Consider the following 267,404-nt stretch of genomic DNA (forward strand, 5'->3'; position numbering starts at 1 on the left):
CGTTGTATTGCACGGTAAAGAATCCCAGGTGGTCAACATTAACCCGGAGCCCTCCACTACGGCGTGCCTCATAATCAGGACTGGTTTTGGCACGTAAAACCCCAGAAAAAAAAAGAGAAAACAATTGCAATGTAAGGTACTGACATATTTCGATCATTACGCACATGGTCGTCGGCTTAGGGACGATCGTGTGCATCCTGGAGATTCATTTCAAGTGGATACGTCTTGCAATTTCACCGGCTACAATTCGTAAATTGCAGTATGTGGCGTAAAGCAATAAAGAAGTTAATTAGTACATTTTTGCTATTAGTTGAATATGTCTTTCAATTTCTCGTGCTAGTAATGTCCGCTTCTTCGAATAATCCAGCTCAGGGATAAGAATTATGCTATCTGCCACAGGCGATATTTAAAAATTCCGGAAAATTAAAAAAATAATCACCCCGTGTAGTATTCAAGCTAGTACTAACTTCAGCATTTTCACTGCTTCAGGCAAAAAAAAATATTTTTTTTACGACGCTTAATGCGGATAAACGTTAATGTAATATTCGCTTGTTGGGAATCACTACGAATTTAGGTTGCAATGAGAGCTTGTTTACCAATAGAGTGTTCGTTATAAATGTGCGTAGGTAAAGATGACGGCTCGCGGAGTCATTCCTCCAAAGAATTCGTATCACAGTTGACAGAAACTTTCGGTATCGCAAGATGGGGACAGTATATATATATATATATATATATATATATATATATATATATATATATATATATACACACTACATAGGAATGCGACGGTAAGGACCGTGTGCAAACAAGTCTCATTAATGGCGCCAAAACGAAGCATGCGCCACAAAAAGTGGCATCTGATCGCGGTCGTCGCGGGAGAAGGCGAGAGCGCTGCTTGACTGGCACGCGTGAATAGTTTCGACATGGCGCACGGCAGGTTTTGTTGGTTGCGACAGCTTGGGACGAAGCGGCCCGCCGCGCAAGCGCAGTGCAGGGCGGATCAACTCGGTCGAATGCAAAAAGCGATAGACATCTAGCCGGAGGCATACTTTTCGCACGCATGTCGCTTTTTAACCCTCCGCGTAAATGATTGTGTTATTAAAAAAATCATAATGCGTCTTGAGGCATTACAGGGTGCGACAAAAGTTGTCAATGAAGGACAAATCAGACAAATACACGGAGGTAGAAATTTTCCTACTAAAATCAACGCAGGAAACGTTATACTTGTATACGCTACAGATTTCTGAAATTTGCCGTGCTTGTTGCCTTTACAGGCTCGATGAAGGCATCACCGAAGGCACGGTGATAGAATTGCATTATCTGGGCCTCCGACTTTCGGCGTCTATTTGGTGATTAACTGAGGCGTCTCTGCACCGGTACCTATAAATGATGGCATCGAAAACAATGTGTAATAAGATTTGACAAAGAAACTTCGGTTCTCTGATGCGCGTAAGTGCACTCTTCCCCGAGTGCTTTTGCTCATGGCAACTCCGAAGGCTTGGATTCACACAATATTCTAAGTATAAGACTTTTTCATTGCGGGGCAATTACTTAGATCAGGGTAGTCGTTCTCTTTCGCAAACAACCTCTCGGTACTTTTCTATGTTGACTACAGCATTAATGGGTGAAAAACCGAAAATTAATTTCTCATCGCCTAAGTTGTTAAAAGTAGCATTTCCTTCATGTCGCCGCAGTGTTAAGCTGTTTTCTGCACCTTATTTTTGGAGATATATTAACGGAAATGTCTTCACGTTTTAACTATTCTCGTACGCCTTAATCCCGTCGAGTTTCAAATCTCGGAAGAAAAAAAGTACAATGATGACACTGTTTACTCAGATATATGCCGGAAATGCATACAGAAAAAAGTTAATCGTACTTTCTGCATAAAAAGCAGAGGACAGCGATGACGACAGTTTTCACAAACCCCTACCGGTTTCCTGTTACCCTATGTCGCAAATAAGAAAGAGGATAACCATCACGATGACGCGCAGTGTTTATGGTAAACTTAATTTCGCTGGCTTGTTCGCGGTTTTGTTTTGGTCTAGCTCTCCTAGATTCATATTTCCTCGCCTTGATTTTGATGTAAATCCTTGTTTTTTATTTGACGGAGGCACGTGGTGCAAAAAAGCCTACACAGGAGCATGTGTCACTTAACGAGCACAAACTCCGCCTGTCCAAACAAATTGATTGATTGATTGGGTTCAAAGTCAGAGATAATCAGGGGCTATGAGAGACTGTGCACTAGAGGGCTCCGCGTAAACTTTGGCCACCTTGGGTTCTTTATAGAGAATATCCAAAGCTATACGGTACACGAGCGCTCTTGCGTTCCGCTCCTATTGGAATGCGGCCGCCGCGGCCGCGAGCCTAACCCGCGACCGGTTTGAAAAACTTCGATGTATACAATGTCTAAATGCAGACGCTGTGGATAATGCATCCGGAAAACGTTCCCCCCGCTTGACAACAGCGAATTGTGCGTGTAAGTTCAGTGTGGCACATCTGAAATAATCTTGATAACGAGAAGCGCGCATTAGCTTCGCGTATCAGCGTTGAAAAATATATTCGCTTTAGTTGAAGTGTGGACCTACTTGTGTTGCTTGACGTTCTCCGTCAATATGGCCGTTCTGAGTAATCGGAAAAGGAGGAAAGAAACTGGGAATGCCCGCGCACGAACATTTTGCATTTCTCGCCGTTTGCTCGGCTTGACTGGTTTCTACGAAATCATTATTTTGAATCAACCTAGCTGTATAGAGCTCGCACGTCACTGGTTCGGTGAAGCTGTTTGCCAGACGCTCGCACACAGCCGCGGTATACACGGTGTCCCAGCTAACGTGATAAAGAAAACGCGCGAAATATGAAAATAGCCGCATGATAACGCGCCCGCGCGCCGCGACACCAGCGGTATCAGGCGTTTCTCGGAAGAAATATCTCTGCTCAATGCCTGGTCTGGCGGCCACGCGAAAATGGCAAGGCATCGGTATCGGCGTTGGCCACTGCCTTTTCCGCATGAAGCACAAAGCCAATGTAGTGCGCAGCGGCATTGAGGAGGACAAAGGCATTGCGTACAGTTACTTATTCCAAGCAACGCCTGGGACGTCTGCAATGGTGTCGCGGCGCGCGGACGCGTAATCATACGGCTATTTTTATATTTCTTTATAACGCGAAAAAAAACACAATTATTACCTGTCTATCAAACTTCGCGTCCTCAATTCACTAATGAAAAAGTTGGTTAGTTAATCTCCTCTAATTATTGATAGTATAATTATTTAAAAAAACTCCCCCGGGTGTGGTACGTCACTACAGACAGAATACTATTGGTTGCGTCCTCACATAGCCTACATGTTATTTTTAAGAGCTTGGCTAACGTTAGCTGGGACACCCTGTATACGTTGTCGCCTTTTCGCTGGTGAATGCAGCGCCCGTGATGAGCGAGCTCCCTAAGCGTGACTCTACTAGACGATGTGATCATAAAACAACTTTGTGCATGCGGTTTGACGCCCTTATTCACTCACAAGAAGCGAAAATTGACAACATATTCTTGAGGATAAACAATATACGTTGATGTAGGAACACTTCTTGTTGGGCTAGTTGATGATAAACGAGAGGTGCAAACTAAGACACACACAGGCGAAAAAACTGTACGAGCGTCACTACCAAGTGTTTTATTGCACCTTGAAAATTTATCTATATACTGCACACGCAACCTCAACGACATGCGCAGAACGGCAAGACAGCAGAAGAGAGAGAGAGAGAGAGAGAGAGAGAGAGAGAGAGAGAGAAAACCTCTGCGCTAATGCAATGGAAAACTCGGTGGTAATGCAGTTCCACTCAACGTACGTGAAAGCTGGGCAAGTGCGGAGCAGTGATTCGCCGGTGTTTCTCTTGTGTTTACCTTGTGTTTATCTGGTTTTATCCTGTGTTTATCTTCTGTTTAGCAATCTATCATCCGTTTTGACACCTGTGCTAAGGAACAACTGGTGGGAAACCGCCACGCACATGGAGCCAAAGCCTTTGCTGATGATAGAAGCGATTTTAAGGAATTTCTGTAATAAATTCGATTAATTCATGAGTATTCCTGTATTTTATATTATTCTCAATTTAGTCAGTTTAGTTTTACCCAGTTTTGCGCTGGTATTGGCATGTTTTGGCCCTGTTTTGCGCTTGTGTTTCCTGCACGTGACGACATGACACATGCTACCTTAGACTTCGACCGCCCGTGCCCCTAAAGTGATCCGCACTTAAACCAGAAAGGATACAGATAATGCTTCTCTGGTTTCATCTCACAAGTTCCAACAAGGCGCTTTCTTACTGATACAAGGCAACAGACGTGTCACTGATACGTTTATCTCCGCTTTTCCTTATGTGGTAGGCTTCTAATATTTCCCTCGCGATCGTGTTCTTACTTTTCTCAATAATATCTGTGTTTGAAAAGCAAGGTTCACAAGTATTCGAAGCCCTGTACTACGGAAGGTAAAAGGCGTACGAAAAAGAAAGGCGGAGGCTGAGCAAACGAGGACTAGGCTGGCTGTGCTACATGCATATAGGGTTTCGCAGAACACCAAGAAGGTTGCCGGCAGGTATATATAAACTGCCCTTTGTGTTTCTGGCGCGGAACAAGAGCTCGCCCGCCTATGCCCGCGCATTTGTTGCACACCGGATAGAAAATAAGGTTGTGTTAAGAACCGCAAAACATGTTTTGTTGATTGGCCGTAGATGTGGTATATCGTATACCTCCGTCTTGCGGCAAGTTCTATACATGTGACCAACTGGTCGATGCGTAATGACCGTCGGGAGTATGCATTAGAAGCTACGTAAATAAAGAAGGCGCGCACTTGCCCGCGCATTGCGTTTTTTGCAGATGCGAGCCATGCTTCTCGGACATAGATTATAAGGAGAAGCAAGAACACGATTGCGAGGGAAGTTTTAGAAACCTACCACATAAATAAAAACGGAGATAAATGCGCCAGTGACACATATGTTGCCTTGTGTCAGTCAGAAAGCGCTTTGTTGGAACTTGTGGCATTAAAGCAGAAAATCATTACCTGTATCCTTTGTTGTTGTTTTTCTGCTGTCGTGCAATTCTGCGCATGTCTTTGAGGTTATGTGAGCAGTATAAAGGCGAATTTCCGAGTCCTAATAAAACATTCGGTAATGGCGCTCGTCTCGCCTCTTCGCCTGCATTTGTCTTAATTTGCACCCTCCTATTTATATTTATCGACGTTGGGTTTTCTTTCTTTTCATCCCTTTAAACCCCTTCCCCCATGTAGGGCAGCAAACCGGACGTGCGCCTGGTTAACCTCCCTGCTTTTCCTTCTTGTTCCTCCTCCTACGGTGGCTTAGCTATCCCGATAGGGCTCCTATAGCTCGCAACATCCGCACTCTGTAATGTGCTACAATATTAGCTTATTCTCCAAGTTTATCGCAAATGACGCAGAAAGTTGCGCGATTGATTGACGAGCTTGCACTTCCAAAAATCCCACAGGTGCTATGAGAGCTACCGTAGTAGAAGGCTCCAGCTTAAATTTGGCCACTTGCGATTCTGTACAGGAGCATTTTTGCAGTTCCTGTAGTAGCTGTCATGCTATATGATTTTACACATGTTGCTCTAGCTTTTATTGTTCGTACTGTTGATTCCAGCTTCAATTCATTTTTAAGTGCACAGTCATGCAGTGGAACGATCTTGCGGCGTGCATCGTTGTTCATATTAGTTGCGCGCATTTCAAGACAGCCATCACGCCTCACTTTTGTTAGCGCCATCTTTATACCAACCCGTCATGTGGAACCCCCACCTTGTGAAGTCTTTGTGGTGGCGTAAATAAATAAATAGGACTAAAGTCCACACAAATATTCAACCATACTGCAGAACAATATTTTCGCAAACACATCGTGAACGAGACCAGAACACCGATTAGTTTCTCATCCATGCAATCACTGCATGCATCGTATCTTAAAATTTAAGAGGGCTAATAAAGGTAGGAACAGCCTCTCCAAGTCACCTGTGTCTTGTTGCATGACCATGCATAGTCGTATACATAGTGACGCGATATTTTCTTTACTCTGCGTCTACTTGGGTGACAGTTTCAGACATTTACCTGGATGACCGGTTCTTTCATTCGCATAAGTCACCACAACAACAACAACAACATAGATCTTGTGTAGAGTACTGGCACTCTTCTCAAGAATGCTTTATAACGTAGAAAACGGTATAGTGGAATTTCCAAGAATTAATGTCTGCGTATTGATCATATCGTTGCTGTAGAACTTTTGTCCGTAGTTGTATACGAGCTCGTTTCTGTCTAGCCCCAGCTAATCTGCCGTGAAAAATGAAGAAAAGCATAACAATCACAGGCACACTATGGAAATGCGGCTAGCACGCATAGAAATTCATTAAAATGATATTGTAAGGTTTCGGGCATGTCTGTCATTACAGAGAAACATTTCAGTTAGCTACAAAGCACGGTGTTTTCTGCCCAAATGTTATGTGCTCGTACTAAAAAGAAAGCATTATTATTTTTTTTTTAGTACGAGCGCCGTTTTTTTATAAGAATGATATGTTGTAGCTCTTTCATACTTGACGCGTGCTTGTCGGTCTGCTATAGATGTGCCGTTTGTGCCCGTAAGACACGCCAGTACACTTCTGACCGATATATATTGTAGCGTTATTAGTTTGTACGAAGTAGCACTTGTGGAAATTTTGTAACGTGTTTTCTCGAACACTGTTTGTGGTTTAACATTGAGCATATTGGTGGAAATAACATCAACAGCATTATCGGTTTAGTGTCGGCAATACAGCATACGCGACTATAAAGCAGCACAGACGGTGATTGTATCAAATGACTACTTTCAGGACAACGTGTCTTGGGCGCGAGGTACAGCGAACGCAGGCTGCCAGACGCCGCATATAGCTTCCACAACCTCGGGCGACTCACTTTTTATGGCCCACGGCTTGAGCTGCTTGACGCCGAAGATCATCTTGAATAATCCGTAGGTGCAGTCGCCGGTCAGATTGAGCTGCGAGATGTCCCCCAAGAACTGGGGCGTCACGTGCTCGGTGATGGTCTTCATGAGGGTCTTGACAAGCTTCTCCTGCTTGCGCGCATAGTACTTGAACGGGTTTCGTGGGTCCGGCCCGGGGTCCTTGGTAGTCGGCTTGGTGGGCACCCTGGTGACCGCGGCTCTGGGCGTCGTCGTCTTTGGGGCCGGCACGCTGGCTCGCGTGTCGCCCTCCTCGGCAGGTGAGGACTGCGCGGCCACGCTGGCTAGGCAGATCGCCAGCAGGGACAGGCCGGTGAGCATCGCGGAGGGCCGCATGGCTGAGTGTGCGCCGTCAGGCTGTGGGCCGACGTGGGGCCCTGCGTGCGACGCCGGAGACGCAGAGTGAGCGGAGCACCCGTCCAAGCGCGACCGATCGCGAAAGGCAACTTAGGCGGCGTTCACCGGGAGCACGAGTAAAAGGGAAAGACAAACGCATCGGAACTGCCTCTGATTGCCCTTGGACGAGGCTGGTCGCGCGCCGATCAGGAAAGGGCGGCGAAAGCCCCAGGGACGTGCCGCCCGGTGATGGGGAGGAGGAGGACGCGACGACGACGACGACGCAGACCTGTTCCACTGATCGGCTCCCCTGGACTAGTGCGCTGCTGCAGCTGCGGCCTGTTGCAGCACATGACTCTTTCTGCTTCATTATGTAAGCTGTGCCAAGATAGGACGTCACCTCTCGGGATTACGGAGAGCGCCGGCCTCTTGATCCCCCCGAATACCGTCGCTGCGACAGGTGCACTGAACGAATTGCCGGAAAGAGCGAGGAATTTTCAACGAACGACGCCCTCATGTTGGCCTCACAGCAAATGGACAGGCATATATACCTCATTCGGTCGCGGCCTATCGCTTATCATTTGTGGCCGTGGCGGCTTCACAATAAAGCTGCTGATGTCGCGCTGTCTGGTTTAGGCCTACTTTCTGGCGATTCCATGTGCGATTTCCATGTGGGTTTTGTTCTTTGAACACCCGTGCTACAAACAACGAAAATAAAACTTCTGTGTTATATATATATATATATATATATATATATATATATATATATATATTCATATAGAAAAGTGAGAAGCAGAAGTTCGCGGTTATCTTAGGTTTATTTACCCAACAGTTTAGGTCGGTGGACCGACCTTTTCAAGGCATACAGGAAATTCTCGCAACAGTATCTTTATATCTTCAGGTAGAGGTTATATCTGAATGTATAAAGAGACTGTTGCGAGAATTTCCTGTATCCCTTGAAAAAGGTCGCCGGGTTCCAATAGCCCAGGAATGCCGTCTCGCTGTGCAGCAGGAACGCAAAAACACTCCGAGAGTCCAAGAGATCCGAGAAGAAGAAAAGAAAGTAAGAAAGAAAGATCGTAATTTTATTTTACCTTTGTGATAAGAAGCTGCCAGCATCATCTGTTGGTGCCAACATTTATTTATTGATTCATGCCAATATAATAACATAAAGAAGAGAATTTGTTTGCCACTCTATCCACTAAAGCTAATAATAGCAGCAATCTCGTGGTACCAGCGTCGTGGTTAAAATCATAGTGAAATCGGTATAATGCTACATGGCAAGCGCAGCATGCCTCTTTCGAGAGCATCTTTCTTGCACGTGCCTTCTACCGACACCTCCGGTTTCGGGATTGCAACATGCCATCCAAAGTTTACCCATGGGTCGCGGGGCTCCTGAATCACCATATGTATTCTGGTTCAGTTTTGTTTTTTTGCGTAACAGTCTGAGCAAGAGGATGCATCCACGTGCTGTGTTGAAGCACGGAAAATATTAACAAATTTCAACCAACAGTTCTGCTCGCAAGCTAGAGGCGTTCGAGTGCTCCTGCCTTGAGCTTGCTCGAGCAACACCCAGATCTACACTCCAATTTCCCTTGTTAGTAAGGGCTGGTGAGAGGGACGGAAGTTTGATCCCACTATCTGGCATGCAATTCGAAATATTTTGAAATATCATCAAGACAGCAGCAGCACCCCAGCAGCCAAAGTCAGGAAAGTCGGGGAAGGTTCACAAAGAAAGCTTTGCTTTCAATAAATAAGTAAATAAATAAATAAATAAATAAATAAATAAATAAATAAATAAATAAATAAATAAATAAATAAATAAATAAATAAATAAACAAGCAAACAAACAAACAAACAAACAAACAAATAAATAAATAAATAAATAAATAAATAAATAAATAAATAAATAAATAAATAAATAAATAAATAAATAAATAAATAAATAAATAAATAAAGCGTTCTGACGTGGAGCAGTGGGTGTACACGAAAATGCGCTTGTTCTTCAGAAATCAGAAACTGCCGGCTTACGTGAACAGGCTAAAGCGCGCCGTATGCAGCTACCATTAACACCGCCATCGGGAATCATTGGGGTATCTTTCCCGTAAAGCGCTAAAGAGTCTCTAAAGCGTCAAATTATTTTGCACTGTGTCACGGCCATTACTGATCAAGCAATATAACGAAAGCTATTGCTTTGTTGATGTGATAGCTACCAGTGGCGTGACCAGGCTAATAAGAGCCCGCTGTGGTGACTGTGATTCACATCCACTTCACCTTTCTTTTTTTTTCTGATCACAATTATTCTTGCTTTTTGTTTTGAACCCTTCATTTGTTCATGATGTAGGAAATGCAGTCGGATCGGATGGCGCATAAAACATCTGATTTGTTCGCGGAGTGATGCATTTTCAATCTTGGAAAGCAACAAAAACCAAGAAAAATAATAATAAATACGGATGGGGCTTTTTTTTTTTTTGCTGCTACAGTAAGAGGAGGTGAGTTTTTTCAATAGAAATGAGCACCCACAATGAAAAAAAAAACGAGAAAAAAACGAAACAATGCAACCGTTGTCATTGCGAAGATACCACGCAACATAATGTGCATAAGCATAACATGCAATAAGTAAATATGCAAATGATTCATTTCTCGTAGAACAAGAAAACTCCTGATTTACCGTCTGTTGAAATAATCAGGAAGATGTGAATAAAAATGCAATGCGAACACTCTTTGACAACAGGCTGTGCTGTTGTGTCATTGCTAATAGTAATAACTGACATGTCTGAAGTGCCCGAGTTGGTATTTAGGGTGGATAAGGTACGAAAGTTATTGGACATTATGAAACCAGAGAACGGCTTGTAGACGGCATTGTCACGTAGTAGTGACGGTGAAGAACACAGTGGCAAAAATTTATGTATCACGAAACTAACTCTTTAGTGGGCGAACCAGTGCCCCTAAAAGCAAGTGACATTCAAAGCACAACGATAGCGGCGAGCACAGTCGGCAATCGTCGAAAATCTGATATGCGAGTCAAGCGCGCCGGCTTTTATACACGACTCGTCGTAGGTTCTAGCACAGAGAAAGACACTCAACAAGAGCGGACACTCCCGGAAATCCCAGCGGCGGAATTGACTGTAGCGCACCAAGCGGTTGGTGTGAAAACCTGAACCACACTTCCGGTTTCGGTTTTGGGCACGCGCGTTCTGAACGCTAGCTGGTACGCGTTACGCCGGCTGCGCTAATCGACGCTGCATGTGTTTTTGCTTCTACTGCTCAACTGCGCGCTGTCTTGGTGAAGAATGATTTTTTTTATTTCGTAAAATAAATATGAGTGCGATCGATCTGTGCAAGCCTCCATCAAATCTGTCCTCTGGGTAACGTGCAATTTCATAAAGTAGACGCAAGACGCCTTGTGAAATGAGGAAATGTTTATCTTGTTTTCATATAAGTGAACGTTCCGGGCATTTGGTGCGTTCATCTAATGTTGTGGCACCAGATAAACAGCAGTAGTTCCCGTACGAAGCTTTACCCGACGGCATCAGCTGAAAAAAAAAGTATACAAGCATCTGTCATTTTGTTATTTAGACCTTATAGGAAAACTACGTGTAGAGGCGAAACGTGCATAAGTGGTGAATGCATGACCTTACGAACAAAAGCAATTCGCTTTTACAAACATGGCGTAGAAAATACACGCCTCATCCCAAACAATACCACACGCAAAATATGATCAAAACATCTGATTTCCAAGCATTCCACCATTCCCGGGCCTTATTTCCTGCACTTTAAGGGCACAAATACACAGGCGACTGCACGTTTTCGACACAACTTGGCCTCAGCCGACGTGATGGTATACGCCACGTACACAGAGGTGTCCACAACACAGGCTCCCAGCCACACCATGCTAGACGCGCGCAGAATGCCTTCTCCTCGCACTCAAGACAAATGCGTGGATGCAAATCCTGTTTTCAGACGTTCAGAAGGCAGAATTTTCGAGTTACAAGTTCATGGATTTTGAGCGCGTTCTGCCGGCGCAAGCAACACATTCCCATGTTATCACTCTTGGCAATCGCTCGTCGTGTTTTTGAGAAGCATGAGTACCGAAAGAAGGTATATGTTGCTGGGGGGGGGGGGAATAAAAAGCGTCACAAGCTTGGCCCCGTAAGAGTCCGTCAATGCGAAACTAGCCAACGTTGAACTAACTGCGCCACAGCGGCCGACCTGTCTTTCGCTGCAACATGTCTGTCGCTAACTGCATCACACCACCCTGTGCCGCCAGCAGCAAACACAAGAAGCACCAAAATAAGTTACAATAATGTTGGGGCTCGTGGAAAGCGTCACAAGCATGTCGCAGTAAGATTCAGTACACGCGAAACTAACTCACCACAACGGCCGAGCTGTATTTCGCTAACTGCGTCACAACGCTCGGTGCCGTGCCCCAAGCCTAAATTGCTTAAAATTCAGCGCAGACCTGTCAAACAAAATTTCTCACCTTGCCGGGTTCCAATAGCCCAGGAATGCCGTGTCAATGTGCAGCAGGAACGCAAAAATACTCCGAGAGTCCATGAGACCAGAGCTACATTTTAAAAATGTTATAGAAATTCTGAGAATTGTCTGCTAATACGTAAGCATTCTTTGGCTGGGCTGCTACTTCGCTTTTACTTATTTATTTAGCTAGCTTATGCATGTCTACCCGTCGCTACCAATCATCTACTATTACACTATTATAACAATTACATGTGTTAACTTGACCAATTATGCAATTATTTTGCAGATATAAGGCGTCACGGGACGGACAGATTTTGATGGAGTACTCGCCAAAGAATGCTTATGCATTAAGAGACAAACGCGACGCTGAACAGCCGAACGCTCACATGCGCAGCCGACCTTGCTCGCTTCGGTGCATGTCTGGCGCATGGCGCATGCATCTGGAGTGTCATTGGCTTGTCGCTATAGGTAACTCAAGAAAATTAAGTCGCAATGTATCAGTTCATTTATACGAAAAACCTTTTAGTTTTAGCGGGAAAGAATAAAAAAAATAAAACAGTGTTTACTTCATTTCACATTCTTTTTTTTTTCATGCTCGCGGCAGCTAACGTACGGCTGGTGTGAATACTAGCGCGACGAATTTCCTGTTGCCAGTTTTCGCCGAGTGTCCGCTCTCGTTGAATTTCTTTCTCTGTGGTTCTAGCGTAATCGCTGGTGCTCATATACCTTCCAGAAAGTACAACACTGTTCGCGTCGCGCACAAAATCTGATCACACAAGGTTCAGCGAGAACATACACAACGGGTAGAAACAGCGATAACATCCGAGTAAGTTACGAATTATGCCGGCGCGTCTTGCGCTGAGCGGTAACATTAACCTGTTGGCGGGTGAAATGCAGTCACCGGAAAAAAGACAAATAAGTACACGTGTCAGTTTAATATTCCAGTAGAGATTATTAAAAACTGCTCTAGGATCTTATGCTTCTGTTTTTCCTGTTTATTCGAAGAGTGCTATCTTGCAAAGTCTTTGCGTGTTAACTCTAAATTTAAACGTGTTGTACCAATTGACAAAAAAAAAATGTAATGCGTAAAAAAGTTTAAAACTGCAGTCCGGTAACATTAACAAGCATTGCATCTAATGTTTTGGATCACGTTGTTTATGTTGCGCCGCTAAACCCGAGTGAGCGGGATCGAACCCCCGCCTTGGCGGCGTTCGGGGCGAATAGCAAGAACGCCCCGCCCGTTAAGCGTCCATTGGGTGCACGGTAAAGAACCCCTGGTGGTAAAAACTAATCCGAAGGCCCCACTGTGGCGTGCCTCATAATCATACCGTGGTGTTCGCACGTAAAACCACATAATTGTTTTTAACCTTAACGTTATGTATAGTTTCGTCACGATGCGCATGATTAGCAATAATATTTTGAGCCCTAGACTGTATTGTTTTAGGAAATGTTTATCATGTTCTGCACAGTTAGCGAATTATATAAACGTTTTGGCCTCTACAATTGACAAAAAGCGAGCTTACTGACTCCATTCACTAGATTTTAGAAAAGTACTTGATGCTGCGTACGACCTTCTCATCTCAACTTGCTTATGTGTCATTAAACCCAACATCAACAACAACATCTCAAAATTTCGGGCATATAAAGAAAACACTAGCGTCTTTGCGTAGATTACCAAGTACCTTTCCTCACGACGTCAGTCTACAGTTCCTAACGGTCATTCATCCGCGTGTGCTCCAGTGTCCAGTCCCCTCAGGTGTCCCTCAGGGCTTTGTCGTGGGTCGACTTTCTTCTTGCTTTTTTTAATTTAATGATATTACAACCAACATTGCGTCCTATTTAGAATCTTTGCTGACGATTGTGTAATTTGTAGGGTCAGGAGTAATGAGTACATGTCACTTTTACAAGGAAAGACCTATATCAACCAAGTGGTAGGTACGTACCCTATAAGCGATGTGCCATAAAGAGGGTGGTTGAGGTTAAGTGCTTGGTATTTGTATGACGCCTGACTTATTATGGAGCAGATCAATAACACTGCATTCTCTGCATGGTCTCGATATTTTGTGCCTGAATTTTAGTCATTTACGATGCAAGTTGAAAGAACAAGTATAGTTAAGTCATGTTCGTAGCTTGCTCGAGTACGGATGTGTCTGCTTGGACATATGAAGTACTGAACTCGCTGAGAAGCGGGAGAAAATACAGAATAAAAGGGTTCCCGTTTGTTTTTGACAATTATGCCAGGTTCTTCATTAAATGCGTTTGAAATTCTTTTAAATTAGAGAATATCAAATAACTAAATGATTTCCTCTTGATTGCTTTTACCTTGGAGTCATACATTTAAAAATGACTCAATACGTATATAGTAATTAGAAAAGCAGTTGGGCAAATAAGACTAACTTCTTAACCCCCCCCCCCCCAAAAAAAAAAAAAAAAAAAACATGCTATTGACATCATGCAATGGAAGACTTGAAGCGCGCCATCCAAGGAGCTCATAGCCGTTTCCAGAAATCCAAGAAGTTGACGGTGCTATTTTTTATAGCGTAATGAATTCCGGCCAATTTCACACGAAAAGCGAGGCTGAACAGCCCAAGAGCGCGACTGCCACGTCCATAGTAGACGCCTATGAGTGACGTGCCTCCTTGCGTCTTATCGTCGAGCGAGCATGAAGCGACCGAGAAAACCACTTGATAGGGACGCTCGCTTGATGCTCGTTCACCTGCGAGTTACAGGTAGTCCCGTCACGCATGGGCGTCTACAATGGGCGTGAAAGTACAGCTCTTCAGATGTTCAGCTCGCTTTTTTATTGCGATAGCAATTATATGGACACTTCAACCGGATTTCTGCCGTCGTCATCGTCGTCGCCGTCGCCGTCAGGTTCCCTATAGATAAAATCTTCGCCGCGCGCCGTATGCCCGAGCGGAAGCGTGCGGGGACGCGCGCTATCACGGAGAGCGAACGCACTTAATCTCCCACGCGCAAGCAAGGAAGCGGGAAGCCAGCGCCGGAGGGAGCTGGGGGGGGGGGGGGCGCACTTCTACTCTGCCAGCAACCGCGATCGTCGCTCGCTCGCACCGTCGCTTATCTCCACACGGCTCTTACCTTTATGCGCTGTGCATCCGCCGCTCAGTTTCCGTTGAAGCGATAGACCGCACGTACCTTCGCCCGCTGCTTGCTGCCAGCGTTTTGACAGTCGTTGTCTGCAGTCATTCAGTGTGATCTATTCATTTTTGTTTGTGCGCGCTCACACCACGCTTGTTCATTCAGTTAGTAATAGTCGGGCCACATTTTCCAACGCACGCTACACATGCAATGCTACCCGGATCGGCAGTGCAGCGCTACAGGTGTGTCCCTTCGCATGCGCTGCCCACGGGAAGAGCTTTTCATCAACACCACCGTTTCACAGGCGCCTTCTCGTGGTCATCGAGCCTCTCTTCATGTCGGTCTACTTACGGCGCAGCACACCTGCTTACTTTATCAGCTCATGTTTACTACAATTCATATTGCTACCAAAGCCGCTCTCCTTACTTCGTATGGCATTGCTGTGTTGCTATCGCATTCACTGCTTCGCCCTTAGGGCGAAACTGTGACATTTTTGTGTGATATTTGCCGATATCCACTGCGCTGTAAATATAAGACCAATAGAACGACCGATAGAAGACCAATAAGACAAATAGAAATTTCATTCCTTTCCCTCTTAAAACCTAAAGGAGCTCTCTGTCGGTGTTATAAGCCACGCAGTCGAACACTATACCTCGCAAGGTCCGGCCAGGACGCATAGTCACAAAGCAGTTCCTACGCTGTTGCTAAGGGCCGATGCCAGCAAATTGTAATAGCAGACTAATCATAAAATCATAACAGGCAATCGTAAAAGACGGCTGGAGACTAATGTCAGAAATGTTCTACGAACCAAAGCGTTTGTACGCGTAAATTCAACACAAAGTCCGGTTCACCATATTGGGTTGTTGAGTTTTCCATGCTTGAGCTGGTCACTGTCAACGAAGCTAGGCAGGCCAGTTGTACTGCAGGCCACCAGTATATGCATACAGGATGTCCCAACTATCATGCACCAAGATTTAAGAATATGCAAATACCACGTAGCTGGACAGAACAAACGTAATGTCATTTGCCGTCGCTTCGCGATACTCTGATTATTTTTTTGCATTCTGCCTAATTACTTAATTAGTCTTAATTAATTAATCAACTTATAAAGTATTATAATTCGATTAAAAGTGTCAAGGAGAAAACTGTAGAGCAACATGAAAAGATCGCCGCCCAAGCACTCCGTACAGATGGTCAACCAGCGAAGCTGAAACGTGCGGCCCCGGTGGTAATTACTGCGATCCCGACTGTAGAATTTCATTTTTCAATTTCGCCTTTATTTTCAACAGACCTAATACAGAGCCTGCTAGAGGGGCAGAGGCTAAAGGCTTAAAATGCCTGGCAAAGGCCTCTTTGTCAGACATTAAATTGTTTCTCAATTATGGGTTAGGTCTTTGTGTTTCTTATTGAGGTTACACACACGTTCGGCTGCGACGGAGAAAACGACGTCACTGACGGTATGCCCGCAGGCCGCCGTTTTCGCGTTGCCGCTTGCGATTATTCAAAATTAAATTGCTTCAAGATTAAATCTGTCCGTCACGTAAGACAATAAATGGCTCATACCCCCTTAAGCAATGGCTCATACCCCCGTAAACGCGGCCTCCCTATTACGACTACAGAAGTGAAGTGAAATTCTACGCTGGAGTGATGAGCGACAACGGAGCCAGCTGTGGCAGAAGACGACGAACGCGGGAGCGGTGGCACGAGCACGTTCGCGCGGTTACAATTCTATAAAAAAAAAAAACTCGCGGACAACTTTCTGTGGCAATGAAGGGAAAGCTACGGGCGCGTGGATGCTGCACATGTGTTATCGCGCCAAGTAGTCCGGCAGCGTTTGACAGTGCTTTTGGTTGCTCGGAACGGACGCTGAATCGACGCAGCTTTCACGTGCGACGGTTTCGCGTTTGCCCAGACGCGGAAGGGAAAAGCTACAAAATAAGTAAACTTTTACGCTCAGTAGTTTGTTCTGTCTTATTTAACTGTTGCTAATAAGCTGTTTACGTTTTCTCTTCCCCAGCCTAAACCAACGTGGTTTAAAACGAGGGACTCTTTTCAGAAGCGCTCTCGCTTGTGCGCGCTTTGCCTCCGTAGCTTTCCCTTCATTGCCACAGAAAGTTGCCCGCGAGTATAGTTCACTACAGCACGGTTGCGCCGAGGGGCGCCAACGAGCCAGCTGTGGAAGAAGACGACGATGCTCGAGCCATTGCTGATGGTGATAGTTTCTGCGTACAGGCGACAGACGGACAAATCGGCTAGCCATATACAGATTCACTGTAAAATTCCCGATACCGCTTTCTGTTGCTCAATACGTGCTACATAAAAGTGTTTTTCCGAGCGAGAAAGAAGCCCGCGAATACACGCAAATTTGCCGTGCGACTGACCACTCGAGGCAGTTTGCGTGTATTCGCGGCTTCTTTCACGCTTGGAAAAACACTTTTATGTAGCACGTATTGAGCAACAGAAAGCTGTATCGGGAGCTTCTCATGTTGTTGTACAATTTTCTCATTGACACTTTTCATCTAATTTAATATTTGAGAAGTTGATTAATACATTTTGACTAATTATATAATTAGGCGGAATGCAAAAAATAACCAGAGTATCTCCAAGCGACGAAGACAACATTACCTTGGTTCTGTCCAGCTACGTGGCTTTTGCATATCTTTAAATCTTGGTGCATGATAGTTGGGACACTCTGTAGATATAGCTGACTAAGAACTTCAATATAGGTGCACGAAGTCGTCCACTCTTGTATGGCTATATAACTCCTCATTAGTATTCAAGTTAGTGTAACTTCTGTATTTATTCTATACTGCACGGGAAAGATGCACCCTATACGATGCCTATTGAGGCGTTTATTTATTAGAGATTAGTCTGCCAGATTTCATGCGAAGTTTAAGCTGTAATTGGTGGACGCTTGAACATATATGAGGTATAGACGACGGCGTACATGGACAGTGCGACCAATGCATTTGGGTTACTTACGTATCTGCTTTTAGACGGAGTAAGAGCCAGCGTTTGTCGGAGCCAGCACAACGTCGGCGACTCTCAGCCCAAACAGCGTGGGCCGACTGCACGGGCGCTCGGTCATATTCACAGCAGGAAAAGTGGAAGGTAAGGGTCGGGTGAGCGGCTGCCGAGAGCGGTAACTAAACGCCGCTGCGATATCACTTCTCACGGTATCACTGTAAGCACTATCTGACGTCAGTTAAAAGGACCAACGGAGGAACCTTACACCAACACACGTGCCGCCGAGGCTGCTTAAATGCGAGAGACGCACTTCCAAAATTCTTTCTTGCGCCGCCCAGCCTGGACTTGCTTATAACTGTAGGTACACTCGAAGGAAAATTCGAGTACACCCTCGATGGTGAATTGGACCCTTTTTTCACCCTTAAGTTTTCTGGAAAATTTGGGTGTATTCGTTATCAGAACACTATTATTGCACCCTTTCAATTATTTTATGGTGCAAAAAGGGTGTCTTGTACAAAACATACATCTTGCCGAACTTAAGTGTGCTCGGGCACTTAAAACATTTCAAGCAAGTAAAAAGGCATAAGTGTATATTTTCCGGCGGTTTGCGTCATGTCGTTGTTCGAGCACGTCATATGGTCACAGTAGGCTATGGATGTCAACCAAGGAGGATATATAGAATTTGCTGGAGTGGAGGGGGCGCTCGTCAAGTGAAGCCAGCCGTCTTCATCTTGCCAGTGGCAAAAAGCGCGCTCCACGCCGGCTCGCGTGGCTGCTTTCGTGCGTTGTTTTTGAGTGCAAGTTGACACTATGGGCATGTAACCACAAACGGTTTGACAATGGTTGCCTCTTGCGTTGCTTACGGATGTACAAACCGGCTGAAGAAAGGTTGGGGCCTCACATTCCACCTGTAATTATACGAAAACGTCTTCGAGTGAGCCATTACGCGCGCATTAGTGAGGGGCGCTAACTGATGTGGTAGTCATGATATTTTCAACAGGTTTCCAAACGATCCCGAACTGCGGAGTCTGTGGGAGCGGGCCGTTCGCCGTGAAAGGTGGCGTGCAAAAGCTGGAGATCGCCTGTGCTCCATGCACTTCGCGCCAGAGTGCTTTGACCGCACCGGGAAAACAACCAGACTGCGGGCCGGAAGTGTGCCTTAAGTGTTTCCTGCGTTTCCGCAGCATCTACAGAAGCCCGTGAGCACTATACTGCAGAATGTCAAACCATGACACGCTCGGCAAAATGCCTTTCTCGCGTGAGATGTGTTCGGCTGCCGTAATCGAGAGTCGACGAAGCCTTTTGTCTGACATTGAGGCAAAATAAAGGAAACGCCTTTGTTGTCATCAATGTTTTATTTCCTCCCCCCTCCCCCCTTTTAACATGGTGCTGCATTGGTTGTGTGTTCGTATAAAAACGTGTGCCGTGAGCGCCGTTTTTCTGCTTCGCTTTGTTGAAAAGAAGTGATCATGAATGCGTGGTAACAGTCAAGCCGGATATAAAGATGCATTTAATGCCCTGTGTGCCAGCAAAAATGACAAAATCTGTGCCGTATCCCCTTTTCTCCCTCAAGCTGCAAGTTGTTTCGCAAGGCGAAGGCTTTAGGGGCTCAGCAGTCCCAGCACTAAGCTTGTGGTAGCAAATAAGCTACATTTGGTTTATTAGCTACTGTTTACTCTAACTTGAAACTCAACATAAATGTATGGTGTCCATTTCAGGTAAAAAGGAAGCGTCCAGACTACAAGCATCAAGACTGCCCGTCTAGTGATTGTGCCCCGCTCTGCGAAGTACCTGAAGTTGAAGAACCGCCTATGTCTTCGCCGACTAAACAATGGTACAAGGACAAAGTCAGCGCCTCTGAAGAAGAGATAACGCAGTTGAAGAAGAAAATTGAGACTTTGCAGCAAACGAAGTGAAGGCTTGCGAAGAGAAATGAGACAGCACAACAAGTCATCAAATAAATCAAAAAACGAAATCTTTCACAAGAAGGTTTGCACGTGTTTACATCTGCCTTTTGAAATGACATTCAGCAGCTTCTCTGCAGGGCGGGCAACGAACAGAAGGGCAAGTACCCACCTGCGCTCCGTGCGTTCGCACGGACATTTTTATTCTCCGACCGCGTATGAGTACGTCCGATCCAAATTCAATGGTGCCCTTCCGTCACAGCGCACACTTCGGGATTGGTATCGATCAATCGACGGAGCTCCTGGCTTCACGGCTGAAGCATTTTCTTTCCTCGAAAAGTTTGCTCAAGAACGGAGGGAACCTTTCTACTGCGCTCTGGTCGTGGATGACATGACCATAAGAAAACATGTAGAGCTTGTTGGAGAGAAAATAGTCGGGTATGTAGACTTTATAACAGGGCTAGATTATGGCAGTCTCCCCGAAGGCAGAAATGTGTGTGTATTCATGATTTTTAGTAGAAACATTAGACTCAAGATGCCAGTCGCATACTTTTCAATTGACTCATTTACTGGCGCGAAGACCAAACTGACCAAACAATGTATTGAGAAGCTTGCATCAGTGCAGGCTGAAGTTGTCTCTCTTACTTTTCACGGTGCCTCGTCGAACTTCACTATGGCTAACTGTTTAGGTGCACAGCTTCGACCGGACTCTCATCAGTTTATTACAAGCTTTGTCAATTCAATTGATAGCACTAAAATGTTCACATTATCTTAGATGCCTGCCTTATGATTAAGCTTGTCCGCAACTCGTTGGCAACCGTAAGCCACCTCGTTGACATTGAAGGAAAGCATGCGAAATGGGCTTATGTAGTGGCATTGGAGGCATTGCAACGTGGAGAGGGGTTGCGGCTTGGCAACAAGCTTACGAAGGTCCACGTCCAGTGGGAAAAGCAAAAAATGAAGGTGCTATATGCTGTACAAGCAATGAGTGCCTCAGTTGCCGACGCTTTGGAATTTTGCGAACAACAGCTCAAGCTGCCACAATTCAAGGGTGCCAGCGCAACATCAAAGTTTATTAGACTTTTCGATCGCTTGTTCGGCATCTTAAACTCCAGTAACCCACTAGCAAGGTTGTACAAAGCGCCCCTTCAGAAGCGGAACAAAGACATCTGGAAGCCGTTTTTTTTTTCTGGGACCCGAGCAAACATAAACGGGCTCGGAGATCCGGCAGGATGTGCAGTTACAGAAGGACTAAAAAAAAAAAAAAAAGCTGGATTTGTTGGCTTTTTGATATGCATGGCAAGCACCGAAAGAATGTTTGACGAGCTTGTCGGCCAGGATCAGTTGAAGTACTTTCTGACACACAAACTCAGTCAAGATCATGCCGAGAACTTCTTCGGGTCCATACGTGGGCGAGGCGGACATAACAACAATCCAACAACTGCCCAGTTTATGGCTGCACACAAGCGTCGGTCGGTTCAGACGGAAGTGACCTCTTCCAGTTCTGGAAACTGCTTCCAAGACATGGTCACCATTTTGAATGCAACCACTACTGTAGCCATGGTAGACGCAAATAGCACGCTCACTGAGATGCGCAGGTCATCAATCCCACAGCCCGATGACCACAACTATACACATCGCATTGACTGGCCCGAAAGCCTCATTGCTTTTGTCGGTGCCGTGGGGCCATACATAGCAGGCATCATTGTTCGGAAAGTTCGTACGACAACAACATGTGAGCAGTACATCGCAGCCCTGCGCTCAGATGAGCTGGCACCTTAATTTAGCAAAAGAGCTGAAGTGGACTTATTTCACCGTCGGAAGAGGTCATTGGCCTGTGTGAAGAAGTTGAGAAGGGACGGCGATGGCTACAGCCTGAATGTGATGCCATTACAACGGTGAAGTCAAGGGCAAAACACCTCAACTTGGAAGTCCTGGGTGTCACCTCGGAGAAAAAGTGGTTCGAGAAATTGGAGCATCACATCCTTGATTTCGATGCGCTTGATAATCACATTTACAATTTGTGCAAGCAAATCGCTGAAGAATACATTAAAGTGAGAATACACCACATGACGAAGGAACGAAACCGAGAATTGATCAAGAATAAAGTGAGACCACTTTTGCAAGGGCGATTATTTTCAATCACCAGTAGGGCACCTAATTGTCCCCATGTTTTTGACTGTGCGTCTGAGTTAAGCGTCTCTTCTTAATGTTTGTGCTTCCTAATAATTACCTTCTATACATGCCAGTTGGCTGCTGACAGGCAGAAAATAAACGTTTGCAACCAGGGGCGCTATAAGGTAAAATGATTCCAAACTGTTTTGATTCCAAACTCCTGACGTCAAATTTTCGTAACCACCGACGCAAGCATCAGGCGGTGACCCGCAGCGTTGTCCGAACTACCCAATCAAACACTTTCCTCGTTTATAGGATGTCACCTTTGTTCGTTTTCAAAACAAATAACATTGTATACACTCAGCGGTTTTTCTTATCTAATTGGCTGACAAGAGGCGAGGAGCACGCTCTCGTGGAGAGGGTTTCGATGGGGTGGAGCCAGCACAGTGAAAATAGATAACCGCATGAAGAGGGTGGTGCCGGCTTCTCCGATTGGTCCGCTTCGCCTTACTTAGGGTGCGGTGGCTGGTCGAAAATCGCGGCGGCGTGCAACGGTAGGTTAAGAATGCCGCTAAAACGGATCCTCAGCAAGGAAGAGTTGGCAGAGCGATGTCATATGCATGCCGAAAGGGCTCGATAACGTTTTACTGCCACGCAAAAAGGTTTGTCATGCGCAAATGAATACATGCTCACCGGCAGGTACGAGTAGCGAGGGCCTGAGCGATCAGCGGGCAGCCATCTTCTATTCCTTTCGGAACGGGGCAGTCTGTGGCTATTCAGAAAATTTTCAGTTTTGTTCGGCATATTAATCGATCTTTTTTTGTACACGTCACTTTGGCGTGGTGAGTTTTCGCGGTTTTGTGATGTCGCGTGACAGACAGGCGAAGTGGGCGTAGCCAGAAAACATTGGACCAATAGCCGAGGGCTAACGGTGAAAAGGAGTCGAATCAGGAATGATTATTTTTTTTGTGTGGTTTAATCATGCATAATCAGTGTGTACACGTTATATCAGATGGGGAGCTATCGCGGTTTTTGTGACATCGCGTGACAGACAGGCGAAGTTGGGAGTGACCCGAAAATGTATTGATGAATCGTGCAGGCTGATTGTAGAAACCAAAATCAAAACAGTTTGGAATCATTTTACGCTATAGCGCCCCAGAACTGCTTGTTTTCATTGCTTTGTAAACGCGAGCAACTTCATCGGCAGCGCGAAGAAGCATGAGTGCGGCAGCGCTCGGCTCCTTTTTGCCACTGGCAAGATGGCCGCCGCGCGTGCTCGGCGCGGCTTCACTGTCCCCAATAGGTGCGTATAGGCGGCTTCCACTCCAGCAAGTTTTATATATCCTCCTTGATCTCAACCTGTTACTTCATGTACATGGCGTCTGCGGGGGTGAAATGTAAAGTCGTAGCTTTTTATTTTATTAAGGCGAAAGTCTGATATGTCTGTCTCATCGTTCAGTCGACCTTCGAAGTCCTTGAGCGAAAACGCGTCGACGACGCGAACGGTACAAAAACTATCCTCATCAAGGGCTCATAACCCCGTAAGCAAGCAAGATGGATGATAAAGCGAATTAGGTGGATGACAAAGCAAATTAAGTGGATGAATCGGACGAGTTAAAGGCAATAAATTTAAGATTGATGACTAAGCGAATTAAGGGGATGCTTAAGTGAAGTAAGCTTATCAAATTAAGAGGATGGGTAAGCGAATTATATTTTGCGATACTGCCAGTCTCAGTGAGTCCAAAGCAGGTGGGCGTTGTGTTAGACAGTTTTACAAAAAGAAACAAACAGCTCATGCTACATGGTACAGTGAAAGAGGAAAAAAAAGGGGGGGGGGAAATGTTACTTTAATTACTGCAAAAATCACCATTGACGATGTGAAATACAATACTTTTGGTTAGTATAACAACATCACTGAGTAACGAATGTAGCATTACTAGAATTTATATATATATAGCGAATAAATGACCCATGTAAGATTAGAGAAGTTATACAGATAGCAGATAATAGCGCAGAAGGAACCAGTTTGGGGCTTGAAATGCAGAAATTCCATGCGCAGGAACAAGTATTATACAGTGAATATGTGCGGGTGTGTTAAGTGGCGTCTTCTGTGTTTGATATCTCTAGCAGGTTGATGAACGATGAAAGTGACGGAGAGGAAACTAACACTGAGTTGAGAAGATTCCATTCTTTGACCGCACTTGGGAAAAGTGAAAACTTGAACGTGTCATTGCGAACACTGTACTGGTTTAGTGTAAATGGGTGCTTTTTTCGCGAAAGACGTGATGTAGACAAAGTAACGTACTTAGCTCGGTCTATCTTATAACAGCCGTGCATTAGTTGGTAGATGAACTTTAAGCGGGCTTGCCTGACCCTAACAGATAGTTTTTTCAAGACTTGCATCAGCTAAGAGGTTTGTAGGGGAGTCATAGGGCCTGTATTTATTAAATATGAACCTCACAGCTTTCTTTGCACATTTCTAGTTTTGATATGTTAGTTGATGTGTGCGGAAACCATATGATGTTAGCGCATTCTAAGACGGAGCGAACAAAAGTTGTACAGGCTAGTAGTTTGGTGTGCTTCGGTGCAAGGCGTAAACATCGTCTAAGAAAAAAAAAAGTTTGCGTAACGCGACTGAGGTAATATTATCGATGTGTAAGTTCCATAAAAGGTCAGAAGTGAATGTCGAACGTAGGTATTTCTGGTTATTTATTTTATTCAGGCAAGTGCCACTGAGAGCGCAAGAAAACCCTAGGGCTTCTTTTTTGTTGTAAAAGAGCATGCATACAGATTTAGTGGTGTTAATTGACATTTGCCATTCTTTACACCAATTGGACACCAAGAAGTCGAGTGCTCTGTTTAATAAGTGGGCTGTGTAACTCACTATTTCTTTATAAAGAATACAATCATCCGCGAAGAGCTTTATGTCACATTAAATGTTAGCAGTAATGTCGTTAATAAAGATCAAAAATAGCACTGGGCCCAATACTGACCCTTGGGGAACTCCGGAGGTGACAGCTACAGGCCTGGAAGGAGTGCTATCTACAATAACATACTGTATTCGATGCGATAAGACGTTTTTTATTCATGCAGTAATCTGACCATCCCCGATCGAAGCCTCTAGTCCTGCAACTAATGTTACATGGCTTACACAATCAAATGCTTTACTGAAGTCAAGGAGGATTATGGCTGTCTGGCTTCGGTTGTTTAGGTTGAGCGCAATGTCATGCACCACTTCGCTTAGTTGTGTGACCGTTGAGAAGATACTTCTAAAGCCGTGTTGTTGTGGTATTAATATATGTTCTTGCTCGAGAAATATAGTGATGTGTTTGAATATGTTCCAATATTTTACAAGATGTGCTGGTAAGTGAGATTGGCCGGTAGTTAGAAGGTTCGTTGATGTCGCCGGATTTATGTATAGGAATCACCTTCGCTTTTTTCTAATCATCTGGTAGTTGTGCGGCCGCGAGTGATTTGCGGTGCATATAATGACAAGGTATTGGCTACACCATTCTGCATACGCTTTTAAAAACTGATTATATTATCTGTCCCATTACCTTTCTTGATGTCGAGATTAAGCAATAGATTAAGAACTCCGACATTAGTTATGTTTAATGAATCAATGATGATGGCCAGGGTAGGGAGGGAAGTAAGCCATTATCTGAAGTGAAAACTGAAAAGAAAACGTTTTTGAATCTGTTCGCTCGAGTTGTTTTTTCTTCTAGAGACCGTTCAGGACCTGAACACGGGTGAAAGTATTTCCAGAACCTGTGTGGATTGTTGGTTATGAAGTCGGGGAATGTGCTGAAGTAGTGATGCTTTGCACGTTTTAACTTTCCTCTGAAGTCAGCGAGAGCGGAGGCCAGTTTGTCTTTCAGAAATTGATTCGGACATTTTCCTTTAATAGTATGTCGTATTTTTACTTTACGCTTCGCTTGAAGGACCTCGCGCGATATCCATGGGTTTTTCTTTCGTGGTTTGCAACGTTTCATCGGAATGAAGTTTGTTGTGTAGTGTAGCACGATTGACTTAAATTGATGCCCCAAAGTGTTGACGTCACAACATGTTTCCGAAGCTACTTGGAGAAAAACATCAAACTTAAAATTAAGAGGATGACTCAGTGTATTAAGAGGATGAGTAAGCGAATTACGAGGATGACTCAGCGAATTAGGAGGGATGTCTAAGCGAAGTAGACTAAGCGAATTAAGGGGGATGTGTACGCCACGTGTCTGTCTTTAATGAATAGGCACTTGGGATTTCGCCTTCAAGTCGTCTTAGGCATAACATATGAGACCCTGTGAAATTTTTGCTACCCTGCCTTTAGGCTTTAGAGCGCAGCTCTTAGGCGCCCATTCCTGCGTTGAGTGTCAGCGTCCCTCGGCGTAACCGAGCGAATGAGCACAGCGAAGGATGAAAGAGCGAACGACGAGCGAAGCGGGGGATGAAAGACGGTGCTAGCGAAGAGAGCGCGAGGAGTAAAGCGGAGGAGGAGAGTATGGCGAAAGAGTGAGGAAGAAAGCAGAGTGCCGTACGAGACTACGAGATGGCGCCATAGTATCATGGGCTGTAGTGCACCGATGACGTCTTTACTAAGGCATGCGGCGAGCGCTGGGCGAGCGCGTCCACCGATGCCATACAGGGTGCTTCAATTAACTTGGACCAAACTTTAACAATATGCAAATGATGCGTAGCTGGGCAGGACCAAGGTAATGTTGTTTGCCGTCGCTTGGAGATACTCAGTTTATTTTTTGCCTTCCGCCTAATCAGATTATTAGTCTTAATTATTTAATCCACTTCTCAATTATTATAATTAGACGAAAAGTGTCAATGAGAAAATTGTAGAGCACCATGAAAAACTCTCGATACAGCTTTCTGTTGCTCAATGCGTGCTACAGAAAAGTGTTTTTCCGAGCGTCAAAGAAATTGCAAAATATACACGCAAAATTGCCGCGCAACTTGCCGCTCGAGGCAGTTCGCTTGTATTCGCGGGCATCTTTCACGCTCGGAAACACACTTTTATGTAGCACGTATTGAGCATCAGAAAGCTGTATCGGTAGTTTCTCATGTTGCTCTGCAACTTTTCTCATTGACACTTTTCATCTAATTTTAATAATAGACAAGTTGATGAAACAATTAAGACTAATTATATAATTAGGCGGAATGCAAAAAATTATCTGAGTTGCTCCAAGCGACGACAAACAACATTACCTTGGTTCTGTCCAGCTACGTAGAATTTGCATATTTTTAAAGCTTGGTCCAAGTTAAGGGAAACACCCTGCATATGGAAATAAAGCGCTGCCGTGTGCTTCGGACCCACTGCGTATGCGCTACTTCACCCGCGCGCCGCCGCCGCTGCTAGAGAATGCGCATGAGAATGCGATGCGCGCGAGACACGCTATTAATAGTAGGCGACTTTAACGCCAGGAACATGGCCTGGGGCTACAAAATAAACAACAAGAAGGTCAGGGCAATATGGAATTACATCCAAGACGAAGGCCTAACATTACTGAACGATCCGCTACAACCCACGCGAACAGGAAACAGTGTGCAGATGAACAGCCCCGACCTCACGCTCAGTAACAACGTGGGAGAAGGGAAATGGAGGAACACCGCCTGCAGCCTAGGCAGCGATCATTATATAATCGAAACCACTATCCCCGCCACATCGCTAAAAACGAAAGGCAGGAAAGAGATCACGATCACCGACTGGGGCAAATTTAGACTCATCAGAGCACGAGACGAACCCACCACCATAGATGACCTCGACAAATGGGTTGAACAGCTAGGCAAGGACGTCAAAACCGCAACCGAAAGCATACCAGTCACAGCGCAAACACACGCAATCGACAACAGATTACTACACATGTGGCAAGCACACAAAAGCCCCCAAAAGAGATGGCTCAAACAAAAACACAACAGAAGACTGAAGCTCAAAATTACTCGCTTAGTTAAAGAAATAGAACACCACGCACAAGAGCTGGTCAAACAACAATGCCGTCAAACATGCGACCAGATGAGTGGAAAACTGGGCCTAAAAGACACGTGGCACCTCCTCAGGTACCTCCTAGCTAGACCCTGAAAATTGTAAGACGGCACACAACAAGAACATCTTCCGCCTTATACACAAGCACCCCCTTCAAGACGACAAACTCCTCGACGAACTCAGGAGCAGATATTTAGATACCTCCGACAAGAAAACGCTTCCCGAGTAGAAAGGACCTCCGAATCCTGGAATGGACGAGGAAATGACGACGGCAGAGGTGAGGGCGGCGCTACACAAACTCCGCACATCCTCTGCCCCGGGAGCGGACGGAATCACAAACAGAACTTTGAGAAACCTGGATGGGGAATCAATCAACGCTATCACAAAACTCTTTAACCAATGCTGAGAAAAGGGCAAGCTGCCGGCAGTGTGGAAACACGCAAAGATACTCACCCGCTCACGCTTTCACTCGCACGCAGCGTACGCCGCACGGCGACGAACCTTCATACCGAAACCAGGGAAGAGTCTACAAATACAAAATTTGAGACCTATCTCCCTCACGTCATGCCTGGGCAAATTGCTAGAACACGTGATTCTAGATCGCCTGCAAGAACACATGAACAAGCACGAACTCTTCCCCAGCACAATGTTGGGCTTTAGACAACACCTCTCCACACAAGACCTCATGCTCAGACAGTCGGAGGAGGTCATCAACCCTATTCACAGCAAACGAACCAAAGCAATCCTAGCTCTGGATTTAACCAAAGCATTCGACAAAGTCAAGCACGAGGCTATCACGGAAGCCCTTTCAAATCTAAGAGTAGGCGGGCGAACCCACACCTACGTCGAAGCCTTCCTATCCGCTAGGACGGCGGAGATACGCTTCGGGTCACTCACATCCGACCCCTTCACACTGGGAAGCAGGGGAACGCCGCAAGGATCGGTACTCTCACCCCTCCTTTTCAATGTCACGCTCATACCCATGGCACAGCTGCTCGAAGGAATACCAAAATTATCGCACTCCCTATACGCAGACGACATTACACTCTGGGTAACCAAGGGAAACGACGAAGAGATCGAGACCTACTGCAAACTGGAGCAGACATAGTCTCAGAACACGCCAGAAAGATAGGATTATTGTGCTCCCCGCAAAAATCGGAACGTCTCGTCATGAGATACAATCCACGAGGCCACACGAAAACCTCAGTCCCGATAGAAATATACGTGGACGACACCCTAGTTCCCGAGGTCCAAACAATCCGGATACTAGGTATGCACCTACAAAGCAACGGCAAAAACACAGTGACTATCAACAAACTTACGGCATGCGTGAACCAAACCAACCGTTTGATCCGACGCATCGCCAACAAACACTTTGGGATGAAGGAAGCGGATCTTAGGCGTCTAATCCAGGCTTTCGTGCTCAGCCGTTTCGTGTACTCCCTCCCATATCTCAACCTGTATAAAGCGGAGAAGGAAAAGGTAAACTGCCTCATAAGACAAACCTACAAGGCGGCGCTCCAGCTGCCGAGATACACATCCACCGAGAGACTCCTGAAAATGGGCATCCACAACACGATCGACGAACTAGTTGAAGAACACAGAACAGCCCAATACGAAGGATTAACCAAGACACCTGCGGAAGACAAATCCTAAGGACACTAAACATACCGTACGAGAGCACTCAAACAAACGTCGAGCCCATACCCAGATACATCTTCAGTCGCCTCAGGGTCGACCCAATACCAAAGAACATGCACCCGGAATATTACAGCAAACGGAGACAGGCCCGGGCCAAAGCATTCCAGAAACACTACGCAAACCACGAGCAGGCGGTCTACGTAGACGTAGCCGAACTCGGAGAACGCGACGCTTTCTCTGCAGGGTGGTAGGAAACGACCTCAAACCAATCACCGCGCTCACCATTTTTGGAAGGCACGTGGAAGAAGCGGAAGAAGCCGCGATATAGCGGAAGAAGCCGCACAAATACCGCAGCCAAAATGATTTTCTGTGACTCCAAGACGGCAGTGCGTAATTTTGCCAAAGGCAGAATCCACGAACCGGGGCTACAAATCCTGAAGAAAACACATTTCACGCCCCGCCAGATCAAAATCGTCTGGATCCCAGCGCACTCGTCCTATCCCGGGAACAAAGCGGCTCACAATTTCGCCCGAGGACTCGTCAACTGGGCAGTGAGCCAACCGATCTTGCGAGGAGCAAAAGAGCGGATGATAACCTACCACGAAATTACGCAATACTATAAAAACAAAAGACTCGAATACCCACCCCCTGACAAATCCTTAACCAAAAACCAGCAGGTAACGTGGAGGCAACTCCAAACACACACCTTCCCCAACCCGTACAAACTATCCATAGTCTACCCCGAATGTGCGCTTTGCGAGGCCGACAAAGCCGATATAGCACACATCTTGCACGAATGCCCTGAGCTCAAACCTAGAGCCGAATGGGAACTATCCAACCGAGAGCAGTAGGAGGCTGCGATGACCAGCTCGGAACCTGCGGTTCAACTGCGAGCCGTGACCTGGGCTTTAGAAGTCGTCGTAAGACACGGTCTGACAGCCGCCTCACGAAGCCATCAAGACTTCCCACCTGTAATCATATAAATAATTTTCTGTTGACGAATTTCAACATTCAAGCCCATCTTCGGGCTGTCCAAAGGGCCTGCGAAAGGGCTGAAAATCACGGTCTTCCGCCCCCGGTGCAGGTGCGGCCCGCGACTACGACAAAGTAGTCCCTTAGGAAAAAAATAAAGTTTCTTGTCTGTCTGTTGACGAATTAAAGTTTTTACCACCACCACCACCACCGCGTTCCCGTGTACGCGCTTTCTTTCTGAAAAATGAGCGACGCAACCGGTGGAATTCGAAACAACCGAAGGGCTGCGCTCAAATTTCGCATTAGGGAACATCGTAATCGTCGGTGATATTTTTTAACACTGGCTTCGTTTAGGTTGTTTCAGCTCACTGTTGTTTTAACGCGACAGCGTTAAGGGCCCCGTGTCACAAAAATTCGGCGTCGGCGTCGTTATCCAAGAGCGAAAATTTCCGTATATATTTAGGTATATGTATATGCCAGGCCTTGCTATATGACATGTGGTATATCCAGGTTATATTGCCACACCATGATACCACTAAAATTGCTCATACCTTGTCTTACATTCTTGACAAATTTATTCCTCAGAATTTTGCGAATGACAGTCCACAAACAAATGTCATGAAACAAAACAGTGACAGCGCATGCCTTTTATGTTAAAACTTCTGAGACTGAAATATTAAAAGTGCGAAATAATTTCTTTTTTTTTGGTGAGGCTATGCACCACCATCGGGATTGGCCCACGCAAGAGGCCGCATTTCTACCAGAAAGCTCGCATTCGTGTATTGCGCTCGCCGCAAGCATTTGCCGGTAAACATTACGGTTACATAAGCTGCAGTTGCCGGGAAGCGTGAGAAGTTCGAATCCAAGCAGCGCAGCTTTTTTTTCTTCTTTGCTTTGCTGTTTTATAAACGTATCGGAAAACATTTGGGGATTACTTCGGCGGACGTCCGAAAAACTAGGGTAGTAATAGAATAAAGGTTATCGCCGGGGCTAATAATAAAACGTAGTGTACATTTTGGCAAAACACACATTGGGGGAAAGGGCAAGAGGAGGGTAGTTGTTGTGCAGTGGGACGTAACTGACTTCTGAAGTCCTCATGTGACCCCGTAACATCAAAAGTGGGCAATGCGAGCAGCCGCCGCTCGCTCTGTAGACATGTTTTGCTACCGCTGTGGTAGCAGTGTGTTCGTGACCCCAGGAACCGTTCGGTGGTGCCGTTTGGGCTTACCATGTTTGTCAAGTATAAAAAACGTATTATGACTATTTTTGTGAACGAAATTAGGTTACCTCAGAAGCTGAAAGCTCCGTTGAATTCTTTGACGTCGATGCAGTCATTGCTCTTGACGGAGGCATGTTACACACATCACTGATGCATAAAGTGCAGTGTAGCCACAAGAATCTCACGCATGCAGGATGCGTTAAGCAGCCATGAAATATTTATAAAACCGTTTTGACGCGCCCGTGTGTTGATGCACGAGCAAGGGGAGCATATATATATGCTTGCCCGTCACCGCGCGGCGTGTTTCGCCGTGTTTTGCTGTAGCGGCAGCGCTTAAAGTCAGGAGCGTCGGTGGGGGGGGGTTACGGGTTTCCCGGTTCCCCCTCGCATGTTAATCAGCAATACATATTCACATACACATGCAAACATTAATACACACACACATACGTGCGTGCGTGCGTGCGTGCGTGCGTGCGCACGTACTGTACATACGTACAAACAAGCAGTCAGTGTAAGCGTCGCAGTCCCCCCCCCCCCCCCCCCTCTCCCCTTAAGCAAAGGGAGACTTTAGGCGCTGCGTAGCGGTGACAGATGGCGCCACCGTATTGTTGCAGTGACATATCGAGCTGCCTGTGTGTGACCACAGTCTGATCATACGTCCCTCTATATCGAGAACCAGCCTCATAAATAACGCCTAGGTAGCCCGAATTTGTCCGCGGAGGTGAGATAAGAAGTAGTGAAAGTCTACACCATTCACTTCCCTTGAAGGGGGCAAAAGGGTAAGAAGCCACTACCCGGTTGGCCAGAAGCGGGCAGGTATAGGCAGGCCAGGGGCGCTATAACGTAAAATGATTCCAAACTGTTTTGACTCCAAACTCCTGACGTGAAATTTACGTAACCACCGACGAAAGCACCGGGCGGTGACCCGCAGCGTTGTTTGAATAACCCAATCAAACACTCTCCTCGTTGATTGGAGGTCATCTTTGTTCGCTTTCAAAACCAATAACATTGCCTACACTCAGCGGTTTTTCTTATCTAATTGGCTGACAAGAGGCGAGGAGCACGCTCTAGTGGAGAGGGTTTCGATTAGGCCGAGCCAGCACAGTGAAAATAGATAACCGCATGAAGAGGGTGGTGCCGGCTTCTCCGATTGGTCCGCTTCGCCTTACTTAGCTTGCGGTGGCTGGTCGGAAATCGCGGCGGCGTGCAACGGAAGGATAAGAATGCCTCTAAAACGGATCCTCAGCAAGGAAGAGTTGGCAGAGCGATGTCGTATGCATGTCGCGAAAGGGCTCGATAACGTTTTACTGCCACGCAAAAAAGTTTATTATGAGCAAATAAATACATGCTCACCGGCAGGTAGGAGTAGCGAGAGCCTGAGCGATCAGCGGGCAGCCATCTCCTATTCCTTTCGGAACGGGGCAGTCTGTGGCTATTCAGAAACATTTTCAGTTTTGTTCGGCATAATAATGCATTTTTTCGCGTACACGTCACATTGACGTGGGGAGTTTTCGAGGTTTTGTGAGGTCGCGTGACAGACAGAAGTGGGCGTAGCCAGAAAACATTGGACCATGGGCTAATGGTGAAAAGGCGTCGAATCAGGAATGATTATTTTTCTTTTGTGTGCTTTAATCATGCATAATCAGTGTGTACACGTTATATCAGATGGGGAGCTATCGTGGTTTTCGTGACGTCGCGTGACAGACCGGCGAAGTTGGGAGTGGCCCGAAAATGTTTTGACCAATCGTGGAGGCTGATTGCAGAAATTGGAATCAAAACAGCTTGGAACCATTTTACGTTATAGCGCCCCAGGTGGCACCATGTCAGGTGATGACGTAATTTTCTTTGCATCCGGGCAACGGTAGCATGCGACAGACCTCGACAATAACCGTTTCTGCAATAAAAAGATTTTGTCCTTTAATTCACCATATGTAGATGAACTTGATGTGTTCAAGCACAGTAGACTCCTGTTAAGACAAACCCAGTTATTGCCAACTTTCGAATATGAGGAACAGTGTAGGAACATTTGGTTGGGCTGGAGCAGGCCGAATAGAGAAAAAATCCGCATAACGCTAACCGCTTATTCGCCTGCTACTCGGCTCAGCGAGAGGCCCAGGTCAGGAGCCTTGGAGGACTCTACAAGCTACATAAGAAGAAAATGGTGTTTCTGCTTGAAGAAGAAGAAAAAAAAAAGAAAGAAAGGGAAAAGAAAGAAAGAGAGAGAGAGAAAGCAGCTACGCTACCGTCGGTGGCGACGTAGTAACTGCTAGGATTCACACCGAAAATCATGATTGAGGAGGACCTTGAAGTGAATCTGCAGGCTTGTAGTAGACATTTTGCGCGTCTGCACCCACCCACGTGCGCAACGCCCGCGAGCGTACGTACTTAGCGAAGCGCGCGCCCACGATGCAGCACCGGACGCAAAAGTTGACAGGTGGATTGCTCACAGGCACGCGCGGCAACCGGTCGTGTTAGGGAGCCCACATGCAATGCTGTTGCATGTATGCGTTGCATACATGCAACAGCGTTGCATGTAGGCGCCCTAGGTCGCATGCTGCTCAGCGCCGCCATACGCCAGCTTCAGAAACTGCTGTAACCAACTCACGCTCGTTCCTTCGTTCGGATACAGTGGCTGTAGTTCGGAGCCACCTTGTAAATGCGCTCTCGTGGGTCGCGAGAACACGCGAGAACGTCACGCAGAGCCCGCAGCGGCCGCTACGCAGCGCCTGGAAAGCTGCGGGCGAACGCAAGACGCTGGGCGAGCTCCTGCGTACTGCGCATGCGCACTGCGGCCTCCAATGACTCCCTGTGCACGCAAAGCTGTTGTGGACGCCCAACTATATCTAATTATGGTGAGGACATCATCCAACGGTGTTCACACATGATGCTGCTGATAATGCCCTCAATCTTATGGCGAAATTATCGCCAACGACAAGAGGGTAACGAACAATTTCTTAGCAAGCTAACTAAAATGTCATCTTTTGTGACAGTGCGCAGGTTTGCGCAGTCTGAGATAGAAACAGTGTTTTTGATAGCTTAACAGTGCACAAAGCAATCCTTTGTATCATAAAAAATCAAATAATGTTCTTTTTACATCTGTTTTTTGATGTTTTTAAATTTTACAATATTGTGCCTTAGATATGTGTGTTAACCAGGAATAATCCACATTGAGTTTTTCGTGCCACTTCCTTTACGACGAACGTCTAGACGAACAGATTTTCACAGTGCCCTTGGATATATTAACGGGAGTCTACTCAATAAGAAATGCGCTTTGGGCGTCGAGCTCATATGTATGTAGTTTATTTTGTATATTTAGAAGCAAAACTCATTTATCAAACAATGTTTTACCGGCATAGAACAGCTGGGGCCAGGAGGCTCCTATAGACAGGTGGGTCCAGGGCATGTTTTTTGTCAGGGAGAGTAAGAAACTCCTGTATGGAATGTGTCATGGGAGCAAAAAGCACGCGCGGCGGCTTTTGCAATACTTTTGCCCGGGGGTCCACTTGCAATCCTCACAGCCCAGAGGGCATTATGGCGACGTCCAGGGTGTTCTCGTTGAAAATCCCTATACCAGGTGTTTCAGCGAACGCTTTCAAAAATTTTAAAGGTTACCTGTGGCAGATAGCTCAATTCTAGTTCACGAGCTGGTTTACTCGAAGAGGCGGTCATTACTTGCACAAAAAATTGAAGTGTATAATTGACTAATTACCAAAAATGCACTAATTAGGTTTTAACTAATTACCTTATGGCCCATATTGCAATTTACAAATTATAGCCGTGGACTTCGCAAGGCGGATCCACTTGCAACGAACTTTTTGCAACCAGTTTCGCAACTTGCAACCAGGTTCGAGATATTATCTCCCGAACTTTGCAGAGAAACGCATTGACGTTCCAGTTACTTTCTTAACAAAACGTCGTTTTATGCATTGAAGCACTTTCGCACGCCGGCAAGCGTACATGTAATTGGGGCTTTAGTTTTTCCCCGTAGAAAACGCGGCGTCTATCATTTCTTTTAACTATACAGCACACAGAACACAAATGCAGCCACTGACGCGACTATCGGAACGCTCGCAATGTATCCGGACTTGTCCCGGAGCGAAGTGCATCTTCTGACGGGCGAGCACTAACTGTGCGGGGCAGCATTGAAGCACTTCAAGCGCGCTGCGCTCGCCGTCAGGTGTCCTCCCCTTCCACCTGTGTCGCCCTCTACTCCACTCATCTTTTGCCACACAAAAGCCGACAGACGGTTTTTTTTTTTTTTGTTCGCATGAGCGTTTCAATGCTCACGCATTAAAAAGGTAGACTGGTGGACATACACCGCTGTAGCTGATTTGGTATAGCATCGCACGGGTCATGTGTAAAATGTGGGTGCGGCTCCCACCGGCGGCAAGTCGTCTTTTTATTCAGTTTCATTTCCATTTTTCTTATTATTTTTGCGCTTCAATGAAAAGGACAGTTAATTTCCCGTATGCCATCATTGGCTTCACTGTCTGTTGGCTTAATGTGGATGTAACTAACGAAAAATCGAACACCTCGCTTGCCCTCACTCGTCTCGCTCATGGCGTTGGTTAGACTTTTCAAGAATCCAAATGAAATGCCTTATTTTACTGCGTGAAGGATTGTGTTGACTTTTTCCATTAAGTTTTTTAAAGCGCTGCGAAGAACACGGGCCCCTTTCGTTTATACTGTAATTGAGATAGGCATGGGGCTGTAAGCCTGCATAGGCCCCATCTACATCACGTGCTAGGTAATAGTATTAAAGTTTATTTGTGGGGTTTATTGTCACAAACCTGCACAGTTGATTATGAGGGACACCCTAGTGGAAGAGGGCTGCGGATTTATTTCGGCCGCTAAATGGGAAGTTTGAAGTCGATTTTATTTCTAACAGTTTGGAGGAGGCCGGGAACAAACTGCGAATAGGGGGAGAGGCAGCTTTAACTCCCCACGGTTACAAGACATGGCAGCGCGGTTTCTATAGGAAAAAAACAAAACAAAAAATATAAATTTGCAAAATACAATTTATACACGATATACCCCACAATACAAGACTAAAAATATGAATTACAACATTTGCAGTTTCACGCATTATCACATATTACAAAGCTAAACACGGAATAAAAGAATTGGCATATTAGAAAAAAAGCGCTTGGTTCGAGAAACAAACAAGAAATGTACGCAAGAATATACAAAAGTAATAAACTAAACTGATGCATATATATTTATTAATTGCAGAGGCCATATTAATTGCGCATGTCAATCTTGTTGACTTAATTGTGAAAATTCCAAAGGCGTAAGGTTGCATATATTAACTCCCAAGTCACAGTAGGCATTTAACAGCCTTGGTAAATTATTCTTTAACATTTGTGAGCCTTAACTTGTTCTAAAAGGGTACACTCACCAGAGTTCTGAGTTTTGTGTGAGGCGTAAGGGGGGTGCGTTTTTCTAAACATGCTAGTTCTACGTAATAGTTCAGCGGAAGCCCGCTAGGTGGAGAGCAGTAATTAAAGGGAAAAGTGGATGTCGCATTTTCCCTTTAATGCTAGTTCTAGAACGGATAGATCGTTTTTTTTTTGTTATTGTAATAAAACTTCTCTAAAAGTGGAGTACGAGATAAAATACTTTTCAAAAAATGCTAACTTGCAGATAGTTATTATAGTTATTCACTCCCTAAATACGAAAATCGCTGTTTAGCAAGTCATAAATCACCGCAAGTCGCTTTAATTTAGCAAAAACGAGCAACAGTGGTCACTGGGAATGCCGGGGACGCCGCGGAGTGGATGGTGGGCTGTGATCGGAGAAGACAATTGTGACGTCATCGTGAGTATCGCTGAGGCTCCTAATTCGAATATGGCGCTAAACTTACTTGGCTCTGTCCTGCGCGATCAAGAATGCAACACATTTTGTCGTTAAAAGTTGAATTTCTATTTTACCTGGAGCTTGAATGTCGTTGCTGTGTCTGCACAGGAATTAGTAAACCGTGAACACGATTTTAGTAGTTGGGCAACTGCACTGCAATGAAGCATGTTGAGGAAGCGCGGAGCACTTGGCCAATTCCACCCTTCGGAAGTGCCGATTGCCACTATTTAATTTCGCCTCAAGTCAACCCTGTGTGTTCTGCGAGAGAAACGTGGGCGGCAAATACGGAGACGTATTTTTCGTGCGCTTCATGACGATTCACTGCATGTCAGATCCTGTGATAGACTCCTCGAGTTCGCGCGTGGTTTCAAGTACAAGTATAATCGTTCGTATTTTCAAGTGCTTTTAATGGTTTTTATTTTGAGAACTGCATCAAATAAACATGACATTACGGTTCAATGAACCATATTTTCTTTCGAATTAAGCAGGTCATTGTCGCAGCTATGTATCAGTAAGCATGTCGCTAGCGAAACCGCTGCGTTCCTATTTTTTGGCTGTTGCCGTTCAACTCCAGGGTCGTGCCATGCCGGCTGGCCAGCGCAAGTCGCGACAATGGGACCATTTTTACTGCTCGATAAGTACTCCAATATTGATGTCAGAAAAGCGACTTCAAAGACTTTTAGCTAGAGGACTGCGCATATGTCTAGGAGTTCCACGAGCGACTTCTAGTCGTCTTGTAATAGCTGAAGCTCGCCAATCACCGTTTCCAGTTATGCGAACTACAGAAACATGCCGGCATTATTTTCGTCTTCAAACACATCATAAAAGCCACCCATTGGCTCTCGACATAATGAAACGAGATAGAAGTATAAATAAATTCAAGAAAATCTTCATTTATTGCCAAGAAATGAATTTTGGAACTCAGATGTCGAATATCCTCCATGGCTGCTTACTCTTCCAAAAATCGAATTGTCAGTAGATGGGATATTCAGAAAAAGAGACATGTGCATTCAAGCTGCCGAACAACTAGCACTTTACCAGATATATGTGTGGTATTCAGGATACATACACGTCTATACAGATGGCTGCAGTGCAGCAACCTCGTCAACTTCAGCCTTCCATATACCGCACCTCAAAAAACAAGAATCATTTAAGTTATCTCGTGCGACTTCGTGCACAATGGCTGAACTATTCGCAATCATATGTGCGGTAAAATTTATAACTTCAGTACGAGGTGCGCAAAAATGGGTAATTTTGAGCGATTCACAGGCGGCACTAATATCACTCTGCAGCACAAAAGCAAAAGCAATCAGTGATAGTATAATATATGAAACACTTAGAGACCCCACAAAGGCAAGCCAAGCGAAGCATGAAATAAGATTCTAGTGGATACCTGTACATTGCAACATTCCTGGCAACACAGCAGCCGATGAAGTAGCACGACAAGCACACCTCAAAGATGATGCGGTTTCGTTCCCAATATCAAAAAATGAATTACGCTGCATTATAAGGGCAACGTATTTCAAGTTGTGTAGAAATACGTGGTTTGACAATAATTCTAAGAGCTTTGATTTGTACCATATCGATCCGCTTATTGAATTCAGACAGAGAGAGAGAGAGAGAGAGAGAGAACTAGAAGAGAGGAAAGGCAGGGAGGTTAACCAGACGCACGTCCAGTTTGCTACCTTGCACTGGGGAAAGGGGGTATAGGGATGAAAAGAGAGAGAGCACAGTTTCGCGCACATTTGAAACTTCGCACGAAGTCTACAGACGGTCGCCAAGACCTGTCGACTGGAGGTAGTGCAAAAAGGCTTTCGTGGCTTTCTGTGCCATCGACGCATACGGCCATGGTCCAAGGATCTTCATTTCAGAAGATCATTTCAGAAGTTCAATGCTGTCCGGATAGCTTCACGCTCGACGTCGAACTGCGGACAGAGACATAAGACATGTTCAATTGTTTCTCTAGTTCCACAAGAGTCGCACATGGGCGTATCCCCAATTCCAATGCGGAACGAGTAGGCCTTTGTAAATGCCACCCTGAGCCAGAGGTGGCACAAGACTGTCGCCTCAGAGCGGGAAATGTTTGATGGCACTTGTAGCTTCAAGGATGGGTCAATTTTGTGGAGATGACACTTCGGGAGGTTAAGAGAAGACCAATATTTGTGTGTCATAGCTTTAGCCACGATATGAAGTTTTCCTGCAGCGTCGGTCCTGCATAAGGTGATTGGGACTGGCCGGCCTTCCAGATGAGCAGACCGGGCAGCTTCGTCGGCGAGGTCATTACCAGCAATGCTGGTATGAGCCGATAGCAACTGAAATTAGCGATAGCTTGATGGTGGTCTTTTCTTATCTCATATACCAGCTGCTCATGAGTAATGTGTTAAAACGCAAAATGCAGACTCTGAAGTGCTGCCTTAGAATCACAAAAGATGACCCATTTCTGAGGTGTCTCTTGCAGAAGGTATTGTACATCAGCACGCAGGGCAGCAAGCTCTGCCGCCGTCGATGTTGTCACGTGTGACAGTTTGAACTTAAGTGTTGTTTTCGTAGCCGGAATGACAACGGCACCTGAAGAACTGATAGATGAGACGGAACCATCCGTATAGATGTGTATTCGGTCCCAGTAGGTCTCATTCATTAATAGCAGCGTTATCTGTTTCAGAGCTATTCTTGGCTGATTGGCCTTCTTCTTTACTCCCGGAATACTTAGGCGCACCTGAGGCTGTTGCAGGCACCACAAGGGGAATGAAGGCATTGCTGCTGGGGTGTATCCTGATGGAAGGCAATCTGGATTGGTGACGATAACTTCAGAAAACGTGGAACGAGGTCTCTGCGAAGGCAAGAACGTCAGGTGATGATCGGGTATGTGGGAAAGATGACGGATATGTGCCCTGAGACAATCCACTGCAACGTATGTTTGGATCGGATGATCTTTGGCGAGGACGATTGTTGCAGGTGTTGACGCGCCGCGAGGAAGTCCTAAGCAAGTGCGCTTATCTTGGCCCTGTAAGCTCTCCAACGAGCGAACATTTGACTTGCGCGTATTGGACAACACTGGAAGGCTGTAGCGTAGGTATCCTAGAAATAGAGCTCTGTACAACTGAAGCATGGAGCGCACAGATGTGCCCCATGTTTTCCCGCACATGAATCTCAGTACCTGGGCAATCGACGACAGTTTTTTCTTCAGGTACGTGCAATGAGGGCTCCAGGAAAGATTGCGGTCGATTATTACACCTAAAAATCGATGGGTCTTTCCGTAGGCAATAGTGTGTCCATTAATATAGACTGGGTATGGTGTCATAAGTTTTCGTGTGAATGAAACCAATGCACATTTCTCGGTTGATACAGTCAAGCCTTGTGCTTGAAGATATGCTGATGTCAAGGTTGCTGCCCGTTGCAAACGCGCGTGCACCTGAAGTCGAGTAACTGCAGAAGTCCAAAGGCAGATGTCATCTGCGTATATCGAGAGGCATATTGTCTTACGTAAAATGTCAGCTAGTCCAATGAGTGTCACATTGAACAACGTCGGACTCAATACTCCTCCCTGAGGCACGCCGCAGTACGTGTAATGTTCAGCTGTGGGACCATCTTCTGTTTGCACAAAAACGACCGGCGAGTTATGTAGTCGGATAACCAACGAAGCATGCGGCCGCTGATTCCAATAGTCTCCAGGGAGGTGACGATGGCATCATGTGCAACGTTGTCATACGCGTTTTTCACGTCGAGAAAGAGCGCAACTGATATGCACTTACGGCTTTTCTCCTGCTGCACAAACGTTGTGAGGTCAATGACGCTGTCAATTGAAGAACGACCCCGACGAAAGCCTGCCATGGAAGAGGGGTAGATATTGTAACGCTCGAGATTCCATTCCAGACGTGCAAGGACCATCCTTTCCATAACATTGCCGATGCAGCTGGCAAGAGCAATAGGGCGAAATGCCGCCAAGTCCAACGGAGATTTTCCTGGCTTTAGTAATGGTACCAGTTGACTTAACTTCCATTGCCGGGGAACAGTACCTCTACGCCATGAGTTGTTAAAGCTGTTCAGAAGCGCTCTTCTTGCCTCTTGTCCAAGGTGTCCCAGGGCAGAATAGGTGACGCTGTCAGGGCCTGGAGAGGATGATCGTTTAGAGACTGACAGGGGAGCTTCGAGTTCTCCCATGGTAAAGGAAACGTCCATTTCCGGTACCTTAGCCGCTGGGAGGTCACTTAAATCAACGTTGATGTTGACAGGCTCGCCAGTGACTCTCGCACAGAATTCCTCCGCCACACCAAGCTCTGTTTGACCAAGATGGAGGGCCAAAGCTGCAAATGGGTGTCGTTTTTGTGGGGATGAACGAAGACCACGTACTGTCCTCCAGATATGTGAAAGCGGCTTGCGAGTGTTCAGTGATTCGCAGAATGTCTTCCATCACTCACTCTCTAGTTTGTCTATGCGACACTGAATTTTCTTCTGAATGCGACGTGCGTCTCTCAGATCATAAATTGATTTAGTGCGTCTGTGTCGTCGTTCTGCACGCCGTCGAATCGCACGAAGTCTTTCAAGTTCAATGTCGAAATCCGTTCTGCTTGATGACAACGATGATGAACACTTGGAAACTTTTAAGTGCTTCTGCGATGGTGTCGGCGATGTCGCCGGCAAAATCTCCCCCGCATGCTTCTTCCATAAGCAACCTAAACATAATCCAGTCAGTGCTCTTCAAGATACCACGAGAAAAAGACCGAGTGAGTCCATTAATCGTTAAGTAGGTGGGAATGTGATCACTCCCATGAGTCTCGATGTCGCAAAACCATTTAACATGTGATGTGAAGTTCCGTGACACCAAAGTCAAGTCCAGGCAGCTGCTATACGTAGGACCCCGCAGATACGTCGGGCTAACATCGTTCATGATGCAGAAGTTATAATCAGAGGCAAGCGACGCAACATTCCTTCCCCTGGAGTTTATCTTGGTGCTTTCCCAAAGCAAGTGGGGCGCATTGAAGTCTCCAGTGAGGACCCAGGGGCCATCAGTTCCATTTAATATGTATTTTAATATTTTTTAATATGTATTGAATTCAAATTTCCGTTGTCATTTAATAGACAGAAATATGGAAACCCTTATTCATCGATTAAGGCTAGGTACTGCCTACACAAAACATTTCTTACACAGAATTGGCCGTGCGGAAACCCCCGAATGGGATTGTTGGTTTGTAGATGAAGATATACAACACCTCCTTTTAGATTGCCCACATCACGACACAGCAAGACATCGACTTAAATCAACTCTAATGACATTAGACTGCACACTTTTCAGTTTAAGGAAACTTTTGGGCCCTCGGTCAACCACGGCCTTGTAAAAACTTTTCTCGAAGACAGCGGCATTGTTGGCCGTTATTAACGCTTATAATGTTCCTTTAATTTCAACGTCGCTGTATATGTGTATGTGTTTGTGGATTATGTTATGTTGACTGTTCTGTTCTGACTATATGTGATTGTGCATTTACACTATATGTGCACCCCCCGCTGATTAAAGACTGTATTGTTAGGTGACATTATTATTTGTATTTTTGAGACTTTCTTCTGCAGTGTCGTGGAGTTATTTAACTTCTTCATTGTATGTACGACGTATTTTTTTTTTAAGTAGTCGTGTTACTGTGAAAACGTTGCTTGAGAAGTATTTTTTTTATGTTCTGGTGCTTGTATGAGAAGGTTGTTTCACATGTAATCTTGTATGTTGAACCCTGTATGTTGTAGGTTATACCCATTCAAGAGCTAAGGAGTAGTCGGTGCCTTATTTGTGCGTCAACATCTCGTTATATCATATCAATAAAAAAAAATACAGCTGCAAACGAAACGGCATCGTTGCCACCACTCTCTGTCACTCCGAGTATAGCCCGCACGTGGCCTATATTATGTATTGATTCTTTTTATTAGATTACATTAAGGCATTTTAGCATAGCGGAACCATATTGTCGTTGCCGTAAACAGGTCTTCACGTGTTAAATGAACGAATTCGCATCTGCTCGTGCATGAGAAGTGCGGGTTGGGGCATGGACACACTTGTGGTACGGCGACGCTGCCTTTTGCTGGGGGCTGGCAGGCGAAGAATGGCTATTTTCTCGCAACACGGCAACATTTCCCTGCGGGAGGCGAATTGGTCCGGGCGCTGTCTCTGTGGGTGGGGCGCTCGCCGCATAACTAGCTGACACTCACGGACGGTCGTGGACTATTTGCTCGAAGGGCCCGTCTGCCCGAGTGCCGTCACCACGAAACCCCGATATATTTTCACACCTACAATAATGCGTGCTATATAGACTAAAGTGGTGCGTGAACTTTTGTGGTTATGACCATTGTCAATCCTCTGTAAGACGAACGAGAGCTGTGAGTGCTGCGCCCACATGGTGCACTGCAAGAGGACCCAAAGGCAAAGTGTCATCCTGCCTTTGTTAACTGCTGACAAAAGTGTGCCTCCTTTTGTGACCATTTGGCGGTATTTTTAATGCGCCGTCCGCTACACATTCGGATCGAAGCGCACGATACCTCAGCGGCTCCACTGGCTAGGAGCCGTCAGCGGTGGTAATACACTCTATTGTGTTCTTTCCAATACTTGCCGTGGGCTCCTGTACCAGAGCGCGGCATGTCGTTACAGGACGCTTTCTTTTAGCACATTTGTAAAATTGGCGTGGTACAAATGCGCTAAAGGGTAAGTCGTGGTAAGGGTAAACGGCTAATCTGTGCAAGCATAGTGTTACTGTGACCAACTGTAAATCATAACTCTAACGTGAGCATGCGCTGCCACTACCCGCTGCCACGGCCTACATTTGTGACCAAGTTAAATTGCGGTCGTTAGAGAGAGAGAGAGGTACGTTATGTAAGTGTAAACGGACGAAAAGTGTTTTTTGGGAGAAAAGACAGGCAATAAATAATGCGCGTGTGACCTAATGGTTAGAGCATCGGGATATTCTGCCTGGGAACCCTGGTTCAAATCCACACTATGGTACTTGTAATTTCTTTTTATTGAACGACGGCCTGTGTTAAACCACCGATGAGTCCATTGGCGAGAACCCGACCAGCGGCCGATCCAAGCTAAAGCTTGAGGAGGTAACCTAAGAAATCTTGGCTTTAAAAACAGACTGGAAGGTTACCGCTTCCTAAAAAACCGTAGTCCAAAACAGCCACCTAGCAGTACGCGAAAGGCTTGTGTACTCTAAAAAGTCGTTCATGCAACCACACACTTTAACTGAGGCTCTGTTGGGATAGTATTGTTTCCCTTATTCTTTTTTGTTTTGTTTTTTACATTTTACGTAACGACGAGGCATAGCACGCAACGAACCTTGTGATCGAGTATACGAGTACATTAAGTCTATTGGGTAGCTTTGCTCCCCGTTTTATTACATGTGCTGTGAGCGTAGTGGAAGAACCCATGTTGCAAAACCCTAATGCGTGGTGGCGGAGGCCATGTTGCAAAATCCTAATGCAAATGTCGTTTGCACGCGCAGATTAGTGCTAGCAGTGCATAAGTTGGCGAGCGCAGAAGACCGGGCCGAGTTCCCCGGGTCGTTTAATGATGCCAGCGCGTGATTTCAAAAATAGCCAATAATCTCGAGGTTATAATCTAAGATGCGATACGGTTTCCGTGTGAAGGTGTTCTGGCGAGTAGCAGGAAGGCACAGCCTTGATTTCACGATCTTTCGCTCGATATGGGCAGTATATCTGCCCACGGCCTTGCGTTGTAGCCTTTACAGGGGCACCGATTTCCAGTAGATGTTTGTTCTTCTTTCTTATATGTATAATTCTAGATAGGCTGTCTCAGCAGTGCACTCAAGAAAACAGCATCCATCACTGAGATGTACGTCAACTCTCTCGTTCGAATATACTTATATTAACAATATTGAGTTTCTTTCCAATACCAGAACATTTATTGGGTTCGAAATCAAGCTTTCGCCTCCCCAGTCTTCGCCAAAAACGGGGGTTATGTCATCGTTTTGAAACAGGGATTCAAATAAAATTACGAAACTTGTCCGATGGCGTGACACCAACTGCTAACTTAAGAGAGAGAAATGAGATGCTGATACTACAAGCCCGCCGTGGTTGCTCAGTGTTTATGGTGTTAGGCTGCTAAGCACGAGGTCGCGGGATCGAATCCCGGCCATGGCGGCCGCATTTCGATGGGGGCGAAATGCAGAAAACACCCGTTTGCTTAGATTTAGGTGCACGTTAAAGCGCCCCAGGTGGTTCAAATTAATCCGAAGTCCCCCACTACGGCATGGCTCATAATCAAATCGTAGTTTTGGCTAGTAAAACTCTATAATTTAATTTTTAATTTAAATGCCGATACTGTAGCGTACGGCCTCAAACTTACAGCTATAACAGAGGCGACACGACACATGCAGACTAGCAACTGAAGTCTTTATTTGAGGTGCAGGAAATATACGTATATGAAAGGCACATGTAAAGATTCTACGTAGATCTAACTACCGGCTGACATGAGAAGCGATAGATCGTTTACGTCTTGACAGTGCACGTGCGCAGACAAGCAAAGACCCCCAAAACTAACAAACAAAAAAGAAGCAGCAAAGTGGTAACAGAGGCAACAACAGGGGCAAGAATATACCAAGCGTATAACCGGATGCCAGAAAGAGTGTGCGTCGGCCCGTAAGGCTCAACTTAAAGATAATAAAAATAAAAAACAAAAACCAACATCAAAAATATATTCTTTTTTAACTTCGTTGCGCCGCGTAGCATAGACCAGAAATGTGGGCCGATACTGGAGGTAGGGTAGAAAGGGCCCCAGCCCAATCGCACATACCCCTGTGAAGTAGCGAAGCTGTTTAAGGCGGCGGTCCCACTCCGGTGGCACGAGCCCCCCGTTTTCAGTACTTTTGGAGCAACCGTGGCGGCTCTTATACTTAAGACATGAAGTTGTCGTATAAACCATAAAAAGCTTAATTCTTGTAGATTCCAACTATATATAATATGAAGAAATTGATTGGTGTGATTTAGAAATAAATGTTCAAGAACAAGCATGAGATACATGGTTTTTGCGAACTGTGTCTCAGTTGTGACCATATTTAGAAGAAACTACCGCACTTACTGCATTGCGGCTTGCTCTGTAGCTTTAGGACATATTTATCTAGTTCCTAGACGTAGCAAATTAATTTTGAATTTTTACTTTTTGGATAATTTGCTTTTGAAAATTGCCAAATATTGCAATCTTCTGTTGTAAACAGCCCGGCAACTACATGCTCAAGGAAGTTAAATTTTGGATAAAGTAGAGATCAAGGTATTTACATTTAGGAGGCAAAATGTTATTCGTGTAACTTTATTAGTTTTCCTAATAATGCAACCGAAAATAAGCAATATTTAGAATTCTGGTTTTATTTTTTCCCAGTTTTGCGGGAAGGTAATAAAGCTGCGAAGCTGCGCTTTAAAACTAATAAAGTTTTGGCCGGGCTGTTTACAACAGAATATTGCAATATTTGGCAATTTTCAAAAGCAAATTATCCACAAAATAAAAATTAAAAATTAATTTGCTACGTATAGGAACTAGATAAATATGTCCTAAAGCTACAGAGCAAGCCGGAATGCAGTAAGTGCGGTAGTTTCTTCTAAATATGGTCACAACTGAGACACAGTTCGCAAAAACCATGTATCTCATGCTTGTTCTTGAGCATTTATTTCTAAATCACATTAATCAATTTCCTTATATTATATATAGTTGGAATCTGCAAGAATTAAGCTTTTTATGGTATATATACCACAACTTTATATTCTAAGTAAAAGAGCCGCCACGGTTACTCTAAAAGTACTGAAAACGGGGGGCTCGTGCCGCCGGAGTGGGACCACCGCCTTAAGCTCGAGGATGTATGCCGCTAAACCTCCGCCTGGCGATGACGTCACGATGCGTCGCCTAGCAACGCTTCGCTCCAGTTGCGCTGACCGCGCCGAGCTTCGCCACAGGTGCGCGAGCCGTGACGTCATCGCGCGTGCCACATCGATTCGCCTTAGCTCTGCCGAGCCATGATGTCAACATGCCGCGCGGAGTGGTTGCCGCGGCTGCGAAGAAGCGGAACTAAGCCGTGACGTCACAGCGCCGACCCACGGGATATATAACTCCACGGATATATAACTCCCGCGTTCTCCGCGCCGAGCACATCACCGTGAAGATAGGCGGCCAAAAAAGAGCGTCACTCCCGAAGAAGAGGAAGCGCGGCGCGAAAGCCACCGCGCCGCTACTTGAGAGCGCGTGAGACGACTTCGATCCGATGCGAAGTATCGCGCCGACGAAGCGGCGGCGAAACGTCGGCGATTCGCAGAATATCCGGATTTTGCCCGCGAAACCGAGCAAAAGCGTTTGAGCGTCCCGAAGCGTCCACATACTTTAATGATCGAGTGTTCATTGCTCCTTGAGCTGTCGATGATTCCGGGGTGATATTGCGCAAAACGTGGCCGAGTCTCGAAGCATAACCTCGCAAAAACTTGACCGAACCGAGATAAAGCTATACTCCTTCTCACAAGCTGTTGTCAGCACTGCCGAAGGTACGAGGCGTACATAGACAACATCCTTGCGCAGCGATATATAGTTCCGGGAGTAACTGGCTGATTTTTGGCTACACTAGAGAGTTTTATTTTTGCTTGCTGCAAAAAGCGGTACAGCTATACGTCACATGTTAGGACCTTTGCGCATGCACGTCGTATACCGAGAATTACTATGGCAGTTACCGCCGGTAACCGTAATAGCCACCCTAACCGTGATCACTTATAGAAACATGGCAGCACCCATACAGCACCGACCACTCGCTTCGATTCGAATTCGCGCTTTTTACTGGCCGCCCTGTCAGCAAGAAACAAGAGACAATATTCGTCATCGCTAAGTCTCATCTCAAGCTGAGGTCAAATAATTAGCTATGTTTTGTCGTAATTATTGAGAGCGGCTGTTTGTTTTCACGCTGCTAGGACTACAGACACGGCACCAAGCCGTAAAACTGTTTGATTTCTAGTTAGCAGATGTCGCCATAGCATTAGCATTGGTGATGAGTTGATGAAGTGGAACGCTATAAAATCGTAATCGTTCACTGCATCATTAACTTACTACCTCGCTCTAACATGGTACGCGATGACGGTAGCGAACAAACGCCAAGTAGACGCCGAGAAGTCGTTGTGGCGCAGGTGAACATTTGTAAGGGCATTCGCCCGTACTACTTGCTAAGGAGGCTGCAAGGTAACTGCAGGGAAAGCGTACAAGTAAAGCGAAGCCCTGCTGTCGCATGCATGCAAACGCAGGTTATGGTTACGACGTCAAAATATTGTTTGCGTCAGTCCACCAACCATGGAGCATGCAACAGGATGGCAAGCAGACGCTGAGCAGACGACGCGGCGCGTATGAGCACATCTCGAGGGGCATCTCGAGGGCCATCCTATTGGCTAAGAATTCGTGTAGCTTCCACAGTGCTGACAACAGCTTGTGAGATGGAATATAGGTCGGGTGGCCAGCTTCGCTGTTTGCCCAGTCTTCGCAACACTAGTGTGAAGCTGTCCCTAATTTTCTTTTTGTAAGTTCTTTTTCGGGGCTCGGGGGAAGGGGGTGGGGGAGGAGTGCTTTGTTTGTGCACGGGCGGAAAGAAAGCTTTAACAAGTGCTTTCATTCAGTATTTCCACAAGGGACAGCATTTCTTAACACTTTTTCTTGACAGTTAATTATGAGAGCAGAAGATCGCGTTAACACTTTTTCTTGACAGTTATCAGAGCAATATGATGCCAGACGTTGAAAGTGACAATAATGCTGTCGGTTCTCTGTTATGCCACGTAAGTACAACAAAGCCATTGACCCTGATGGAATACCTCCAGTAGTCCTCTTAAGAAGCGTCATAGCTAGATTGGTCCACACTTAAGGACCATTTACAAGCTTTCCCCTTGAAACAGGTCTCATTCCGCAAAATTGGAAGACTGCAAATGTGTTACCTGTTCGTAAATTGGGCGACAAGAGACAGAGAAAACTATGGCCTATTTTAATGTAAATATGTTGCAAGGTATTTTAGCATATTTTATAGAGTTCCATATTCACATTTTTTGCTTCTCATACCTTCTTTGCACTTTCTCGGCACGGATTCCGGAAAGATTATACGTGTAACACCCAAGTAGTAGAATCTCAGTATTTCATATCCCGAAGCTATTGAAAACAATAGCCAGGTACATGCGATTTTTCTTGCTTTTCGTAAAGTGTTTGATACTCTGTCACACAAGTTGTTAGGTGTCAAGCTTGCTGCGCTAAATATAAACCGAAACGCTCACAATTACAGACGAAACTATCTAAATGGAAGAAGTCAGTTCGTTGTCCTGAACAGTGCCAAATCCTCCCCAATAACCATGACTTCAGGGGTTCCCCTAGGAAGCATGCTGGGCCCATTATTGTTTTTAATCTACATAAACAACATTGTTGAAAACATCAGTTCACTAATGAAACTATCTGCCGACGACTGTGTGATATATAGAGAAATTCGATTTGAAAATGATAAATACATTCTACAAAAAAAAATTCTACAAAATAGAAACTAGTGTCAGCAATGAAACATGAATTTGAATATTAGAAAGTGCAGTTGTGTTAGCTTCTCCAGAACATTATGCAAATTATAGCCCCGATACAAATTAAGAACACAGTCAACGACAAACAGTCCGAAAAGAAGAACATAGGAGCTCATTTCACCGAATCAATCGCTTGCAACAAACAAATTGACACTGCCATAACAAAAACTGCGGGATGCTGCATTTTATTCGGAGTAATTTTAAGCAAGCAACGCGAGAAGTAATGAAAACTCTACATTTCTTACATTCCCGATCAATACTTGATTATGACGGCGCAATATGGAACACCTATCAATACTATCTTAGTACTACACTAGAAAAACTACAGAACCATGCAGCAACGTTTGGCAGCAATAATTACGATCAATACGTAAGCATTTGAGAAATAAAGGCCACTTTAGGATGGGATCCGCTACGTGTACGAAGACCGAAACTAACACTTAAGCTAATGCACCGCACATTTCACGCAGAGAGGAAATAATTGTTATAATTATCTTTGCGAATCATCGTACATTTTCGCTTGCTGTGATAACAAAAAACAAAGAAATTCGGAATATAATTGCAGAATAAACTTTCCATTACTCATTCTTCCCACAAACAATGAGAGAACGGAAATATTGGTCAGATAACTTTGACAGCCGCGGTAGCTTAGTAGCTACGGCGTTCTGCTCCGGAGATCGAAGTCGCGGCTGCCGCATTTCGATGGTGGATAAATGTAAAAACGCTGGCGTATCTAGATTTAGGTGCACTTAAAGAATCACAGGGGGTCAAAATTAATCCAGAGCCCCACAGTAATGCATGTCTCATAAGCAGATAAATGTTTTAAAACGTAAAACCCCAGCACTTTTTTTTGTCAGACGATTTGGTAACTGTGTCCGATAACGAATGATTCTTTTCTATGCTGTGATATCACTGGGAAATTACAACTGTCTTTTTGCATACTGAAAGTGCTTTTATTCGATGTTGTCACGAGTCAACGCGAACAAGAGACAACACGTTGAACAAGACGGTGGAACAGCTTAAGAATCACCAGCACAAAGACATCTTCGTCTTCGAATTACCCTGTCGTACTACTCTGAGTCAGTTAATGCGCATACTGTCATCGTCGTTTAAACGTCTATATAGAGTACGCGTCAATATTCATTGTTCGGATGATTTATATGTATGTTTTCACGGACCATTACTATGATATCTACGGATGTGATGTGTATGCTCTATGTTGTGCTCGTAGTTTGCATCAATCAATATTTACATGTATACAATATTTATCTGTTTTTGTCAATGTGATTACTGTTACTACATTTGTCCTCACTGCGTGATGCCTTTGACGCGATGTATGTATTCTGTAAATAAATAAATAAATAAATAAATAAATAAATAAATAAATAAATAAATAAATAAATAAATAAATAAATAAATAAATAAATAATAAATAAATAAATAAATAAATAAATAAGAAATGTGGGAGTGTTTGAGTCGTTCAGCATGCTAACCTGAACATCTGAACTTCAGTACCGTTTTCATGGCATTCCAAAATCGACTGCTCCGAACACTGGTCACGTACGTAAGTACGCCTCGACGTACGTAAGTACGCGTTAGCACGCCTCGACGAACGTCGAGGCGTGCTAACGCGGTCGCGAGAGATCGTCGCTGTGTGCTGTAGCGATGACAGCGGCAAAAATGCTCAATGGTTTCCTCGCTGCTGCAGTCGTGACAGTTAGAACTGTCGTCGATTCCAATGCGGCAAGTGAAAGTATTAGTAAAAGCTGCTCCAAATCACAGTCGACAAAGACTAGGGCGAGTATTGCCAAAAAGCTCTTGCGCTAGAATTATTCGTAAGAGAAAATTCCAGCCAATCTTGAAGCTGGACATACATGCAGCGACGGCGACCGGCCAACAGCAGGGAACACGTACGAACGAAAAGATTTGAGAATACGGGCCCAGTTGTTTCGGTCCGAAGAAGTCCATATGGGATGCATTGTCGCACACAAGGGTCTAGGCGATGCAGACGGCTGTGTCGGAAGCTTGGCGTGTTCCACATGAACCATGTGAAATCACGCGCGAACATGCGAATCTTTGTTTCTACATCTACCGCGGGGTGGGCTCTTGTACGCCATCCTCGCGAGCATTCATGCCAGCTGAAGCTTTATCGGCCGGCATGTTCATTGCCCGTGATGCCATAGGGGTCTGGAACACTGAAAAGTGACGCCGTGTCCGTTTTTGCAAGGTAATGGTATAGCTATCTCATTTTCAAGGACTAGTTGGTCCGCATCGTTGGCAGCCGTAGGCAGCCCGCATCGTTGTATGGATAGTAAACATTGCAGCGCTGCCTTGAAATGAGTCAAGGTGCTCCAATTTAGAGGTCGTTCCTCACGAATTACACGAAGCGCACTACGATGAGCAGCAAGATCTGCCGCAGTCAGCCTTGTCAGGTGAGAGGTCTTAAACTTTATGGTGATGGCTTTTGCACGGAAAGTCAGATATTTCAGATCGGAGCGCAGTGGTCGAACCATCAGTGTAAATCTGAAGAGTGCTGTTGAATGTCTCGTACAGAATACTTTTCAAGTGCAGAAGACTCTGCGAACTCGCACAATCGCTACTAATTGCAGCGGTTCAGCCTGTCGAGGTGGCCAAATCGAAACGCGCGGAGCGTCGCAAAGCACTGGCTTGCTCATGAGAAATTCATAAGAGTGTTCTTTGCCGTTTGACGATGCGTGCGTCCGTGGCGTAATGGTTTCATTATCGGTACTTTGTGCTAGAGGACCTGTGTTCGAATCCTGCCGTCGGCCAATATTAGTATCGTTCATTTAATTATTAATTAGACAGTACCTTAGTTGAAAATGACGAGTTTACAAAGTCACGACGCCGTTCGAAAGCCAGATGAACGAAGTTTAGGCAAATCCATGTACTACCCATGATTCCCATGCTGGCTGATCTGCCCCGCTGGCAGCTCCTGTAGACACTAGTGCCAGAGTTCCCTCTAGTAATTATTGTACGAAACTCTATCGCCACGATAGAGCTTGGCTTGAAATACCGTGATAATAAAGCGCTAAAAGACGTAGCCGCACTTCTGTTGTTGTTCACATTGTCGTGGCATTTTCGTGGCTTCTCGACGGGACTGCTCAGCACATTTCAGTTGCACACTCAAACTGACAAAGCGCCTCCTGGCCAGCGCCGTTTCCCAAATGCATGACTGCTATACAGAGGAACGAGTTTCGACGAAGCCTAGCAGATTAATATCTTTGATACTGTTCGGTTCGACCACGTGTGCCGCTCAACGCAGGAGTGGGGCTTGCGTGAGTCTGACCTCAGACGTTGACTCGACACTTCAGCAGGTGGAAAAAGCCAGAGGCACTAACTTCTATGTCGTACTCCAAGCGATGGCGGCAGCGTTTCGTAAGTGGCGGAGAGCATACGTCACGCAACGAGTAATAAAAGCGGTAATCAGTGGCGCAACACAGCCGATGAAACGCACACGGACAAATTATGTTGTCAGCTGACCCTGGGCCATGTGAAGGGAAAGATGCTTGATGTAAAATAAGATTCTCCGCGCTTACATCTCGGTCGTACCACAAGACCAGGAAAGTCGAAGCGTTGCCTTACGCGGCCATGGAAGATCGCTCTCACCCCGACGTCTCCGTCACTCTAGTGGCCACAGATATACAGTGCGGATATACTGAGCGGATCTCAGTTGCAATGTGAATTCAGGAAAGGACGCTCGGAAGCCTGCTGTCGAGCTCGCCAGGACGCCCAGGGACGTGCGAAAGCCCTTGAAGTCGGCCAATTGTTGATCTATAGTTAAAGCGGAGAAATTAAGTTATAAGACAAAAAAGGCAACACTGAAATAATTTGTGCATGAATATCGGAAAGGAATAGGAAACCGTTGCGTTGCTTGCGTAATCAGGCAAATACTAATTATATTTAAATACTTTTAATTACCATCCAAAACGAAGAAACACCGTATCTTTCTGTGTTTCAATATCTCTCGTTTAGCCATACAGGGAGGTCTCCTATGTCTCCTCCTTTCTCCAATACTTACGAATGCAGCGCACGAAGAGCCGTATTTAGAACCACAGTTAGCTGCAGAGTTAGGGACCATTTATCTGAGTTGGTTTTGGAGAACCGATTAAGCATTTAAAGGACCCTGTAGCAGCGCGGAGTCTGCCCGTTTCGTGAAGTGCAAAAGGTTCAAATTCATGTGGATGCCAAAAAAAAAAAAAAACCTTATCAACGGCTACCGGGAACAAAACCAAAGAACCAAAAAAAAAAAAAGAAGAAGAAGAAGAAGAAAGAAAGAGAGAGAAAATAGCGACTGTGCTGCCTGATTCTTGCGCACAGCCACCTCGGCACCTATTGTGCAACTCGACTCTGCCGAAACGCCTTGTCATCTGGCAAGAACCTTGGCTGTTCATGATAAAGATTCATATCACACGCTATTACTATTACTAGAGCAACGAATAGGAATTTTAAGGTCATCTTACTTTTCTCCTCACATTTTCATTTCGACAATTATTTTTCTTTTTTTGGTGGCATACCTTCCTGGCTGCAAATGAGTGGTGTCGACATATTACCGTTCTTGCTGTTCAGAAATTAACGATATATATGCTGGTATTTTGCGTCAATGCACTTGGATGGAAGCAAGCGAATACGCAATAGCCTTTGGCCAATGTAACCTAAAATAACGTTCGAAAGCATTGAAAACCAGCCAAGTTGCGACAAATAACGGATCAGTTATAACCCGCAAAGAAACTTCACATCTCCTTATCCCATTCTTAAAAGAGACTGGTTTGATGGACATGTGGTGACATACCGCAGTGACATTGCAACAGACGCTCGCGTGGAGCAATTGTGGGCCTTGATCGCCAGGCTAAACCCGCCTGTTGCTACCACCCACCACGGACGAAAGCATGCATGTTTTCAATAATGGCAACACTCATGGAAGCTGTTAAGGGGGAAAATGTGACGATTGGTAAAAAAAAATTAATTGTGGGGTTTTACGTGACAAAACCATGATCTGATTATGAGGCACGCCGTAGTGGGGGACTCCGGAAATTTGGGCCACCTGGGGTTCTTTAACGTGCACCTAAATCTAAGTACACGGGTGTTCTCGCATTTCGCCCCCATCGAAATGCGGCCACAGTGGCCGTGATTCGGTCCTGCGACCTCGTGCTCAGCAGCCCAACACCATAGCCACTGAGCAACCACGGCGGGTATTGTGACGATTGGTACTAAGTAGGAGTGTGCGAATATAATTTCGAATACAAATAGAATAGTCACTGCTAGTGAATTCGTGTTCGATTAAAGGATTCACTATTCGAAGTCGTCGAATATTAGTTTCTTTCGAATATAAAACAATAAAAACACTCATTTCAGTGTCGAGGCAACTAGAAAGATGTATGTGAGAACTGTTCCGAATGATTCTACTGGAGGATAGCTGTGGTTGTTGCGCAGGGGCAGCAACCTTCTGACCCACCGCGGTGGCTTAGCGGCTATGGTGTTGTGCTGCTAAGCACAAGGTCGCGGGATCAAATCCCGCCCGCGGCGGCCGCATTTCTATGGGGGCGAAATGCAGAAACGCCTGTGTCCCGTGCATTGGGGGCACGTTACAGGTCCCCTGGTGGTCAAAATTAATCCAGAGTCCCCCATTACGGCGTGCCTCATAATAAAATCGCGGTTTTGACACGTAAAACCCCATAAATCATTCAGCAACCTTCTAGGCGAACTCACAGGGCTGATAACTTCGGCTCTATAATTTCCAGTCATTCAATAAGAATGACCCGCTTTTGGTCAGCATATATAGGAATTAGTTCTGCTTTAATATTTGCCAAGCCTCACCATGTTTGAATCCCTTTAATTAATACAAGATACGGTGCTATAGTATCACACTTCTCTCCGCAGAGAACACTGCACTGTACATGCACCTGGTAACACGTACTGTTCCCTTGTTTCGTTACTGTCATATCCGTATAGTGTTCCAGATAATTTAAAGCCGTTTATCATTTACGAGTTCCTCGGTTGACCGGACATATGATTCTGAACGGTATCATATGCGTGGGTCAATGTATACAAGCCTGATTTCTTTTTTTTTTACCAGGCGAACTCTGCATGAACTTCATATTTTGTGTTGCTTAGAAATGAGGAAAAAAATATTCGATATTCAATTCGACTTGGAAATTTCACTTTTTGAACACCCCTAGTAATGAAGTAAACGAGAAAAAAAAAAACATCTATGGACAACAACCACGAGCCTCAACAATGCAGTTTCTGGGGCCCACTTAGATATAGTGTTCGAAACACGTCATGCATAGTGAGACAGCATGCTGAAGGTGATTCTGCTCACCACGGATGTGTGTGGGGTAAAACGTCTGTATATTGTATTCGAAGATATCTATATATATCAGGCGCACGTAAAAAGCAACCCGTCGAAATTAAATGTTTGCTTTTTGCTTTTTTTGCGTACGCCTGCACTTCTTTGAAATTCGCATTCTCTCTCTGTATATATATATATATATATATATATATATGTGTGTGTGTGTGTGTGTGTGTGTGTGTGTGTGTGTGTGTGTGTGTGTGTGTGTGTGTGTGTGTGTGTGTGTGTGTGTGTGTGTGTGGTGTGTGTGGTGTGTGTGTGTGTGTGTGTGTGTGTGTGTGTGTGTGTGTGAACGAGAAGAAGGGAAACAGAGGGCCCGATTTTTATTAGTCATGTCATAAGAAGCCAACAAACAAAGACACCAAGGACAGCAAAGGGAAAATGTTTCGTACATATTAATTGAATAAAAGAAATGATGAATTAATGGAAATCAAAGTGAATGAAAAAAAAATGGAGGAAGCTTAAGGCTTCGCCTTTAAGAGTGGAACACGACAGCATTCAATTATCTCTGAATGCTTGTCAGGCTTCCCGGCAACTACAGTTTTCTTTTTTCTCCACCTTCGCCTCTGCGCGCCGCTACTGTTTTATGCTGTCGAGGAGGCGAGCGCCATCTCGATGGTGTTTTTGCAACTAACCTGCCCGGGCGTGCCGCTGTTGGTATGTTAGAAATGCCGGAAAAGGGGTTTCTGTTTGAGTTTCCTCGTAGCATAATTATGTTTTCTCATACATTCAAATTACAATCTGACGCTATCATGTCTGTAGGTTGTGGTTAAGTCGTACTTTACGATTTTTCTGACGGATTTTACTTCGAAAAATTCAATTAGGTCTCTAACGCCTCTGCCCCACGCGGAGGGCCTGCTTGGTCGGGATGGTTCGGGATGATTTTCTCAGCCGCGGCCGCCGGCGCCCGCGCCTACGCCGACGCCGACGCCGGATTGTCTGCGACACGGGGCCCTTAACGCTGTCGCGTTTATAACAACTGACTGCCGGCGGGGCACGAACCCACGTCTTCGCATTACGCGTGCGATGCTCTTACCAATTGAGCTACCGGGGCGCCGTTTTCCCATCCACTTTCTGGGGTATTTATGTTTTATCTACTAGCACTAACCCTGTGAGTGTTAGCCAGTGCCACCACACTCTAAAAACAGTTGCACCCTTTGGGGTGCATTTTTGCCACACAACAATAATCGTCATCTGTCTTGCTTGCGTTTACTATCTTGAAAACTCTGCACTTGCTACTTTCCTGTCGAGAACGCTGTGTCACGCTGATAACGCTCTTGTCGTTCGTGACCGAGAAGTGCCGGGCGCACAGCGTTAAAGAAAGGAAAGCCACGCAAGTCAGATGACGATTATTGCTCTGTGGCAAAAATACGCCCTAAAGGGTGCAACTGTTTTTAGAGTGCACCACAAGCCTTGACGGCGGATCTGCAACTTTTTTGGTAAGGCAACTGGTCAATAAACCCACACATGCTACCCGAAGGCATTAATGCTGCCGGATTCGAGACCCTCGCTATGTAATGAACGAGAAGAAGGGAAACAGAGGGGCCCGGTTTTTATTAGTCATATCATAAGAAGCCAAGAAACAAGGACATCGAGGACAGCATAGGGAAAATTACTTGTACTGAATAACTGAATTAAAGAAATTATTAATGGAAATCAAAGTGGATGAAAAACAACTGGCCGCAAGTGGGGAACGAACCAACGTCTTCGCATTACGCGTGCGATGCTCTTACCATTTGTGATACCGCGGCGTCGTTTTGCCATCCACTGTATGGAGTGTTTGTGTCCGTCTACTAGAGCTAACCCTGGGAGTGTTAGCCAGCGCCACCACTCATGGCCATATGTCACTGGATGTAGAACATCATATCTACCGCAGGCATCACATACTACGGGAACTTTTGGGGTGGCTCTTACTTCGCAAAAGAGCGCCATAGCAATAAAAAGTACGCTATATACAGCATGCTCAGGTCGTAGTAGCGAGTGCAAGATGAATCAAATGTTTTCAATAGAACGTGAAAGGGTCTTTTCAGTGTTCAGCGATGAATCCAATTGTTTAATGTACTGTACTGCCTAGTTGAGAGGGACGACAGGAAATGTCTCAAATTATGACAAAAGAAGTATGCCGCCATTTTGACACCTTGTCTTGACGACACGATTCTCTGTTGTTGTGAAACCCGACTGCACAGGTTTCTCTCACTGCTACAAACGCTTTTGACTAGGCACACACATATGTCGTTTTTAGTGCGCTGGAGTGAAGCGGGGTCCAATGAGTTAAGTGTCTAAAATTTGGTCTTCCGATTTCACGCACATTTTTTAAGCACTCGCACCGTTAAACGCGCAAACTTAGCGAGAACTTTTTTTTTTCTTTAGCGAACACCCATGTAACTTAATTCAGCAAAAGTTAGCCAAAAATGGTGCGCCATACCATTCGCGTGCGTCATGATCGAAGATTTTGTTGCGAGTTAATTATTATATTCTTTTGTTTTACGTGCCAAAACTACGATTTGATTTTGAGGCATGCCGTAGTGGGACTTCGAAATAATTTCGACCCCCTGAGGTTCTGTAACGCGCACTCGACGCACGGTTGTTCTTGCCTTTTGCCACCATAAAAATGCGGCCGCCGCAGCCGGGATTTGTTCCCGCGATCTCGTGCTTATAAGCGCTACGCCCAAGCCACTATGCAACGATGGCGGGTGTTTAGCGTGTTGGTCAAGGTCATTTGGATACAGAGAGGGCTCTACTGTTGCGAATTTGAGCTGGCGAATTTTTTTTTTTAGCGTCTGAGTGTCCAGCAGAAAACACAGGAGTAAAGTCGTGTACCTCACTAATCATGCTTGTTTGCAGTTACTTTTCCTTTTCCTCCTTTTTTTCTGTTTTTGACATTTGACAAAATGGTATAAGGTATGTGTCATGAAAAAAATCTGGCAGAAAATCGTTAAAAAAAGCAAAACGGCCTTCTAACCATATTTATAACATAAATTTCTGTTGTTTACTGGATGCAACTGCTAAAACATGTGCACACACGACAGAAGACTGGACTGGAGCAAGTATGGCCATTCGTTAAGTAACGGTGCTTTATAGGCCTTTTTTGCAACGCGCATGCTTTGAGATTTATTCTCTCATGCATATATAGACATAGACTCATTAGGGCTGCAGTGACCTCCTTAGAAAAATATATTGTCCAGCTAACCCAGTATCTCTCGTTCTTGCTTTCTTTTTTGCAAGCACCTAACGGCGGCCGCTGTCTTCTCTTTTGTTTCGTACAGCCCAAACCATTCACCTCATGAGCCATACACATATCGGTACTGGGCAGGTGCCTGTTGAATACACGTGTTAACCCGACGGTCATGGCTCTGGAAAGCGCCGTCGAAGCATGTCGGTACGTTTGTTTACTCAATCTCAGACATGCAATGCGTTTGCATGACTTGTTTGCGAGGCATGCTCGCAAGATATGCGACGCGCGCAATGTGCGTCTGTCGAAACGCATTTTGTGAAATTTCGTGGCATCACTCAGCTCGTTGGGCATACGGAATAACTTTCGACACCTTTCCGACGTCTGCGGCATGATGTATGCATTTTGGCACTGAATAGTTAGCATCGCATGCTACGCATCCACGGTTCACGTATCACAGGCAGTGGTGCTTCATGTCTAAGTGCTGTACGACCGAAATCCATCTGAATGAGACTTTTAGGAGTCTAGATAGGAAAGATAGACTTCTGTTAAAGGAAATCACCGAAAAGGGACTGGAAACTGTGGCCTCAAAGGTACTTTAGCTTATCCTCCCGTTATGCACATATCTTATTGACCGCAATGCGCTTTCTCTGACAAAACGCGTTGAACGTTCTTTTGAGCACCGTCACCATTCGACTGAATACGTTTAGACTCCAATCACCCAGCTAGTTTGTTTCTGGGATAAAGTGATCACTCGTTACTGGACTTGATTCATGTTATTCCATTGTAACGTGGCAGCCCAGTAGTTTGTTAGCATCAAAACTACAGTAACTGTCAAACGTATTTGCCTTATATCTGCTAGGTTCATATTTTCTACGTGTCGCATCTTGTTGCTCCGTTTCACGTACACCCATAAATTCAGTATGACACTCTGCTCGGACATATAAATACTGTAATCACGCAAAGTGTGCCCTACAGCCCAAATAACCTTCTCCTTGAACAACGTTCTGCAAAAATTGTTTTCAGTAATTTCCTCCATTACTTTATACTTCAAGAAAGTTGCCTTTAAGATAATGCTGCATATTTAGATCGCTCTTAAGCGATATCGGCACGCAACAGCTGGTCAGAGTTTTGTTTTTGTGCCACAATGGAGAGAGCTGATTGGCGCAAAGCCATCTTACAGACGCTTGATCAAGGCTATCTCAAATTATCGGTGTCGCTCTTTCGGTTCCCCTCTCCCATCCTCTCTATATATGAGCTCATATTATCCGATTGCGCTGGTTTGTGTTGTCATGACAAATCTTATCCGGAATCGCAACTATTTTAGCCCGCACAAGAGATTGTTTTCTAGTAATTTCTTTAATGGGCCCCGCAAAGGCCGCCGTCGTTACGACACCTGGCTTCGAAGAAGGTCACCACTTTGGCGAACCAAGTGCTGGAACGAAAATACCGGGAAATGAACAACTGCAAGGTCGTTTTGTTTCACTTCGGTTCTAACGCGCAACTCGTCGCGTCCTCTAAGGAACGCCGGAAACGATAAGAAAAACTTCATGCTGTGCCACTTTTACTCTCCGTGTTGTTCCCCTGGATATTTTATTTCCGTCGATCTTTCTATTCATCCTTTCGTGGTCTTTTCAACGCTGCTTTGGAGATTATAACTGCTCATTTCTCACTGCCTATTTCCAGCACTGGGGAGCCCCGCACTTTTTCCTATTAATTTCGCACCTGATTCATTTTATAGAGCGACTCTATAGAGCGAGTATACTAAAGATCTTCTGACTACATTCAGAATTCGCTTTGCAGCTGAAGCATCCACAGCTTTTTCTATTTTCCTTTCTTATGTCACCCGCTCCTCGCACCTGCTTCATTATATATCGTACTTTCTCCTAGAATTATATACTACCGCTAATACACGAATCCGTGTTGCATGTCTGTGCTAAACGAAGTAAAGCCCACTGTGACTGCGGCCAGAGCTATATAGTATCAAGAATTTTGTAAGCGCGGTGATCAGTGTTGTTCGTTTGGTACCAGGGTGTATAATGTAAATGGCATAGAGGCAGCCTGTGCAGCACTAGCGCAAGAACTAACACCCGCTCCGTGTCCGTTCACGTGAAAAGGGTACATTTTTTTAGCAGTGACAGCACGCTGGGCAAGCGGCATCGCAAGGGGAGATGACAATAATACTTTAAATAAAAAGTTCACAGAACGTGCCGCTTTGCATGTGAGAACATCTAAAAAATAAATAAATAAGCGGACTTCAGTGATATCTAAGGAGCCTCACTCATTTCGCTCTGAGAGCGGACGCCGCCATCTCAAGAATAACTTCCTCTTTGCCATCCACGTAAGGTAATTCTCGTCCGCTGCAGTATTGCTTTTTGCGGCCTCCTAAATACATGCACGCAGGAGGCACCACTCTCAGAGTCCGCGTGGCGCACAAAATCTTGCACAAATTACCAAGTGCTTCTGTTGTAGTTAGTGCATCTGGCTCCCAAATGCACATTGCCGCAATGAACATGAGTTTCGAATCCTAAAGATAGTGGTGGGCAAATATTTATTTTAAGCGCTTATTTCGCTACCCTCCGTGCCTTTTGCCGACCTTCGTAACCAGGGTTTAAAGTCAGGGGGGTATCGCGGGGGGCCGTGACCCCAAACTAAAAATTACTGGGGGAGGACTGGCCCCTCCTCACCTGGTGTTAGCAATACATACATACATACATACATACATACATACATACATACATACATACATACACACATACATATATACATACATACATACATGCATGCATACATATATACTTACACACATACCTACATACATGCATACATACATACACACACACACATGCATACACACACACACACACACATACATACATACATACATACATACATACATACATACATACATACATACATACATACATACATACATACATACATACATACATACACACACACATACATACATACATACATACATACATACATACATACATACATACATACATACATACATGCATGCATACATGCATACATACATGCAAGCATACATACTGTAACGAAGAAGAAGCGCCGGTTAGCCCGGCGCATCTCCAGCGTTGATGGAGTCGTACCTAGCACCTCCACCAAATGTCAAAGTGTTTATTGACAGGGTAAGCCAGGAGTGAGAGGTCGAACTCAGTGCGGCAAGAACCCTGCGAGCAGTCAGAACCGGCCCCATGCGTAAAGCGCTGGTGATGTGCCTGACTGACCGGCACTTCTTCGCTGAATTTCATACGCTGGAGACGCGCCGGGCTAACCGGCGCTTCTTCGTTAGATTTCGAAGCCGAACCCTTCAACTATCTCGGGCTATGCCGGACGATCCCGCCCAGCGTTCTCGAACCATGCCTGACGATCCAGCCCAACAGGCGGCAGCCACGGCACCACCTGTCATCTGTCCTGGCGTGCAGCGTCAGCGGGATCCTGCGATTTTCGCGGGTACCGGTGATAACGACGTCGAGGACTGGCTCGCCTTGTATGAAAGAGTCAGCGCGCACAACCACTTGGACGATACGGCAAAGCTCAACAACGTAATTTTCTACTTGAGCCACGTTGCGCACTTGTGGTATTGTAACCACGAATCCGACATCCTGACATGGTCGACGTTCAAGACCAACTTCACGGAAGTCTTTGGTCGTCCTGCTGTCCGTAAACTTCAGGCCGAACAACGCCTGCGCGGACGCGTTCAGCAACCAGGTGAGAATTTCACCAGCTACATCGAAGACGTCGTTAATCTGTGCAACAGAGTCGACGCAACGATGCCAGAAGCCGACAAGATCAGGCATATCCTCAAGGGAATTGAGGACGACGCCTTCCAGATGTTGGTCGCTCGAAACCCGACCAGAGTGCCTGTCGTTATTGCGCTGTGTCAGAGTTACGACGAACTTCGAAGGCAGCGAGTAGTCACACGACATCCACCCTCAGAATTCGCCGCTGTCTCAGGTCTGACGACGCTAGGTGTTGGCGAGTCGCCTCTAATGCACCAGATAAAGGAAATCGTACGAGAAGTTGCTCGGCAGCTTTCCCTGGTGCCCTTTACGAACGCGCAACCATACTCCCCATTGACACCGGGGTTACAGAGCGGCATCAAGGAGCAAGTCGCTGAGTGCCTGCCAGCTGCTATTCAACCGCCTATACGTCGCGGCGCCCTTGACGTACGCTGACGTCGCTGCAAGGTCGCCCTTCGCTCCACGTCCACCTCTCCAAGCTATTCCGCGACCGCCCCCGATTCCCTTCTCACCGCCTGCACCCCAGCTACCACGCCAGCCAAATCCTTGGCGCACAGCGGACAACCGCCCCCAATTGGTTACCATTTGTTACCATTGTGGTATTCCGGGACACGTTGCTCGCTTTTGTCGACGCCGTATGCTGCCTATTTATGATAACCGCCGACCCATGAGCACTTACGCCCCTCAACAGCCACAATCCCCTGTGCCGCCGGATGAAACCCCTGTTCTCAACCCTGCTCGTCGTTCTCCATCTCCACGCCACCGCTCCATCTCACCGATGAGACGCCGGCCAAGCCCTAGACCTCAGGGAAAGTAAGTGTTGCAGTTCCCGAGGCAAGAACTGCATCCCCTTCGCTTTGCTAAAGGCCTCGAAATAACCCCTGCAACGTCATTGAGGTATACGTCGAAGGGATTCCAACATTCGCACTGGTCGCGCACTGGTTGATACGGGCGCAGCAATCTCGGTGTTACGCGCAGGACGTTGCCGACGGATAGGAAAAGTAACAACGTCACTTTCCAGACTGTATTTGAGTACTGCGAGCGCACAGCCGATCGAACCATTGGAAGCCTGCACTGCATGTGTTGTCATCGAGGAGTCGCTTCATGTCATTGAATTCGTTGTACTGCCGTCCTGCTCCCACGATGTCATCCTAGGCTGGGATTTCCTTTCGTCAAACAATGCCATCATTGACTGTGCCCGCGCCGAGGTGGAGTTGTCTTTTCTTTCCGATGCAGCCATGGACCAAGATCCTGTGATGTCTACAAAAATGCTTGTGGCCGAAGTTACTGATATCTCTCCTCGGTCAGCCGCCGTCGTCTCCGTATCTTGCGCATCAGCACGTGACGCAACCGTGCTATTCACGCCATGTGACTTCTTCGCCCGTCGCCGTTCGCTTCCGTTGCCCTTTGCCGTCATCACCCTCAGTGCTGGCCGTGGTGTCATGTGTGTGTGCAATGCGTCTTTTCTGCAGATTACTTTGCATCGCGGAGAGTGCCTCGGTTACGCTCAAATTGTGGATTCTTCAATGCTCTTAGATGCTCCCGCCGACGCACATTCGACGTCCCTCGCCACCCTCGACAGTGCCAATCGACCACGGTTGGAGTGCTTCCATCCGCCAATCTCCGGTGATCTGACAACCACACAACGCGCGCAACTTATCAGCTTGCTACGCGGATTTACCGCCTCCTTCGACTGCCATCAACATTCTCTCGGCCGCACCACCACAGTATCGCACAGCATCGACACCGGTTCGCACGGCCCACTCCGGCAACGTCCTTAACGTGTCTCAGCTTCTGAACTCCGTGTCATCGAAGAACAAGTAAGCGATATGTTTCGGCGTGGCGTGATTCAGCCGTCCCATAGCCCGTGAACGTCGCCAATCGTCCTCGTAAAAAAGAAAGATGGTTCTATTCACTTCTGCGTTATTACAGACGTCTTAACAAAATTACGTGCAAAGACGTATATCCCCTACCGCGCATAGACGATGTTCTTGACTGTTTGCAAGGTGCCGAGTTCTTTTTCTCTTTGGATTTGCGGTCTGGATATTGGCATGTTCCAATGGCAGAGGCTGACCACTCCAAAACCGCCTTCGTCACACCGGACGGATTATACGAATTTAATGTCATGCCATTCGGCCTATGTAATGCGCCCGCTACTTTCGAGCGCATGATGGACAGCATCTGGCACGGTCTCAAGTGGCACACTTGTTTGTGCTACCTAGATGATGTCGTTGTTTTCTCACCTGATTTCCCGCCTGGCCAAAAGCATGCGATGACATGTTCACGACCCTTCGCCATCTGCTCACCTCTCCTCATATTCTGCGACATTTTGACCCTGCTGCCCCAACTGAGGTCCATAGTGCTAGTGGAGTCAGCCTTGGGGCGGTTCTTAATTGCCCAACGCAAACGTGGTCTTGAGGAATACGTCTTTGCTTATGCTAGCCGCACGCTGACAAAATCGGAGCTAAACTACTCTAGTGGAGCTAAACTAGTGTTTAGCCATACTCTGGGCCTTTACGAAATTTCGACCTTATTTATACGGCTGCCAATTTGATGTAGTAACGGATCACCTTGCGCTGTGCTGGCTCTCCTCATTGAAAGGCCCATCTGGCTGCCTTGCACGAGTAAGAGTACGTCATCCGGGTCGTGTACCGCTCTGGACGCAAGCACACCGATGCCGACGCTCTCTCCAGCTCGCCCATTTCACTTGACGTGCACAGTGTTTGTCCACTCTGTCCTGTCAGCACTTGCCATCGATGACATGCGCTCTGAGCAGAGCAAAGACCCGTGGATTTATTTGCTTTTGGAGTTTCTCGCGGATCCTGCCACTGCTACAGCATCTAGGACTCTACGGCAGCAGGCACATCACTTTGTTATTCGCGACCAACTCCTCTACCGTCTCAACTATCTCCCCGAGGGTCGGCAATGGCGCCTGGTAATACCGCGTCATCTTCGGGCTGATTTATGCGCATCGTTTCACACTGATACCAATGGGCACACGGTGGCGTGTTAAATACCTACACCCGCCTTAAGCTCCGGCATTACTGGCCTGGCATGTACGTATAAGTTCGTTCGCAAGTACGTCCCCTGCTGCCTCGACTGCCAGCGCCGAAAGTCGGTTCCTACTTCCACTGCCGCACCTTTGCTGCCGCTTCCTTGTCCATCCCGTCCTTTTAATCGCGTCGGAATCGACCTTTACTGTCCGCTTCCTTGTACCGGGGCTGGCAACCGCTGGAATATCGTTGCAGTGGATCATCTCACACGCTATGCAGAAACCACTGCATTTCCGTCTGCCACTGCCCAAGGCGTTGTATCATTCATACTGTGGCATTTTGTTCTTCGTCACGGAGCCCCTTGGGAACTTGTTAGTGATCAAGACCGCGTTTTTCTATTTGAAGTCGTGACGTCGCTTCTGAAGGAGTGTCACATCATCCACAGGACCAGTAGCGCATACCATCCACAGACGAACGGGTTGACGGAGCGTTTCAACCGTACTCCTGGCGACATGCTCGCCACGTACTTCCAATCATAAATAGAATCGTAAATAGAATGGCGTTGGGATTAAAATGACTGGCAAGTGGATTAATTTGGATTGCACTTGGGTTAAAGTGAGTGGCGCTCGGATTAAATTGACTGGCGCTTGGATTAAATTGAGCGGGAAAGCCTGTAGTATAGAATAAAGCATAACGTATTGCTACAAAATACTGGCCCTGCTGAGGCATCCAATCCGTCGTCGTGCGATTGTACTATAAGCGATGGTATTCCATAGAGCAATGTAGTAGAACAATTTACTCCATATTACTCTATGGGTGAACGTAGCCAAGACATGATCTTCGGGGAAAAAAAAACGATAAGAGGCGCGCACAGGTGGTCAACCTGTTGGCGTAAAGAACCCAAACGAGCCGGGAAGCATCACGTGGGCATTTCTTCCGGCACTCGTCGTGCGCCCAGTTTCAGAATCCAGGTACAGGGTCGACCACATCTAAGGTGAACACCTCATTAGTATTCAAGACATCATAGAAGCTGATGTTCAGTACAGAATTCGAAAAATCATTAGTGTGTTTATCGACACCATGATTACACATCGTATAACAAACATTTCACTCGTGAAGTAGAAAAAACGCTCTAGTTTTACCGGCTTGAATACTAATGAGGTGTTCACCTTAGATGTGGCCGACCCTGTACGCAAAGATGAATTTTCGTCGACAATTATCGTAACAACGGATGGCGCTTTGTAAAACCGCGCAAATTGTTTTTGCCTCCTGCTGCGACTTCCTCCAATACTTCAATTCCAATGTTAGTGTTAAAACCTGCAATTAAAACGATAATTAACCAATTTTAGTTAATTAACGAACGAACTAGCTGCTATACTCGACCACCTAGCGTCTGCCATACTGAATGAACATCTGGTTAACCTCCCTGCCTTCCTCACTATATCTCTCTCGCTCTCCGCAGACGGTTTATGCGTTTGGCAGACAAAAGTTATTGCGAACAATATGAGTGAGCAAATATACAATTAAAAAATTAATTACATTTTTAAATTTTGTGTATTATGGTGTAGCGCTGTATAAAGGTTTGAAGACAGTCGTAGTCGAAGCCAACCTGATCTTGTTTAATTCTTCTAGAGTGCTTGGGTTCCAAGATATTCACCATCGAATTTGACACTCAGTACGCTAATTTCGCATTCACAGGCGGGAGTCCCGACACCAAGAGAAGCCCCCAATGTGACGTAACTCATTCCGCATAGCACTCCAGTCTAGATATCGCTTGGCGAAAACACAGAGTGGCTTCCACCTTTCCTCGGCAATCAGCTGCGCCACACGGGGGTTCGTCTTTGTTACGCCGACAACCGCCGTCGTCGGCGTGTACGGAAAGGATGTACGGACGACGGGACAAGACAAACTCAGGTTAGATCTTTTAACAGCAGTCGTAGTAAAAGGGGGCAAAAGTTATTTCCCTGGCGACTGCACGTGAACAGTTTCGCACGCATGCCGGTCTGCCCGCACACATGAACTTGGCTCATGCGCCTAATATTTGTATCTCTTTTGGCACTGACCTGCGCGCGGGCGTTAATGGGCCAACGCTAAGTGCTGACCATCTGTAGGGGTATTGGCGTAAAAGGATGCGCAAGTTTCGCAACATTTCTTCGTGACTTTCAGTCAGCTTTCTATACGCATAGATCAGTCTATAATTGCCGTAATAGCATGCCAAGCCACTAGGATGCTTTTCAGGTTATTGGCAAGATGGTTTTTGTAAACAGAGCTCCGGACGTTTCCCGACTGACGAGCGCCTGTATGGCGGATCGGAAACGGAGCCTGTCGGTATACTGGCTCAAGTGTACCGGCGAGGTAAGCTGCGACTTAGCTGTCGTATAGTGACCACATTTTGCACTGATTGTTCTAGCGGTCTCCTTGCTGCTCTCGCTATTCACTGTATTCACTTTATTCACTGTATTCAGCGGAATGACAGCATTCTTTGCACTGCGATGCTTGCAGAATAGCAAACATGTCACGCACTATTTGTTTTACGAGCCATACATTATGGAAGCGCCTAGTAATTAACGCTTTTTAATACAGTTTATGCGAGCACGTGATGTGGTTTATAAAGAGCAAGCTAGGAAGGGTTGTGGGAGTGATCTCAATTGCGGCACGCTGACAGCTTCGAACTTGCAAATAGTGTGCAGATATTTGTAGAAAATTACTGCACTGAGGTCAGGACTTTCCTAAGGAGTTGTACTATGTAGAATGTTTTCGTGCTGCTGCTTTATTTATTCAGAGTCCTGGACTGCCTGACTGATCGATCGATCCATCGATACACTGAGCGGTCGATGTAAGGCTCAAGAGCAGGCTCCAACGACATTGTTTTCTAGAGTAAATTTCTAGATACGTTGTCTATTAATTTAATGAACCGCCCTGAAAGTATCCAGCCACAGAAAACCACCGTTACATACCGTGTAGAACCACCGTAGCGCTCATCCTTTCGTCGCGCGTACATGGATAAGGGGCATGACGTCTTTGTTGGCTTGCAACGAGCGAGCTGTTCCGCATCGGTTGGGGTCCAAGGCATGTATAACCGTCGGTAAAACAAGTGTATCGGCGGGGACACATTTTCCCAATAATAATAAAAAAAAAACGAGGAAGAAGAAAGAAAAGGCGGAAGAAAGCTTCGAGGAGTGACATCACCACCTTTCTTTTCGCCTAGGGGAAGTGAGTGTATACGGACGCGCGTCGCATTCAATGGACCTTTGTTATGGTGGCGGAATCTGCGACTGATTCTGTGCATGCAGAGAGTTTTACATTCTCTCTCAGCGACTATTTGAGCAAAAGGGAGAGTAAGCGTTGTACCAACTAAGTTCTTATAATAGCAAGGTGGTGGCCAGTGGCGAAGATTGGATCTGGTCAGAAATTTATTTCTGCAGGGATTTTCCAGAGCGCTATCTACATCGCATATATCCAAGCATGCAGACAATGTTAGGAAGAATTTGGACTCTATACCCTCCCCCGTCCTCCCATTCTTTCTTCTTATTTTCCTGCCATTTTTTTTTTCGTCATTGGCGCTTTGAAGACCTCAAAGTGAAGCTTGGAGCCATCTATGACTTTTAGAGAAGGGTAGACGCATATACACATACACATGGGTGCGGAAGTGTATGCGGCATGGTTACCGCGACTATGTAGGCGGGCACGTTTTGTTAATGAACTAGGCTACATGACGTACATTAAGTAAAATCTAGCACTCCAATGTATGTATGGTGTGGCCTACTTCCGCACCATGTGTGCTAAGCCATACTCGTCAACTAAGCGGTCGCTTTTCTTTTTTCTTTGCCATACAGTTTTCCTCTATTGCACTAAATTTATGGTCATCGCCCATCCTTGAGACTTCGTCTACCCGCCCCTTTTCGCACCGACAATGCTGTAAATCTGTAGTCTTAATAACCTGCTGATGCGTCGCAGGAAATTACTCGCGCACATTATCGACGGCCTGTTTGCTTGCTGATGTTCCACGAGAAATCACAGCTTTGCTATATTTCATTTCATTTCATTTTATTACCTTAAAGACCCTTTGCGGGGTATTACATAAGGGGTGCAAAAATAATACAGAAGGTTGTCCACTATGTTATTTTACAGAAAGAACATTTGTTACTTCTTCCATGAAGGCAGATGAGGTGGTGATGGCAGCGACTTGGCGGAGAAGGCCGTTCCAGTTCTTAGCTGTGCGATGAAAAAATTATGGCGACCAGGTGACAGTGCGGGCACTAGGGCGAGCAACATTTAGTGGGTGGCCTGTGCGCAGAGATATGCGTGAAGGTGGTAAAATGTAAGGTGTGTGGCGAAGCGAACTGGTGTAGAATTTATGGAATAATGATAAGCTCGCGATACGGCGACGGTGCACTAGCGTGTCCAAACCAGAATCTATTTTTAATGGTGAAACGCTGGTATCATACGAGTATGACGAGTTAATGTATCTTACGGCGCCATTCTGTGTGGATTCTAATGCGTTGCTGAGGTAAATCTGGTGAGGATGCCATATGGGTGATGCGTATTCGAGTTTCGGCCTAACCAGTGTATTATGTGCTATTAATTTTACCTGTTGAGGAGCATTGCGGAGGTTGCGTTTCAGAAATCCCAAGGCTTTGTTAGCAGATGATATGATGTCAGTTGCCCATGAGCACCAGTTTAAGTCATGCGTGATCGTAATGCCTAAGTACTTGATTGAGTTGACAGTGTCGATTGGTGTATCATTAATTGTGTAGGGAAAGTATGCACCAACTCGGCCCACAGTATGCACCAACTAGGCCCACAGAAAGTTTTTCAAAGTCATGCCAATTACGGCTGCGGGAAACTGACATAGGTTTACATTTATTAGCGTTCAAATTAAGACAATTAACCAGTGATCACACCAGGCTGTAATGTTGTTCAGGTCATTTTGCAGATAAATGCAGTCATTACTGTTAGTGATAGTTCAATAGACAACGCAATCATCAGCAAACATACGAATATGAGAGGAAACATGCAATGAAAGATCGTTAATGTATATTAGAAACAGGAGGGGGCCTAAAACTGAACCTTGGGGGACGCCTGATTTTACGGGAAGAAATTCTGAGGTAGTATTGTTAACATTGATGGACTGTCATCGGTTACTAACAAATTATTTTATCCATGTTAAGACATTGGGGTGGAAATTCAAGTGAGAAAGTTTTAATAATAAGCGTTGATGAGCTACTTTATCAAACGCCTTTGCAAAGTCAAGAAAAATGATATCGGTCACAGTGTTAGTATCGAGATTTGAGTGTAGGTCATGAAGAAATGTAGCTAACTGAGTGTCACACGACAGTCATTCTTTACGAAAGTCATTCTGTGATGGATGGAAAAAAGTTGTTACTGTCTAGGAAATTCATTACGTGTGAGTATATGACGTGTTCCATTATTTTGCAAGGGACACTAGTTATGAATATGGGACGATAATTTAAGGGTGAATTACGGTTACCTGATTTGTAGACTGGAACGACCTTGCTCTATTTCCACTTCTTTGGGAGTGTGCCTGATGATAGTGATTGGGAATACAGCAGGGTTAGAGCCATGGCAGAGATACGCTTCGTGTTTTTTAAAAGCTTTGAGGTGATATCGTCAACACCGGCTGATGAGGATAATTTATGATTGTCAATGAGTGCGGATATTCCATCTGGTGAAAAAATAATATCCGTTATTGGAGACATGGCAGCAACAGGGAAAGCAGGAAGAGGTACGTGTGGTTTGGTAGTGAAAACAGATGAAAACGCATCATTAAACAGTTTGGAACAGTCAAGATCAGGTAAAATTTCACCATCTTTTGAAATTCCGACACCAGGGAATGACTGGGGATTGATTACCTGCCAAATTATGGGGGGGTTAGTGTGGAGCATGCGGGGTAGGTCCGAAAGAAAAAAATGAGTGCTTCTGTTGCCGGATAGCTATCAAGTAGGCGCGTTCAGACACGTAGTATTTTTCCCAGGAGCTAGGGCTTGGCTTCAGTTTAGCGGAGCGAAATAGACATTTTTTTTTGTTTTCCAGTTTTTTTTAGTGCGTTCGTGAACCATGGTTTGTTGCGATTGGAGCGAAATACGATAGTTGGTATAAACTGCGCAACGAGGTTAGTCATCTTATTTTGGAATAGCAACCAATTTTCTTGTATCGAGTGATTTTCGAAACCCAATTCAAATGATGGATAGAATGCGACTAGTTCGTTGTTTATCGTGGTATAATTCCGTTTTTCGAACAGGCGAATTGTTTTCTGATCAGAATGACGTGCTATATTCGAAAAAGAGAAAACAGCATGAATTACTTTGTGATCACTTATTTTGCGTAGGTAGCTAATGGAGGACATGCTTTCAGGGCGAGGGGTTAGTATGAGGTCTAGGATGTTAGCAGTGCCATGAGTTTCACGCGTTCGCTCTGTTATCATCTGGGAGAGGTTAAAATTAAGGCAAATATCTAAGAATTCTCTAGCTCCTGTCATACTCGTAACTGCGCTAGAATAATTTGACCAATTCACATGTGGGTAATTGAAATCTCCAAAAAGCAAGATGCAAGCGCTCGGGAATTTTTTTTTTGTTAAATGGTTCAAGGTGTTATTGAGATCACGGGGGTAGTCAGGATTACTGTTGGGGGGACGATAGCAGATACCGAGTAGTACTAGCTGCTGATTAGCACGAACGATAACCCATAGGATTTCTAGGTCAGTGGCCACATGTACTGTGGAGCACATTAGATGCTTTTTTTTTTGACTGCGATAAGAACGCCACCGCCCCGAGTACCCTGCCTATCTTTACGAAAAACATCAAAATTCGGTAGTTCACTCAGAACTTCACTATCAGCGACATCATTGGTGAGCCATGTTTTAGTTAGTAAAAGTAGATCACTACCAGACAAAGATACTATATCTGATGCTTGATCTCTTTTCGGAAAAAAGCTTCTTATGTTAGTAAAAATAACAGAGATTGAAAAGTATTCTTGGGGGGCAGGCAGAGTTCGTCGAGACGATTGCAGGTGACAACACGGTAGCTATAGTTCTTTCACGGATTGGGATGATTCATCAAAAATGTAGCGCTTTGAACCTATGAATAATGTTTTAAAGCGAACAGAAAAAGGAACTGATTGGCTTCGTGCAAAAGCGACTAGATGTTCTCGCGCGTTCTGTACCGGCTTAGAAACATCCTCACCCATGCTGTACGAAGTGTTTTTAAGCTTGCGGCCATTCGACAAGATGGCTTCTTTTGTTTTAAAGAAGGAAAGTTTGACAATGATTGGCCCGTTACGACCAGGGATGTATCGACCAAGGCGATGCGGTCGCTTGATTTCCCTTGGCTCTTGGGAAACATTTAAGTGGTCAGAACACAGCCGAATGACCAGTTCTTCTGACTGAGCAAATGATTCAGATTTGTTAGTATCCGTAATGCCATAAAAGATCAAGTTATTGCGCCGAGAGCGGTTATCGGCATCGTCAAGGCGAGTTTCAAGGTTGAAAACCCGATGGACCGTCTCAGCGGTGTCGGTTTGCACGGTTCCAAGCTGCTGCCTCAAGGGCTCAATTTGCTGGTAGTTTGTTTCAACGCTTGTTAGACGTTTACTGAGTTCGATCAGGGTGTTATTTGTTGCCAGGAGCTGATGTTTGAGATCCTGTACTTCCAAGAGAAGTTTGGACTACCCAGAAGATAGTTTCTTTAGTTTTTTTTAACACTGCCGCTGTATCAGGTCCAGGATTCAGCTCAATATTGCCTGATTGCAGCAGCAGGAAACGCGCAACAGCAAAGCACTCACACGCCATAGAAAACAAACACTGGGGACTCGGCAGCTGTACCAAGAGGTAATTAATTGCTCGTTCTTTTAGCAAATAAACTGCGTGGTGGACCAACCTGCATGGCGAGGAGCAGCGGGTTAGTGGACACTCTAGAGGCACAACCACTGATCCCACGAAACGAGTCGCACACATGCGGTGGTTTTATAGCTGCCGTGAAGGCGGCTGTCGATGCCGATGGTGCTTGATTGGCTGGACCACGGACCAGGGACAGCGGGGGCGATACCGTCTGCTTAGTTGTGGCGTTGATACTAGTCGCGCGAAGATGCGTCGTAATCGCCACACGGTCATCGTTTGCGTGGGGCCATGATGCGCACGCAACTGGCATGCACGAAGGAACGGTGACGGCCGGAGCACGGATAAGCGTCAGGATGATTGCCTCGGTAAACACCTGCATGGCGAAGAGCAGCGGGTTAGTGGACACTCTAGAGGCACAGCCACTGAGCCCACGAGATATGCGAGATATCCTAAACATTTAGTAGTGTTGTACAGCGGAATAATATCATCCTTTCATCCCGCCCTAATTCCGCTCAACGACACAACATGATACACCAAGTGGCCCAGCAGTCAACGCTTCTATACTAAACATTGTCGTCTGCAAAAATGCCTAAACAGCGTGAGAGATTCCAAGAACTGACGTCTATATTGTGTCATTTAGTAACACTTATTGTAGAGTATTGCACCTCTGGCTCGGTGTGGCATTTACAATGGCCTACTCGTTACGCATTGGAATAGGGGATGAGCCCATGTGCGACTCTTGTGGAACCAGAGAAACGATTGAACACGTCTTATGTCTCTGTCCCCAGTACGACGTCGAGCGTGATGCTCTCCGGACACCATTGAACCGGCTGGACTGTACACCATTTTCGCAAATGAAGATCCTTGGGCCATCGCCGTACGCGTCGATGGCACAGAAATCCAGGAAAGCGTTGTTGCAGTACCTGTAGTCAACAGGTCTTGGCGACCATGTGTAGACTTGGTGCGAACTTTGAAAAGTTCACGAAACTGTGCTCTCTCTATCTCCCCCCCTCCTCTCTCTTCATCCCTATACCCCTTACCCGCAGTGCAGGGTAGCAAACCGGACGTGCGTCTGGTTAAACTCCCTGCCTTTCCTTTCTTCTATCCCTCTGTCTGGGCAGTCGAAGAGAAATAAGCACATGTGCATCGCGCGCACGCACGCACGCACGCACGCGCACGCACGCACGCACACACACACACACACACACACACACACACACACACACACACACACACACACACACACACACACACACACATGCACGCACACGCCCACACACACGCGCACACACACACACACACACACACACACACACACACACACACACACACACACACACACACACACACACACACACACACACACACACCACACACACACACACACACACACACACACACACACACACACTTCACCTATCTGCTTCAGGTTTATGACGACTAGGGAGGAAAGGAAAGCGACGCACATTATAACGTGATCTTTTATGGCCAATTTCACTCATCGCGTCACACATGACGCTGTAATTGTGGATGGACCTGTTTTAACTGTGTGTCTGCAACAGTGTGCGCATCTGTTTTTAATACTGTTGTTACAATATTGAAACCAGATCCGCAAAATCAGCACTCGCTAGCCTGAAAGAGAAGATGATATATATAAAATGTCTCGGCAGCTCCCTCACACGCCGACGCGTCGGGGAGCGCGCGATCAGCCGACATATTTTGTGACGTGAAGCGCGCCCTCCCGTTGTCAAAACAGTATTAAGCCATCAGGTAATGAAGCCAAGATAAGCATAAGGGAAATTATTTGTTGGTTTAATTGACATGTAAAAACGACAAGGTAGAGGGTATTGAATGTGGACAAAAAGCAACTTGCCGCCGGTGGGAGCCGAACCCACAACCTCCGTAATGTCCCAATGATGGATGGATTGGGACATTACGGAGGTTATCCTGGTTTCCACCTGCCTGGCTATAGTCAAACCAAATAATTTCCCCTATGCTTTCCTTGCCTTTACAATCTGTTGGCGCCATATTGTTGCGACTAACAGAAATCGGGACCCTCTGTTGTTTATTGCTCCTGCTGTGAAGTTTCAGGGCACTGAGAGTCTTAATGTACGGTGGACGTGTATCGCCAGACCCGAAGCTATCGGGATGCTTCTTAAACAACAATTACTTTCCGCTAGACGTATCAATGACGCCACTGTTGGCGCGCGCCCTCACATGCGCCACTCATGCTATAGCGAGGATGTGGGGGACTCGCACTCCGGGCACGCAGCCAGCGCTATGCCCCGCCGCGCCCCTCTTGTACGTTTATAATGTGTTTCGGCTACAACCAATGACACGCAGCTTTTCTACCCACTAAGCAAAACATCGTGACGCTGTTGAACCGTTCACAGCTGCCAGCAGGCGCCTCGACTGTGGCACAGTCGACTATCGGTGCTAGGCAGAACGCGGGCGCACGGACGCTTGGCTATCATCACGAACCGCTTCGCATGTGCGAACTATTAGTGCGTAACGCTCAACGACGTTGAACAGTTTACCAGAAGCAGCTTTCGCAAGATTGATTCTAACGTCCCAAAGCAACACCCGGGCTTTCAGCAATGCCGTAAGCAGGGTCGCGAGGTCTCAGGGCTAACTTTTGGTTACCTGGGTTTCCTATATTTTTCTTTTTTTTTTTTGCCGTGCATCTATAGCTACACCTAAGCACCGGAGCGCTTTTTCATTCCGTCGCTTAAGAATGCTGTTGCTGAGGACGGCGATTGAAACTGTGGCCTCGTGTACCACAGTAGAATGCCTTACGCACGAAGCCATCGCGGTAAGTATGCAAGAGAGTTCAGAATGAATCTTAATGTTCGTAAACCCTATGGATCGAACCCTATCTATGCACGCCGATGACGGATTCAACGCCAAATTCATGGCTGTCACAACCTTATAGTCTTTATTTTATTGCGATAGCAATTATATGGACACTTCAACCGGATTTCTGCCGTCGCCGTCGCCGTGAGGTTCCGTATAGATAAAATCTTCGCCGCGCGCCGTATGCCCGAGCGGAAGCGTGCGGGAGACGCGGAGGGAGGCGGGGCGACGCTGCGCTCCGGCACCAAAGGCCTATCTTGCAGCCGGGCGAAGGGGAACTTTCCACTCAATCTCCCACGCGCAAGCGAGGAAGCGGGAAGCCAGCGCCGGAGGAAGCGGGGGGGGGGGGGGGGAAGGCGCACTTCTACTTTGCCAACAACCGCGCTCGTCGCTCGCCCGCACCATCTCTTATCTCCACACGGCTCTGACCTTTATGCGCTGTGCATTCGCCGCTCAGTTTCCGTTGAAGCGATAGACCGCACGTACCTTCGCTCGCTGCGGCGTATGCTCTTGCTGCCAGCGTTTTGACAGTCGTTGTCTGCAGTCATTCAGTGTGATCTATTGGTGTTTGTTTGTGCGCGCTCACACTACGCTTGTTCATTCAGTTAGTAATAGTCGGGCGACATTTCCCAACGCACGCTACACATGCAATGCTGCCCGGATCGGCAGTGCAGCGCTACAGGTGTGTCCCTTCGCACGCGCTGCAAACGGGAAGCGCTTCTCATCAACACCACCGTTTCACACGTGCCTTCTCGTGGTCATCGAGTCTCTCTTCATGTCGGTCTACTTACGCCGCAGCACACCTGATTACTTAATCAGCTCATGTTTACTACAATTCATATTGCTACCAAAGCCGCTCACCTTACTTCGTATGACATTGCTGTGTTGCTATCGCATTCATTGCTTCGCCCTTAGGGCGAAACTGTGACATTTTTTATTATGATACCTATAACAACGTGTGATGTCATAACTAATGTGGTAACTGAATACTTAAATAACTTCAAACACTGCTGAAAAGGCTGGCATAAGTGCCGTTTACGTGGTTAGTGATGTTAAAAAACTGTGACTGTGACAGCCAGAGGCGTAGCCAGAGGGGCGTTTGGGTGTCAGAACTCCCTGTGAAATTTTTGTAATGCATAACAAAGCACGCACCTAACAAAGAAATACGTGTTGCGGTCAGCTTAAAACAACCCCCAAAACAATATCGTGTGGAAGCCGTCGGAGCAATCAATCTGTGCGTGTGTATATATGGATTTGCCCAGCGGCGACTCAGGCGATGCCGTGTCATGACAAGTGGTATGGATGTTATCTATATTTAAGCTTATCTGTTCATTGACGGCCCACATTTTACCTGCAAAACATATTGTCTCTAGGAATCTGAATACTTGACCATATTGGACTAAAAGATCGAGATAGAGAGAAAGAGAAATGACAGAAAGAAGAAAGGCAGGGAGCTAGGTTAACCGATACGGTTGGCTACTCTACACCGGGGAACTGGGGATGGGGAAGTAGAAGGTAATAAAAATAAACAGAGAGAGGACAGACACAATCAGACTCAAGATCACAACCGTTCACGATTACCGTACGCTATCACCGCATAGGATCACGTACAGCACCGTGAACACTAATTCAGATTAAAGCCGTTTGTGTCTGCTGTCCTTAAAGATCATGGTTTTCAGCTTGTAAACTTTTTAGCTATTTTCAAGTATCTGCCATCATTTCAGCAAAGACGTCCTTTTTTTTTTTTCGCTGAGGTACTGTTCTTACCGGACAAGCGCCAGCTCAGAGCGGGATCCGGTGCGGGGCTCTCATGCAGCAGGAGAAGGTCAAGAACAGCGGGGGCACCGAATGGCAAGCCAAGGATACAAGCGCCCTAACAACGTGCCTGACAGTTCAGGCACTCCCAGTGCAGCACGCGAGGTATGCGGCACCGAAGAAACTATCGACCACCTGCTGTGCCACTGTCCACGATATGCCTCAGAAAGAGAAAAACTTGCTAACGCGCTAACAAAAACTGGACAATCGGCCGCTTTCCGTGCAGGTGCTGCTGGACACCGCCCCCATCGCTCGTCAGGCCCATAAAGTGGTGAAGGCACTTTCGTGCTTCTTGAGGAGGACGGGCGAATTTCCTTCTTTCCTTCCCTCCTCTCTCTCCCTGTCATCCTTGTGTTCCCCTTTCCCATTCCCCCGGTGTAGGGTAGCCAACCGGACGTTATTCTGGTTACCCTCCCTCCCTTCTGCTTTTCTCTTTTCTCCTCCTTCCCTCCTGTGAAACGAGAGGACGATCGTGGTTCTGCTGACACGTCATTCACTCTCTTTTCTGGTGACGACGAGTCACCAACTGTGGACGCGGAAGAGAGAGTGGGGGATACGGATGATGAAAGCTTCAAGGTGATTACTTATCGCAGAAACAGGACCATTCGAGTTCCTGTAGCCATTTCACTGACAACAGTGGGAATGGTTTTGAGGCAAGTCAATCCCGTTGCCCTGTACTCCGCCGTAAAATCTGTTATTGGCGATGCAAAAGTTCAAAGTTGTTTTACATCCCAATGGGTCTTACTGCTTGACGTAGTCACGGACGAACGAGTGAATGAGTAATTGAGATGCAACAAAGTTGGACGTCACTGTGAGTGTCCATCTGCCGCACGTTTACGTTCAGAACACGTGTATTATACGCAGTGTTTCTAGATGGTACGCCGAACGTGACTTGCTCAATTTTTGAAGGCAGAATGCGTTCTTAGTGTCAGACGCATTGTTCGCCGGACGGTGTCCCAATACATAGTGTGGCAGGTTAAACCTACTTACGCTATACTATCGAAACCGCATATATCGAACCCACATATAACGAATTATTCTGTATAACGAACAGCAGTAAAATTCACTTGAAAAGTTTAGTATAAAAGTTTTATTTTATATATCCAAATACTTATATATCGAACTTTTTTGTGATGGCCTTCAGATTCGGTATATACGGGTTCGACTCATTCACCCATAGCGCTGAGTGGCCTAATCACATAAATCGTTGATTCACGCGCCATGAAACAGCCGATTAAACAAAGCCACGTACCTCCACGTTTTTTTCAAATGCCAGCGTTTCGAGCACGTGGCAAAATTTTGCGGAGGCGAACAATGCTGCAAACGTTGGGGTGGAGCACATGATTTCAAGACATCTAAGGTGGACTTCACAGATGCCAAATGCGGTGGAGCAAGCTACAGCGTATTCAGCTACAGCTACAGCTACAGCTACAGCTCTGCAAGCTACAGCGTATTCTGGTTTTGCGTTATTGCTCTACATCTCATAAAAGCGTTTTCCCTCTGGTTCCAATCCAACATCTTCATCAACGAAGGCCCCGTCCACTGACGAGTTTACTGCCCTTACACGAGATGCGCAAACTAGTAAAAGCAAGACCACAAATTTCAGTAGTCAATGCCACAGAACACCTATAATACTTAGAGAAGGGAAACTACCTTCCACTGCGCAAGGGAAATAAGAGCAGCGGTGGCATCTTGAACTAAAGTATACGACCGAGAGATGCCGCAGGCAAAATCAAAACTAATATTATCATCATTACGTAGTAAGCAATATGGCCGCTGTAGTAGCGGCTGGCTGGGCTGGTTGCGCTGCTCGCTCGCTGGTTTTGGTCGTTTTGTTACCGCTGTCATGGCGATATTAGTGTGTACGATACTATTATATCTACTATGTCGCCAGATATGTATTATGTCGCCAGGTGACAGAGAGGCCTTAACTGGCAAAAAACACTTCAAACAAGTAAGCTTAGATTGCTTATTGTCTATGGTGAATAAAGCAGTACGTGCACGCCCACAATTTTTGTACAGGTCAGGTGGACTTAATGCTTTCAGTCACTGAGTTTACAACATATAGAAACACAGATAGTCATCTGTTTATCGAATTGAAAGCAGAAATCGAGTGATATTTTCTCATAGTGTTCGGCATGCCGCTAAAGCAGGGAGAGCGAAGCTTGAGACGATATATTCATACTAGGCTACCCTCGTGCTGTAGTTGCGTACAGTGCTATCCGCTTGACGTGGTTCATACTATACGTATATTGTATGCGTTCGAAGATTTCAGCTAGATTAAAAAATAATAACAAAAGTGCCCTGCAATGATGTCGTGTCAGCAAGGTAAGTTCGGGCTGCTATGTCCAATTATTTTCATAACACATTGGCGAGAGATACGTAGTGTAGGAAAAAATCGTTATGCTAAATTTTCAGCACATATTGTCTATTATTGATATTCCTGCTGTACATTTAGTGTTCAGGTGCGGCAATAAAGGCTTTTACACAAGTCGATAGGAAAGCAAGGAACGTCACGAAAACAACAGTGCTTACAAGGACTGCTGCAAATATTGTGTGAATAAACAAGGACACTAAATAAACATATATGCTAGCCCAAATGGTCCCAGATCCTTGGAAAATGCAATTTACGGTTTCATGTTGAAAAAAAAAAAGAATCGCGGTTTATAAATTCAAACACGGCAAAAAGGTTTCAAGAAGATAAACAATTCAATTGAGTAACAGATATGAGCAAGGGAAGCCTCAGCCTGGAGCCAACGTTTCAACAAGCAAAGATATTTGTGAGGGCCGTGACGAAGACAAGTTCGCAAAATGAGGCTTCCCTTGCTCGTCCACTGTTCATTGGCTGAATGTTAAGCCGAACTTACTATTCTCCGAGTATATTTCAAAAATGTTTTGAAAACACGCTGTGCTTAGGTTAGTCATCTGCTGTTTGAAGAGAAATAAAAATTGTTTTAGTTATTTGCCATCTTTGTGAAATGTGGAGTAGGCCGGTTGTGTGAGCTTGCCTTTTAGAGCTACCTCTTATCTTAGGATGCAGGGCTAGCCTAGTTATTGATTTCATGCTAACTGTACATGAACAATGTAAGAGTGACTGTCACAGATTCAGTCAACATCAAGTATCATTTTCTCAAAATTACATTGAGCGCTTTTGATCGTATTAAAGTTATTTGCATTTGCGTTTAACAAATTATCGTTGTGACGGAGCATGTGATACTTGGTGGTAATGCCAGCCAAGCTGATTTGCAAAGAGCAGATGACAGAGTTTATGCATTAACAAGTAAGAGCTAGCTACATTGTTTCTGTTCTGGTTGTTATCGCTATAATGAATAGAAAAGAAACAAGTTGGGACTCAACATGTTACTTCTCCGTTTGTCATAAAACGGCCTTAAAAGCACGTAAGCTTGTATGTCAAATTTATCATTCCCGCTTGGTATGATACAAAATCGTAGACTGCTGCTTTCCTGATAGGGCTCACACCCCGCTGTCTGGTAAACTTGCAAAAATATTATGGTGAGGCACATAGTTCAAGATGACCTGTTGTCATTGTGGTGACCATTAAACTTCTTATTGCTTGGCGTGGGCAGCTTGCAGACCAATAATCTCTCTTTTGGTCGCCTTCCTGACAAGAGAAACGATGAATAGATGACAAACATGCAACCAAGAAATGGTGTAACAAAAGTTAGTCTAATAAATGAACACATCATGGTTTCGGGTGAAGTGTTCAGCAACATACCTTGTGAGCATTCTGGTCCTTGATGCTACTTCCAGTGATGACACATGTGCTGTTGACGTATACGCCCTGAGACAATAGGGTCCAAAGGGGTGAATAAATATCAGCAGCGTCTGAGAGGCTAGAGTCCAAAGAAAAAAAAAAAGACTCAATTACTATGGTGGAAGTGTGGGTGAATTTGTGATTCATTTCTGACTAATAACAGTGCACAAAGCGCTTCATGACAGGAAAGCACACACACACACACGTACACACAACACTGTTTTGCATGTGCATTTCTTTCAATGGTATCCTTGCGTGGGCTGTGCTTAGTCAAACCTCAATTAGATGACAATTGTTTCTGCCAGATAATGCTAATAAACACAGTCATTTTATTATGTCTCAAATACAATTGATTTAACTCTATCACCGGGAGTACATTTGCCACTAATGTGCAGTGATTTTATCACTGTGTATCATTTATGCAGAAGCAGACAAAACTATGTATTACTTATGCTCTACTTCATGTTAGGAATTTTAGCAACGTGGCAATATAACAAGAGCCTCGTTTGAACTGCATTTGAAGAGCAATGATTATATAATAATTATTATTTTCCACTTTTCAGGAATGACTACAGGAATATCTTTTATCCGAATCCTACGCAAAGAAATTTAAAGTTGAGAATGCGAAGCACTGCTTTTTTACGCACCGGTGCACACACCCCGAGGCTGCAAAATTAATTCGCTTTCTTGGGTTGTCTCCAAGCAGACTGTGCTCGGTGCCAGCGATGAATTTTCGCGCTAGCTAGCACATTTCTTTTTCAAACAAGATGTCATTACGCGGCCAGACGCGGCAGATCACTAACGATGGAAGCCGTGCAGCCGTTATGCCTGCGAAACACCGCAGCTGACCAAATTCACCATGTTTAAACACGTTCGCTTGGTGGCGGCTATCTGATTTGATGTTGTACCCATGAACTGGCTGAGATAGTATTGTTATCTAAATAAAACGAACCTGCGTGATGCTGATGCGTAATTACCGCCGTACAATTTGACTCGATAAACGGCAATTGATACCAATGGGCTGCTGCTTATCGTACGTCAGTGAGGTCTCGAAACCTTTATTCAAGTAATGAAGCGGAGTCTCTAACAACAGAAATCCAATAAAAACAATGGCCTACTTACTATGTAAGAAATGACATGTTTGTCATTTCTATGTATGCCGGTTATGATATGGACATTAGAGATAAAAAATGTCGCAGTTTCGCCCGAACGGCGACGCATCGATTGCCATAGCAAATTAGTAGGGAGCTATTCGGAGTAGGGATAGTAGTTTTATCGGCTGCATAAACTTGGACACATTGGCTTACTAACTGAATTAACAATCGTGGTGTCAGCGTGCACAAGCAAACATGAATAGAGCACACACTGAATGACCGCAGCCAACGACTGTCAAAACGCTGGCCGCAAGCGCAGGTTCGCGCGGTCTATCGCTTCAACGGAAACTGAGCGGCGAATGCACAGCGCATACAAAGGTCAGAGCCGTGTGGACATAAGAGACGGACAGAGGGTGCGGGTGACCGGCACCGCCGGGGAAAGGGCAGAGAAGTTGTTGACACAGGAGAAGCTGCCCCCCCCCCCCTCCCTCCTATTCCCGTTTCATGCTTTCGCGTGGGAGATTGAGTGGCAAGATACGCCTTTGGTGCCGGAGCACAGCACCGCCCCGCCTCCCTCCCTCCCATACCCCTACGGCTTTTCGCGCGACGGTCGCGTTTGCTTTCCACCGTGCGTTCGCTCTCCGTGATAGCGCGCGGGGGAGTTCGCCCTCCGTGATAGCGCGCGTCCCCCGCGCGCTTTCGCTTGCGCATACGGCGCGCGGCGACGATTTTATCGCCCTTGGAATCTATACGGAACCTCACGGCGACGGCGACGCCGACTGCAGAAATCCGGTTGAAGTGTCCATATAATTGCTATCGCAATAAAATATTTAGCCCCATTGAGCACCCCTTGAAGAAAAAATACGAATTAAGGTATCCGACCAAATTACAGTAGCTTACGCGCTTCATGCTGGAACGCTCCGCGGTTGATTTATCGCCGTCTGTGGAGATCACTGGAACTTGAGAGTGTGCGGGGCCTGATAAAGTCTCATTCACACTAGGCCAACACGACACCGATTTTGGTCTACCGACTGTTGGCGACAGCAGTTCACAGGACGGAAAACTTCGTGACCAACGGTTTGAAGGAAGGAAAACGCTGTCGTCAACAGTTTGCAGACCAAAATCGGTGTCGTGTCGGCCTAGTGTCAATGAGCCTTAATGCTTCGAAGGGGACAAAGCCAGACGAGACCAGAATCTCTGCGTCAGCAACAGCTTCACCTAGAATTCAGAACTGGGAGGGTATGCAAGCCTCCTATTCCGGAGCTCTGAAAAATGAAAGTCCTCAACAGCTGGAAACGCTATTCCAAGACACATCGGAGATACTACCTATTCGCTTTGCCGCACTGCGATAGCGTTTAGGAGCACTGCCTCCAAGCTCCGTGAAGAACCTTCTTGAGGCAGGGTTGGAGCTGGAATCCATCCTACTATGATCTTCAGTTACCAATCCACTAGTGTAATATGAAATCAACGATGCATTCATGTCACCCCAATCGACCAAAAGTGTCCTTTATAAAGCAATAGCTGCTTTGAACTAATACACAGAATCGCCAAGCTAAACCCCTTTAAGGAGACTCACTGATTAAAATTTTGACCCTTTCGGACTCCGGACTACCCGATCGAAGATCGTTGTCTGGATACATCACCCACACGTACCCGAACATTAACTCTTTTCCGGATGGAAATGCTACCTTGTATATTGGTCGGGAAATTCCCCATGCTGCTTTGAGCAACACGAGAACACGAGTTCTCGTGTTGCTCATCGTCTTGAATTTCCATCTCCCGCATTCCCCGTGTTTTCCATGCCACTTTGGATGTCAGAGATTTGTGCTCTAATGTGCGGAAAGTGGTGGTCATAAGGATGCGATGCGGATCAATAAAGTCAGTATAACATCTGTGTACATGTCCCCAAAGAAAAATACCTTAATAGAAAAATTTCTTAAAGATCTCTGTGATCGCTGTCCAGCGCCACGCTTCATAAGCGGAGATTTTAATGGGCATCATGGTATGTGGGGTGACAAAAACAATGATGCTCATGGAAACAGGTTGCGAAAGTGATTTGTCAGCTAGACTTACGTGTCGCTAATGATGGTAATGTGACGTTTTATGCACCACCTGCATCCACAAGTACAATTGATCTTACGCTGCATTCGAATGACGTTCATATCAAAACAGTCAAAGCAACAGATCCGATGAGGAGGGATCATGTTCCGATATTCGTAAGTGCTACCGCATTTTACAGAAGTGATCATCGCGAAGTAATGATGAACAGGATACAGAGGCTCCTTCTATACCTAGCGATGGAGTTAGAAGGGCTTTTCAACACTTGATCCGAGAAAAAGCGGTTGGAGAAGATGGTACAACAGTAGACTTAATAAAAAACGGCGGCGATATCATGCTTGAAAAGCTTGCGGCTCTTCATACGCAATGCCTCACGACTTCAAGTGTACCAGAGAACTGGAAGAACGCCAACATTATACTAATCCATGAGAAGGGAGACGTTAGATAATTAAAAAATTATAGGCCCAATAGTTTGCTTTCAGTATGTTATAAAATATTCACCAAGATAATTTTCAATAGAATCACGACAACATTTGACTTCAGTCAACCAATAGAACTGGCTGGCTTCAGGAAGAGATATTCTACAATGGACCACATTCATGCCAGCAATCAGGTAATCGAGAAATCTGCGGAGTACAATAAACCCCTCTATATGGCTTTCATGGATTATGAAAAGGCATTTGATTCAGTAGAGATACCAGCAGTCATAGAGGCATTGTGTAATCAAGGAGTACAGGATGCATACGTGAATATATTGACAAATATCTACAAAGATTCCACAGAGACATTGATTCGACGCAAGAAAAGTAGAAAGTTACCTAACAAGAAAGCAGTCAAGCAAGGAGACACAATCTCTTCAATGCTATTCACTGCATGCTTAGAAGTATTCAAGCTCTTAGACTGGGAAGGCTTAGGAATCAGGATCAACGGCGAATATCTCAGCAACCTTCGGTTTGCAGATGACATTATTCTGTTCAGCAACAATCGGGATGAATTGCAACAAATGATTGAGGACCTTAACCAAGAAAGTGGAAGAATGGGGTTGAAGATTAATATGCAGAAGACAAAGATAATGTTAAATACCCTGGCAAGGGAACAACAATTCGTTATCGCCAGTCAGACTAGATTCTGTAAAGGGGTCAATTACTCACAGCGGACCCTGATCATGAGAAGGAAATTTCCAGAAGAATAAAATTGGGTTGTAGTGCATACCACAGGCATTGCCAAATCCTGACTGTGAGCTTACCACTGTCGTTGAAAAGAAAACTGTACAGTCATTGCCTTCTACTGGTGCTAACATATGGGGCAGAAACTTGGCGGTTAACAAAGAAGCTCGAGAACAAGTCAAGGACTGCACAAAGAGCGATGGAACGAAAAATGTTAGGCCCAACGTTAAGAGACAGGATGAGAGCGGTCTGGATCAGAGAGCAAACTGGGATAGCCAATATTCCAATGGAAAGTGTACAGTCATTGCCTTCTACTGGTGCTAACATATGGGGCAGAAACTTGGCGGTTAACAAAGAAGCTCGAGAACAAGTCAAGGACTGCACAAAGAGCGATGGAACGAAAAATGTTAGGCCCAACGTTAAGAGACAGGATGAGAGCGGTCTGGATCAGAGAGCAAACTGGGATAGCCAATATTCCAATGGACATTAAGAGAAAGAAATGGAGCTGGGCAGGCCATGTAATGCGTAGGATAGATAACCGATGAACCATTAGAGTTACAGCAGAATGGGTACCAAGAGAAGGGAAGCGCAGTCGAGGACAGCAGAAAACTAGGTGGGTTGATGAAATTAGGAAATTTGCAAGCGCAAGTTGGAATCAGCTAGCACAAGACAGGGATAATTGGAGATCGCAGGGAGAGGCCTTCGTCCTGCAATGGACATAAATATAGGCTGATGATGATGATAATGATGATGAATCTTTGTGTGGCACGTAGAAGATCAGAGAGGCAACTTGCGCGACCGGCGGAGACCTTGCTCTGAAGTCGGTGTTTAACACACTCAACGCTGCTGTTCGTGGACACACCAAGAAGCTCTGGAAGAGTCCATGGAATGTTTTTGTGCAAAAACAAGTGTGTTCACACTGATGCTTAGAATTTTGGGTGTGGTAAACAGTCTATGCAGACCACCTTGACCACTGAAGATTTTTGTCACACTGACCCTTTGATGTAACTGGCTGAGGATATTGCGGTCATTTACAAGCTTGGAAAATCCGCTGCGACGTCTTTCTCCCTTCCGTCTGCTACGCCATCTGTGATGGATGCCTCCTTCACACGAGGGAGCTGCACACAGCCATAAACTCCTTGCGTCTTCGCTTGCTCCGGGACCGATGAAATCACCAACCAGATGGTTTCTAACCTACCTGAGGAGAGGAAGAATCAAATATTGTCGTTCTTTAACCATGTCTGGATAACTGAAGATGTGCCGTCAGCTTGAAATTTGGCATGGGTTGTGCCAATACTTAAGCCCGGAATGAACAGATCAGCCTTGAACAATATCGACCGGTTTTCCTACCCTCCCTTTGTAGGTGGCGAAACTGATGGAAAAGCTCGTGTGTATCAAGTTGACATGGTAGCTTGTACGTAATGAGCTTCTTACAGCGTGTATAACTGGCTTCCGGCAACGTTTGAGTGCGTAGGAGAGAGAGAGAGAGAGAGAGTTGAAAATCCAGGAGAACGTCCTTTGTTTGCGCCACATCGAACATCAACAAACTGATGGATTCTCTATCATGCGAAAAAAAGCGCCAAAAGACAAGGACGAGACAGAACGCGCCTTATTTGTCGTCCTTGTCTTTTCTGCGTTGTGTTTCACATGATGGAACCACACCAACTAGCCCAGCTATCAGTCTTAGTGGATTCTCCACGCTCTCAATCTTCCTTGATGTATCAAAGATCTGTGACAATGTTCTTCAGGGCACAATAGTTGGTCACTAGCAGACATGGGAGTCACAGGCCACCTATTACGGTTTATAAATATGATAATCAGAGGTCGGCAAATGCAGGTGAAACTATAAGAATGGCAGTGAGTACAGTGAGAACAATTTCATGAGGCGTACAACAGGGAAGGGTATTGTCGCCACTGCGAATTATTGTCGCCATGACGGGATTACCAGATGCCTTGAAGAAATGCTAGACAGTACGTGTGCAGATGATATGTGCATTTGGCTAGCCGGATACCAGCACAAGCGCCTAGCAATGATGGTGCAACGGACAGTAGTGTCTGCACAAGCCTACCTCTCATCGGTAGGATTAACTATCTCAATGAACAAGTCCCGTTTTATGCTGTTCAATGAGCTGAGGCGAAGAATAACGCGGATGAAGATTAGCCTCGGAAGCACATCAGTTCATCAAGCCAATCACGTATCCCGGCGTAGTACTTGATTCCAGGATGTACTCTAGACGTGTTGTAGACACCATCGTTCCGTCGCTCGAACCGCGCTTGAACGTGGTGCGAAGGATAGCCGGTGCACGCTGGGGCAGTCATCCTTCTTCGATGTTGAAGTTACACTCGGCACTGTTGTTGAATTGCGTGCTTTTCAAGTTGACATTATTATCCCCATCAAAGTCCCAGTACGATCGATTTGAGTCGCTACATCAGAAAGGTACCAGGACAGCGCTTGATGTGCTAAAGACAGCTGCTAGCAAAACATTCGTCGGCCCTTCCACTCCATGAAGATGGATGATAAGCGAAGCTTGTCCCTTTGTATACCTAACCGTCCCCTTTGCCATCAACTTTATGTTTACTGGAATGTGCCCTTGTTCTTCATCCAGCCTTAGAATCTCTTTATGCATTCATATTTGTGTCGCTGTTCGTCGGAGCGGATCACACTGATGAGGGACTAGTTGTTGTCGAATCACAAACGCTTGCGTTCGTTGTCTCGAGTTTGCTTGGCGGCGCGGTTAGCAGCATCTGGCTGCCATTGCCGCTTGCGATTCTTCAAAATTAAATTGCTTCAAGATTAAATCTGTCCGTCACGTAAGACAATGAATGGCTCATACCCCCTTAAGCAATGGCTCAATTACGACGACAGAAAAGAAGCGAAATTCTACGCTGGAATGATGAGCGGCAACGGAGCTAGCTGTGGAAGAAGACGACGACGACGACAACGACGACGAACGCTTGAGCAATAGCACGAGCGCGTTCGCGCGATTGCGCCGAGGGGCGCCAATGTGTCAGCTGTGGAAGAAGACGACGACGCTTGAGCCATTGCTGACGATTATAGTTTTTGCTTACACGGACTCCACCGAAATCTGTACCTTATAACAAGCTTCGCTTGAAAAAAAGTTGTCGCAGTTTCACCTGAAAGGCGAAGCATCAATTGCGATAGCAAATTTGTAGAGAGCTATACGGAGTAATGATAGTAGCTTTATCAGCTGTATAAACTTGGACATGCAGCAGCACCGGCAACACGCCGAACTGTTGTCGACGCTTTCGGCGTTTTGCCCGCGTTCGCACAAAATGCGTGCGGCGTTGGTGATTGTAAAGGAGGAAAGAGACGCCTACTTCTGCAGCCCTTAAGGGAGCACGGCGCAGAACGCGCGTTTGTTCTCCGCCGTGGGTTCACTCCCCGTGAAAGCGCGCGCCCTCGCGCCCTTTCACTCGCACATACAGCGTTCGGCGGCGCGCGGCGACGATTTCATCTCCATTGACGTCATACGGAACCTCACGGCGACGGCGACGGCAACGGCGACGGCGACGGCAGAAATCTGCTTTGGAGTGTCCATATAATTGCTATCGCAATAAAAGGTTTCGCATTAGTCACAGTCGCCCTCTCTCCGCCTCCTTGCATTTTAAAATACGCTTGCTCTTGCAACTGTGCCGCCTCAGCGAGACTCAGGCAGGAAGAGCGCTTCTCCAGAGACTTCGGAGGCGGATGGAATCTCGTGTATTTGTGGCACTCAACACACGTCGTGTACAGTTGGCCTGCAATTCACAAAAAAATTAGAGCGTCAGAAGCCACCGTGGTCGTATGAGAGTGTAGGATGTTAACTTGACGTTCTGCATATTCTCACCAAGTGCCTTACACCTGTGGCAGAGGCAAAGCTTTTGGTGGCAGAACACCTTGACAGGATGTGTGACAGACATTTCTAATTGCACACCCACGGCTCTGTTGTCAAAGAGAATGAAACTAGTGCAACGGTGTGCGTGATACCAACTTTCAATGGCTCATGGGCGGCCAGAATTGACGACGTATTGTCTGCTACGGCATGTGAAAGTGTCGTCATTGCAGCAGCCTTGCTGAAACTGAACTTCTATCAGCCTCAGCCTGTTGTTGTCTTCTCAGACAGCAGGGCTGCGATGCAAATATTACTGTGCGGGTTTCCCCTTGACGAGTACATTCAGTGTCCATTAAATGCTGTTAAATAATGGCAGAAAGTCACATTTACCATAGTGATCCGGTGGGTACGTTCTGATAGGCAATGAAGCCGTTGAGAGTCTGGCGGGCAAAGCGCTACAGCTCAAGCCATTGAAGAAGGCTCCCCAGAATTCAAAAAGAGAAATGAAGAAGGCCATCTTAAGCTGCTTCCATTCGTTGTGGTCTCCACCGCATCAACCTTGTGTGATTAAGGTGCTTAACCGAAATGATGCCACTTTCCTATATCGTATCCGGACAGGCTCAGCGCAAACTTCAGCTTGGTTGCAAGACAGGACTTGGCCCATCATTGTCATTTGTTAAATGTCAAGCTCTTGGTGACAATGAACGTTACATACTAAAGTGTCCTGAATTTGAAGCAGAACGTAAGATATTAATTCATGAACTGAAGCTCAACATTGCACCACACTCAAATGCAAGCTTTATATTGTTTCCGCGAGGACATTGCACGGATATTTAGGAGGAAGGTTCGTCGGCTTTTCCTAAAGATTATCCGTGATACAGAGTTGGAAAGTGAATGATGAGCCGTGTGGGTCGTCGTGGTTCTGAAAACGCTCAATGTACTTGGCTCCCTGTCAACTTGTTTTTGATACCTGGTGTTGTTAGCTGGACTGCGAAGGCCTTCAGGCTGTATCGCGTTTGATAGGTGGCGTTCAGGCCGAACAATTGCCGGCAGTTTTGCAAGGCTAGGTCCGCCTGCAGCTAGCAACGCCCCTACTCCTTCTCCTTAAAAACCGCAGCAGGGCCTTCGTCACCCTCTGCTGCGATGGCTAATGAGGTCGGCATTCTAAAATGTTTGTTCTGATAACGGTCTGTGATCAAAGCGAGCTAGCGCCGCTGCGAGTGATTGTCTCCGTACACTGCAGGGAGGACATCCAAAGTCAAGAAGAAAAAACAGTTACACAAAATGTGCTGAAGGGTCTCCTCATGATCACGGTCATCACAAGCAGCGTTGTCGGCCATGATATCATGTTGGTCGGCCGAGGACAGGCCTTCTATAGAAGAGAAGATCTTGGGACCATGGTCTCGTGCGTCTGCGTTGTGCAAAGTCACAAAAACGATGCTGTGCTTCTTGAGATGCACAAGCCAGTATTACCACTTGTGATAAACTGAACGATGAACCCTTCATTGTGTGTGTGTCCTGGCAAAGTGTGAACTTCTACTGCTCATCTTTCAGTCCCGTTTGCCCTTCCCCCAGTGCAGGATAGCCAACCGGGCTCAGCCTGCTTAACCTTCCAGTATTTCCCTTATGACTTCTCTCTAGCTCTCTCTCTCTCTTTCTCTCATGTACGAGTATACCAGAACACAACAGAGTTTGGCGCTGAGCCGTGCTCCCTCAAGGGCTGCAGAAGATAGCGCCAACCTTTCCCTTTCCCTCAAGAACCACTTATCATCAACAGAGAAGCAGCACCAGTATCAGCTTAATTTATTTCTATTACAGGACGAAGGCTTCTACCAGCAATTTCCAGTTACCCTTGTCTTACTTCAGCTGACTCCATGGGTATGAGCTCTATGCCTGCGAACTTGCTAATTTCATCACGCCACCCAATTCTCTGCCTTGTTCAACTGTGTTTCTCTTCTCATGTAATGCAGTGATTGCGTACTTTTCTAATCAAGAATATCGATAAGCTGCCGGTCACGACTCGGTAATGTCTGCCACATCTGATCCAAACCATATTTCTTTTTCTGTAAATTTTCTTTTAATGATCCGGCTCTCTCGTCACTCTAACGGCTTCGATAACCGTACTCTTGCACATATTATAGAAGCTAACTGCTAATCACGAATTCTAGTTCTCTAGCCAGCCTACTCAAGATTTCCCAAATCTTCTGAATAATAATCGTCAGGCCTATACTCTCAGATTTTGTAGGCTAATGTCCAAAATCGTTTGTTGCAAGTCCTCTCCAGCGTTGCTTAACAGGACAATCCTGTATGCAAAGTGTCATATGCCAGAACTAGTACGCTATATACCCTCAAACGTTCGTTTACATTGTGTTGAAACTTCGCTACATTGCTGACAATTTGTATCAGTAGGTAGGAAGGGTTAAATGGGGGTTTAACTGGAAAGGTTCGAAGCAGTACGCCTCCGGATACTCCATTTCACTTACATGCAAAAATAAATTTGATTTAAAATAAAAAATAGATAATAATAATAATAATAATAATAATAATAATAATAATAATAATAATAATAATAATAATAATAATAATAATAATAATAATAATAATAAGAAGAAGAAGAAGAAGAAGAAGAAGAAGAAGAAGAACACTTTAGGGCGCACAGACATTCACACTTACTAGAGAAAGAAAAAAAAACGAAACATAACAACGAAAGCGATCACTGTACAAGATCGTCCTTAATATTGTAATGGTATTTCGAGGAGTGAAATACAATAACTGGTTTATTAAGGGCGAACTTATGCCCTGAAACTATGTACACCAAGAGTTTTCAAGAACGTTCCACACGAGCGTCTCTGCGCCGAACGCACTTCTTCCTCTTCTCCCCGTGATGGTCCGCGCCACTGTGTGTTGGTTTCGTGGTGTGGCGGAATGTATGCCGCTCGTGCACGCGCACGAGAAGTAGCAGACGCGCTTTTGACAGAGTGGCTCGCTGGCTACCGATGTAGAATACATGCTTAGGAGCAGACTTGCGGCAATATTCCGCTACATGTCCGTACATATAGATGTATTTGACTGCACTAAAAGCTGTTCTTTCAAGGCCACTAACTGAGCATGGTTCGAGCATTGTCCCATGGGACACCGTATGATTTCCCACAGCCGTAAGTTTGAAGCGCATCTGTTGCCTTAGCTGGGTGCATAATGGGCAGTCCAGCAACAAGTGGGCTATGTCCTCGTCCGCCACTTGACACAAACATGACGTGAAGCTTGCACGGTGAATTTTATTAAATAAAGTATAATGTATATGTCACACCAAGGCGAAAGCGGTAAAACAACGTTTCCACATTTGGCGATATCTTACCATATACTCTGAATTTCAATTTCAGTTGAAGGTCTACGGCATACAAAATTGATGTTTTGGTCTCTTCATCGCGTCATGCCGCAGATGATCTTTTCGATGAGAGTTTTCCTGATACATTTCTATCTTCATTGCTGCATGTTGTATTCTTCTTCACGTTCGTGTGCACGTTTCGCCAATTCGTCCGCTCGTTCATTTCCATTTATGCCGGTATGACTGGGAGCTCACTGAAATGCAATGTCGTGACCGCGAGTTTCCACAACTTGTGTCAACTCAGCAATTTTTACGATAATTTTACTGTGTGTACCTTTTGCCTGAACATTGCAAAGCAGCTCAAGTGCAGACTGTGTATCTGCGCACACTACCCATGTATATGGAGGCTGACCAGTCGCAATTAACCTTGTCGCTTCCAATATCGCGTAGGGTTCTGCCATTGTTGATGTGATAACATGACAGAGCTTAAACGTGCGTTGTGCTCTTAATATCAGGATAGAAAATGCACTCGCTGAACTGTATTTGGTGCAAGAGTCATCTGTGTAGACCTGTTTTTTACCGGCATGTTGGTTGCATATTTGAAACAACATTAATTGTATCAGTCATGCACAAGGTGGGTGCTGCGTTTCTGGCTGAATGTTCATGTTTTCAGCTGCGCTTATCTTGCTCCACTGTGATGATGGTGAAAATTCAAATGTAAAATGGCACTTCAGCTTTCGTGCTCTTTGGCAAGAGGCTTGCAATTATTTATTACATGAACCCGCATTCGCTCCAAGAGGCACCTGGGATGCTCTGTCAGGTCAATGCTTCTCCAAGGCAATGAACTGTGAAAGAAACCGCAAGTTTCTACGCACTGAGACCGCACTGTTAGTGAAAGAAAACGGAAAGAGAGGACATGTTGCCCCTCATTTCTATATCGCTATCTTGCTTTCTATCCTGATGATAGGTCTCAAGCCCAAGCAAGAGTACAGGATGCGCACATTGCGGACGTCGTGAATGGCTTCCAAGAAAGCAAGCAAGATTGCAGGCTATGCGTCGGTAAGTAGGGACAATGACATCGGTGAGCGGAAGAGCAGGCCGTCGGTCGACAGAGGACCTTGCCCTCTAGTCGTCTGCAGCACCCGTAAAGCAAAGCAGATGTGCCGAGTTGCCAAGTTTCCCGTAAAACTTGCCATTTCAGTATTTGGGTTTCTTTGTAGCCTAGTTCATTTCGCTTTTGGGCAAAGTTTGGCTTGACGCACTAGTGCATTGATTTTCGACTGTGCACATCACTCGCATGCAGAAAACGCCTGTAACTCTCAAAATATAGCGGTTAAGTAAAAAAAAATAGCGCAGAATATGGCTTTACAGACCACAATATAATTGCGATAGGGGCAAGAATGATGTAACAGTTTTATGCTGACCATGCAGTGCTATGTCGCACAAGGCTGGTTCACAGTGATCTTTTTTTTTTTGTTTTATTACCTAATATCCGCCAAGCTTAATGTCAATATCGACGACACAGCGCCACTTGAGCCAGTGACGAGTGGAAATAAGGTAGGTTGGGGAAACAATTTACATGAAAACGGATTCATTTAGCGACGCAGTGAACTAAAATAATTTAGCGCTCTGCGCTGTGCTACGTCTTTTCATGTTTGTTTGAGAGCTTGTAGCAGGCAAAACAATTTTCTGCTGTACAAATTATTATTTTTTCTAACTCGATTAAGTAATGACCTAGGCCACACAGCCGTTTTGACTACTTGAAGTGAAGCTTATGAGACGAAAGCGAAGCTTCATTGGCATGCACTAGCAGAAACTTGCAGATAAAGTTTTTTGTTTTTCAGAAACCTTTTCGGCAAACTTAGCGATGCCAAAGGTTTTGTTTTGTGTGGTGCTAAATTTACAATAAATTGTCTGTCATCTCTGATTACAAGAACCAGTGGCGCAGTTGTAAACTGATCACTGTCCACTGCACAAAACATATGATTGCCGGACGATCCGACACACGCCTTTGCCACAGTACCACAGACGATACCCGATTGAGCTTCTGCGCCGACCTTGAGAGTGCCTATGTTGCCGCGTCCTCAATGCGATTTTCGATAGTCCATCTGTGCCTCCTACTTCTGGTTACACCATCACTTCCTCCGCCGCTGCCACGTGCCATTCTCGCATTGTCTGAGCTTCGTTAATAAGGGTTTTATGTCTCGCAAGCAAACATCGAGCTTCTGTCTTTGGCCCACCAGGGCCAAAGTTTCCTCATAGGGTGGCTGATGTTTCTTTCCAACGCATGGTAAAGACGAGCGCAACATTTCCTTCCCTCTGTCTTCAGAAAGTAGGCTTGCTGCATGGGGGCGGGATTGCATCGTGTAGGAAACCTACTGCACGGAACATCGTCAAGGCTGGAGAATGAACGAACGATCAGAATTTATTTTTTTCCTATCGCTTTCAGTTTTGACTCGCTGCTGCTAGGTCGTAAAGGTCGGACAAAGTGATCGTAGGTGAAAACAAACAAGGAAAGATACTAGTGCTAGTAGCACTGGATAACAGGACATGAAGCGAAGGACGCCGCTTCTTACGAAACCATACCAATTAATTTTTCTCGCAGCAGAGCCAGAAAAACGTTAAAAATATTGTTCATTTCTGCCTTAGTCCTTATAGGTTTTTTTTACAGTTTTTTTTTCAGCAATCATGACGGAGACTATAGCGAAGAGAGTATGAAGGAAATGGTTCAGTTTTATTGTTTTTTGTCTCCTTTTCATTCACCTTCGTATTCCATGTGTTCCACAGTGCTTTTCCATGCTGGCACACTTCCCTCTATATGTTTTGGTCTAATGAACGAAAACTATATATTTTGCGAACTGGCAAACAGTAAGCAGAGCGCGATTAGGAGAACATGAAGCTTTGTTTACCGCAAGGAGCGAACCCATGAGTTTTCTTGCGACTTTCTGTACATGTGCTGAGGTGGTGATCTGAGCTAGAGGAAATAAAATAGAAGCGAAATGGTAAAAAATTACGCGAAAAAGCATTTTAGTCGTGTCATACTGGAGGACACTGGTAATATTTCTAGGTGATAGCCTTGGACACATTCATCGTTATGGGTTTAAAAAACTAGAATGAGTGCATGGGAGGGGGGGGGGGGGCAATAATTGAACTTCATTTATCCGCGCCAGACGTTTAGGGCATGTATGTTGCAAGTGCAGTGTGTGCCGCAGCACTGTGGTATGCCCTGACATAAGGCTATGCTGCTTCTGTGATTTCAACATTCTAGTGTCCGTGGGACCATATCCAAGGCTCCACCGAAGTTGGCATGAAAGTGTTTGACTCTTGAACAGAAAATCACCGTGATCCGAAGAGTGTATAGGATGGCCGGATCTGATCAGCAATTGGGCAAGGGACGTTCTTTAACACGCCGCAATGCCAGTCATGTGTGTGATCTAGCAGTGTGTGTCATACCGGTTTGTTTTGGAAGTGTTTTTGGAGCAAGGGAAACGTTTTGCTTTGTTTGGAGTGAACGCGACCGACCAAGACAGGCTGTCCTTGTTATTAGTAAAGCTCAAAAACCGCGGGGCTTCCACAATGCCAAGTTTCCAAAGGATGTTATTTAAAAGAGCAAGAAGCGCTCATAGATGACGGCGTTGGTTTCTAAAGATTACGTCACGTTTCTAGGTCAAATATTCTTGGAGTAACAGCTAAGAAGCTCTTCGTGATAGACATTTGTCCTACACACTGAACGGCTGACTATATGAAAACGATCACTCTTCCATTCCTATCAACGTACGCATCTGGGCACGTATTCACAAAAACTTTCGTAAGCTAGAACTGTTCGTAAGAGTGGCTGCCATCCAATTGTGACGTTGGAGCGAAGGCGGCCGGTAAATGTCATGCAGCAATTACGAATGAAAAACCTTCTGAATTCAGCCATGTATTGCAGCACAGAGATAATGAAATCATTGAGATGACGAGGAAGCTGACTGTGGGACACTAACTGTCCCGAGGCCTGCTACAAAGGATGTTCGCAGCCTACCACGAAAAGAGCTTCGACATCCGCCTGCTGGGAGCCATACATCTGCTTATTCAGCGTTGAAGGAAACTGGGCTCGGCGAAGGTGGCTAACTGCTTCACATAAGCTGGGTTCTGTCGATTACGCGTTCCGCAGCCAGCAGGCAAAACCCGAAAACATAGCTAGCTGCACAAGCGTTTACACCAGGTTCTTGGCGAATACACCAAGAACGATATCGAGTCGTACGCGCTAGCGAACGCTGACGCTGTTTTTTTTTTTGTTTTTGTGTGTGTGTCACAGATACAGCACTCGTCAATGTTGAATCGGGTGGTAAAGATAAAGAGGACAATGTAGCGGACGAAGGAACTCCGCAAAATTGTGTGGCATATGTCGTTATTATAGCGTTGGTCCGAAGATACCTTAAGTGATCATCCAGTAGGTCATTGAGAATTCGTGAAGGAAGAAGCTTAGCATGTTCTCGGCGTCATTGACACGAACCACGTTTCGTTTGCTCCAAAAGTAAGCAGAAAGGGCGCTATGAGATGCGTGAAAACTTCAGAAGATCGACGGCTGCCACCACTGAAAGAAACGCTCGCTAAATACGACCAACATGACTGACTTGCACCTTTGCTGTAAGATAAAATGCTGTCACATCGGCGCTATCGGGTGTGGCTCTATATGAGTATATGTTTTAGGAGCTCCAGCGCTGTTGCACAGCACATCACGTGTCACTGTGGCGGCTTTAGTGCCTCGGGAAATTTTACAAATTACCACTTATAACAGAACCTGTTTTCTTACCAAATGATTTCGTTATAACAATGATCTACTGGATATTTATGTCAGCCGCGCAAATGTCACAGCTACACAAGACAGAAGTACTCGGGACATCAGCGCCGGTCCTGTGTACTTCTCTGTCTTGTGTTGCCGTTTTTTTTTTTTTTTTTTTTTGCACTGCTTTTACTATGAAGATCAACCAACTAGCCCAGTTTTATACTCTATTGATTTCAGACGTTTTTATGGGCTATTAAGTTAAATGGGGATTTGTTGGTAGTCATATGACAGTAAATTCAAATGGTTGTCGCACTAAAATGTAAGCGCGTGATGATTAGGAGAAGAGACACAAGCATAACTGGGCACTTGCCAGAAATTAGGGCACCTTTTTTGTACATTGATAGGGGTCGTAAGTTTCAAAGCTGCTGATTAGATGGCATAAGATAGCGTAGAATTTGTGACAGATTTTGTCGGTGTTACACCACTGTATCTGTATATTTGATTGCTATGGTCTATGTATGCTTAACGACGGGTCGCCGATGTTCTTTCGCGGGCCTTCGTATGCAGCAAGCTTAGATGTCACCCTCTGCCCATTTGGCATAGCAGTCGACATGACATGTTCTTCAGAAATAGAATGACGTGGAAGCGGTCATCGGCCCATTTTACGTCGCCATCCACGATTGAAAGGGTACAAGAAGAAGAATAGTCGTCGCGTACGGATTGCAAATTGGCAAGTGTTTCGTCAGCCTATACCCGTTGAATTCACAGTCATTTTTTTCGTGCAATTGTCCTAGCGAAGAATTCAACAGAAGAAGCCGTGACAGATGATTTCTTCGCCCTTATAACGAGGTCAGCGGATGCAGTGTCGTCCCAACTATTTAAATTAAGCAAGATAAACTTAGAGCGGTGACTTCAACCCATCTTCAATCTCAGTCATGCCACTCTAGACGCAGAAATTGATCTGGCTGAGCTCCAATCAGCCCTGCTACGCGTTAGGAAAAGAAGCTCACCTGGACCAGACGGAGTCACATATGACGTGTTATTAATCTAGTACCCACCAGCCGCGAAACTCTTCTCAGTATATACAATCAAAGCTTGGAGGGCGAGTGTCTGCAGAGGCATGGAAGGCAGTCAAAGTCGTGCCGATACAGAAATCTGTCAAACCTGCGAACTCGTTGTCCTCGTATTGTCTAGTGAGTCTGACAAACTGCATCAGCAAGGTGATAGAGAAGATGGTGCAAGAGAGGTTGCAATAGTGGATTGAAGCCAGTGGGGTATTCCCAGAACCAATGTGTGGCTTTCCTCCTCGAAGAAGCACGCTTGAATCTGTACTTGACATTTATACATCTGTGTAACATGACAAATCTTCAGGAAAGATAACAACTGCGGCATTCCTTGACATCTATCGAGCTTTTGATACCGTGAGTCATGTACACGTCCTCTGCAGCCTGCATGATCGGGGTATATACAAGGAAGAATGCTGCGCTTGATTTTATCATTTTTTTAAAGTAGCGAAATATTTTAATGCGTAGCATTCTTTGGCTAGGTTAATTTTCTGCACCGTTCCGTTCGTCCTTCCGTTTCGTGTCCCGAAAAACGCCTTCCGCCATCTAAGCTTGAATAGGCGAATTTCTGGGAATACCCAAGCTGCTGTACGCTTACAAGTAGAGGGGTACTTGTAAGCGCGCGAACCTTAAACGCGATATTTTGTCAGCCAGCATCGGAGTGATGGTTAATACATATGTTTGCCTAAACTTTGTCCTTCTGGCTTTAAACAGCTTCATGACTTTGCAAACTCATCATTTTAAACAAAGTACTTTTTATAAATAATTACACATTAAAATTGTCCGATAACGGGATTCGAACAAACGACGTCTAAAACGGAAGCCCGGTATTGAAACCATTACGCCACGGACGTATGCATCGACAAGCGACATAGAACACCCTGATGCTTGCGAGCAAGCGAGCGTGTTAAGATGTTTGGCGAGTTTCGATTTGGCCTTACCGGGGCGCACTTAAAACGCAGGCGAGAGCTTGCGCGGACAATGAAGGCGCGGATAACGCAAGCAACCAGAAAATTTCGTCTGCAGCAACAGCGTTGGAAGGAAGGCGAGCGTGTCGGTGGGCAAATTATGCGAGAAAAAAAGCGCTACAGCAACATATCTATCATTCACCAAACACAAGATTGGTAGTAAAAATGAGTTTACTGGGGAGAGCGTCATCGTGTGCGTGGTATTCGTTGCAGTTGCTTATCTCTTAAAATACGGCAGTCTTGTTTTAAAGGGTACAGTATAGGATTCATAAGTAATGACTACAAAGAATGCTACGCACTGTATGACAATTCCCCAGTGGCGAGTTTCTGCCCTGTTATTTTATGAAGATAAGCAATGGATGCAGCATACCTTATGAATTAAAATAGGGCGTACCGCAAGGAAGTGTTCTAAGCCCGATACTTTTCAACGTAGTTGTGTGCAAACTGCCCAACCTACTGCCTTCAAACGTTAACATTCTATTTATGCCAACGATGTTTTTTTCTGGGAATCGGGCATGACCTGTGCTGAAGTACAAGGAATACTCCAAGAAGGTGTCGACATTACCACACGATTCCTAATACAGTGGCATGTATCTTTTGGCTTAGAAGTTTGCTGTTCTGCCCTTCACAAGAAAATGTGTTGACAAAGTCCACCTCACCATCCATCAGATCTCCGTTCCGGTTGTTAGGAATAACCATTTTCTTGGAATAATACTTGACAGATGACTTTCCTGAAATGCTCACATATCGTCACTTGAGGAGCGTGTTAACCGCATCTTGAATGTGCTGTAACATTCGCGGTGCTGGTCGCACTCTACGTTGGGGCCTGCAGATAAGATTGCCCCGCTTGCCGCGATAACTTTTCTTTTTATTTTTGCCACACCCTGATTGGCTACGTAGCGCACAAAAAGCGCGTCGCTGCAAGAATAAAGGTGATTGTCTTCCTGGCACTGCGTGGGTCGTCTGTTCCTTGGGCCGGTCGTCCTGCCGCTCTCGGCGTCGAGCCGCCGAATACGTAACAGTGCTTAGATGCATAATGGGAGGCAGGTCCGAATCGCTGATGAGACTACATGTTGCACTAATTCGCCAAGCTATTGCCTACTCGTTGCCTGTCTAATTAACACCGATTAACAAACATAATAGCCAGACTTCTCAGAGTATGCTTGGGCGTGCCTCGTTCTTGTCATAGCAGAAGCGAGGTAACAACTATCCAGCCTCTTCTCGCGCAAGAAACATGTCGCCATTTTCTCCGTCTGTTATCGCGGCAAGAAAATCATCCGCTAAGAAGCAAGCTTATGCAAAGGAGTGGCAGTATCTGTGATGCGGTGCGAGCGCTACAGAGTTCATTTCGCCAAAATTATCATACCATATGCACTGAAATTATTGATCCTCCTCGGAGGCTGACGACGCCTTCAGTGATACTGAACGTTCCCGGTATAGAAATCATCGACTCATCAACTGGAGGCGAAATTTCTGACTCTACTACATATGATTAAAGGGAAAATGAGACATCCACCGAATGTAGCAATTGCTACAAAGAAAACCCATACGGGTTCCTCGAAAGAAAGCCTCGCAGTTAAAGAAAAATTCGTCCTGGTCCGGGACTCGAACCCGGGACCACCGCCTACTACATATGAGTTGACAGCAGGAAAACCCCACATTTGTCTTCACAGATGCATCAACGACAGATGTCAGTTCGACTGCTGCATTTTTACACCACAGCAATTGAATTTAAAAAAAAGTTACTATCTCTCTCAGTAAACGTCATCCACATCAGCATAACTATTTGACATTTTACAAGCTGCAGCAGCATTTGTCGCCGAAAGTACACACAATAAAAATTGGGTAATCTACTCCGACTCCAAAGCAGCCCTGGAGACTATTACAATGCTATTTTCATGGTGACAAATCCTCGATTTGCTACGAAATTAAGAAAATATTGACACTTGCTCCTTATTATGGTTATCAGATCCGTTTACTATGGATCCCAAGTCACATTGGAATAATGAGAATTAGGTCGTGGACAAAATGGCTGCTTCGGCGCATTATTTGACTTCTGATGCCAAAGCAGCACTTCAGGGATTGAGACGCAGATTATCAAAACCATTTGGTTAGATGAGTGGACAAAATCGTCCTGTTGTACACTATTGACCCTTTAGTAGGCTTTTCACTAAACTTCTAGAACGGGCTTTGGACACACTCTTGCATCGTTTGCGACTCGATGTGGCGTACACACCCCGTTTTTATATAGTGTATGGGAAATACTCTCTTCAGAATGTATACAGTGAGACACCCCGGAAGCCTCTGTCGAGCATATCCTCATCGAATGTCCATAATTCGACCAACATCGGGAGACACTTCAAGATCGTCTGAACGCCTTAGGTAGTCGCCCCTTTTCTGTGAAAAACTGCTCGGTCCCTGGTCCTGTTCTTATAAACAACGAGAAGCTGTAAAAGCCTTGCACGATTTTCTTGTAGACAGAGATCTCATTAGTTCATTGTGAATAGTGCAATTGCGTGATATGAAATGTGCCTCGCAACAACGCCATGATGACTGACCTTGTCGTACCATTTGAAATTTTGTGTTCTCTGGTGCGCTTTTATCGCGCCACAAACTTATTGTACGCTATGCTTTTAACTGATTCATTTAATCATGAGCAGATTAATTGAGCTTGTCACAGGTCATACGCCGACTCTGTATTATGCATGCATAGATTTAGTTCTATAGGGGGAGAATAGGGAATGTCGCTCTGTGTGGCTGAGAACGCTTTTGACTATACTGATTTTTATTTTTCTATTTACTTTATTCTCTTGTGTAGTTTTTAATATGCGTCTGTGTGTTAACTCTTATTTTGCGATAGAAGGCTCATCAGTAGCCATATTCCCATCAGTAGTCAAACTTCCCATATTGTCACAGTTAAGCAACAACCGTATCTGTGGAGTTGCTGGCGGTAACCAGGCCACCGGTATAAACAGAAAGAAGGGCCCTGTGCTGTTTCTTGTAAAAACTTATACAGTGAAATTTTAGAAGATGGCTGTTTTTATTCGCTCTGAGGCTATGTCTGGCTCGTAGGCCATGTTTCCTGCGTCTGCTACGTTCTGTTATCTGTCATATACGAGTACATACGTATTTTTACCGTAATAAATTTTATTCATTGTCGTCTGGCAAGCGTACGCAACGTGCCGGATTCCAGGCTCGTTTATGCCCGCCACAGCCGTTCTAAGCGTTACAACACATGAGTCCACATGCGTTCATTGTGCCCTGTCCTTGAGGGCTGTTTTGCGGCGGCACACCACTCATCGAGAGTAGAATATCCTTGTAGAATCGCGTGGAAAACGATGACTTGGAGTGTGCCGATCGTTGGCAGAGTGCAAGCTTTCAGCACGCAGAAGTTAGTCGGAGCTCGCGCCCAGGCTGTGTGCCAGGAGTGAAAAAGAGTGGAGCGAATCTGCTATTATGGTGACATAGACCAAAACGTGGCCGTGTTCTGTTCGTATAGTAATGCTAATAAAACACGTTTTAATGAACTTTCCACATAAATACCTTCAAGAATATGTAGCACTATATAAACATTTTACTTTTAAAGCCTTACAATCGCTGTCTCTATCACGGCAACCTTCCGCTATTTAAGTGAAAAGATAATGAAGCACTGCACTATCCGTTAATTATATCTATCGCTCCCTTCTTTCTCCTGCTAGATTTCAGAGTTGCAAAGGCAAATCAGAGACTTTCACCATAGCTCACTTTTGTACACGTCTTTATTCACATCGCTTCAACACATCGCAATGAAATTAGTTACTTTATTTACACCGTCATCTTTTGTGGCGTCGAGTTGCTTTGTGCTGCCTAGACGGGGCGACGACAATGAAGAGAAAAGCAGAAGGCTCGCATGATGATATAGCGCACGACGACATGCATTTGAGAAGCTCCGTTCGCCTCATCAGGAGCGTGCAGGAAAACCCTCCTCATTACAATATTAGGTCTCCGAATCGATTTGAGAACGTATCGCGACATAGAAGATAACATAGGGGGAGAGAGAGAGAGAGCAACGCTTTTTGTCCACACAAGGCGGCAGTCGTCCGGAATGCCGCTTTCTTCGGCCACCTAATGAAGTGGCAGCGAATTTTCCTTTAAGGTGTTTTCGCGTGTCTACCGAGAACAGCGCCCAAAAGACCGAGGCAGCCACTTGGCTCACGACGACGTCTTGCGTTGCACTGCTGGGTAATCTCGCGCTTTGATTACTAATTGATCCGGCCTTGCTAGCAGCCAGTCCAGCCCGTGTCCGTCACTGGCCGGTCGCTACACAAGGCAAGGCGCCTCGGGCGGGATGGGTACCGGGGCGAGCGCTGGTTGTCAATAGAACTCTGCTACGTACCATTGCCAAGCGGGTGACCTTTTTTATTTTCTCTGGCTGTAGCATCGAGAATCAAAAACATATTCCTGGCAACCGTTGCGTCCTCATACTGCAGAGTCAAACGGTGTGTGTGTGTGTGTGTGTGTGTGTGTGTGTGTGTGTGTGTGTGTATGTGAGTGGGATGGGTGAGAGAGAAAAACCGAGGGATGCGGCAGCTCTCCTATGTCTTTCTAATTTCACGTCACGAACTCCGCGCAGCTTGGGTCGCTGCTGAATAGTAAGCGGCTTGTAATTTTTTTCCCGTGTTTTCAACCTACATTTTGCCCGGGGAAACCTCGAGGTGCCGCAGAGGGCTTCTCTGAAATCGTTTGGCAGGGGAAAGAATTGGAATCTACATAAGTGCTTACTTTATGTAATTCTACGAACCATTTATTGTTTTTGTAGTATGAGCTGTAAATGGAAAAACTTGGTGACATGAATGAATCGTGTTCTAAGTTTAATTCGCTTTTCTAGCAACAGGCTGCCCATGACTGGCGTCACTTTGTAGGGCATTCATCAGTATTCTATTGTTAGCTTGCGGTCAGACCGCAGGCTCACCACAAGCCAAACTGGCAGCATGAAATTTCTTTTCGAAAGAACTTCAACGTTGGGCGGTAGAGCTGAAAATAATTCGGGCATTGACATGTTTAGCACTTTCAAGGTTCGAATGCGGCTTCGCATGCCGGACCAGGACAAATTTTTCCTCACCTGGTGAAGCTTTTCTTTCTGAGAAACCCAATTGGGCGTCCTCTAGCTTCGTGCTACAGCCGGATGGTTTCATGAACTTTTCTCCACCTTGCGGGATTCCACAGAACTGCTTGGCCACTTTCAAGTTATTTCTACGTGTTGCGCATCCCTGACCATTTTGCGTTAATGTTTCGTTGCGGCTATATATTTTGCCGCACTGAGATTATCATTACCGTTGTTTACTTCTTTCGGGAGTGAGGGCAGGTGTAATCAGAGCGTACTTGTAAATCTTACTTCAGTGCTTCAAGTTTAGCGTCCCACTAGCTTCAACTCTGCATTATATACATAAAAAAGCGATATTTTTTTATTTTCTTTCATTCTTAGCTAGCGTTCATCGGGTCGGTTTAGACACTTTAAGTTTTAGTGCATATATAGCACACAATTGTGGGTTATAATCCTACTTACACTCACGCGTGAAGAAGAAGAATCGCAAGCACTTTGCTTCGAACTTCTACACCCGACCTCCCAGTTAACTATGCGTGCTTCTTTTTCTAGTTCCTGCATGTCTCTACCTGAGTGTCTAAATTGTTAGTTATTCGTATTTTTAAGGTAGATGCAACAAATATGTGCAATCATTGCGTTGATGTGGCTCCCATTCTTTTCGATAAATAGGGCTAATTTTAGTACCATTACACGATACACTGGCAAGAATAAAAAAAAATACACAGAAATGCGCTGTGGGTGCAAACAAAGGCTTACAGTTAAAGAAAAGGAAATTATTCACTGCTTTAATATCTGGCACTCAGTCACACTTGTTCTGCATTGCGACTACAAGTGTCGTGACTTACAAACATATGAAGTCCCAATTACGTGTTGGTAAACAGCCTTCGATGCCTTCTGGATCAGAAAATATTAAAGTTTCTGACTGCCTCTGTTTTAACAACTAAAAAAAAAATGTCAGTCGGCAGCATTGCACTATATTTCTGCTCGCAGCAATCGATATACTGGCCGGCGCGGTAATCTATGTATATTCATTTATAAACTTTTTGCCGTATGTGTGCGCGTGTTGCACAGTTACCGCACTTTTGCTTTTTTTTTCTGATGCTTTCAGCAAACACAGTCACACCACTGACAAGGTGACAAGATTGAATGTGTTCAAGATGCCTTGAATACCGAAATAGGCATTGGTACGTACAGTACATACTTTCTGCCGTTGTCATATTAAGTTTTTTTGCGTCGAATTAGATAAATGCTTAAAGTTAGGTTTTCATATTTTCGCATTATCCAGAACATTTGCATAGGACATTTAATAATAAAATATTTTTTGTTCCTAGTTCACATCTTGCAACCCTTATGGGTCTTTTTTTTACTATGCTTTCATTTATAGTCATATTATTGCATTTCCTTCTGGTGTAGCATTTACGACACATTTATCGTCGCTGCGGCACATACAAAACTAAGAATTGGGTGTCATAACGTTGATCACTTCTAGGTGAAACTTGAAACGCTCCATCGCTTCTTCCCTGATTTGCGGCACACGCTATTTGTACACGCATAAGTTTCGTAAATAGTCAATTGGTGTTTCGATTAACATTTTAGGTGAAACTGAAAACTTTCCTTTTAAATAATTTCCCGCCACTTGCTTTCCTCATTCCAGTTAAATTCCTTTAGCTTCCAATAATACCTGTCCAGTATACATATATTTCCGACGCCCAAAACCTGCTTACCGGCAAGTCCTCCGATAATTTCTCTCCGACCTAATTCTGGAATCTCTGTCCAACGTTAAAAAACATTGGGCATATCTGAAGACTATAACTCCGCGTTTTGTTGAGTATATGTAACTGCTAACTTGTTTTCGTTACTATGAATAAGAATGCCTAATATTTAACCCCTGAAACTGTAGTTAATTTTTCCTTTTTTGAATCAAAACAGGTCTTCGTATCAACCCTTGACTTTGGGGACTCTTTTTGCTATGTAAAATATATGTCGTGTATATTTAGAGGGCAAAATAGAACTATTTAACTTGATTATATGCTCACGCTCCCTCACCTCGCTTGTTCTCAAGCTCGATTTCACTGTGGTTGCAGTTGTAGTCGATTTGTGGTTGCAGTTGCAGAATGTATAGTTGCAGAACTCCGTGCAGTTGCAGAATGTGGCTGAAATGCAGTTCCAATCAAGCTCAAATCCTGTTCAAATCGAGTGCTTAATGTAGCTCCAATTCTGCTCAAATCCTGCGCTTGTGCAGTTCAAATCCTGCGCTAATGCAGCTCCACTAACGGGAAACCTGGGGAAGTGCGAAGCAGTGATGCGACGGTGCATGCAGGAGTAGCGCTGGAGGGAGGAGAAATCGAGCACTTGTGGGGTGGTGGCGCCCTCTCTTGCGCTGCACTGGTACCAGCTCTGGCGTTTCGGAACTGATATTAACAAGTTTCTGCTAATTAATGCGCTTAATTCTTGATTATTCCTGTCTTTTAATTTATTCTGAATCGTGTCAGTTTATTTTGAACCGGTTATGGTCAATCCTGCACTTGTTGTGACCCTGTTTTGAGCACTTGTTTGCGAGCGTGATCACGACGGACGCCGCCGACAGCCCGGGCCCCTAAAGTGGTTCGCACTTAAAATTTCTAACAGCAACGCGCACAACTTGTGTAAGTGCGCAATGCAATCGTCTGCGTGCGAGCGGCTTCTTAGCGACCGCCCCGAACTACCGTCTAGCGCGGGCGCCCCAGAGGCCGGTGTTCTGCACTCATGCTATTCGCGCGGGCGAACCACAAGTCAATCGTAAATCGTATGTAGGTATCGCGTGAGCCGGTCGTACGGTGTTTCATCATGGAGCCCTCACTATGCCCTATATATGACTGACCGAGTTTGTTCAAGCCAGCTTCGCCTGCATTCATACACTGCAGTTTCACAAGTCACACTTTGACATGCAGACATAACATATATGTTGAAAGCGGTATGTACAGCAGTGAGCGCGCGGACAGCTCTTTACCGCAGTCGCCGGAAAAGCGGAGGTAACTGGCCAAGAAAGCAGTGGTTTATGTTGGCATAACATTTCTTGTCGTTCACGCCTAGCTCTTCTCTCTGCCCCGGCCGTTTTTATAGTTAGTATTTCTCGCTTTCTGGTCAATACGAACCAAGTCTTCAAACAACGTGTATTGTGATGAAATATGGTAGTACAGCGTGCGCTGTGATTAAGCTCAGAAAGCACTTGCGTTCGCCAGGCGGTTATTTCTTCCTTGCGAAAATGTGGCCATGATGGTCCTTGCACGAGTGCTTCCGGCAGGAGCGTGCACACAAGGTCCTGTACGTTGGGCTGTAAGCCCTACCCGTATCCCTGATGTATAGTGGCCGGTGGGCGCGCGGGCAGCGTGAATACCGCACAGCTGTCCAGGCGGTAACGACGAAAAAGACCCCTTCCCACGTCTTCCGAGCGCACCCTAGACTACAGTCTGCAGCTGTCGCCGCGCACGCATTCGGAGCCGGCGGCGACAAAGCGGCTGACCGTCGCCGCTGCTGCAGACTCGCGCACGGCGTGCGCCCTGCCGTCGATCGCTGCGACACCGCCGCCGGTGGTCCTGGCGGGCTGCGACCGCGCCGTGCGCGTAGGGCTGGCCTCCGCTTTGCGACTCTTGCGGAAGTCGTTCAGAGCCTTGAACAGGATCTTCTCGACGTTGATGAACGGCGTCTCGCAGGTGACGCAGCCCACAAAGGCTGCCATGTAGCAGGCCAGCAGGTGCGCAAAGTAGACGTAGACCTGCGTTTCAGGCACAAAAATGAAGACAAGCCGGCTATAAGAACGTTGTTTTATAGCCCGCTGTTTCAAACGGCACCGACCTATACATCGCGTCTTTTATTTAAACTGTCGCCGTCTGTTGCTTTCGGCATAACTTCAGACGGCGCGGCTAGGAAACAACTCCACGCTAGAGGTGGCGGTGTAGCAAAAACGGGCGGCCGGGTTTAGCCAGGAGGTGTAGATTTAACCTGGCGATTGAGGCCAGAAATTGCTTCGCCTGAACGTCTATTGTCACTGCGGTACGTTACCACATGTCCAGCAAACCAGTCTCCCTAATGAATGCAAGAAGAAGACGTGAAACTTCCTTGCGGACTATAATGGACCTAAACACAAGGAGTTGCAAGCACGCATGTGGAAGGGCCTCCTTCTGTAGGTTCTGTAGTGTCTCTTTCATCAAGGTAGAGGGCTTGTTATGAACTCGTAAACATGTACAGATATGCCAGGTGTTTCACTGTAACCTTAGCGGAATTTGTAAAAATCTCTTGTGGCAGGTAGCACAATTCTGCACGTTGAACTTGGTTAGCCAAATAGGCGGTCATTAATTGCTCGAGCAATGGAAATGCATGAATAACTAATTACGAAAATTGCACTAATTATCTTCAAACTAGTCATTTTACGGTGTCTATTGCAATTTGCGACCGCACTTATTCGAATGCAGGTCGACCTTTTTTTTATTTTTTTGAAAATGTTACCGAAAATATGCTATCGACCTATATTTGTGAACAAAGTTAACAAAAGTACTGAGCTAACGGATTCCCTCCGTCACGCCCGCTGTAAAGTCAGCCTGGAGATTATCCAGGCTAGCTTTAACAAAAGTACTGAGCTAACGGATTCCCTCCGTCACGCCCGCTGTAAAGTCAGCCTGGAGATTATCCAGGCTAGCTTTAAAAAAATGCTGCATATCCAACGCACTCGACGGCACCGATGGCGACGTCGTTTGAGGTACCGAGGTCGCCTGCGAAGCATGCGACTGAGATGAGTTCTCTGGCATTTCCAACGAGGATGCAGCTTGTGACATCGACTAGCGAGATTTAGTAGCTGAGCTTATGGTTAATAAAGGTGTGTCATACTCAAAATTGTTCGCTTTTTTCTAGAATGATATATGGATCGACCTATAATCTAACCAAAATATTTTTTTATTTCTTGGCGAGCTCAATATAATTATAGCGGTTGACTTATATTCGTGGTCTACTTAATTTCGACTAAACACAGCAATTTAAGTCGGTGAGTTGTCAAGCCACGTACACTTGGAACAAATTTTGAAGTTAACACCAGTATTGGGATAAGCATCGGCAATATTCACTGGTGCACGTACTACGTGCTTTTTTTAACAAAACGACTTCTTAAGCAGTGAAGGACAAATTTAACAGCAACACCAAAGATAGTTCGTCGGGCAATTGGAGCACATTGGAAGAAACTTGTATCAGCCTCAGAGAGAGAGAGAGAGAGAGAGAGAGAGAGAGATAGAAGTCATGAGGGAAAGGCAGGGAGGTTAGAATTCCTGCTAAAAGGATATGCCTTGCGAACTTATCGGTACCACTTCGTAAATTTCAATATGTGCCTCAAGGTGTCTAATGAAAAATTATTTAGTAAACCTTAGTTAATTAGTCTATTATGTATTTTGATTTCTCGTGCAAGTAATGTCCGCCTTTCGAGTAATTTCACTGAGGGAGTAAAATTGCGCTATCTGCCATAAGCGATTGTTAAAAAATTTGTTAACATTAAAATAAAGCAAATAAAATAAATATATAGGCCTGTTCGTCACTGTTTCTAGTTTTTACACTGCTAGGCTGAATAAGTACACATCGACGCCAGTAGTACGTTTTACAAAACTTTTATCTCTCGACTGCAGTCTTTGCTCCTGTGTGGCCCACTCGAGTACACAAAACTTGCCTACACGGCCTCTATACGTCATCTATGCATCAGACAGCCCTCCCGTCACTCCTAAACATGGCACAGTGCGGCCTGCAGAAATCGAGTTATGTCCACGATGTTGGTGCTCTATTACGCGTAAGACGCGAGTCTCTGACCTCTGACTTATTGATGGGAATACAGCTTTAATAAAATGTAGACGGGCTCGTCGGCAGACTTGTAGCAACGGGGTCGGGAAAACGCGAGGCATCGACAGGGCCAGCTATCAATAAACGCTTCCCCGTACGACTGCACGATGCGGAGACTGCCTGATTCCGCAGCAAAGGAGTAACAGCGCGGACACTGCCGGCCTTCAGCGAGGGACGGATCGATTCCTCGAAGCTGGCCCCAGTACCTTCGTCTGAGGACTGCGAACATGGGGAACTCGGCAAGTTGACAGGCTATCACTTTTGCGTCGGTAATATTATCTTAGGAAACGATATATTTCTCACTGGAATTCAAACATCAGAGCTCTAGCTGTGTTTTGAAAGCGTGCAAGCAGCTGCACAATGTCAACAACTCCATGATGTGTTCATGGACGTTTTCTGTTCTGTAAGAAGTGAATGTACGTTAATAGAGCGCTGCCACAAAAAATTTGATATTTTTTTTTTTTTTTTTAAGAACCACAAGTTCGCTCAGTGCTCTATACTGGCCAATCCCGTAATGTGCAATACATTGCTGGCGTTATTATTTTTTCCTCATAAATAGAAACAGTTTCTCGGGTTTACCTGCGTCTAGAATTATTAATGCGTTCGGGTATTTTTTGATAAAGAATGCACTTAGTGTTTCATCTCAAGATAATTTCTGAAGTTACACATATTCATTAAACCTATGATTTTTAATGTCTTGTTTAGTAGACTCCATGCGCGGCGGTTGGAAGTCCACAAGAACATGTTGGGGTTTTCTATGACATAGAATGCGGAAAATGCTATGTTTCTCTTTTCGGTGCCGCTTTTCGTTTTCGTTTAATTTGCTGAAAATTACTGCGCCGTAAGGGATAGCAAACTGCTTCATCGTCCCTATCATTCACACAGCAATTTAGAAGTTGTGGAGACGTTTGGCGACATATTTGTTGCCAACATTTGCAATACTGCAGTGAATCAATCAATCATGCTTGATTGTTTAGATGATTTATACGTATATGCGCTTCGATCGAGTGCTTACAATTCATTCTCTAGAAGCGATATATAGCACTTCTATTGAAAGTGAGGAAACAAAAGATAAAGAAGAAAGAAAGAAAACAAAGCACCTACGGAGATCACACTTTTCCATGGAAGTGCCTTACGAGCATAATATTGAACTAAATAAGGACGAGCACAAATTAAGCCGAAAACAGCACAGTGACAGGGTGAGGCAGGTACTCAGATCATTGCGTTTCTACGTTGTCATTATTTTAATTTCAGATTATCGTTACTTGAAGCAAGCTGTGGCTGTTACTCGAAGCCGTTTTGTGGCGACAAGTTTCCTGTAAACCCATACGGTCGTATGTTCCGCGCTATAAGTTTACGTTCTCACAAAACTTACTGCATTAGCTATTGCGTTTATCACGCCAGCCAATCTTTTGCAGTTATGTCATGCACCATATATTCCATATGGCACGTGACATTTGTGAGCCCGAGTTAACAATAGCCAGCAGCTAAGCGAAGCCGCTTTGATATACATCACGTGCACCCTGTCCATAATGCTTTAAGCTTCCACCGGCCATGGAGGGAATCAAAGAAGTTCTTCCATGGGGGAAAACAAAATAATATCACAGATGCCTCAAATAAAATACGCTTCCTTTGCTTCAAGCTTGCCCTGCTTGTTCATTCGGTTTCACAAGATTCCGGCGGCTCCGGGCTGTTTGAGCGCCTTGCGCCATCTATAGGCTGTCTTAAAAAAAAGCACCTCAGATGCATGGCCTCAGGGATTGGCGATGCCCACTTAGCAGGTCCCTTATACGCCGCAGCAGGTGTCGGAGGCCGCAGTGTGCGTATTGTCTATGACGCATCAGAGCGAGCTGCTTTAATTTCCGTAGGGAGAACATTCACCTGGAGCTTACATTTCACTGAAACATCGAATACCCCAGCGGAGAACATTTGCCACGTTTTGAATGATCGATAAATAATGCGTGGGGAAAAATTGGGCTGTGTGGACACTCAATGCACGCACTTTTAAAGTTGTACTGTCATGATATTTCTCACGTGTCCTTTTGTGTTTTCGGTAAATAAGGGTACGAACCCTCTACACCGTAGAAATAAATACTGGCAAGCGTGAAAGAGTGCTAAACAATATTTACTTTTATACCTGTTTCTACGAACCAGTCGCCGAAACCACAAAGCTTGTCATTCATAAGTGCATTTTTTTTTATTGGCCAGTCAGCTTCGGTAATAAAATTCCAGCCAACGTAACAATTGGCTGGAATCTTCTCTTACGAACAATTTTAGCGTAAGAATGTTGTGGTGGTGTTGCAAGAGGCGGTGTCAGCCTGGCGTGCTTGACCGGCAATTGTTCCACCTGAGCGTATATGTTACACTATATTAACAATGGTGTTTAACCCAAACGTTCATCAACTCGGTGTCTGGGAAGAAGGCAATCAACAGGCCCGTAGAGCTATTTTTGCTTATTACTACCGGACCCTTCCGGAAACATTACGTCTTGAAACTTTCCACGAATACGGGTCCAGTTTCGGTTTTCGCACCAAGTAGGTGGATCCACTTTGACGTCATGAAACACTGGCTAGACTCGTTCATGCGATTTCCGGGTATGCCACACACAATCATAGCTATAAGAAACGCGCGCAGCACGCGCGTTTATTTTTTACGAGCGACAACATCGTACTTAGCCTTATTGCTACGCAACGTTAGCAAGTTCCTTGTTGCAGACAACACCACATAATGCCACAGTCTCTCGCTATAGCGGCTGGGTACCCTGTGTTATCATTGCGCGATGTGCTGCACCTGATCAGGGCACCGACCCGCCTACCTCCCGTTTTTGCGTCAGCAAATTTTGCCGCGTGTCACGACGTCACGGTAGTGTTGATGACGTCAAGTTTGGCTTTTTTAGCCCTACTTTACTATCAGATTGAGATATCTTATGAGTGTTAGCCAACTTTCATATTGCCAAGCATACGCGGAAAGTTTTCATTTTTCCGGAGGGGTGGGGGGAGGGACTGGGGCCAGACTACCTTCCGGAACCCTACCCATGTATGTATGTATATATATATATATATATATATATATATATACCCTCTGCTAACAATTTTCTATTTATAGCTTTATGGTGAGGGCAATTATATCGACACTTCAGGCAAATTGTCGCAGTTGTCGTCACCGTGATGATCCGCATTAAATCCAAAAGCCATATACATGGGCGACCCATACCCTGTGGGTGCGGGAAAAAGCACGTAACAGTGAGCCGAAAAAGGATGGCGGCTTGATGGGCATTATCTTCCCACGCGCTCAATATTCGGGTTAGTTGTAGGTCACGTAATCAAACGCGATTGGGAAGGAGAGCACGCGTCTTTTCCTCTAGCCCTGCCGTAGCTGTGAATGTCTGTGCGCGGCTGACGCTTATCTAATTGTTGGTAATCATTGGTGGGTGCAATGATAAAGGGCGCGCAGGGGTGGATACTAACTTCATGCGCGCTGTCTTACGTGCCGGGCTGTCTTTCCGCGCCCCTAGTGTTGCACATTTAAGAGAGAGAGGTCATTGCTGATCACTGACAGAGGCCGTCTGTAGTGGACATAAAAATGGGCAGATAATGATGATGAATCTAATTTTCAGAGTTGCGGTGAATCGCGCGGCTGTACGAACCATTCGCCTCCGCGTCCAGCGTTCTTCATAATGCTTGCGTTGTGAAAGCGATTGTTCGATATCATCCAGTGAGGTATTTACAGGTTTACATGGTCCGTGTATTACACTTTGCTTGCTATTTTAATTTTAGGTGAATGTTTACTACAATTTATATGGCCACTATAACTAACGTATAGACTCGTGTAGGGCCATACTTTACTGTCGCGATTTTGACGGACCTTTCATGGGACCGGGCCATTTAACCTCATTATTCCAACTACGAGTATCAAATCCGCCGTAAACCTACGCGATCGCCTCCTCTCGACATCCAGTAGCGACGCGCGAAAGTACGCTGTGCGCGACAATTCGCTGTTGAGCCTGATCAGAATCAGCGCATGGAACGCGATTGCTTCTAGGTTGGATGTCTTTTTTTTAATATTGGCTATCAAGTTGGGGGTGCGGCCCTTACACGGGTGCGATCCTTACACGGATTTACGTGCACGGCAAGAATCTTCCTTCGTGTAATTGTCTTCTACTTCGCTATCACTAATACTGCTTCGTCTTCCCAGCAAAACTGCACTTTTTTTTTTTTAGTACTTTGAGTCCGAGCATAAGCGCTGGTGCGCATGACTTCTAGACTTCTCTTTATTCGGATTTCGAGTGAATCCGGCTCGGCATCATTTCGGTTACTGAGTGAATTCTATATACAAGGTGTTTCAGCGAACACTTTCAAAATTTTCGAAGGTTGCCTGTGGCAGATAGCACAATTCTAGTTCATGAGCTCGTCTCCTCGAAGAGCCGGACATTACTTGCACAAGAAATTGAAATGCATAATCGACTAATTAACAAAATTAACCAATTAAATTTTAGATAATTACCGTATGGCCCATGTTGCAATTTACAAATTCTAGCCACGGAGTTCTGATCCACTTGGAACTAATTCTCAGGCTGACACCAGTGTTGAGATATTAATTCTCTAACATTGCGACGAAATGCCCTGGCGTGCCAGTAACTTTCTCAACAAAACGTCGTTTTATGCATCACAGCACAAAAGCATGAATAGATATATAAATTATGGGGTTTTATGTGCCAAAATCACGATCTGATTATGATCCACGCCGTAGTGGAGTACTCTGGAATAATTTAGAACACCTGGGGTTCTTAAACGTGCACCTAAATCTAAGTATACGGGTGTTCTAGCATTTCACCTCCATCAAAATGCAGCCGCCGTGGTCGTTATTTGATCCTGCGACCTCATGCTTAGCAGTCTAACACCATAGCAACTAAGCAATCACGGCGGATAAGCACAAAAGTAACTGGAACGCCAATGCATTTCTCCGCAATGTTCGGGCCGTCGCCGAAGGACTATGTCTACCGGGCCCGACCTGGGTGGAGCCACCGGATAGATTGGCGGGGCCTCCGGCCTTTCTCCTCAGGACCTAAATTCTTTCTCCTCAGGACCTAAATAAAGTTCGTACTCACTCACTCACTCGGGAATTAATATCTCCAAACTGGTGCCATCCTGAGAATTAGTTCCCAGTGCATCCGCCTTGCGAACTCCATGGCTAGTATTTGTAAATTGCAACATGGGCATAAGTTAATATGTTAAAAACCTAATTGGTGAATTTTGCTAATTAGTCGATTATGCATTTGAAATTTTTGTTCAAATAATGTCCGCCTCTTCGAGTAGACCAGCTCATGAACTAGAATTGTGCTATCTGCCACAAGCAACCTTTAAAATTTTTTGAAAGTGTTTGTTGAAACACCCCGTATTTATGGCCTCTGCATGCAACAGGCGATGTTTTCATCCTTAATGCGTAAATATAAATAATTAGAAGAGCTTTTTTCTTCTTTTTTTGTCGGCAGTCGTTAGCATTGCCAACTAGAAAAAAAAATCAATATTGAGACACATCACTCACATGCTTTTCACACGCCGTTGATAGAAGACTCTGTCGAAGTCTGCAGGTTTTTTCAGGGTCAAAAAAGCACGCGACGTAATTTTAAGTGAGGTGAACATACATCAACATATTCATTCTCTAGGTATATGCTATCCATTTAGTTGGCTACCGACTTCTCTTTAAAAATATAATAAAATTTGTCCGGTGTATATATTTAAATATGTTGTTTCTGCGCATGGTGTTCTCGGCGGAAATTAAAAAGAAATGTTGAAGTGAGGAAACACGGATGAGGTAGCCACCGCTAGTGCTTCTAATGAGCTTGTCCTCATATTGTCAGGATTTGCCCAGATAAAGTGAAAGCATAAATTAAAAGCCGTGCACGTCCGTGCCAATTCAAATTATGTGCGTAACAGAACTCCGGTAATGACACCTTAGGGGCTGGGGGGGGGGGGGAGACTCTGCCCCCCCCCCCCCCGCCCTATATCTCCGGAGGGGGCTTGAGCCCCGGAGCCCCCCCCGTAGTCGGCGCCTATGCTGCCAAGTGCCATCCTTTTTTGCGTGCGAGAAGCATTGGGCAGAGTTTCTACAACTTGGAATATGCCTGTCGGTACTGCCAACGAAGCACGAGCGTGGCGGTAAGAGGATTATTGGGACAGCGAAGTAAGACGGGGGCAAATGAACGAAAAAGAAATGAAAGGTATAGGCGCTGGAGGCGCTGCCGCGACCATGTGTCTGGCGACGAGCGCAGCCTTGGTGTACGCACCACCATGAATTGGGTGACGTAGATGGCGTTCATGGTGTGCGCCGCGTACATGAACATCAGCGGCGGGTGCAGCAGGTAAACCATGAAGGTCATCTTGCTCAGGGGCACGAACGCCTTCCACGACAGCAGCGTGTCCACGAATCCTGCGAGTAGATCGAGGCAGATATTTTGGCGGCCGCCGGAACGCGGAAAAACAAGAGCGCGGTGGGCTGTCCTCACAGCTTTTTGTCCCTTCGTTTGTTCGTTCATTTGTTTGTTCGCGCTCTGCTGCCCCACAGTGACGGCACAAGGACGAAGGCAAGAGATGAGAGAAGCGCTCACTCGATGGCCGAATCCGGAACTGTTATTCTTGAACGGTTAGAACACGAATGAAACCAGCTGGGCGCGTGGGAAAATATCTGCACTCGCGAACAAATGTTTGCAGACCGATGGTGCCACGATGAATACTTTCTTTTTGCTCATCCTGGGTATTCTGGCTGAAATAAAGGGGTACAGCCTACTAGCGCGTATTCGATCAATACAATGCATTGAAGTAATTGCACGTTGAGGAGCTGCACTAGAAGAAATTTGCGTTTTTTGCTGATGACCATGGTCTCCATAATTTTGCTCACAGGTGTGCGTTTTGTTTAGTGACTTCGCGAAAGACAGCAAAAAAAAAAGAAAGAAAGAAAAATGCTACATTAATTCTGTGAATTGTCTACTAATGCGTAAGCATTGTTTGGCTCGACTGCTACTTCGCTTTCGCTTACTTATTTAGCTAGCTTATGATGCATGTCTACCCATCGCTACCAACTATCTACTATTACACTATTATAACGATTGCATGTGTTAACTTGACCAATTATGCATTTATTTTGCAGATATATTGTATAAACTGAGCCGAAACGCCGCCACAACCAGCTTTTTTTTTCCGATCACCACTGCTTTCTTTTTTTTTTCATTTTTTTTAATTTCTTCTTCTGTTACAACCTTGACGCGGCGAAGACAACGTAACCAGCTTTTTCTTCTTTTTTTTTCAAACACTACCAATCATCTACTATTACACTATTATAACGATTACCTGCGTTAACTCGACCAATTATGCGTTTATTTTACAGATATAAGGCATGACGGGACGGACAGATTTTGCGGGGTACTAGCCAAAGAATGCTTACGCATTAAAAAAGAATCCTTACAACCGAACTAATGAAAATGAGCGAATAAAACGACCACGGTGTAAGAAGATAGGTGTTCCGATTGCGCGCCCGCGCTGGGGCGAGAGAGCGGCCACTTCGTGTGACCGGAAGTGAGCGCCGCCGCTAGGTGCAGCACGTGTTCAGGAGGCCTTGGAGAAGTGGCGCAACAGTGGATAATTTACGGTCTCCGTCAGCATATAAACACCCATACCCAAAGATATGCAATTTTTCGTTATTTAGACGCCAAATCCTGAGCAGGTAGAAGGTTTCATGCCACTTACAGTCAAAATACCGTCATTTCGAACACGAGAGAGACGCGTCGTCTGCTCGAGCAGACGGCGCGCTGCGCTTACCGCTGCTCCCCGCGTCGGAGTCAATCGGAATGTCGGCAGAAATATAAAGGGACGTTCCTCCAACCAAGTAGAGTCGTTTTAAGCAAGCGAACGACATATATTCGTCGAAATAAAGCACTTCTGCCGCGCGTGCCCATAAAAGCGCCAGCAAAGCGAGCGAAAAAGTCGCCCCCAGAACATGTGCTGCCCCTTGCGGCAGCGGCGTGCGTAGAGTCACACTAAGTGGCCGCGCCTCGCGCCGCCGTCGGATCACCTTCCTTTTTACACCATGAAAACGACTATATTTTCGACAAGCTCAATTTACAGCTAGCAAAATAAGCCACACTGGAACACTACGACTGCAACACTACGTATACGTTGCATATGGCGTTCTGCTAAGCAAGACTGGTACGTTACGCTTCCCGAATCCTAAACAGATATGTCTTACCGTGATTGGATGCTAGGCAAGCCAGAAAGAAAGCAAAATCGAAATACGGGTGGCGATGCCAGCTTGAAATTTCCGCACTATCTGCCTGGGACGTTAGATAGTTTTACAGCGTCTTTTGTGCTGTTCACTTGTGAATTGTTCACTTTCATGGAGTAAATAGCACTTTTTCACAGCAATGCGCACATGTAAATACTGTAGTTCAATTAACGGAAATGTACAGAGGTCCACACACATGTCTAGAACACACTCGCGAGGTGCAAAGGAGCCACGAAATCTTACGCCGACCACCAGATCGAGAGAAATCAATGGAAACTGTAAATTTAGTCACGCAAGCTCACATACAGCCGAGTTTGTGCCTCATGACGTCATCAGATTCGCCAGCGCAGTCCTGTCAACATGGTTCGCGCGTTCTAGAGATGTGCATTGACCTCTGTACATCATTTAGAAGGGCATGCGATCACAGGGAGAGTACGTAAGTCATCGACGACGCCAAATCCGTCCCAGTTACATGTGGCCTCAGCCGCAGGTGCTGATTGGCACATGATGACGATACTACGTATCTCACAACCTTTAGCATTCGTTAAACAAAATGAGACCCAGCTTTGTACCTTTGCAGCGCTACAAGCTCATTATTTTGGGAACTTGCATCGCACGTTTTTATTAAGGCAAACTACAAATCAATGCTTTTATCAAGAAATTCGATATGTACTATCGCTTTATTGCTCTTTTTTACTTTTATATACGTGTGCGTAGCCACAGCTGACGACACACGCACACGAAAACAGTGCTCGCTGTCGGTAAGGGCGTCTCTGAAGCTGGGGAATATTTTTTACACTATGAATATGTTTGACACGTATACAGTGTGCTTCAGAGAGAGAGAGTAATACATTTAAATGATTTATCGAAGCCTACTTGGGGAAGTGGATAAGGGAAAGGGAGATCGGGCGAAGTATGGGGTCACTATCGAAGCTTCACATGGGTGCGGTCACTTTACTCACTGCAGTACGCCACATCCTCAGCAGACTGCACGCAACGAATGGACTCGACATAGAAATCTCGCTGACAACCGCTACGCCACTGCGATAACATGATGATGATACCTTATGCTTAGGGTTCAGCGTTTTCAGAATAATTCGATAAAGTTCGAAAAGCACTCGCCGGAAAAAAAATAGCCGATTCTGATTTATCCGAAAAACTTTTTTTTTATTTCGGGTACCTTGCTGCGATCACGAGTCCATGCTCTGATGACATTTGCGGGAAAAAAGGAAAAGCTGGAGACATTTGTAGTAACAATCTTGTGGCACAATCAGCTTATCAAGCTAAGGTTCCTACAAAAGAATTCGTACGAAGTGCTCTCAATAATAAAGGAACTAGAACCTGAGTCCTCTCTTTAGCATGGCGTGTACCGTCTCCTTGCCGAACGCATGTATGCGCTGCTAAGTCGATGGAATGACGCATTTGCTACACACTTTGGGGCCGACGTCGACTGCATTCTCGACATTGTAGACGAGAAGTGCGGCGAAGTCATTCACAGATACAGAGAATACTGTGTTACTGGTTCAAGAAAGTGGAACCGTGCCGTGTGGCGAAGAATTCTTCGCATCTTGTGTACACCAGCGAGTCATTCTGGTACCGCGCTGAGATTGTGAAACCAGACATGATGGCGGAACTGCACGTTCGACTTGTATGATACGTAGTTGACACTTGTTTTCTGCCATTGTACCACTGGGGGTAAGACACTACCTTGCTGCAAATGTAGTTTTCAGAATACCAGGCACATGTTATCGAAGAAATCATTGAGCCTCTAGTTTTCTGGAGGACGTATGCCTGAAACTGATCCGTCCTTTCAGGTGCTGCACAGGATCTACTAGTTTTTCCTGTATTCACTGCGAGGGATGAAAGGGCGTTCTTGATGTTTCATCCCGTAAGCCAGAAAGTGCGCGCCGCAATGGCTGATTCTAACATTTCTGAATAGGCATGCATCTATTACGGCAAGTTGCAACGATGATAAACACTTCTGCTACAGTGTAAATATTGACTGTAAATGAAAATGTTTCTGCGGCTATACTGCCATTATCTTTTTGCAGTCAAAGATATTTTTAAGATATATGGGGAAGCTGAAAGGCGAATAACGCTAAAGATGTCGGAAAGTTCCTAATTTTATCGCGCTGTAAAGATAACTCTGATTTTTACGAAAAAAAAAGAAACTCCTAAAAACACCTTCAAATTTTTCTCAAAGATGAACTCTGAAAACGCAGAACCCTATACAAGTAATAATAGAAACTTTATTGCAATGGGATAGATTTTAAGGAGGGGTGGCCGGAGCCTCTCAGTCCAGGGCCCCACTGGCCTCTGCCGCCTGCCTGACCTAGCTAATTAAGGACTTTTGTATTGCCAGGTCGGAGCGGGCGAGCTGTGCCTCCCACTGCTCCATTGTGTTACTGGCATTTCACCTACGAGGGTGCTTAGTGCACTCCCAGGTTATATGTATTAGGGTAGGTATGCCACCGCACCAAGGACAGTTGGCCCTATTACGAGTGGGATACATGGCGTTTAGCAATTTTAGATGGGGGAATACCCCGGTCTGTATTTTACGCCAATCGGTGGCCTCTTCTCCGCTAAGTTGTGGGTTAGGGGGCGGGCATTTTCTGCGGACTCCTCGCTGATAAGCAAGGACGTCCTTGGCATTTAAATTGGTGGGATTTTGTGAGAGATAGTGCGAATAGTTGGGGTTGGAAGAGGACGCCATCGCTCGGTTAGTAAACACTCGAGCTAACGCGTTAGCCTTTTCGTTCCCCTGTACCCCCGCGTTGCCCGGGCACCAGAGTAGGGGATGGCGATGGTTGATGGATTTGGGGATTATCGCGAGGCTAGCCGCAGTCACGTGCCCTTTGAGAAACATGCGACATGTCTCCTGGGAGTCCGTGACCACGACTGAGTGCCTTTGCGAACGCTCCGCGTGAGCGAGTGCGATCGCTACTGCTAATATTTCGGCCGAGGTGAGGATCCCGCCGTGGCCGATGCGGTTATTTGCTATACTGCCAGATCGCGTTCCCGACTGCGAGAGCGTACCTCCTTCAGTAGCGCTGCCCGGTCGCCTCTGCATACGCAGCTGCGTCCCGTGTAGTACGTGTTGTACCTATGGTTATTAGAGTACATCGATTCAATGTGTTGTGCGCGTGCTTTGCGCCTTTCTTTGTTGTACAAGTAAGATCTCAGTAACACTTTCCTCCTGAAGAGCGGCTTCTAAATGGTGTTTTGAGGAAAACTACAAAGTTGCTACTTCCAAGAAGCTTTCACACACCGCGATGACATTGTTACTGCTAATTACCACGTGGTTCTGCTACGACTGCCTCAGAATATTGAAAATAGGCGGTTCGAGATAAAGTGATAATGTTTGTTGACCAAGCTCCGTATAGCAGTGGAGGGCATCATAACTAGTTCGACAATCGATAATGCGGATATTAATTACCAAGTTTTACTGATTAAGCTGTATAGAATTAACATTCAGGGGACACGTTGCAATTGCAGAATTTAAGTCAGCCAGTACTCAAAGTATAACATTTTGCTAGAAACTTTATGCCAGTGTGAAGAAATGCGGACTCAAAATGTGCCGTTATGTGCATTGTTCCGGTTAACAGGGCAGGTATAACATAAAGATTCCTTTCACTTAATTCTATTCATTTATTATCACCCACAGTTCCCAGCTGACCGACCCCAGTGATAACCTATCCGAGGAGTGACGCTGGGACCATCGACGAAGCAGCGAGAAAAGGGATAGCATTAGAATAGATTATTTGCGTTATCTAGGCGCAGTTTCCCATAGTGCATTTTTACACAGCGCGGAAACATATTGTCACGATACACAAACAGCAGGAACTGGGAAAACAGGGCAGGACAATTTAATTAGGTAAACTGAAAAGCAATCAGGCATGGACCTCGTCGTCTCTTCTGCAACGCGCGAGATCATCGTCTTTCTCTAGGCGCCACATATTGGATGTGGCAACGAGATGTTCGAACACTGAAATTCTTCGAATCAATTTTTTTTCGAAAACACGGCCTCCGAATACCGAATCAAATATTGAATATTTTGTGATATCTAAACAAAGTGAAACAAAAAGTTGGAAGTCGATGCGGTAAAGAAATAAAGGCAGATAAATTATTTAATTATTTCACACCTGCATTTAATGTCGTATGCAACTGTACGCCCAGCCAAATAAGGACCTTGTAAACGCGAAAGAACTGATTTCAGCTATCTGGATCACCATGACATATAAAGTAATGAAACAAGAAAACAGTCCGTCACCAGATACACGTAGATTGTTCAGCTAGTTGAACGAGAGAAGCCTGATACCACAGCAGCTCACAAAACGCGGTCAAACTGAGCAAATAATTAATTGCTTTGCCTAAATCGAGACAACGAATTCGTATGTAGGCTGCCTAAGAGTGAGGCATGCATTCTAATTGAATGACTGCAAAATATTCGGCAGTAATCTGTTAGATGTACGTTCGTTCAGGAACGTACAGGGCAGATAACTGCGCAACAACTGCGGCTCTCATGCAACAGGATAATTCACAACAGCCATCACTTGCTTCGGTATTTCTCTCCCTCGAGAACCCGAACCGTTGTTGGAGGTCCCGAATATTCGAACGGAAACAAATGTACGACAATTTCGGATAGTAAATTATCGAATTGAATACGAATCAGATAGCAAGGATTATTGAATTCGTATTCGAAATCTCCAATATTCGCATACCACAAACATTAACTGAAACAAACGATGTTCTTGGTGCGGATTTTCATATTTATTTCGCAAAGCTGATGCAAGGCACAGAGCTTCCAACGCTTTGAGCATTGGGTGACTTCCATTTTGCAATTCGAACATTCCCTCGAATGTCATTAATTGAAAAAGTTAATTCGCTTATGCTTTGTTAATAAATAATCGCTTCGGCATTTATTGCCCGAATTCTGATTTCCTCCACTGCCATGATGCTGGAAAGTAAAACGATAATTTTGTCGAGATCCCCCTATATTTACCTATACGAGTATATATGAGGCAGTCATCGGAGAAACGTACTATAATGAAACGACAGGCAGCGGGGAAGTAACCATTCTCACCACGGTGCACGGTGACAGTGTTTTATTGCAATAGCAATTATGTGCGGACGCTCGAGGTGCGTTTGCAAAACACGTTGCGCCTACCAGTTGCAACGACCATTGGTTTTTTTTGTTCTACGTATATCACGGCTTTCCCAGTTCCACTTCTTTCTCTTAATATATAATGGGCTATCATCGACTCACATGTAATCCTTACTCCACACTGCCGTCGCTCTTTATCTCAACGTCACACCTACAGTTTTTCTTTCCATAGTTCGTTTCCCCATCCTTAGTTTCCATTCAAGTTTCATTGTTAGCCTCCAAGTTCAGGATCCATAGGTTAGTACTCGCATACTATCGTGATTTTATTTTCAAGGATATATCAATAACCGGACATTCATGACTGGGGAGTGTCTGCCAAATATAGTCTAATACATTCTTAGTCTCCTGCGGATTTTATTCCCGTGATCAGGGAGCTATATTTGATACGACAATTATGCGACATTCAATGACTGTAATTACACCTTGCAATAAAAATGCTGCAAATATATTTAAAATTAGAGCAGCGATGGTCTGCTGAGTATTGGCTGGAACTGGAGCTTCCTCATAATGTGTTGTCCAGTACCTGCAAGTCCATTGTTCGCTCACTGGATAGCTTACAGGGCCAGGCACTGCGCACGTTCTTTGCAATTCCTCCGAAGTGCTTCAACTTCTGCAACAATTATTGTGCTTGCCAGATATCATAAAATCACAGCATAACTGTCTCAGGGCACACATTTTCAAATCTTTCCCGCATTTTTTTTTTCGCTACCTGGCCCTGTTATTCTCACGTTGAGCTCGAGCTACATTTTAAAAGCTCATCATCCCTCATCAGGTTTCTCTTCCATCAAGATATACACCAGCAGAAGCAAAACATTCATCTCCCTTGTGGTGTCTGCAACAGCTCCAGTTGAGCCTTTCTATTTCGGGGATACCGAAGAAGGCCGATCACCAAGGCCTTATAAAAACAGACAACGCTGTCATTACTGAATGAGACATATGGGTACCGAACGCACATCTATACATATGGAGCAGTCTCTCCATTAACTTAACAGCTGCCGCTATTATTCCGGCTACGCTAACTTCAGTTTAAACTTTCCCATACAATGACATCAACGGCAACGAAGCTTGCTGCCTTGCGTGCTACTACGCATAAAATACGTCATACAATAGTCCTACCTCGCAATATGTCCTGCCTCGAAAAGAGGTCATATATTGCGACTCTATGGCAGCCTCTCAGAGTGTACGATATGCACTTCACCACAGTACTCATCAGCAGTTGGTACAGGAAATAAGAGTGGGTTACCATCCAGGCGCGTGATTTTAAGGACACGCATAATATTTCAGTTCCTGCCAGGACATTCCTGTATTGCTGTTAAAGGCAAACCGATGAGGCTGCCCGGTTCGCAAATAAACAAACCCGAGTGGTTCCGATCCTCTATCGAGAACCGATGCTGCAACGAAACTGTATTTCCTGGCTCAACTATAATTTTCGCTTATTGGCCGTCTACTCGACTGCGGAAGTGTCGTCAACATAAACTGTATCGTTCTTCGAACCTGAAATTGCCACCACTAATTTCCCGCTGAGATGCGGAGCTGTTAAGCCGCCTCTAGCTACGGGTGGTATTTACAAAAGCTTATCCTCGTTCCTTATTAGAGTGCACGATACACATACATGTGTGACTTTAGCGGGACTCAAAACTCCTGTGCTTTCGCTACCGTTACGACGTCCAGCGCTTCCCTCTCCATGCCGGATTATACAGCCTAGACTCAAGATCGCTTTCAGAGGCAAATATCCTTGGATCATGGCGGTTTGTCTTTGGCGCGCACTGCAACAAAAGCTTTACTGGAATTCTTTCAGTCAACAACACTCTGCGACTACTTATGGATTCGTTGTGCACTTTATCGGGTGCACGCATCTATACTGTTCTTTCTCTCACTTCTTTCTCTCTATTCCCCCCTTTATCTCCTTTTTCCATGCAGGGTAGCAAACTGGACGTGCGTGTGGTTAACCTCCGTACCTTTGCTTGCATCTCTATCTTCCTAATATGAAAAAAAAAAACGCAAGGAAGAAAAGGGCACTTTGAAATCCTGCCGCACGCTCCAACTTCGCACTGCTCAGGAAACGAGCGCTGCTGTATAGCAGCGCTGTGAAGCTTCACTCAGGTTTCGCGCAGTTGAATCACCTCCGTGGCCAGAGACGCAGGCGAAGGTGACCCAGGCGACGCAGAGTGTCCACGCGGGGCGGCTGGTGGCACCGTATAACACGCTGAGCAAGGGTCCCGGCGGTGAATAGGCGTTCCATTCGTAAACGCCGTACACGATGGTCAGTCCCGTGGTCACCGATGACAGCCAGCCCACCAGCTGTATCCGCTGCGAGTACATCCCCGAAAGGTGGCTACAGTTAGGACCTTATTGCCCACGTCGTGATGCTTTGCCCCAAGGCAACCTTATGACCACGCACGTCATAGCTGGATTGTCCTATAGATGCCAATATTTTACTGTACGACTTTATTCTAACCATTTTCCAAATACACGTTTCATTCATTCATGCATTTAGTGGTCTCCGAGCGAGGTTGTGTGTTTCCTTTGCCGAATGACCATACAATGCGTGACCACATGTGCTTACACCGTATTCAACTGAATATCGCTATACTTATTGTTCAAACTGAAACTCGAGGGAATTGCCTCTGTGTAATCTCTGCAATGTGTGCGATGTTTTATGCAGCTGCAAGTGCTTTGCGGCCTCGAGAGTACTTTAAAATCCACTTTATAATAGCATGGCAGGTCCCTTGTGTTGCACCATGTACTTGGAACATTGAGCAGCGCGTGCAACGCGTGCACGCGTTTACTTCGCGTGCAACGAAAGTGCTCTTAGTCTTCTTCTGAGACAAGGGACTTAACCAGACACTCAAGTTGCCTGTTACGGTGCGTTCTTTTGTATGTTGTGGGCCTGTCGGTGTATATATTATATGTATGAATGCCTCATTTCCTGTGTCACCCGTGTCATCTGGAGTATAGCATGCTAGGCGTATGGGCAGGCAACAATTTCTACGCAGCATTAATTAAGGCATGTCTCTCGCATCGCGGATTTATTATGGGTGAAACGAAGAAAAAAAATGGAAGAACACTGAACAAAAAACATGTAAAGTATGCAAAGTTCACAGCCACTTCTGGCCGAACGCACGCACAATCGGCTCCTCTATGTATGCGGCGCCACTTACCCTGCTGATCTTGATCTGTCTGTACTTGTAGATGAGGTATCCAAGGAACAGGCCGACGGCGAAAGACGGAAAATGCGTATACGGACGGAATGCGATGTCGTTCAGGAATGCGTTCAGGTTTCTGTTGAGAAACAAGTCATAACGACCCACAGGATGACTTTAGGTGTCATGTTATACTTGACACTATAAGATGTCCAGGAATTACGCTTATCACCTAGCTGTAAACAAAGGCCTACAAGGAAGACGAGTCTGGTTTATCGTAAGCTTTGTATCTGTAAACAAATGATTTGTTTTTATCCTCAGCTAACCACAACTTTTTTTACCCTTTAACGACGAAGTATACACCGGAGGAGGCAAATCACAAGAAGAAAGCCATAGTTTCCGTTCATGATTCTCCTTCCAGACATTGCGGACTTTCACAAAACTTGTTTTGTGTTAACTGGCCATTAATCAAAGAAAGAAAACAGGAGGGGGTGTCACACGGCAATATTGAAGCCTAGTCATAACAAATAAAAAAGGCAAGTCAACAGTGGTTGACATAGACGAACGATAAGGTCTTCCGGGGGGCAATAGTGTACAGTGTGGTTTGTTGTTCCATGTTTGTTATTCGGGATGGAAGAGAGGTTCCCCCAGAAGACCTTGTATTTTTTTCTTCGATATCAACTGCTGTCAAGACGCCTTAACTTCACCTGCGCCACCTTACCCTGCTTAGTACCATCTTACTCTTGCATAGAGCACTTTGCTTAAGTATTATTTTTTAATTTATGTCATTTCTTTTTAGACTGCACTACTTTCGGCGCCACCCACATTTTTCGGTGAGTAAAGCTACACTTCCAGTTCCGGGTTTTGACGTACGCAGTTTGGACTAACGCATCTGGGTTTTATTTCAGTCTTTTTGGCTAAATACGCATTATTACTGCTCCGTACAGATATCTATGCTAACCTGGCGTGTCTCTTTCGTTCCAAGCTTCAATTTGGCACCTTTTTAGTTGTCCTACGGGCACTAAAAGGCCTCAAATGGTCTAATTTACGAGACGAAAGTGGTTAGATACCCCCGAACCCCAAATTGATCTGAACTCGCCAAAGGGGGAATCATGGCGAAAGCACCCAAGCACGTGATGACACGCGGTCGTTGCTAGTCTCCCCGCGCGTCTGCGCTGGGCTCCACGTCTGCGTGCATGTCTGTTTGTCTGCTGCATAACGCGCGGCTGATCACGTGGATGCTACGGAAACTTGCCAGTGCAACGTCAACAATGTTTCCCGATGTGAAGGCCGAGAGCTGCACATTTGCTGCGATTCCCCAAGTGAAAGCAGGAAGAGGACTGGTCGTTGTACTGACACGCTATTGCTGGTCCAAACAGCGTTTATCAAAGCGATTCATTGCTGACCTCAAATTACATCTCTGTAGATCATGCTTGGATCAGCTCATGAGAACATGTTGTACGCTCTTCTATGAATGACCGCAGGTGCAACAAAGCAAAGCTGCACGAATTTTCCAATAAAGAAAGCTGCCTGTATACTCCAGCTCCAACCTAAAGGCCGTTTCGCGTGCTGCGATCTTCATCTCAGCGGAAGTGCGATTTGCGCAGCACTGCTACAAAATTCATAATCACACCTGTCGCAGGCCCCCTGCGACTAATTGCCACCAGTGTGGTCGCTCAGTCGCATCGTCACTGCGATCGATGCGGAGAAAGAAAAAGGGAAGGGAGAAGGTCCGTCAAAATCACTGAGAGGGCTATTCCGCGCTTTGGTTGGTTATTGTGGTTGTTAGGAAATTTCGTTTGTCAATTAACAAATCCAGAAAACTGCAAATATAAATGTAATTGTGGGGAGCCGTTGATTGCTGAATCCTGCGCGTACCATCAGCGCCGACGTGAAAATGAAGGAAATAAAGACTCATGTTTCCAATTTCGTTGTGTCACTTCTATACGTTTGTTCACACGCTACGTAGCAAATGATGTACATTTTAACGTTGGCTTCAGAGGCTGATAGTACGTACCTATGTCTGCCTTCCAGGTTATTCACATGCTCTGCGAGTTGCTAAATCTATACGAAGTGCCTCCGTAACACTAAATGGCCTTTGGATGTCGTCGCAATTTTTTTATTTGCTTCGTGCATGCTACTCGCTATACGAAAACGCCGCAAGTGTAACACGGTATCCCTTGTCCGTCTACACGTATTATGATTAAGACACCCTTACGGAGCAATTTAAATACAAGTCGCAGTTTCGCCGGAAACACGAACCATTGATTGCGATAGCAAATTATTAGACAGTATACGATAAGAGTAGTAGTTTTATCGGCCGTAAAAACTTGTAAACATTCGCTTACTAACTAAATTAACAAGCATGGTGTCACGCGCGCACAAGCAAACAAGAACACATCTCACTCGATGAGAGCGGACACTCGCTGCCAAAACGCTGTGTGAGCGAGTAGCAACAAGCGAATTCACTTTCGTACTACCTCTCGCTTCAACGCTAACTAAGCGGCAAGAACACAGCGCACACGAAGCTATCAGCCCTCGGTGTGCTTGGACCCTGTACCCATCGCAGATAGTTTTCAAATAGAACCCAAGTTAATCCCGGCGGATTAAACGTGCCATTTCGAGGCTTTTTCACCTCTGCTGCGAGAAGCGACTGCCTTACTAAGAGCTCGCATACCAAACGTGCACACTAATCGCAATGCATTTTCTACAATGCCATATACAACACTCTGACTTGGAATAAATAATATCAATTTCTTGTCGAAGCAATAATACACGATAAGCATCAGTTCAATAGTTCCGTTCTATCTGATGGAGCATTGTTCTTTTTTTTAATGCACAAAAACCAATAAATTTTCGTTATGATGCGGCCTACGTATTCTTACCGCAATCTATATTAACCCTCACATTAAAAGGTGATGGCCATAGTTATGCAACCAGCAAGGTCCACAAATACACTATTATACATTTACTGACTCGACGTCACTGGAGCCGATTGCTGCGAACAGCTGAGAATGTGCACCATGTCTTTTCGCACTGAATTTCAGTAACCGCTGTTGCAGCACTTCAATATACACGTAAAACTTCAATGCGTCGGTTTAATTAAAGCACAACCATATTATTTACCCTTTTCAGGGAATCGTCAACGACATCATAACGCATAGGCTTTCGCATTACACTTGAAAAGTTATTCAGTGTCTACCGAAAATGCTGGCAGCAAGAAACTCTGGGCTGGTATACCTGACTTACGCATTTGCATACTTGTTTCGTCCTTACGTTTGCATCAATCCTATTGAAATGAGTTGGTGGAAACAAAGCTTACTGATATTTTTATTTACTATTATTTTTATTTGTCATTAAAAATGAAACAAAAATATTTAATGGCAAACGTTTTCTTCGTTGTTGAACAGCTTTCCAACCTAGTTCACTCTTAGCGTTAATTATACTAGAACAAATGTTCTAATTACTTCAACTTAAACTTCAACTTTATTTTCGCATTTTTCCTCCCTTTCTTACAAAGAAAAAAAAAAGAGACAAAGAGAAAAAAATGCAGGGCAAGGAACAAAAGCTGCATAAAAGCAGCTTGACGGGATTCCTTCCCTTTTCCTTGGCATCAGTTACAGCATATATAAATACAAAAATGGGTTACAGAAGTTCAAAACATATTCACATCTATACATATACAAACATCAATATTCAAGAAGTATAATTTACTCGCACATATGTAAGGCTCTTTATGCACAAATGTAGATACACGCTAAGATTTACGCTATACAGGTTTTATTGTGAAATATCGGCATTATCCAGTGGTACACACACAAAAAAGAAGCGGAACAAAAGGGAATATAGAAAGGTTCGAGACAACTGACAAAGAGTGCAGCGCGTTTTTGTATGATTGTTTAGAATTTGCTCTAAGAACAATTCTAGCTTAAGAGCTTCTTGTGAATACGGACCCGGGATGACTCGTTTGTCAGCTTCAGTGTTTTGCGCGATACCACATTTCACTTACGCATCTAGCATCCCGACAATTCTGCTTAAGCTGTTTCCTGTGAAATGTCATATATAACAAGTCTAGTTGATGCGTGAAGAAAAAAATAGTACTGAAGGCTTACTCATCGTCCGGTATAGAAAAGAGGGCGACTGGGCCGTAGTCGTAGGTATACGTGACCAGGCCTGTTATGACCATGCTGGCGACGGCGAAGGCACCTATGAGACCCAGGCCAAGGGCTGGCCGCCTGCATCATGAGTAGACGACGAAGTCTTCATGAACGACGCACCCACCGAAGGCAAATCGCAGAACTTACTTGTAAAGCGCGATAAAGAAGATTGGCGCAATGATGAAGTATTGCATGTCACAGGACAAGTACCAGCCATGCGGAAGGCACTGAAACGCGCAAGCAGAAAGAATCAGGCAGTGTGAAGGATGAGTGAGGACGGGGCGTCATAACTGCAATAGTGACTTGAACACTTGTTATGCAGGGCGAATCACTCTTGCGAATGTCCTTTAACCCCAAATCACCTAGCACGATTCGATTTCGGCTCGTGTGCAGTTTTAACACAATAACGTTTTATAAGTAGTGGGCAAGTAACTGGTCCTGCACACTCGACGCGTGTGTATGGAAAGCATGGACACTAAACGCAATAATAAATCTAATAAAAAGTAGAATTAAAAAGGAAAAGAAAAGCTTTACATTTCTTTTAATGTAAGAGGAAAAAATCTCAGACGATATTTAGCAGTCATAGATGAGAAGAAACAGTGGAATCGTATCTGAAGTCTGTTTCATCAAGTGTTCTGGAGGTGCAAGAAGTTGGACAAATTTTTTTCCAGCAAGTTCATTTCAAGTTTTAGGAGACACTGACTCAGACGGGGAAAGCGCAATTAGTGTGATTCCCTGCCACCCTCTTGTGACGGCGTGCAGGCGCGCGTGAGAGCAAGAAAGGAAGCCTCCAGAGCGCGATTCTTGACTACAGTATCTACAGTGTACAGCGATAGCTATGTGCAGGTACTTCTTGTGACACTGAGTTATGCTTACAACTTCTTGGGTCTTCATCCAGGAACTAATGTAAATGATGTTGGTCCACCAGTAGCGCTTACACCCTTCTGCGAAGCGGTCTACGGTCTCATGCCAGATCGGACCGTTCATCCAGGGTGGGCCAAGAATCAGCGTGAGAGACACCATCAGGAATGGCGGCGTCAGCCTGTAGCAAAAGGAACAAAGCGTTCATCGCCTGTTGAACTTGATGTGCGCCTCTCTCGCACTTTCTTTCCGCTTTTCTACTGCACTTGTTAGCTGCAAATCTTCTCTGAGGCAATTACAGTGTCGCTTTAAATGATAAATTTGATTTTCTTTCAACAGTGCTTCTGGGAATGAAGACAAAGTATCCCTTTTATAGCATTCATGCATGAAATAGGCAAGCCGATGACTCCCTCGTTCCCTTGACCTCTGCATGGGCGAGCATTGTTGCAAAAGTGTACTCACAACGGTCAATAACGTACACGCTCAAGCAATACTCATGATTGCCTGACAAACCTTCATGTAGAAAATTATAGTAAGTGACAAGGAGGCCGTTTTCTTTCTCCCCCTCTTTGTAATGCATTATTCGCTGAAGAGGGCGCCATGTATTGCGTGGTAATCACTAAAAACGCCATTTGTACTCAAGTTCGACAACTGCCTTAATTATTTACTTAAATCGTCACGACGGGTTTCTCAGTCGGCAGCTAGCGAAAACTCCAGTGACAGCGCTGCTTCGCCTTCGTGTTGCGTCTAGACTCTATAGTATCAGGAACCAGCGAACACGCGCAACTTCGCTCGTAACCCTTTTAAGAAGTGTACATGTCGTCGGCAGCCCCCACATGCGCTGACAATATGTTCGCTACTACAACTAGCTGGTTGGCCTCGGTTGTTAAGGAACCGCTCGAGCCATAATAGCTGACTTATTAATGTGAACCCTGCGGCCGAATTGGCAGCTTGCGATCACTGATGTTGTGACCTTGGCTATGGGTATATTATTGTACATACTGTACTTGCCTTTGCGTTCTTTTGTTTCCTTGTCTAGCCGTCGTTTTGTGCAAGTGTTGCACAACTGCACCTTGCATTGCAGCCCAGGCATGGCAGTGAGATGTGTGGCTGTGTGTGAGTTTCGTCGCAAATGTTTGTCTCGCTTTTGTCGAGTATAGCGGCGTTACACAATACGCACCGCCAGGCACGTCCTTTCTGCCACCGACCCGGGCCGATCCCGAAAGCAGTGCATATGTAGCTTGGTCTATATCGAAGGTGGTTCAATGCCACGTAGCGTCTAAAAGGTGCCAGCTGCCGCGCTCACAGTTTTATGATTAAATTGTTGATATACAACGTGACGCACGGGCCAATTCTCAAAGCGGTGGCTTGCCTAACGGAAGCAGTGGTAAGGCTGTTGTTCTCTCGTGGCATGTCATTTGTCTACTGGGTTTAATGATTCCGGTTGAAATCCCGCCATCGGAGATATAATTCTTTTTGTTTTAACAACAACTTACGTTAACATATTATCACATCACGCAGCGCACTCCCACGCAGATGTCTTCCCTGTGCCACGCAATACCGCGCCTCACGTTTCACCCTTATCCACGCTTCTCCCGTACTAGCGGTGAGGTCATTCGCGGAGACTATGCACCGAGAAACCCAGCCAACCATCCACACCGAATTACGGGGAGGTAAGCAAAGAAAGTGTGACTTTAAAAAAGGTTACGTAAAATATAGAGCCGCCAAACCAAGTAGATCCTATGTTTGCAATGATATATGGAATACTAAAATAAACCGTAATAATATAACCATATCACATAAACATGGAACGAAAACTTGAACCATGGAGTATTAATTGATAACTCATTCAGGTAGCGTATAATGATGGTTATTTGCGAAACAGGACAATCAACAGCATCATGTCGGCTTATCCCCTCGTATACGTTGCGCATATTATTTTTAAGCTTGGCCAATTGGAGGGAAAGGAGGCGGGGGGGGGGGGGGGTCGTGATAGCTTCTTTGGGGGTACAATGTATAAGTGTGCAATATTTACCTGATGTAGCGATGTATGTAGTACATCAAAAAGTCAAATCTGCCTTTGTCTTGCTGAAGCTTTCCGTAGCAAACGAACATGAGAAGCAGTCCACTGGAAGAGAATGCGAACATATTTAATGTCTAATTAGTTACTTCTCATTCGTTTCCAACCTGCAAATAGCGTATACGTTCAGAAGATTATGAGATATAGAAAAAATATTGGATTGTCGTTTGTGTAAACGTTTTTAAGACGGAAGAGTTGTTGTATGTAGCACCTAAGAAAACAAATAGAATGTTTTCGTAAAGGAAAACAAGTTATGTTCTGCAAGTGTGCTCTTAATGTACATTAAAACACTCTAATGATTCCTCGTTTTATTAAGCGTTTCTAAAACCATTTCGTTCAATAATATAATAACAAAGCGAATATTTTTATACTAAACTCGGATGTGATAAAGAGGTCAATGTGGCCATTCGTTAATTGTATTCTGGGCTCTAATTACGAATTATTCCATGGTATTTGATTAATTGAGTTTGTCATGGACAGTCACATGGGAGCTAACTATAGGAGGTGTCAGTTAATAGCTTTTACCTTAGTAGAAAGAAGGTGTCCACGGACAGTGAGGCGTTTAGAACCACTTGGAAGGCGACGTCTTTTCCCAAGTCTTTGGCCCGGATAGCTCCTGCTGCAAAATTTGTGTTTGCCTGAACTGCCAAGAGGCGAGCGAAGAACTCCAGGTGCAGTAAGAGAAGTGAAATGAATAGTTTGCCTCAAAGTGTCGAACCGAAACTCTTATCGGTTCGGTTAAGGTTATCATGTTTGAACGTTTTGGTTTGGTCCGGGTTTAGCTCCCGAACAAAAAAAAATAATAATAGTGGAAACCTATAGAAAATTTAAACCGGTTATTAATAAGGCAATGAATGATAAAAGTAAAGACAGCAAAGTATATGCACAAAAAGCAACATTTATGTACCTATGTGCAAAGTGATAACATTAATCTGCCAGAAATATCGATGTGCTATCGACGTCTTTTTTTTTTCACATTTCAGCACTTGTCCATAAAGCATATTTCTGTTTTTAATTGGCAAACATTTTTTATCCCCTGCTGCAGACCCGTGATTTGGAATTTCCAGTTTCGCTGTTTCAGCTGTTTCAGCTATTCTAGCTTCGCTTCGCTAGGAGGACAAAAATTTCACAGCAGATTACAGCTATGAAATAACTGAGTAATCGAACGCCTCAAATCAACACTTCTATTACCGTATTATTGCCCGCAACTAATGCGGCTTCAAGCCAGTCATTCTGTGAAGCTACAGATATACTCGGTTCAATAAAGCATTATTGGCCTCGTGTTCCTAAACTTGACAGGCCAGCGCTTCCGTCGGCATGACGTTCTTATTCGGATCACGTGACAATGTCTCGCCCCTTCCGTCGCAGCGGGAGCAAACCGGAAATATCTGTCATAAAACCGGCGTTGTTGCTGTCTATTTGCTCCTTAGTGTCGTTCATTACAGCTGGTATGGTCTGTTTGCTTACATAGACGCATGCATGACTACGTTAAGAGGAAGTTGTCTCTGTGGAGTAGCCCATTATCATGGTTTACTGCATGGTTTACTGTTTGGTGCCGCGACATCGGACGTATGGCATGTATACGTTCCACGAATGATGCAATCATCATCACCGGCAGCCTATCCATCTCCACTGCAGGACGACTACCTCTTATAGTGATATCCAGTTATCCCTGTCTTCCGTCAGCCGACTGCGCCCTATGCCTGAAAATTTCAAAACCTTGACAAATTACCTCATCCTCTGCCGTATTTAATGGTGTTTCCCTTCCCTTGGACCGGCGATTATCTGCTCGACCGCATTTAATTACCTGCCCAACTTCTTCCGCTTAATCTCAGCTTATAATATCAGCTACACCTGTTTGATCTTTAATCCGTAGTGTCCGTTTCCGGTCTCCTAACATCGCACCGATAATTTTCCGTTCCATCACTTGCTGCATGGTTCTTAATTAACTGTCAAGTTTCTTTGTTATCCTCCAAATTTCCGCCTCGTAGGTTAGTATTGTGAATGCATATATAGTATTCTTTTCTTTTAAGACAAAGCTTTAGCAAGGGTCCAACTGCGATTTCGCTATTCGATTATATGTAAAACTCAGAAATGCTTTTACGAGACAAACGCTGGACCGATCTGAAAAAAAATAAAGATTATTGAATTTCACGGAACAAGTTAAATTCTAGTGACACTAGGAAGCAGAATTCTAATTGTGAACCTCAATTTTGTTTAGAAAAATTGCCTAGAATCGGAGTGTACTAAAAATATTTGCATCATGTTTAGAAATCCGTAACATTGCACCAAAAACAGACATTGCGGTTCTGTAAACTGCATTTGTTCGAACATCCAAAGCGGACAAATTTGATATACTCATTTGCCTCTTACGTGAAATTGTTACAATGTTTAGGAGGGTTTTGCAAATGGCCCTACTCACAAATTAGTGGCATGTCTCAAAGCAATGTATAATTCGCGAAATTTTTCTGCTTTAGATATATCATTAGGTGCAGCTTACAAAATCGGGATATTGTTCTTGGTTGTTGAATTAGAGTTGTAAACTTTATACTAGAGCTTTTTTTTTTCAATTTCGCGATGTTCAAGAATTTGTATATATATAAAAAACATTGGCGGCCTAAATAAAAAAATCTGCTTCCTACGGTTACTAGACGTTAGCTTTTACTTTTAAATGCCACAAATATAATCAAATTTGATGCAGTGGTTACCGAGATAAACGATTTCTACTTTCCCGTGATTTAGATAGGAGCTTCCGAGCTAAAGCTTCCATCGAGGTATGCCACCGTTAATGGCTTGAGAAGTTCAGAGTGCCTTCTGTACACGCTCCAGCCGATCTTTATTAGTCTGGCGACTTTCGTATCATGATCCGGGCACCCTGCGAGTACTTCGACCGTGTAAAAATTTAAAGAAGCTGACTTGTAATGGTTCCCTTGCAAGCCTACCCTTGCACTGGTTCAAGTCCTGAAACATTTGCATCAGCAACGTTGCTGAAGACAGCAATGTCACCTGCAAACAGCAAAGCTTTGAGGTGTTCTTTATTCATCTTTATAATTTACCTCTAATCCTCGGCAATGTAGAATTTTGTACATTCTTCAAGTATACAGCAAGCCCGGTGTAAGCTTTCCCAAAATAGTCAAAAGACAAAGGCGGCGATGATTTTTGTCGATTTGAGCAGCTAAGTAACCCAGCACCACTATTCGAACAACCTCTCCCGCGAAGAACAACCATGTGTACAAATTAGAGTTACAGATGCTATATTATCAGACGAAGTCTAGTGCAACACATGTGTTTTCAAGTTAGCATGCATTACGCGGCAAACGGAAAGTTTGTTATGTTAACAAAAGTTCGTTAAAGCTTTCATAACGGTCTCTCGTTCTTCTCAAACCACTTAAGAATTGCCTCCCAGACACCACAAATAATTGATACATGGATGCCTCTTCAGTATTAACGCAAGGTACGCGATATTTGTGGTATCTTTTTCCATATCCTTATGTGAAAAGGAGTCGCCGGCGCCAATTAAAGGCGAAAACATCTCCTAAATACCATTTATTAATAAAATTTTGTGGCATCTGAAAAAAAGCGTAATGAACAAAAAATAACGGGTGCATTCGTTCGACAGTGTAATGAGTTGTATTTGGCGCGTCCTTGGTCGAAATCGGCCAAGCACGCTCCTATAGCATTTAGAAATGGGTAATTTTGGTTTTCGACATAAAGCTTCCCTCAAGCTTTCGCGCTATGAACATCGCACGTTACAAGCTAAAATTGTGCGTAATACGTGCCTAACTTTAAACACGAACGACAGCTCATTGGAGAGCGAGCCACCTAAATAGTTTTAAAAACTTACAAATGTACTAAAAGCAATGTCGTGTCTGCGAAAGATGGAATCGTGCGTCCGCTGTGCAAACACGGATTCATATCTACAGGGGTCTGCAGCGGTAACCTATGCATTTATATATTTTTATTTATAGTACCTGCAGAGCCACGTGGTCTTAATTATGGGGATCGTTGTAAAAACAACGGAATAAACAAGTGATTTGCAGTCATAGCATAAATACTTCTCGCAATTGTGTATTGTTAGTTATAACCTAACAAGAAAAAGTGTTATCGGTGATGGCTATGACACTTAGAGAAAGGTGGTTACATTCAGTGCAAAATACGGGGCATGAAGAATTGCAATAATAAATAAAAATAAGTCGCAGTTTCACCTGAACAGCGAAGCACTGAAAGCGATAACAAATATTAGACAACTACACGAAGTAAGGTTCGTAGTTTTATCGGCCGTATAAATTGTACTAAACACCCGCTTACTAATTAAATGGATCAGTATGACGTCACGCGCGTACAGTGAACCGACTCTGGGTGCTGTATACTAGTGTCGGGCTCTGCTCGAAGTGACCGGGCTGACGCCACACTTCTATCGCACGGTAGTGTGGAGAGTCCTCAATGATGTTTCACTGCTGCAATCGGCTCAAGGATTTTGTTGATATTCAATGAAACACTACGTGACGCTTCGGTCCTGTAAACTGGTACTAATTAACATTCCAACCGCGTGCGTCGACGCTCTTAAGCATGCAGATGTCGCACTCAATTACAAAGCTGGGTCATTGAACACCTCTTAGCAGAGAAGTGAAGTTCGCATGGTATTTCAAGAACACAGTCCTTAAACTTTCCTTTGAAAAAAAAAAAAGCAGTGTCTTTGGTAGTAGAAGCCTTTTCATATTTTCACAGTGGCTAATAGAATGCTCAGACCAGCGGCTAGTATCCGCAGGCGAAACAAGAAGACGCTCCGGAAACATTTACGAGAAGCGCTCAGAACAGCCAGCCAAACCAGTTCGGAACGGTTCCTTTGCATTGGGTGCACCGCTCTGAGCCGATGGCTGAACCGATCGCTTTGCTCTGGTTCATGTTGAGCTACAAAATGGCGGCACACATTTGGTACGGATTTAGTTCCGGTTCTGCATGAATAAGCGGTATAGTTTTTAATAGTGTTCAACACGCTTGTTGGCATCCAAAAATTCTACAGGGTCCTTCATGCCGAGCCTGCGAAGCACATGAACTCGAACATGACCCCAAACTAGGATCTTGGAAGTATGCCCGAAAAGGTGCCATGTGGCGTCAAAGTTGCCCTAACGGCACCCTTGTGTTATTGCACTTTTGTGTATATATGGGTGATTTCCTGCGAACTGCAATGTGCGATAGGCCAGGATATTAGTATACTGAGAGGCTACGCCCCATTTTTTTGCGTAATCTTTGAACTTCAGGAAAGTGGAATACCAAAAGCGCCCGTGCAGAAAGTATACAAAGTCTCGGAGCTTTCTACAATGCAGCATTCACGGTGTTGTATTCCTTTGAGGTATGCCTATATGCATAATTATCTATTAAAAGGAACACTGAACTTATTTTCAAGCAACTATTACACGTAACGCCTTGATTCGAGTGTAACATGCGAATAATATACAGGGTGTTCATTGTTAAGCTTTACCAAATTTTTAGAAATCGCCTGTGGCAGGTAGCATAATTCTTATCGTTTAGCTGGGTTATTCGATGAGGCGGAGAATAGTAGCACGAGAAATCGAAACAAATATTAAACTAATTAACAAAAACTCACGAAGCAATAATTAACTTCTTTACGACACATATTGCAGGTGTATGCGGCGTTACGAATGAAGAGAGACTGTAGAGAAGGCCGTGAGCTTGTCAGGCGTATCAACTTGGAATGAATTTCCAGAATGACACCAGTTTGGAGATATGCGCCATCAAATTCGCCGTAAAAATTCACTGTTGTATTCACTTACTTTTTTATTAAAATGCTGTTTTATACATTGAAGCACCAAAGTAACTGGAAAGCCCATGTATTTCGTTCCACACTTATGACATAATATCTCGAAACTGGTGTCATCCTGGAAATTCATTTCAAGTGGATGGGTCTTGCAAACTCACCGGATACAATTCGTAAATTGCAATATGTGTCGTATAGTAATTAACTAATAACTTCATTAGTCAATTTTTGTTAATTAGTTAAATATGTGTTTCGATTTCTCGTGCTACTAATGTCCACCTCTTCGAATAACCCAGCTGAACGGTAAGAATTATGCTACCTGCCACAGACGATTTTTAAAAATTCCGTAAAGCTTAATTTTGAACACCCGGTATACGTGTGCCTTGAGTGCCTTGAGCGGCCAGTCGCGCGGCAATTTTACGTGTATCCGCGGGCTTCTTTCACGCTCAGAAAAACACTTTTATGTAGCACGTATTGACAACAGAAAGCTGTATCGGGAGTTTTTCATGTTGCTCTACAATTTTCTCATTGACACTTTGATAATTAGGACAGTACTTCTCGAGTTAGATAATTAATTATAATTACCTAATTAAATCTCAGTAACGAAAAAAATTACTGGCGGCTACTCCACTGTACTGGAACCAAAATGCACTAGGTTCTCTTCGAGTAACGCAATTTCTCTTTTTTTAAATCTTGGTGCTTGATAGGTGGGACACCCAGTGTATACGCGTATGTATACATGTCTATAGCTTTCTCACGGAACATTTCACCTCGTAGTACACTTTTATTTCCGTCATATATTTCGCGCCGTGTAATTTCCTCCTTAGCGAAAATTTATTTTCATTATAATATTGCTTATGTGTAAACATTTAGGTCGTGAAATGTCATAATTAAATTTATTAATCTGTGCACTTCTCCACTGATCCAGGCTGAGAAACGTCATGTAATATAGTTTACTGAACATAAAAAAATATACCATCTTGTCGGACACGTATCTTTAATGCGAGCCAAATAGGACAAAAATGTATTTGAGCTAATTAGACAATAATGTCAATATAGGTCAGCCACATGTCGGCAGTCTGAGGCTCATGCATTCATGGATGCCCGAAATTCACGAGCGCATTGTTTAGAAACCCAGAATTCAGAGAACCGTCGTAATGTTAATAACTACTCCTACTAGGTGAACAAGAGCACAAGATGAGCAGTTCGAATTGCTACTGTTAGCCCGAACAGATTTCGCCATGAATCAACGTGATTTGAATATGCCTTTAGTGCCGACTGATAGCTCGGCATCGATGTGGTATAAATTGTTCCCTGCGAGTGAGCATTGCACCTGTAATCCACAAAATGAGCTTTGAGTGAATCCGAACGTTTTATCTGCAAGCAACGGCGAGGCTGTGTGTATAAGGGTCAAACAGAGAACAAATGACAACACCTAATTCCCTAAAACATTTAAACATCGTAACAGTATATGCGAATACACAGTATAGCAAGTGAGGCAAGTACATAAAGAAACAGGTGTCGGCCTTGTTTAGGGTAGACGCTAAAAGAAATCTAAGATATGTGTAGATTCAATGATAATAGCGTACATCCCCTGGTGATTAGTGTACAAACGCATTAAGCGAGCAGAGTGCTCAAGAAGAAGTTACCACCGTCGTTATTTAGCGCTTGCGAAATCCTCTGCTTGTCAAAGGTTCGAGATTATGCGTGACTGGGAGTGAGGTCGCGCAAGTGTTACCACGTCTTTCACCACTGAAAACGAGACGAGTATGCGGACCACGACGTTGGGAAAATGTTACATAGCGATGCACGAAGCTGGAGAGAAAATATTAGTTTGTTCGGATAGCCTGCAAAAAACAATACAATCGGTGGTAAAGTCAGTAAAGTTTCGCAGTCAGCTGGAGACCGCTTATGTCTGCTGTGTGTACATGTATAGCCATTAAAGCTTTACCATTTTGGAAACGGAAGCTGTCCTCTGCATGCGGCTTCATCAAACTTAAAATTTGACTGAACTCAAACAAGCAGTGAGCACAATCTCCTATTTTCCTGTCAAGGCTTCATGAGGTTTGGAGCAGACCTTCTCATACTTCCACAAAGAACTCGTAATACCAGGCACCGATCCCAGCGAAGCCACATAATTCTTGGAACGAACATCCTTTCATAGGAACATGTCTACATAACCTCTTCTATTTTAAACGTCCACGTACGTAGTGTATGGGGGCCTCTTACTGCACTATATTGGACAGAGATTTTGTAGCGATGCCTTCCGCTCGATTCTATGCCACTCTTATCATCCAGCGTCCACGGCCGGCTGATCCCGTTGATAACGCGACCGGGGCCCTGACCCCTGACGAAGCGTCAAAAGGAATAGCGCCGGAAAAGGCATCGCTACAAAATCGCAGCCCTGATTTCAAAACTGCAGTTTCGGGACAAGGATTATAACAGAGATGCTTTGGAGCAAAAATAAGGAGCAGAATGGGGGAGTTCTTAAAAATAAGATTGCCTCAAATAAACTGGGCGTTTTGGTCCTCCTTACATTGTAAAACACCAATATGCAATAAGAGGAGGCGAGCCTGACGTGGACCGCTAAAAGAACATAAATTTTTCACAGAGCTTATTATAACTTTACGAAGACGGAACCAGTGAACACATAATAAGGACGTTGCATAGCTGATGCTGCGGAGGTTGCATGCAATTTGTGGCGGTTATTAAGTCATGTCGCGGCCATGAAATCCCCCTAAGCGCCAGGCTTTCGTTAAAACTGCAGCTTCTTTGTCGGTGAACCTTTTCCCCTCCTCTCTTCACTGCTAGTGTGCTGAGCTGGGAGCAACGCAGCAGCTGCAGCGCCCCCTTGCAGCACTCGACCTGCACGTTAATTATGTGCCGCTTTCATCAGCGTTTATGCCATTCTCGCATCCAAGAAAAGCGGTAAACGTTGGCCGACATCTTCAGCGGCGCATCAGAAGTTACAGTAGCTCGGAAGAAAGACTGCAAAAAAATTGCAACGAGAAAAATGTCGGGGAATAGTGTTCAGTCTTCCCCGTTTCAGTCTTTCACAATGGGAGTGCCTCAGGACACCTTAATTAGTTTTTTTTTTTTCAAGTGCGATATGGTGGGCCAAAATCCAGACCTTGGCGCCCAAAACCTTCGACCAGAAATAAATAATATCCGGCTGTTTTCACCAGGCTACACGCTTGCAACCGAGAAAGGTCCGTGTCTCAGCTGTTGCCACTCCCTATATATATATATATATATATATATATATATATATATATATATATATATATATATATATATATGCTTTTTGTGATGATGAATCAGATCAACAGCTCACGGACATCGTCAGATCGCACCCCATACGTATAATACAATCATCCCTTTGAGGCAACGGCCATGCAAAACCAGTAAGAAGAGCTTACAGACTATCGAGTTGTTGCGGCTGAAGTATACGTGACCAAGCATCACCCAGAGCATGCTGATAAATCGTATCCCGTGAAGGCATCTCAGGCTCCGGTCATTGGTTTTCGTCGACAGGACTTTCCGACCATTGGAGTACGCGGAAAACGCCTCCAATAGCTGCCGAGGAATGCCTGCAAAAGAGCAAAGTTTGTGTATTCAAGCGAACTGTTTTGCAAAGCCTGCTGCGAAATAATACGTCTTGTTCAGTCCAACTTAAACCATGTATAAATATATACTATAATTACGCTAAGTATATATATATATATATATATATATAACGAGAGAGAAGAATAGAAACCGAGGGGCTCAATTTTTGTTAATCACGACCATATAAAGCTTGTGAGTTCGGCTCCCACCGGCGGCAAGTTACCTCTTCGTCCACTTTCATTTCCCTTTGCTTTATTATTTTCTCCATTTCAATTGCAACCTCAGCTACTTTCCCCGCTGATTTTCGTCGCTTCATCATCTGGTGGCTTTATATATATATACACACAAAACATCACAATCCCGTGACTCTTTGACAAGGCGGGGTTGCACGAGGCTATGCTCTCAGCAGTCCAAGAACTCGTGATATTTGACTGCACTTACTTTTCTCCGGCTCCTTCAGTGGCTCTGGCTCACGTCTTATGACTCTTCTTATTTTGGGTGTAATTTCAAGCAACGTGCCAGCGATGACAATAAGGATGCCGCCGCCGAAAATGGCCCTGTGAAAATACCAATGACGTCCTGTTACTGCACGGTGCATGGGATAAGCGTGCTCTATGGTGACAGTAATACAGGCAACAGAGGTTCAGTTTGTGGCAGCTCTCATGCACTCCAGGGTGTCCTTCTGTTCACCATCGCAAGGACAGCAATCTTGAACGTGGCTCACAGAACGAAGGAATTTGTTGTTAGTGGAGCGTTACAGTGGTGGTGCGCGGAGTGGTATCACTTCGGGTAAATCCAACCCACATGGGCTGAACTTGCGAGCATTATTTAATATTTGTCGGTGATGTGGCTGCATCTGCATAATTATGTGCTGCACAATGAACGAGATTGATTGAAAAGACCGCGTAATTATAAAGTTGGTGGTTTTGCGCGCCACTTTATGCATGAGGCATGTCATATAGCTGATGTTTATGCAGACCAATTGCTGCAACTTCACTGCTCAGGCCTGCCTTCAGAACAACGCAGGCACCTGTAGCGCATATGGGAGCGGCAATGGACGATACAAATAAAGTTAAACACGACATTCCTAAATTTTTTTATCGCAATAATTATTACACGGATGCTCGAGGCTCGCTCGCCCTGTCGCCGCCGCTGTCGCGTTGTCTCAGTATCGACGTGCATGCGCGACCTGCTCGTGAAAGGTTCAAAGGTCTTCAGAGACGCACAGTGCGTTTGGCTGCAAAAGCGACGAAGTGGACGCACCAGTCACGCTCCGCTCAATCGGCTCTGCTGGACCCAGGGCAGCGCTGTGGCTTCCGCTGCTGGCATGAGCGTTGTGTGCGCACGCATTATTGCGTTCGCACTGAGCAGCTGTGTCCATACGACACGATATTTCATACGCTGGTTTGAGCGAAACGGGCAGTAAACGTCAAGCTAAATCTATATTATGCTTTCTTTCAGCGCTGAGACTAACGCAGACCGTTTTCCTTCCAGTGTTGTAGGCGTTAACGACAAAAAAGACACATAATGAAATGTGTTACTCGTTACATTCAAATAAAAAAGAACTGCGCTACGGCCCTACGTTGACAACAAATTAAGGAAATACGTTACCATCACCGTCACCAAAATAAAAACAAAAGTAACGCACGTTATCTTGTTACTTCGTGCTCAGAAATTTTAGACCGCGGGCTTCCGTTGCAGGAACCCACAAGAACAATTTTGTAAATGTCATATTTTATATACAGCAGGCTTTTACCCTTAAAACTGATTTAGCGAGAGAACGTTGTACACATCTTTAGGACTCTAATACAATTAATGGTCAAATGTTGCTGTCCATGGAGTTACATCAGAAGGCTTAAGCCCACCTCTATGGCAAGTGGTGGAACCATTTCTCCGGCGTGAAATTAAACACAAACCAAAGGTTCATCTTTAATGCTTACTAAAGAAAACCTTGCAGAACACTCAAGAACTTTACAGCAATTACTTGTGAAGAACGCGATGTTCTAAAGTGCTGGACATGCTTCTACTCACGAAATAACAGTCGGAAGTAATTGTTTTCATTCTGAGCCTGCATAAGTGGCAGAAAAAAAAATTCGATAGCTTATGGGAAGGTGCTTCACGGTCAGCCAGAAAATAAGTTTTGAACTTAAGCGATGGTTTTTATAACACACACAAATGTAATAACCCTTTTCGACCCCACTTTCCAGGTTTGTAGCAGCAGACAATTGTAGAACACAGACACAGAAAGGAACGAACAGACGTGGACGTGCCTGCTACGTCCACGTCTGTTCGTTCCTTTCTGTGTGTGTTCTACAATTGTCTGCTGCTACAAACCTCGAAGAATGAACCAACTAGCTCAGTTAAACACCCACCTTTCACTTTTTTAAAGAACGCCTCACCCATTCACACACAGATTTTGGATCTGTTTCGTTATTTATACATCTATGGTGCGCGCGTGCGTTCGTGTGTGTGTGTGCGTGTGCGTGTGTGCGTGTGCGTGTGCGTGTGTGTGTGTGTGTGTGTGTGTGTGTGTGTGTGTGTGTGTGTGTGTGTGTGTGTGTGTGTGTGTGTGTGTGTGTGTGTGTGTGCGTGTGCGTGTGTGTGTGTGTGTGTGTGTGTGTGTGTGTGTGCGCGCGTGCGTGCGTGCGTGCGTGCGTGCGTGTGTAAGCACGTGTTATAGCTTCATGGAAACTTTGTACTTGTTTAGTTATGTCTGGTGCCTGCATCGTCAAGGGCACGTGTCTTGTGGCACGCGCGCGAACCAAGAGAAGGCTTGTCGAGTGCGCTCTTACATATTGCTTATTTGCCATGCCGCTTTAGTTCTGGTGCATCACGCTTCTTTTATTCTTGCGGGGTTGGGGTGGAGGGTCCTGGAATGGAAAGTAACTAGTAACGTGACCCTTCACGCTACTGAACTATGTTGACGTAAATACGTTACCCGTTACAGTTTAGAAAAGTTAGCGAGTACATTACCAAGTTACCAAAGAAGCAATAATGCGTTACTGGTAACGCCGTAACTTGTAACGCGTTATCGCCTACAGTGTTTCCTTCGGTCTAATCTCGTGTATCATAGAGCGAATTCGATTTAACCGGCATAGTTTACAATTCACGCCTAAACCAACTTACTCCCCATGAGCCAGTCACAGATTACCTCCTCCTTCCACTTTACCGCTACATATGAACGAAAAGTTTCCGGCTGAACCGCTGCCTGTACTTTGGCGTCTTGGACGCCCGTTACATAGCATGTAATCCGCCCATCTGCCATTGACCTCTCAGCTTTAGCCATGGTGCGCCGTACAAGTTTGTTTTTTCCGTATTGTGTCTACATTGCTTTTTTTTATCTGCTGGGCAGGCCATCACTGAAAGGAAATGTGCCTGCACAAGTGCCGCGAGGGAGATCATTGTTCCTCAAAAAAAAAAAATGACTGAAAAAAAAATTGCGAATTGCAGGAATAGAGGAGAAAAAAAATAGCGCGCGGTAGTGGTCTCACAGGATGGCGACGTAGTAATCGGGAAGTACGACTTTCTGCTTCACTTCGCACCAGGGAACCGTCACGTTGGTCTTCATCTGCTTCCCGACTGAAACAAACAAGAATAACGGAAGTGTGAGAGCAGCGGAATCGTCGCGCCGCCGATGCTCGGCGTTCCGCCCCGAGGGAGGCGTGCGCGCGAACAAAGCACGAACGAGGAAGAGAACAAGCGCGCGGTACGCACAGTAGCTGGCGAGACTCCGGACGTCTGCGAGACTGCAGGTAGAGGGTACGCAGATGCCGATGCGAAACTTGAGGAAGTACATGTAGGCCAGCGAAGTGTCCAGCTCGAGCGTCTGGAATAGGCAATTGAGCAGGTGGCCATTGTGAATTGCGGCGGCTTGTCGCCGCTACGCTCGTCGATGATTGTTGCGGCAGTCATCTTAGGAAAACTAAGCACCTGGTCTCACGGTTTTCTTATGATCTTTTGATTCGGTACGTACGCACACTTACATGCGCGAATTTCCCTCTCATAACCATTGCAGCGACCGAACATTTTATGGAAGAAGACGAGGAGTCCAACTTGAGCAGCTATTAAAAAGACAACAACAGCGAGACCAGCGAGAGGTTATGTCGCGCTTTAATTGCAGTCAGTGATGTCAGATCTAAAGAATACCTGCAATAATGTTTCTCTCCGGTGCGCGTTGTGCTCTCAAGCCGGAACTAAATGCGGACGAACACCAGAAGTACAAATACATCAGTGCGCGTGTTGCTATTCACTTGTCTACGAAGTGACGTATTTCACGTATGGGCGGACAGTGCCGAGACGACAACATACTTACACATGAGTAATGCACGATTGTTTTTTCGCACGTTCACCTGATATCACACGTTCAATCTCAATCAACCATATAACCGAAAACCATTGAAATACGCGAGCCTCATTTACTCTTTTGTGCGAGCTAGCGGAAGAAAGCCAACGGCGCTCGTCGATTTCGGTGGTGTTCGATTTCAATTGTCATTGAAGTGACCGCATGACAGCGGTATAAAATGTTATTCGCAAATTGAAGTGCGCCGTTTTTTTTCGCGTTTAATTCCTCAAATTGAATCGCCCTTGACATTTAGTTTTAGCAGTTTTCCGGCCCGAGCCGGCCGTATAACTATCACTAAAACGCCCATGGAACATTCTTAAATTACTCAATGCGGTAGAAGGGCACATTTGCACAGAATATGTCGTTTAAAAGAACGTAGAGTGTAGAGGCATCTTGTGTTGGGAACGCAGTAACACTCACAACAGCCTTCTACTGTATTATTTGCACACACTTCTATCATTCGATCATGCTAAATTAGGAACTGTTTGTTGCTTACGAGCACACGTGAGCGCACTACAATATATTTCACAAGCCTGCATACTATATGGCCCAGTATTTCAGCAAAGCACATCTAAGCTCACCGTTTCGACCGGTGGCCTTTACGTCTGAATGTTCTAGGACCGTATACACAAAAAGGTTCTTATACTAGAATTGTTCGTAAGGGCAGGTGCCAGTCAATCGTGATGTTGGAATTATAATTAGCTAATGTGGTAGGCCAATAACAAAAAACATCTAAGCACGAAAAGCATTGTGAATTCGGCCCCAAGGTCCGCATCGTCGTTTCGACGCACATGTTTCCACGGTGGTCACAAAATGTTTAGCTATTTTTCTCGCTCGTTTCGTGAACATTGTGACAGAGCACATTTTATCAATCAAAAAGTGCGGAATTGGGTGTAATTTTGTTATAACATCCGTTAATAATTTAACAAAGCTGTCAAGCAAGAGCGTTTGCTCATTGGTCAGTGTTCGTGCGACAGCCAATTACGATAGCAACCGGCGTGACAAGACGATCGTTGCAGCGATGCCCAATCTCGAACAATATTTACGCAAGAGAAGTGCTGTGAAAATGGGCCCTGATGGCTACCAAAGATGTAATGTTGTGATTAATACACTTATTAAAAGTGTTGCAAAACTCCCTTTCGGGGGACGATAAGGTATTACCTAGTTATAGACAAAACGTAACATTTTGTTTTTATGACGCTATTTACAGCGGTGAATTCAGAATACCGCCACTTTACTTGCCATCAAGCAAGCGCATGTTTTTTTTTTTAACTTCAGTTCTACTACGTTTCATTCTTGTTGCGTTTTCCGACGTTTTATTTACGTGGATTCGTATTATGCGGAAGCGACATCGCCATTTTACCTCTACCTCTACGCTACCTCTTGGTCACCTGACAGATATTTATATCACAACAGTGCCATCAAACACTTGCACCTGTCATAAGTCTCATGATTCGCGAAACTCAGGGCCCTGTTAGCGCAGCCGCCCGAGCTCGAGGATTCCCCTCTCCTCTCTATCTCTCTCTCGCTGCGCGCGTTATGCGGTGACGCGTGGTCATTCATCAGCACTACCCTAACCAGCGCACCACTGTCGCGTGCACCGACACCTAGCTTGGTCGTCCCACTTCCCTCGTAGCATCCGCAGGTGCAGCTCAAGGAAGGCCGCCCTGTTCTTGAGGCCGTAGCAGCGGATGAATAAATAATCAAGTAACAGCGCAGGGATTTCGTGGTTAGTTGGCCGCTCTACATACTCGCCTCTTTGTTTGCTTCCTTCTTTCTTTCTTTCCTTTTCTCTTTCTTTCTTTCTTTCTTTCTTTCTTTCTTTCTTTCTTTCTTTCTTTCTTTCTTTCTTTCTTCTGTAGGCGCGACGACGGCCGGAGAAAGGTGCGAGCGCGCATGCAACTCCTTGACGCACCACGGACTCGCCGCCTTGCGGTCATTCCCCAGACTTCCTCGCACGCGCCAAGTTTGGCTGCAATGCCACTTTTTGTTTCGAGTTATATGTATAAGAAAAGAAAAAGAAAAAAAACACACAATTCGCCCGGTTCAGTGACCGTCGATCGCCTACACAACAAACCGCCATTATAGGAGCACCGATTCCCTTACTGACACATCTTTTTTTTTTTCACTTCCCACGTGCTTCGTGATGAATATACGCACTGCGAGGTGCGTGCTTCAAACGGCGCATCCGTAGGGCGCGACGCGAAGGTCGCAGTACCTCCGGCCCTTTTGTATGTCAGGCGCGGCTGCGACTATTAAACGGCATGCACGCGCCAAGCCCCCGTGATACCACCATCATTGCTTTGGAACCTCCAGGCATTTAACGTGACTGTAATTCAAAATTTTATCCTTGTTCTGGAAACGCTTCAGTGCGTTAGGAATTAGCCGGATACATTGGCGTTGCCCGACGCATTTTTCTCCCTCTTTGTGTCACTCAAGACTCAACCCGTAAGACTCGCGTATTTTATATGAGAACTACACGGCCGCCATCTACCGACACATGTGCGAGTACAGTGCAGTTAGTTTTGACGCCTGTCAACACGCCTGACACCTTAAATCTGTCTAGCGCTGGAACTTTTTATCGTGGGAAACTGGCAGCACGCATTATAAATATTTGGCAAACAAGCTAGATGTCAAATCAAGGAAACTGCGCTCACGTGTTGCTTAGACGCCAACATTCTTCGGCAGCCGGGTGCCAGACAGTCATCCATTTTAATTAGGTAGCATAAAATAGCAACAAAAATTGGGAACACTCCACATTCCGCTGAATAAGCGTGAAGTATGATAAACATAGCAGAGACAAGGGCAGGGGGGGGGGGGGGGGGGGCAGATTTTTTATAGCTTTAGCGATGAATTCCCTCCCACTAGCGAGGCCTTCTTTCTGGGATTTTACATGCAAAAACCAGTTCTGATTATGAGGCACGCCGTAGTAGAGGGCTCCGGATTAATTTTGATCGCCTGGGGTTCTTTAAAGTGCACTACAACGCAAGCACACGGGCGTTTTTTTTTTGCATTTCGCCTCCATCTAAATGCGGCCGTCGCGGCCGGGATGCGATCCCGAGATCTCGTGCTCAGCAGCGCAACGCCTTAGCTGACTGAGCCACCTCGGCGGGTTCTTACTAGCGAGGCCATTTCTGGCCTTGGACATTTACCAAGTGCAAAATTACGAACAACAAGACCGAAAACGAGGGAACTAGTACCGAGGGACTATTTCCATAAACAGCGACTCCTCTGAAGGGGAATAAGAGAGCCTTGACATTGAAGACGTCATTCAGCACTGAAGCAGGAATAATGGCGTGCCGGCTTTCGGCGTCAGATAGCCACTTACGCTGCAGCTTGACGAATTTGCCGAAGTCACCACAAGCTGACCGTGAGGCTTGTGGGACCATGTACAAATACAGTTTCGACTACTTCCCTCAATACCACGGTTCTTCGAAGACACCTTGACGCGTACAAGTTAGTCGCGAAGGCGCCAAGTCAGGCAACCTGAGTGGAAGACGCTCAACCTGTTCTATCTTCGAAAGCATACCGGCTGAATGAGTTGTACGAGTTCAATTTCGTGGTGTCATTTCTGTTCTTTGCCAAATTTCGCGGTACCGTCTTCGTAGGTTTGCTTCTTGCCTATGAAACGCCATGGCAATAGTGCCATCACCTGTTGAACCTCGTGGGCCAGATGTTTGTTTCTGGTGGCAGTGGAAGGAGCTGGATGGCTTAGACCCACCTAAGCTCCCATGCCGCTCTCGGATGCACCTCAACATAAGTTAACCGGATCTTGACCGATCGTCCCATTCCGCAAATTTTCCCCTTCCCATCTCTTTTTACTCGGTCGCCCTCGACAACTATACCAACATCAACTGAAAACATAAATTGAAAATTTTACCTGGCAATGAAGTGACACGGCCTTTGAAAAAAAAAAGTGATAGCTTAATCGTGCGGAATACCGTGCTCGTTTACATATACATTTTCTGGTGAACTTCGTTTTTTTCACCCCGACATAAAAACGTTGTGCTCATGGTTTGTTGCTGAGCGCAGGCTGGTAGAATAAAGTAAAACATGCAGCAAATACAATCCAGTCGTAAGTTGTTTGAAATCAACATTATTTTGACTTAGCTATTCAGGCTTTTCATCCCGTTGTTCATTTGGACGTCTTTGTTTCCTCCACCCCGAAATATTTTGCGAAGTGGTTCTAGTGCAGGTGACCTCTCAAGATGTGTATGAGGAGGACAATGATTGCTTGTGTTCATATCACGTGGTTCGCTCAATCCATCGCATTAGTACAGCTGAATCCGTTGTTCCGGACGCCGCGCTTTCTTCCCCAGGGACTGTTCGCCTGTTCGACTATCAACTGTTCGTCAGCTTAACCGTCAACTGTAACTGGCAGCCACCACCGAGGTCAGCTGTTGTCCAGACGTCGATAGCATTTCGGTACATACTCGAGCAAACTGGCGTTGGCGTCAAATGAAGACAACTGCCGTCAGCTCTCTGACAGTTGAAATCATTGGCATGACCTTCGCTACTCTTTTTCGCGCTATGGGTAAATTTTGACGCTCGCTAGCTTTTCTTTCTCGTATCTGTTACGAAAATCGCCTCTCGCCTCACAGATGGCGCCAGATAAACAGACGTAACAATTATGCACGTGCGTAAAACTTTGTGAAAACTTTCCCGGGTCGACTTGCATACCCTTTTCACTTCGGTGAACTAGTGGAACTGAATAACTTACGCTATTCCATACGCACTACTGAATGCAACGGAATTCACAAAAATCAACACAATGATCAGAAAGGCATATAAGCAGGCGATGGGTCTGCCGATCAGTACGTCCACAGAACGCCTACTACGACTAGACGTGCACAACACGGCCGATGAGCTGATCGAGGCACATTTATCCAGCCAGCGAACAAGATTGGCGGTTACGGAAGCGGGGAGGTCCATCCTCTTACGCCTGGGGCTATCTGCTCCTCTCAGCCATCCGCCACCTCAGACTGTTAGCTTACCCCATGCCATCCGGAGCAACATCACCGTACCTCCTCTACCTCGCAACATGCACCCAGTGCACCACGCACAGCGAAGGGAGGCCCGGGCTCGGGCCATACACAAGCGATACGGGACTTTGCCCTCTACAGCTTACACGGATGCGGGGTCTTACCCCAGACGCGCAGCCACAACAGCCACCGTAATCGTCAACAAAGAACATCGGAGCAGCATTTCGCTCACCCGATACAATCCCCTCCAAGCCGAGGAAGCGGCCATAGCCCTCGCGCTCTCCCAAACACAGGTTGAAGTCATAGTTACCGACTCCCAACAGGCGTGCCGCAACTTCGCTAGCGGCAGAATTCATGCCGCTACGCTCAAGATAATAAATCAAAAGCCGCCAACCAGATCAGTCATAATCATCTGGGCGCCAGCTCACCACGGCATTCCTGGCAACGAGGTCGCCAACCACGTGGCTCGAGATTTGACCCACCGAGCCGACGCCAAGGAATCTGAACCTGAGCGCATGCACCCTCTAGTCTCGTACCAAGACATCACACAACACTACAAGCTAACCCGCAGAACATATGCACCCCCACACAAGTCACTACCTAGAGAGCAGGAGCGATTCCTCCGAGCTCTACAGGTTAACACATTCCCCCACCCAACCAGAAACTACCTCATAGCCCCTACACAATTCTCTCCGCAATGCCGCTTCTGCGCATAGCCCGGGTCCCTCAGGCACATATAGTAGGGGGCTGCAGAGAGGCACCACTCAATCCTCCGAACCCTTACCACACCAACGAGCTTTGGGAGAGAGCCTTGGCCAGCGCCGACCTCGAAGATCAGCAACGGCTGATTGCGAGGGCCCAGGACGCGGCCCGAGCTCAAGGCCATTCTGGAATGAGGACGCCTCTCCAAAGCTGCATTTACACATTAAAGATGTTTATTCTCTCTCTGATGTACTAATGAGAGCGCCAGTTCTTATAAAAATCATTTTGTCATAAATTGTCATTAAATTGTAATAAATTGGCAGTTCCTAGTCATCGCGTCATCCAGTCGTTTTTCTTTTTCTTTTTCACGACCTTACACTGTAAAAGTAATGACTTATTACTTTTGTGCGTTCTTTCGACTATTGATGGGTCTGTCCCTACGTTGTGCCAATAAAAAACAAACAAACAAAAAAACATCATCATGGTGACATGGCTATGACAAAATAAACCAAATGCGAATTATGTAATAATGTATTCGGCGAAATCTACGCAACTTTCAGCAGCAACACATCATAAACATCAATCAGCTATTATGCCCCAGACTGCAGCAATGAAACGTTGGTGATGACACTGACATCGAGACGTTCTGTGCTGAAAGCAACATCGCATGAGTGGTCTACTTTCACGAGCTGCTTCAGGCGGCGTTTCTCTGGCAGGCCCTTCAATGAATTTTTTGACGCGTTAGCATTAGGAGTGTGAAAGTGGAAAAGCGTGTATGTGGGTGAAGTGTAGAAAGCTGGTCCCGTGGCAGAGGTAGAGAGGGTATGGAAGAGCTTAGGGGGGGGGGGGGGGGGGAATAAGAGAAAGGCAGAAGGCAGGGAGGTTAACCAGGATAACGTCCGGTTGGCTACCCTACACCGGGGGAATGGGAAGAGGGAACACAAAGATGACAGGGAGAGAGAGGAGGGAAGGAAAGAAGAGAAATGAGCGGTTAGTTCGCTGACGCGTGTGTTAGTGCACTAATAGTCACAGACGTTGACACAAGCCCGTCGTCCTCAAGAAGCACAAAAGTGCCTTCACCGCTTTATGGGCCGACGAGCGATGGGGGCGGTGTTCCAGCAGCATCTGCACGGAAAGCGTCCGATCGTCCAGTTTTTTTAGCGCGTTAGCAAGATCTTGTCTTTCTTGAGCATATCGTGGACAGTGGCACAGCAGGTGGTCAATAGTTTCGTCGGTGCCGCAGACCTCGCATGCTGCACTGTCGGTCACTCCAATTAATGTAGAGTATGCCTTTGTGAAGGCAACTCCTAACCAAAGGCGATAGAGAAGCGAAGCTTCACGTCGAGGAAGTCCGAATGGAGGTCGGAGTTGCAGTGACGGGTTTAATTGATGCAGTCGTGTTAATCGTAAGTTTGGCGAGTTCCACTCGGTCAGTGAGAGACTGCGTGCCAGGTGTCGAAGCTGCCTTGCGGCGTCTGTCCTCGAAAGTGGAATTGGAACGCGGAGTTCTTCTTGGTGTGATGTGCGAGCAGCGTTGTCTGCTGAATCATTGCCACTGATTCCACAATGACCAGGTACCCATTGAAATACAACCTCGTGGCCTTTTTGTTGGACGTGATGGTGAAGTTTCACTGTTTCGTATGTCAACTGTTCATGACAGCCGCGTCGGAGAACTGACTGCACGCACTGTAATGCCGGTTTTGAGTCTGAAAACACAGCCCATTTTGTAGGTCTTTCAGAGTCAATGAATTCTAGTGCACGACGCAGAGCCGTTAGTTCTGCTGCCGTTGAGGTCGTGACATGCGATGTCTTGAACCGCAGTGTTATTCCTCGCGTTGGTATAACCACCGCACCACCAGAACTGGACGACGTAGTCGATCCATCGGTATAGATGTGCACGTGGTTGCTGTACTTTTCATGCAAGAGGAGTAAGCTCAGTTGTTTTAGAGCAGGGGCCGATACATCTGATTTCTTCTGTAGTCCTGGAATCGTTATATGTACTTGTGGACGGCTCAAACACCACGGAGGAAGCACTGGCTTGGCCGCAGGTGCGTACCCTGAAGTAAACGATGCACGATGTGCACTGACAGTAGCGCTAAATGTCGAGCAGGTCCTTTCAGCAGTGAGGCTCGCCAGGTGGTGGGAAGGGGTCCTAGCATAGTGTCTGAGATGCGTACGCATTGTCTCAACGGCAATGTGCGTCGTGATTGGGTAATCCTGGGCAATGGCAATGGTTTCAGCCGTTGACGCACTGCGTGGTAGGCCAAGACATATCTTAAGGGCTTGGGCTTGAATGCTTTGAATCATGCAGAGGTTAGTCTTGCAGGTGTTGGATATTGCAGGCAGGCTGTACCGAAGGAATCCAACGAACAGCACCATGTACAGCTGTAACATACCGTGTATGGATACTCCCCAACTTTTTCCTGCAAGGAACCTGAACAGGTGACAGATAGCAGACAGCCGCTTTTTCACGTAATTCACGTGCGGAGTCCAAGACAGGTCTCTGTCAATTACGACTCCCAGGAACCTGTGACTTCGGCTGTATGGTATAAGTTGTCTGTTAATTGATATTCCGTAAGCAGACATTGGTTTCCTGGTGAATGCCACCATTGCGCACTTTCCACATGAAATGTCAAGTCCTTGTTGACGAAGGTAGCAAGATGTCATTGTGGCTGCCTTCTGAAGTCGAGCGCGAAGCTGAAGTCGTGTTACACCTGATGCCCAAATGCAGATGTCGTCCGCATAGATGGAAAGTTGTACGGTGCTTGGCAGGTTGTCAACTAATCCAATGAGGGTTAGATTGAAAAGCGTCGGGCTAAGCACTCCGCCTTGAGGCACTCCTCGGCTACCGTAATGCTCGGATGTCGGGCCATTTTCAGTGTGCACGTAGAATGATCTTCTCTGTAAATAGCTGCGCACCCACATATATATCTTACCACCAAGTCCTACTGCTTCTAACGCGCCGAGGATGGCTTCATGGGTGACATTATCGTAAGCCCCTTTAACGTCTAGAAACAGAGCAGCAGATAGTCGTTTACAGGCCTTCTGGTGTTGCGCAAATGTTACCAAGTCAACAACGTTGTCTGTAGACGAACGGCCACGCCTGAATCCGGTCATAGCGTCTGGGTAGATTTCATAGTACTCTAAGTACCATTCCAGACGTGTTAAAATCATTCTTTTCATTGTTTTTCCAACGCAACTTGCAAGTGCGATAGGACGGTATGAGGAAATGTCCAAAGGCGACTTGCCAGCTTTGAGAAGTGGAATGAGGCGACTTGACTTCCATTCTTGGGGAACCGTACCCGTCTGCCAGGAGTCGTTGTATAGGAGCAAGAGTGCCTTCCGAGCTTGGTCTCCTAGGTTACACAGGGCACTGTACGTAATGCCGTCAGGTCCTGGCGCTGAAGAACGCCTGCACAAAGCCAGCGCAGCTTCTAGTTCTTCCATAGAAAACGGGCACTCCATGCGGGGATCGCGTGAGAACAGTGGGTGGTCGAGCGTCCCCGTTCCCGTTCCATCGGAATTTGCCTCGCCAGCAATCTTTCTGCAGAAAGATTCAGCGACATCAATCTCCCTACATTGTAGATGTAGTGCCAGAGATTTAAACGGGTGGCGCTGACCAAAGGTTGTGCGAAGGCCACGAACAGTCCTCCATATAAGCGATAAAGGTTTTCGCGGATCCAGGGACTCGCAAAAGGATACCCATTGTCGGGAAGCCAGCTTGTTCATGTGACGCTGTATTTTCTTTTGTGTTCGTCTAGCCAATCTCAAGTCATGAGTGGACTTCGTGCGTCTATATCTTCGTTCCGCACGACGGCGAATTGCTCGAAGTTTCTCGAGTTCGATGTCGAAATTGGTGCGGGCAGAACTCTTCAAAGGCGAATGCGTGGTTGTTTCTATGGCATCCTTTATCGCGCCCTCTAGGTTGCAGGAGGTACCGTCACGACAGCAGTCTTCCATGATTATTTTGTATTTAGGCCAATCGGTGCACTGGACGGCTCTGGGGGACCTGGAGCTAGTCAGACCTTCAATCTTCAAATAAGTTGGGATGTGGTCGCTACCTCGCGTTTCTAAATCCGAAAACCAGTGCACTCTTCTCGAAAACGAACGTGAAACGAAGGTAAGGTCCAAGCAGCTACTATACACTGATCCACGCAGATAAGTGGGGCTTCCATCATTTGACAGGCAAAGTTCACGTTCAGAGGCAAAGGACACCAAAGTTCTGCCTCTAGAGTTCACTTTGGAGCTTCCCCATACATAGGTAATGGTGGGCATTAAAGTCGCCAATGATCACCCACGGCTGTGGAGTCGATGTCAAAATTCCCTGTAAGCGCTCACAATCCAGGCGACTTGTTGGAGATAAGTAGGCACCAAGAATTGTAAACGTGAGCTTTTTCTTCTTCACTGTCAAGCAAACATATTGATTCACTTCGTCAGGAGGCACTGGGTGATGCACATAAGTCAAGTCACGGCGTATAAACACAACAATTTTGCTGCACTCTCCGTGGGTAGAGGACATAAAGCACTCATAGCCGGACAGTCTGACGGGAGCTGACAAGTTTGGCTCGCATATCACGATAATGGGGAATTGGTGCGTAAAGACAAACGGCCTAAAGTCGGCCATGCGTGACTTAAGCCCTCTTGCGTTCCACTGAACGACAGATGCATTCTTGACCTCCTCTTGAAACGACGCCATCTCTCGGGCTGTGGTTTTACCCTAGAGCCGCAAGTACCTGACTCAAGGTGTCCAGCACCTGCAGTGCGCTCTGCACCGACGGCGTTTTCATGCTGCTCAGTAGAATGCGCATGGCGTCCATAAGTGACTTCAACATCGCTATGACTTGACGATCCTCAGTTGTCGTCGCATCAGCGGTTTGTGAGGTCATCGAGGGCGGCGTGATTTGATGTGACTTCGAGGCAGGTTGTGCTCGTGGAAGTGTAGGCCACTCTTCAGGAGGAGCGAGTGTTGCCCCTTTCTTCGTTGTCGCAGTGTCCGTCTTTGTGGAAGTCGGCGTTGGTATGGTAGCCGCTTTGCTGGAAGATGGTGTATCTCTATCGGTAGATGCAACTCTTCGTGATGCTCTTCGGTGGCGATGTCGTCGTCGCCGCCTGAGAGTAGCGGCAGCCTCTCTGTGTGTAGAATGGTCCCGTACCATACGCTTGAGTACCGCTCGCTCGTTCCTCACCCGCGGGCAATCCTTGGATGAGGCCTCATGGTTACCATGGCAGTTAGGGCACTTTAACACAGTTGCGCGGCAGGCTTCTTCCGAATGGGATTCAGCGCACCGTGGGCACACGAGATTGTTCCTACAGACACCTTTTACGTGTCCCATCTTGCAGCATTTGTAGCATTGCAGGGGCTTCGGTACGTAGGGCCGGACTGGATGGCGGACGTGGCCAACTTTGACGTGTGAGGGAAGGCTGTCTCCCTCAAACTCAAGCTTCAGGCAACGTGTGTTGCCAAGTCTTGCGATGTGCGTGATAAGAGTGCCTTCTGTAGTTGGCTTTATTAATATAGGCAAGTCGTCCGTTGGTATAGAAATATCGACATCATAAATGACGCCGACAGTGTTATTGCAGCCTGTAGGAATCATGGATCGCACTTTCACTTTGTCGATCTCCGTTATGTGCCGCAGGCTTTGCAGCGCACTACGGTGTAGAACGTCTACTGCGAGTACATTCTTCCGTGCGTTTATTCTTACGTCTTTGATCTCATTTGGTGCGATTCCCTCAAGAAACGCAGAAAGGACTTGCCTGTTTAGGAGTCGCAGATTGGACACAGGGTCCACGGGCATGAAGAGCATCGTGTACGGCCAGCGCTGTGGTGTTGTCTTCACGGTGGAAACACTTGCCGATGATGACCTCCGTAGCAGTCTTCTTTTTGTAGTTCGGCTCATGACAAGCGTGAAATCGTCGTCCGACGAGTCGACGCTGTCCGAGTACGAGTACAACTCGGTTGCCTCGCTGTCCGTGTCACTTGACGCGTTTCCACGTTTCCTGGACGCGACCCGACGTGATGGTTGGGCGCCAGGAAGGTCCTCGACGGCTTCTTCATCCATTACCGCAACAAGGGAGCGGCAGCTCCCCGATTTTGCAGAGAAACAAAACGAGACAAGGGTACAAGCGTTCTATGAAAGACACCGGAAGAGCTTAGAAGAGCGCATATATACAGGGTGTCCCAACTATCATGCACCAAACTTTAAAAATATGCAAATGCCACGTATCTGGACTGAACCAAGGTAATGTTGCTTTCCATCGCTTGGAGATACTCAGATTATGTTGTGCATTCCACCTAATTAGATAATTAGTCTTAATTAATTAATCAACTTCTCAAATTTAATATTTACATGAAAAGTGTTAATGAGAAAATTGTAGAGCAACATGAAAAACTCGTGATAAAGCTTTCTGTGGCGCAATACGTGCTACATAAAAGTGTTTTTCCGAGGGTAAAGGAAGCCCGCGAATACACGCAAAATTCTCGCGCGACTGGCCGCTCGAGGCACTTTGCGGGTATTCGCGGGCTTCTTTAACACTGAGAAAACCACTTTTATGTAGCACGTCTTGAGCAACAGAAAGCTGTATCGGGAGCTTTTCGTGTTGCTTACGATTTTCTAATTGACAATTTTCATTTAATTATAACATTTAAGAAGTTGATTAATTAATTAAGACTAATGATGTAATTAGGCGGAATGCAAAGAACAATCTGCATATCTCCAAGCGACGGCAAACAACATTACCTTTGTTTTGTCCAGCTGTGTGGCATTTGCATATTTTTAAATCTTGGTGCATGATACTTTAGACACCCTGTATATATGAAGTCAACAGACCATGAAGTCAAGGAAATTCTGTTGACTATATATGGTCATAATTATAACAAAAATCGAGCCGCTCGGTCTCCTTTCTTCTCTCGTATATATCCTCCTAAGACCCCTTGTACAATATATTGCGCATTGCCTTCAACTTTTTTTTTCGAAATTCACTCGGAAGTGATTACACAAGAGAGACAGAAGAAAAGGGAAATACAGAGAGGTTAACCAGATGGGAAGATCTGGTTTGCTACCTGACGCTGGGTAAGTGTTTACACAAAATATTCATTCTGGGTATGAAGTACGGTGCATCTGTAACTGTAAAAAAGTGGTTTACTCATATTCTTGTCATCTGCTTTTGACAAATTTGACAATCAGTTGATCTAGACCTCTGCGTTGCCCCAGAAAGCCGAAAGCAGCCTTGAGGTAGGTTTCGAAATCACTGAGATTGCGTGAAAATACCGGACGCGGCAGCAACATGGCAATATACTAAACGTAGATCCATCTGCATCTCTGCGTTTAAGCAATGAAATGCAGTTTTTACCATAGCAAACATGAGGAGATGGAGACATGGAGGCGTACATGGAGACGCAGCTTTTGGAATCTAACCGTGACATATAAATTTTAAAAATTGTTTTTCAAGTTCGTAACACAACAGTAGACAATAAAAACCACCTAGAAGAGCGATTACGTTCCATAGTTGTGTTCGGGTCTCAGGAGGACATATATATATATATATATATATATATATATATATATATATATATATATACCACAACGGCTGCCTCTTCAGCCATTACATACATTTAGTGCTCGCGCTTCGGCAGTGATGTCGCAGAAAACGCTTCAAATGACCGCGTTTATTATGTGTTTTGTTGTAAACATCGCATTGGCCTTGAGCCGAGGAACTCATGCACCGTCGACTACAAGATCATCCTTCCTCGTTTGTCGTTTGGTAATACCGTTCTCAACTCCCTCTTTCTGCATGCTGACCTTGCTGATCAGCTGTTTTGCGTCCCGGACTTCCGTGAGAGTTCTGCTTTCAGTGCTTGACGCCAAGGACATTCTTCGATTTGGCCAGTATCAAATGAGCCATCAGTGGCTTGCCACCTATGTCAGCAGCCTGGCCAAGCAGAAGCCCGTCGATCAAGGTGAGCTCCTGATGAAGGGTATGAAATGTCTAGTTATTGATGCAGAAAGCCGAAACATCAAAACAAAGTTGCTCTGATTTCCCCCTTACCTTAAGCAGAGGAGGATTGTGGAAACACTGTAACAGTATCGATGCGATGCAATCGGAAACACTTGAAATGTAGCGTTGTGATGGCATTCAAGGCTGGAAAACAACAGATCGGGAAGTGGCATTTCACGCTAAGAGATAAAGTGTCTGCAAGCTCCATTCATTACCTAACAACCACCTATGGACACTATACTGTCTCGACTTGATTTCAGGCCAACCGCCTCTGTGTTTTCGTTGAAGCCGGACAGTATATGACGACAATAAAGGAACTATATACCATTCCCTAGGCATGACGCTGTTTATGGAGACAAAGAGTTCGGCAGTATGTTACAACTCCTTTAACACGTGATGGCGAAAGCCTGCTGCACACTTGGTAATGCGCCGTCTCGCATCGTCGCGTTGCTGCTTTCGCAGTTCGGCTTCTTCGGCTCCTTTTCGACGCTTAGCTGCGGCTTCGCGCGCTCGCATAGTGGTGTCAGACTCACGCCAACGACGTTTCCCTTCGACTTTAAGTTGCATCCTCTCAGCAAGCGAAAGCAGCACTCGCGGTCGAACGCCTTGCTCCCGCCGCTTCAAACGTCGCACCTAGTTTCTCGCTTGGCGAGCATCCGAGGCCGTGCATACTTCCGAGGCCCTACCGCGCAGATCTCTGCCGTTTCCTGAACAATTCATTGTAGTTAATTGGTGCGAGAAATACAGTACACAACATTATGTATTTGTGCGAAACGCTTACGCGCTCACTGTATTAACTGGTGCCTTTGAAATGACGGTTATAAATCGAGATACGCGACACAAGCACCGTACCGAGATGTGACTTCGCTGTGCTAGTTGTGATGATTTATGACTACGTTTTATAGCGATAGAGAATGAAAGAATTTATTTGAAAGAAGGCTGGGCGGTCGGCCTGAGCTTAGCACGTTCTAGTCTGCTACTCTTTAAAGGGGGAGGGGGAACGGGAACATAAAGGTGTGATGAGGGATGATGATGGCGTAGAAGAAGCTAGGATGTACAGCTGTGGAGGCGAGTTCAGTATAGTGTTTATCATCCAAGCAAAAAAGTGCAAAAATTTCATTCTGCAAAGTCATCCAAGAAGATCCCACCGGATGGCGATATATATTATACGGACACCGCTAGCCGTACTGACGGCGTCTGTGTGGTGCCCCGGCTGCTGGCGATGAATAATAACAATAAAAAACTATGGCGTTTTATGTGCCAAAACGACCATCTGATTATGAAGCACGCCGTAGTTGGGGACTCCGGATTAATTTAGACCACCTGGGGTTCTTTAACATGAACGGGTGTGCTTTCTCTAAGTACACGGGCGTTTTCTGCATTTCGCCCACATCGAAATGCGGCCACCGTGGCCGGGATTCGATCCCGGGACCTCGTGCGCAGCAGCCCAACACCATAACCACTGAGAAACCACGGCGGGTACAACAAAACCTACAAGGGCGTCCACACACAGCTCTGTCGCACAGCTCTGTCGTCTTCACACAGCTCTGTCGTCTACCTCAACCAGACGCGCACGTGACTGGTAGGTCATTGTGAGCACCTAGCTAATAAGGGATTTTACACGCCTCAAAGCGAACAAGATTCACCTCATCTGCGTAACATAATCTTGACAGGGCGTGAAGCGTTACATCGACGCACACGGGTGAATTATTTATAATATTCCCAAGTATTGCACTCCTGTTTCTTCATCTCTTACATCTTATACAGAAACGCTCCCTCAACTGCTCTAGATCCAAGCTAGCCTTTCTTGCGCAGCGCCACTCCTGAAACGTAAATGAGTCCCCGCAGCCTACCGTGGCCGCTGGGACGAAAAACAAGAGAGAGAAAACATAATGAAGAAAGAAAATAAGTCGACTTCAGCAATTCCTCCGCTATGAACTCCATTTGCCGCAACAGTAGTTATTTCCCAACTGAGATGCCTGCCCTGCGAGTGCAGCGGGTGCTCACAGGAACTGATGGCATGAACTGAGTTCAAATCCCGGTGCCGCAGGAAACCCACCGTTTCTTTTTTTTTTTTTTTCTAATGGGTAGAGATGTTCCCTGGCCTAGTGTTCGGCTCTCGTGGGGGTTCACATCTCGAAAGAGGGCCAGAGGGCCCAATAGAGATTTCACGAGTTGTAGCAAAAAGAATTTGCTATCCTGAAACAGATGGTTAGGGACAGCTCATCTCACAGTGAAGCTTCTGAAAAGATCCGGCGTCGACGTCGTCATCGACGGAAACGTACAGCGCAAGGTGCAGTTCATGCACAGATTGTGCCAACGAGATCAGCTTCAAGTACAAGCAGACCCGAGATCACAAGGAGGCCTCCAACGGAAAATCCTTCCCTTGAAAAAGACTGGCCAGCGCTTCCGAGCACCCAGCCTTCCAAGGAGCCTGCACGTTTGATGCCTCCATCGAAGCAACCTTCAGTTGATGTTCTGCCAACAGTAGACCGCCAAATCATTCCGATGTTGCGGTCCATAATTGATGTCATCAGAGTAATGCTGACCAGCATTGAAACTCCATCCGCTCGAAGGGGACTACAAGTGCTGGACTCACTGAGCCCAGTCCTATAGCAACCCTCGAGTTAACCATGGCTGACAACCACCAGTCATTTCGTTAGGAGGTCAGAGAAGCATTGATTATTCAGTGGAACGCCAGAGGTCTACAATCTCGCATTGCTGATTTTCACCAGTTTGTACATGTTAACCGATTTCCAATCATCGTTATCTGCGAACCAAATTTAACACACCCTATCAGACTATCCGGTTACGAGTCAATTACGTCCTCAAAGAACAACGGAAATAGCAAGGTAGTGGTCTTAATTCGCCGTGAGCTTACTTACGTCATCCAGCCTGTGCAACCTCATGACGACAATCAGTATGTCTGCTTAACCGTCAAAGATAGAAAGCTCACCTTTACACTTGTAGGCGCGTACCTATCTCCATCAAGCCCGTTTGACACCAAAAGACTAGAAGATATAATAAAAGCGTCTCCTGGTCCTTGGATTATCACCGGGGACTTTAACGCCCATCACACCATTTGGGGAAGCTCAAAGGTCAATGCGACCGGACGAAGACTCGCTTCATTTTCCTCCAGTCATGACCTCTTGCTGCTGAATGACACTAGTCCTACGTTTCTAAGGGGCACAGTGCACAGCAGCTGCCTGGACTTGACCTTTGTATCACGCCGCTTTGCCACGCATGTTAAGTGGTTTTTGGGCATTGAGACACATGGCAGCGATCACATCCCACTTACCTCAAGATCGACGGCATGTTTAACACTCACCCGCCTAACACACTACGAAGAACTGATTGGACTGTGTTTAAAAACCACCTGGAGGACGCTTGTCAGAAAGGTCTCTTATCTGGACTGCAGGAAGCTATTAAAGCAGCGGCGCAGACCGCTATGTGCGCGCTCATGTGCTCATCGAAGTACTCGCCATTCGACCTGGAGTTGGAGCGACTTTGTGCGATTCGTCGTCTTGCCGAACGAAGATACCGACTCACGAAGTCCATTCACGATCTAAGGACAGCCCGGCGCACTCAAAAGAAGATACAAAGCCGCATAGATAAACTAGGTGTCCGAGTGATGGACAAAGTATTGTGAGTCCCTTGACCCCCGCAAGCCGCTGTCTCAAATATGGAGAACTGCGAGAGGCCTACGTTCTGTTCCGGAACAACGCTTTCCATTCAAGGCACTAGCACTTTTCCAACGCCGGCAAGACCTCGACGTAGCGGAAGATTTCTGTGCCATGATTACAGGCCAGTCAGCGGGATCAAGTTCCCTTACCTTTGGCTACGTCCCGGACGCACGGGACTCACGCATGGATCTGCCGTTCACCACCCAAGAGCTCGACGCGGCACTTGCCCTATGTAATCGGTCGTCGTCACCTGGACCAGATGGTATTTCTTACCGTACCTTGTGCCACCTCGGTGAACTAGCGCGAAGTGCCCTGCTGAACATCTTCAATGAGTCCTGGGAGAGTGGAAACGTTTCTCGAGAATGGAAGACCAGCCGCCTTGTACCACTCCTCAAACCTGGCAAGTCTCCTCTAGAGATTACTTCCTACCGCCCAATCGCGCTGTCTAGTTGCATTGGGAAGGTGATGGAACGAATGATCCTCGCCAGACTTGAATGGTACCTGGAACGCTATGAAGTTTATCCAGAGGCAATGGTTGGCTTTCGACGTCACCAATGGTCTATTCACAACGTCATCGATTTGGTTACTTACGTTCAACATCAAAAGACGTGTAAGCGATTATCTGTCGCCATGTTCCTCGACATCAAACGAGCATATGACAATGTTCTTCATGAGGCTATATTAGAGGCTCTGGAAATGGTTGGCCTCGGCGGTCGGCTTTATCGTTGGACACGCAGTTATTTACATATAGGGTCTCTATTTGTGAATACTGAAGACGGCCCAACTTCTCAACACTATACACACCGTGGAGTACCACAGGGTGGTGTGTTGAGCCCAACACTCTCCAACCTTGCGCTCATCGCTCTCGTAGAATACCTACCAAATACGGTGAAGTTGTCAATATATGCGGATGACATATGCGTCTGGGCATCTGGCGTGACGCGTCCTCAAGGCTCCAAAAATCTGCGGCGTTGATAACGACATACCTTAGTGAACAAGGCCTCAAGATTTCCCCAGAAAAATGCGCATTGGTCGCATTTAGCCGGAAGCGAATGAGACCATACACTATATCCATCGATGGACAAAATATCACTTACGTCAGAATGCACAGGTTCTTAGGGGTAATCATCGATCGTGACATCTGTTGGAGTCCCCATGTCACCTACCTAAAGAATCGCCTGACAGCCATCTCTCATCTCTTCAATTTTCTTGGAGGAAAATCCTGGAGTACTTCATGCACAGGCTTTCCGCTCGCCTCGCCGAGATTCAGAACGTGGGACACGCCATTTACGCGGATGACATTTCGATATGGGTGCCGGGAGGATTAATGGCCCCGATTGAACACTCATTGCAGAACGCGCTAGAAACCATCGAGGGATTCCTCTCTGGCACGGGGCTAGATCTCTCCCCGTCCAAATCGGAACTCTTGCTGTACAGACAATCTAGGCAGGGAGTCAGAAACCTTGAGCCTCTGGAAAGTCTTCCGATAGTTATAAAAGCCAAAAACGGACAGCCAATACCAAGGGTAGACTCGGTCAAAATTCCAGGTCTGCTCATCGACGCCAAGGGTTGCAACGCGACGGCTCTCAATAAGCTCTCTTGTCAGGCTGGAAACGTCATCAGAATGATCACCCGCATCCCCAACCGAACAGGCGGGCTAAAGGAGGACTATCTTATCGAAGCTTTCCAGGCCTTCTTCCTAAGCCACATTACCTGTATAACCCCCTACCTTAATTGTAGCAGGGCAGAGAAGGACAAATTAGACGCGCTAATAAGAACGGGCCTCAAACGTGTGCTGGGACTGCCCCAGTCCACGAGCACGGAACGACTACTGAAGCTAGGGCTCCATAACACGATAGACGAAATTATAGAAGCCCACTCGGCGGCGCAGGTTTATAGACTATTGTCCAGCAAGGCAGGAGTTAGAATACTAAACGAGGTAGGCATTCGGCCCAGGCACGACCCGGAGGATAAAGTCTCTCTACCGAAAAACGTTAGTTCCCTAATCAAGGTAGACCCGATTCCGCGCAACATTCACCCAGTACACAATGAGGGTAGAAGACGCGCGAGAGCTCAGGCAGTCTTCAAACAGATCACTCGGCAGGGATTACACGCTCTATTCGTAGACGCCGCTAGATACGACAGTGAAGACGCGTTCGCCCTATCGGTAGTGGATGCGAAAGGCAATCTGGTGAATGCGGCCTCTGTGCGCACCAATTCTGCTCACGAGGCGGAGGAGGCGGCTATCGCCCTGGCCATACACAGCGCACATTCTCCCCTCTTCGTCTTCTCGGATTCTCGTACAGCCGTTAGGTCCTTTTCGGCGGCGCGCGTATCGAAACGGGCGAATAGAATTGCGATCAACAAGCTCATTAATTTCGGTCAAATTGGCACGGAAGCATATTTCCACATTTCATGGTTCCCGGCCCACCTGGGAGACTCGATCCAACCGCACGGCTGCATCCCCAACGAACGGGCTCACCGGCTGGCGCGCGATTTCACGACCCGCGCATCCGTTAACGGCCCTCCTCGTAACGAGGCTAGCATCCAGAAAGACCCATTGTGCACCTTTCACGAGATCGTCTCACACTAACGCTTGGAAAGGAGGTGGTTCTCTCCTCCTCACCCAAAACTAAATAAACCACAAGCTAGCACGCTCAGAATGTTACAAACTCGCACGTACCCCACTCCGCAGTCCCTTAGCAGGATAGACCCGCACTTCTCGCAGTCGTGCCCCAAATGCGGAGCCGACTCATGCTCTTTCGATCACATGCTCTGGCTGTGCCCAGCCATAGAAAACTCTATACTTGTCACAAAGGAACAGTGGAAGAAGTTCCTAAGAAGCGACCACCACCACATCCAATTCGAGGCAGTCCAGAGGGCCCACGACATCGCAACGGGATTTCGCCTCCCGGTGCCATCGTGGGCGGAGCCACCGACTTGACCTGAGGGAGCCTTCGGCTCCCCCTGGCCAGTTTCTCAGGACCAATAAACGTTCTCGTCACTGTCACTGTCACTTCAGTACACGCGATGATGCAACTCTACAGGACGCTGTTTTTCGGGTATCTGAGGTACAGCTTGGCAGTGCTGACCAATACCTGTAGAACTAACAAATGTGTTTTACCGAGTGTGAAAGGAGCCCGCGAATACATGCAGAATTGCCGCGCGACTGGTCGCTCGAGGCACTTTGCGTGTATTCGCGGGCTTCTTTCACGCTCGGAAAAACACTTTTATGTTGCACGTACTGAACAACAGAAAGCTGTATCGGGAGTTTTTCATGTTGCTCTACAATTTTCTCATTGACACTTTCATAATTAGAGCAGTACTTCTCGAGTTAGATAATTAATTACAGTTAGCTAATTAAATCTCAGCAACGAAAAAATTACTGGCGCCTACTCCACTGCACTGGAAACAATACGCACTAGGTTTGCTTCGCGTAACGCCGTTCCTTTCTTTTTTAAATCGTGCTGCGTGATAGCTGGGACACCCTGTATATATAAGCCCGTTTGCTGGTAGACTTACATTTGGAGCACACGTAAGCTTCGTGTATATATTCATAAACATATCCGGCGAGAAACCGACGACCCACGCCTAACCGCAGGGAGAGTGGCAAAGAGAACTGCGCTTTAATGATGATTTCTTGTGCGCTGGAGGAATTGCGATAGTGTTGCCGGCAGCTACTTAAAAGTGCAAAATAGCGAGACACAAGGCTTTTGCGTCACTACTTTTCCAACATACCCATATACCATATTGCGTCGTATGGCAAACTTGCCCCTGTTATGCGTCCTGCCGATATCACTATTTACCTTAGGTATGGCGGAGTGGTAAATACGTTTCGAGTGGCTGTTTGCATATGCTGCAAAAATACGAAGCAAACATCGCAGTAACTGGGTCCGCAGTTTAATGATTGACCTTACATTTTAAGGAAGATGAACCGCGATTACTGACGATCGTCGTCACGAAGCTCCAGTGAGTGAAATACACTCAAAAGTGATTTGGAAGTGCGCACCTGCACATCCGTGTAACGGTCCTCATCATGCTTTGTTTGGCAGGAAAACAGCATAATATTCTGTTGAGCTAAGCGTGCTGCTGTACTGCATACTTATACCGCCTCATACACGTGCCGATGTGCATAGCTTGAACTATATTTATACGCAGATGTATGAAATGTACTTTAAGAAAGTCAAAACGAGACATTAGCCATGTGAGTGGCAACTGTTGTGACTGTAATACAAGAACCGGCCTTGTGACTGATGCTGAATTTTGGGGCAGGATAATGCTTATTAAAAAAACGAATATACTGTGTTTGCACGTAAATAATGTGACCCCGAATATAACGCGAAGGTGACTTTTGGTCTGACAAAAAGAAAACAAAAATATTGTTGCATAGAAGTGTGACAAAGAGACGTGCAGATATGAAAGGGAAGTGACAGACGACGGCTGTGCAGCGGCCATTTTTTGCGGTTCGTAGCCGACTTCAAGTCATACATAAACCTTTCCCATGCTAGTAGCAATATTTTGCCATTATAACGCAAAATGATGCCCCAAATAAATAGGAAACGACGCATAAAAACTAAGGTCTGCAGAGCGCTATCCATCGTTACTGCGAACTGTCGTCGCAAAATACAGTCAAAGGACGAGTGCATGCACAATTTTCTCGTTGTCACGGCTGACGTTTTTGTTACTGTCGGCGAGAACGGCGTTGTCCTTCATGCCGCCGATGTTATTGGACAGGCAGCACTTCAGAAGTGCACACGGCACAATTGAACACGGCTCCATACGCGGTAGCGATCGCGGTAGCTCGCTGCAGTTTGAAGCGCCAGAAAAAATAAGAAGAAAAAAACGCGTTATATTGGTGTCATGAACCCGAATATGTCGTGAACATTTGATGAATATGTCATGAATATGTCATAAAGATGTCATGAATATGTCATGAATATGTCAAGAAAATGTAATGCCATGAACCGAGTATGAAGACGCGTTCTTAGGTCATAAATTTCGAGAAAAAAAAGAACTTGTACTATATTTGTACAAATACGGTAATTTAAAATAAACAAAACCTCTCTACATAACGAATTTGAGATCATTGTAGAATGCATTGTCATGCGTTCTGTATTGTCACTTTATATTGTCATGGCGCAGCCTATGGGCTGCCGAACACTCCACGAAAACGTTTAGGGGTTTTCTGGACGTGCACGTTTTTGAAGAACAAGGAATCGCGAGTGCCCGATTCTCGCTGAGTGTTTTTACGTGTGGCTTCGCTCAGTCGTTAAGCTGCAGCTGCAGTTACGGTGAATATGGGAAGTGTTGGGTGAACAGTACTTAGTGCACGCTAGTTGGAGCTCAGTCAAAACTATATGAAGTCAACAGATAATGAAGCCAAGGAAAGAATAGGGGAATTTTTTTAATTCATATGTAGAAATGATAAGGTGATAAACTTAACATGTCTAGTTTTCTACATCAGTTCTACATAATGTCCTTAATTATCATTTCTATATTTGTTAAAAAAGGCAACACATAATTTCCCCTTTGCTTTCCTTGGCTTCATTATCTGTTGGCTTCAAATGGTTGCGACTAACAAAAATTGGGCCCCATAGTTCCCATTCTTCTCGTTTAGTCGGAACCTAGACATATAAGACATTTCGAACGCTTGGGCGGAAGAAGGAACACCTAAGAAGAACACAGAAAAGACGACAGGACAGGCAGGATGCTGACCTTCCTGTCCTATCATCCGTTCTGTGTTCTTCTTAGGTGTTTCTCTTTACGCCCAAACGCTGGAAATGTATCAGATATTCGGCGAATGTTCAGGTGGGACACAGCCAACGAAGCAAAACTTCGCTCAGCTGCCGAGATTGCCACCGCATCGCCGAATTGAACTTGCAATACGCGTTGTGCAAGCACCCATCCGTTAGATGTATAAAACGTTCCGTCAATCTGTGGTATATTTTACACAAGAGTCTCGCGTCGCGCAGGCATTCTGGCGCCGTGTCCCGAAGTGGTCTGTAAAATGACGATTGCCAAAGGCCAAGGGCCATGGTTAGATTCCAGGAGTGGCGCGTTCTGCTATTCTTTTACGTCATCAAAATTAATTTTACCCAATACATGCACATGCATCGCGAACGCTGGCGGTCACTTGCAAAGGTTCATGGGTTCGCATAAAATACATACCCAAATTTTAAGTACGCCGCCAAGACTAGGCTTAGCAAAAATATAATGTGCTGCAACACCCTAAAAGACAGCTCGGCTCAACACACCTCATTGTTTGAGTGCTAATCACAGATGGGTAATTAGAAAGTGTTGGTTCAGTCCGGTGCTGCAGTCATTGCTCAAAAGCAGAGGGGAGGGGGAGGGGGCACACCTTTAGCTAGAAAAAAGATAGGTAGTATAAAAGTGGCTGATTAGCACGAAACTTCCAGGACTATTGGATACTGACCCTTTTCAGCCTATAAAGCGATCAGTAGGTACCAGCTAGCTGTGCCTTTCGATAATCGTTGTGGGCTGAATGGATAAAGTAGTTTTTAAAGCGAAGCTTTGTACCTCTACCAGCCAAGGGTTCTGTCGTGTCCGTCGTTGTAATCAAAAAACGATCCCGACGAACCGCTAACAATTGCAGGTATAGCAGTCTAGCTTACTTGAATTCAGGCATTCAGCGTACAACTAAGCGCTCGTTTTCGCAAGAAAAACCACAAAAACAAGCTTCAAAGTGATGAGCCAACATGATGGATGATAAGGGCTGCGGGCAAACAACGGAAACAGGCTCGGCGCGGTCCGTAAGATTAGATTGCAGTGTTGCAAAGCTTATGCAGCTGCTTGAAAGAGGGTTGACGTCATTCGAAACCCTTCCAGCCTAGTAACTGCTTCGGTTCATTTTCTAGACTACCCCACCATGGGTAGACCACGGAAAGAAGCTAAGTGCCACCTGTGTGTGTGTGTGTGCGCGCGCGCGTGCGTGTATACACGCACGTGCGTGCGTGTATATACGTACATACATACATTTATACAGGCTTTTTATGTGACTAGAACCGATGAAAGCCACCGTGAGGGTGGCGTAAAAAGCTTCGCTTTCCAACCACCTTCACAGGGTGGATTGGCGGGCAATTTTTTGTTCGTAAGTGCTGTTTGCCATTGGCCGGCAGCTTTCGCTAATCACAGTATATTCGACATGACGATTGGCTGGCATCTGTTCTTATGAACAGCTTTAGCGTCAGAGCTTTCTTTTGTGATTACGGGCCCTGTTTATTTATGAATAAAAGGTGCCTCAAAACAGTCCTTGGTCCGATATAGAGCACATGTGTAAATCATCCCACATGGCTAAACCTTCATCGAAACCTTTAAAACAATCTGGTCAGCTAGAAGTGAGACTGCAAAGCTCTTGTTTAGTTACCAGCGGCCGAATCCACAAAGCTCTTCGGTCGTAAGCGCTCTTTGCGATTGGTCGGTCGCTTTCGCTAATGATATGTTCAGCTTCAGTATTGGCTAAAATTTGCTCTTAAGACAAATTCTAGCGCAAGAGCTTTTTTGTGAATACTAATCTCAGTATAGTTTGCTCACATTGCTCGTGTTTCCACAGTGTCCCCTCAAGAAAAACAAGGAGAAAAAAAGAAAAAACAAAAGGCTTGAGTAAAGATGAGTCAGAGCGCTTACCTTGAGGATGGGCAGGACTTCGGATATATTCTTAAACATGTGCTGTGGGTTGTACTTTTTGGGCTTGGGCGGCAGGAACGGTTTGACGTCCAGGGCGCAGTACTGCCCACGGAAGTACTCGCGTTCCTGGCCCTCGTCCCGGGCCACGATGTTGACGCACTCGTTGTACGATCCCATGGCCACCAGCGTCCCTTCAAGCACCCCATCCGGGATCTTGCCGGACGAGTCCAACACTGCGAAAACAGTTGCATTATATTTCATCACGCGCGCGGTAGAACACAGACTAAAGATCTAACAAAGCGTACGCACGCACGCCCTGCCACTTTTTAATTGTCCGGTTTAAACGTGACTGTTCTCATAATACTGCTGGATTCAAAGCGTTATGCACTTTTGCACAAAATACACTTGCAGTTGCAGGTAACACCTTCGCACAACATTCACGAAATATACTTGTGTAGGTTCACGTTCATCAGGGTCACCATGGATAGGAGCAACGAAGGACTTGACATCGTAGCTCGCCGTTTCGTAACACCGGGCAGCCCCGTCAAGTGGCCAAAGTACTACTGTGTCAGTGTTAGTCAGGGAGTCTCCATATACACACACGCTCAAACCGCTGTTCTAACGCGTCCAAAAACTGGAGCAATGAGGAGCGAACTCTCCATCATCTCGTGACTGCTCTTCTTCCAATGTCACGTGCTGTATACTGCTATGACTTCTATATAGTCTGACCCAAAAGCAACGAAAAAAAAAAACACCGCATATCCACGGGGTGAATGATGATGAGTGGGCGAAGCTCCGGAGGGAATCATCGGTAAACCGTGAATCTTCCGTGTAATTCGCCCAGTCTCGCCGCACTAAATCGAGCGATTGACTTCCACCAATGACACGCGCCATATGTGACGTCATTCCTATTTTATAACAGCGCCCTTCATTATAATTGCACCATCTCCCGCTTAAGGGGACGCTAGCACAAACGCGTTAGAAACGTGCAGTACTCTCTAGTAAGGGGGAGAGGCCACAGCGTCTTACGCAGCCATTTACACATGCCGGAACGTGCACCGCGTTTGCCGACGCCATCAGCGTTTATGAATACGGGGGTAAGGCGGAGAGGCCACAGCGTCTTACACCAGCTTCTTACACGCGCCGTAACGCGCTAGCACAAACGCGTTAGAAACGCGCAGTCTTTCGTTAATGTTGGGTATTTATTGTCATCGTGGTGCGTGTGTCCATGTGCGCTTCGTGGCGTAGTGGTTAGCGCCGCGCGTTCGGAAGCGAGGGGTCCCTGGTTCGATTCCGCGCTACGGACGCAACTTTCGGAATATTTTTTTTCATAAAAGTAGACGTGGCTACCTACTACGACGACGACTACTACTACTACATACTACAGAGGAGGGACAGACCCACACCCTAAGGAGCTTCGCCCCTAAAACTATAATCCCTCAACAACGAAGCCACGAGGGTTGTAACCAGCCTGCCACGTTTCACATCCTTGCACCACCTTGCCCAAATGGCCCAGATGAATCCGATCGAGGCAATAGCCGAGGCTGCCAAGCATTCACATCAAATCCGATGAAGAGCCACGATATGTGGTCACAGTATCATCTTGCTTCTTCATCTGTCAGCCCCCTCAACGCCTCTGCCCTATTTCCCTGCTCCGTGAGATTGTCCCCTGACTGGTGACTTTGCGCCAATTCCCCAAAACGTGAATGCCGATCACGCAGAGAGGCAGTTGTCTTGCGCAAGGTGGCATGAAGCAGAAGTTCGCAACACTCCTCCTCATCACCACGCTGTCTACACCGACACCACTGACGAAACTTCAGCCGTAGCGTACTATTGTCCACGCACCGCCGCGGCCTACTCCACCTGCCCCCCTGCCTGCAACGCCCCATTAACGGCGGAACTAGCTGCGATATCCACTGCATTCGACGCCGTCCTCAAGCCTTCTCTTGTAGCCTTATCACACTGTTTACACAGACTCACGAGTCACATGCCTCCATAAAGGCCTGCGCCCGGCTGGACTCGCGCGCAATGGTGCTGTTCACTCGATACACAGGGCGATGCGAATCGCCGACGAGGCTGGCCGCACTGTCCGCCTCGCATTGACACCAGGTCACGCTGGGGTCGGTGGCAATCGAGACTCTCTGGCAAGGGAGCTTCTTTCCTGCCCCTCATAGACTCGACCACAAATGCCTGATGACCCATACCCCATCGACCCGGACACAGTCCTGGTGGAGGCGAAGGCGGCTCGAAGCGCCGTGCTCCGGAACCTCCTCCCGGAAAATCCTACGCCTCTGCCAGAGAGCTTTACACCTCTTAAAGCACCTAGCAAAATTGATGCGGTCAGGACACAATGTTCACCATCTCGCCCAAAGGTGCCACTTATTACGCAAAGGAACAGTGCGGGTCTTGCGTGCCATTTACCTGAACTGTTGCTTTTCTTACGCAACATGCATGTGCCAATATTGGCCCCTGTCCGAGGCTGGTCTTCCAAGTTCCAGATAAATTTCTGGTTATGTGGCACATGGATACGAAAGTATTCCGACATTTCTGAACGGAATCGCCATGCTATACGTCAGATATGAAATACCACATTACGGTCTACCAGTTCAAGACCTTTGCAGCAGTGCAATACGGTTGTTTCTCGAAATAAACACTCAGTTGAAAGTTAGCGCTCGTCCTGTTCTCTCGTTCTTGTCCGTGTCTTCTAGCGCTATGACCACCTCTGATGTATCAAACCAACTAGCCCAAGAAGCCATACTTGTGCTTTATAGGTCAGTGCTGTACAAGTGCGGCTGGGAAACCGAAGCCTCAGCGTGGCGTTCGTATATGTGAGCTCTCGCCAGAAGGTCTCAACAGGATAAATCATAAGAGACTACTGCAGCCGCTGCCCGGCTCCGAGAATTATATGTGGGGACTTTAACGCGTACCGTACTCTCTGGGGTGACAAGGTGATTGATGCACGTGGGAAGCATATTGTAAGTGCTTTAGACACTGAGGGACTCTGCGAGGCGAATGGCAAACAGCCAAAGTTTTTCGACCACCGGACTCTTACATTGTCATTGACTTGACATTACACTCAGCGGACATCCTCGCATTGTCAACGACGAGTAAAGATAGAATGGGCAGCGACAATTTTCCTGTCTTGGTCAACATTGCTGGATATAGAACCAACGGCCGAAGACCCTGTCCTGTGACGCATTGGGATACGTACAGGGACGGCCTGGGTGAATCATCTGGAGACCTGTTTGCGGACATGCTACGTAGCAAGAGATTAGCTACCGCTGAGCTGAAGCTACCCGACCACTTTCCCGTTCCAGATCTAAAGCTCAAACAATCTATGCGCTGCCCGTAGAAGAGTGGAACGGAGGCTGATGAGGACGAAGGGCGACCCACCAATGAAGACTATATATAACAGAATTAACGCAGTGATTCGACGTTACACAAGGAAACTAAGAAGAGATCAATGGGCAGCATTTTGTGCAAGCCTATCGGTCTTCACGGCAGTTCCAAGGATATGGTGGGTCATTAATAACCTTGCTGGAAACTTTAGACCAAACAAGCCATTTGAAGCCCGAGCACTGAAGTTAGGCAAGACGCTCGTTTGTCTTGCGAATGCCTTTGCTCAAGTATACTCTCCCGGCAGGTCAGCCGGCACAACCAACCCGCCTCCGCCGCAATCGTCGTCTCTGATGGATGCTTCTTTCACACTGAGAGAATTGGAACTAGCTATGAGCAGTCTCCGACGTCGCTGTGCGCTGGAACCTGACCTTATCAGTATCAGATGCTGACTAACCTACCCGTTGAAATACGACGTGATTTGCTGGCGTTTTTTAACCAAGTGTGGGCCAGAGGGGATATCCCACATTTATGGAAGGTAGCATGGGTGGTACCGGTTCTGAAGCCTGGAAAGAATCCTGCAGTTCTGGGCTCATACAGGCCGGTATCGCTGCAGCGAAGCTGATGGAGAAGATGGCGTGCACAAGACTCACTTGGTATGTCGAGCAAGGTCGAAAACAACCGTCTTGCATGACTGGGTTTCGGCAGCGTCTAAGTGCTCAAGACAATGTGCTGGACCTGCTAAGCCACATAGAACATTACAGTGCAGATGGCCTGTCGACACTTGCTGTTTTTATGGATGTTTCCAACGCTTACGACTACGTGTCTCAAACAGCCACCATCAACCAGTTACAAGTTATAGGCGTCACGGGTCATCTCTTGCACTTCATACATACGTTTCTCAATGATCGTCGCATCAGAGTTCGTCTTGGCGACACTTTGAGCGATGAAGTAGGTATATTTCGCGGCGTGCTACAGGGGTGTGTTTTATTTCCCTTATTATTTACCATCGCCATGTCTAGCCTCCCAAGAATACTAAACCATCGAACACCAGTGAAGATATCTATATATAGCGATGATATCTGCATGTGGGTCTCCGGCTACCAGCATCGCCGCCTCGCACGAATAGCCCAGGTTCATTCAGGGCCACTTGGCAACGCTTGGATTATCACTATCAGCAGAGCAATCTTCAGTCGTACTATTTCCTGGAGGGAAAAGAAAATCTATACGCTTGAACCTGGATATGGATGGATACCAAATTCGACAAGTCACCAACGTACGATTTCTTGGTGTTACCTTGGACCACAGGCTACTCTGGCGCCACGCTGTTGACCACGTTGTGGCGTCATCGTCACAGAGGCTACATGTGCTCAAGCGAGTCGCTGGCATACACTGGGGCAACCACCCGACGTCGATGCTACGGCTACATACAGCGTTGGTTACCAGTAGGATCATATACCAGCTACCTCTGATGTCACCCTCAGATAGCCAATACGAGCGCTTAGAAGCCATCCAAAGAAAAGGTATTCGAGACTGTGCCTTGGAGTTCCTCAGCCGGCATCGACCAAGAAAGTGCTCTACGAAGCTGAGTCACTCCCTCTGCAACTTCAGGCTTCCCAGACTCTCATGACCCAGCTACTACGATTGAGTAGGTCTACGCCCGGCAAAGCCCTGTTAAGACGTATAGGTAACAGGCCGTGCTCATATTTTTATGAAGCACTGAACACGCTTCGCGTCTTAGGATTGCACTGCTCGAAACAAAGGGAAAAGATAGAGCCGCCCCGGACATTCGAAGACATCACATGCAACCTAAGTGTACCACGATTCCAGTCAAAGAGCTGCATTCCATCTGCAGAAGCCAAGTCACTAGTCGTGGAACATTTGAACACGACTTACCCGAATAACCTACAAGTTCACACAGATGTCTCTGTCAAAGCACACGAAGATCGCTGCGCAGCTGCATTCTATATTCCCTCTCTGAGATATACGTGGTCTGGCCGTCTGGACTGTATAGCCTCGTCGACAGTTGTGGAAGGCGTAGCAATAGCTGCTGCTCTGCGCAAACTAAAGAATTTGCCTTCGCAGAATGTGGTTGTCCTTACGGACTCAAAGGCCGCGTTACAACACCTATACCGTGGCCTGCCATCCATCCAGTTCCCACGCAAATCATTAGCCCTCGTGAAATAACTCAACAACAAAGGCTTCACGGAAAAAGTTTCAATTGATTCCCTCCCACATTCATGGGCGTATCTACCGGGGGGGGGGGGGGGGGGGGGGGGGGGGCATGTCAGTAATGCTTGTCTTTACTACGTATCCCCTGCTTGGGCAGAGAGGATTGTGTTTTGTGGCTCCTCGGGTCGCGCTGTAGCGGACGACACGCGGGATTCTCCATACACGCTCGCGTTGCGGAGAATACCTGGCGCTGGGCAGTTCCCGCCCTAACAAATGTCAGCTTGCGCTACTTGCATCATGCCGAGTTTTTTTGGACCACTATATCCGTATTTGACAACACAATCTCCTTGTTTAACCTGTGGATGAGGGGGGGGGGGTCAGGATGGCGTATTAGAATCAGCCGCGCCCAACGACTGGTGTGGTTTACGGCATGAAATCGTTGGATTTTCTAATGCTGGAACTATTTAATCTCTGTCCGGAGACTGCCTACGTAGCGTTGCAGTCTCAGTATCTTATCACTATCAAGAAGTCTAATCAAACCTCTTACAGGTATAACTGTTGAGTTTGACTGTCCAATCACGACTTATTGTAGATATGTTTGTGAAAGTGACCTTGGTCGAACGCGCAAAGTCATTTCAATACCAATAGAACATTGACTTGAATTTTTTTCTAAAGGCTTGTGTCACTTCTGACCTTGTCGATTCCATTTTCAGGCTGTTTCTAAATAAGAGCTACACTATTATTTGTATCCCCGCAGGAGCAAGAACAGCAGATGTTTTATATTTTGAAAAAAAAAATGAGGGCGACTTTTTGGTGGCGTGTATCGAAAATTTGCACTGTGTAGGTTGCTTATGTGCTCCGAAAACAGCTACTGAATGGTCTCCTTCTCCCAATTTTTATGCGTTATACACGGCATTTAGTAGTTTTCCCCCGGTATCCTCGGTGAACTATGCGGAGCATGGTGTTTTTATTTATTTGAAGTACGAATAAATGTTCTGAGTGACGAGCGATAAATGTTTATCCTGTGTAGGTTCATTACAGTCTTTGTAGAAAGTTATTCATTGGAGCGTTCCAGGGAGTCGTACTGCCGCTAATCGACATGTTTCCCTGACTCCTAAAGCAACAGCACGAGATACGGTTGAAAGTTCGTGAAAATATAGATAATTTTAAGCGCAATGCGTTGCGAAACATTCACTCTCCTGCTTTTAACGCAAGTGTTGCAGACAATTACGAAACCCTCATTTTTCCATGTGTTTTCGTGCATCATTCGAGATTCGTAGTTTGTTTCTCCGGTGTTCTCTCCGAGCTAAACAAGGCATTTTGTTTATATCTGGGGATAATTAGGGGAATGGTATGGGTAATTTGTACGCAATGTTCCAAATGGGTGGCTTAAATGCGCCTTTTCCAGTAGAATATGTATGCAAGTGGTCCATTGCGTTAATAGTCTGTTTTACGAGCAGTGTAAAACTTAGACGGCTGGGCTGGCATAATTACAACTACAAATGAGGTCAAATTTTGCGAATATAAGGGGAACAATACGCCAAGTTTATGTGCGATGGTAAATGCGTGTTGATCAACTACAGGTTTTAAAAATGTAACCAATTGTTCGAAAGTACCACGCTGCTGCTAAGTTTCCCAATGTCCCAAGAGAACTCTGCGTTTCAGATATTCTACACTTTGAAGGAATAGGCAGATTTTAAGTTACAATGTGTCGCGTAGATTTAACGTTTCTGGCTTATTTAGAAGCGTTACCAATAATTATTGAACCCTCATATTTAATTTATTTTTACTTTTTTATGCATGATATACTAGGTTCGCCTGGCGTCCTCACTGAACTAAAGAAGGCAGCTCCGTTTTGTTTGGTGACAGTAAGGACAAGTTAATAGGTGATGTGTAGGTGAAGTTCAGAGTAGATGGGTAATTGGGCTTTCGCAATAAATTAAGTATGCAAGCACTCTAGAATGTTATGAGCGTGTCTAACGAGCGGGAAGAATTGAGCCCGCTGCCGTGGCAAAACTATAAAAACCACCAAGACCAAATTTAGCGAAAATTGGTGTTATTTTATGGAAACTCTCTGTGCGAAGTTAAATGTGGCTGGATCATACACAGCCTTTGTAAAAAAATATTCTTATTCAAATGTTAAAGCGTGTGATATGGCAGCTATCAGCTATGCTTCCCAGTGTCCCAACATAGCTGTAGGTTACAGCAGGTTTATATTTTGTGGAAAGTGGAGGGGGGACATGGTTACTTCAATGTGCGACAAAAGTTTTACGTTCCTGATCCAGCTAGAAGCGTTGCAAATAACTATTGAGCCGTCGTTTTTCTGTCCCTATTTTCAGGTGTCATAACACGTTCACACCTCGTTTCAGCGATGTCCTCGGTGAACTAAGCAATATATCTTGTTTATATCAGGCGAAAATAAAGGGCGCGTTATGGACAATATGTAGGTGAGCTTTAAAGACAGGGGACTAATTATGACATTTGCAGTAAATTACGCATGCAAGTGATCCGGAACTTTATGAATGTGTTTTGCGAACAATGAATGTATCCCGTTGCTCTGACAGAACTGCGAACTCAACCGATATCAAATCTAGCGGAAATTGAGTGAGGAGGGCGAAGAGGTGGGAGGGAGGACACCATGGTAAATGTTATTGCGAAGTAACATGTGTGCACGAATTTCTGTCCTTTTAAACATTCCAAACAAAAAGTGCTCCAAAGGATTACATGCGGGCAAAGTTTCAAATGGTACAGTCATATACGGGCAACTTTTTAATGTATGCGATATAATTACAATAAATTGAAAATTTTATTGCTACTGTTCGAAAGACACAGCTTCGCTGGAAATCAGGTTGTTGCACACATCTGCTGTCATTTTTCTAGTGAATATTGGAAATAACTTATGTTGATTGTAATTCGTTGCGTAGAACCTTGACAATACTATTACCTAAACTAGCGATACATTTAGGTTGTAGACTTAAATGCCAAGTACAATTCTTTGTTTAATTATTAATATTGTTTGTAGCAAATCTACATTTTTATGTGCGCTTTACTGCTGTTACTGGGCGGGATTCGAGACCTCTGTGAGACACTCATTGCCTTTTGTTCCTGCATCATCTTGAAATTTTATGTAGTTGCAAAAAATAAATGCAATTCAAATAATTTTTCGGGCCGCCATGGTTCACCATGTGTGATTGCTAAATAGGTCTGTCTGTTAAATAAAAAAATAACTGACAGACGTATTTCCGGGCTGTTTCACCTATTGTAATAGTAATTCGCAATATATATATATATATATATATATATATATATAGAGAGAGAGAGAGAGAGAGAGAGAGAGAGAGCGAGAGAGAGACAGACAGACAGAGAGAGGTCAGATGCTTTGCGGGGGTGCCCCCCCCCCCCCCCCCCCCATTCGTGAAATAGTTGGTACGCCACTGCCCACATTGGTATTTCTGGCAACGAAAACGCTGATGCGCTTGCATACGCAGCGCTCTATCATCCTCCCAAAGTCAAGGCTCCAAAGAGTAATCAAGTGAAAAAAAATCTGACATTCGAAATCACTTTGGGTCGCTTTGGGTTCCACCACATATGCCCTGCGTAACCAAGAGATTTCACCGAGAGGAAGCCTCACTTCTATATCGAACGAGGACAGGACCTGCTAGTACACCGGCCTGGTTATTTAAGACGGGGCGAATCAATTCTCCGAACTGTACGGCATGCGACTAGACAGGAGACCTTGAACACTTTCTGTGGTCGTGCCCGAAATTGATGAAATGATGAAACGGACGCTCTCCTGGAGAATCTGCAAAAAAGGACCTTCCGCATGCGTGCCTGCAACACCTTGTATTTCCCGCGGGATCAGTTATAGCCCGCAAAGAAACTTCACGTCTCCTAATCGAATTCTTAAGAGAGACTGGTTTGATGGACATATGGTGAAACCCTGCAGCGATATTGTAAGAGACGCTCAGGAGGAGCGATTGCCGGCCTTGATCGCCAGGCTAAACCCGCCTGTTACAATTCACCACCACCACCACCACCACCAGCTTTACACCTGCTGAAGCCACACGTCTGCGACGCATCGTCACTGAAACTGCAGTACGTAACACCAGCCTGCCGCGCCAGAATGGGCCTCCAGACCTGCAGCAATCAGCCACTTGCCGCTCCGGTCCAGGGAACCAGCTCCTGGATCAGCAACATATACTCTGGTGCAGCTCGGCTCTCGCTGAGCACTGAAGAAGAGCGATAACGACCCTCCCACTATTCTGAGGCCTCAGGATTTGGACGGCTGGCGCCTCATATTCCAGTGATTACTTCAATTTATATAAGACTCAATAATGGTCGATAATATCTGAACTGACCTACTCTTTATTTTTTTTATTTATTTACATACCCTAAGGGCCCCTAGGGGCATTACATAGGGGGGGGGGGAATTTACACAATCCAAATTTGCATCACATACAACAGAAAAGAGAAAGGCACGCACAACAAATCGGCAAATCTCTCTCCCCGCCATGATGGATTCACTTCCTGTGTGCGGAAACTTTTTATGGTTATTTTAATATACGTTTTTAACAACACCTCATGTGATGTCATATCCAAAACATTTGTTGCAATTTGCCGCCAAATTTGGCAGACTGCTATTTTGATTATCTATTCGGCTAGAAGGTGCATTGTATAGCTACCTGTTTTGTTAGACACTGACAAACGCAGATAATGCATGCGATTAATCAAATTTCTTTAGTTTAGTTATATTGCAATGTGCCCAGGTAACCTGCACACGCCTTCAATATATATGTTACTTTTTTTTCTTTGAACCTATACATTTATTGCTTTACAATTGCATGTCGCACGAAACACTGAATGCAACAAGCTCTACAGCATGGTGGCACGCGCTTTGTATAACATCGCCCCACATTAAGAACATGAAATATATCAAGTTCTGCTTTTGCTGTCGCACTTGCACGGGAGATAAATGTATTTTTCATAGTGTTCGATAATTAGGAATGTCCTATTAGTCTATTTAACTATACGGTAAACGTGTCGTGTGTAAAGCTTACACGCGCTATATTTTTTTATGGCTGGGTGCAAAGCTTATTCAAGAAATGTGATTACTATCACGGGACTAACGATCGCAGGCACAGTGGCTTATCTGTATCATGGTCTGGGTGGCCTCTTGGTGGACCACGATTTCGAGTCTCAAAAACTGCCAAACTTAGCGGAAATTTTCGCCCAGCATTTAGCTGGTGGCGACATGTGTGCCCCTTCAAAGGCTGATACCACCATAAAACAAGGCGTAGGCGTGCATATGCACATGCTCCCTAGTGTTAAATCTAACGTAGCACCCACTCCATAAAAATAAAAGCTTTTGAAAAAAAAAACGCAGTCTACCCAACAAGGCGCAGTTGACTGCAACCTTACTCCCTCTCGATCCATTAATGAGCCTAGTTCTTCTCAGTAAACCGTAAGGGAGTGTGCATTCTCGTTTTGATATGACGACTTCACATTGCTTGATATTCTTTTAGGGGGCATATGTTATGTGTTACGCAGCGCCCTCTGAATTTCATAAATATGGTAACCTTAATGCGGAGACCTTTCAATGAGAAAGCAAATCCTTCTTTTTAAATAATGCAGTCTACCCAACACCAGAGATGTCAGAGCCCAACATCAGGAACATCACAATCATTTGAGAGAACAAATAACCGATAGGTTTCTCCTACCATACCCATCCTACACGCAGACACGTACAAGCGGGGATGTAGCACTAATCGGTCAGGGACAGACACATGCACTACCGAATGACACCACACAATACCACTGAGGACAGACGGGCGTGCGAGGTATGTGTAAATTATACGCAATTACTGGGAATGCGACGGACACTATTTTCTTGCATTTATAATCATTCCAGCATCCTACCCTCCTTCCCCTACACCTGCAGCGATGCAGCTCATCCATGGATGAGCTGGATAGCTCCACCGCAAGAGCTACGCTTCTCACTGCGGTCATTGCTGGTGGAAAACATCAAGGGATTCAGTCAGCTAGGCAAAAAGCACCAACGCCAAAGGCACCTTTATACATTGACGAATATTCATTGAAAATGCACTGCTTCTTCCTCTATTTCATATTCAAGCAGTAAGTGTCAACTTTGCTGCGTTCCAACAACTGTTGTGGCGACTGAAGGCCGGAGAAACACAGCCGTAAGCCTTGATGCAAAGTCTGCGCGCCATCTGGCTTGGGTCTCACGACTGAAAAGTTGCACGACCACGCCGGCGCTGTCCTATATATAGGAACGTAGGAGTGCTATAGCACTCGTATACGTTTAACTGCTCGCACAAAATTCTAGCGTAAACGACATTCGTGAACAGCGAGAACGTCTCAGCGACCCAATACATTAGCGTCGTGAACTTACGTAGGCTCTCGTGCCATCAATGCATTTCTCACTGTGGTTTATGGCGACATCGTACTGTGTTAAAAAAAGACTATAATGACTCTTTGTGATACTTAATTCAATTACCGCGAACAGGAGCCTGAAACTCGCCATACGTCTGCAGACAATACGAGCAATACCACCCGCCTGTAGTGAGCCCCTTACCGCGTGGTCTATCATGTATAATGCACATAGAACCACTACTTCTACTGTAACAGAATAGAAATAAAAGAAAACCCTACATATAATCCGGAAACTACAGGGTGTCTCAATGAACACTTTCAAGAATTAAAAAAAAAATAGCCTGTGGCAGATAGCACATTTCTAGTCCATGAATTGGTCTACTCGAAGGGGCGGACATTACTTGCACACACAAAAATGACATGCATAATCGGCGAATTAACAAAAAGTCACTAATTGAGTTTTTAAGTAATTATACCTTATGGAATATATTGGAATTTACAAATTCTAGCGGGGGTGACTGCAAGGCATATCCACTCGAAAAGAATTGTGTGTATGCCATCATTTACGAGATATCTGCTATCTATAGCAATGAAATACATTGCGACTTTAGCACAGTAAATATTTTCTGAGTTATTTTTCTCTAATTATGATGGCAGCTCATCACACAGCGTGCAAGAGGTTCATAAATAAACAGGTTAATTTCTCAATTATACACTTAAAATCAGCGCACAACAAATATCAGGGTGCTTATTTACTGTTTATTAGCCTACTGTGATGTACTGATCTAGAACTACATCGGGTTGGTCTGTGAGGCAAGCATTAATTGCTGCATCACATATGATACAGCATGCAGTTAAAAAAGGCTTTCTTTCAGCTTGTGTCAAACAGCTAAAGACTATGCAAAGCAACACTTTACATAAAAGCAAGGTCTGTGAATGACTTTAGGTTTGAGTGTGATTTTATTTTTTTTATGTCTGTGGCCTTCATTATTTTCATTTATATGTGAAAAGGAGTAGCCGGCGCACATTTAAAGGCATCAACACACCCTACGTAATGTATACTAGATAAAAAAAGAAGATCCGGCCTAGATACTGAAGCTGCCAATTAGTCATTAAAAGACGACATCATCAAAAAAACTTGTACTAGCTTCATCTGTGAGACATACATTTCATTTTTAAAGCACTGTGACAAATTTTTTCAGTGGTTGTTTGAATAAAAATTTATTTTTGCATGATCACAAATTATACCCGTAACTGCATGGTGCATTACCATATATCATATACGACAATTTTAGCTCATAAAATCGTAACCATGCGTTTGTTTAGAAAAAATAAGTTTGGTTTGGGCATATCTGGCCTAAACGAAGGCTTGCCAGTTTTTTTACAAGCAAATACAAATGTATGCATAAGGGGATAAGGAACCCTCGGCTCCCCCAAGCTGCAAGAAATACCACAATCTTTAAGGAAGGAAGCCCTCCGGGCGAACGCCTTCAGCGCATTTCCTAGCTCATAATAGCCGCTTATTTTTCAGCTTCCTCAAATGATCCATCTTCTGCCTGGTATTTTCGGAGAGCACGCAAGTGCTCCCGGTGGTGTGCACCTCACAGCCACCGCGCCCGAGTTCCGACGGCTATACAAGAGGCGCGCCTTTGATATCGCGAGCCTCGGCGTGGCAGCATAGGTGGTGTCGGGTGTCGTCAACGAACCCAACGAAAGCCCACACTCAACACATTTTCAAGCTCATAACTGCCGTTCGCAGTAAAACTAAATTTCACTCTGCCACCTTGCTTCACTTTGCGTGTTCACTGCACATCATGACGAGATTGCAGCGAAGGCGCCGTACAGAGCAATGCTGGGGCGACGGACCCGGACGTTACGAGCGGCGGCGCGGCGGCAACTGTGGGCCTAACCACCGCAGATGATCTGCGTCCAATGCGGGGGTTATGCTCCACAGCGGCTCGTTCCGAATTGACGGACGAACGAACAAACGGACACTTTCAGCCCATTTCTTAGGTCGTAACTGCTGCCAATTTTATTATTGCAGTAAAAAAGATGGGGAAGTTACGTCCTCTGTTTCCGTTCGCAGCCGTTCCTTATTATTAGACACAGTAAAATATCGACCAAACGCCCACAAACCAACGAAAAAAAAAAAAAAAAGCGGAAAGGGGATAGGGGAGGGGGCGGAGGGAGGGAAGCGGACAGGCGGCGGAGGCTCTCTACATAACATAGCTGAAACGTAGATGGAGTGGATGCTTTCTAGATATTAAGAATTTACTTCGACGTCGCAGGGCTTGGCATGCGCTATAAATTTTCTTCACTAGTGAGCGGGTAAAGACAAGGATCCTTATTCACAAACATTTTATTTGCGCATGATCGCTTTCTAATTCGCCGGTGTTTAGTCTTTCGCAAAAATCGTTTTCAATCGTTTTATGTCGCTGTATATTTTATTTACAGGAAAGGCAGATAGTAAAAAAATTAATATGAGTGCATATGTATTATAATTGCAGCGCGCCACTCAAACCGTTTGTTTATCCGTTGTTCCTGCTCTTCGAGTTGCCAATTAATTGGACCTAGCGCTGCCATCTTCTAGCCTCTTGGTTAACTCAGGTGGCACAGTGTCCGCCTTGGAGAAGCGTTGGTCCCGGTTTCGACTCCCGGTAAGGGACGAATTTTTCTTCCTTTGTGAGAAAGCCTATGAGTTTCTTTCGTAGCTTCATGAAACTTTCGGATGGATGACAATTTTCTTCCTTTTCGTGCGCAAGAAAGTTGCATAAGCAACATATGGGAGACCCCATAGGTTCATTATAAGAGATTAACAGCTACAGTTTTTTCTGGGACTACCGATGTTTGAGTTGGCACTCTTCACTAGTTCTATCGTATACCAGCATGTGTCCAAATACGCGAAGACGACGCCTTGGCTGTCCAGATGTCCTGCCTTGCAGCCGATCGGCACGTGTTCGCCGGTACAAGTCATGAAATAAGTTGGAGGTTCACAAGAAGCTTCTGAAAACCACAAGTAGGCAACTGCCTCTTCTCCGCCACTTATAGCACACAGACAAAAAAGGAAACATCAAACGAAAAAAAAAAAAAGAAAATACATGGTCACGTACTGCAGTTTCCAACCACTACGGAAAACATTTGAGTATATCGCAAAATTGAGGCGGTGCTGTTTGATAATTGGGCTTATTAAGGTAGCTCAAAAGATTTAGACATTGCCAATACCCTCGTCCACACAAAAAAAAAATATGGACGAAATAACATACCTTGCTCAAGTCTCCAAAGAAGGAGACAGACAACGTACTACATTCGCGACGGGAAAAAGAAAAATGCCAACGTTGACAAAAGAGGAAAATCAAAAGATGACGGCGGTTGCGTGGCAAAGCAGCGTTGTTACTGCACGTGCAGATTGCCCCTATATTGCAGAAACACGGCTCAAGGTGATGGCTTCCTTTTGCTTTCAAGGTTGCCGTTATCTGATCTGGTCTGTTTTTGTTGATCTTGATCTAAGACCGGTTGACTCCATACTTGTCTGGGGGCTGTGCCGCCCCTTTTTCCTGACTATAACTTCGCGCAAGCGGAGACACTGGAAGGTGCGCGCGAAAGCATTGGATCCTAATCTGAGAGGCGAATCACTAGAAGCAGGCCGCGCGCTTCCATCTCGCCGCCGGATCTGCCCTTGGGTCGCACGACGCCAGAGATAACTTGTAGGCCACCGGAACGGCACGTAATCTTTATTTAAAGACGCGAAGGCTTCACCATACGTAACGCCTGCGCCCTATCTCCCTCCGGCTCTCGTCTCGTATTTCTTTTCCTCGGCTATAGTCTAGCGATACAGCATCTCTTACTTTCCGTGATCAAAAAGGGCTACTACGCAAATGTATACGCTAGTAGTTTGCTGTTGCTATAAAAATCGCGCACTCACGCTTGGTCCAAACGCCGATTCATGCTTCCTGGTTCGCTTGTGCAGGCGTCAGTGTGCCTGTTAACGAGATTCAATAGCTAATTACGTGTCGCTTTTACCTCTGAGAATGCCTGCTGGTTCTTAATCCCGGCTATACGGCTTATTCGTGACATGCATGACGTAACAAGCGAGTTATGAGTCTTGACGCTTAACACGGAGTGAAAGTACGAATGCCCAGAGTGTCCGGTGCTCCCTTCTCGCAGTCACTTCCGTCTCGATAACGCGATCCACAAAGTGTTGCGTCAGAAGCAAGGCCGACCGAGGGCCCGTGCGTGCTTTCAAGGCAGTACCTATACGTTCCAGTAAGTGCATCTCCCCTAGCAATAAAAGTATCGCACGTGCTATGTCATGCAGTCATTAGTATTTGCGCTCGGTTCAGCGACGTATATTACACGTGAGTCAGCGCGCTTACAAGTTCGTTATAGGTGCGACATATACTACACTTCGTTGGCAAACTTTCACGTCCTCATAACAAAACCAAATAATACGCCCGAATTAGCACTCGGGACAAGTATGCATAGGTGCTAATAGCATGCGAATTCACCATTAGATAAGTCCGATTATGTGTATGCCATTCTGGACACAACCAAAGTGTCTAGGCTTGAAAAGCCAAGAACAGAAAAATTGGAACCGTGCTGTAAAAATTCCGAGAGATCTGCCTGGTGCGATGGGGAAGCTCCACGGATAATTAGTTGAAGTTTTGTGTCCCTTTAGTAAGAACAGTTTTAGGATAGTCAATCATCAGACCATGGCGTGCCACGCTCAGGTGTCAAGCTGCACTTTTTGATTGCAAGAAGCCTTAGAGTTTGTCTTCGAGTTCCGAAGGTGACGTCAAGCACACTAATCATCGCAGAAGCGCGAGAGCCTCCAGTGACAGTGCTGAAGGACAGGGGTACATTACGGCATTTTTTTTTTGAACACTTACTCAGCATCAGAGCCACAAGCTTTCGGAAGTGCTGCCCTATTCAGTCATGGATGCAATTTGCATTCACAACTGGTCAGGTACGAATCAATCGTTCCCGTTTTTCAACGCAGTGATGACCCACTGCCGTCATGAATATATTCAGAACTAAACATCAAGAGAATGAAGAAAAAGTGTGAAGTTTCATCAATCGTTACGGTACAATTAGTAATGTACTCAATGTACAACCAGCATGCTGGCACAAAACAAGCGTACACATATGGCTTATATACCAAAGGCAATTCAGCGTATGTTTTGTTATACCGACATTACGAGTACAACACACGTTTAAGTCCTGTCGTGTTACTACATCAACGACAGCAGAAACCTACGTGATTTTGGAAATGACAAGGCTTAGCGGGACCAGTCAACCTCCAGATATATAGGTGGGTTCTTTGAAATGACCAGAACGGCTAAAGCGATGCTTCAAAACATATATAAATCTATTCTGAACGCGTTCAATAAGGTTATTTTTATTTATGTATTCCATACTGCTAGCCTGGGTACCAGGCCTTAAGCAGGAGTGGGCATACATAATTTTCGATGACAAAAAGTCGCAACATATAACATCACAAAGACATAGCGAAAAAAATTTAAAAGTAACTGCACACAGAGAAAAACACTGCATTTTCTACAATGAAATGCATCATTATACAATTTTACTACAGGAAAAAATCAGGATCGGTTCCTCAGTGCATTTATAAATAAATCAACTGTTTCACATCCTACAACATCATCTGGTAAACAATTCCATTCACGGGTTGTTCTTGGAAAAAAAGAATTTTTGAACGGTATCAGTGCGATTTATAAAATCTATTACTTTCTTAGAGTGACAAAAGCGCACTGCACTTTCAGATGCTGGTTTTATGTACAATGCCTTATCAATTCAAATTTCTTCATGAAAAACGAAATAAAAGAATTTCAGCCTTTCCGTACTTCTTCTTTGTAGCCCTTCAAGTTCCGCTTTTTGTAAGAGGAGTGATGGTGACGTCTGCCAGCTATAACAATTAAAGACAAATCGGATAGATTTTCTTTCAACCCTTTCTAGTTTTTTTTTTTATGTTGAACGCAGTAAAGTGATCCCAAACTACAGCTGCTTATTCTAACGATGGTCTAATAAATGTCTTGTATGCTAGAAGTTTTCTGTCCGGCGTGGCATTTCCAATCCTCCTCCTTAGATAACCACGCTTTTTCATGGCCCTTTTTTCAATGTACTCGACATGGTCATTCCATTTTAGGTCAGATGTGAGTATTATTCCCAAGTATTTATGCGCAGATCGAGACCTCCGATAGAGCATGACCGTCAATGTGGTAAGTAAACAAAATCGGTTGTTTTTTTCGCGTCACTCTCATTGCGACTGTTTTTTTGTAATTATTTGTCATTCTACAATTTATACACCATGTGTTTAGTGTGGCTAATGCTGTGTTTAGAGATTCATGATCACTCGGAGTGCGAATTTCTTGATATAGTATGCAGTCGTCCGCAAGAAGTTTTATTTTTACAGATACGTTTTGTGCGATGTCATTGATGAATAACAGGAAAAACAGTGGCCCTAAAATAGAACCCTGTGGAACACCTGATTTCACGCGCGCTGAGTTTGAGTTTACACCATCGACTGTTATATATTGACTTCTCATGGAAAGATATGCCGCTATCCACACAAGTAAAGAATCGTTTTTCAAAATTGGTTTGAGTTTAAGCAGTAATTTCTGGTGAGTCACACGATCGAAGGCTTTCTCAAGATCTAATGATATAATATCAACCTGACTATGCATATCAATCACTGCCGCAAGGTCATGGATTCTCCCAACGAGCTGGGTTACCATTGAGAATCCTTTCCGAAAACCATGTTGATGAGGGGTAATTATGTTATTTAATTCGTTCAACAAATAAGGTAAGATGTTTAAAAATTATTTGTTCAAGAATTTTCACACTAGAACATAGCAGGGAAATAGGCCTGAAAGAGGACACAAGCGAGTGATCATTGGTTTTAGGTAGTGGTGTGATCTTAGCATGCTTGCAATCGTTTGCAAGTTGAGCGCGTGAAAGTGAGGCTTTAAAAATCAAACACAGATATTTGGAACACCATCCAGCATACCTGATAAGGAAGGTGTTCGGTATAGCATCAATCCCTGGCGATTTCTTGGGATCTAGGTGGAGAAGAAGTGACAGTACGCCTTCTCCGGAGATAGAAACATCCTCGATAGCTGTGATTTCGTCATAAGTGGCGAAATCGGGGATAAGGGGGTAATCAGACGTGTAAACTTAGCAGAAATAGTCATTCAATGCTTCTACTATTTTCCTCTTATCAGTTACTACTTCGTTGTTTATCGTTATGCTTGAAACTGGAATTTTTTGGGGCGAAAGGTACCGCCAAAACTTACTGGTGACGTTAGAAGGAATTTCTTCAAATGTTCGCTTTGATATTTTTCTTTGTGAAATGAAATTAAATGTTGCACGTTCTGCTCTAAACTACAGAGGCACACTCCGAGAGAGAAGGCACAAAGTAGTATACAGCTTCAGAAAGGCAGCAGCGGAGTGGAAGTCATCCGATATTCGACAGACAATGGCAAGAGCACGAACGGTATGTTGTTTCACGTATCTATAACGTGTGGAGAGAACAATAGCGTTTTGTCGAAGTACACACCAAGGTCTTTAATTTCATCTACCCGAGGCAATAGAGCATCACGAAGAGTGTGAAACAAATTACACAAAGCGTGTTTTCCACGTATCATGCACTTAATTACTACCGTTAGTTTCGGGAGCATTTACAGAAGGGGAGGAAAGGAGGGGGGGAGGGGGGGACTAGCTTGAGAGTAGGAAAATGTCGCTTTGGAAGCCAATGTATTAACGCGATAGCGTTAAAGGCCCCGTGTCGCAGAAAATCCGGCGTCGGCGTCCGCGACCAGGAAAATTCTCCCGAACCACCCCGACCGCGTGGCGCAGAGACGCTGGTGAACTAACCAAATTTCTCGGAGTAAAATGCGTCAGAAAAATCGTAAAATACGACGCAACCACAACCTACTGACGTGATATCGTCGGATTGTAATTTTAATATACGCGAAAACACAATTCTCTTACGCGGAAACTCAAACACAAGCCCATTTCCCAGCATTTCTAACACTCGTACAGCGGCGCGCCGCGGATTGCTCCTTGGAAAAAAAATTCGTCGGCCCTTCCACTCCCTGAAGATCGTTAACCAGCGAAGCTGAAACGTGCGGCCCCGGTGTTTATCACTCGGTTAATCCCGAGGGTTCATTAAAGTATTCCTCAATTATGAGGTTACACACACGTTCGGCTGCGATGGAGAGAACGACGTCACTGACGGTATGCCTGCAGTCCGCCGTTGTCGCTTGCGTTTGATGTCTTGAGTTTTCTCGGCGGCGTGGTTAGCAGAATTCGCCCGCCAGTGCCGCTTGCGATTCTTCGTAATTAAATCACTTCAAAATTAAATCTGTCCATTACGCAAGACCATGAATGGCTCATACCCCCTTAAGCAATGGCTCATACCCCCGTAAATGCGACCTCCCCATTACGACGACAGAAGAGAAGTGAAATTCTACGCTGGAATAATAAGCGGCAATGCAGACAGCTGTGGAAGAAGACGACGACAACGAACGCGAGAGCAGTGGCACGAGCACGTGCCGAGCACGAGCGCTACCCGAGGGGTGCCAACCAGCCAGCTGCGGAAGAAGACGATGACGCTCGAGCTGATGATGATAGTTTTCTGTACACAGGTGATTTCGCCTAGCCATATACGATTTCGCCTAGGCATATAAAGCTTCGCTTTTCGCTTTAAAGTACCATCCAGATGGCGCTCGCCTCCTCGGCAGCCGCATGCGGAGGCGAAGTTGGACAAAAAGAAAGCTGCAGTTGCAGGGAAGCCTGATAAGCAGCCAGGAATCTTTGAATGCTACCGCGTTCCACTCTTGAAGGCGAAGCTTAAGCGTCCTCCAAATTTTCGTGAATAGTGTCGATATTCTCAAATAGTTTCAAGTAGTCAACATATGGAAGGAATGATGAGTGGTGAATTGCTGACGAAATGTCACTTATAAACAGTAAGAATTTCCTTAAAGAACGTATCTTTAAGGAAATTCGCCACTGTCCTCGTAGCTAACAGAGCTCTGTCCATTATTGTCCAAGAAGCGAGATCTGTTGTATTAAGCAATAAGAGAATTGGGCAGAAAGATCACACAATTAGATAACTGTCATTTTGCGTGAGTTTTGTAATGAGCAGCTCATGGCAGACATCAAGTATAATTTAATTAGGTCAAATTAAACCACGTCCAATTGGCCCCTACTATGTATCACTCTAAAAGCATGCAGTCTGAAAGTAATTGTTCTGGAACGCCATGACATGAAGTCATGCTGTTCACATATTAAATTATGCTTAGCACTAACAGTAATCAGAGAATGTAATAAAGATTCAACTACTTCAGACACAGCGTAGAGGAGAGATATGAACCGGTAGTTGGTAAGTGCCCTTCTAGCACCCTATTTGTATAAGGGCACTGCCCGTGCTACCCTCCAATCCCTATAGAAACGTACGATTTAGGGAACTATTGAAGATGCGCGTAAGAACAGGGACAAGTATGCTCCCATACGTCTTAAGCAGTGTGGAAAGGGTATACCATCACCGCCACAGGGAAAGTTTAAGGCGCTTGATACACTTGAAAACTTGGCCTTCAAGGACTGATAGTGTAACTGCATACCGTAGTATATTGAGAAGGAAGGTTACTTGAGGCGAAAACATTTTTCACACCAGACAAATAAAAAGAATTTTCTGAAGAGACATTGGTCTTAAATTCAAGTTTCCACTTATTTAAGCCTGTTTTCCCCCCTTATTCTGTGTGCACAGTCTTACATTTTTATAGCCGTTTCTAGTTCCTTAAAAAACAGTGAGAAAATTCTGACATTTTGACTGTTTTCGTTGGTATTAATTTGCGCAATTACTTTCGTAAACAAACTAAATTGTTTATCATTATCAGCTGTCCCGTCCAGGAACGACCAGGTCGTCAGCGTTTTCAAGATGATACAAGCCTATACGAGTCGCCACAGAAACGTTTATTAAGGCGCTAACACTCTTAGGGTAATTCACGCATTTTCGGCGGCTATGTATCTGGCATTTAACCGTTTTCCTGCCAACCTGGGCCGCCCATATCTTGAAAGCGATTGTCTTACGGGACGGTCGGACAGACGTAGGGACAGTTTTCTCGTTGGGTAAGCATAGAAATGCTTACGCATTAAAAACATCCGAGGACACCAAGCACTTCTTATGAGTTGTGAATGCGAAAGCATTAATGCTCAATTCAACGCCGCTTAGCGGCCCTTCGAGTTATGAACTCCTCGCGGACAAGCGAGCGCGTTGAGACGCTTCGCGCGTTTTGATTTAGCCTTACTAAGGTGCAATTATAACGCAGGCGAGAGCTCGCGCGGGCAAGGAACGCGCGGATAACACAGGCTTCCGAGAGCGAGGGTGACGTGGCGTCGCGGCGATGCCCCCTCTCCCCTCACACAACACCTTGTGCGCTACTGACCAGCAGATGTTCCCTTTCGGCCGCTCTGCTTCGTCGAGGCGCACTCGTGACGTGGCCTCGCAGTCAATACCAATTTAGGTGCCGTTTCGCTGCTCCAGACGACAGCCGCCGGCTTTTTCGCTCAATGGGCAATTTGATGCTTTCGCAACAAAAGTCATGACTGCGACACACCTGTCTTCGCATACGAGCTGTACGGTGAGGCGGAAATGCTTTCCCGCTGCTTAAGTGACTCTGAAGAAACTAATTAGCAAAAATTTGGTAATTACCTTTTTATTATTATCTTGAGGGCAGTCAGTTGTTTAAATGGATCAGTTGTAGGGCGTCACAATTCGTGGCATAGTCATTTTTTAGAAATCCAAAAAGTCGCACGTAATTTGAGATATTCTTCATCGAAATTAAACGCCAAATCCAGGCAATATTGAGACTGAGCGCGTCGCGCTGCGCGTCAGACGGCAATGCCCCGTAAAGAAGTGTGGGTTGAAGTTTGAATTATAGCATGCCGCGGCAAATCCTGACCCGAAACACAACGGCACATGCGCGCCGTATCAGTAGGTGCCGCAACTGGCCGAGACGTTCAGTTTCAAACTTCCTCGCACTTGTCACGGGGCAGCGGGGCCGTCTTTGCTGCGCTCCCGCAGCGCTCGGTTTCGATATTGCCTAGATTTGCTGTTGAAATTCGATGATAAATATCTTGAATTAGGTGCCATTTTCAAGATCTTTAAAGAATGAGGGTGCATTAAAATGTGACTACCTTCAATTTCGCGATTTAGGCAACTACCCCTAAGGTACTAGTAAAAAATTTATTTGAAAAAAAAATGTTAGTCTTTTCAGAGTAACTTAAGCAGCGGCAAAATATTTCCGCCTCACCGTAGAGCTCGTATGCGAAGACGACAAGTGTCTCACGGTCATAGCTTTTTGACGAAATGGTGGTTTTAATGAACTTGAACTACGAAGGTTCTTAAAAGTCTCAAATTCAGACGACTCTTGCGCTAAAATGTGATGACAGGCTGTAAAATACCGCACCGACGACAAGAGTCTGGCCTAGGTCCCAAGAGAACCTTTCCAGACAAAGGTTAATTGATGAACTTTGACAAAAAGTACTTTTGACTACGTTTGCATAAATGTACAGAAAAGTAACTGCGTACGCACAATGAAGATACGCTTGCTAAAGAAAAAATTAGCACGCCTCAATAGATTTAAGTACAAAATTTAACAATATTCAAGCAATTAAGTACATATGCATACATCAAAACAGCACATATCGGACCATATGAAGCACAGAATAAGAATCGCGCTCAACATACACGGAGAACTACACGTCCAATCAACGTCTTCTACTAATTTAGGAAAATGGTGTTGCGACTCTGTTAGTTATTTCAGCGTCCAGACAGTTCCATTCGCGAACCACATTAGGTTACGAATGGAACCGTTGTAATGCAAACTCATTTAGTGCATACAGTTGTCTGTGACTTGCTATGTTAGATCTCGAAAATGAAACGTGTTGCTGAGGCATCTATTTTCATTACAAAAATTTTAGGTGAGCCTGCTTTGCTCTAAGTGCGAATATTTCAATTCGCGACTGTGTTAGGAGATGAGTATAGGTGAATATCAGCGCCCATATTATTTGTGAATAACTGTAATGACCTTTTTTATGAAAGTTTTCCAGTTATGTATCTGTGTGGGAGAGAGAGTGGATTTATTTACAGAAAGGCAGGTGGTCGGTATGAGCTAGCTTGCAACGCTAAAGTATGGGAACCATATCACGTTAGCACACTCACAGACAGATCTCACAAGTGTATTGCAAGCCATAATTTGCTGTTGAAGTTTGTATAAATAAATAAATAAACACACAGACATGGTTAGTGGGTGCCAGGCATAGATACCTTTCAAGAAACAATTGTTTTTGTAATGCGTAGCAAGTAGCTCTGGTAAATGTGTGGTATACCCAGTAGAGAACAGACGATGTTAAATCAATATATTCGTGTTATTGAGCTCTAGTAAGAGGGCTACCGTTAACGACCCGTTAACTATAAAGTGGGCTCTCTATGCAGAGGTTATCTGACTAGAGTATTTATAGGCTCAATATACCCGTATACCGGTAAGTACACCGGCATCGGTAAGTATAGAGATTACTGGAGAACCACCACCGCTGTTGAGGAGTGTACCTTAGCGGCAAAAAAAAAGAATAAAACACACTATAGAGTGATCAGATAATACGCTTAAGGTTTGTGCTACCCGTTGCTGTGTCGGAGCATTGCCCTCCTGGGTAGTACTCGACGGCGCTGCCAGGGGAGGTGATTGCTTCCCCGCATATTCGTCGACGTTAAGTGGGGCAAGGACTAACAACCGACGCAAATTAACCCTTCCCTGAGGGGCCACAAGGACGGCTGGACCTGCTCTTTCCCATCTTGTTCTCACAGGAAAGGAACGCAACTTTACGTGTGTGACGAACATTTTTGCTCCATCTCCCTCCCTACTTTGTCCCGGTTGCAATCAACGAAGAAAAGATCGCGGGTATAGACCAGTGCAAAACGTCCAGCGAAGAGCATTTAAGGCCATGTAGGTCCCATTGTCAAGGAAGTCCTGCCAACGACTGTAAGTATGCAAATAGAACTTTGCATAAACTTCTCGACCCCTTTTCAAAAGTTGCTTGAGGCGGCAATGGCATTGCCCGATCACGATGCGTCTGCACGCTACCAGCTGGAATACGCCCGTCTGGCTCGCACGTGCGACTTCGTAACACCGCGTCCTTTGGTGTCAACACGCGAGATGTACGACGCATGCGGAAGGTAACCGCAAAGCGTCCATAAAGGCAGGAAACCTGCCGGGATGAAGTATCAGTCTGAGCCGCACAACCTGCGTAGTCATCGGCCTATAAAGCCATCAGGTTACATGTATAGAAGTGTTTGTGCGCCAGTTAATACAATATTCACTAGCACGCTACTCTAAACAGACTCGATCCATGAAATAAAACGAACGGAATGAAAAAAAGAAAAAATAGGATTCAAAACGGCAAGCCTCTGAGACCATTCGCTTCTGGGCCAATCCCCCATTTTGGCTATGTTCCACATAGGATATCATGACAATAACAACAAACGCGCAAGCTGCCATTGTCACTGCTTCGCACTCGGGGTGAATCTGCGATCAGATTTTTTTTCTTTTCTTTTTTTTTTTGAGGACAAGGTCTTCTTTGGAGACTTGCGATCGATTTGGGGTTCATGGAGTTTGGGCATCTGGCCAATTTGTCTCATCAAATTAGGCGATTTGAGGCCTTCTAATGCACGTAGGACAACGAAAAAGGTGTCAAAATGAAGCTTGGAGCAAAAAAGACGTACCAAGTTAGCGTAGAGATTCGTACGGAGCAGTAATAATGTGCAATTAGCGCAAAAAGTACGAAATTAAACCCAGATGCGCTCGCTCAAGCTGCGCGCGCCTAAAGCCGGCATCGGCAGCGTGGCTTTACTCAGCGAAACATACGGGACGATCCCAAAGATAGGGCAGTCTAAAAATGTGAACTGTTCCAGAAAATAGTGTAGTCTAAACAACAAGCCACGTGGTAGACTAATGCGCCCAAGAAGACATTGTATTTCTTCGGTGTCAACCGCTGTTGACACACTCTTTCTTTTCTTCGGTTGGCTCAGGATGTCGAGCAAATGTTGCTTCTGCTTGGTATGCTATTAGAAAGTGGCCTGCAACTACAAGCTATAACGTTTATTCAAAGTATTATTCAGGTTGCCGAAATCGGCCTTAATTGTTTTTTTAAAGTGGATGATGGTAAACAATCGCGATCCCATTTTCCTGTCTCTATATACATGTATAGCCTCCTTGCTTTCGTAACTTTAAAAACCGCTGGTCGGCATCACAACTACGGATCGAGAGCTATGACACAATGCACCCTCGTCACTTAGCGCCTATGATGATTCATCACGGATGATGGCGCCCTTTCAGCAATTGTCCCTATTCATTATCTCTGCTGTTGTCTATTAAAGATATGCACGCCGTGTACACTGAAACCTCCAGTTCAAATTCGACTGGCATACTGAACAAGCTTCATTACAAAACCCGCCTCGAATTTCACACGCAACGTCCTTTACCTTGCAATGGGAGCGTTCCTTGCAAAATATATGCATATTTTGAAAGACGTCATCGTCAAATAATTTTGTGAGCTGCACCAGAACACTATATATCACCAAGCATCGTCAAACAGGAAATTTATGCTGCGAAAAGTTCTTGGTATAATGCACTACCGAAGTCGTAGATGTTAAAAAAGAAATAGCAATGTATCGACGTTTCCGCCTCTTCCTACAAATGTACGAAATGAAAACAAAACTGTCTGTTGCATTCGTTTAACTTGTTCCAACAACGAAAAGCAAGATAAAAGTGGAAGACAATTTGCTGCCGGTGGGAGCTGAACTCGCAACCTCCGCATGACGTGTGCGATGTTCTACCGATGCCAGCGGCCGTCGTCCCGTCCACTTTCTCCAGCATTTGTGCATGTTTACTAAACCTAACCCTGGACTGGAGTGTTAGTCAGTGCTACTCACGGCCATGATGGCGGAGTATAGGCAGAAATCCCGAAGAAGGTGGACAGAACAAGGTCGCCGCGCCCATCATGCGGAAGTTGGTGGTTCGGCTCCCACCCGGCGGCAAATTGAATTACGCTTTATTTAGCTTTTCTCGATTATTTCTACTTTTCAATTAAATAAACACAGTGAATTCATTCCCCCTATGCCTTCCTTGACTTCATTCTTTGTTAGCTTCTCATGATTGTTACGAACAAAAAATCGAACCCATTGCTTCCCCGCATGCTTCAAGCCCACACACGCACGCTCATACAAAACCCCCGGCTTGGCATGTAGTACATCAAGATAAAATTCCGATCTATTCAAATGGGTTCTGTGGAAATCCGTAAAGTGAACAATGATACGTACATGGCGGGGAAATCTGACATGCATCTGGAATACAGGGGGGAAATCGGAGATCTTTGTTCCGAACAGAACGCGTTCGGTCGCTGCGACGTCACAAAGTGGGCGGTCCGCAAAATTTGTGAAAACGGGCGGGAGGGAGCAGCCAATCGGCAAGCGGTGAACTCCCCGTAAGTTAATGGCGCTGAGCCGTGCTCCCTCAAGGGCTGCAGAAGATGCACATTAAAAAATGTTTACGCCCTTTGGGTCGTATCTTTTCCCCAAACAATAATCGTCATCCTTGCTTGCGTTTTCTTTCTTGAAAACTCAGCGCTCGCTACTTTCCTGCTAAGAATGCTGTGTCACGCTAATAACGCGCAAGCCTTTCGTGACTAGGAAGTACCGGGCTCGCAGCGTTAAAGAAAGGAAATGCAGACAATACAGATGGCGATTATTGTTTGGGGACAAGATACGACCCAAAGGGTTTAAACTTTTTTTAGAGTGTAGCGCTAACCTTTCCTTTTCTCATAACGAACCATTTAGTAGCCCCGGAAGTTGACGTGCCTCGTTTGTCAAGGCTTATTCTTGGGCTAGTTGGTACGGTTTCCTCATATTGGCTAAGCCTATAGCGCAATTCAGAAAAGGCAGGGACGTGACAGAGACACAGGACAGCACAGGACGTCTGCTTGAGAGCAATATACTACAAGGCGAAATGTTTCGCGTCGTCTAATGAATAAAGTTCACGAAAAAAATGTATTTTTTCTTCCCGAGCTTAAACACGTTCTCAAATAGGCATACGTATGACTACTACAATTCATTACTATATATTAGTTTTTCTGCATGGTCGCTAGGTGGTGTCGCGCACAGCAAAAAAAAGAGAGAGAGAGAGAGAGAGAGAAAGAAAGAAAGAAAGAAAGCTGACAGGAACAGTGCCGCGCTTTTCAAGAGGCAACAACCACGTCGTCTCACCGCGATGTCCGACTGGGCCCCAGGGTCTCGGCGATGATGGAGTCGAGTTCGCCGCACAACCAACGCATCGTTCGTTTTGATAAACTAAAGCGACGCCGGAATTTGCTTTCTGCCATCGCTTCAAATGCATTTTGCACCTCCAACAACTCTTCTTCCTCCTCTAGCAACGCCAACGCAAGAACCGAAGCTACCATTTCAACCCCAATTTTTTTTAATTAGACTATGGACTGGATCCAAAAGGGCCCTTCCGTAGCCGCAGCCACCGTTTGGATCAGATTCAATCCACCAAACGTACCATGCGAAGCCGCTCTCGTAGTAAGCGCATGATCGCACGAACAGAACACTTCTTGTCGCGTTCTACTCCTAGTAGACTACGTGTTCGGTTGGAAAATGATTGACAGGAGCGTGTCGTCATTTTGACGTCACCAAAAACATGGCCCCGCACGGCGCGGCCTAGGCCAATCGCGTGAGGCGAAACTGAACGCGCGTTCCGAACAACGATCTCCTATCGCGCCCCAGGTAGGCACCAACTTCACTTTCACCATAAGTCGTGTGCCAGCGTTCGTCGAACTTTGACAAGTCCGACTGGAACCACGAACGATCAGATATGCTGCGGACCGGTTGGAAGGGGCCAACGATAAAACGTCGAGGGAACTTGTGGTCCACCGTGTCGTAGTTTTTTTTCTCCCCCTTTTATTTCTTTTCTTTAGCACCAGCAACAAAAGAAACGCAATAAAAACATAAAAGTGCGACTTAAGCGAGTTGGTAACGCTCCATTTTGATATAAAGCAGCGCACATTAAAACCAGGACGGACAGACAGAACGACACACACGAAGCTGTCGAAGCTATATCATATTTGTATAGAAAAGGAAATCTTTGTTAGCATTGCTAGCCGAACTTCAACACGTTTGCATGACAAAGAAATGCTGTGTCAGCAGAAGTAACTTTCTGAACTTTAACTGAATCAGACGGCTGCGGCAACTCATGTCACGTGTATATTTGTGCTTGTATGCGTAAATGCGTTCATAAACGGTTAAGTTGCGAGTTCATCGCTCCTGTCGCGCGTCGTTCCATCTCTGCTTCCGGGTATTTATGTGCACTGTTTATATACATAAAAAGAAAGGAACGCGTTTGAGAAAAGCGCGCACTGGCGCGAGTTCGCCACGGCAGCCTGAACACACGTCCTCTTTTTTATCTCTGGCTTTCGACATCGACAAATTTCTGCTTGAAATACGTAAGAAATGTACTTTGTGATATAATGAAATACGCACAGCAACCGATATGCCTGCAGCTCATGTTTGCGCCGTTTAATTATTAAACTGAGGCAAAACTGATTCGAAAGACATTGATTAGTTACACCGCGCTATCGGCGACTGAGGACTCATCAACGGGATTGTCCATGTCAAAACTGGGAAGTGACACTTTCAAGTTGAGAAGTTGGCAGAGGAGAGGCTTTCGTTTTTTTTTTTTTTTTTTTTTTTTGTGTGTGTGTGTCACTGGCAGATGGGCAATAAGAGCATTTCCTCTAATTTCCGCCGAAAGTGTTCGCCGCAGGTAAAACCCGTCCAATGGCACGAATACTGAATGCTATAGCATTGAAAATATCACCAACGCGCTCTAAGAGGCTGCATATAACTTGTAGGCCAAACTTGAGCTTCGCCCGATTTTATGGTGGTGGTGATGAGGTATCGGTGATAATCAGGATAACGATGGCATTGTGAGCGCCAACGCAAGTGAGCAAAACTTCTTACTGAAGGGACCTTCCAAAACGTGTCCATCTTAAAAGTAAAGAAAGAAATAAGAAAAAATATAATGTAAGAAAATTGGTGGGGATGAAACGGTGACGACCTAATCTGAATTTCTTTCCGAAGTCGTCATATGCGCCGAAGCCTGCGCAAAAAACAAAAGCGAAAATTGAATGCCAATATTTATGCATCCCGAAAGTGGCGGTTACTTTTCTCCAAATTTAGCGACACGCGCCAGCGAAACAATAGTAACTTAACTATTAACTTAACTTAAGTAATAAACTTCAAACTTCAAACTTCAAACCACTGCACTGAAAATTGCACAACGACTGCAGTCAGTTCTGCTTACTAAACAACTTCTGCAAATGATAGCTGCATGCAAACCGAGTAAAAGTGAACATTAATAAATAATAGAAGCAGCAGACGAACACGTTAACAACGATGACCATGACCAAGTTGAAGAAAAATCCATGGAGTTGCGGGGTCGTATATGTATACTGCCGTCTTGTAACCCTTGTGCGAAACCATGCAAAATCTGAGCAAAGACCGAACCCAACTCCGACATCGCTGTTTTAACAAATGGACGTGTCATTAAACCGGCTCCTTATTAAACCACCTCCTTAAACCGCCCTTGCATGTTGAATTCAACAACAACGCACGGAGTCTGTGGTGCGGTGCATCGTACAAGAAGAGTTTGATGAATGTTTGCTTTTCCTGCTGCGTAGCGGAGAGTGGCGGGTGCTTATTTTAGCAAGCTTCTGCCACGGTGACTTCAGTCATCCTGACAACTGAAAAAATAAAAGCAATCGTCGCCGCCTCCAAGCAAGAAAAATATGCTGCAGAACCAAGTATGTTTCTCGAATCGCAAACCGGTTCTAAGGCTCAATGCTGCTTGGTCGACTCCACGACCTATTGTTATAAAAGGCACTGACGCGGAAGCGATCAAAGTCGGCTTGTTTTCTTCTTGATGTGTACTGCGCCTGTCATCAGATTTTTTACCAGTGGTCGCCAATTCAGCCACTGCTGGGCCAGTATATCGTAGCGATGCCTTTAAAGTAATAATGCCTTTTCGCGCTTATCGCGCTTTGTCAGTGGTCAGAGCGACGGTCCGCTCGCGTTATCAACGAAATCAGCCGGCTGTGAGCGGTGGATGATAAGACTATTCCAAAATAAGTCATAAGGCATCGCTACAAAATCGCGGCCCTGTACACCTTCCTGCGCTAATGCAGGTTTCTTTGAAGGAACCTGTGCTTCGCGCACCCTTCACACTCAATCGGGTCTCTGTTCTCGCCCGACCGATCGGCTCCGGCAGGCGCCGGCAACATGTTGGTGCTTTCTTTTCTCCAGCTTAAGCTGATTATTATTATTATTATTATTATTATTATTATTATTATTATTATTATTATTATTATTATTATTATTATTATTATTATTATTATTATTATTATTATTATCATCATCATCATCGTTTGGTTTGTACACATATAACACAAGGACACGAAGCAAATAGGGAAGGAGCAAGCTAACAACAGCCACCGAGAGGGGCACAACGCCTGCCTGCTCTTTCAGGAGGAGGGAATAGAGGAAATGAAAATATCAGGAAAGAAAAGAGGAAATAAAGAAATGACGGAGACACAGACAGAACAAAACAAAATACAAATAATGTCTATAAACGGGAGGCCAAGTCAGTGTCCTTCGGAAAAGTTAGCAGGGCTCGATGGGCCTGGTCACGTCGTGAAGCGCACCCCCTTGGAAATAGGCAATCGTCAAGGGTCGCACATTGTAGCCCAGTAAGTCTATATTCCTTAATTAGCAATGCTGAGGCAAATCATTCATCGCGAAAGCAATAGACCACACCAACATTATTAAAATGATAGCATGGAATCAATTTCGAACAAATCCTCTTGAAACACGCACGCACGCACGCACCCACAAAAACACTACCCTCCTCCCACTTCTTTAATGCTTATTGAATTAATACCAAGGACTAGCTGGGAATCAGCGCTAGTACAGGTGTATTGACTGGCTTTTCTGTCCCCTTTGCAAGTCACCATGGACCGTGAACTGGCTACTCCACGTTGTTGTAGTACCCATCAACACTTCCGGACCATTACACGTAATTGATTCTCATTTCATTTACATCTGAAGATGAGCGTCCCGACACACTCCTTAACGGCTGCTGTACGACCAGTACAGGACCCCTACAAACTACTTGGAATGTGTTCACAGCGCACGCAATCTTCAGGAAATAAGGGACAGGCAGAGAATGAAAAAGCGCGGACTTCACAGTCAGGTCGTTTTCTGTTTCTGCTTGCACCCTTATTTACTTAAATCTGTGTGAGCTGTGAGCACCATCGAAACAAACAGCAAACTACTCACGCAAGCTTCCACGCTTGCACGTACAAGCCAATGCAGGGGCCTATAGTCCCACCGGAGTTTGAGCTAAAACCGCTTCAGTATGGTGTATTCGCACAATCGTTGCCTATACCTTCTTTCGGATGAGTCAAAACAGCAAGAATGATTTGTCCACCACATAAGGTCGCAATTTTATCTCCCTCAAATCGCAATTTATCTCCCTGAAAATGTGTCTTGTGCAGTAATGAGCATTAGTCACTGTCAGCCTATTTGTTCTCACATGCCACAGTGAACGACGTAAGGTATGCCTGTTATAGACACAGGTTGCCATTTCTGATGACATTAAATTATATTTATTTATTTATTTATTTATTTATTTATTTATTTATTTATTTATTTATTTATTTATTTATTTATTTATTTATTTATTTATTTATTACCTCAAAGGCCCCGGTGTGGGGTATTACATGAGGGATGGGTGATAGCTTCAGTAAAATGTGGACTCAATGGCAGCCTTGAAATGATGTGGATTGGAGTGGTGCACGACGTCAGCGGAAAGGTCATTCCAGTCCCGGGCAGTCTTCACAAAGAACGAATGTAGGTGCGCAGTGGTCCGGGCTGGCGGAGGGTACACAGATCTTTCGGGATGTAATCGGTAAGATTGACGGTGCACTGGAATGATGGCTGAAGTACTAGGAGGAGAATGATAAAATTTGTGATAAAGACGCAGTCTAAAAACATGACGCCTTATATCTAGACTGGAAATTCCTGCTTTTAATTTTAGTGGAGAGACACTAGTGTGGTATGAATAATCAGAATAAATGAAACGGGCTGCACGATTTTGAACTGCTTCTAGAGTGTTAGAAAGGGAGGTTTGGTGTGGGTCCCAGACAGAGCATGCGTATTCTAGCTTAGGTCTGATAAAAGTTACACTAACTGTTACACTAACTGTGGTTGGTGAGAACTTTACACCCGTACAAAGGTGCAAGCGGCCTACTTAAAGAAGCCGGGTGCGAACACCAGAAAAGGAGTCCATGGAAACTCCGCCCTCCCACCCATCTTCAGAATTATGATAAAATTTGACTTTTGCTCCTGAGCAGTGCCGTGCAACGTCAATCGACGATATTGGTTGCCACAGGCCCACAACTTCGAAATTTTCTTTTTCAGCCGAGCGGCCCAGAAAAAAAAAGAGGCATAAAACAAACAAGGTTCTAATCATACCTCTTTCAGGAGAGGGCCACAAACAAAGACTTTCCAGTCTACGGTTCATTCGGTAGCAGCTCTTTGGGCGCCGTCTCTGAAATTTTCCTCGTGTGCGTCGGACAGCGATTCGCGCAGTAACCGTGACTGCGGTGGTGTGGCTTCGCACGATGACCGAATAGAAGGAGAAAATGGCGGGAAACTGGTTTCCGAATCACTGCCGACATTTAACAATTGCGGCCGTTTCGCGCCTCGCTGCGATTCCGTCTCGCCTGTAGACGATGGAGGTGCCGAACAAAAATTGCGCCAGAGAGCGGGAGTCATAAGGAACGGCAGCAGCTTACGCGGCCGACGCTCTAAAGAGCCTTCCGTTATGTAGGTCTATACACTCTGCACATAAAGCATGCAGAATGTGAACAGGTGCATTGGTGTCATCGGATGACTGGCGCATGTCCATTTCAAGGCTGCCAACGAAAGGCACAGGCAGAGCTCACCTGTGTCTTCCTCGTAGCGCTCTAGGTATACACGACAGCCGGTGCAAATCACCCATTAATGTTCACGTATACGTTCTAGTATATCTAAAGCATCCCATGGGAGTTCCAGGAACTGGTGGCGGTGGCGATGCTTTCTACAGGTGGCGTTAGCTTAGCCGTGCGGGTCGGTGATTGCTCCGCCTCAACCAGGAATTCGGCCAAGGAAATTAAAGGAATCAACGCGACCTTAGACTAGCTGTCGTATTCAGAACGCGTTAGCAAATAATAATAATAATAATAATAATAATAATAATAATAATAATAATAATAATAATAATAATAATAATAATAATAATAATAATAATAATAATAATAATAATAAAATTGCGGCGGAACCTATCTCACGATGACTGTCGACGGTAATGCGTTAGTACTGAATCATTGCAGCGACACAGCGTACTGGCACCGTCGAAACGAGTTATGTATGAGGCGTGTACTGCAGCGGGACTCATATTTAGCGCTTCCATAAGAACACTCGGCGCCATCTAGCGCCGTCGCCGGGAAGCCTGCGCGAAGTCTCCGAAATGCATGGCTCGCCGGTGCGTGCGAACGCTGGGAAACGCGCCATGCGGCAACCAGGCTCCTCTGTCGCGCTTCGTTCTGGACACGCTGCGCCATCTACACGCACTGTCGAGACAATGTCCGCGCGTGGCCTCCAAGACGAGAAGCGTGGCGCGCCGGTGACTGCGAACGCTGAGAACTGCCCCCCCCCCCCCCCCCCTCACTTGTCGCACACCACGTAGCATATACTCAGTGGCCCAAGTTGGCGAGAGGTTCGTGGAAAAGCGGCACATACCCAGTGAAATTGGGGCGCGACCTGCTAAGGCGTCGGGTTGCTGTTTTTGAGGAACGCTTATGACGAAGGTTCGATTCCTCCCAGTATCGGGGAAATTTAAGGGATCTTTTTCGTCGTTGTAGAGTGGCACATTCCCAGTGGCCTAGTTGCACAATTTGGCGTTAAAGAGTTTCAGTGAAGAGAGGTGCATACCCAGTCCTGCATCTACAGTGACCCATGTCGGCGGGATCGAAAGAGGTTAGTTGAAGAGCAGCACGTATGTACATAGTGCCACATACTCAGTGACTCAAGTTGGCCCGACGGTTCGTTTCGAACCCTGTTCTCGCAGCATCGCAGCTCGATGCTCTAACCACTCGACCATGGACTACACACGCGCGCGTCTCTCTTCAACGCGAAGCGGCGAAAACATAGCGCGCGGAGCTATCACTCGGCACACTGCAGTCTGTCCGCTTTCAAGATACGGTCCGAACGGCCGTGCCAGAGTACGCTTGATCGGTCCGTGCCACCGCCGGAGTCCTTTGATCATAGTTTATAATGGTTCGACACGGATGGGCAAGGCGCTAAAGAGCGATAACGGCATATGATGATCGGAACGTCATCAGCGCACCTGTCGCCGCCACCTGCAGTACTTTGCTTGCGTTATCAATGCACCTTGCGCCGCCGTCCGCGCCAGTTCGTGTCGCCGCAGCGCTGTCGTTTGTACTGGTCAGATCAAGTTTAATAAGATTGATAATGACACCGGGCTGCGTGGAGATGAGCAAGTGGCACAATGCTTACGCATACGTAGACAACTCCCTCTCCAGAGAAGTTTCTTCGTGAATTTTGTTTTAAAAATAAAGTATCTGTATTGGTTAAGAAAAAAAAGACTGTATAGGCGCTTTACCGGAAGCAGCACAGGGGTTGCCATTTATTTATTTTTTAAGAAACGTTTCTCTCTCTCTCCCTGGTAGTGTGGTCGCGAAATGAGAATGGGAAGTATCTAAAAAAATTAATGTGTAGGATATATGTGATCTCGTTTAGGCAAGATGTTACGACTACTACGACAAGACACCTACGACTACAACTCTGCACACGCATAAGCTCACAGAAACTATCGCTACAAGGGAAACAAACATGTCACAGCTCCCATAAGCGGGTGTCGGAAACGCAGAGTGAGAGATAAGAAAATGTTAAACGCAGAGATACCAAAAAACGCAGCGCCCACCGAGGTTGCATCGAATGGAAACCACCGGCCATTGCAAGTCTGCAACGCGCCCTAGCAGGAAATATAAGCGGAACTGCATAGCTTGTGCTGCCGGCCCGTCCACAGATCGCCGGACGAGGATCGGTAACGAAACGCGTGCATAATCGAGCCCCCGTGCACGGCGGGTCCATCTGCTTGATTTTGGCACACCTACGCAAGCACTCTAAACACATATAAAAGGGCGCTCGCGTAGATAATCACACGAACAAACAGTGAGCGCGTGACAAGCCATGGCAAGTGCACGTCGTCGTCGTCGTCGTCGTCCCCCCCCCCTCCGCGAATCTTGCACGCGTGTCGCGGATACGCGGGCACGGCACACTGATAGCGCGCGCGTCCGAAACGCGCAGGGTACGCGTAGCACAATTCGTAGACAATAGTGACCCCATTCAGGACCAAAATAGGTGGCCGATTCAACGCGAGTCAGGGTCGCCGTGGCGCTTCATCCGCGCTGCGCCAGAGCGTGAGGGAGGCGAGGCACGGCAGGCCGCGGGTACTACGGCTGTGCGAGCTTGACTTTCCCGCCGTCCAAAGGCCAGCGGCTGTTTATGGAATAATGAGCCCTGCGGGACCGCGTGCCCGGCCTTTCTCTAAGAGCACGGCTCCCGCTGCAGTTGCACATGCATACTGCGGCCGGGAGAAATCGGACGACCGTTCTTTTCTTCACTTTTCCTTCGGCTGCCGTGCGCTTCTTACAGAGGTGGCCTCTCTGAAAGAGATGGGGTGGTTGTTATAGGACCTCGTGTTCCGCAATGTACCGCATATATGAGCGCGGGCGCGTTCCTTGCAAATTCTGGGTTCTGCTTCTCGTTCGGTGTAGCATTGCGGTACGTTGTGTACGTTTTCGCGATAAGGACCAGAGCGGTGGCGTCTGTTTTGTGCTGTCGAGAGATTATCCCCCCTCCTCTCTATTATGCATGGTATTCCTCTGCTCTCATTCTTGGGCTCTCCAGCCCAGAAGTGCACTAAGCGCGCATGATAATATATACACAGAAACGCGCTCTGTATACGCTCCTCCAGTTTGTTGGCAACATTTCAGTATGCCGCAGATAAGAAATTAGGGTAAATAAATGTGTGCCTCCGTGCACGCCGGAATTGACACTGCAGCGTTTTCGCTTTCAAGGAAAGCGTTTGTCCGAGCGAGGTGGTTGCCCTCCGATTCCAGCGAGCGCTAGCAGGAAGTGATGACACGAATGGGCCGGGAACGACAGCGATGACTATATGCAAGACAATGGTGCAAAGAAGCGAAAACGAAGCACTGACCTTACGAGGCGCTCGTCCTGTATCCAGTTTTTGAATTATTATTATTGTATATTTATGCCAGTTTTCTATAATGTGCTCTAGTTGGCACAAACTGAGTGAGGCGTCATTTGAAGACAAAGATGGCATCAGTGACTTGTCAAGGAAGTACTATCATTGAAGTTCAACGAATATATACATCATAGCCGACTCGCGACACATCTCAATAAACTCGAGGACAATGATATGTAGAGGAACTATAGGCGATAGTTACTGGGGCCTTGACGTCAAATATGTCGACGTCATCGTTCTCGAACACGAGGACGTTGACCCCTTCGATGAGTACTGCGACGAGGAGGGGGGAACCGCGAAGGGACGATTCGCAGCAAGATCCAGCGACAGTGAGAGAAAGGGTGACGATAGCTGTATATAACATAAAGTGAAGTTACCGATTGGCGAACAACGCCATGAAGTACGGTCCACATTAGGCCGTGAGTTTAGCGCAGGCATTGAGTGGCGTAAAAGAGAGGCGCAGGCGACGCTCGGAAATTACGACCAAAATCTAGTTGCTTGTCTATGTCGGAGTCAAGGCGTTGGTGCCGTTTTTTTCTTTCTCTCTAAGAGAACGCGCCCCAATTTTTTTTGCAGTAGTTGAGATTCTGTACGGACGCGCACATTGTGTACGGACGCGCAAGGATTTTCAAACGCAATGTTAAGCTGCTGCCGCTGTAGTATTCACAGATTTCACGTAAGTCTGCAAGTTTACATGAAGATAATTAGAAGCCGGCGCCCGCCTGCTCTATCAATTTGGTTTATTGCAAATTTGATAAATAATTACTGGCTTTAGAATTTCACCACACACTCTTTACAGCTATCACCAATATCTAAGCGAGACGTTCAAGCGACCGCATCGGGTTGAGGTTACTGCACGATCGGCCACATGGGCAGCTTCATGGCCCGGTACCCTATGCAGAGCGACTCTGATGATAGCGCATTCAGCTGGACGAAGGCTCGTTTGATGGCAAGTGCCGTAGCGCGGCGAAATTAGATGAGCGATATAACATGATATATAGTTGGTGTAGACGTGCGACGCGGTATATATACCCTGAATTTACCGTTCGCGTTCCTTGGTCGTCATCACTATAGCGCGGAGTTCAGTATAGTGTGGCCTTATCGGCATAGTCGGTATAGTCATTTCAAATGTTTGTCTGCGACGGGGCCCGAGAGCGCGTGATCGGCTTTAGCCCTATAGCGCATTCGTTGGTCGCAGCGACAATGCACACGTGCTCCAAGTTCGCAGGCGTACAGAACATGCGTTATTCGTGTATTCGCACGAAAGCTGCGTGTCGTTCAGGGTGCTTCATTTGTATCCCATATTGTGCGGTATCGGTGTGCTGCTGACGATCTCATCTGATGGTGCGATGGTTGTCGGCAGTGCAGGAAGGTCGTCATGTGGCCAGAATGAGAAAGGAGCGCTCTGCCTTGCAGTACGTGTGTGTCGCAAGCGTGTATTGCGGCCTTCCTTCGCCACGGCGATCATGCCTTCAAGGATGTGGAGCAGCGCGTGTATTCTGCCCCTCGACACTCGTGTGCTTTTGTAGCCTGATTATTACACGAAGCGCGGCGTTCTGCAGTGTCTGAAACCGCTTAGCGTGCGTGCGAGTAAGTGCGAATGTCCGGCCGCCATAAAGAGCTCGGGAAGTGAGAAGAGCGCGCACGATATATATGCCATGCGACGTCTGTTTCAGCTCAGCTCATTCTGAAGGCAACGCGTTATACGAGGTGCAGTGTCTGATGCCGCGTGCTTTAGCGCCATCCGCTCAGCCAGATACTCGGCTTAGCGAGATGGGCCGTATAGGTTGGTTACTGAAATAAGTGTTCAGCCCGGCTTAGAAACATGAATGATTACCGAGTGCTGCCACTCGCCTGGAATATTCCCTGTCATCCACATCTTGTTGATCTCTTCGAGAATCGCCCACTTCCAATCGTCGTTGAGATTGCTAGGTGCCGTCCACGTAAAACGGGTGCCTATAAGCTGCTATATGTCGCGGGTTCGACCTCCAGCAGCGGCGATTGCATTCTGAGGAGAGTTGAAGTCAAAGCGCTCGTCTACTGATATTTCAGTGCATGTTATAGACATGCAATCTTCTGATAACAAGAAATGCGCAAATAATAAGCACCACAAGAATACCCATGGGACGCTGTGTAGAAAGTCCCGAATTCGGCTTGCGCCCGAGTTTTACCATAGTTTGCACCATGTAGGGAGAGAACAAAAATATCGCGAAACACTCGAAGACACCCGCCGTGGTTGCTTAGTGGCTATGGTGTTGGGCTGCTAAGCACGAGGTCGCGGGATCGAATCCCGGCCACGGCGGCCGCATTTCAATGGGGGCGAAATGCGAAAACACCCGTGTACTTGTATTTAGGTGCACAGTTAAAGAACCCCAGGTAGTCAAAGTTTTCCGGAGTCCCTCACTACGGCGCGCCTCATAATTAGATCGTGGTTTTGGCACGCAAAGCCCCATAATTTTTAACCCTCGAAGACAGCGGTTAATAAAGCGTCCAGAATAAGCCGCGTATATGCCAGAACCAGCGCACCCTATACGCATGCCTGTTCGATGTACGTATAACGGGGATCGGAAGATCGTTCCAACTCGAAAGCGGCGCTGAATGTCAGCAACGCAGCATAGCAGCGTGTCTGTCCCAATAACTGTACACTTCGAAGCCGTTCGCCCAAACTTTTAAGGCCGTATACTTTCCCGATTCTTTTTCATTCCACCACTGCGGACAGAGATTGCCGTATTCGATGGCAATGAGGGCTCACTTGGCGCCACTCTCGCGCATACCCTCTCGTTTCATTCGCTCATAGAAAAGACGTGCGCCGACTACAAACTCAGTTTAACGTACGCCTCGCGCCAAAATACATAGACTGGGGCGGTATTCTGTAACGCTTTGGTTTTCGAAGGATTCGCTTTGCGAGCAGCGATTGACCACCGCCTGGGTGGCAGCCATCGCCTCGGCGCGCGCACGCATATTATGATGACGTCACGCACATGTCAATCATGCGGAAGCTGATTTGGCGTCTTCTACGAAGCGAAGTGGCGCGAGGTGCTTCGGTGTGATTCGAAGGTGCCGTGTGCAGAGCCTGTGCGTGCCGTGCGCACGGGCGAGATCGGCGTTCCTAGCGAAATGACGTCGGTGGTGATAGCCACTGTAGTGGTGATCACTGTGGCGCCTGCGTTCGTGCTTTTAGCGAGCGTCCGTACGTGAGAGACAACGACAACCTCGACATGGAAAAGACGCGTTTGAGATGGCAGAGGAAGAATTCAGGAGGCAATTATTTTTAACAGCGGAGCTGTTTAAGCCGGTCGTTATTCCGTTAGTCGTCCACAAAAAATGTGGGCCGATCCTGGCGGTGGTATACAGAAAGGGTCAGAGCGCAATGGCATATACCCGTGTGAACTTGCGAAGCTGAGCCTGGGTAAGCCTAGATAAGCATGGTTGGGACTACTTAAGCTTTGTCAGTCATCGATATAATATAGCCAATCGATAGCCAATCAATAGCTATTCGATAATCGACAAATAATCAATGAATTCCGGGAAAGGCTAGGGATGATATGGTAGTGCTTAGCCTAGCCCAAATACGTGGCCAATATGATAGCCAATCAATGGCTAATTGATCAATAATCAATAAATTTCGGGAAATGCTGAGGATGACTTAGTAGTGCTTAGCCTAGCCCAAATACGTAGCCAATACCTTGCGATAGCCAATCAATAGCTAATTGATAATCGATCAATAATCAATAAATTCCGGAAAATGCTGGAGATGACTTGGTAGTGCTTGCCTAGCCCAAAAGCCAGGACTAGCTAGGTGCCCGTCAGCTCCGCTGTCTCTTTAGCATTGGGCCCCAGTGCAAGCTACGCTAGTTATTTTTTTTTAGTTTTTTATTTACCAAGAAGCGTTCCTAATTTGCTATATTTTCCCTTGATTTGTGACGTTCACTTCAAAAAAAAAAAAAAAAAACGTGCGCGCCGATTGGCCTCCGTCTTTCCTCACGTTCTAATTACGTCAGCGGACCGCCCAAACGTGACGCAATCGCCAAACTGCATTCTTCGAAAACCGAAGTATTACGGAAAAAGGGGAACAGCGGCGCGATTTTTTGTTAGTCACAACCATATAAAGCCAGATAATGAAGCCAAGAAACGCATGGGGGAAATTATTTGTCCTTTTAATTGAAATGTAGAAATGATAAGTTCACGGGCAATGAAAGTGGACAAAAAAAATTATGGCAGATCCCATATCTCACGATGACTGTCGATGGTAATGCGATTAGCATTCGAGCAATGAAGCGACACAATGTATTGCTGAAGTAACATTTATTTAAAATCTGTAGTGGTCATTCTGAGACTTCCGTTGCTTCGGCTACATGCGACATACGCTGTCTCCGGTATCGGCCCACTTTGCCTTTGGCACTCGCTTGTCAAGATCGCCGACGACGACGATGGAATGACGGAAGAAGTAATGACGTCGATGGAACGACAAATGCGGTATGACGACAATTAGATGGCGATAGTATAACGACGACAGCGTGACGATGACGGCATGAGTACAATGGGATGACGACGATGGCGTGACGACGACCGTATGACAACTGGATGACGAAGGTCGGATCCCGACGATGGCACGACTGCATGACGACGACTGTATGAGAACGGATGCATGGCAGCGATCACAATTGCGCCAATAACACCCAGCAATCATCATGCATGACAGCGACTGTCTGACGACGATCCAATGACGACGAAGGCATGAAAACGGCGGCATATTCACAGTTGAATGAGGACAGCATGATTACAGTGGAATGAGGGAGAAGAAGTGACGTCGATGAAACGATGAAGATGGTACGGTGACGACGGCTTGATGACAATGAGATGAAGTTTCTGAAGTGATCACGATGGTTAAACGACAGCCTGACGACGATGGCATGGCGGCAATGGTATGACAACAACGGCATGACAGGAGTCGGATGATGAAGTTAGAATGACGACCATGGAAATGATGACGATGGCATGACAATAACGATGCAAAGAATGAATGACGACGACCGTATGACGACGACAAATGACGAGGATGGCACGGCAACGGTATGACGACAATAGGATGACGACGAGTGTATGACGACGGCGACGTGACGCAAGCCGGATGAAGAAGCTGGAGTGACGAATATGGAATGACCACCATGGCGGCACGACGACGGTATGACACGGAATGCACGACGAATGTATGACGACCATGTTGTGACGACAACGGAATCGAATGACAAAGCTGCAATGACGACGATGCAACGGCCACGACTGTATCACGGAGCTCACACATATGGGCCCAAGCTATGAGACAACTTGGGGCCACTGGGTCTGCGTAGAGGTCGTGACGACGACGACATGTCGAAAGTCAGCTGACAAAGCTAGAATGGCGACAATGAACCGACCAAGACGGCATCCCAACCACCTGTTTTACATATGGGCCCATCTTCTTTCTGGGGTTTTACGTGCCAAAACCAGTTCTGATTATGAGGCACGCCGTAGTGGAGGGCTCCGGATTAATTTTGACCACCTGGGGTTCTTTAACGTGCACTACAACGCAAGCACACGGGCGTTTTTGCACTTCGCCTCCATCGAAATGCGGCCGCCGCGGCCGGGATTCGATCCCGCGATCTCGTGCTCAGCAGCGCAACGCCTTAGCTGACTGAGCCACCCCAGCGGGTTACATATGGGCCCAAGCTGATAGACAATTCGGGCCACTGCGTTGGAACGTAAGAGGATGGATAGATAGATAGATAGATAGATAGATAGATAGATAGATAGATAGATAGATAGATAGATAGATAGATAGATAGATAGATAGATAGATAGATAGATAGATAGATAGATAGATAGATAGATAGATAGATAGATAGATAGATAGATAGATAGATAGATAGATTCAAAACGCCCAACGTAGGCAAAGAATGATAATCGCATTAAAGAACAACTCGCCACCGGTGGGAGCCGAACCCACAACCGCCACTTTCATTATCAGCAGCAAGTGCTATGATGACGAGGTTTGACCTCGTGCGACCTATCTCCTCAACAGTGGGTGAAGCAGATCTTCTTTTAGGGCACAGCAACCAAATTTAACTTTTGAGAGACTGATCAGCGTTTTGGGTTTCGCACTGAATAAAGCGAGACCGCATGAACAAGAACTGCACAAATAAAATACAGCACAAAGAGGTATCGAAATCATACTGTCTTCGTCATTCATTCTTTGTCATACCGTCGTTGTGATGCCATCGGGGTCATTCCATCATCGTCATTCTAACTTCGCTTGTCAGCCCCTAATATCTAAAAAGCATAGCCTTCGCTTAAGCATGCACTGGTGAAATTGGAGAATGAGCTGGTGCTGACTCAGCAAGGGCTAGTGCTCACTTGTTACACCAGGACTGCTCAATATCTGGGCATAACTTGTCGTTGTGAGCTCGCCGATCAGTCGAGCATGAATGAAAAAATGAAGCTCCTACAGGGGGGCTACCATGACTCTAGTAGAATCATTTTTCAGTCTTATGGTTCGAGAAATGCCTTGATGTTTTATACGGGAAAATGGAATCTTGCAATCAAAACCAAAAAACTGATTCCTAAAAAGAAAAAGGGAATTTTTTCCCACATCTCCCCTTATGAAAAGAAAGGTTTCCTGCGTGAGTTAAGTTTTATTATCATAGCCCTATGTTATCCTTCCTAGATAGCTAGGCGCGATTTTGATATGGTTACCTCATGACTTCGAAAACTCACGCCACTGAAACTGTACTAAATGTAATCGGCATGGCGTGAAGCATTCATTAAACTCAGTTGGTACTCGGCGCTCGTCCAGCTAACACCTCTTTGTGTTGTATTTTATTTGCGCAGTTCGTGTTCATAACAAAAAAGCACCTTCCAGCCGATCAAGAAATGCTGACGGGGTTCCACACAGCCCAGATACAGTTCTTGGACGTAAAAACTCATCAGTACGTAAGAGGTCCCAACGGCAGCCGAACCAGCATTTCTCTATGAGGAGCCTGAACTTCGTTTGTGATTTAATACACTGTTAAGATGAGCTTCTGTTGTCACCAAGAAACAAGTTTTCAGTATCACTGACGTAGTGAACCAAACAAGTTTATAAAGCAAGATACTTATGGCAAGCTACTGGGCACCGGGTGTTTCAGCGACAATTGTTTCTTATTAATAAATATAGGGGATTCGAGACACAATAATACTTCTCTGGAGAAGATTCGCAACAAGGGCTGACCGAAGAAAACTCACAGGTGGATTCTATAGCAATTTAATTAAACAAGATTCGATCATTATCTTTCTGATTATTAACATTAAGCCGCCAATGCCAACTGCACGTTTGTGGCAGGAACTGAAACTGCGTGCATCAGAAGCGCTCGTAACCACTCCTTCACGTGGGGACTTGAGTGATGCGGCATACCATGGCGTGCCGTCGGGAATGCAAAGCTCACTATCTCCGCGAGGAAATCTCGGCCTTGGTTTGTGCTTGTCACCCGAAAAACGCAAAGGAACAGCCATTGGTAGTTGACAGCGCATTCACGTGGCTTTGCATCGAGGGCCTGTTTTTACAGCCAATGGCATACAGACGCCTTGAAATTTCGTAATTTCAAGGCGTGGTTACGCGCACTCCTGACGCGCTCGGTTTCCGTTTTGCGCTGAAATTCAGTCGGAATTCTTCGGGCCGGCTTGCTTTAAATGCCTTTGATCAATTTTATAAGCCGATTTCTTATGAGCAAACCATTAGCTACAGCCGTCCAAGCTTAACGTTCTTAGTTAAAGGGCTAATAAGCGAATTTTAGTTAATTATGCTACTATAAAGAATCCAGCAGGGAGTTTTATTATGACCGTCCTTTTCGCGAATGTTGTCTGGGAAATAGTATTATTGTGCCTCGAATCCCCTATTTTGAATAATTAGAGACAGTCGTCGCTGAGACATCCTGTATAGGCCGGAGAAATACAGGTTGTTTCAGCCAACACTTTCAGACATTTTTTTTTTTTTAAGTTGCCTATGGCGGATAGCACAATTCTAGTCCGTGATCTGGTCTACTCGAAGAGGCGAACACTACTTGCACAATCAAATTGAGATACATAATTGAATAATTAACAAAGATTCATTAATTAAGTTTTAACTAATTACTTTAAGGCACATATTGCAATTTACAAATTCCAGTGGGTGAGACTGCAAGGCATATCCACTTGAAAAGAACTGTGTGGATGACACCACTTGCGAGATATGCGCCGTGAGACATGCGCTAAAAATGCGCTGTCGTTCTACTTTCTTAACAAGACGTCGTTTTATGCATTGAAGCACAAAAATAACTGGAACGCCAATGCATTTCTCCGCAAAGTTCGGTAATTAATATCTCGAAACTGGTGTCATCCTGAGAATTCGTTCCAAGTGGATCCACCTTGCGAACTCCCCTGATAGAATTTGTAAATTGCAATATGTGCCATAAGGTAATTAGTTGATTATGCATTTCAATTTTTTGTGCAAGTAATGCCCGCCTCTTGCAGTAGACTAGCTCATGCACTAGAATTGTGCTATCTGCTCCAGGCAACTTGAAAAAAAAATCGAAAGTGTTCGCTGAAACACCCGGTAGATGTAGGCCTTACTTGCATCTTTTTTACACATAAGAATAGTACGTATAGCAGTGTTGTTTGACAGCCATGTGTATACGGTTACCTTTTTAATAACATACAGAATTTTCATTTAAAGAAAATGTTTTTATAGCAGCCGTCTAGGTGTTACCGCAAACTGGATGTTCTTCAACGCGGATATTTGCCTACAAGCAGCAAGTATGCCAATTGATGGTGCTGCTATCCCGAGCGTATACGGGTGCGCTATCACATGGTATTTTTTCATATTTCGCGCGATTTCTCTATTTGTCGGGAAAAGCACACGTGATGTGTACCTTCCTGCAAACACCTAATTTTGATGTTTCTTACGATCCTCTACAATGGCATCTTGACAATTAGAAGAGCAAGTAAAAAGTCTGATCATTATTTTTACATAGATAATTGGGATATGAAGGACTAAAACACTTACTGGCGGTTTCTGAACCGGACTCTAAACAACATGCGCGCTTGTTTTTATTCGTGTAGAATAAACCGGGTTTAAAAAAAAAAACTCGGTGCAGGATAATCTGGACATCCTGTATACGCAATGTGAACTACCATGGGTTACGCATAGGTTTCTTCGTTTTCTGGGTTTATACGTATTAAAATTCGGGAAGTAGAAATCGGGGGTTAGTTTTAATGAGAAAAACAGGGAAGAATTCGAGAGTTTGATTGTATGGTGCCCAAAGTTCGGTATTTTCCTGGTAACTTTCACGATTAACGCGGGCAATGGTCATGAACGTTTGGGCACGAACGTTTCTTTAAAAAGAAAAACAACGACAAAAACACAAGCGAGACGTACATGATCATTAGCATTTCAAGCACTTATCTGTCCATCCTAGACCTGCCGCGCCTCTGAACGTACCTTAGCTGAGAGAATGCGTTACCAACGTTACAGCTACCGTTCGCAATGCACTTCAATGCACTATTGTCGCATTCATGTAAACGCGGCATAATGACATCACGACGATAAAATTACGATGACGAATTGACAACGACGACATAATGACAAAGGCGTGACGACGATGAACTGACGAAGACTGTATTTTGACGAAGTCATAACGACGATAGAATAACGACGATGAATTGACGACGACTGCATCACAACGACGCAATACCGATGACGGCCTAATGACGAAGGCATGACGACGACGCAATGACGACACTTGCGTGAGACGACGAAATGACGACGACAGTGTGACGACGAAGTAATTACAATGGAATGATGACGACATAGTGACGAAAGCATGGCGATGATGCAGTGGCGAAGCCCGGCCGACGAGGGAATGACGACGATAAGATGAAGGCGACTTAATGACGATTGAATAGCGACGACGACATAATGACGAAGGTATGACGACGGTGGAATGACAGCGCTGATTTGACGACAACTGCACGATGACGACAGAGGGACGGCGACGTAACGATGACGACGGCATGACAACGAAGGAAGGACGACGTTCGAATGACGACAATGACAAGGAAGGCGACGAAATGACGACAGCAGAATGACGACTACGTGACGACGAAAGCGTCTTCGTGTTGTAAATCAGGTCTGCGCTTACGTAGATCACTTGCCGCCTCGGCCGCCTCGGTTTCCACTATATCCAGTACTGGTTTGCACTCTACCTGGAACCAGGCAAACGTGCAAGACAGCAGCCAGCAGCCGGCCAGCCACCACAAAGGTGGGTGAAGAGGCAAAAAAAGCTTCCCTTTAAAAGGCATAGATCGTCTAATTGGTCAGGCGACAAGACGTTCATCCTGAACCAACGACATACTAGAAGCAGACGCAGCAGTGGTGTGCGCCCTTCTCGCCTAATTCGCTTCGCCCTCCCTCTGCATTGCATAAAGTACGTCCCTAATTGCCGGCCTGGCATTCTGTATATGTAGCTGCCTGTATACGCGCTTCCTGTGCCACACGCAATTCGACCGCGACAGGTGCACCCGCCCGCAGGCACGCCCGCCTCGCGCCGCCATTTGGATGTAATCGGGGAACCTTTACGCTAGAAGTCGTCCGCATTGAATTCAACTCTTTTGCGGAGGCCTGACTGACGTCGGTGCCATCGCGCTGCCATCTCGATCCCGGCCGATGGCGTCAAACGCTCGGCCGATCAAGTACGTTTGCTGAGAATAGGGGAAATCCGACAAGGCTCGATCGCCACCATCTTTTGATTTTTTTTTCGGTTTTCCTCTCTTGTTTCTGCCTCTTTTCTTTTTTTTTTCTCTCTCTCGCACCGAACTTACTATTGACCCGTTGCTTTCTTATAGAGCCAGATTCGCACGAGTGACTGGTGGTCATGCCTGAAGCTTTGTCAACTGAGGCCGCCTGTATATATGGTGCGCACGCGCCCTTGCCGGCAGCTTAAGCCTCGCGTTCGTCACGCTAACGCAGTATTTTAGCAACAAATTGCTGAAAAGCTTTGAAGGAGACGATGACGAGCGAACAGGGTACTTATTCGTACGTTCTTTGCGGCCAGGAATTATGGTCTGATCTGAATTCCTATTGATTCTTCGCCTCTGAATTAATACACACCCAACGCTATTTTGTGGCTCCTGTGCCCATTTTCTTTATAGTTCTTTTCTTGTTTGTTTGTTTGTTTGTTTGTTTGTTTGTTTGTTTGTTTGTTTGTTTGTTTGTTTGTTTGTTTTGATTTTTACTTGGTCAGCATCGTAATGGCTGGAGCTTTGAGGATGCGACGGGAGCTGCAGTGGTGCAGTATACGATTATATGACAAACTGTGTGGTATTTAAAAAAAAGGCTCTCTCGCGTCACAGTGTCTTGAGGGATTTGTCAAAGTTCCTTTTCAAAATATGGCATTTAGGAATATGACATAAACGCGTTGTCTCTGCAGCAATAACAAGGTTAACGTTCGTTAAATATAGTTTATTTATATTCACTTAGCTCTTCCGCATACTATATAGAGAGTGATCCCCTCGTAATTCCTCCCCCTTTGTATGTAATTCCGCCCAATCCTGATGCCCGCTCTGACGAATCATCCAAACCGCGTTCTGGGCGTAACAGCCCGCATTCGAACGGACCTTGTGGGAACGCCGCAGGCCCTCTTGTCGGACGACGACTACGTCCTGTGGGCGTTACACATGCATGCACCCCTTGCATGAGACGAGAAACTGGGCGGAACCACGCGGGTCACGCAATGTGCGCAGCCACCAGGAAGCTGATTCCGTCCACGCAGCCCCCGACGCGTGTACCGAGATAGGAAGCCGCCGCTCAGCGAGTGATGGAGGGGAGGCTGCTTGCTGCGCATCCTCGCTCGTGCACGCATGCACCCGCTCCAGAGCACACCCCACCGGGAACCACCCACGGCGGATAGACTTGCGCCAGGAAATAAAGTGGGACAACTCGTTGTCACAGTCTATTGCTCCGATTCGGCATCGCTGAACGTTTGTGGCTCGTTATTTAATCACCCCGCGATGCGCGCAAGGGGACGAGAGCGTCGCGCGTGCCCTGCGCTGAGAGTAAAAATGACAATCGCATGGAACGCCTTTCGGCACGGCGTCGGCAGCATCTGTTGTGCGTCGCACAGAGCCCACGCTATAATCAGCGCTGAATGGTTTTCCGTGTGAGTCGCGCAAGTCACAAAGAAATCACTTCAGCCGTGATTACAGTATACGGACAGCGCGCAGTGTGAGACCCGACGAGACAACGCGCCGAAAGCATATGCCAGAAATACGTCCTTTGCGGTTACCAACTGAAGTACTTAAGTACGTGCTTTACAAGCAGAGCCTAAGGCGCTGTGCAGTTAGCTCGAATAGGGGGCCTGGATGCGCTCAGGAGGAGGAGCGCCTTGAGGCATCCTAACCTCGGACCTCTCCATCGAGCGAAAGCTCCCTGGACGAAGCCATATTTCCCGTTGGACTGTTGTGAGCGCGTTCGAGAATGCTCGTAAGCACGGCAGGAAGTTGGAACACGCACAGACACGCGCACACGTCTCTGCTGCGAAAGGACGTGGGTTCAGAATCACGTACGCTGCCGCCGGTTATCCATCGGTTATCCAAATGGGCACAGGCTTCAACTGGCCTGATGCTCCGCTTTCTTTAGGAGTGAACTGCTCTGGGGAAGGAGCCCGCGCCTTCCTCATCCCGCCGAACCCTGTGGGCAGAACAAAATCCCTTTAAAAGGCGGGTCTGGGCCTCTGTGATGGCGTCCCAAAGCACCTATTATGCAGGGACGCCCTCGGGTAGGGGAGAGACACCCCTTTCCAAGCGTTGAGGTCCCATAATGGCCGAACACCCGGCCGGGAGCGCGCTTTACCGGTATGTAGCCAGCGCAAGCTCTAGTCTGCCTCCAACAGCACCGGTGCGTGCTCTACAACAAGGTCATCTGCGGTTGAAACACCCACACGCAAATAAAAATAAAATAAAAAAAAGGAAACAAATTGTGCAGATCCCACACACTGTGTGAATCTATGTTATGCGAAGCATTTTGCAGGTACAAGACTATCCATCATTGTTTGGAGTTCCGCAAAACGATCCCACGTGGACCAACGTATTCCAGCAAATAGAGTAGTTGTGTGTGTGATTCGCGACCGTACGTGTGACGACAGCAGAGGGGGGGGGGGGGGTAGTCTGTAAGAGTCCACCTAGTCTTACAGACTACCCCCCCCCCCCCCTCCCTGAACCTGTTCTGAACCTGTCCACTTCGGCTGTCGCTATTGGCTCCCGCTTCACGAGCGGGAAGGTGCCAGCCAGTCGCCTTCGCGTTCGTGAAGCGGGAGCCAATAGCGACAGCCGAAGTGGACAGTCCACTAGGTGGACTCTTATAAAATACCTCCCTCCCCCCGACCAGCCCGACGAAAACCACGTTGTAGGCGATCGTATGACGCCAATGGCATCATTTGTACGCCGGCCGTTCCATGTGGTGTATGCTAAAACGACGATGGCATTTGTACTTCGGTGAAGAAATGTTAAAACTTGATTAACTTGTGGAATCCGGAAGTCTGTACAACGACGCACAGTTTCGACGTAGCGCAAGCTGCTACGAGGAAAGTACTGGGCAAAATGGGCCGCTTCTAGAGATAGTGCAGCCTAACACGCCGCCTCAAAGCGCGTTTTCATAAGGAAAAAAGACGACAAAGTGGCTGGGGTACACGCGCCGAGCGTTTCAGAAAGCTGGCTGGCTTTGTAACGAGGGAAGCATGCGTGCAATCATGACCTAATATATTAATGGGAAAAAAAGCGATCGTGGCCTAATGGTTACAGCACCCGGCTGCTGTGCTCGACGGCAGAGGGTTCGATTCCCACTGTCGGTGTCACATTATTAAGGCGAAAGCCTTATATGTCTCATCGTTCAGTCGATCTTCAACGTCCTTGAGCGAAAACCATGTCGTCGACGCAAAATCGTACACGATGACGACTCGGTGTAGTAACTTACTACACCGACCCGGCATCGTGTCATCATCATCATCATCATCATCAGCCTATTTTTATGTCCACTGGAGGAGGAAGGTCTCTTCCTGCGATCTCCATGCAATTACCCCTGTCTTGCGCTGGCTGATTGCAATTTCTACCTGCAAATTTCCTAATTTCATCACCCCACCTATAGTTTTCTGCCGTCCTCGACTGCGCTTCCTTTCTCTTGGCACCCATTCTGTAACTATAATGCTCCACCGGTTATCTACCCTACGCATTACATGGTCTGCCCAGCTCCATTTCTTTCTCTTAATGCCAACTAGAATATCCGCTATGCCCGTTTGTTTTCTGATTCACACCGCTCTCTTCTTGTCTCTTAACGTTACGCCTAATATTTTTCGTTCTATCGCTCTTTGTGCGGTCTTTAACTTGTTCTCGAGCACTGTACGACAGTGGTAGGCTCCCAGTCATGATTTGGCAATGTCTGCCGTATGCTCTCCAACTCATTTTTATTCCTCTGTAAGTTTCCTTCTCATGATCAGGGTCCCCTGGGAGTAATTGACCTAGATAAAAATACTCCTTTACAGACTCTAGGCTGACTCGCGATTCTGAATCTTGATCTCTGGCCAGGCTGTTGTAAATTATCTCTGTCTTCTGCATATTAATCTCTCGGTTAAGGTCCTCAATCTTTGTTGTAAAGTATAAACCGCATGCATGCGATCTTGAGCGCGACAGCCACAAGCGACGCGATGGAGATGGCTGTCGCGGTCGCTCGTCGCCTACAAGTCGTACGCATGCGAGCGACGACATTAAGCGACGTCTCCCCGGTGTTGCCGGTATGAGGGCAGCAAATACTCGCCGAAAGTAGCGTGACGCTTGCTTTATTAATTTAAGTTGATGTGTTTTAGTGTAAAGAGCAGCATAATATGTCTAAAGGTCTTGCACTACGTTATTATCCTTGCACGTATCAAAATCTAGTCGTTTGCTCGTTCCGTGCGACACTCGGTAGTGCTTGACTGATGTATATCCAGTTCCGGCTTCGCGCTATTGGCTAGTCGCTCATAGCACTTCCGGGCGACGAGCGACGAATTCTAGATTTATAGAACCGAGTGATTGAGCGAAAAGACCGAGCGATTGAGCGAAAAGACCGAGCGATCTGTTCGCGCGACGGCCCGTTTCGTCGCTCGAAGCCGTCGCTCATCGCCTTCGCGCACAAAATCGCTCTCATACGGTTTGGGCTTAATTCGTCCCCATTGTTGCTGAATAGTGCAATGTCATCTGCAAACCGAAGGTTGCTGAGGTGTTCGCCGCTCATCCTCACTCTTAAGCCTTCTCAAGTCCAATAGCTTGAATACTTGTCCTAAGCATGCAGTGAATAGCATTGGAGAGATTGTGTCTCCTTGAATGACACCTTTCTTGATAACTAGGTAAGATCTAGGTAACTTTCTACTTTTCTTGTGGAGACCCAAGGTAGCTTGGAATCTTTGCAGATATTTGCCAAGATATTCACGTATACCTCCTGTACTCCTTGATTATGTAATGCCTCTATGACTGCTGGTATCTCGACTGAATCAAATGCCTTTTCATAATCTATGAAGCCATATCGAGAGGTTGATTGCACTCCGCAGGTTTCTCGATTACCTGATTGATGACATGGGTGTGATCCATCGTAGAATATCCCTTCCTGAAGCCAGCCTGTTCTCTTGGTTGACTGAAGTCAAGTGTTGCCCTGATTCTATTGGAAATTATCTTGGTGAATATTTTATACAATACTGAGCGCAAGCTAAAGGGTCTATAATTCTTCAATTCTTTAACGTCTCCCTTCTGATGGATTAGTATAATGTTGGCGTTCTTCCAGCTCTCTGGTACACTTGAAGTCGTGAGGCATTGCGTATAAAGGGCCGCAAGCTTTTCAAGCATGATATCTCCTCCATCTTTGATTAAATCGACTGTTATCCAATCTTTCCTGCTGCTTTTCCCCGGGTCATGTCTTGCAAGGCCATTCTAATTTCGTGACTAGTTATATAAGGAGCCTCTGTATCCTGCTCATAACTACTTTAAATAAAGGTAGCGTGACTGCTCTGGGGGCACTGTACAGGCCAGTATAGAATTCTTCCGCTGCTTTTACTATACAATCGAAATTGCTGATAATCGTGCACCCGACCTGACGCCATGTGGTTTTTGGTTGTGGGGCATGGTCATGGATCGTGTCTATGCCAGCAAACCTAGCAACTTGGACTACCTGAAGCACAGCGTCACTCAGGCTATCGCTGCTACCCCTGCCCAGATGGCCCAGTGGGCGTTACAATGAACAATGGACAGACTCCATAAGTGCATTGCGTGGGATGGATGCCAAATTGAAACCCTGTAACCAAATCTCTGCCTTGTAATTTCACGTGAATAAACACCCATTTAATGTTACCATCTTTTTGCCTCACCCTTAATTTCGGATATCCCTTACTTTCCTCTTGTTGATCAGTTTTAACAGTTCAGCGAATTCTATCTGATCCCTTGAGTTGGACATTTTCATGTTTTGTCGTTTCATTTGGAGCGCTTACCTACTGGTTGTGTTGGTGCCTTACCTCCCACTTCGATTTCTCCTTCTGAAATCAGCCTAGGGACGGTTTCATTCATTACCTCTATGTTATCTTCATCTTCATCTTCTAAAGCGGCATATTTGTGAGCACCAGCCTGAATTGGTCTGCTTTTACCCTTACTGCGTCTAGGTTGTCCTGTTTCTTCTCGACTAAGTTTACTCTCTTCAAATTGAGAGAAATCCGAGACCTCACTGACCTATGGTCACTGCACTTTACCCTACCTAACACTTCTACATCCAGCATAGACTATGTTGGCATCGGCAGACAGTATGAAATGTATTTCATACCTTGTTTCTCCATTGGGTCTTTCCCAGATCCACTTCCTGTTCTTACCTCCTGTCTCGTGTCTTATCTACATGCAAACGCTCACGCACCAATTGTGATGGTGTGCGGGTCACCGTCGTCATCGTGTTAATTAAGATAGAGTTAATTCAGGCACTCGAACCCACAACTTTCGGCGGGAGTCGAACCCACGACCTTTGGTGTTAATTAGGGCGAGGTTAATTAAGGCACAGTTGATTAAGGTACTGTCAATTAAGGCACTCGAACCCCCCGACCTTTGGTTGGAAAAAACAAGTAATAAGAAGTAGCAACGCATTCGAATGAGAATGCCAAGTAATTTAATGAATGTCTCATCAGCGCGCAGGCTTTCGCCTTCACCCTCTTTGGCGTATATGCTAAAGTGACTGTCGATTTTTTTTTTCCAACTTTGCGCGAGGCACTGCTCACGTGTTAATCTCCCCTCGCAGAAGTTGTGTGCTGTTTGGCTTCGCGGTAACGCGCATGAAACTGTTCGTGTTCTGCACCACGTCTTGTGAAATAACGAGTATACGTGCTTGCCTGGCAACACGCTTATTCTTGGCTTTGAGAATGCGCTTCAGTCCCATGACAGAGGTGCAAGTACACACACAATGCGATTTTAGAGCGATATGTTTCTTTGACCCTTCCCCCTACTTTGGGGTTCTGTGTGTTTCTGCCTGGCCGTTCATGTGACATTGAGGGTGACATTGACACGTGCCTATATGCACCAGGTATTTTATTTTAACATTAACATAATTTCTTTAATTGTCTTTAGGACATAGCAAGAATCTTGTTATTGAGCTAGACTACTTGAAGAGACCGACATTACCTACATTGGAAATCATTATGCATAATTGACAATTAACAAAATTTCACTAATAAACTTCTTAAATAATTACGTTAGCACACGTACATATTGCAATACACGAATTGACAGTAATTTCGCAAGGCACATCCAAGAACGAATTGTGAAAATAGAAGCAGTTTTGAAATAGGCGCAGTCAAACTTGGGGTAAAAATGCGCTGTTGTCCCATTCACGTTTTTTTTTTTTTTAACAATGCGCCGTTTTATGCATTGCAGCTCAAAAATTACTGGCACACCAGTGCATCATCGCAAACTGAAACAGACTGAAACTGATGCTTTCACCACTGAGCTACCGCGGCGCCGTTTTCCCATCCACTTTCAGGGGTATTTATGTCTCACAACTAGAACTAACCCTGGTAGTGTTATCCATATATACATATATATTTAATGCTCAGCCGTATCCATGCACTCCCACCCGTGCGACCGCGTCACCGTGGAGACCTTCACCATGTTGTCCACCTGACCGCGGATTACACATTGTCCGGGATCGGTCAAGTTTAATATTGGGCGCTCGGATCTCTGCTTTCTTTTCTTTTTTTCTTCCTGTCATTTAAGACCATTTTGCTCTTCTCGGGAAGATATCAGATCAAAAATAAACGCGAATGGAATCGTGCAGTCCCCCTATTTAGAAGTCGATATTCTATAATATCACCTAATGGACGGCCTTACTAATGCATGGATTCTGAGGGCAATGCTCTCATGTACCTTGGTGAGGTCGAAATTATTTTTGGCGCGTAACCAAGTGCCTCATGTTTTCCTTCTCAGTGGAAACCATTGTTCGTTTAAGTGACCATCGCATGGACGTCAGGTTTTCACCAGCACGCAGATCAGGAACGATCTTCGCGTTTACCTAAACCTTCGCAACGCGGATGTCGAATCCAGTGGTAGGTGACGCAACGAAGACAATGGCGCGAATCGACTAATCTGCCGACCGAAGCTCAGCAGAGCTCGGCTCAAAGGCCCCAAGTGAAAAAGCGCGGCCGGTCGAGTGCTGCCGCCGCCACGCTCCGCGGGGCGCGGCCTACTGCTGGAGGAGAAAAGAAAAAGCAAAACAGAGAAACCAGCGCCGCCGCGGTACTCTCGGAGTCTTCCCGATTCCGGCTACTTGTGGAGCCGATCTAGGGTCGCGATAACGAGCTGCGTTCGCTCACGTAGTGCGGGTGCCTCGACGATTGGGGACAGTGGCTGGCCACGACCGCCTCCCGGGATTAAATGAAATTCCGTCGCCCGAGGATCGGCGCACGGCGACGGAAAAGGAAGAACGCCACCATTCTGCCTCCTTTCTCCTCCCCCGTGCGTGGCGCTTCGTCCTCGCGCTTCTTTTTTCAGTCCGACGAGAACATCGTCCGTCCGCACCCAGCGACCCTATTCCGGGCGAGGATGCGACGCGTCCGCGCCGAGCCTCCGAAGATGAGGAGGATGCGTTCTCGGAAGGAGCGTTTCTGCTGTACTGTGGGAATAACAATCAGTCGGTGCGGCGGAGGAAAGATACTGGCAGCCGCCGCTATCATGATAGCGGCGGCCACTGAAATTTCGACTCCGCGTGTGTCTCACCTAAGGCTGCTTCCTTCTTTCTTTCCTCGCACGACGTGGCCGCGCCATTGCGAGGCCATTCATTAACAGAACACGTCCGGGCCCCGTCCGTTCACTCGGAGCGTATACCTTACGCGCTGCATCCGCATGACCCCAACGGCCACCGACAACCCAGACGACCCAAGCGGTCGGCCCTTTCTTCGCGGCTGCAGGCATCGCTAGTCCGTCCGGAAAACTTCTGTGCGTTCGGGTACCACACGTTCGGTGTGTATACTAGCTCCAACCGATCCGGAAACATTGCGAGGCACCCATACGCTTGCCCGACGCTCGCGGGTTCCTGACCATATATGTCGAAAGTAAACGGACTGCCATTCGCCACAGTCGGATGCGTACGCCGGAAGCTACAGAGAATTGGGGCCGTGCACACGTTTAGCGCAACATGTAGCAACACAGTTCACTTAGTCACATCAACAGGGAGAAAAATGCAGAAAAGTATGCGAAATGAAATATGCTCGCAGCTTGCTTCGCTGTCAAATATTAGTCCTGCAATCTAAATAGCTCAACTTGTAATGGACAAAACGCCTCTATATACCGAAATCATCGGTGCAGCCTGCAAGGTTCGTTACAAAGTAGATGAGGAAATACGCGAAGTACCTCCAGAGCATACATGCAATGTTTTTTTCTGATTGTAACTGGAATTGTGACTATATTTTCGTTTAGTAGGGAAAAATAAGGCAAAATTGTGGAACCGCCACCTATAGAGAGCCGTTAAGGCCAGATGCCAACATGCAGTACCTCTTGTACGCCGCCGATCTGGAAAGATCTGGAAATTTGCTGCGAATATCAAGTTACCAAGAAATATTCAATTTGGTACGCCCGTCTCATTACACTTCTAAGGTCACAGAAACTCTCTGCAGCAGAGTCAAACACTTTCGCATTGACTACGGCGGTATCGTGCCTCAGTCACACGTTCGCACAACCACGCAATATCGTAGAACTCGAGATAGTCCAATGCGCGCGACACTGTTGCTGCACTTGCTGTACAGTATGCCAAAAGTTCAACAACAAAAATAATTGCGTGAACTGCAAGGGAAGATCACAACCGCCTTTATTTTTGCATAAACTGGGGCCCTCTTTGCGATTGCGAAACGTTCACAACTCACGTATTTAGTATATTTATCTCCAATCGTTTAGCACCAAAGCCGACGCTTTTTTTTTTATTACTCAGTTTAACGACCGCTCTAATGTTTTCTAGTGTCTGCTGCAATGAAACGAGTAGTATACAATTAAGGCTTACTTATTATGACGGAAAGAAAACAAAAACAAAAAAAAACAAAAAAAACGTAATTTTCTGAATAAAAATAAAAGTTGCGGATTAAAGAATCTGGCGTATACGAGAAAATGTCCCAGTATGATGCAATAACCACTTGTTTCATCACGGAATATTTACGTCTCACTAGTATAAGTACTTTGTATTATCATCCTCCTTACTTGAGGAGCCGAGTATATTATAGTGAGGATAAATTTTGAAGGAAAAAAAGAGAGAAAGACGGCTGCGACAGGGCAGATATCGAGAATAACAGCACTTCATTCTAACACGAAAATGTTTCAGACTAATATTAAAGTTCGGTTACGTTCGACCTGTGTCATACACGCATGAAAACAATAGCATCAACTTGAAGAGATAACGAGTCGCTTTCTATATCGCGTACGTGTTTGGACGTTGCTAAAGGCTTCCTCAGTACCTTAACTTAATTTATAATTGTTCATGTTAATCTGCCCCCCCCCCCCCTTTCTTTTTCTTCTAATGTCTGCAGGCATTTAGGTTCGTATTTTTTCCTTTCTTTTTAAACTTATCACCGCTTCTAAGATGAAATTTGTGCATCAATGTAGCTGTCACACGGTTCCATCCACATTACTGTGCTTAAAGGTAACAGAAAGCGAATCTCAGTTGGCGTGCAAAAGAGTATCAGCTAGTTTATTCACCCTTTCGTATTTTTCTACCGTGCATCTATAACCCATCGCGAAAGCTATACGAAATCACACCGAGGAACATATACACGACCAACGCCATTATGCATAATAATATCGTTCCAGAATTCTGTATTTTATTCACTAAACCACGCTTTACTTATGGTAAGTGAGAAAAAAGAAACAAAAAGAACCGACGAACACGCAGCCGTGCCCGTCAGTTCTTGTTTGTAACCTCAATCCAAAGAGAACACCCAAATATTTATCACTGAGCTGAAAGGTCTGCCCTATACTCTGTGTGCACAAATTCGAACCAACCTACATGACACTAACAACGTGCGTAAAGAGCAAAACAAAACAGTAGAGGTCCAACCCTAATGACACAAGAAAGCTTCATTCCCTGTGTATTCGCTGTTCGTTCTCTCTCGATGCTTTTCTCACTCTTGTTCGTTATCAAAAATTCGATAAAAGCGTGAGCAGATTGGGAAAACGATTTTCTTGTCACTGTTTTTTTTTTCGCCTTTTAATGCAGGCAATGTGTGCCATGGTGTGTAGATATATAATTGCTAACATTTCCTGCTTTGGCATGCACGTATATGTTAAACGTATATGTCTAAAAGGGAAAAGTTGCGCGACGAACTGTGGGGGAAAAAAAAAAGCTCTACTGAAAAATGAACACCTAGTGAAAAGTGGTTCACTATTTCAAGCATTGGATAGAAAAGGGGCCAGTGTCAAACACAGACGCGAAAAACAAATGGCTACAGTGTGACGTATAGCATCTGTTGAGTTCACAAGTTCGCTTTCGCGGCCATTCTTCCATCACTTTTTCTAAGCAAGTAGTGGTTGTATTCAACACGTATGAAATGCTTCCCGATTTACGTGTACCATAGAATACCTCGCAAAAGTCTAAAGATTCCTGTTTCTATTTCTCTCTATTTGTTTAAAGTATAAAATGGACGTCCATGGCTTTGCGACAAGAACGAATGTGACGCACAGCTACATCGCCTCAGTGCGAAGGGCACGTGCCGCGTACTCACTCTTTAGCGCCCATGCCTTAAGATCCTTGATGCCCATCATGTTCTTGAAGTAGGCCATTTGGCAGTCACTCGAGATGCCGGACTCGTGTCCCATGCGGATCATGACAGGCAGGATCCTCTTGAGTGCTTCGGCCACCATTTTCCGGCCGTCGGCCTCCTGGGCCCGGACCGCTTGCACGAAACGGTCGTAGTCAGACGTCGTGGTCGGCAGCGGTGCCGTCGTCGTCGTGGCCGACCCATCCACGTCTTCGGCGTCCTCGGTAGCCCCGGGCCACGGAGCCGAAGTCGGCGACTCCATCGCCGTAACGCGGTGACCTTCGATGCACAGCAGGACGGCTAGGAGCAGCGCAATCCTCGTCATGGTGACAAGTTACTTCTTTAATGAACTGCGGCGGCGCTACCAAAGTCTCTTAACGGCTATCACGACTGTGCCATAAGCAGCAGCGCACGGCAAGCTATCTTGCAGACTTCTTGAACTAAGCGCAAAGGTAACGCTGCAGGTGCATCTACTGTGAAGGCTGCTTGCCTAGTCGCGCGAACGTTTCTTGTCGATCGCTCTGAGCAGCTCCGGAAAGAGAAGCGGAGGGCAGTCACTCGTTCTGCCCGCGATCCGCTGAAGCGCGCTTGAATCTGAGTGGTGAAAGTTGAGGCTCGTCCCGCTGTTGTAAGGAACGGAGCCTTTAACGGTCCCTCGAATTGTGGCTTTTCGTTTCTTGTCATAGGTCGCTGGAGCGGTCGAGCGAGGGTCGTCTACGAGGAAGGCCTCTCCACTGCTCTCCTTTCCTTTTCTCCATCAGCCAGGCGTTTGTTTCTCAGAGAAAGCCATTGGCCTGCGACGCTGTTTTGGAAGCCGGGAAACACCACGTGTCTTGTTTGTGTTTTGTTGGGAGAGAGAAGCGAAAAAAAAATGTGTCAGGGGGAGGGCGAATCGGAGCGTCCGCAGCGCGTCGGCCGGCGGCTCGGCCGGGCTCTTTCTAGCGACGGGACTCTTTATGGACGCCGTGCCCCGGTCCGATGCCAGTTTGCTGCTGGGTGCATGAGGAAGAGTGGGTCAGGCAAATACCCCTTCTATGCACGCTCGCTCCGCATCACGAGGACCCACTGCCGAGCATGCCACCACGCGGCACGCCAAGCCGCTGGCTACCGTCGCAGTGCGAGGAAAACGCTGTGCTCCTGAGAAAGTGGCGAGCGTGCCCCTGCGAAAAACTATTGGTCCTGTCTAGAAAGTCACGCCGTTCCTTTTATGGGCGCGCGCATGTGGCCTTCCTGCAGAACCTCTCGCAACGTTTGGCTGGCGGAACTAAGAGGCTGCTGATTGAATTCCGGGATCGACATTTTCGTCTTCATTGCGCAGTTGAGTTTTATTGTTTTATTCGCGGATAATGACGCCAACAGTGAGGTCAGACATCTCGAACGCGCGAGTTGTCTGGCTTTTGCCAACTGACCGTTCCATATTATAATACACATTTCAGCCTCCTTTCACCTCATCGATGTCATCTAAGGGAACATTAAACCTGCTTGGCACATAAGGAAAACAGTGCCGCAAATATGAAATCCGACCGTGAGATGGCCAGGTGTCATAGTCGCCTTTAGTGATATGACCATGCCCCCCCCCCTTTTTTTTTTTTGTGTGTGTGTGTGATCTGCTTAAACGCCTAACTTGTGATCTTGAGACTACTTGGTTACCTCAAACCACTCATTCACCAATATCGCTTCGCGACTCGCCTTGTTCCCCATTTGCCACGCATCTTGTTTTCTCTCTCTCTCTCTCTCTTTCCAATTAACGAACCTTCTTAGACCAGAAATTTCCCACGCGCGCGGCGATTACTGCAGACACGCGTTGGTGCGAACACTTTCTCGCGCGCGACCCGAGCAGGATGCGGGAGCAACGACTCTTCGGAACTCAACTGACACGATGTGGCCAACTATACGGTCAGCTGCAACTGCTATCGCCACGCGCACGTGCGGCATCGATCTCGCAAGCTTCAACGTCTCGTCCATTGTTGCTTCTTGCACATTAACGACAGTTTTTTTTTTTTTCAAATTGCATCAAATGTGTAGACTTCTGCTGATGAGAACTCGTAGGCAGATGGCAAAAATAATTACGTTTATCCAAAATTTTGCATCAGTGGTGGGCACAAAAACGTTAGAATATTACTTCACTTCAAAAATACCGAGTGTTGTTTATTATTGGAGATGCAAAAAAAAAAAAAAATTCTGACGTCTAACGTCATGAAACATTACTGTGGGCTATGAGGGGTGCATGCCGGAGGGGTGCATAAAAAAAAGCAGGAAACAAACAAACAATGCAACTGTGTTCCGCTTCCGCGTATAGGGAGCCAGCGCTGGCAAGGAGGCGCTGCTTGCAGTTTGAGTGTGCAGCTGAAATATGCTGACACCATCCGATAGGGAGGCCACGAAAATGGTACGAGATTTTGGATCACAAAAGACGCGCGCCTCAACGTTTGCTTTAGCTCTGTGCGTCCAGCCAAGCTCTGGCCAGACACATGAACGTTGGAAAAGCGCATGGGCTCATACATTCCAGCCAGAATCTGGACTCAAGTACAGTACCTCAAGATGAGCGGTGAAACTGTTGACGTGAAATCGCAGCATGCATGCTATTGAAAACTGTTTCCACCGCTCGCTGGTTGCCCTTTCGTACCTTATTTAATTTTCGCAGTATTGTCACGTTGTAGTGAAGGCGAGGAACAATACGGTCAAAAGCGTTATTTAAAGAACTAAATCTTTATTTGACGAACTTGCGCCCAGCAAAAGCGAGTAGCTAGCACTTAAGCACAACAATAGCGGCGAGCACCGTCGTCGATCGTCGAAATCATCGTATATACATTTCAGCGTAATCGCTGGTGCTCGCACACGTTCTAGAATGTATACCACTTTTCGTGCTGGGCGTGCAATCTGGTTGCACAATGTTCGACGACAACATGGACAACAGACAGGATCGGAGTCAACATTCGAGAAAGTTTCAATGCATGCAGGCGCATCTTACCCCGAGTGATAACTTTAACAGTGGTTAGCAGGTGAAAAGAGGTCCCTGGAAAAAGGATAAACATTGTACGTGTGTCAATATATATATATTTTCGTGCATCCGTCGTAAAGTTTCTCAGAGATTCCAAGCGCTCATGATCAAAACACCGCCCTTGAATTTCATTTCCATGCTTTTCCGGGTACGTTACTGTAACGCGCAATGGGCCCCGACTGTTCGGATCATCGTCTCGAGAGTCTGGCGTTTCGCCATATAACTTGTGTTTCCCTCGAAGGAGAATAATCGCTTTGCTGACGTCAGTTAACGTAGTTGGCTTAATAAGTATTTTTTTGCGGTCGCTATCGTTCCTTTCACGGTGTGCAACAGAAGATACACACATAGGCTGCGCATAGTGAATGTCACAGCGAAGTCGTTGACATGACAGCACCGCTAATGGAGGATACCCTTCACTCTCTGACGTTACTTTCGGACACGGTTGTTGAACCGCCTTCTGTTTTCTGTGCAGTACGTGTAAGAGCAGATCAGGGCCGGAGTATTTTTGGCACCGATTCCGTTTACCTGCAGTTCGCCAAGAGGAGGCTTCTGTTGAACCAAAGTGTGTAATAATTTCGTACGTATGAGCTGTCAACTAAAGCCGCGGTGACCACGCTCCGTAATTATCCAGCAGTTACATGAAACTCCCTTAAATGTATCTAGGGTAGATTCGTTTAACCAGAGCCCACTGTATTTAATATTGTCTTGTGGCGTTTGCTAATAGGTATAAGATCATACTGTATAACACACAATGTTATGTATTCAAGTTAAACTTTAGTCTATGAGTTGTATATATCTCTCCGTAACGAAAGCACATGCCCATCACGCACGCGAACACGCGCTCTTTCAGTTCTGATTACGTTGTATTTACACCTTGGGAGAAAGAAGCGAGTTTACGATTGTTGCGCTCATTAAAAGCGACGGCATAATGCCGCATTTCCGCGACCTCGTAAACCCTCTTTCATACAAGGCAAACACAGTCTTGTCCTTAACAGTTTGACCTTTCAGGTTCTATTCCTATAGGTTACAAAAATGCAAAGGGTGGCCATTCATGACATTGTGGGGCATGTTTTACGAGCTCCAATTTCAGATCGACGGAACGAAGTAGGAACACACAGGACCAAGGCCAACTTAGAATACTAGTGTATAACGCAAACAAGACGAAAACATGAGAAGTGCACAAGAACACATATACGGCGCGAACTTCTAACAGCAATCTTTATTTCCAGGTAGCACGCCGTACTTGTACCAGGGTCCTTAAAAGTATTGCAGAACCCTGCTTATACCTTCTGCCTCGCGTATCACAGAACACGTGTGTAAATAAAAAAAAACACTCGCAAAAAAAAATCAGTAGTTTCCCCTCGAATAGCGAAGCAATGAAGGCGATAACATGGTTTAGAAACGCGCTCGAACTCTTACTACACATGGGCGCTATACATGCTGGCGCGACGCAGCTCGCAAGGCAATTAACGGCCACTGCGCAAAAGAAACAGCACCCCGGCAGCTACCAAGCATTAAAGCCCCTCTATATAGAGGGGCTTTAACCAAGCATCTCTAAACGCTCGCGTGATGAGGAGCAACGCAAGCGGCGTTACAGGGATCACACCTCGACGGTGCACGATATACGAGACTAACGGGAAAGTTTTAGACAGCGCCCAATGAAAGATTAGATAACTGGACGTTTACTGTCTATTACGCTCACGTCATCGCATACAAGCAGCAGCTCAGCAGGAGCGCTAGTGTGCTTATAGTGTGCGTGCGCGCAACGATCATGGCAGCAGCGGAAAGCAGAACGCTGCCCTGGCTCCACCACAGTACCGATTGAGCGGAGCGTCGACGGTGCGTACACTTCCCTTCATCGTTTCTCTCTGCGACTCTGGAGACCTTCAAGCACTCCGCGCATGCGCTGTCATTAGCGGGACAGCACGACGGCGCCTCGAGCGTCCGTATAACTTGTATCACAATAAAGCAAGAAATGAAAGTGTTTTAATTTAATAATAATAATACAGTTTGATTTCAGTTCGCGCGCATAAATTCCATTTCTTTTGAAAACGCAGGGGAAGGGTGCTAAAACACGCTTCACCAATCCCGGGATTCCACTCAGCTTCTATAACCGGACGAGTCTTCTCGTACACATTTCTGCCTGGAATAATAGTATCCTCAAGACAGTGACGGCAACTACACTTCAGGCCAATAAAGTTTTTTTTTTTTTTTAACCATCTGTTGTATGTGCTTTGTTTGTGTGTTTTTTAACCTTAATTGTTGCTTGATAGTATAAATATCTATACCATTTGGTCTACGTAGCTATTTCTGCTACTTAATGTAATACTATATGTACATGAAGCATGTATTGCCCTCGACAATTTTGTTACAGAGCTCTTTTTCACACTTTACTATTGCGACTTTTTTCTGGTTTTGTTTTCTTATTCGGCGCAGAAACGACAACATTGATCTCTGATCGTTGTGTTATTTTCTTTAGGTTGAGCGAAAGGCGGTGCATATAAGATGTGATTTGATTTGATTTATTGATTTCCATTTACACACACACACACACACACACACACACACACACACACACACACGCGTATACAGAGGAGTGGTAAATCGAGGTGGATAAGGGGAAAAAGTAACCTCACTCTCTTAGATACAATATGGCTGCATGGGTAACACATCAAACACCATATATATTGTATATGTATGGTGGCCATAAAACATTGCAATCATACAATATATGAAAAACAATGAAATATTTCCACAAGTAAGAACAATGCAAACACACTGCGGCATTGAAATGATTAAATGATATGCACTTGGTAACATAGACAAAAAAAAAAGAACGCAACGTACATTATTAAAGAGGTGAAAGCAATAGAGTTTTAAATTCTGACAGCAATAGATCCTGTAAATTGTAGCCTGCTCTATTATATGAATTCAGTAATCTTAGAAGGTTATTACACAGCATTTGACAACCGTAGTTGGTTCTAGAGCGCGGAACCTTCCATACTTCAGGTGTACGAGTTGAATAATGGTATTAATTGACGGATAGTTTTGCAAGTTCTACAGGTAAGGTATTGTTACGTTTGGTACTAAAGTAATATTTGCGTAATATTCTGCAGTTATAGATGTTATGGGCTGTAGCAATGTTGTATTTCTCAAACAGGTTTTCAGTATGGGCGGCATACGGTACATTAGCGATGACACGTATTATTTTCTTCTGCATGCGAAATAATTTACTCAAGTTACACTGAGTCGTGGTGCCCCATACAAGATGTCCATAATGTATGTGAGACACAAATAAAGCATTATAAATTAATAATTTTACAGAGACGGGTAATGTATATCTGTAGCAATTTAAAACACCTGTTATGCGGCTAAGTTTTTGGAGTACAAAGCTTTCATGGTCGTCCTATTGCATAGTACTTGTGAAGTGTACCCCTAACACCTTTGCAGAAGGAGAAAGTTCTATATTTGTAGATCTATACGCTAATGTTAGATCAGAAGGAAGACTCATGCCTTTGGTATGAAAAATTACAGCCTTTGTTTTCGCCGTATTTACTTTTAAACAGTTCTCTGTGGACCAATAGGATAGACTGCGCAAGAAGTCATTTGCCATATTAATTAAAGTGGTGCAAGAACCGGACCAGATGAAAACACTCGTGTCATCTGCGTAAATTATAAATTTCACCTTTTCATAGATGGAAGTAATATCGTTAGCGTATAAGTTGAAGAGCAACGGACCCAAAATGCTACACTGTGGGACGCCACAAAATAGTTCTTTGGTTACCGATGTATTATGGCCTACAGAAACAAACTGGCGTCTGTTATTAAGATAAGATTTTAATAATTGAAGTGAAATGCCTATTCTTGGTGGAATATAATCAAAGTGTAGTTGTAAATAGCTAGCATGTCCGGGCCTAAACCGGGCCCGACCCGGGCCTGAGTCAACAATTGCGTACCCGGCCCGATCGAGCCCGGGCCCATGCAGTCCTTTAATCAGATATATCATCAAACATTTCACACGTAAAGCCACTTGCAGCCAATTGTTCACCAAGAAAAACCAAATCTAACACTGGCGCACCTCTGGCGTTACTGTCCACTTTCTTACACTGCATGACAAGGATACGTTTACCAGTGCCCTGCAAACAAAGGATTCATAACTATAAACTGCAAGGGATGACCATGCAATACCCGGTGTGTTGAAATATACTAATAAAGCTAAATTAGAGGAATGCAGGCCATATTCATGAAGAAATGCACCTAACATATGTAATTGACTAGGTGAAGAACCATATTCATGAAGAAATGTACTTAAGATATGTAATTGACTATAGGTGAAGAACCTGGAGGACGGTAAACAGTACCAACGTACCATGTATACAGAATCATTACCTAGGTACATTTTACACCAGACTGATTCAATATCCCCTGGGCCTTGAATAGTTGAAGATTGTTGGTCAGAACTAATAAGAATAGCGACACCATCTCCTCTGCCGTTAGTACGGTCAGTTCTAAGGACAGTAAAATCTGGCGGAGTTATTTCGGTGTCAGATATATCGCAATGTAGCTGAGTTTCTGTCACACCAACAATTTGGGGAGAGTATGATGAAATCAAGGAAACGAAGTCTGGGTATTTGTTTACGAGGCTTCTGGCATTAACATTTAAAATGTTTACATTTTCGCGTGAAGGGTCTGGTCGTCAGCGAGCACTGCCAGTAGTAATGCTGCACGTAGAACTACTGGATCAGTATGGTACTTCAACTAGTGAGTTGATATCGTGATCGCATTCGTACCGAACATTATTATAAATGCATGGTCAAACTGGATGCGTAACGCATAACCATCGGAACGAAAGGAGGCCGTAGCATCTCATATCTTTTTCTGAACAGAACGCACGTGAACCGAAAAGTCTTCACTGATACGGATATCAGAATCTGTCAATGCATATTTATTTTTTAATCATTTTGCGGAAGCCTAGTAATTTTATAATAAATCTTCCGAGCCTGTGGCATGTTTCTATCTTTGGTCAGTCAAGTTGCAATGTTTCAGAAAAAAAAATGGGAACACTGTTCAGCAATACTTCGTTGTTTTCATCAGTATAGTTTCAGGGATGCAATGCAACGCAAGATTGTTCGGCGTAAACGATTTTCAAAATCTTCATTTTTAGAAATAATCTGATTAATCTTTTGAGTGGGTGAGCTTATTTATGAAGCAGCCCCGTCTTGGCGATCATCACCTTTGTTAGGTTCAGGAGGAGATGATTCAAGATTGGCCACTCTTGTCTAAAGAGCCCCTTTTCTCGCGTCAACTGCTTGGTGGAAAACGTTCACTTCAGTTAAGTCTTGTGCCATTTTCTTTTGACCAGCAAGAATTTCAGCTAGCATTGCTGAAATGTTCATCATCACTTGATTTTTCGGCAGCTGTCACAGACTGGCTAGAAACGGCAGGATTGTTTGAGCGTGTTAAAGAACGGAGCCAGACTCAACTGCCTTAATCGTTTTAGGAGGCCCAGGGTTTAGTTCAACATCCCCACCCAATATAATACTTTTCAAGCAATACGTAGGGTGAGTGAATAAAGACAAGAAAGTAGATTAAAAAAAGCATTTGCTGCGTGGTCGAGGAAAATGCTGCAAAAATGTATTATCGGAGCGTATGTAATATATAGACATTGTCGAAATACCGTACCTGCGTAAGAAACAGACATCGCTTGAGCATAGTTTCAATGCTGCTGTTGTCTCGGCCACTCTTTTTGCATGCTCGTCTTGTTTGCGCTACAATAGTATTCCAAGATAGCATACCGAAAAGCCCGCATTGAAACCTTAACTACCAAAAGAAAAAAAAAAGGAAAACCTTAGTTGAGAAAGGCTAAACTTCAACTAGTCTTTACTACTATGCGATACTCATGAGACACATAAAGAACAGCAATTTGCTGCTTCGGAAGTACGACCACCATTATCACTGATAAAGGTTTTGTGTACACCCCGCTGTGCCCTTCATGTATGTCATGAGCATCGCATAGTGCATAGTCAAGACTAGTTGAATTTCGACGTTTGTCCTGTACGTGTGTCCTTACTTCGTTCCGCCTGAAATTCGCGCCGGTAACTCATGTTCCACAATACTTGCAAAGAACTAGCCAGGCTTTCTCGTTTTGTTGATTTTTATTTAGCTTCTCCGATTAGGCCTCGCTTTTCTCAGCGTACCCGGACTGGAATTTGAAATAAACAAACTTGTTCTCTCTCACTATCCGGATGATAATTTTCCCGAGATACGACTATATTTATCGGTATTTACTGTCAGACCTATAAAATTTTAGAAATAAAATTTTGCGTCTGCCAAGTTTTTCGCAAATTATCACGGAACTTAACCGCAGTTCGTAGTTCTGCCACATTTTCGCCCAAGAGTAGTTCACGTACTGCCATCAAGCAATAAAGAATGCTGGTTGATACAGAAATCAAAACGCATCCAAACATGCACATTTGTGTCCGGTCGTTATTGAGCACCGTGGACCTTACCGAGCGCCTTCATGCCAAAACGCTATGTTTGTCCGACATAGGGTCCTTCGTTTTCGGGCAAAACTCGATAATACCCGATTTTTGCGCCCCGAATTTTTTTTTTTTTTTTTTTTTTGGTGTGTGTGAAAGTCGGGTATAAACTCGAATCCTCTCCCAAGTTTCGCCCTTTCATAAAACGTAAGAATAAATGCTGTTGTTACAAATGATATACTATACTGGTTTGATATATACGATATATATGGTTTGAATATGATATATACTGTTTTTTCGGTTAACACTCGAGCAAAAAAAAACAGCATATGCAGTATATTATGCTGTTACACACACACACACACACACACATATATAGTAAACAAGGGATCGCCAAGAACGTTTCTAATTGTTGTATTTGTTTCGCAAACTTATAGCAACACATTTATGGCAAAATATGGCAAATTTGGAGGCAGTCTTTTTTTTTTCTTGACAATCACACCTGATTCGAGATATTCGTCATCGAATTTCAACTCTTCTATCCAGGCAATATCGAAACCGACCGCGTAGGGAGCGCAGATAAGGTGGCCCCGTTATCATATCAGATGGAAACGCCCCAGACAACAAGGGCAACAAACGTCGCGGTCAGTCGCGTTTTGCCTCGCAAGCATCTGCCGCTTCGTGCTGCAGTATTTGTCGCACTCAATAATATATATATATATATATATATATATATATATATATATATATATATATATATATCCCAATGATGGGTTTCATCTCAGACGATGCGTTTACACATCTTGAGGAAACATTGCGAAGAGCTTAAACGCCGGATAAGGGCGGACAGTGGTCTCGATATGCTTCGATGCGGCGGCTGCAGCTACGGTCATGACGCAGCGTGCAGGGATCTCGTGGGCCATCGTCCTCGCCGGCATGCGTGTGGGCACGCAGCAGCAGTGGTAGACAGCATGCTGGGACGCCTCTGTCTTTAAACAAAACACGTGCATTTATTAATGTATCGTATAGCACGTCACGGATACATCGTGCTCCGTCGCCCCTGTCTGTACATATTCTTGGGTAATGAAAATGTGCTCACTTATGTATCGTACACGCAGCCTTATAATATGCACATCTGATGTCCAAATCGCTTGCTGAGATCTTAATCTTGGCTGGCTTCGTGTCTCAAAATTTTCAACGGAAACCTGAAATCTGTCGAGGCTATTGAGGCAGACGTACAGGAAAAGAAATTAATTCCGCATTTTCTCGGCATTCTATCCACAGACTTGGCGGCCCGCGCTGAACACCGTCAACGCAAAGTACTTGTGACTCTGCTTTGTTAATGGAGTGAAACAATTATATATAAAAATTATATCCATCTGGAGTAGCATGCATGCTAGGCATGCTGCCAGGCAAACTTCTCCAGGATTCCCGTTAAACTACTCTCTCTCTCTCTCTCTTTCTCTCTCTTTAAGGTGCAACACAGCCTATAACCAAAAGCGCGTTAGTCCCAGACAAAAGTATCAAGCATATTCACACAGTGTGAGTCGCCTACATACTTCTCGCGAAAAAGATTTTGACGAGCTGCACCAAAAGTGGCATAACTTTGGCCTGGGAAAACACGGGGAATGCATGAAGGAGATGGAAATTCAAGACGATGAGCAACACGAGAACAAGATAAGCGCAAGAGCCATGGGTCTGTTTCACATACCCATAACAATACGTGTGAAGGGAGCATGCAATCTAAGGCGATACTGTCCACCGCCCCCCGCCTATACTGCCCGGCGCAGTTGCCTATACTTAGCACCTTAGCACCTTTCCATTGTTTGCGCAAGAGTGGAGGCGCTCACTTCTTCCTGAACTGCTTATAACAAATGTGCGCAGCCTGCGCTCCCGCTCACCGCAAACTTGCGAGCGCCCGCCCGCAACATTCTTGATTTTACTAGGGCGTTCGCGAAGAGGTGTAGAGATGCTAACTCGTTTGGCAGCGAGTGTTACTTTTGTATAGCTCTACACGTCCACTTACAAACGATCATTTTTGGTGCCCTCTCAGGCAGAGACGGCATCACTCGAATACTCGTTTTCTTTCTTCTTTTTACCATCAATAAGCAAAATTTATCTTTTTAATGACGTACGCGCGTGACGGTGGGCGTCAGAAGAGTGAAGTTCAGCGGGGCCTTTCTCGGCCGCATGTGGGCTGAGGAGAGACGGGAGCACCTCTCGACCAACCATGCAGAGTAGGCGCTCCCGCGCGGCTGCAGTGGAAACCGCGCCGATATCTTGATGTGCTCCGCTCTCCGCATGCATGGCGAAGGCATGTCCCGCTTCTTCCCCCCCCCCCCCCCCCCCCCCCCTCCTCGGTAGCCGCGATGCGCGCTCTTCCCGGGCCCTCTTGCTCGCCATGGTCTCCTACAGGAGAGGAAGGCTCGGCCGATTCCCCGTTGCTCGATTGCTCTTTAATACGCGCGTTCCGTCACGTCCTAGAACCGCTTTGCGCTTGTTCCGCGTGCTGTATGTACACGTTTTCACGTGCATATATCCGCGTGTGTATACCAAATGGGCGGGCGGACGGGCGGGCTGGCGGGACGCGTTGTCTGTGCTTCGCTCTTTCTTGGGAAACGCCGGCGGCTTTCGCGAATCTGAACAGCGCGCCCACTCCCTGCGCCGTGCGGCAGAGGCCAGCGTGGTGTACACACCTTTCCAAAAACAGCCCGGCACGCGTCGACATATTTTGCGCGGGACTTTTGCAAGTACACCTGTTTACGAGGCATGAGTTCCAAGGAGCGCAAGCTCTTCCGTCGGATGACATTATACGCGTATAGTCAAAGGCGTAACATGACGAAAGTTATGCATGCCTATACGGTTAAACAACTACAAGCGAGCTACGTTAGTGTTAACGAAAATCGAAAAATGGCGCTTTCTCTCTCTCTCTCTCTCTCTCTCTCTCTCTGTGTGTGTGTGTGTGTGTGTGTGTGTGTGTGCGTGCGTGCGTGCGTGCGTGTGTGTGTGTGTGTGTGTGGTGTGTGTGTGTGTGTGTGTGTGTGTGTGTGTGTGTGTGTGTGTGTGTGTGTGTGTGTGTGTGTGTGTGTGTGTGTGTGTGTGTGTGTGTGTGTGTGTGTGTGTGTGTGTGTGTGTGTCACCGCGTAATGCGCGCTGTAGTGCTGTGTAGGCGTAAGTCCGAAAATACAACTCGGGCAGCAGTGCGAGCTTTCTTCGAGTTCTCGCAACAGTCGAAAGCGCCTGTGCTTTGGTTCAGCAAGGGAGTACGCGTAGCAAAATGGTGCGACTTGTAAATGATCAGGAGATGGCTTGTAAATGAGACAGAGTTATCACAAAGGAATCGCACGACTATACTTCGAAGCCCCAACTGCATCGATGCTCCAAGTGCTCGGCAATGAATGATGCCGCAGTAAATAAGCACGCGCCGTGACGAAAATGATCAATTCTTTTGGCATTTAAGAAGAGATGAAACTTGGGCTAGTTGGTACTGATTCATCATGGCGTAACGGGCGCCAAACAGAATACAGAAGAGGAGAGCATTCATAGTGTTTTTTATGCTGGTGACGTGTAACTGCAAGGTCGACTGTTTTTGAAGGAGGAAAAAAAGAAAAGAGCGCATCGAACGCGGTAGCAAAGAAGCGAGAATAGTGTTCGGCGCGAGCACAAAGCAGGTATACGTACGCACAAAGGCCGCGGGACTTTTGTGCGTATTCACTGCTCTGGCATGCGGTGCTCACGGCGCGCGCTTTTCCTCTGGCCCATTTCCCATTATTCGAGGGGCTCGAAGGCTTTCAGCCCTGGACCGAAGACTTACAGTGATGTTAGCTAGCAGTGTTTCCGTGACTACACACGATCAAGTACCACCTGTTTCTGCGACAACCGTCTCAGATTAATTAAAATATGATAATAAACACAAAATTATAGTTTTCTTATCATTCCCCATCAAAAATTATGAATTTATTATGAATCCCTGATTTGAATGGCCTGAGACAGTTCTCGCAGAAAGACGCGGCGTACTTTGAGCGTATCGGACTATATAGTGAACGAAACACGGGGGGCTCGTACGGCGACCTTGCAGTGAGACCAGTGTCCTTCATAGGTCCTAAAGAGTCTTCGCTTTAGTCGCTGTGTACATCGTATTACCCGATTTCTTATTCACAACCTGTAGCGGTGACTAAGCGGCCATGCTATATTAAAGTGTTCTGCCACCGATCATTCGTTTGTGGGCCCGACTACTGGCCGCCGTTGCCGCATTTCGATGGGGCCCGAATATAACAATTTCGGTGTCACTGCTATTTCGGCGCTTGCTAAAACTCCTGGTGGGCAAAATTGGTCCCACTACAACGTCTGTCATGTAGTCTGTGTCGCTTTGAGGCACAAACTTTCATTAAGTAACTTTCCCTGCACAAAGCTTCTTTTCATATCTCACTCCAAACCAAGCCGCCCCTAAATTTCGGGTGTACGCCAACGTACCTTGACTTCTTTTCTCGTCCTAAGTAGGTTGTCCTTGCTCGTCCTAAGTTTTTTCCTAAGTTTATCGACCCACACTGTCACTCGGAATGTGCTCCAACGCACATATAATTTTATGTCTGTACGTGTTTGCGCTGAAAAGCAGGACGTATACTCATGAAAGTGTACTCTCTACATCACTGATTGAAAGCTGCTTCAATTAAAGCACATCATTGCTTTAATAAAGCGAATAGCTTTGTGGAAGCGTTCGGCTGTCCGCTTATATTGAGAATCATGGTCGATGGTTCCTGCACATTTGTTTTTCTTTCTCTCGTGCCGTTCTTTTGAGCTTACTTTTACCCGCCATAGGCAACGCCGTCCGCTATATGTATACCTCAGCGTGTAGTGTGTATAAGGTACGTTCTCCATACACACCCGTCATGACCAAGCGCGACTAGTCGAGAGAAAAAGAAGAAAATGTGTACAAGCATATTGAATACTTTTTCATTGATATAGTAGCAACAGGTTCTTTTATTCTTCTTATTCTTATTTTGTACGCTTGCAGGCCTGCGCCGATTCCCACTAAATAGCGCCCGTGTGCATATAAGATGCATGATTCTCATAGTCTTCTCCGTTTCAGCAAATACTGTATATACTCGCTATGTTATGCTCCTCCTAAGGAGCACTGCAAAAGCCATGGCAGTTAAAAAGAAATTTACGCTGCGCACGCTCCTATTTTACTGCAAAATCGTATTCAGGTGCGGGTTGTGGTGCATACACTGGAACGTAAAAAAAAACAGCGCAAGCAACGGGACGTCCTGTCATTTGCGTTGTTTCCTTTTACGTTAACTCCAGGGCCGTTATAACGTAAAGCTATTCCAAGCTGTTTCTATTCCATTTTTGCACTCAGTCCTCCACGACTGGTCAAACATTTTTCGGGGCACCCAAACTTCGCCTGTCTGTCACGCGACGTCACGAAAACGGCAAAAATTCCTCCATCTGATATGACGTGTACACACTGATTATGCATAAATAGACCGAACAAAAGTAAAATAATTATTTCCTAGTCTACACCATTCTCTCTGTCTCTCTCTTTTTTCCATTAGCCCTCCGCTATTGGTCAAAAGTTTTCGGGCTCCACCGAATTCGCCTGTTTGTCATGCGACGTCACAAAACAGCGAAAACTCACCATGTGAAAGTAACGTGTACGCTTTAAAGATGCATTAATATGCCGAACAAAACTGAATGTTTTGGAATAGCCGGAGACCACCCCGTTCCGAAAGGAATAGATGTCTGCCTACCGATCATTCTGTCACTGGATACTCGGAGGTTCCGGGGACCATGAATTTATTTACGTATAATAAACATTTTTTGCGTGGGAGTACAACGTTGTCAAGCTTTTTCGGCACATTTATGACTTTGCTCTGCAAATTCTTCTTCGCTGAGGATCTGTTTTAGAGGCATTTTGAACCTTCCGTTGCACGCCACCGGGATTTCGACCAGCCACCGCAAATTAAGCAAGGGGAAGCAGGCCAATCGCAGACGCCGGCAACGCCCTCCTCGTCCGCTTATCTACTTTCACTGCTCTAGTTAGACCCTACCGGAACCCTCGCCACTGCTGCATGCTCCTCGTCTCTTGTCATAACTGTCAGAAAAAACTGTCCAGATAGGCAATGCAATTCGTTTTGAAAGCAAACAAAAGTGACCTCCTATAAACGATGAGAGAGTTTCATTGGTTGATTCAAACAACGCTGTGGGTCACCGCCCGATGCTTGCGTCTGCGTTTACGTTACCTTGAAATCAGGATTTTGCAATAAAACAGATTGGAACAGTTTTACGTTACGCGATCCCCTCCAGATCTCATTCTGCGGTTTTACATACAAAACAAAAAAACACGCTATATGATTATGAGGCACGCCGTAGTGGGGCTACTGATTTCACTGTGTGGGTACCGGATTGATTTCGACTACCTGGGATGCTTTAACGTGCACCCAATGCACGATACACGTGCGTGCGTGTGTGTGTGTGTGTGTGTGTGTGTGTGTGTGTGTGTGTGGTGTGTGTGTGTGTGTGTGTGTGTGTGTGTGTGTGTGTGTGTGTGTGTGTGTGTGTGTGTGTGTGTGTGTGTGTGTGTGTGTGTGTGTGTGTGTGTGTGTGTGGTGTGTGTGTGTGTGTGTGTGTGTGTGTGTGTGTGTGTGTGTGTGTGTGTGTGTGTGTGTGTGTGTGTGTGTGTGTGTGTGTGTGTGTGTGTGTGTGTGTGTGTGTGTGTGTGTGTGTGTGTGCGTGCGCGCGCGCGCGCGCGTGCGTGCGTGCGTGCGTGTGTGTGTGTGTGTGTGTGCGTGCGTGCGTGCGCGTGCGTGCGTGCGTGCGTGCGTGCGTGCGTGTGTGTGTGTGTGTGTGTGTGTGTGTGTGTGTGTGTGTGTGTGTGTGTGTGTGTGTGTGTGTGTGTGTGTGTGTGTGTGTGTGTGTGTGTGTGTGTGTGTGTGTGTGTGTGTGTGTGTGTGTGTGTGTGTGTGTGTGTGTGTGTGTGTGTGTGTGTGTGTGTGTTCTTTTTTTTTCATTTCGCCCTCATCGAAATGCGGCCGCCGCGGCCGGGATCTAATCTCGCGCCCTCGGGCTTAGCAGTGCAACGCCAAAGCGCCACCACGGCGGGTTTATTTAACATCAGCGAAACACATTCGAATAAGTGGCGTTAGGCAGTAAACGTAATGGGCCTACAGCGGATAACCGGTTGTCCATTACAGTAACAGATTGGGTGCTCACGAGAAAGGAAACGCAGTCGAGGACGGCAGCGGAGGATTAGGTGGTGTGACGAGGTTAGGAAATTCGCACTCGGCTCACGTAAAACAGGAGTAATCGGTGAGCGCTGGGAGAGTATACCTCGTCCTGCAGTTTACATAGAGATGGTGATGAAGCAACTTCTCGTTTTTGTTTGCTGCGGACGTAGATAGGAGGCGTTAAATGGGGTCTAATTATTATTTGAGAAGTTGGAAGCAGTAAGCCTCCGGCTACTCTATATGGATCACAAAAAAAATTTTACCTTGGAAATACACAAATAAGAAAAAAATGTCTGCGGGCGTATTACTCTGCTACAACATGATCCAATTTGAAGTGACCAACTTTCACAATTATTATTTGAAGCAAACACATTTTTTTTTAAACGCAGTCAGTGACAGGCTATAGTAGCTGACAGTGAAATAGGCCCAGAGCCCGCCTGCTTCAAAAGGGAAGTAATATATGGAAGGACCCGCACAGGAAAGCAAGACCGATGACTTGAAAATAATCATAATATGAGAGAGGCACGAAATAGAGGCCAACAAGACCAGAATAGGAGTGATGTGAAAGCAGCGAACGTGCTAGTGCTCTACAAAACCCTACAACGTGATAATATTACCCCCCCCCCCCCCAAAAAAAAAAAATTGTAGCACCCAAGTTTCGCTGTGGTTTGCTATATGTCTGCACTGCCTTGAAGCACGTGCACCAAGCCCAACCACGCGACCGTGGTCGGAGCTGCAAGCAAGAGGGTTCATGCTGAGTGAAAAATATTGACGTCATTTGTGGCTTTTCAGATTCTCTTTATACAGACGACATACTCCCGCACATCCGGCATATGCGCGCAAGTTTAATCATCCGTGATAGAAATTAGCGAATACCTTTACTCGAGTTGTGATAGCATTGACGCAGGCGCCGGAGTCTTCTGGTCCGTCCGGCACTTGATTATTTCGTCGGGCTTCAGATGCAACATCCGCGAGTTGAGGAAGTTTTGTTTCAAGGTATTTTTTCCCTCGATAAACTATCGGGCAATGGCGCGTTAGCCACTTCTGTACGGAACGGCTAACCGACTGCGTGGCTTTGGTTTTCGCGGTTCTGCGTATGCGGAGCACGCAAGCCATGGAGGCGCAATAAGGTGGCCAGAGCTGGGCTAATCTCACGTCCGAGCTGATCGAATCACCTGAAACTTCCTTGACATAAACACCAAAAGATGAGAGCGAAGTATAGCGCGCCTCCGGCTGGCACTTATAACGAACGTACGGCTCATTGCAATATAGAGACATTTTGGAGATGATTCGCTACCGAAAAGGCAGGCAACGGACATTCGAGAACGCATTGCCCAGGCCCCTATACGCATTAACAGCCTGCGCACAAGGAAACAACGCGTCGTAATATGTGCTATTATTCTCAATCTTCGCACGTGCGAGACCCAGTTGGATTTAAGCGTGGCCGGTTTTCTTTCTTTCCTTCTTTTTCTCGGCCTGCATCATTACAGCTCGCGGCTAACACGTGTTTGGAAGTATTACGATGTGCACGTGGCCTACAGTTTTTCTTTTCCCTGAAGATTTCCGCGGGCTCATTTGTCATGCCCTCCCGCGGGCCGAAGTCGCGGTATTCGACGATCGTGGCCGTTCTACTGCAGTCCTGTCGGCAGTTACCTGTCTTTTCCTGCGCTACTTCCACCTCTATGAAGTGATGGTGAGAGGCGCGTCCGGAAAATAAAAGCGATGGGCGGCAGAAATGGGCGAAACGCCGCTTCCATGGAGGCGTTTCGCGTCGATCCGGACTCCCCTCCCCTGACTGGAGGAATATAAAAATACCAGTACGCGGCGGCACGACTGACCCTGTTCGGACGAGCACCTGGTGCCGTTGTCCTGGTATCTTCAGTCCAGCGGGCGTTGTGGCGCCACCCAATGCGGCCCAGAGAGCGAAAGTGGCCCCAAGGTCGCCCCACTCTCGCTTTCTTTTTTTCCTCTTCCCTCCCAACTTACACGTTCCAAATCCCCGAGTCATCCTTCTTGAGCGCGAGGCGAGTGCCCTGATATCTGGCGTACCGCAACTGTCACTTCGTCATAGCGTTGTGTTTATTAGCAATCTAAGGCGTGAGACACTGTATTTGCTGCAGCGAGTGGTTTAAGCCTGCTGGTTATGTTTGCCTTATGCATCTACGATATGACCTCATCGTTTATTTCTCTCTCTGTCTCTCTCTTTTGTACTTAAATTGTGGCATGGCTCAGCCTGCTATCGGTTCACTCTGTCTTCATGAATATTAACAAGCGCCGATCCACCGGTAGAATGGTCTGTAGCCCTTTCACAACCGATTTGGTGATTATACTTTCCTGGTGAGCTAGCTTGTGAGAGGTCGTGGAAGAGTTGGAAAGAGTGCCAAGGGTATCAGGCTGTCTAGAAACTGGTGGCAATGCGGCAGATCGGTAAGGTATAGGATGACATAACGAAACGAAGTTGGCGACTTGACAACATAAGAAGAGGGTTTTCTCCATGTACGCGCAGAGCTCCTCGTTTTCACGGAAGGACGGTGGATAGTGCCCAAGAAGGCGTTGCGCATTGCGGTCCCATATCTGCAAGAAGTGTCCAAGGTGTCCAAGAAGTGTCCGTGCTTTCCCAGGCTACAGGTCATGTAGTTAAGAGTCTGGCGCTCGTGTGTATGCGTGTGTGTGTGTGTGTGTGTGTGTGTGTGTGTGTGTGGTGTGGTGTGTGTGTGTGTGTGTGTGTGCGTGTGCGTGTGCGCGGTGCGTGCGTGCGTGCGTGCGTGCGTGCGTGCGTGCGTGCGTGCGTGCGTGCGTGCGTGCGTGCGTGCGTGCGTGCGTGCGTGCGTGCGTGCGTGCGTGCGTGCGTGCGTGCGTGCGTGCGTGCGTGCGTGCGTGCGTGCGGTGCGTGCGTGCGTGCGTGCGGTGCGTGCGTGCGTGCGTGGGCTGTGGCGTGCGTGCTGTCGTGCGTGTGCTGTGTGTGTGTGGTGTGTGTGTGTGTGTGTGTGTGTGTGTGTGTTGTGTGTTGTGTGTGGTGTGTGTGTGTGTGTGGTGTGTGTGTGTGTGTGTGGTGTGTGTGTGTGTGTGGTGTGTGTGTGTGTGTGTGTGTGTTGTGTGTGTGTGTGTGTGTGTGTGTGTGTGTGTGTGTGTGTGTGTGTGTGTGTGTGCTGTGTGTGTTGTGTGTGTGTGTGGGTGTGTGTGTGTGTGTGCGCGTGTGCGCGTGCGTGTGCGTGTGTGTGTGTGTGTGTGTGTGTGCGTGCGTGCGTGCGTGCGTGCGTGCGTGCGTGCGTGCGATTCCTGATATCGTCCAACAGGGCTGCAGAATGTATATAAATAAATAACTAAAAGACGTATGCAGCACGAGTTTCTGCAGTTTATTACTGATTTCCTTTTTCCCTTAATGTGCCTCTTTATTGGTCACTTTTCCCTTTTCTTTGCAACTTCTTCAATTGGTACAAACTTCACGTCGCTATAAAACTTGCGCATATCTCGTGCCTGATGATTATGGAGTACATATGGAGGGGCCGCGAAATGTTCAATGGGAGTCGTGAAGCGGCGTGAGAACTTAGATCCAGGGGGGGGGGGGGGGGGGGGGGGGGGGGCAAACAGTTATTTTTTAAACAACGCTGCGCCTGGCATTTTTCAATCACGAAAAGGGTAGCGCTATCTCAGTCCGAAGTCCTCCAAACACTATAGCACACCCAGGATCTCTGCCAGGGGGGAAGGGGGGGGGGGGGGACAGTTTGCCAATACTATCTCAACAGCACTAATTTCGATTTCTTCACGGGAAACTGTAAAAAAAAAAAAAAAAAAAAAAAAATGCGCTTTTTGCGACTGTGCAGACTATTGCGCGTCTTACATCTTAGTCGCAGTACTCAAATCCGCAAGGAAAGAAAAGGGGTTAAACAAAAGGGGGGTTAAGTCGGCCTCAGCGGGGGTTACAACCCCCGAACCCCCCCCCTCCGTCGGTGCGCCACTGCCTCCAAACCGTTTGGCCGACATGCAGCCTGAAACGATATCAAAGGCTGACGCAGGCTGTCAGGATGACACATCGTGGCTTGTTTCTTTCGCTGAATAGACAGATTCGAATGGAGTGTTGTATTGCACCGAGGGGAAACTTCGCTAGTACTATATCCCGACACGGCTGAATGGGAGATCGAAATTGTGCGATACCGCTTGCTGACGACTATGCAGTCCGACAGAGCAAGAATATGCAACGCGTGGACCAAGTAACCGATTCAAGTCCCAAGTCGCAGTTTTCTCTAAGGCCACTTCGCGTATTTCTGGCAGGTTATTGGCTTCAGGGTACGTTCCCTTGGGCAGTAGGTCCAGCTGCTTCTCTTCGTACGGTCTACTCATAAGAAATTTTCTTCGTTGTGGAGAATTGATGACAAGAGTGTACATGCAGGTAACGCGCCACAACATGAAGCTGTACGGAAAGTGTTAATTGTGACATTTCTCGCTCTTCACAAGCAAATGCGCCATAAAAATGCGCATATCACCTGCTGCACAATGGCGTGCAGCAATCATGAAAGGCAAAACGTAAAACTGCGTAGTGGAAATTATGTCACAGAGGTGAAATGTCTCTACACGTTATTTTTTCGACTGACGTCCAACCAAGTACTTCACACGCCGATCAGGAGTCTTATTTACAACAAAAAAAAAAAAAATTATGCGGATCACACGTACTGTGGGAATCGACGTAAACGAAGCATTCTGTGCTGTTAGCTTTGATTGACGATAATTAGCGGTGATGTTGACGGCACATGCCTCTTCGCATGCCTCTTCATAGGCCTGTGAGGTATTTCTAAAAAAAATATTGAAATAAAATCTTTAATTTCTTTGGCGTTTAGTGCAATACGAGAGTGGTGAGTTGGTGATAAATGTTATTTTCCGTGCACCACTGCTGGTTGTCTGCGTAGTACACAGAACACACGGCGAGACGTGTTTGCTTGAGGCGTTGTTATGCGCTGTTCATAATTGTTCATAACCCCCGAGAAGGTTAATTCCCTCGCACGGCATATCGCATCGTGGCAGAAGTGTTCAACTTTAATTGAATTATGGGGCTGTACGGGCCAAAACCATGATCGGATTATGAGGCGCGCCGTAGGGGCAGACTACGGATTAATTTTGACCCCTGGTGTTCTTCAACGAGCACCTAAATCCAAGTGCACGAGCGTTTTTCTATTTCGCCCCCGTAGAAATGTGGCTGCCGCGGTCGGGATCAAACCCGCGACCTCGAGCAATGCCACAGCTGCAAACCTACCACAGTGAGCACACAAGTATTGATATGACGTGCGACGCCTAGATGCTACAGTGCAACTATGTCACCTAGACACTACGGTCCTTTTATGCGGCTTTGAGTCTGCTCGTCGTGCGTCAGTTGTCCGTTAGACAAATGTCCATGGTGTTCATTTTTCAGAAATATCACAAACGTACCGCGCCGTACCTTGAACGTAAATTTACCCAGTTAGTCCGCAACCGCTGTCGTGTCTAATAGTAGCGTTTCCCCACCTTCTCACGTCGCCTTTTCCTTCTCCCGCCTTCCCCTCATATGTGGCGAGTTGCGAGCGAAGAGTGCCAAGGCTGTTATTCACACGTTTCTTCGCTGTGTCGGTTCTACCAATTATCTGCCTGCTCTCCCCTACCTCCTCTTTAGCATTCTATCCACGCCTCTGCAGGACGGTTTCGCGTTATAGAAAGGTAAGCGTTGGAGTTTCTGAAATGCTTTTGCGGCGGGTCACGGATAAATACAGCCGTCAAGAGGGTATTGCGGCGACGCCCAGGGAGCTCCAGAGGGAATTGTGCACATGCGACGCGGCGCAAATGTCCAAACGAGCTTCTGGCGTCGCCTTTTCTCTCTTACACGCTCCTGCCATGTACGCGTGTATGCACTCTCTGAACCACCTCTCGACGCGGCGTGCAAGACAGCAGCAGCAGCTGTGGAAAAGTCGAAGGAAGAGGCAAAGAAAGCTTCGCTTTAAAACACAACATATTTGCCTATCTAGGTCCTACGTTTCACATCACATAAACTTTGTTAGCTCGTTCTGTTACATCGAGTCAAGGATTATATATATACCACGATACCATGATACCAAGAGTTGATAGGATATAGGTTCTGACAACCAAAAGTATTACTTGCCGGTGCGATGTTTTGAGGATCACGTAGTGACAAGCACTCCGCCCTCTAGCAAATATTACATACTTGTAGTGGACTTCAAGGAGTGTATGACGCTGTACGACCGGCGTCGTACAGCGGTACATGGTACGCTTTCCCTTGAAGTATACATGCCTAGTTCGGAAATGTGGTAACACGCCAAACAAAAGAAGATGGATGGATGGATGGATGGATGAAGAACTTTATTAGTGTCCTTTAGAGCGCGCGCTAGCGCGCAGCGGGCCGCTCCCACATCGGGACAGAGAGGCCGAGCCTCTCCGCCGCGTCGTGGGCCCGTCGGACAGCCCATAACTGTTCTTCGAGGTTGGGGCTGCGTAGAACCGCATCCCAACGTGAAGAAGTATTGCTTTCATCGCCGCGTAACGCCGGACACCGCCGGAGCATGTGAGGTAAGCTCGCTAAGTCATTGCATAGCGCACATGCATTTGTTGTCTGAATTTCGGGGTACATTTTGTGAAGAAGTAGGGGGTTTGGGTATACCCCCGTCTGTAGAAGCCTTAAAGCCTGAGGTCTATTGAGTTTACAATGTGGGAGGGGGTACATCCTACGAGCCAAGTAAAAATGCTTAGTAATTTCGTTGTACGAGGAAGGAGAGTCCCGATTGTCAGTACCCCCAACGTCGCGCTGCCCGGTACTCGTAGCTACGCGGTTGATAATCTCTCGCGCAGCATTGTGGGCCGACTCATTGAGGTTGGGCGGGGCACCCTCGATCTGTCCCATGTGGGCTGGAAACCAGATCACTGTATGTGGCTTGATCTGCTTGCTTCCTATAGTATCCCTAGGGCCAGCTCGGATATGGTTCATTTGGAAAACGCCCGAACGGCTGATCTCGAATCACTGTAGATTGATGCCCTCTTGTCGGCCAATAAGGCCATCGCAGCCAGCTCTGCGGTCTCAGAGGACATCGTCCTATTCGAGATTGCGTTCGTTACTTTACTTTCACAGTCTACGCTAACCGCAGCGAAGGCCTGTCCGTCGGCGTAGCGCGCTGCGTCTACGAAACTGTTCTCCGAAGCCCGTTCACGAGCCTTTTCCAGGAGGGCCTTCGCGCGCGCCCGACGTCTTCCCACGTTGTGTTCCGGATGGACGTTTCGTGGGATCGGGGCGACAGTGATGCGGTCCCGCTGCTCTCGAGGAATGATGCAGAACTTTGTTTTGACTACTGTGGGGGGAACACCCAGCTCCTGCAGGATGTGTCTTCCAGCTTGTGTGGTAGATAGCCTGACGAACTGGGCCCTCTCCTGCGCTTCCGCCAATTCCTCTAGCGTGTTATGCATGCCGAGTTGAGTAAGCGTTCCGTGTGTGTGTATATGGGGAGGCCGAGGGCTCTCTTGATTGCCTTCCTGATTAATGCGTTGAACTTATCCCGCTCCGATCTTTGCCAGTTGTGCATGGCCGCGACGTAAGTGAAATGGCACATTACGAACGCATGCTCCAATCTCACGAGGTTGTCTTCTCCGAGGCCTTGCTGCCGGTTGGCCGCTCTTCTTATTAATCTGATGGCATTGTCCGTCTTCTTAGTGAGTCGCAGCACTGTCTGGTTGTTAGAGCCACTCGACTCGACCATCATGCCGAGAATCCGGATGGCATCCACCCTCGGAATGTCGCCTCCGTCGTTTGTCCGTAGTTTGATGTCGCATTCAGGGAGTGGCTTCCATCCCTTTGGTTTGGGGCCTATGCGCTTGGGTCGATATAGTAGCAGTTCCGATTTGTGAGGTGAGCACCGAAGGCCCGTGGACTCGAGGTATCTCTCGGTATAGCATCAATCGCCTCTTGCAGGGCCGTCTCTACCTGTCCATCACTACATCCCGTACACTAGATGGTAACGTCGTCTGCGTATATGCTATGACTGATACCGTCGATAGCAGAGAGTTTCCTGGATAGACCAATCATGGCGAGGTTAAAGAGGGTTGGGGATATGACTGCCCCTTGTGGCGTCCCCTTAGACCCCAGCTTGATCCTGTCTGAAGTCAGGTCCCCGATCTTAAGGGTGGCTTCTCTGTCTGACAGGAAAGATTTCGTGTAGGAATGGAAGTGCTTCCTCAGGTTAAGGCTCGAGATTGTGTCTAAAACGAACGAGTGAAGAATGTTGTCAAATGCGTTTTCCAGATCTAGACCTAGTATGGCTCTCGTGTCCCGCGTATTACAGCCAATAATGTGATGCTTGATGAGCTTCGTCGTGTCCTGCGTCGATATTCCAGCCCTGAAGACGATCATGTTGTATGGGTAAATGTCGTGGTCCTCCAGGTAGCGAGAAAGCCTGTTTAGGATTGCGTGCTCAGCAACCTTCCCCACGCACGATGTGAGCGAAATTGGGCGGAGGTTATCGAGGCTGGGCGGCTTGCCTGGCTTGGGGATGAGAATGGTGTTGGCCGATTTCCACATTTCCGGAATTATACCAATGCTCCATGCTTGGTTAATGATGTCCTTTATGTATTCGATGGACTTGTCGTCAAGGTTTCGTAGAGCTTTGTTCGTGATCTTGTCCGCACCCGGAGCCGATCTGCCGTTGAGGGCGTGGAGCGCCTGCCTGATCTCCTCAATCCCGAATTCTGCGTCAAGCTCAGGGTTCCCGGAGCCTTCGTAGTCAGGGGAAGGTGGTGTAGGGTCCGATGCGACAGACAGGTATTTCTTCACGAGTCTGGATAAAATTTCCTCGCTCGAATATTCTCGCTTGGCTTCGTGTAGGGTGCGCGCCAGTGTGTTGTGTTGGTTGGTTTTAGTGTTCGTCTCGTCGAGGAGATGCTTTAGGAGGTTCCAAGTTCCCCCGTTGCGCATCTGCCCGTTGATCGAGTTGCACACCTCATCCCATTGCTGTTTAGAAAGGGCTCTGCAGTGCTCCTCTATAGTTCTGTTGGTTTCTGCGATCTTTTTTCTGAGCCTGCGGGTCAGCCTTTGTCCCTTCCACCTGGCGAGGAGGGACTGTTTGGTCTCCAACAGGTGAGCCAGACGACATTCCATCTTTTCCACCGGGAGGTCGGTACAAACCTCCTTGGTGGTAGCTTTGATGTCGTCTCTAACCTGTGCCACCCATTGTTCGAGGCTAGGCTTGTCCTCACTCTCCGTTCGCTCTTCCCTAATCTTGCGAAACTTGTCCCAGTCTGTGTACTGGAACATGCGCTGTCTATTCTGCTCGACCTGGAGGTGTGTGGCCAAGATATAATGGTCGATACCAAAGTCTACCCCGAGGTTCGTCCACTTGACCGCTGCGATGCTGGACCTGACATATTCGGAGTGACATTAAACAATGAACGCACTTTTTACGGTTTAGTGATCAGTAAATTAGCGCGACAGGGAAATTTCTTATGGGGCATTTTTCGCATTGATGAATACGCCGCTGAGGTACCATGCTTGAAGCGTCATTCATGTGTTGCCTTTCATCGTTTATCATCGCTCACGTCGTTCTCGAGGTTATTCAGCGTCGCTATTGCGATTTTGGCAATTCCGCGCTGTGTGTTTCTTGAACGAACTACTACATCATAGCGAGAGAAAGGAGTCCCTTAACAAAACGATTTTTTTTTTTGTATTGTTTGGATGGTTAGTATCGCGTCACCCAAACTGTCAGGTATATAGTGCAACGTCAGCAATTTAGAATCTTCACGCTTTGTATTTAATAGGAGTGGAATGGCGGGGTGATTGTGCAAAGGGCGGGAGTGCAACGAGAGAGCCGCACGCATTTTCTTGATATATTATAATTATACGGCGCGCGCTTATGCGTAAACGCACGACTGGCGTACCGCCTACCGGAAATCGCTACCCTGCAGTACCGGGACACACGACATCAAGGAAGCACTGTTTTCCTTCTCTCTCTCTCTCTCTCTCTCTCTCTCTCTCTCTTTTTTTTTTTTTTTTTTTTTTTTTTTTTTTTTTTTTTTTGCTACACCGATTCTGCTTTAGCAACTCCGGCCGGACGACCGTTCCATTCACCACCAGCTGAACAGTGACCAATTTGGCGCACCGTCCCGTGAGTTACATACACGTTCATAAATAATTCTTTGGAGCGTGGAAGAGCGACGGGAATAAGATAAGCAGTGACGAAACCGATAGCGTCGTACGCGTTTGATAAGTAGTGCTTGGGCAAGGCTAGGTCCGCCAGCAACGCTCCTCCTTTGGCGCAAATTTGGTCTATGACCTCGAAGTCGGCCCGCGTACGCGGTCAAAGCGCAAACGTTGTGCCCGTTGGTATTGCATGTTCTGAAATTTCAATTTGTATTGCATTTTCTGAGACGGGGATGCAGGGAAATAGATGGCACCACTATAGGTTCAAGCACTGTCTGTGTGGTGTCATAACTTCATAAGCGCTGCAGAACTTTTGGAGCATAGCGGCTCAGACTTTGAGAGCCCTGACCGCATGATTAAGTGCAGATACATGTTTCTTTAATGTTTTTTGCGCTACACAGATTATGCTATGCTACATTCAGCCAGTGAATTAGCTCTATTTCTTAAGATCAAAAGAAAAAAAAAAGACCTAAAATCATTTGCATCGCAGACGATATAGCCATCTGTTTCATGAAAAAGATAGACTTTTCATGAATGCAGTGCAGTTGAGATGATGATGTCTTCCTATTCGCACAGCAAGTTAGCGTTCCACTGCAGAACACATCACCTGCATTCCACCGCTACACAGCAAAATGCAGCTGTCCTGAAAAGTGTGTTGTCTATGTCTCGGTAACTATCAAGGGGGTAATCTGTGATCACACACTTACTGAGGTTCGCCACCTCTGATAACGCGTTGCTGCAAAGTAACATACATTGTTAGCTCCACTATACACTGCCTTTAAGGAGCCTGACTCTTCTATATTGAAGCATATGGCATGATTCACAGTTCCATTCTAATGGAGAAGTCTGAATCATTATGCACTCGACGTTGTAAGAGGTTCGGAAGGTTACGTGTCTGCCAAGGCCATCCCCTGTTCGTTTTAAACGAGTCCGGTCAGTTGCGACGGCCGCGGTACGGCGCTCCGCTTGCTATACGGTTTTTGGATCTTGCTTTGAAGTGACGCCAGAGCTAATGATATTTAATGATAGTATCATTAATTATTCATTGCGTCGGAGCATTTACGGTCTCATTCCGGGATTATTAGACACAAATACACTTTAATGGCGAGGACAGTAAACCGTCACCTTGCAAATTGGTCAACGTGTAACTACAGCCGGAGTGTATACCGTCGTTTTAAGGCGCATGCTGTCAACAAGGCCGCGATTTTGTAGCGATGCCTTCCGCTCGATTATATGCCACTCTTATCATCCACCGTTCACGGCCGGCTGATCGCTTTGATAACGCGGGCGGGACGTCGCTTTGACCACTGAAAAAAATTAAATTGTGGGGTTTTACGTGCCAAAACCAGTTCTGATTATGAGGCACGCCGTAGTGGGGGACTCCAGAAATTTGGACCACCTGGGGTTCTTTAACGTGCACCTAAATCTAAGTACACGGGTGTTTTCGCATTTCGCCCCCATCGAAATGCGGCCGCCGTGGTCTTTGACCACTGACAAGGCGCGAAAAGTGCGAAAAGGAATATCATCGGAGAAGGAATAGCTACGAAATCGCGGCCCAGCTCTCGTCTTGCGTAATATTAAAAGTCGCAGTTTTTAATAATTAGAACATTTAAATTTATTGGTCACTCCGAGTGTTGTTTTCTGTGAGTCGGCGGGCGTGTAATTGTCCAAACCGTATACTGCAAAGATGAACAAGTCGAAATTGCACGTGTCGTATATCGGAAACATGGTGCGTATAATGACACCACCTGCGGTATAGTCATCCTCGAACCGCCGTGCGTATAAATAGAGGAGCGCGGATACGTGTCCGTGGCGGAAAACCGTTCGCCCATGTTCACGGTTCGTTACAGCGATCACTGTTTTCCTTCTCGGTATACCTGTATCCGAGGGCAGAACAGCGGCAGCTAGGCGTGTGCAGGAAAGAGAGAGGCCGGTCGAAAATGCGCTCAGAAAGCAAACTTCCCCCTTGTGTTTCTAGAGGATTGCGCGCAGGTGTTAATAGCCGTGACCATGCGCTTATCGCGGCGCCGTTATAGATATCAGCCGTTGGCGGCGCGCTCTGACAGTTTGGACGAATAGCCGGGGTGACCTGTAAGATTGGCTTAGTGGTCCTCCTACAAATAAATTTTAATACAGCTGCGACATAAGTTTTGCCAATCCCAGCGCCGGATTTCTCTTGCCTCTGTCTTTGTTTTTAATGACTGAAGAAAGCACGGCGCTTGTATACTTATACTTTACTTTTGAGTGATCAATAATTAAATTTTCTTTATCCGATTCGTAAACAGCATATATTTATTATTAAGTGGCATCGAGGCGACCAAGTGAATTGAAACGTGTACAAGCTTTCTTTCCTTTTTCCAACGCATAAGTATGTTATAGCTATAAGTTTCAGACAAGCTTGTCAATACCTGTAGCGGAATGTCGACCCAGACTTGGGCCTTTGAGGCAATAAATTATTTCTCTCTCTTTCTCTCTTTCTCTAGCGACACCCTTAAGTTTTGCCTGGTATATTCGAGTTATTATCATGAAGTGTGTGTATATCTAAATCAAATGCGAATTATGCGTTCACCTAAGCTTATTCCGGAATGAAATAGTTCCACCTCACTTCCTTTTTTTATATATATAGAATAAGAGTTAGATGTGTGAGAATCCTAGGGAGCCTTATGGGGGTTGGGGCACCGTATCCAACGCTGGCTGCACAGCAAGCTGACAGCATATAGCAGCGGCACTGAGCTGGCGAAGTGTGTTTCTACGAGCCGCGCCGCACGCATCGGAACCAATGCCTTTGCCTGTTGCTTACTCGGACATTGCTCACAATACCACAGCAAACTGAACGCCACGCACGTGATGCGTGGTATTGCGTGTGTTCGGGGAATCGCGCGTGTCTTACGACGCGAGCGCCACCATACAGCGGAGACATGTAGGAATGCTGACGTCTAACGAATTAAATGCTATAAGCAAGCAAATGCGATGCGTATCGAGTAGGTGTATTATCATCATGATTTAACGTGTAATCTCGTGCAATGTTTGTTTACGCCCTACACCGTTTACATGCTATGGCGAAATGTAAATACCAAATCAGACGCATGCGCAGTGTCAGACGTCGACGCAGCGATGTCACGAGGGCGAAGGCGATGTATGATTTGTGGAGGGAAGAATGTTAATGTGAGGTGTGTGGCGTAGAGAAGATCTATACTCATACCCAGTGGCCATTGGGTAAATCTACCACTGCCACACACGGGGTGTGGAATGCTCAAATGTACTTACATATATATGCGTCGTACTACTTCTCTGCCACCCATTGCCATACACCTCTTATTGCCGTTCTTCCTTCCGCAAGCATCACAGACTGTTTAGACTTCTCAGACTGTGCATCCGCCTAATTTGGTATTTACGTTTAGGCATTGCTTGTGCGCTTGTGAATGGTCTATAGGACAAAAATGAGCATGTCATGGCAGCAAGGTTGTGACCGATGCGGAGCGTAAACACATACAATGCATTCAATTTTATGCGCGTTTAACAAAGCACTCCACGAAAGCTTCCCTTCACATATATTTTAACATGTGCGTTGGATGTGAATTTTTTATTTGTTTATTTATTTATTTATTTATTTGTGTTTGTTTGTTTGTTTGTTTGTTTGTTTGTTTGTTTGTTTGTTTGTTTGTTTGTTTGTAGCACTGCAGACAGCGGCGCGAAATTCTGCAGAAAGAGCTCAAATAAAGCGCGCGACGCACGCGAGTACTCTATAACACACAGATCTACTGTGGCGCATGACAGCACATACCGTTAAGTGTGATGCATAGTCGCTTTCAAGCGCGTAACGAACAATGGTTCTTGAGGGCCCTTGGAGGAAACGAGATCCGAGCGGCATTTCCTCATTACGTTCAGCGCGCTCGTTAGGGCGAGTCCCCGCCCCCGCAGGCCGCACTGTATATCGTCCCCTTCCCTGTATACGCTTTTTTTGAGAGACACAGCTGTGGGTATCGCGTGCCGGACACAGCCGCCTTTTGTCAAGGCGCAGTGGCCGTCGCTGTTTACATGCGGCATGCCTCGGAGAACGCGTCAGTGGCCCACGTGATCAACCCCCCCCCCCCCCCCCCCCCCTCTCGACTGCATGTCGGACCGAATCACCCTGTTCTCTGCTCCAGCGGCCAACCGCGACATCAAAATAAAAAGGAACAATGGAAACAGAAGCGACCGCGGAAGCAAAATTAAAAGCGAAGCGCCTCTCGCTTTCTTCGTGGTTGGGCCTTCCTGCATCCAAGGTTTCAGTGAGCCCTTTTGTTCGATCTGATGCCGGCCGGCCCCGCGCGCACGCCCGTCTTCGCTTTAATTGGTATACTGCGGCCTGCCCGGAACCGAAACGCACGGCCCTCTGCGCCCGCGTGCCCGCGAACGCGTTTTAAAGTCACGCTGCACGTATGCAGGAAGTCGAGAAGGAGAGGGAGACAGGCTGCGGTGAAGTGCTTGGTCGCGAGCGCTCCCTATATGCGCAGTGATTTCTCGTGCGGCCACTTTCACTGAATGAAATATACACGGGCTTCGAGAGTGGGCGTGCAGCGAAATATCCCTCGCGCAGGAAGAGAACGCGTGGAGCACGCCATTTCCGAGGACGCGCGCAGGGCGTTTGCTTCGGCTTTTCCTGCGAGGGCCTTATGCGGCGCGTACTTAGTAGTATGATATGGAGTACGACCGTTCTCTGAAGCCTCACCGTATGGGTTATTCTGGCGCTGTATAGTCGCGTGCACTGGCCACTGGTTGCGAGTGCATTGTGCATGGTGATGCGGTGGCTCATGCACCTATAGTAGATGCTGCACTCCATAATGACATCTTACGACTGGATCCGGCTGTTTCCCGCAAGCTGTAGCAATCCCGGCCGCTGTGCTTTAAAAGTTGCGTCCAGTTGCGGTCGACTGGTAGCCATTGAGAGATGCCTAACAAAATAGCCATAAATGTAACGTTATCATATATATATATATATATATATATATATATATATCTGACTAAAGTTTAGAGTGACTAAATATCTTTATATCTGACTAAATTTACTGACTAAAGTTTAGAGTCGAGAGTATATATATATATATATATATATATATATATATATATATACTCTCGACTCTAAACTTTAGTCAGTGTACTCGGTATGGTATGGTATGATCAAACTTTATTACGGTCATTCGGAACGCGAGTCAGCACGTATAGCGGGCCGCTCCCACGTCGGTACAGAAAGGCCGAGCCTCTCGGTACCCAAAAAGAAATATTAATAAATAAAAAAGATACATTTCGTTAACATTATTTCGTCGAATAGCCCATAACAATTAGGAACATTGCACTCTGCAAGATGCTCCAATGCATTAATTAGCCTAATATGCAGGGAAGGTAAAATGCGGAGCTGCTACAAGAGATACGAGTGACGTTGGTGAATCCTCAATTCAAAAATCTTCTTCTCACCTGAAACATTTTTCTGCGATACGATATGCATAATCAGGATGTAAAAAAAAAAGCATATGCTATTTTTTTTTTTTTTTTGCACCGCTTCATTGAGTAATTCATGCCCAAACTTGAGCCATAACGCTTTCTTTTTCGTTTATTTAATGAAACGTCTTATTTGCCTTATTTGTATGATTTGCTGTGAAAACATTTTTACCATGTATAGCATGCGCTGTTTAAACTCCCTCAACATGGTTATAATGCTCACGAAGAAAAAATATATATTTTTCTTTAAAAAAAACTGACAGAATTTTTTTCTTGTTTTTTTTTTTTCGTGTGCGATAATAATAATAATAATAATAATAATAATAATAATAATAATAATAATAATAATAATAATAATAATAATAATAATAATAATAATAATAATAATAATAATAATTTTATTTCCATCAACTTGGTGGAGGAGGCTGCAAGTAAAAGCTGCTCCAGTAGAGGCAGCTTGACGAGGCCCGCAGCCCCCTTTCAGAGTATTCGGCAACAACAATTCATACATGCATACACATGTGTATTATATAGACATACACATATATGTACCCACATAAGCGCATATGCATGCACATAACTACGCGTGTGCATACAGAGCCACTGGTGTCCAAAAATAATTAGGTAGCTTATGTGGTTCTCATGGTGAAAAAAATGAAGCAAGTAGACGCCGCTGAGCACGCATGTATATACATATATACATGCGTGCTCAGCGGCGACTACATATATACATATAATGATGTTGAATTGCATTAATCCGTATAAACATCGTATGAAAAAAAAAATTCTGGGGTCTTACGTGCCAAAACCACGATCTATTCATTAGGCACGCCGTAGTCCGCAATAATTCCGCCTATCTGGGGATCTTTAACGTGCTTCTGCCAATGCACGTACGGGCGTTTTTGCATTTCACCTCCAGCGAAATGCGGCCGCCGAGGCCGGGATTTGACCCCGCGACCTCGTGCTTAGCAGCGCATC

The 267,404-nt window shown here is 45.9% G+C and overlaps 2 protein-coding genes across 2 annotated transcripts in view; both read right to left on the bottom strand.

Moving 5' to 3' along the window:
- The window catches only part of LOC119436534 (nose resistant to fluoxetine protein 6), a 93,243-nt gene extending 85,641 nt beyond the window's left edge, over positions 1–7,602 (bottom strand). Inside the window, exon 1 of the mRNA XM_037703404.2 lies at positions 6,927–7,602. Coding sequence (XP_037559332.1) covers positions 6,927–7,308 — 382 coding nt within the window. The 5' untranslated portion in view covers positions 7,309–7,602. The remainder of the gene's footprint in view (positions 1–6,926) is intronic.
- Positions 7,603–109,225: 101,623 nt separating this feature from the next.
- LOC119436107 (nose resistant to fluoxetine protein 6-like) lies at positions 109,226–234,084 on the bottom strand. Its single transcript, XM_037702859.2, has 12 exons — positions 234,048–234,084; positions 174,338–174,570; positions 148,704–148,815; positions 148,481–148,568; positions 135,560–135,652; positions 133,540–133,705; positions 132,811–132,890; positions 132,619–132,741; positions 128,525–128,645; positions 127,487–127,673; positions 118,209–118,351; positions 109,226–109,823 (listed from the first exon to the last, which is right to left on the bottom strand). Exons 1-12 carry the CDS (start codon positions 234,082–234,084, stop codon positions 109,512–109,514), a joined length of 1,695 nt encoding a protein of 564 aa, XP_037558787.2. The 3' UTR covers positions 109,226–109,511.
- Between the last annotated feature and the right edge of the window lie 33,320 nt (positions 234,085–267,404).

Source organism: Dermacentor silvarum, chromosome 1, assembly GCF_013339745.2.
Source record: "Dermacentor silvarum isolate Dsil-2018 chromosome 1, BIME_Dsil_1.4, whole genome shotgun sequence".
NCBI lineage: Eukaryota > Metazoa > Arthropoda > Arachnida > Ixodida > Ixodidae > Dermacentor > Dermacentor silvarum.

Bases quoted from the DNA above. Each gene is read 5' to 3' on its own strand.
- LOC119436107 (XM_037702859.2), bottom strand. From the start codon at position 234,084: ATGGGCATCAAGGATCTTAAGGCATGGGCGCTAAAGA. The intron at 133,706-135,559 runs GTAAATATTGCA...CTTTTGCTACAG, and splicing joins TACATACATCGCTACATCAG to GCTGACGCCGCCATTCCTGA. The intron at 109,824-118,208 runs GTGCGTACACCA...CCTGAAACGCAG, and splicing joins ACGTCACCCAATTCATGGTG to GTCTACGTCTACTTTGCGCA.